Source organism: Trichosurus vulpecula, chromosome 6 (assembly GCF_011100635.1).
Source record: "Trichosurus vulpecula isolate mTriVul1 chromosome 6, mTriVul1.pri, whole genome shotgun sequence".
Taxonomy (NCBI): domain Eukaryota; kingdom Metazoa; phylum Chordata; class Mammalia; order Diprotodontia; family Phalangeridae; genus Trichosurus; species Trichosurus vulpecula.
The window spans coordinates 189572740-189861097 of NC_050578.1; the positions used below are offsets into that span (position 1 = coordinate 189572740).

Below are 288358 nucleotides of genomic sequence, written 5' to 3' on the forward strand. Positions count from 1 at the left end.
TGAAACATTTTATGTGGTATATGTATGTGTGTGTGTATGTATACATACACTCATTTATATTATGGTCCATTAAAGAATTAGTTTATCGATAAAGACAATGCAGTGCAAAAGAATTATCTTTTGAGGCATCTGATTTTTGTTTCTTCCTTTTTGGACAGCCTAGGATTATATCAAGGCAAGTCAGAAATCAAAATTTTATTCTAAATGACCCATGAATGCCACGTCAAAAAGATATAAATCCCATACCATGATAAGCACTGTTTCACAAAATGGGATTTTGCCTGAAAACTAAAGCCACATTTCATTTGGCATTTTTTTTGGAATAAGTTATAAAAAAGTATCTATGTTACATAAAAGAAAAAAAAAGCAACCTTAAATTAAAGCTGAAGAGATTAAGAAAAAATCCCCTAATAGTAGTGATGGCAAAACCAATAGCTAATATTTATAAATCACTTTAGGGTTTTCAAAATGCTTTATATATGTTACTTCATCTGATTCTTACCGTAATGCACTTTACCAACAAGGAAACTGAAGCATAGAGGTTAAGTGTCTTGTAGATCCCCTACTTGTATAGTAGTGCTAAATTCAATATATTGTTTTCCAAAAGTGGACCAGAGTGATGACCTTGAATTTGATCCCTGGCAAAATTCTAGAATGGATTATTAATCATGTGGTTTGTAAGTACTGTGGGCTAGTCTGGGAAACCTGTGTTTTTTTTCTTCCCTTTTTTTTGGCTTAGTCTTTCTCTGTTGAACTGTCTATTCTTAAGACAGATTTACTCCTTCTGGGTAGACCTCCACCTTCCCCTCCCCTCATCAGATCTGGAATTTTGTGACTTTCAGTCAGCTTTCTATCAGTGTCATTAGAAGTGAGAAGCCAAGAAGCCAATCAGACAGCTAGAGACTCCTATGTCTCCACCATAAAACCTCTCCTCCTTCTGAACATGTGTGGTGCTCTGAAACATGGGCCCTGGGGCTCTGTACTATATATTTTCCTCTAGGAGCTGTGTCCTCCATCATGGTATAATATGTCATCTCCAAGGAATGTACTGTCTTAAGAAGCAAGAAGTGATAAGTAGGAACCAACGTGGGTTTATTTAGAATATTTTATACCAAAACAACTTTTATGTCTTTTCCTGAAAATGCTAATGTTTTATCGTTGCTGTTCAGTCATTTTTCCAGTTGTGTCCAACTCGTCATGACCCCATTGGGGGTTTTCTTGGCAAAGATATTGGAGTGGTTTGCCATTTCCTTCTTGCGCTCATTTTACAGATTAGAAAACTGAGACAAACAGGGTTAAGTGACTTGTCCAGGGTCACATAGCTAGTTAGTATTTGAGGCAAGATTTAAATTCAGGAAAATGAGTCTTACTGATTCCAGGACCAGCACTCTAACCACAAGCCAGTATAACTTCATTTTAGCTGAATGTCTCATGTTATACTTTTTCCCAAGATGGCTCTGCTCTTAAGGAAAATGACTTTTGTGATAGTATGTAGGATAGACTGAAGTGGTGAGAGACTTGACCCAGGTAGACCAATTAGGAAACTTTTGTAGAGGGTAGGTGTCTAAGTGGACAAAAGGGGCCAGATGTGAGAGATATGATGGAGGTGGAGATGGCAGGATTTGCTGACTTATTGGATATATGGAATGAGTGAGAACAGGAATTTGGGAAGAATGGTATTTCCTGAAGGGGACAGATAATGAGTTCAGTGTTGGACATGTTGAGTTTGAGATGTCCTTGAGATATCTATTTTGAAAAAAAATATGCAATAGGCCCCTATTGCACTATGGGACTTCAATTCAGGGGAAAGACAGGGACTGAGTAGATATATAGACTCATAGACACCTACATACAGATATGTGATAGATAGATATCTGTGAATCCTTTGCTTAGAGATGATAGTTAAACCCATGGGAGCTGATATTAACAAAAGAGCGAGTGTAGAACAAGAAAAAAAGTGGGCCTGGGACAGAAGCTTGGTTGGCCCCTACAGTTATGGAGGCAAATATAGATGATGAGCCAATATGATTCTCTCTGGAGCTATCAAGCACTTTCTTCCATATGTTTAAAGATGGCTTTTGTTCCCTCCTTTTTTTTCCTCCAAGATAAATACTACAAATTTCCTCGACAGATCTTCATATGGTATGATTTTTGAGGCCCTTACCATCCTGGTCCTTGGTACCAGCTCCATCAATTCTATATGTTGATCAGAACTGGACACAATGTTTCCCAAGCAGTATCTTTGGTTGTTCTCGGGGAATGGTTGTAGATGTAAGGGCGGTACCCTTAATTTTGTCATTCAGTAGACTTTAAATCTCATGATATCCACGATGCAGAAGAGATGTTAGGTATCTCTACTAGGGTAGGACTCTCCAGGCTGGTCCAGTACTTCAAGTTTGAGATTGGAAGGGAATGAGTCCATTGAATAGTTAGTAAAGGAGGCTTACTTAGCCATAGCAGAAGAACATTCAGAAAAATGAAATCATACTCTTGGAGGATATAGTTGATTTCCTTGAGTTGTTTCTGGTCTGCCAGTTTAAAAATTCAGGGTCCAACTGGGATGTGTGTTTGTGTGTGTGTGTGTGTGTGTGTGTGTGTGTGTGTGCGCACATGTTTTGTTTTCAAGTGACACGAAAGCCATACCAATGATGGCTCAAGTCTTAATCCCTGAGCCACTGAGCCATTTCAGTCTTGAGGATGTTATCAATGCTTTTTAAGGAGAAGAGTTCCCCCATTCCACATGGCTAGAGACTCCGGTGAATATTCCTACTATCTCAGTATAAATATTTTGATAGAAATAGAGTCCCTGGCAGAAAAGGAACTTGGGAGTGTAATTTATAAAAGTGTTTGGGCAAAAAAAAAATCCCCTTTCCTTTCCTTTTTAAGACTACCTCGAGCACAGTTCAATTTAATGTATTCCAATTCAACAAAGATTTCTTAAGCACCTACTGTGTTCAGAGCTTTTTTCCAGAAACTGTCAAGTTACAAATTTCTCATCTCCAGAGTTTATGTTCTAATTGAAGGACGTGACAGACTCAAATAATAAGAGGATCCAACCTCAAATAGTTGCATGTTTTGAGGTGCTTTTGGCACTTGAAGAAATGGACTTATTACTTCTTACCTCCATTTGTTTTCGTTTGCATATAGGTCTGTCCATGTATGTGTATAGAAAGAGAGAATCTTAGAAATATAAAGGGCCTTAGAAGTGGCACAGTGTCTAGAGTCCTGGGCCTGGAGTCAGGAAGACCTGAGTTTAAATGTGACCTCAGACAGTGGCTGAGTGACCCTGGGCAAATCACTTAACCTCTTTTTCTCTGCTTCAATTTCCTCAGCTGTAAAATGGGATAATAACCGTGCCTACATCTTGGGTTGTTGTGAGGATTAAATGGGATATTATTTGTAAGGCACTTAGCACATTACCTGGCACATAGCATCTGCTCGATAATGCTTATTGTCTCCATCAAGGCAAACCCCAACATTCTACATATAATCAAAGTCACACTGTTTATAAATGTCTGAGCCAAGATGAAACAATGGGTTTCTTGATTCCAAGGCCACTGCTCTTTCTACTTTGTTATACTGCCTTCCAAGGTGAAACAGCCTTCACTTCTCTAAATCTATTTTCCAGAATTTCCTTTTTTCTTTCCCTTCCTTATCCCTTGGGTTTGGAGTCAGGCCTCTGGCATAAAAGCAGTCATGCTTCTTTAATGGCAGGGGGGTAATTAACAAGCAATTGCTTGGATACTGACAATTCTTTGAGGTGAGATACTGAGTGGTAAATGCATTAGTGATTTTTAGGTAAACCTGGCCATAACATGGTTAAAATTCAACTTGTGAAAATCTGTGACAACAGGGTCCCAGAGCAAGGCCAAATCAAAAATGATTCAATTTGAAGAAATAAACCTCATATTTCTAGTTTGCCTGATCTAAAAATATAATAAATAATAAAAAATAGATGCATAATTTAAGTCTGCCCAAGGACAACTTTAAATTATGTGACCAACATAGCTATGCAAAAATATTGATAGATGAATTCCTTGGCTATTTAATAACAGAGTATAATCCCTCAAGACTTCACTCAGCAGTCATATCCAATCACATAAGCATTCATACACCTCTCACATCACTTGGCACCATATATAAACAATTTAAAGAAATAAACTTGTTGACAGACATAAAAATACTATGTGGATTTTAAACCGAGGAGTTGGGCTAGGCCTTTCTCAATTGAAAATGGAATATTGAATGTTATTGGCATTTTGTAAAAGCATAGGCATAGCATTGTTCCAAATATTAAAAATGAAAACTATATGAAGCCTTGTATTTTTAATCCCTTTCCTTCTTCTATGTCCTTATTAATAAATGTCACCCATTGTCACTGAAGCTTCCCTTTATTATTTTACATAGGCAAGAATGCCTAGTATTCAGTAATGCCATAATCTGTGATTCCCTACAACAAAAGAGATTGTAGGGAGGTGATAGGATGTATGTATTAGCTTGCTTTGGAGTCAGGAACTTAAATTCAAGTTATGCTTTTGACAAATACTAGTTGTGTGACACTGGCCAAGCCACTTAATCTATTAATCTCAGGCAATTGTCTAATTGAATTAGAGATACATTGCTCATTTAAACCAATGGAGAGAGGTTTCTGGACTGAGAGTTCTCCACACCAATGAAATCACACGTCTGGAGAAATTTTTTTTTAAAAAAAGAAATTTTTAAAAACAGTGATGCTATTGAAGTATTTTTCTAGTATTGCAGTGTAAGTACTTCTGCATGTACCCCAGGCACTTGGTACCAGTAAGGAGGCTTTAGCTGATGGGCTTTGGGGAAAGCAAATTGGACTTGGAATCAGATCATCTAGGATCAAGGTCTTTCTCTGTCCAATGAGTGACCTTAATATGATTACCTTTCAGGTACCTTTTGGCCCCAGTATCCTACGATTTCTTCATAGGATAATAAAACTGTAGATCTGGTAGGGACCTTAGAGGTCATCGAATCTAACATTTCCCGTTTTACAGATAAGGAAACTGAGCTGTAGTGAAATTGAAGCATTATAGCCAGGGTCACACAGCTAGAAAGTAAATGAGGTAGGATTTGAATCCAGACACTCCTAATTACAAGTCTAGTCTTCAATCCGCCACACCACTTTGCCTCTCATTCTGTGACTGTGTGGTTTTGGCTAGATCATTTTACGTCTCTAAGCCTTGGTTTTCATACCTCTTAGGTGGAGAGAATAGCATTTGTGCTGCTTAACCCAGAGGAGTGTTGTGAGAAAAATTAATTGCAAAATGTTAGGTCAACTGGGTTATTAATTAGTAAACACTAAAAGAATAATTCAAAATGTATGAAATCTTGGTAGAATCTACTGTGTTACTTCTATTTCTGCACATCTCTGACACAGTCATGTAGAATGTAATGGTATTTCCCATATAAGCTAAACTCTAGACTTTATTTTCCTTTTAACTTTACAAGTGAAGACCCCAAACCACACACTCAGTTTCTATTTTATAACATTCTGATGCTACTCATAAAGGAGGTAAAAGACTGCTGTGTGTGGAGGTTCAGCCCTCATCGGAATATGAAACACACATCTGCGTTTTGCTCTCTTTTCAGTGAACTGAAAAATGAACCGAATAGATGAAATTATCAATGCTGTCACCTGAGTTCGCAGGATACTGTGTGGAGGTGCCCTGGTCAGAAAGCTCTGGCTGTTAATTAGCTGCCTTAATGAGGTAACAAATCATCATGATCAGATTATGGATTTCATGTGAAATAACCAAATTAGTTCTATTCTACTATCCTGAACCCAAAGGTCACCATGGCAGAGCTTCCAGAATCTGAAGGGAGACAGATGTTCTTTCTTCTGTGGCTTTTGCATTTTGGAGGTTAACTGTTTTCACTTTTACTCCTATGTACATTTCCCTCAGCAGGTATGCAACAGCCTGTAGATTCAGCTGTCTATAGTTCCTGAAACTTTAAAAATTCATGGCAGTGTGGCAATTACAGTCCCTTTGCCCAGAAAAATATCAAAGTCTGGATTATATTTTTCTGTACTAACTTTTGGGACCAACATTTAGCTTTTAGGAACTGGACTATGTTAGTGCTATGATATGGGAATTTAGAATGTGACTGGGGCAGGAGTGGCACTAGCCCTGGTATTCCTGAAAGTACTAATGTACGCTGTTGTTATTTAGTCATGTCAGATTCTTTGTGCCCCCTCACCCCTTTTGTGGGAGAGGTTTCTTGGCAAAGATGCTGGAGTGGTTTACTAGTTTTCTTCTCCAGCTCATTTTACAGGTGAGGAAACTGAGGCAAAGAGAGCTAAATGACTTGCACAGCATAACACTGCTAGTAAATGTTTCAGGTCAAATTTGAACTCAGGTCTTCCTGACTCCAGGTCTGGCACTCTATCCACTGCGCCACCTAGCTACCCACTAGTGTATATACATTTTTAGTAATAACTTCATGAATTTAAATGTGTATCACAACTCCTCTTTCTCTATTCTACTGGAACAATTCTGTGTGCATAGAGATCCGTGTAAAAGACAATGAAATAATAGCATATTTCAAGTTTTACTGTCTATACAGATTTGCAGTTTTGTTCCTACCAAGAGTATTTCTGGCAGCATTAGATATGGGTTTTGCATTGTGTATCACAATCCTTTTTTTAAAGTTTTTATTACTGCCTTTTTCCTACCTCGATCATTTCCCAGTATACTCTATCCCCAATTATACCACCCTTATAATATAGAAAAACCAACCTGCGAAACACTATCTGATAGTGTTTGCAATATTCCATGACCAGAGTCCCCCCTCTGCTCAAACAGAAACATTTTTCATCATCTGTTCTCTAAGGCCAAAATTGTCATCGCAATTAATCTAAATTCCATGGCATTTTAGTATAGTTTTAATTTTCCTTATTATAGTCAGTGTAGCATATACTATATATTTGCATATACAGTATATACTGTACATACAGTATAGTAGATATATTGTTTTCCTGTTTCACAATATGCTTTTAATATAGCCACACAACGGTTGTTTTTTCAAGTCTATATGCAACCAAAATACGTTAACACAGAAACAAAATTATTGAGGTACACAAAGTGTCCAACACCTCTAATCAATACGGGAGAGCACTGTAGACATAAAGTATGCTGAGTAGGCTTTAAGGCTTTATTAAAAAGGAGAAGTGATGGATGTCAATTCCTGTGCTGACAAGTCAAGTTTGTTGTCAGCTAAAAGTGGATAATGGAGTCCAACCTTAAACGGTACTTAAATTATTTGGGTAATGTTTTCACTCTTGAAATGTTTTAGTTAAATTGATTCAAATTTTATCACAAAGTCATAGAACCATAGAATTACAGATTAGAAGCAACCTCAATGACCATCTAGTATAAGCTATGCCAAAATGAATTCCCCGTTACAATGGAGCCAACCAGTGATCATCTAGTGTCTGCTTGAAGACCTTTATGGAGGAGAAAGCCACTACTACCCAAGTCAGGGCTGTGCTGGAACCAAATTAACCATATTTCCCCGTGTATAAGATGCACCCTTTTTTGAAAGATTTTGCGTCTAAAAACTGGGTACTTCTTATACAGTGGTTATAGATTTTTTTACTTGCATCTCCTGCTTTTTTGCGCTTGTTGTCTTTGCACTCATTGTTTCCCACCACGTTCTAGCCAGAAATGGCTCAGAGAAGATTTTTGTACAGTGCTAAATTCAAGTTAAACATGATCCAGTTTGCAAAAGTGAATGGAAATAGTGCTGCTGAACATAAGTTTGGTCCTCCTCCAACTGAGAAAATCCAAGACTGGCTTTGGGAAGAAGAAACCCTAGTGAAAACACCATGGTAGAAGAAGGACATGAGAGGCAAGTCAGCAAAATGGCCTGATTTAGAGAGGGAATTGAAGATGTGGATTGAAGAGCAAAGGGCAATTGGAATTCCTGTGTCCACAAAGATGGTTCAGCATGAGGCAAGAAGAATTGCTGATGAAAAAGAAGTTACTGATTTTAGTGGAGGACACAATTGGTGCTTCAGGTTCATGAAATGGAATGGACTAAGTATACGTACACACACCAGACTTGCCCAAAAGATGCCTGAAAGTTATGAGCAGAAAGTCCGTGAATTACATCATATTATTGTAGGAATTTTATGATGAATAAAACTTGAGTTCAATAACTTTATGTATTACATTTTCTTTTCAAATTTCAGGCCCCAAAATTAAGATGCATCTTATGCATGGGGAAATATAGTAGTTCTCCAATATTAAATTTTCAATGTGAGCATTTATACCCAGGAAATCAGCAAACACTACAAATCAGGGCTTGATTTAACTTAAGAAAGAGATGAAAAAATGTTAATATTGTAGATTATATTTAAAAGCATGTCCCTGGGGTACATTTTTGGGAGATCAGTTATTAAACATTAACCAGCACTCTACTAAGTGCACCCCACTTGGGACAACTCTAATTGTTAGGAATTTTTTCCTGATAGCCAATATAAAATTGTCCCTTTGCCACTTCTGCTTTGTCATTGCTCCTAGTTCTGACCCCTGGGACTAAGCAAAACAAGTTTAATCTTTCTTCCCCATGGTGGTTCTTCCGGTACTCACATCCCTTTTGAGGCTTGTATTCTTCAGCCAAAACCTTCCCATTGCCTTCAATTGATTCTCATATAGCATGGTTTTATCTGCTAGTAAGCAAATGACAGGGGTGATGGTGGATTCTTATAATTGAGGCTACTGAGGAGATGGAGGCTGGTGAATACCTTGAACTTGGGAGTTCTGAGCATCAGTAGAGGTAAAGAGGTCAGTATACACAATAAATCTGGCATCAAATACAGTACGTCCTGAAAAGCTGGGGGTGGGGCACTAAGTTGCCTGGGAAGGAGTGGGGTGAGCCCACCCAAGTAAGAAACAGAGCAGGCTTAAGGTTTTGTACTCATCAACAATGGCATTTGGCCTATGTATCCCCACCCCACAAAAAAAGAGTCAAACACTGCCCATAGGTGGAAAAACACTGAGAGCCAGTCAAACCCAAAGAAAGAATAAATTCATGTAGAAAGATGGTCTTCAGTAATGCAAATCACCTGACCTGCAAAACCCTTTTGACTTGTTTTGTGAATAACAAGACACAGAGAACCCCAAAGAAAGCATTTGTGAGACAAGGTTTGAAAGTCTTGCTTTTGGTTGCCTTTGAAAGGCATCAGAACTGCTTCCTTTTTTGAGGCAGGGCTTTGCTCATTCTGTTTATCTTATGTCAAAGCTAACAGTCTTGATGATTTTGAGTGATGCAAAATGATGGAGAATTGATATAGCCGTTTGTAGATAAGCATGTCTGTTTCAGATGATCATGTTTCTGCATACAAGCTGTAATATATACAGAGTAGTTGGTTATAATGTTTACAGACATGAGAATGAAATAAATACCATCATCTCTTAATCCTGCAAAGACAAACCTGTCATAGCATTAAGCAAACATATGAAAATACATTGCCTTTCAGAGGTTTTCCTCTTACCATAGGTCTGTTCTGTCTGACCTTGGGGTAGGCAAGTACATACGCTCAGATGAAATAAATTTAGATTTCTGCTATTGAATACATACACTGGGATCTGGAGGCTCACAACAGTTTTTCTTTTAATATAAAGGAAATGACAAAAAATAAAAATAATGACAAAATGAGCTGAAGCAAGCACAGAGTACATAGAAAGGTGTAGAGTAGACCCTTAAGTGTGATAAATATGAGAACAAAAATGATATGAACCATCAGAAAGTGACATTTGTAATTTTTGCCCTAAAATAGATAATGCTCACTGACAGAAATATCATCAGGAGAGATACCATACACATTAGAAAAGACAATTTTCTATTGACTTCTGAAAGAGCAAAATCCACCAATCATATCTATTTGAAAACCTACTCTATGGCAAGTGCTGTGTGAGTTACTAGAGGTGATTCAGAAACATAGATCTTGACTGAGTAGAACTACCAAGAAACTGTCTGGGGAGACAAAGTTAATAGTTAAGAGTGGTACTGAAGGGGGCAGAAGGGAGTTTTCAGTGTGGACAGAAGCTAATAGCATCTTGGTAGGACTTTAGCTGGTACCCTGAGGATATGCAGAATTGGGATAGGTATAGGGGTAAATGGAAGAAAAAAATTATATAGGGGCTATCAATATGTTTTCACCTTAAATTTCAACAGTTTTAAGGCAGACTCTTATTTAGTTCACTAGAAAGTTTAAGCTAGCTCAAAATTCTCAATAAAATAGAAAAAAAATGTTTTTTCTTGTTATGAGCTTTTGAAGGATATGATCTCATTTATGTGGGTACTCCTTAATGATGTGGGTTGCAACTTATCTATGCCTACCCATCCTGTACAAATCTTGTCCAAAGCTGTCCATTCACCCAACTCAAGAGGTCCATCCAAGTTACTCTGGGACTTACTTTTCACATTTTATTAATAACAATGGGGTTTGTAGGTTGTCTATCAGTTTTTTCTTCAAACCGACTTCATGATTGCCCCATATTTTTTCCAGCTCTATATTTCCTTCATAAAGCTTCCTAAAAGCTTTGAGGATCCTTATTCCAGCCTTTACTATCTCAGATGAATCAGATCTCAGAGCTAGGCTGGCTGCATCTGCCCCTCAGGGTTCTACATATATACCTCTGAGGAGGGTAATGGAGTGGCTTTCTCTAATGCTCTTGGTTTCAGCTCCTCTTGTATGTCGCCCTTCAAGAGTACCAGCTGAAAACCATTTAGACATTCTTAAGCAGTTTTTAGACTATCCCATGGAAACATGGCACTATTTCTAGGACTGCTAGTTTCTCCTGCTATTAATACAGTTAGCATATGACTTATAAGAATAAAAGAATATATGCTGCCCATGGACTCCTTTTTTACTTCTGAGACTCCACCGCACTTGTCTTTTCTGCATTCTGAACAGCAAAACTTGATTTGGTCTCTATTTAATGAGTCAATCATCAAGGATTTATTAAATTCCCACCACGTGTCAGACATTGTGCTAACTGCTGGAATATAAAGAAAGAACAGAAACAGTTCCTGCCCTCCAGGAGTTTACATTCTAATAGGGGAGACAATATATGTTAATTAAAATGTATAAGAAAATAGAGTAGATAGAAGGTAATCTTTGGAGGATTGGCATATTAGTTGGGGGAATTGGGGCAGGAAGGACTTCTGGAGGAAATAACATTTGAGTTCAGTCCTAAAGGAAACAAGGAATTCTAAGAGATAGAGGTTGATAGGAAGAAGATTCCAGGCATGGGGAACAGCCAGTATATAGGTACTGAGATGAGAAACAGATAGTTGTTTATGAAGAACGGTAAGGAGGCCTGTGTGATTGAACTATAGCATGCACAGAAGAGAGTAGAATGTAAGAAAATTGGAAAGGCAGGAAAGAAAGGTCCAGAGAAGGAAGAACAGAAATGAGGATTATGGGTTGTTCTGAGATCATTGGTGTTGGGATATGGGCAAACCTCCATGAGATTGGGGGAAAGACAGTAAGTAAATTTGTGAGCTGTTCTTTGTATAACTCAATGGCATATGGACCCAACTCAGATAAAGGTAGTAGGAACAATATTTGGAGGCTCACTTCTGAGGAGCATGAAATAAAATGGGCCATTTGGATTTCTTTCTAGCTGTCCCCGCATTTTTAATCAGAAATTAACAAAATCTCACAAATAGATTTGAAAAAAAAAACTTCTGAAAAAAAATTGAATTTGAGAGAGCATAGAAAATTATTCATTATTTTGTAAGACTTCTCCAAGTGAAAGAAAGGCTAGTTTTTAGATAAATTACCTAATCTTTTTTTTTGTATAGAATATGAGGGGACTAGTGCATTGCATTAACTGGGCAGGGGGTGCGAGAGACACACACACACACACACACACACACACACACACACAGAGAGAGAGACAGAGAGAGAGAGAGAGAGAGAGAGAGAGAGAGAGAGAGAGAGAGAGAGATTGATTAAGAGATTGAGAAACATTCTTTGGCTACAAGGGTTTTGAGGAATTTTTCCTCCTTACTTCCTTTCTGCCTCAGGTTAGTAGATGCAAGTTTCTCCCAGAGGGATAGGGGCCATGTAGAGAATGACAGCTATGTAAAGTGACTAAAAAATATCCATTAATACAGATCTTGACTTGAGTGATTTTTTTAAATGGCTGAGTCACAGTGATAATATGAGGCTTCAAAAAATTCACTTAGACTTTAAAGAAAAAAGAAATCCTATCTTTCAAAAGACCCACAAACCCATGACCATAACACATGCACATATATATTTTTATCTTTCACCAATGTTTTAAATTGGTATGGTTTTGTCTGCAGGATATAGGAGGAAATGATCCGAGTAACGATCATTTCCTCCAGCATCCTGCAGACAAAATCATAACAGTTTGAAACATTGGTGATATTGGCTTGTCCGAACCATCCAATATTCCAGCAACAAAAACTACATTGGAATATTGGTTATGCCAGCCTTTTTTCTTTACTGTATGCATAAAAGGGAAATACTTTTGGAAAGAAGAGCCCTTCCCCTATTGGCAGGCTAATTTGAATATGCACTGTGGAATATTAAAAGAATATTGGCATTACTCACAGAAGACTCTGGGGTGTTGTTTAATTTAAACTGTTCTCTCTTTGAGTTTGCTAAATAGGAAGTGAAAACTGGAAAATGGTGAGACGAGTGAGATGTGGATTTTCCGGAACTTCACAGGTCGTCTAGTCCATCCCTCTTGTTTTCAATCCATTTCAAATTGTGATAAATGGAAAGACATATGTCTGTGTTTAATATTTGAATTTGTAAAACATCCCCTAAGTTTCAAGGCCAAGGTGTTTAAAAGGGCGAGGATAAAACAAAACCAAGTCTCATTTTTAACTGCTCATACGTTCCTCATCAATTCCCCCCCTCCAAAAAAAAATTAAGAAAGAAGGTATAATTATTTTGTGGCCAATTCTCCTCTTCAAGGTTGCCCTCTAACCTAGGCTAGAGAGCGTGGGATTTAAAGTTGGAGGGGATGACAAAGACTAGCCAATGGAGTTATTAATGTGATGTTTATAAACTTACTTTAAAAAAAACCCCTCTGTGTGTGTGTGTGTATCTTTGAAAACTGTATTTCAATATATTTTATTTTCTTGGTAATAATATGTTCTTTATTTTATGATTTAAAAAAACATTATTTTGATAAGGAATCCACAAGTTTCACCAAATTTCCAAAGGGATCCAGGACATAAAAATGCCAAGAGCCTTTGATCTAGCCCAACTCCAATCATGGTATGACATTCAGAAATAGACCCAGGTCTAAAAAGAGACATTCTTTGGATGTATTCTGTGAGGGAGATGAATTCTGGCTATCCAAATTCAAAATAAAATGAATAATAGTGGGCAGAAAGATGGGAGTGATTCCTCTACTTAACATTACAAGACCTGGGTTCCAGTCTCAGCTCTGGGCTTCACTTTCCTCATGTGTAAACTGACAGAGGGGGAGGAAGGAGATAGCTTAAATATTCTTTAATGTCCTTCCCAGCTCTGACATTTTGTGACTCTAAGATATATGTTCTTAGGCTAGAGATGAAAAAAAAGATTCCAGGGATCATCATTTAACTCTTGCAGCTGCTAGGCTTGCCCCAGGAATGGTCATAGCAGCTGACTTTACTGATGAAGGGGCTAAAGGGAACAATATTCCTTACTGCAATCAGAGAAGGAGTGTTTTGTAATTATGTGCATATGTTGGTTCTTTATGGCATCCTGATACTAATCAGTGTGTATTTCTGTATATGTAAATATCTACATCAATGAATAACCCTCTACATGTGTGTATATATAGCTGCATGTACTTCGTTAGTTAGATATATAGATAAATACATCTAGAAAGGCTAATTGAATATGAATGAGAGACTATACTAAACTAACATAGATCAAAAAACCTGTCTGCCACAGGTTTGGAGTTTGACCATTTGTGTCTACAAGGTTGTTGCAGTTTCTCACTATTATCTTTATAAAGAAGGTGACAGGGGTGGGGAACAGGACCGGGTCCAAAGCATAAACAGTAAGAGACAGAATTACATTATAGCAATGTGATCTACTCAGAGATACCCTGGAAGGCCACCCAGAAGGTTCTGTTGATGGAGAAAACAGTTCTTTTCAGAGCACGGAGCAGTCAGATGTCACACCTGGGCTTGGGCCTCATGTGGTTTGCTGTGGCTACCTGCTTATTTCCCTGGGCAATTGGAGGTTTGGAAACATCCTGCATTCTGCAAAGAACTCCCTTTGGGTGATAAGTGCTGGCAGAAGAAATTGCTGTATGTACGCGGACCCCAGGGATCTTTCAGAAAGAAGTATCCAGGCCCATAAATGTTATCTCTCCAAACACTTACGTTTTATTGACATCCATTGGATACTCTGTCTAGCAGTGTGGTTCAGTGGGACAAAGAGGCAGTGGATTTAGTGTCAGACGCCCTGGGGTTCAAACCCTTGTGCTGCTTACTTTCCCTGGGTTACCTTGGGCAAGTTACTAACCTATCTATGATTCAGTTTCCTTCTCTATAAAATATTGGTCTTGTACTTAATGGCCTTTCTGCTCAACATCTATCATTGGATGATTTATACATGATCTTTCTTTTTAATGAAATCAGAAGACAATGGAGGAGACTGCATATTTGGGAACATACAGACAGAGCACAGACAGACATTTCTCACCACGTAAGAACCACGTGACAAAATTCATGTGGAGCGCTTGGAGAACACTGAGTAGAATTTATAGGATCGGGGATCGCTGAGCTAGTTTGCGGAGCACCAGAGTGAGATGATTTAATGATTCACCTTCACCTGGAACGATGGCCCCTTTTTTTGGTTTATTTCATGCAGCCGAGCTCATTAGCTTTGTCAGAAACAAGAATGAATGCATTTAAAAAAGCACACACATAACAACAAAAAAAATTGTTTTATATTGGGATTGAGGCACTTTTGGGGAAATAGAGGTTCTCAGACTTTCCTACTACTTACTGAAAACAAACAATCTTGAAAATTTAACCTGAAACTTAAGCTGGATTTATTCAAAATGATCATATGTAGTCTGAAAACATCCATGAGATTTTAAAATGCTTTGTTTTGTTGGTCTTAATAAGACTGTCCTTCGCAGATCTGTTTTCTACCCCCTCTCCCCCCTGGCAAAAGGAAAATTTCCCCAGGGACAGCAATGGTGAATTTTTCAGAAAATAATAGACCTCGTGAAATGGTTCAGTTATCACCAGCATATTTAATTATTTAGGGGGAATTGTTAGCTTCTTTGTCTGTTGGAAGAGGGATTTCATCTCAGTATAAAATCAAACGAAATCAGCAGAATATCTTTCAATTACTTTTCAAGAGTTTCAATAGCCTTTAGGAAATTAGGTGTTGTTTTAGGTCATTTGAGTAAAACCAAACCAGACAAAAGCCATTGAAGTCCTGACAAATTGTCTTAGCAGTATTTCTAGGTGTGTGTGTGTGTGTGTGTGTGTGTGTGTGTGTGTGTATGTATTATATATGGAGATAGAGATAGGTAAACACCTACATATACACATAAACACACTTATATAGGAATAGGGAAAGAGAAGGATGGAGATGGAATCTGTGATTTAGTAATAAAAGGAACTGCCAAATGAGTGGATTCTCTTTATCAATGCAGGTCAGCCTTTTCTCTGCAAGTTGTAGTCTCAGAAAGTTTAAATGATTTGCCCAGGGTCATGTTCAAATGTAGTCGGCATGTGTCAGAGGGATGACTTGAACTCATATCTTCCTGGCTTGGAGACTGGCACTCTATTCCCTATACCACACTGTCTCTCATTATTCTTACTGTAGATTCTAAATGCCAGAAAAGCTACATTAACCTTGGCAAAGGGCTTTATTGTTACAAAACACTACAAGGCATATTTTCTCTTTTTATTCTCATAACTCTCTCACTAGTACCACTTCCAATATTTACGTACTGATTTCCTTGCTTCCTTCAAGACTCAATACACTTTTCTGCAGAAAACTGACCTCTGCAATTACCTTTCACCAACTCTACATGGATTTTATATGCATATAGTTGTTTGCATGTTGTCTCCTCCATCAGAATAGGAGTTCCCTGAGTATAGGGACTGTGCTTTGTGCCTTTCTTTGATTCTCCAGCTTTGATCAGAAAGCCCTGGACATAGTAAGCCCTTGATAAAAGCTTCTGAATGATGATGGTGATGGTGACAACAATATACATGCTTATTTATGAAATGTTATCTCTGCATTACTAATAACCATTTCTCAAATATACGTGCGTGCGCGCATGTGTGTTGGGGGGCAGGGGGAGGCTTAAAAGACCTCTATTAGAATAGCTATCTGTTTTCACAATTCCTTCTTTGCCAAGCACTATTTGGACTAAATAACAGTTGATAGGGAGGAAGAGAATCTTAGTGGATTGAGAGGACAGCTGATGTTCAGGTCTTGCCTCTGATACATACTGGCTCTGTCACTTTGAACCAAATCAATGAGCCTCCTAGTGCCCTGGCAACTCTCTGAGATTCTAAGGTGAAAAATGATTCTAGATATGTATTGGTGGAAGTGAGAATCCTCCTTCAAAGGAATGACACATGATAAAAGAAGATGACAATTACATTTATATAGACTTTAAAGTTTACAACATGTTTTGCATTCACTGTCACATTTGAGCCACATGACACCCCGATGAAGTAGGCTTTGGTTCAGATCTATGCTTTTAATTGTGTTACAAAAGAAGTTCCTGAGTAGAAACTCCCTCCATCCATGACTCTTCATCAACCCCTTTGCAGCTTATAGGTGCAGGGAGTTATCTGGGTTACTGGGAGACTAAATGATTTGCCCAGATTGTTGTTGTTGTGTTTGTCCTTCGTTTTCGAAGAGGACCATGATGTCAGGGAAATGACGACATGACTTGCAGTTGACTTTGATTCAAGTGAGGGAGGGCTGTGCAAGGTCACCAGCCTCACTTTCTCCTCTAGAGTCATCTGGGTCCAGTGACCAGATAGATATTCATCAGGATGACTGGAGGTGACCCAGGATGCAATGAGGGACCCTGGCCCTTTTAGGCTAAGGCCTTTTCATGTACTCACTTAGAGTGAGGTAATGCCCATTCAGTGAGTAGGCCTCTTTAAGAAATGAGTCAAGGGATGACCCCATTAAATGGTTTGCCTAGATCAATTTTTATGTGTCAGAAATGGGACTCAACCAAGGCTTGCTAACACCAGTTCTCTATCTAGTATGTATTCTTGTTTGTAGTGAAGTGTATATTATGGTATTGTCTTAATTTTATTGGTAAGTAAACTAAGGGCTTTGTATAGTTATGATTTTCCTATGGTCAGCTAAGTATTAGAGGCAGTATTCAAATCTACATCTTCAGTACTGCTTATCTACCACTGCGTAAATAGCTTAATCTGTGCCCCCCTCCAATATTCACATTTTCCTTTTCCTCCCTGTATTAGGAATTCTCTCTCTGAATAAAGGGGAGAATAAAGCTTACTGAAGGAAGAAAAAAAGTTTATCAGGTCCCTTTTGAAGCAGTTTTCTGTAGCCTCTGCATATGTCTTCCAGCCCTTGTCCTGAGGGTGAGGATACAGTGAGCTAGAATGGAAGGTGGGAGGTGAGGATCTGGGTTGAAGTTGAAGGAAGAGCTCTTGGAAGATGGATGTTACTATTTAGGAGAGGGGCATCTGGGCAGCTTTAATTTTCCATGCTTTTTTCATCTGTCTGTAGGAATCTCAAAGAGAAAAATAATCTTTTGAAAAGATGTCAGAAATGATATTTAAACATTGATAAGGCTGATTGATTATACTTTTCCTATTTTGTAGTTGGCACATTTTGAGAACACATCTAATGAGCACATATTGACTCATATTCTCCAGTCATTACCAAGATTTATTGACCCCAGAAATTAATATTGACTGGGTCAAAGCAGTCACTGACTTCTCTTGCAGGTCGATAAATCTGGCTATGTATGAACACCAAACCAGTAGTCAATCCGTTTTTCTGAGTAGGTTTTTTTTTCTTTGTTCAGGGAAAGAAAGTTGTGGCAGCTGTCTGCTTCCAGTGGGCCTATCAGGTTCTTAAATGTTTTAGTAACTAGTCATTTGGATTCTGTTTCCAATTTACGTTGTACACTAATAGGGTTTGAATATAAAATGTCCTTCTTATAAGTTAATATGTGTAGGAATAATAAAGCAAGAACATATTTATAACACTTGAATCCCATAAATAATGCCAGAAGAAAAAATGGTGGAATTTAATACATGTGGCAATAACTTACAGACTATATGAATTCTAATTCTATATTCCAATCCTGGCTACAAAGATATATCCTATCTTTTGTATTTATAATCATATACCATGCAATGACTTTTAATAATGGAGATTTGTAGGTATAGGTTAGCTCTCCAAACCTATACCCCAGGGAGAAAAGAGGAAAATCACTACTCAGCATGCTGGAAGAGGAGATAACGGAGGATTTAGAAAGAGAGCACATCATTTTAAAGTAGTTTTCAATAGAAGTACTACGTATAACATTTAATGTTAATCTATCTCCTTAACTACGCTATCATGTGCAAAATTTTACAGAAGGCTATTTATTGTCAGCACTCCCGGAATTTTTGTCCTTATTACTGCTAACTTGAGATATCAGAATTTTAACTAGGGTGAAGCACCTTGAGTGTTGGCCCAGGTTGCTGACGTTTAGAGGTTGCTGATAATACTTGTGCTCTTTCATCAAGTGGAAACAATTTATTTTGTAGCTTAATTGGGCAAGAATAATTAAAATAGAATGCTGTCACTTATCTCACTCCTTCCTCAGATGCATAACAGGTGAAGTCCTTTCCTGGTGGCCTTTACCTTGATCCCTTCCCTAGGTGTGGATTCTCTAGAAAGAAGCTTATGCTATCTAGGATCTTTACCCACTGGGGGCAAGTGTCCCAGAGCCTCTTGGTACTACTCTGAACAGTATATTGGAGTCCTAGACCTATCCCTCCTCCAAATTAATTTGCACTGTTGCTTGTCCCATGCTGTTTTGTGGTGTTTTCCCTGAGTGGCAGATTTGCTAGTCTAGTGAGCATCCTCTGGCTCACTATTCCAGAGCCAGACTGATTATATCTGCCCCTTGGGGTTTTGTGGTTATAATAATAGCTAGCATTTTCACAGCACCTACTATATTCCAGCCACTACATTGAGCATTTTTGATTATTTCCTTTGATCCTCACAAAACCCTGGAAGGAAGGTCCTATTATAGTCAACATTTTATGGTTGAGAAAACTGAGGCAAACAGTAAAGTGAATCGCCCACGGTCACACAGCAAGTAAATATCTGAGGCTAGATTTGAACTATAGTCATCCTGACTCTAGGCCGGCATACTATCTACTTTGTCCTCTAGCTGCCAAATATCCTAAAGATTTTTTTTTTATGTGGAGGGGAGGGGGAGGTCTCTATTGTCACTGGCTAAACCTCCTATGTCTATGTACCCCCTACTGTAGGTACCAGTGACTGGTGTACCAGTTCCATTTAGCCACTTAATATCAATTAACTTTTGCAAAGGGATAAATTTCATTTGAAGATGAAGCATGAACAAAATACACACATGTGCCCCAATACCTCAGCATTGTACTTTCCCCTTGTACCACCTCAATATTTCAAGAAAGGAGACTCACTCTTATTTCAATTCCTACATAGCATTGATTTCACCCGGCCTACATCCAAAGGCAGCATTGTTGCTGGATGAATCCTTGTCTCAAATAACACTGAGCTGGGGTCCCAAAGGATCACTCCTTGCTCCTTAGGTCACTGAATCTGCACTGGCTGCAAACCTAGATTTTAGAACTCCAGGATTTCCTTTTGAAACTTGCAAGGTCAGAGGCTCTAATATCCTTCGTCTAAGACAGAAAAGAACAATTGTAGAAGCCAAGGACTGAGATCTATTTTTTGTAGCTACTTGCTGGGGGTGGAGAGAAAACTCCAAGGGCTCTCTCCTTAAAATACTTCTTCTGCCAGGTATCATAAGCAACAGAGATGAGCAGATCCCTAAGAGCACAGCTAAAGAAAGAATAGCCAAAAGGCACTAGGTAAGGCAGATTTAACCTTTTTGAAATAAACTTAGTTCTAGCTACAGAGTCAATCTAAAAAGACTCCTTCTAACCTTTGTTAGCATAGTAGAACCAGTTAGAGAATGTCTCCTCAAGTTCTGTAGTGTCTCCAAGACATTTCCATTCCATGGATTTGGGATTCTCTCAGAAGTACTCTCCTCAACTTTCTCTCCTTGAAAGAAGTGGTTCTAGGTTCTCTGTTCAAGTTCCAGTCCCATTACACTTGCTAAGGATCTTTGTGGTACCATTTTTTCTGGCCTGTAATTTTCTCCCTAGTCCTACTCAAAGCCTTCTTTCTCTATTCATCTGATTCTTCAACAAAACCTCCTCATATCCTCCAGATATAGTTGTCTACACTGTAGTAGGCTCACAACTGTCTACACTCTGGGTTCCCTGATCGTCACATACTATCACAGAGTATGGGCAAACAGAGTGATGTTTATCTAAATGGAAGGCCAGATTGCTCCAGGATATTTCTTCCTCAGCCTATTAGAATGCTAACCTCCTTTCCTCCAACACACCTGTTATAAAATTCCCATTTTGGGGGATCTTAGTTAATTATTTCAAAACTATAGGGGAAAGATCACTGGAATTTGAGTCAGGAGACCAGGGTTTGAGTTTGGCCATTTACTAGGAATATGACTCTAGTCTGGTCTCTTAAACTTTACAAGTTTAAATTTCTTTGCTGGCAATTAAAAAAGCTCAGTACTTGCATTCTCTGCCTCACAGTGTTAGGATCAAATGAGATAGTTACGTAAAATACTTTGTTTAATTGTAAAATACTTCTTAGAAACATGGAAGGCATGAAAACGAAACCTGGAAGCATAGGATTTAGAGCTAGATGTTCATTCAATGACAATCTAGTTCAACACCTGATTTTATAGATAACTGTAAACAAAATTGAATATAATACCCTGCTTGTGGTCAGAGTATAACGATACACTCATTTCCTTATTTCTGGAAGCTACGCTTTGCTTAAGGCAGTCCCAAATCATATTTGGGTTAACATATCATTGTTAACTAATATTGAGCTTATATTCTACTACCCCCACCACGATCTTCTCCCTTACCTCTGCCCCGTCTTTTTCAGATGCACTGCGGTCTCCCACCTTGTACTTATGAAGTTGATTCTGGCTCAGATTTTCCATTTGTAAAATGGAGAGCTAGGAATTAAAGAATGAGTACTAGTTGATGTCAGTTCAGTTCAGCTCAATGAAGGGATATATATAGTTGTATCTATCTATACATATTTATATGTGCATAGACGCATACATATACATACAAGCATATGTATATATACATATAGATAGATGGATAGATATAGATAATATAGATACAGGCGCCTGCTATGTGTTAAGCACTGTTAAAGAGTAGAGTATACAAAGGTGATTAAGACATGGCTCTTGCCTTCAAGGAGCTTATAGTCTACTTGCTATAAAAGTAATTAATTGTAATAACTCATTCATATAGTGCTCTAAGGTGCAGAGGATATTTTCCTCACAATTCCAGCAGTTGTTTTTTTTAAGGCTGTTATTCCTTTATAACACATAATCTCAGACAAATTAAGTGAATCCCCTGATTTGACATAACTAGGAAATGGCAGAGCTGGGACTGGAATCCAGGTCCGGTGACTAAGTCAGTCAAAATCTCTCCACCAAATTAATCAAGAATTTTAAAAGAAGTAAAGCAAAAGCAATTAGAAGCAGCAAAATGGACTAGAGCCTAACGACAGCCATATGTGAGGAAGAGGGAAAGGGAGAGGATGTTGATGGAGAGAGACTAAAAGGACATTCTTAAAAGTCCCTGTGATGATAATTCCTCTTCCTCTTCTTCTTTCTTTTTCTTCTTCCTCCTCTTCCTCCTCCTCCTCCTACCACCACCACCACCACTACTACTACTACTACAACAATAATGTGTCAAATGACATTTACATGGCAGTTTTGGTATAATATTACCTATCTCATGGGTTTTTTAATCATTTCAAAACTTTATAGATAAGGAAACAGAAGCTCACATGTGAAGTGGCTTGTCCATGATGATCTTTTGGAGATGAAATTTGACTCCAGGTCTTTCTGACTCTAGGTCTAGTTCTCTGTCTACTTTGAGATTTTATGCAATGAGATTTATTTACTTAAATTCACAGAGTTGCAAAACAAGTATAATTTCATTTATGTTTAAAATAAATCAATTGAAGAATTTTAAAGTGAATGTTGATGGTTATAAATCTTTAAATTTGGTTTCAAGGGTGAAGATCTATTTTGAAGTAACCCTGCTAGAAAAGAAGCATCCTATGTTCACTCAGTCCTGGGAAAATTAATAACACTGAAAACTGTCAAAGATATGAGATGGGGGAGGAATTCTACATTCCATAACTTTAAAGAGAATGAGTTTGTATGTTTAGATTTTCCTAATCTAAGAGAGGGAAGGTTTTATTCCCTAATATTTATTTCATAACAGACCAACACTTTTGTGACAAACTTGTTTGTTTTAATTAGATTTTAAAAATAAGAATTGTAGCTTCTAACACTCTCCTTTTTCTCCTCTCTCAACAATCTTCCACATTTTTTGCTAATGCTGTCATTGAGGAGATGATGGGGAAGCAGAATACTTCCTGTGAAAATTGTTACTCTAAAGAGAGGCCAAGACTGCCCAGTGATAAGATAATTCAGATGGCAGCAGGAAAGACAGTTAATGTGTATAGAGGGAATAAATGACAAGAAGGAACAGAAATAGGAGAAGGTTGAAGATGTAGTGCAGTTGTCAGCTCTGGAGATCGTGGGAAAGAAAACATAAAGTGACATTGAGCCTTTAGATTAGCTGTCCATGAGAATGGGAGCTTCTCTCTGAGTGGTGGAGGAATGATACGACAGCTAGAAAGTAACGTTCATGAAAGGAATAGCAGTGAGTGCTGCTGAAGGAAGAAAGGCCACATAGCTCTTCCTTAATTAATTTAAGCAACTACCCTTAGCATTTGTAATCAAGTGAAAAACATAGGCATCAGTGTACAGTATTGATGACACCTTGTTAGTGATGGAAGTGTTGGGGATCATTTGATATTATGTACTATATGCTTTGTTTTTCACTGGTGAAATTGAATTTTAGTAGAACACTTCCCTTTGCAAGGGCCTGAGGCATGACAGCCTTCCAAGACCATGGAGTTGGTTTGAGCTCACTGGCTCCTGGCCATTTTTGTCACTTCACCTCTGCCAATGACTAAGTAGAAATAGGAAATCTACTAGGAGACTTAGGGTCAGAGGAAGAACAAGAAGCTAAATCTGAAGGAAGTCCATGGTGCTCAAGGGAAAGATCTAACCTCGTGGTCCTGGGCCTTTGAGTTTCCAAAGGGGAGTAAATATAGATACTATTAGAAAGAGTAATATAATTGGTTTAAGGGACAGAACCAGGATAAATAGGTTAGACCAAGCGGAGAGAACTTGGTCTATTAGCAGATAATCAAGAGAAGGAAGAGAATAAGCATTTATATAGCACTATGTTCCAAGCATTGTGGTAAGCACTTTTTACAAATATTATCTCATTTGATCCCTTCAATAGCTCTGTGAGGTAGGTATTATTCAGCCATTACAGTTGAGGAAACTGAGGCAAAAAGGTTAAGTAATTTGCTTAGGGTCACGCAGCTATTAAGTGTCTGAGGCTAGATGTGAACTTTGGTCTTCCTGACTCCAGGCTCTACTGTGACAGCAGCTGCCCCTATCTAGAACAAGATGTTCCAAACAAAGCGAAAGGTACTAGAAGCTCCTAGCAGCCAGTAGAACAGAAGAAAAAAATCATTGAGCAAATAAATTTTCTTTTCTTTGGAGTTGTGGAATAAGGACAAATCTATGACCAGTGATTATTGTAGGCTAGAAACCCAGGAGAAAGAATCATCCGCTGGTTCTAGTATTTAAAAAAAGAGTAGATTCCATAGGCCTGAGATTCTTGCAGCAATGGTTGATGGTAAGGATGTTGTAAGAAGGTATCTTGCTGTCCTGGATGAATTCTAATTATCTGGTTCAGATGAGCTAGAACTGACAGTTGTTATTGCTGAAGCACTATCTGGGATACATTACTGAATCATGGAAAACAGGGGAGGTACCACAAGCCCAAAGGAGGGAAAATATTGCTTTGATTTGCAAAAAGGGAAGACTCAGGGGAACATGGGTAACTTTTCAAATACTTGAAGGGCTGTTATGTGGAGGAGGGATAAGATATCAATCAATCTATCAACATTTATTAAGTGCTTCCTATGTGCTGGACTCAGTAAAAGTTTGAAGAACAGAAGGATCTTTACTAATGGAAAAGAGAAAAATCTAATATATAATAAATGCATGTATTATTATATATGCATATGTGTGTGTGTACACACACCCATGTAAATGGTGTGTTCCATACCCCAACCCAAATTAATGTAGATAACAAGATGGTCTATGCCCTGATGCTTTTACTGAGTTACAGAGTCAACCAACCAAATGTGTAAATTAGGTGTGTAAATTAGGTGTGTAAAAGGTGGCACCTTTGTTGACTCAATCAGTCAATCAGGGGCAGCTAGGTGGCCCAGTGAGTAGAGCCCTGGCCCTGAACTAAGGAGGACCTGAGTTCAAATCTGGCTTCAGACACCTGACACACCTTACTAACTCTGTGACCTTGAGCAAGTCACTTAACCCCAATTGCTTTTTCTTCCCCTCTCCAAAAGAAAAATCAGTCAATCAAAGGTCTTGATTGAGGAAATAAATGCTTTGAGCTTTTGGATTAAATCAGATGAAGAGATTTATTGGGATTGGTCGAAAGAATTAGGCACATCTCTGTGCCTAGGTATATCATAGAAGCATTCAAGCAAGAAAATAGTCAAGCTTTGGAGAGGCTTTTGACCCTATACCCATAGGGTGGTAGCAAGATAGGTTGGTAAGGGGCATGAGTCCAGAAGGGACTCATACTCATCTGCCTTCTCCCCACTCTCTCTTTGACCAAGTCACCAGAGAGATTTTTAAGTGACAAACAATGCACCCAGCCAATATTAGAAAAAAGAAAAATCTAGATAAGCAGGGGAAAGGTAGCTTCAGGGAATGTGACTTCTTCAGATCAGAGAGAAGAGTAACTTCAAGATTCTACAAGTACTGAAATCTCTTCCAATGATCCAAATTCTGTCATTCCATTAATGGCTCCCTGACATTGTGGATTTGTACAGCCTCTTGGGAAAGCAGAGTTCTGAAGAGGACACAAGATTGTGCAGACTTTGTAAGAGAATAAAAAAACCTAATAATAAAAATATTTTATAACATTTAAAGTACTGTTAGTGTATATTTAAGTATATTGTGTTTTAAGAGTTATAATTAACATATAGAGAGGGTGCCCCAAAAGTCTTGGAGCAGTTTTAAGTGTGTTCATTCTCTCTATATATCTATAGCTATCTATCTATGTATATAGATAGATATCTATTTAAAGCTTAAAACAGTATCAAGACTTTGGGGACACTACAATATTTTAATGGATCCTCACAAGAACCCCATGAACTAAGTACCATAGGTATTATCATCTTGAGTTTTTAGATGAGAAAATTTGAAACTGGAGAGGAGAAGGGGAAGATAAAGAGATTGAGCACTTATGTTGTACCTACGATATGCCAAGCACTTTGTACAGATATCTCATTTGAGGTAAAAGAAATTGTGTTGGGTTCAGGGTCACAAGGCAGTATTTGACATGAAATTCATTGCAAGCCTTCCTTATTTCAAGGCCCCAACACTATCATTATTATTATTGCATTTATATAACATTTATATAGTGCTTACTATGTGCTATGCACTTTATAATTATTATCTCAATTATCCTCTTGCATCACTCTCATTTCTCTTCTCAATTTTTCCTCTATTTCTCTTACTTGATTTTCCAAATCCTTTTTGAGCTCTTCTGTGGCCTGAGACCAATTCATATTTTTTTTTGGAGATTTTTGATGTAGGATCTTTGACTTTGTTGACGTCTGGCTATATGTTTTGATCTTCTTTGTCACCAAAGAAAGATTCTATAGTCTGAGTCCTTTTTGCTGCCTCCTCATTTTCCCATCCAATTCCTTGACTTTGAGCTCTTTGTCAGGGTCTGACTGCTTCCAGAGTGGAGAGTGCTTTGTCCCAAGCTTCAAGGGTCTTGCACTGCTGTTTTCGGAACTACTTCTGTTCCGAGGTGGTATGATACTCCTCACCTGGCCTGTGCTCTGGGAGGTAGGTGGTATTAGTATTCCTGTTTTATAACTGAGGAAATGGAGGTAAACAGAAGTTAAGTGAGTTGCCAAGAGGGGCCATCAGGCAGACCCCTTGACTTTTGTCTTGTAACTCGACTGTGATGACTCTGGATGAAAGAGTGAGGTTGATGACTTTGTGCAGCTCTACCTCAATTAAATCCAATTCACTAGCAAGTCAAGATATTACCCTCATGATGTCATTGGTCTTCTTCAAGAACAAAGGGTGAACAACAACAACAAACAACTACTTGCCCAATGTCATGTGGCCAGCAAGTGCCTGAGACCAGATTTGAACTTAAGTCTCTTTGATTTGTATCCACTGCTGCCTCTATCATCAAAAAGTTGGGGAGGAGTGGCTAGGAAAGACAGAACATCAGGTACAGTCTAAGTTGACATCAGAGAGTATATCACTTTCATCTTTCTTTTCATCAGTTCCTAGCTCTACACAAAGTAGGTACTTATTAAATGCTGGTAAGATATTGATTTGGGAGGCTTCAGAAGCAGATTCTACAAAGACCTAGGCATCTACAGCCTTGCCAAGTCCATTTAGGATCCAGCCACGATCAGATTGGCAGGCTGACAGTGAGAATCAGACTAGGACAAAGACAAGATTTGCCTGGCAAGAGAAAGGGGGAACTAAGAATAAAGCCTAGCACTGTATAAATTTACCAAAAGGACTAGGATCAGCTGATAAGATTTCTGTAATCTGTAGATTTCTCCCTATAACTTATTATTTTAATCTCTGTCACTAATACATCTTTTTCTCTTTTATTGAAAAAAATCCAAAGGGAGACAGAGAGAGAGAGAGAGAGAGAGAGATTGAGAGAGAGAACCTCATAGGTACAGTACTGTGTCCTTTCTTTGAATAGCTGCATTTTAGGGTTAATTGTTAATTTGCTATCTGCAATGTCACTTCTCTCTGCCTATGCAAATTCTACCTTTCTTTTTGGTTCAGCTCAGCTGTTAACATGAAATCACTAAAGTAGCCTGTTTCTCCTCTGAACTTCTGAGGCTTTTCCCATCTCTAATACCCATCGAAAACATTAGATATTCCAAGTATCTTCAGGGCAGCATCTTGTGAGCTGAAAGAGACCTTAAAGGAACATCCAGATCAAACTATTCATTTTATAGGTGAAGGAATTGACACTTGGAGAGAGATTGATTAACTTGCCTAAGGCAATCCCATTCATTAGTGGGAGAGTTAGGGTTAGAAAAAAGGTCTCCTAACTCCCACTTTAATGTCCCATTCTTCTTCATGTATCTCTGCCCAGTGCCTTGTAGTATATAGTGTTTAAAAAATACCTTTAACTGTCAGAGGTGCATTGGTAAATGTTTAATAATCAGCTCTCTAAAAATATACTTTTAAGTTTAATCTGCATTAGGAACATTTTCTCCATCACCATTTTAAGTTTCAGCAAATCAATAAATCAAGCCCTGCTTGTTAGTGTTTGCCATTTCCAAGATGTAACTGCTCACACAGGAAATTTAACAATTGACTCTGGGGAGCCAGTATGAGCTGGCCTCCAGCATACTTCTAGATCAAAGCAACATTATTATTAAGCCTTTTCTATTATATTTCACGGAAAGCAAGGGGGAAATCCTGGAGGTCTCCCTAGGTGATCTCAGCAGCTCTGGAAAGTTAAATGATCATCTTTATGCATATGATCCCTAAATTTCCACTTTTGGTCCTAGTCTAGCTCCTGAGCACTAGCATCACACTGTTAATTGCATAGTGGGCATTTCCAATTAAATGTTCTGTAAGGCACTTTATAAACTCAACATGTCCAAAACAGAACCTATTAGCTTTCTCTCTGAAACCTACTCCTATTTCTAAAATCCATATTTTTATTGGGGACTTCACCATATTTTCAATAACCCCAGTTCATAACTCTCCCTCATACCTACCTCCATTTGCAATTATTTTCAAATTTTTTAACATATTTAATTTTTAATTTATGGAGTAAAACAAACATTTCCATAGCATAGGATAATAAAGATGATTTTCCATGAAACTGCAAATCTATTATATACAATTTGCTATTCCTTTTTAATATATAATAGTCATCATGTATATTCTTTTTTTTCTTTTTTTCTACCCCCTCCACCCTAGAGATGACTTCCATTTGACATGTATAGAATAATTTTACATATATATACTAATTCATCTACTTACTCGTTCTTTGTCTGGCTGCTTTTTGGTTCTTGCATTTTTATGTCTCATTAGTTTTGGGGAAAAAATATTGCACAAGGTCTCCATCAGGGACAATTACACTGTTTTTGTTATCATTCCCTCTGTTTTTCATGTCCTGCCCCTTCCTCCCCTACCCCTTAAACCCGCTCCCCCAAGAAAAAACACATTTCAATATAGGGGAAAATACATTCAAATATTTATCCCTGGAGAATTTGAAAAGCAAAAAGGCACACATGGCCAACAGCCTGGGGATGGAGCGCAGAAGCGGGAAGGGATAGTGTCACATTCTTTACTGATGATGAAATGCAAGTTTAGTCAAGTCAACAAGCATTTAATAAGCACTTAACCTCATGCCAAACACTATGCTATATATTCTGGGGGTATAAATATGATCAAAGAGAAAGACAATCCCTGTCTGCAAGGAGCTTACAATCTAATGGGGAAAGACAAGAGATAAAAGAAAGCTGAAAGGGGAGGGGGGCCTGAGGTGGAAGGTGCCCATGAGAGAGCATGATAGTGAAACCTAGAGAATGAAGGATGCCTGATTGGAGCCTTTCTTCAAAATGAAAGTTCTGGGAAGAACTCACCAAGGTGCCATAGGGGCAAAGGGAGAAAGAAGGTAGCAGTCAAGGCGGTATGAAGAAAGAAGATTTCTAGGCCATTGGCATAAACGTGTTTAATATACCTAGTGGATCCACCTCCTATCCCCACTGGTAATTTCTAAAATCATTGTTCAGGCAGCAGTCACAGCAGCACCCTAGGCCCTCCAAGGCACAGCGTTGGGTAATCTTTGTCTCCTAAGGGCTGCTCTCCCTCTATCCCCTTGACTAGGAGCTACGTATGCTTAATTTTGTGAGTTTAAAAATGCACCTTTATCTTATTTCTATTGTTAGTTCAGTATCTTTCATTGGTATCATAAGTATATCCATACTCTATGTATTTGGGGGATCTCTGATTTTTATCTGTGTGTGTGTGTGTGTGTGTGTGTGTGTGTGTGTGTGTGGGTAGGTACTCCCTCCTAGGAATCCCTCCATGCCTTCTCATCCTGTGTGATTTTTGTCCAGATTTTCCTATAAATCCTCCATAAAGACTATAAGGTACTCTTTTTCTTTTAAAATCTTGAGACTAACAATGTACTGGGTAGACCTTTCTTTTGCCTTTAATTTGCATTCTGTGACCACAACACCTTCTTTTTTGTTCAAGTACATCGTTAATAGTATATTGTGTAGCACTTCTTATGTAGATTTCATGATTGGTAATGTACTGTTGATACCGCTTTCCATTGTCCTTTGGTTATTTGCACTCTATCCACTGTGCCCCCAGATGCCCTGCTTACAACAATTAGAGGTAATGAAAAGTGGAATGGGCTGCCAGGGTGATAGTGGGTATCTTCTCGTTCAAGAAAAGGCTAGATGGCAGCCTGTGTATATTTTAGTGGGCATTCTTGTTCAGGCACAGATTGGGCTAGATTTTTAGTGCTCACTGAGTTCACCCTATTCCCAATTCCCCACATTTCTAATTACCATATGTAAGATTGGTCTGTCTTCTGCTCGTTTGCCAACATTTCGTATGCATCATTTCAAATTGTACCTCAATCTATCTAGTCATTTGTCCTGTGTATCTGTGCCATTTAAATGGAGGGGTCCCATCCTGTCATCCATCTTCCTTCCTTCCTTCCTTTCTTTCTTTCTCTCTCTCCCTCCCTTCTTTCTTTCCTTCCTTGGCTGGGGAAGGCAGGGCAATTGGGGGTTAAGTGATTTGCCCAAGGTCACACAGTTAGTAAGTGTGTCAAGTATCTGAGGCCACAATTGAACTCAGGTCCTCCTGACTCCAGGGCTGGTGCTCTACTCACTGTGCCACCTACCTGCCCTTGTCATCTTTCTTTTACTCATATAAGGCCTACCTAGCAAAGTACATGATAGCAAGTAGTGATTCGATCCTGGTAGGCCAGCTCCTGTGGTGTTCTATCAACTCACTACATTTGAGCCCGTCCTGCCTTATCTTCCCAGAGAGTTTCACTTTCCGTTTCACTTTCTAGATATTTCTAAATCATGATGCCTACACTGTAGCCATCTCCTTCATATTCCTCATTGCACTCCCACTGAATCTTAGATTCTAGAGAACTCTGAGACTCTGGACTCTGATAGATAAGCTTTTATTTGTCTTGTCAGGAATCAGTCTGCTATATCATCCCTCTCTACCTTCTACCTCCCCTTTATGTGTTGACTGCCCCCATTAGAATGTAAGCCCTTTGAGGTCGAAGGTTGTCATACTTCCCTGTATTTGTATCTCCAGCACTGACTGAAATACCTGGCACATAGCGCTTAATAAATGCTTTATATTTTATTATTCAATTATTCACCCAACCATTCATTCAGACATTTTGTGATTCCGTCTCCCAATTTGGAGTTATCCTGGCATTAAAATGAAATATAGAGTTTGGAATTATTAAAAGCAGCATGTTTTCCTAGTGAGGCTCACCTTGATGTCTCCTACCTAATTTGGTGATGACCAATTATTTTGGATTGGTAACACAGACAGTTGCTTACTGGATTTGGGGTTGCTTTTTCCCCTTCTCCCCATTCCTTATACTTTTGCCTTTATGCACATTCTTTTGAAAAAATGAAATAAATTAGAATTAATTTCTCTGAGAATTTCAGGCCAGTGCCTTAGATAACTATAGACAGGCTGTGTCAAAAATTTCACTTTTGCAAATTTTCAAAGTTGTTCTGCAGGGTCAGGATGAACCTTTCCTCTTATGCAGTCAACATTTATTTTGGGGTCTGTACGCTGAGGCAGAGGAAAGAAGTTTAAGGTTATTACCAGAAAATACTTTGTGGGTTTGTGTATCCTCCTAATTGACGACAAATGATTCTCTCTTCATGTGGTTTTGGTTAACTGCACTTTTGTAAATAACATTACATTTCAAATCCTTATCAGGGATTTCAAGATGCCTACAAATGATTTCACTTCAGAACTGGACTTTTCTTTAGATGTATCTGGCAGACTCTAAATTCTTCATGTCTGCCTCTTTTGTGATATTATTTTATAGATAGTCATCCTTTTCCCTTGTCACTTGAAAGTGATTACAGTTGTTTAAATCCATAGGGGGTTGAGGGGGGTGATGTATTTGCTAGTATGGAAATGCTCCCTCATTAAAGCCAGCGACATTAAGTCATCTTGCTTTCATTGCCATGGTCGCTAAGAAAACCATCATCTTAAGCAATACCAACTGTATTTCTATAGATGAATTAATCTTTTTTTGAAAGCCTCGGCTAATCTCCCTTGTTCAACAGGAAGTTTTCTGCCTTGTAGGCATTTGTGATCTTCTGGCAGTAAAAAAGAAATATGATCTTGATAAGTGGAACTTTAAATGATTTTTAAAAGTAGAGAGAGCACAAATGTTCTAAAATAAGATTGACTTTACTGAATTCGAGTTTCAATGAAAATGGATTTATAAAGCATTTATTTCTGCTAGAAATGCCATTTGGCAGGAAAAACTCTCTTATAACTAGGAAGAGAACTGATCTGAGGCAACTAGAGGCAAGTCATAATTCACTAAAAAATAACTTGTTCCATTGTTGTTTTGTTTTTCTTTTTCAGACTTGTGACATTTATCTAATATTTCTGAATCTTGGTTTCCCTACTTGTAAAATGTATGCGTTCTTTCCACCTGCCTCAGAAGGTCATTACGAAGATTAATGAGTGTTTTTCAGGGAGGGGCTGGTTGTAGCTTCTATTAGAAACACAATATTAATATTTTACTCTTCAATGAAATAAGTGTTAGCCAAAGTAGCAAACCCTCTTCCTAGACTGAGAAGTACAGAAAAAACCTCTAGAAAGTATTTGCCCGTTTTGCAATAGTTGGCATGATTTTAAAATGGAGGCAGAGTGGAGCAGCATGAAGAGAGGGTGCATTTAGCATCAGAGGGCCATCTTTGCCATTCACTCCCTGTGTGACCTTGGACAATTTACTTAAAATCTCTGTGCCTCTCACTTTCCTCATCTATAAAATGAGGGAGTATGGACAGATTACCTCTAAGGCTCATTTCAGCTCTGAAACAGTGATCTAATTTTCAGTTGCCCACATTTCCAATTATCATATTGAATCAACATTCAATAGATAAGGTATATCACTTCAAATTGTACCTCAGTCTATCTAGTCCCCTTTTCACTGTACTGCATATCCTTGCCATTTAAATGTGTGAGTCCCATGCTGTTGTCTCTCATTTATTCATGTAAAGCCTACCTAGCAAAGTTACACACTAAAGCGATTCAATCCCAGTAGGCCAGCCACTTAATATTCCAGGAGCTCATTATATTTAAGCTAATCTTGCTGCTTAATGGCAGCCAGATGAATGTGCCTCAAAAGATGGGTGTGGCATGCGTGACAACACATCTCATAGTCTGTTAAAGGTTGGAGATCGCTATGGTTCTGGACCCCAAGGCTCCAACTTGGAGCAAATTCCCAGGGTCAAGGAAGGCCTATGATCCTTGAAATGCAAAGTATAAGTAATGGAGTAAAAGTAGCAATGAGAGAAAGTTAAAGCCCAGAAAAAAAAGATGGCAGGGTCAAAGAGTAAGAATATAAGTGAACAACTGGGTAGTTATGTGGAGAGATGACTACAGGGCCATATGTCAGCTTTATTAGTATTAGAGTTTTTAGAGCACTTTGCATGTATTATCTACTTGGTGCCATCACAACAACTTTATGATGTGGGTACCACAGGTATTATTTTTTTACATTTTTTACGTTGAGTCTCCAATGGATTAAGTGATGGCTGTGTCACATAGCTAATAAATGTCAGAGGTAGAATTTGAATTCACATCCTCCCGATGTCAGCTTGTGAAATGTGAAGATTCTGATCATGGTCTTGCTCTCAAAGTTGTGAGAAATCTCCAGATAATTAGAGCCATTAATTTTCTTGCTTCTAATTTGTGAAGGAAAAGACATCTTGGAAATCCTGTTATGTGTTTTTATTTACTCCATAAGCTGGGTGAGAAGAGGGAGAGAGAGAGAGAATGGATCAATATATAAGTATCCCAAAGGTTTATTTATAAAATTGGGCAAGATTGATATGGACAAAGGTAGCTGGGAATGTGACTAGTATAATTCAGAAGCCAGGGACTTGGGAAACAAAGGCATGGACACCAGGAAAAAGTACAAAAGGCAACCACGATCGTAATCATTATCCATGATTGCTGACATTTATCAAGTACTCCACGTACATTATCTCATTTGACTCCCTCACCATTCCTGTGAGAAATGAGAAAACTGAGGCTCAGAAGGGATAAAGTGACTTGGCCATGTCATATAGTTAGTAAATGCCAGAGACAAGATCTGAACCTACTTCTCTCCTGAGTCCCAAGACCAGTGCACACTTAGCACTACAAAGGGATAGGTCTTAGGAGGCAGTAGAGGATGGTATCACTATCAGCAGGCGATTAGCAAAGGTTTGAGGTTTGGGTGGGGGACCAGGCAGAAACAGGGAGTCTTTGCAGCAACCCTCAGGAGTTCTCTCCTCAGAACTTGGCTTTGGGTCAGTATTTAAGGCTCTAGAAGAACTTGGGGACACAAGAAAGGACCCTGCTCCTGAAGGAAGTGGAATATTAAGTTGAGAACCATGATAGGGACTGAGGCATTGATTGGAGTGAAAGCAATACCTTGGCCACAAAGAAGCAAGGAAAAAGGCTGATGCTTAGAACCAGGGTCCAGGGACAAAATGAGATCAATAAGATGCCTGAATTGGTGCTGGGCTGCCAGGGGCCTGTTCTCATCTGTTCCCTTTAGAATGTTTCTGCCATGGAGGACTGACATGCCTGCTATATGAACACAGTCATAGGTTTATTTTGGTTTGCATCCCTAAATATGTATAAAAGTTTCATGCCAAATAGCATGAGATTGTGTGTGGGGGGCGGGGAGGGTTGATTCAACCTTGTCATTTAATATCTGATAAGTGACAAAGTCTCACACTTTTTGAAATGTGTCACTTTCTTCTTATAGCATACTACATATTGTGGTTACAGCCAGGACAAATCACTGTTTAAGTATATGCTCAATTTCACAGCTGTCTATTAAAGTTATCAACACATTCCCACATCCAGCGCACCAAAGAGCCCCTTCATGAATTATACTGAAATTGATTATCCAAAGGATGCAGGAAAGGGAAATCTTTGCCCTATGAAACCATCGCATACAGTGGGTTGGGAAGTGTCTTTTTATGGTCCAAAAATATAATAGGAATTTTGTAGTGGCAGTTGTATTTAAAAAAAAATAAACCTTGACATTTCCAAGGAACTACAATAATACCCACCCCCACACTCCACTCAGGCAAAACACAAGCAAGTGTTTTGAAACCTAAAGTTATTTTCAACACATAAATCATGAATTTCAAGATGGCAGTAAGTGAGGGGACAGGGGAAGAGAAGGCATCAGTATGACACTAACAAAAACATGGAGACAAATGGAAGGAATAAATGGGATTAACTTGGTGTTTGGGTTAACAAGTATAGTTCCAGCTTAATGTGACACGTGTGTGATAGAAACTTTGGGTGATGACATTGAGCCATAGACCAATTCTTTAGGAAGTAGGCTGTGACTGAGGCAGAAGATGGGAATGTCCGCTACATTAAGGATTAAAGGATAACAAAATTAGAGTTGGAAAAGATTCCAGAGGCCATCGAGTCCAATCTTTGTATTTTACAAATGAGGAAGCTGAGACATGAAGAGGTTTGCCCGGGGCTATGCTGGAAGTTAATGGCAAAGGTAGGATTTGAACCCATGTTTTCTGACTTCAAATCCAGAATTCTTTCCTTATACCACACTTTTTCTGTGGCATTCCTCAAGGATACCAGAGGGAGAAAAAATTGAATACTAAATACAGAATGGAGCAGAAGCCCTCCAGCTCAAAGAATTCTATACCATCCCAAAGTATTTTTCATAATGTCTTGCTTGAGCCTCTCCTTTATTTGTCTCACACTCTTGTTTGTGTCACAGTTATTTGTATATGTGCTTTCTCCTTGTTCATCTGTAAACTCTTTGAGATCAGAGTCTGTGTTTATTTCTTCTTGAATCTGCGTCAATACCTTCATCCATCCACTGACTTATTTCCCGATTCTTTGGTTCATTGATGTATCGATTCTTTTATTCATTTATTCACTGAGCATTTTAAAGTGATTACCATGTGCCAGATAGGGGCAGCTAGGTGGTGTAGTGGATAGAGCACAGTCCCTGGCAGCAAAGAGGACCTGAGTTCAAATCCAGCCTCATACACTTACTAGCTATGTGACCCTAGGCAAGTCACTTTAACCCCGTCTGCCTTACTTCCTTTCTGTAAAATGAACTGGAGAGGGAAATGCTCCATTATCTTTGCCAAGAAAACCCCATATGGGATCACTGAGAGTTGAATCTGACTGAAACGGACTCAACAGCAACATGTGCCAGATACTCTGCTAAGTGCCCATAAATAAAGACAACAATAAATAAATAAAGAAACAATTGGTAGCCTCAAAGAGTTATACTTAGTTACATCTACTAAGTATAACTACTAAGGTATCTACTAAGATATAAAGTTAGAAAAGATAAATAAAGCAAAAATGATATGGGACTTGTAATTTTATCCATTTTCTCCTTTTTATCCTATAAAATAGTTCTTTATCTTTATCTTTCCATAGATATGATTCTTGTCCATATCTTCTCACAAATACTCCATGATGGGCCCACCCAATGAACCGGAGGACCTATTTTGTAGTTGCTAATATTGTTATTTTAATTTACGAATATCAGCGCAGCAATCAAGCTATCTGTTGTCCATCCACTCACTCCAGGACCAGCTCACCACCTTTTCTGGAACTCTGAGTCTTCCATGATGACTTTTATGCCACATCTCAGCATGTGCCTCAGTTTGTTTTGCAATAAATGGTGTTTAATAAATGGTGATTGAATTGCTGAGTAATAAGTAATAATGCTTGCCCTTCCAACAAAGAGGAGAGGCTAAAAGTTCTTCAAGCAACTTACCAAAATAACCATAATAGAGGTCTTAGTATTGAAGAATTAATATTGGAACATCAGTTTAAAAAAAAAGTAGAGCATGGATTACAAAGCAGCACACACTGATCTATAACTTTTCTTTATTTGGGAGAGTAATTGTATTTATTTGTCTACTTTATTGGAAGCCTTCCTGGCTTGAAAGCAGAGAAGGTTAGTGAAGGATTTAAAGCATGAATGGAATATTAGTAAAAGTGAATTTATCATGGACAGAGTTTGTGAAAGGATGGAAGCAAAACATCAAAATAAAGGAAATCAATTTTAACAAATTTAGAGAAATAGTAGGAATGTAGAGGAGAGATGTTTATGCAATGGGTAACCCCAGAGAAATTAACATTTGTCAAGGAAATGGTACTAAAAGAAAAAAGCGAGGTGGGGAGAAGAACTAAAGCACAGGAAAGAAAAAAAAAACAGTGGAAAGAAATAAGTCTCTGAAAAATCTCCACACAGAAATCAGACAAAATGAGTCATCACAAAGGAACATGAGGAAGTACTAGGATCATAGGAACAAAATCAGAAAATCTAAATACAGTAAGTGATGCCAAATTTTCAAGAGACACAAAGATAAACAAAAACACCTTGTAAATATTTCAGGCCTGAGAGGTAGTGCGGAATTATAGAATGACCATTGAATGATCTGGGTGTGAGTCCCAACTTTACTACTTCTTGGCCTTGACCCTTTGGGCAAATCCTTGAATCATCTCAAGTTCCTGGGCCTCTATTTGTTTATATCCAAGATGGGGCTGATAAAGCTCCCTATTACCTATTTTCTCTATTACCTATCTTCTGGGGTTGTTGCTAGAAAAGTCTTTGGTAAATTGTAAAGGGGAGTTCTCATTGTCCTGATCCATGGGGTGGGTAAAAATAATATACTTTTTCAAAAAGGAAATGGAAGTCAATAAAATACTCCAGATGTGGTATGCTTCTTTTGTTGTTCAATTGTGTTTCAGTCGTGTCTGACTCTGTATGACTACATTTGGGATTTTCTTGGTGAAGAAACTGGAGTGGTATGCAATTTCCTTTTCCAGCTCATTTTATAGATGAGTAAACTGAGGCAAACAGGGTCAAATGATTGGCCCGAGGTCACATAGCTAGTGTCTATGGCCAGATTTGAGCTTCTACTTGTATTTCTACCCCTATGTAAATCTTAGATGTGAAACTGTGAAGAGCACTGCTCTCTATTTTTTTCCCCGGGAGATGAAAGTATTTCACAGATTTGAAAAGCAATTTGTATTCTCTAGCTGTTACCCAGACTTTCTATGGACTCCTATTATGTGATATTGGAAAATTGAAATGTGGCATTTCAAACACAGTCAGTGTACTGGCTTTGGAGTCAGAGGATCTGGGTTTGAATTTAATCTCTTTTATTTACTAGCTCTGTGACATTTGGCAAATCACTATTTCTGGGCCTCAGTTTCCTCAAAGTAAAATGGAAAGATTAGACAAAATTACTTTTAAATACCTCTCCAGATGTAAATTGTATGATCTCATTAGATTGTAAACCTCTTGAGAGCAGTGACTGTCTTTTGCCTTTTTGTAGCCCCAGTGCTTAGTACAGTGCCTGGCACACATTAGGCACTTAATATATTTATCGATTGATTTTTATTGACCTTAAGCTTATTATTGATTGATAAATCCTGTCTGAAATATATTTGAGAAATTAAATTGTCATCAGGGCCAGTGGTTGGCAAATAAGAAGGATTTGATCTTCATAGTTGGCATTGCTTTCTTATCCTTGGCTCCTGTAAGGTATCCTTGGCTTGATAAAAACTTATATGCATCTTTGAATTCTCACTATTTTAAGTTATAATTATATAAAATATGGTCATTGGATTCAGTCCAGTGGAAATATGCAGTGTGAATTTGAAAAATTTGACCACTGTAGGACGTTTATTACTACCAGTCATTGGGACCTAGCAACGTATACCACTTCTGGGTGGTAGGTGTAACAAACTGCTTCTACGTTCAAAGGGGAGAACCTTCTTTACACTACGAGGGGCTTTGTGGGACCCCACAAATTTCCTGCTAGGCAGTCATCTATACTCTCTATGAGTAGGACTAACTTTGTTCGGTAGTCATGGTAACTGGAAGAGAAAAGAATTTAAAAGCTTGTCTCTGTATAATGCCAAAGGTGATGGACATCCTCAGCACAAGGACCTTTCCGGTTTCAATCAAATGTGATAGAAATGGTTCCTTTTGGTGTGTATGGTGTGGTGTGGTGTGGTATGGTGTGTGTGTGTGTGTGTGTGTGTGTGTGTGTGTGTGTGTGTGTGTAAAAGGGACTATGTAAAATTGTACATCAGTCAGAAATAAAAATACATTAAATGTAGGAGAAAAGAGTACCAAAATACAGCTTCAAGGAATATAGGAATTGCTTGTACTAGATCATATCAGCTATGGAATGATGTATTTTGCAACTAACATGTGAATTAATGAACTTTAACATCATCAAGTGTCATTAAGTAGAGGCTATACCTTTTCTTTGCCTCAAGGTTGCAAAAGTATTATCTCCATAAACTGAAATTGAGGCACATCTCAGGACCATGCAGCTAGTATGTGGAAGAACAGAGGTAAGATTCTCAGTCTCCAGATTTCAATGTAGTGCTCTTTCCAGTATATCACACTCTTTTAGAAAGAGGTTGAAGGAATCTTAGTGGTTACCGTGGTCCAATAGGATTGATCCACTGTGAGCATGCTCATAATATCGTTCACCTATTAAAAAAACCAATGTTTCCAAGTTTCAAAGTTGTAGAATAGGTCTAAGGAAATTTCCTCCCCCAAAGTTCCCTGTACCACTGAAATCGCAGTTCTGATTTTAAAAAGAGTAAAATGGGGAGGAAGAAAGAAAAACATGGAGATATTGTAGAGTCCCTTTCCCACCCCCCAAAGATGATACAAGAGAATGCAAGAAAGATAAACAGCAGATTGGCTAATCCCTCCTTGCCAGTTTAGCAAAATTATGGGCACATGGGTCAGAATGAATGGGTGGTGATCTGCATTACTGGAGAGGGGTGAATATGCACATCACTGAGATCATAGATGCATTTGAATATTGGAATGCCAGATATTGGAGTATCAGAATGATACAGAAGAAGTGACTTCCTCTTGGGAAGAGAATGGTAACCTTTCAGTTCACAGATTTAAGGATAGCGAGAGGGCTTTTGTTGAAAATTGGGCTGTGAGAAATTGCTGGGTACAGAAGTCACAGACAAATCAATCTGTCAAGCCACCTTTTGATATCACAAAGTTACTTTTTTTGAGCAAAAAGCTTCAGGTAAGTTAAGATCTAAGAGAGTAAGCTCCAAAGACAGCAAGCAAACCAAGGTGGCCAAGAGAGCAAACAATAGGACATATAGGTTCAAAAATGATAGGCTTTTAAATTGCATTCCCATGTGAATGGCATCACTGTCAGGAACATTATAGGCTTGGAAACTGTTGCTGCCACACAGCGCTTTATAGATCATCTAGTCTTACCCCCTCATTTTAAAGAGGAGGAAATTGGGTCCCTTATCACGTATTCCTGGGCTTTTTTCATAGTCTACTAACTGGTCTTGTTTCTAGTTTCTCCCCTTTCTAAGCCATCTTCCTCTCAGCTGACAAAATAATTTCCATACAAGTCAGTTCTGACAATGTCACTCTTTTGCTCAAAAACCTTCAAGGGCTCTCTGTTTCCTTTAGGACAAAACACAAACTCCTCATCTTGACATGTAAAGTATATGTATGCATACATACACATCTATGTACAAATGTACTATACAGTATTCAATATTGTGTATATCATGTGTATAAATTGTACATGTATTTGATTACATAAAACTTACATATGTATGTACATATTATATATGTCATTATATATGCATATATGTATATTTTACATGACAACATGAGGGAGCAATGATGAGGACTGAGAAAGAAGCAGAATAGTAGAATTACTGAGGATAGCATGATAGATTTTTCTGTGAATTTGTAGTGGGAATTTAGATAGTGCAAAAATAGGGTAAGTGCAGAGCTGGCAAACTACCCCAATGCATTGAATATTGAATATGTTGAATATAGCTTCACCTTACCTTTCCAGTCTGATTTCACGTCGTTCCACCTTTATACATGTTATGTTCCAGTCAGACTAATCAGCTCTTCATAAACTTAATCTGTCTTCTATATCTGTGTACTCACAACAACCACTCATTATGTCTGGAATGCATTCCTTCCTCATCTATGCCTCCCAAGATTATTTTCCTTTAGAGTTTAGTTCAGGTACCATCTTCTTTATCAAAACTTTCCTACTCCCCACCTTTGCCACCAGATTGCCTTGTATTTTCTTTTTTCCTCCTCCTCCTCCTCCTCCTCCTCCTCCTTCTTTTCCTTCTCCTCCTCCTCTTTTTCCTTCTCCTCCTCCTCCTTTTCCTTCTCCTTCTCCTTCTCCTTCTTTTTTTGGTACATAAGCAGTGGTGAGATTCAAATAAATTAACAACTGGTTCTCCACGGAACTGAGCCTAGGTGCCGCTGTGCCGCTAATGTGGAGGATGCAGGCCCCGCCCCTGCTAACAACTCTTTCACCTAACTCAACCTAAAATTAGGTACTGATTCTGCCAAATTGGTGCAAACTGGCTGAATCCCACCACTGATACATACATTGTTTGTCCCCCAGTAGACTGTAAGCTCCTTGAGGTCAGGGCCGGTTTCCTTTTTCTTTCCAGACCCATTATCTAGCATGGTGTTTTGCCCATGAAAGTTACTTAATGAATGTTTGTTGAATTTAAATGAGAGAAGTGGCTTCTCCATGAATTTAGCACAAGAAGGGATCCTTACAATTTACATATGAGGAAACAGCCCTAAGAGATAAAATAACCTGCGCTCAAGCTCATGTTACTAGTGAACACCAGGGGTAAACTGAAACCTAGGTCCTCTCATTCCAAACCCACTGCTCTTGCTATGGTGCCCTGAGGTCACACACTGAGTGGCAGAACTTAGGTTAGAATCCAAGGCTTCTGACTCACAGTCGAAGGCTCTTTCCATCTGTTCCCTCTTGGACTCAAAATACAAATGTCAGCTACTGTACATGGCTACATTGTTGTCCTCTCTATGGCCAAATACTTTTCTGCTGTTCCTCCAACAAGATCTTGACTTCTGCTCACTTTCCTTGGCCGTCTCCTCTCCCATGCCTAGGATGCCTTTGTTCCTATACTCAACCTATCAGCTTCCTTCGGGTTCCAGCTAAAAGCCTATTTCTACAAGAATTTTTTTTCTATCCTCTCTTAATTCTAGAATCTTCCCTCTGTCAATTATTTCCAATTTATCCTACAAATAGTTTGTGCTTAGTTCTTTATATATCATTAGGCTATGAGCTCCTTGAGAGACTGCTTTTTTTTAACTATCTTTGTATCTCCATCATTTAGGACAACACTTGATATATAGTAGGTGCTCCACTGATGTTTATTTATTCGATTCTGGAGTTCGGGGTGAGGGGATGAAGAAAAGTAATTGCTTAAATCCCTGTAGCACTTGACATAAATTATCTCATTTGAATCTTAAAACAGCACTGCAAGGTACATGCCTCGGCTTTTACCATCCTAATTTTACAAAGGAGGAAACAGAGACTCTGAGAAGTTCTGTGACTTAGACATGGTTGCACACCTAGAATCCAAGGGAGGAGTTTAAGAGATATTCAGTTACCCCTACACATCGCCTGGGTTAGGTGGTGTGGAGCCCCGCCCCCCCGCAATCTGGAAAATCCATGTAAAATTTCCTGACCCTCCCTAGCAGAGAAGGAGTCTGAATTATTATGGTATCAAAAGATAAAATATATTGATATTATACATGACTATACATATATTTTCTGAGTCTGTATTTTTTTCTGTGTCATCTGCTGGCCTTTGTGTGTAGTCTACAGCTTCTATAAAATTCCCCCAAAATTCCCACCTAATTTCTTACGCCCACCCATGATATGTTGAAACTGTGATGGGGAAAATCATGCTGGGGAAGGGATAACTGTGGATCTAAAGGGCGCTCTTTCTGTTTTCCCCAGAATGGCAGGAACAGTAAGTAAATAATATAATTTTGATGAAAGAAATGGGTAAACACTTAAAATGCAAATAAATTCACTTTGAGTTTTCTGTCATTAGTTTCAGATGCTTTTGATTGAAGTATTTACAATGGTGATCTATTAGGTGAGGAGGAATATTTCAATACTTTGATTAGTTTATGATGCCAGAGGTACTCCTTGCCCCAATGATACTGCCCCCCAACCCATGCCTTGTCAACCTTGGGGAATCTTGTACATGTTGTTTTAGAATTCCTCCATGAAAAGAAAAACAGAGAATCATAGATATAGAATCAGAAGAGGGTCTCAAGAGAGGCAGCATGGTTTTGTGGTGAGAACCCCTAGGCTCAGGGTTAGCAGATCTGGATTTAATACTTGGCTTTCACTCTTAAAAGCAAGGTGACCCTGGGCAAGTGACTTCAACTCTGCTCCTTAGCTCATTCACCTGTAAAATGGGAATGATAATACCACCTGTCTCCCATACATATGGCAGGGAAAGTGCATTGTAAACCTGAAAGCACTACATGAGTAGAAAGTATTAGTTCTAATAATGGAGGAAGCTATCCTTGATTCTCTGGTTTTTACATATAGGAAAAAAAATATTTTGAATCCTCTGAGCTTGCGGTAAGGGAGAAACATAACCACTCTTTAGGAAGATAGGGTGATGTAGTGGACAAAGCATTAGATTTAGGATTAGGAAGCCCTGGAGTATAAATCCAGACTTGGAAATTTCCTGATTGGATGACATGGGGCAGGTCACTTAACCTGTCTCAGTTTTCCTATCTGGAAAATTGGGATAATAAAGTAATAGCACCTCCTTCAGAGGGCTGCTCTGAGACTGAAGTGAGGGAATATATGTAAAGCACTTTTCAAACTTAAAAGTGATATCTAAATGTTAGCTGTTATTATTTAGAATACCAGTCTGTAATGACTTCCATGTGATGTAAATTCCTTCTATGCATTCATTTAATTTGGATGTCTACAGACTCTTGCTTGTGTGTCCACAGTTCACTAGAGTGTATGAAACAAAAGAGCTGATTTGTATAGTTCTTATTGGACAGGGGTCATCATAAAAGGTACTTTTAGAGAATGATGACAAGGACCATGCACGCGCACACACACACACACACACACACACACGTACATATATGTATTCACAATGACAAAAGTAATAATGACATTTATGCATATATGTATACATGTATTATGTATGTATGTATCTATCTGTCTGTCTATCTTCACGTTCATGTCTTCCCTGATAGAATGTAAGTTCTTTAAGGTCAGGGGTTATTTCCTGTTTGTATTCCCAGGGAAAAATGTCTCATATATAGTAGGTGCTTAATTAAAGTCTTTTGTTGCTTGTTGTTTTCGTTATTGGGAGAATGAGTTCTAGCAATGAATTCTGAGGATAATTTCCTGCCCTGGATTGGATTCATCAAAAGCCTTTGGCACTTCCTCATAACCTGTCTCTCTTTCTGTGTACATGTGTGTATGTGTGTGTATATATAATATACAAAGAAACACATACATATAATACATGTATGTGTATACATACATACACATATACATGATACACATATACTCTAGATTCTATGCATTCATATGTGTGTAGATATGTATTATGTGTGTGTGTATATATATATATATGTATATATATATACATATATATATATATATATATATATATATATGAATGTGTATGTGTATTCATTATGGTAACCCATAGCCTTGATCGCCAAGTGACCTAAAGGAATTCTTTCCCTTTTTTTGTATTATTTCTTGATAAAATAGAACACTTGTCTGCTTCTATCCTAGTTGCATGTAGAGAATATTCTTCATTTGTTTCAAGGTGATTTCATTTCAGTTGTTGAGAAGTGGTTCCTATAGAAACAGTATTAGTACAGAGCATCCTTCAGATAGATTTATTTATTTTTTTCTAACCTATTAACCTTGATGAACACTCACGGTATCTCTGAATTGGAAGGCATATCAGAGGCTCTTAGGCCAACCTGGAGATCCATACCAGGGCACCATCACAAATATTCACAATGACTCAAACTCTGTCAGCTTCCACACAGTCCCATCACTCTCTTGTCACAGGCTGTCATGACTGTCACTCTCTCTACTGGCTACAGCGTGACAATCCTATTCAGAAGCCTTTTTAGAATCTTTCTTTCTCCTTCAAAGCTCAGCAAGAGCCACCTTTTATATGAAACCCGTAATGACCTTTCCCTCCACTTCCTAGAGCCTTTGCCCCCAAATAATCTTGTATTTATTTTGTATATGCTAATGTCCATGCATGTATGTTGTTGTTCAGTCATTTTCAGTTGTATCTGACTTTTCATGACCCCGTATGGGGTTTTCTTGGTAAAGATACTGGAGTAGTTTGCCATTTCCATTTCCAGCTCATGTTACAGACAAGGAAAGCTGGGCAAAGAGAGTTAGGTGACTTGCCCAGGGTCATACAGCTAATAAGTGTCTGAGGCTGGATTTGAACTCATGAAGATGAGTCTTCCTGTTTCTAAGCCCAGTGCTCTCCACACTTATGTATGCATACACATGTATATGTATACACATAAATGTTATCTCTTTTGATAAGATATAAACTCCTTGAGGGAAGGGGCTATTTTCTTTTTGTCTTTGTATTCCAGTGAAGGAGGAGGGCGAGGAGTTTATTTAGGTGCTTAATTAATGCTTATTGCTTTGTGGTGAAAATGAGTTCTAGAAAAGAAGTTTGAAGATAGTTTCCTGCTCTGGATTGTACTCATGAAAAGCCTTTGGCCCTATCCCATAATCTATCTTTGTTATCAAATTGAAGCATCAAGCAATTATTGCTGATTAACAGTCCCAAGGTCATTAATCAATGGAGCAAGTTGTGTTTTATTGGCATCATATAGATGTGAGGGCTTCATAAAAGCCCCAAGTTATTTGGCTGGAATAAGCTTATTTATGATGATAGTTGCTATAGTCATCAGAGAAATGTGTTTAAATCTTGTTAACTGAAAAGAACTCCATATTTAGTACTTAATGGGAAATTAGTATAGAGGGATTTTAGGTGTAATGCAATGGATAGAAAGCTGTTCTTGCAGCTGGGAAGACCTGAATTTAAATTCTGCATTAGATGCTTAATAGCCATGTGACCCCCAAGCAAATTACCTAACTATTCTCAGCCTTATTTTCCTCATCTGTAAAATGGGTATAAAAATAGGACCTACCTCACAGGGCTGTTGGGAGAGACAGATAAGATGATGATGATGATGATGATGATGATGATGATAGCAATCATTTGTATACCATGTTTGCTAAGTTTTTTTAATAACTCATTTAAGCCTCACAGCAACCCCGGGAGGGAGTTGCTATTATTATCCCTGTTTTACAGATGAGGAAACTGAGACAAATACAGGTTAAGTGACTGGTTTAGGTTCACATAGCTAGAAAATATGAGAGAACAGATTTGGACTCAGGTATTCCAGACTCCACTGTGTTACCTAAATGCAAGCACTGCAAAAACCTTGAAGTGTTATATAAATGCTGGCTGTTATTATTGTTTCAGAAATGGTTGGATTAGATGGCTTGACTTCAAGGTTCCTCATAATTCTAAATTTATGAAAATAAGGATGAAGTATTGTTAGCCTGGATCCATGATTACATTGATATGCGGAAGTAGTGGTATAGAAACTGGCTGCATCACTTCATATCAACTTTTGGTAACGTTCTCTTAGAGAATGACCCATAAGCATGGAGAGGTTAAAGGACTTCCTCTTGTTCAGCCAGCTGGCATGTGTCAAAGTTAGGTCTTTCTGCTTCTAAGATTGGCACTCTGTTAACTATGGGACATGGCAGTTTCTGGAATAAATATAGTACACACACACACACACACGCACACGCACACACACACACACACGCACACGCACACACACATGCACACAAACACTTTGGAAGGAAAGTGACTTAAGGATGTTATGAGGTGGAAATGAGGAAGGAGTACACTTCAGGTATATTTAGGGCCCCTTGCAGAATGGCATGGAGAGTACAAATGGAATGTCACATATGGGGACTATCTAGCAGGCCAGCTCAATTGGAACAGCATGTATGAAGGTTTGCTAGTCATCGATGTTTGAGTGTGACTGAGTTGGATCCTTCCCTGAGATCAAGTCCAGATAAAGTTAGGAAGAAGTATTCTGGTCAAGATTATACTTCATTCATAATTTTGCCCAAGATCTTCCTTTTGGAAATAATTTCTTTACTACCCCCATCTTTGACTCTGTCTTTCACAAATGGAGGAATATTCTTAACATAGATGGAATATGTGTCGCTCACTGCAAATCATTCTCATTATTTAGACAATGCTAACAATGTTAGAAAAGCAACAAGGCTCAGTGGAAAGAACCGTGGACTGGAAAACAGAAGCTTCCTGAATTTGAGTTGCAGATTTGTCATTTACCCCCATGTGACCTTGGGCAGGTCATAGCATCATAAAGTTTTAGAACTGAAAAAGGCCTACAGGAAGTATCTCCCTTCCTAAGCATAGTGATCTCCCTCTATAGCAGATCTAGTAAATGCTCATCCAGCTTTTGTTTAATGAGCATCAGGGAATAAATAATGATTATTCTTTTGGGTTTGGATGTCTAATTAAGTTCTTAAGTCATCCAGAAAAGCATTCAATGAATTAAAAATCTCCAGTTGGAAGCCACATAACTATTTGGGATCTAACACAAATTGTATTAGGAGATAATTTTTTTTCAGAAATAAAATAAGAAAAATTGGATAAATATACAAGTAAATGTTTGGATTGTACTAAAGTAGTAATATGATGAAATAAAGGGGAATAGGTAGAGGCTTGGAGTTAGCAGATATCAAACTATAATATAAAGAAGAGTTATTGGAACCAACTAAAATTAGGCAAAAATAGAAAAAGTACAACCAGTAGAAAAAACCTAAAGAATGAGAAGAAAAGATATGACTTACAGAAAAAATTCTTTTTGTTAATTATCTCTAATAAATATTTGAAATCTCAAATCACAGAGGGCATTTTCAAAGGTACCTGACAGTGGCTCAGCTATCATATCAACCTATTTTTTACTATCTGCATATTTTTGTTGAGTCCTTTTCAATTTAGCAAAGTAGGCTAGACATTCCTTTGTTATCTCCCTTACTTATCTGGGGTATCTTCTCCCTAGTTGCCATTTCTGTTCTTTCCAGGTCCAAAGCTATTTTTTTTTATTTATTTTTTTTTAATGCAATTTATTTATTTAACATATTTGGTTTTCAGCATTGATTTTCACAACAGTTTGGATTACAAATTTTCTCCCCATTTCTGCCCTCCCCCCCCACTCCAAGATGGCGTATATTCTGGTTGCCCTGTTCCCCAGTCAGCCCTCCCCTCTATCACCCCCCTCCCCTCTCATCCCCTTTTCCCTTCCTTTCTTGTAGGGCAAGATAAATTTCTACGCCCCATTGCCTGTGTATCTTATTTTTTAGTTGCATACAAAAAGTTTTTTTGTTTTTGAACATCTGATTTTAAAACTTTGAGTTCCAAATTCCCTTCCCTCTTCCCTTCCCACCCACCCTCCCTAAGAAGTTGAGCAATTCAACCTAGGCCACACATGTATTATTATGTATAACCCTTCCACAATATTCATGTTGTGAAAGGCTAACTACATTTTGCTCCTTCCCAACCCATCCCGCTTTATTGAATTTTCTTCCTTGACCCTGTCCCCTTTCCAAAGTGTTTGTTTTGATTACCTCCACCCCCATCTGCCCTCCACTCCATCATCCCCCTGCCTTTTATTTTTTTTTTTATCTTCCTCCCTCTTCTTTCCTGTGGGGTAAGATACCCAACTGAGTATGTATGGTATTCCCCCTCAGGCCAAATCTGATGAGAGCAAGGTTCACTCATTCCCCCCTCACCTGCCCACTCCCCTCCTCTCCTAGAACTGCTTCCTCTTGCCACCTTTATGGGAGATAATCCACCCCATTCTATCTCTCCCTATCTCCCTCTCTCAGTAAGTTACTCTCTCATCCCTTAATTTCATTTTATTTCTTTTAGCTATCTTCCCTTCATCCTCAACTCACCCTGTGTCTGCTCTCTCTCTTTTACATATATATATATATACACATACATACACATACATACATATACACATAGATACATGCATACATACACATTCACTTATATATATACATAAACATATATATATGCATATATATATATATATGCATATTCCCTTCAACTACCCTAATACTGAGGTCTCATGAATCATACTCATCATCTTTCCATGTAGGAATGTAAACAAAACAGTTCAACTTTAGTAAGTCCCTTGCAATTTCCGTTTCTTGATTACCTTTTCATGCTTCTCTTGATTCTTGTGTTTGAAAGTCAAATTTTCTATTCAGTTGTGGTCTTTTCACTGAGAAAGCTTGAAAGTCCTCCATTTTATTGAAAGTCCATATTTTGCCTTGGAACATGATACTTAGTTTTGCTGGGTAGGTGATTCTAGGTTTTAATCCTAGCTCCATTGACCTCCGGAATATCGCATTCCAAGCCCTTCGATCTCTTAATGTAGAAGCTGCCAGATCTTGGGTTATTCTGATTGGGTTTCCACAATATTCAAATTGTTTCTTTCTGGCTGCTTGCAGTATTTTCTCCTTGATCTGGGAGCTCTGGAATTTGGCAACAATATTCCTAGGAGATTTCTTTTTGGGATCTATTTGAGGAGGCGATCGATGGATTCTTTCAATTTCTATTTTGCCCTGTGGCTCTAGAATATCAGGGCAGTTCTCCTTGATAATTTCCTGAAAGATGGTATCTAGGCTCTTTTTTTGATCATGGCTTTCAGATAGTCCAATAATTTTTAAATTATCTCTCCTGGATCTATTTTCCAGGTCAGTGGTTTTTCCAAGGAGATATTTCACATTGTCTTCCATTTTTTCATTCCTCTGGTTCTGTTTTATAATATCCTGATTTCTCATAAAGTCACTAGCTTCCACTTGCTCCAATCTAATTTTTAAAGTAGTATTTTCTTCAGTGGTCTTTTGGACCTCCTTTTCCATTTGGCTAATTCTGCCTTTCAAGGCATTCTTGTCCTCATTGGCTTTTTGGAGCTCTTTTGCCATTTGAGTTAGTCTATTTTGTAAGGTGTTGTTTTCTTCAGTGTATTTTTCAGTATTTTTTTGGGTCTCCTTTAGCAAGTCATTGACTTGTTTTTCATGGTTTTCTCGCATCCTTCTTATTTCTCTTCCCAATTTTTCCTCTACTTCTCTAACTTGCTTTTCCAAATCCTTTTTGAGTTCTTCTATGGTCTGGGGCCAGTTCATGTTTTTCTTGGAGGCTTTGGTTGTAGGCTCTATGACTTTGCTGTCTTCTTTAGGCTGTATGTTTTGGTCTTCTTTGTCACCAAAGAAAGAATCCAAAGTCTGAGACTGAATCTGGGCGCGTTTTCACGTCCTGGCCATATTCCCAACCAACTAACTTGACCCTTGAGTTTTTCAGTGGGGTATGACTGCTTGTAGATTACAGAGTTCTATGTTCTACGTTTGGGGGGGAGGTGCCAGCTCTGTCAGAGCCGCACTCCTCCTTCCCCAAGGACCCCCAGTCCAGACTGGGCTCAGATCTTCGGCAGGCTGTGCACCCCTGCTGTGATCCGCCACTTAATTCCCCCCACCAGGTGGGCCTGGAGCCGGAAGTAACAACAGCTGTAGCTGCCCCACCTCCGCTGCCCCCGGGGCTGGAAGCCCAACGGTGAACTCCTTCCACTCCCGCAGCTTTTCCCACTAACCTTCTCCGCAGTCTTTGGTGTTTGTGGGTCGAGGGGTCTGGTAACTGCTCACGTATTCAGGGCGCTAGGGCCCCCTCCGCCCGGCTTCTGGACTGGATCGTCCACGCCGCTCAGGCTGGGCTCTGCTCCACTCCGTTCCCAGCTCCCAGCTCCCAGCTCCCAGCTCCGTGTGGAATAGAGCTCACCCAGAGACCATCCGGGCTGTCCTGGGCTGGAGCCCTGCTTCCCTCTGCTGTTCTGTGGGTTCTGCCGTTCTAGAATTGGTTCAGAGCCATTTTTATAGGTTTTTGGAGGGACTCGGGTAGGGAGCTCACTCTAGTCCGTGCTTACCAGCCGCCATCTTGGCTCTGCCCCGCAAAGCTATTTTTTCAAATGACATAACATTCCTAAGTCTCAGGTTTTTTTGTGCATGTTTGTGTGCATGTGTGTTTATGTGTGTGTGTGTGTGTGTGTGTGTGTGTGTGTGTGAAATAGGTATAATTGTATGTGCACCATCTACTTCATTTGGATATGGAGGGGATCAAATTAGATAACGTGTATAAAATGCTTTACAATCTTGAAGAGCCATGTAAATGTGAGTCATTTTTTATCACCACCACATAAAAACCATGTAGACCGAAGAGATGAAGTTTAAAAAAATTTCATGAGATATGCATTAGCATTTTCTAGCTTCTTCATGAGCATCACCTAACTGAGGTTCATTGATGTTTTGTACCTCTGATCATTTTCCAATTATCTTAACTATCCCCATGAGCGAGACTGTAAACCAAGGACTCTTTTCATGCTGCTGACTAAAGAGTCATGTGTTGAAGGTAATAATTATCTAATCATGAGGACCACCACCATTCACACTAAATATTCGGAGAAGATTTTTAAGGAATGAAATGTAAAAAAAGAAATTTTGCAGTTATAACACATCAACAAATAATTTAAGTCCAAGACACCACGAGCTTAATCTCTCAACTACATGGCTCACCTACTTCAAAGACAAAGTTTTGTGACATGAATGCTGCTGGAAAGGGTCCCCATGCTTAAAAAAAGCCCCAAACCCCATAATTCCTTTTTTTGGAAGAGACTTTTACTCTAAAAAAGCAGGACAATTGATCTGTGGGACAGAAAAGCAACAGCTGTTGCCAGTAACCCTCATGAGGCCACCAGCTTGTCCCCTTCCCTGGGGCTCCCTGTGGCCAGCTGATAAGAGCATAGCTGTTACTTATGCTGCTGCAAACCATCTGTATGGATGAGAAGGAAAGCAGTGGACACAGGGAAAATTTCTATGCAGGACTGGGAATTCTGATTCTTAGGTGGCTTTTTTCTTTTTGCATTTGGATTATTTCCTTTGTGAGTACCTCTGAGCAGAGTGCCGAGGCAATGAGTTGTACTACAAATTACTAGATTTCTAATGATAATGAGTGAGAAATGATGGTAACATACCACAAAGTCAATGACAGCTATATCTTTAATGGCACCTTCTGAGCCATTCCCTCAGGCTTGTCTCTATCAGAGGTCATAGACCCTGCCACAGTCCATACTACTAGAAATTTCCCCATTGCAGTAGGCAGCTCTAAACTGTTGGTAGCTGGAGAGCAGAAAGAAGATACAGGACATCCTGAGGGATGTGTAACTAGAGTGAACGATGGACCCAGCAAATCACGTGAATGATTTTAAAGAGGAAATTCCCCTACTTCACAATTTAGCTTAGTGTTGGCCCCATTCCACAGACTAATCCTCTGCTCAGAGTTATGGGAAATAGGCACTAATTACTAGCAGCCATTGCCCCCTCTTGTGACATGTTCTCTGGGTCAGTTTATCACTCCTGGATAATAGAGCAGCTGGTGCACTTAGTAGTCACAATCCAACTGATAAATACTTTAGAAAGATTAATTTTATGTCTCTCTATCCCTAAAGGAGTAGAGTAGAGTGACAATGAGTTTTCCAAACACAGATTAGCCTAGAAAAATGAGATTAAAGTGTCAGGGGCACTTGTGGGTAGAGTGATGGACTTGGAGTCGGGAAGACCTGAGTTCAAATATAGCCTCAGAGACATCTTGGTTGTGTCACTCTGTGCAAGTCACTTAACCCCCTTAGTTTCCTCATCTATAAACAGAGACCATAATACCTCCCAGTGTTGTAAGGATTAAATGAAATAATATTTCTAAGTGATTTGCAAATCTTAAAGTATTATATAAATGCTAGCTATTCTTATGGCATGTATCCAGGTTGACATAGACTGATTACAAAAAGTGAAAATATATAAAAAATCCAGATAACCTGGGAGGTGTTTCAGGGTCCTTTTTCAGGAGGGGAGAGGGCCTGAACAATGACATGAAGTCACTGTTGTTCCGTGTTCAAGAAAAGACCATTTACTGACTTTGGGGGTTTTGTAAAGGGGCTTTATACATGTGATAGGCAGTTGGATTAGATGATCTCTAAGATCCTATCTCTTCCAACTCTATCATTTGTTGATCACCATTGACATCCTTAGGATTCAGAAGGACCATTCTAAGATTGAAAGCAGAGAATAAGAGTAGTGTGCTGGAAAGAACAATGGGTAGAGACTTATGAGAAATTGGTTCTAGTCTTAATTTGAGCATGAGCTAGTTATGTATTCTCAGCAATATTGTTTTACCCCTCTGGGTCTTGCCTTTTTTAATCCATAAAATGTAGGAGTTAGGCTAGTTTGGGGTTTCTTAATCTGGGGTGTGTGAACTTTTTTAAAAAATATATTTGGTTAGCTGCATTTCAGTATAATTGATTTGCTTTAAAAAAAAAAACCCAAACTCTTCTATTTATTTTATTTTGCCTTTAAAAGCATTATTCTGAGAAGTCTATAGGCTTCACCAGAGTGCCAAAGGGTTACATGACACACTCCCCAAAAGGTTAAGAACCTTTGGCTACATTCTAAGATCTCTTCCAGCTTAGTCATTCTTTGATCCTACTCTGTCCTAAAGGAGGCCCTAGAGAGATGGTCATGTGTAAGAGAGTCTAAACTGAAAAATAATGCAGATAAACTAGTGTGTGCATCATTGGGGGATCTCTATTACAATGAAGACAGTGGGTTTTCTGACTTAGATGTATAAGAAATTAACTTTTTTTAAAAGTGTCATATTAATTCTCAGCATTTTACCATCATGGTATCTGTTAGGATTCAGAACTCTGAAAGACAACTTTATGATTATAGTCTTCTATTCTTCCAACTCTCTCTCTCTCTCTCTCTCTCTCTCTCTCTCTCTCTCTCTCTCTCCCTCTCTCTCTTTTATTTCCCAATTTCTTTTCTTTGCCTTAAAAGCAACCTCCAATTCCTCTTCTTCACCTTGTTTTTCTAGGCCATCTTATCTTCTCTGGCCTCACTTTTATTCTTAAACCAGTTCAACTTTTTACTCTCTTGTTCTCTTGAATCTATTGCTTCCTTATTGGTTATACCTTATTTACCCTGCCTTCAGGTGGTGGTAAGGTTGGTGTATCCCCATCTTTGGTAAATTGTAATTCATGAGCTACTGAATTCTGCTTGTTAGTCCAAGAACCATGATGGATAGTTCAATTATCAAATGATGTAATCCACAGTGGATTCTTATGGATGTAAACTAATATTTTAATTGATAAATCTAATGGCTCTTTCTCAGTCTGCATTTTACTTGACCTCTCTTCAGCCTTTGACGCTATTGACTATACCTCCTTACAGACAGTATTTCCCTTAATTTCTCTAACATTTTATGTTCTTTTTTTGTTGTTGTTTACCTGTCTGACCACTCCTCAGTCTTCTGGTTCATTATCTCCCATCCCCTAAAGCTAGGTGTTGTATTCTCTGCACTCTGTGCTCTCTTATTATCTCCTTAGCCCAATATTCTCTTCCTCCCCCCAACTCCTGGCACAGTGTCTTCCACTTTCTAGGTGCTCAATAAACACATGTTGCATTGGATTAAATATCTCTAGTGAGAGGGAACATACCACCCCTCTCTCAAGGCAGATATTTTTTTCGATTAATTATTAGGAAGCTTTTTCTTATAGAAAGCTAAATTTACATCTATACAATTACTACCCTTTATTCTTAGGTTTAAGGAAAAGATAATGAGCTATTTTTATGGAAATATTTAATTTGAATTGTTTGAGGGTCACTTAGTTGGTGATATCTTCTTATAGACAGTTGAAGATGCAGGCCTACAAGCAGGAAATACATAGAAAACATTTGAGTTGGAATTATAAATTTTAGAATTATCTTAAGAAAGATGAAAGTTGAAACAATAAAGAGTAGATATACTTACCAGGAAACTCACATAAAGTGATGAGAAAATAAGGCAAAAAACAGATCTGAAAAGTAATTAATGAGCCAAGAGAAGAAAGCATTCAGTAACAGTAGACAGTTGACAGTGTCAAAAATTGTAAGAGGTCAAGGACAAGAAGTCAAAAATGGCATCTGGATTTGATGATTAGGGAGTCAGAGGTAAACTTAATTTTTTCAGTAGTGTGGTAGAGAAGAAGCAAGATTATAGTGTGTTGTGGAGAGTGAGGAAGTGAAGTAATCAAGTAGAAATAAGTGTAGCAATAAAAGGGAAGAAAGAGATGGCAGTATAACTGGTCAGGATTACAGGAAACTTGTACATATTTGTATGTATGAGGAAATGAGATAGTAATAAAGATGAGATTAAAGATACATGAGAAAGGGAAAACTATTGGAAAAAGTAGCTCAGTGTTGTATGAGAGGAAGGGAACAAAGATTCAGGTACAGGCTTTAGCTTTAGTCAGTACCAAGGATAGGAAGGAGGTAAGAAGGGTGATGAAAATGTATGAGGGGTCAAGGATAGAAATTAAGGAGAAGAAGCTGATGTTGAGTCACTTCAATCTTCTCAGTAAGGTAAGAGGCTAAGTTACATATTATTATTATATTAACGGGGTCGAGGATTGATTAGAGCTTAGAAGAGAGAAGAAAAGGATTGGAATTATCACTGTGGAAAAAAATATAATGGCAAGGAGGATGGGGAGAAATTATGAAAACAGATTAAATGGACCTTAAATAAGAGGTCATTGAGGATGGTGGTAGAAAAAAATGGCAGGAAGTAGCAGTGTGGAACAATGAATATGTGCACTCTTGTTTTTGGTCCTGTGATTCAAGGGAAGTCAGAAAAGGGTGAACTCTATTAGAGAGCAATGAATGTGATATGGCATAAAAAATGAGACAGGTTTCTGTTAAAATAAAGATGTCAAAGAGTTATGGATTCAGAGTGTAGGGCAATTTGTGGGAAATGGCGAGCACTCCAAAGCACATGGACTAACCATTTGATAAAACTGGTTTTGGCAGGATGGGGCACACATAGTTTTGGAGAGCAGACCTGCTCATAACAGGTCCACTTAAAGTACAGAGCCTGAATAAACATATCTGAAGAGGCAATCCAACACGAGGTAGACTGTTGTGTTGTATTTCTTTGAATAGTGTAATAACCCAGATGATCCTCCCCAGAACACAAAATAAAGTACGACCCTTGATTTTCAAAATTAAATCTTACTAAAAAAAATAGGACATCCATATTAAATATAAAACTTGCATAGCAACTATTTACATTTGATAAATTTCGATACACTAAATAACTTTTCAGTTATTCTAAGTCCCTAGCAGGGCTCTTTTAATAAAAATATTTGTATTAGTCATTTTTTCTTCATGGTAATGGTATTTATTGTGATTCAGCTTTTTCATTTTACAGTATTTCATAAAAGTCTTCCAGTTGTCTCAATATTCTTCATACCTGTTGGGTGTAGTGGGATCATAGGATTCTATTATGTTAATATACCCCAGTTTATTTAACTATACCCTTATTTTGGGACATTTGGATGTAATTCCATTTTTTCAATTTTATATATATATATGTTATATATATATGTATATATTCATGTATAATTATATAATTATGCATATTAAAAGCTTTGAACAGATATATACACATATATATGTACATATGTGTGTATATGTATGTATATGTATATATGTATGTGTATATATATATATATATATACACATACATATATATATATATACAATTGCACTTTGAGGGGAACTTTGCTATTTTGAATGAAAAAAATGAATGGAAATGCCATTATTAAGCACTTAGGGAAGGAATTATATAATAGGAGGGTTTGTCTACCATCTGATAGAAAGATGCTTTGATCCTTGGGGTGCATTGTGAAGGCAGATCATAATACTTCTCCTTCAGTGTCATTTCCAATTGATAAAACCATATCTATTTCTGACAGTGCTAAACACTTTAAAGTGTTTGTCTCAATGATGTATCCACTCCAGGGTATGCTGAGATCACTTAATTGAGTGGACCTTCAGACAGTGGGCTTTAGGTCTCCATACTTTAAGTGAGGAGGGATGATAGCCTTCAAAATAGACTGAGAGATCAGTATTTTAGGTCACAGAAACATGCACTAAAACTTAGAATAGAAGACTATTCAAGCCTTCACACCAATTATATTGTTAAACCCAGTAATAGCAGACTTGAGTTTCTGATTTCTCAAATCCATTGCTTTCCAGAAGGAGCAAATTAGAAGGGAGGAATGTAGCTGCTAGATGTAGGCACACTGACAGTAGGCAGCAAGAAATAACAGCTTACCTGTCAATGACACACATGTACTTATATGTATTTCTATATGAATGGATGGTGGTTGTTATACCAAATTTCAATTCAGGTAAAAATATCCTGTTTAGTGAGAAAACTTAGAGTTGTTGTCTCTACCAAAGGAAGAGGATTGGAAGATCAATAATATCAATATATAATAATCAATAATATCCTTACTTGATTTATTTTAATGATTGATGCAAATTTTCACAACTGGGTGATTCTCTATGATTAAGTCAGTCTACAACTGTGGAAGCTGGTTGAATAGCATTATTCTGTATTAATAATCCTATCCTAAATCAGGGAATATATTTACATGTAATATATAGTTATCATGGAATTTTGTGAATCATTATTTTTATTTACTAGTATTTGAGAGAGGTAATATGTCTTAATGGAAAGAGTACTAGATTGGAAATCTGAGTCTGGCTCTTATTACTTGTGTGGCCATAGGCAAATCATTTAATTTCTCTGAACCTCAATTTCTTCATTTGTAAAATGGAGATATAGTCATACTACTTATTTCATATTGTGAAGAAAGCACCTTGTAAAGTTTAATGTTATAGAAATGTAAGCTCTTCCAATAGTCGTTAACATAGAGCAGAGATCCCCAAACTACTGCCCAAAGGCCAAATTCCAGAGCCTGTCTCTGTACCATCCAAGAGAAGTAAGAATGGTTTTTACATTCTTAAAAATAATAAAACTTTATTTTAAAATTTAAAAACCATTTTTAGCTCAGAAACTACACAAAAACAGGCAGGATTTTGCCAGTGGACCACAGTTTGCCAACCCTTAAAAACCTGTTGTTCTGTAAATAGTAAAGAGATTGCCAGTATCGAATACAAAGAAATAAGGAAAGGATATATTTCTGTTTTACAAATCCCAAATCCTTAATAGGATTTACTAGAGTATATGAAACTCACTTTTTCTCAGTGTAGGTTGCTCATTGAAATATTCAAGATGGCTCCTCTGTGTACATTTAGGAACAATCTGTCAAAGAATTTACACTTCAAATGGATCCATCACAATATTTGCTGAATTTATCTCTCTTTCCAATAAATGTGTTTGTCGATAAAACTGCTGGCATTTATGGTAGATTTTATTATAAGGTTTTTAGAAGGAGAGTAGCTAACTGGATCAAGGCTATATGAGATTGTTCGAACTAGGAAATCTAAACATGCAGGACAAAAGAAGGGAAAAAAAGCCTTTTTAGAGGTGCAGAGAAAAGACTTTCCTTGGCCTTTGTTCAGCTGAAGTATATAAGAATGAATGAGGGGTACTAGAGAAGAGAAATCACTAAGAAATTCAATTTAACACACTTACAATTAAGCACTTGCTTTCTGCAAGGTATTATAGAAGAGAAAGAAGAAAAGAAATGTCACATTCTCTATGTTTTGCCTTTTCCAATTTAAACATGCTGGATTCTTTCAATTGATTCCTGTATGTCATGTTCCCTAGTTCTCTGGCCTCTTCTGTAGAGACGCCTACTTAGTTTTTCCAAAATGTGGTGTTCAGAAATAAGTAAAGTGTATCTTAGATGTTTGTGACCATAGCAGATAATATCAGAACTATTAGATTCTGAATGATTCTCTAATCCCTTTTTCTATATACTTTTCCTCTCTTAAATTAGCCTAATATAGAATTAGCATTGGTCAGCTAGGTGGTGCAGCAGATAGAGTACTATGCCTGGAATCAGAAAGACTCATCTTGAGTTCAAATTGGGCCTCAGACACTTACTAGCTGTGTGGCCCTGGGAGAGTAACTTGACCCCGTTTGCCTTTTCCTCCTCTGTAAAGTGAGCTGGAGAAGGAAATGTCAAACCACTCTAGTATCTTTGCCAAGAAAACCCAAAATGAGGTCACAAAGTTTTGGGCATGACTGAAACAACTCAACAACAACAGCATTAGGTTATTTTCTTTTTAATTTCCATGTTGTACTGTTTTCTCATTTAGTTTGGAGTCTACTAAAACCTCCAGATCATTTTCACAAAACTCATAAAGCCATTTTTCTTAACCCAAGCATACATTTTTACTTCTATTCTTACTAATTTTCTTTCAAGTAGTATAACACATAAACCTAACCTGCTGAAGTCCATTTGGTCTCTACCCCCTAGAAGCTTACATTCTAGTAGGGTTAGATAAAGATAAAGCAAACATGCAAATATGATAAAGGCGATAACATGAGTATGTAGTGCCATGGGGGAAGGGGAGATCTTATTACATATGGATATAAAGATTACAGAATCTCAGAGAGGAGACCTCAAAGGTCATCTCATCTACCTCATATTTGGAAGTGAATCTCTTTGAAAACATCTCTAGCAAGTGGCAACTCAGATTCTATTGAAGACTTCTAACAAAGGAGAACTCATTATGAGGTAGAACATTCCACTTTGAGGTAACACTAATTGTTAGGAATTTTTTTCCTTCTTATTCTAGACCTAAATCTGCCTCTTCGCAACTTCCTCCCGTGCCTCTAGTTCTGCTTTCTAAGCCAATACAGAACAAGCCTAATTCATTTTCTGCATGACAATTCTTCAGATGTTTGAAGCCTGCCATTGTAAGCAAAGGATCTGATGGTGGTGATCCTGCCAGCCATCATACCTTCCCTAGTCTGTAGGAAAGGGTTTTGGGGACACTCTGGGTCATTTGTATCTAAACCCTCAGACCCTGAGGAGCTGTGCCATGTTAGTGCTTTGGATCCATTTCTCAAATGTTTTTTCATGTAAACTTGTGTACCTTCTTCTAAGCCTGGGTTAGCACATCTGTCTTTTGCATAACAGGATCCATCTTTATGTCCCTGGAGATACATTTCCACCTCCATGTCCCTACTCACTTGGGAAAGAAGACAGTACCCTGTCATGGAATTTTGAACTTTATTACTTGGTAAAAAGGAGGCATTAAAGATTTTTGACCAAGTCATGACATAATTGGATCTGTCCTCTAGGAAGTTCAATCTGTGTTATGCAAGAACGTTTTTGGAGAGGGGAAAAAATATCAGGTGAGGAGAACAAGTTATTTGTTGTTACAATAGTCCAAGTAATCAATAAGATACATCTGAGATAGGTTCCAGATGATAGAAATGGAAAGAAGAAAATGAATGTGAGAGGCAGTTAATAGAACTCAGCGACTGATTGCATATGGGGACTGAGGGAGAGCAAGAGTCAAAGCTGCCTGAAGTTTTTAGCCTGTGTGACGGAGAGAATGACATTGCCCTTAGCAGAAATAAGGAATCAGGAGAAATAGTTGGGGGGAGAGGGGTTTCCGGTGAAAAGGTTATTATGATTACCATTTTGGATATTTAATTCAAAGTGCTAGAAGGGCAACCACATAGAAAACTAGGAAATGGTCCTTGGTTTCTGTTACTGTTGGCCTACCATTGAAATATTTTGTATTTTGGTGTGATTTGATTTGTGAAAGTCAAAGCAACAGTGTGAATATTGTCTATGTTGATTTTAAACTTAAATACAAAGTAAGAAAAGAAAAATAAAACATTGCCATGTGCACATTAGAACATAAGAGAGGATTCAATATAAAACAATAAATTTCCAATTCAAGAAAATCTTATATAATAAATACTACACTTTTTTTTTCAAAGCTGTCCAGCTTTTCTTTGCTTCCTTGTAGATTTTCTTTTGTTCTCTGCTGTGCACTTTGTACTTTATTTTTTTGCTCCCCACCAGGCTATAATTAAGTATAGATATATACACATACATAAACACACACATATGCATACATGTATATATACACACATACACATATACAAAGATATCTATAAACATACACACACAAATAAATATGTGATTATTTCCACTTGTCATCTGTTTCTCTGAAGGTGGAGAGCATCTTCTTTCAGAAGTCCAAATCTTTCCATGTCTGCCTAAACCTTTAAAGGGTAAAAATTACTCATCTTTGTACTTACGGGAAATTTGGTAATGTAAAAATACATCCCTTTACAGTATGAGACTTAGAGATTTAGGGTTTTCAAATATTTTCCCCCAATAGTATTCCAGCATCAAGGAAGTGAATATTAAGCATGAAAGTAAAGGTACAACATTAATGAATCCTGCTTTCTAACTTGACTTCTTAAATTTCTCAGGAGGTTTAGTGAAGAAATATTGCCTAGATTAAAAAGCACATGCATCTACCAATTGTGATATAATGAAAAGAAAGCCCAGTTTTGTGTTAGAAGACTAGTATATGAGTTCTAGCTATGTTGACTTACTACCTATGTAACCTCGGACTAATCATTTAACACTCCCTGGTCTCCATTCCCTCGTTTTGAAAGTGGGTATGGTGGGATATGCCTCATCTGCCTCATTAGCATGTGAAAGATCTTTCTTCATGCAAAGTTCTACATAAATATAAGTTGTTATTAATAAATAAGTGAACTTCCTGGTATGAGATTCATAGAAATGGAATATTCCTATCCTATCATAAATTTAATTTCAATGAATGTGAAGCATGATTTGAATTACTGAAATAAGATAATTTGAATTGCTGTAGTGAAAAGTGTTTGAGACACTAGATATTTTATAATCTTTGAAATGAATTAGATTTCCTCAGGGGGACAGAATATTTAAGTAATCTATTTTTGATAAGCAATTTGGAAATTTGAACATGTACAAATGTAGACCCAGTTTTGGGGAGTTAACATATATCACGTAAATGGTTTTGTAGATAGTATTTATTTAATGAGACATACCATTCTGATTAATGTCCAAAAATGGTATCTACAGAATGCCAAAAGCAAAAGACCAATTCAAACAAAAGTAGTGAAATTGCTTATTTTCTAAATTAAGGACATAATGACTGTATAGATAAACGGGAATTTCCCATTTCACCTAGATATACATACATACATACATAAACATAAATACCTGTATGTGTACACAAATACATTCAGATAGATATATACCTATAAGTAGGTAAAAATGCATGCATACATACATATGCACATGTGGGTATATGTGTGTACACATATATTTCTGAATTTTGCGGGTCAATGTGGCCTCAATTACTTCCAATAGGCAGGGACTTTCAGGTTTTCCTTCTTCTACTACTAAACGTAAACTTTTTCCAAATGCATATTTCATGAAGTTGGACAAAGCTGGTTCTTCTTTTAAACCAGGCACGATTAGATAAATGTATACTCAAAAGACCCTCAATATTAATGACTCTGCAATAGTAAGAGGCAAAGTAAAAAAAATTGCAATTGGAAATTTCCTTTCTGATTTATGAGAATCTCATACTTAGTCACCTCTTTAAAAGCCTATGCCCATGAATGCTTCAGTGAAACTTATCAGCTGCATTCTATTTTGCTTGCCCCTATACCTTGTGCTCTTTTTTTTAAGCACACAGGAAGTTGTATATGTATGTGTATACATAATGCATGTGTGTACGCATGCATTTGTTAAAAAGGAGAGAATGAGTAAAGATATCCTTTGTCCTTGTCAGTTATGTAATGCTAACCTCACCTTTTTCCTATTTGGAAACCTAATTTTGAGAAAATAGACATTTCCCTCTCTCCCTTCCCTAAAAATATAGGAAAAGTTCACTCTAATTTGAAACACCTGTCTTCAATGAATTGATAAAAATCACTCTATAACTATGGTGATAGTTGCCAGGCAACCAAGTGCTTGATGGAAATTAAAAATGATGTTGTAGCTTTCTCATTCGAAACAATAATAATTAATGGAAGCAGCACTAGAAAGCAAACTATATTTTTTTTACAATACTCTAAATATTTTGATAGGTTAGATGGAAGGAATATCTAATGATTTAAGAAGGAAGAACTACTCAAATCTTACCTTACGTCCCAATGAGAAGATCATTCTCTTTACCAGGTAAAATAGAAGCAAAGAACAAAAGATGGTAAAAAAAAAGTGAGTTGCAAACCAAGATAACTAACAAGATGGTAAGCAAGAACTCCCCATAATACATTCCCTTACTCAATTCAAATCACCAGACCTAAACAAAAGACATTCCGGAACAAGAAAAGAAACAAAAGGTGTGATTATGGAATCAATTCCAATGACCTTTGAAAATAAGGGCAAAGAGAAGAAGTGATATAGGATTAGAATTGAGCAAATATACCATTTTTTAATAAAAGGAGAGAATGGAGCTGAATATTTTATATTGGTAACATTGATTTCAATTGCTCTCCAAATTCTATGATATAACCCTAAAGATATGGTTTCGGAACATTTAAAAAGGCAAATGATTATCTCCAAGAATTGCTATGACTTCATCAAGGACAGGTTATATCAGACTACTTTTATTTCCTCTTTTGACAAGATTTTTGGCTACTACAATCAGAGGAATTCCGCAAACATAATTTACTTTAATTTAATAAGGTTTTTTGAAAGCATCTTCCTGGCATCTTTGTGGTCCAAGTGGGAAGATGTGTGGTAGTCGAGAGTACTTTTAGGTGGATGGGAAACAGATTAGATAAATGGGCTCAAAGAGTAGTTATTGATGTTTAGACACTACTTATAAGGAAATCTATTGGAGTTTCCCAGGATATGTCCTTAGACCTATGCTGTATAGCATTTTTATTGTAGACAAAAATGAAGGCATAGATAGAACATTTATCAAAAACGAAGGTAGCATGTAATTAGGAGGAATAAGTAATGGGTTAGATAACAAAGTAAGGATCCAAAAAAATCTCAGATGGCTGGAACAGTGAGTCCAAATCTAATGAGATGATTCATGAAAGTGATAAGTGTAAAGAGAAATACTTTTTAAAATATTTGTAAGTATTATACATATATTACATTATATAAGTATTATATATTATATCATGATATACATATATATTATATTATAAATATGTATTGTATTTATTTAAAGTATTTTTAAAGACCAATAATTTTTTTAAATCAACTGAATAAGTATAGGATGAAGGCAAGGATAGAAAAAAATTCCCTTAGAATATATTTTTTTAGTGTCTACTGTATATATGCGAACTCAAAATAAGTCAACAGCATGATAGGGAAGCTAAAAAAGCTAAGATAATCTTAAACTATATTAATAGAAGTATTGTGGCCAGAAGAGGTCTAGAAGAATGTACATCTGTTTTCTAGGTTATTAAAAATAATGGTATGTTTATGGGAAAAAATAGAAGCTTTGCTTTAAGTAAGAAGAAGAAGGGAAGTTCTCATCTATGCAGGTAACTAGAGAGTAAAGAATAGAACATAGAGGGAAGTTTAAAAAGACTGCTCAACTTATGGAGCTAAATATTAGGCCCCTCTGTAGAAAAGAAACCTAGTCTCATGTCTAGAAGAAGCAATTTCTTTTACTCCAAAAAATTCAGCCAATCTTCAACATTTTGGTCATTTAACATTCATGACTTCAAGCACTTGTATGATTTTATTAGTAACCTCTCACTTTTGCACAGGTTTGTGGAGCGGCTAGTGTCCTACTAAGTCTTTCACTGGTCTTGTTCACCCTACCATTGTAGAGTAAAGAACTCCACATTCATTTGTCACATGTTTTCATTGTTTGTCTTTAAAACCAAGTTTTATATTACACTGGTGACCCCAAAGTGTAGTGCAAGTCCTTTGGGCTCTAAGCCCAAATGTTCAAAATCAGTGATGTTGCTTAGTGAGAAAATAAAGGTGTTAGAGAAACTTCATTCCAGAATGTCTATAGTCACTGTTGGCTGTGAGTTTGGTGTTAATGAATTGATGATTTGTTATATCTACAAAAAGGAGGAAAATATTTGTAAAAAATGTTCATGAAACTACTCCAGAAAGTGCTGAAGTAATCTCTCAGGTGTTGATGAGGGAATTTAAAAAATTGAGAATGCAGCTAAGTTCATGGGTAAATTAGATGGTGGAGGAATGAAAAAGTGTGACCAATATGGCAATCATTTGTTTGAATGTCCAACAAATTTATAAAAATGTAATGATGAGCCAAGGAAATGTTAAATGTTTTATAGAAAATCAAGGATGGATTTATCATTTGAAGTTATGGTATGGCTTGGAAAATGTGAAACTTTCTGGTGAAGCTGGTTCTGCTGATGCTGTGGCTGCAGCTAAGTTTCAGAACATTTTGAACATGCCGATTGAGAAAAAAAAGTTATGTACTGAAACAACTGTTTAATGTTGGTGGGACTGGTCTGTTTATGAAACAGGTAGGAACGTGTATGTATAACAGAAACTATTCTCACAGCTGGGTTCAAGGCTTTTAAGGATCATTTGACCATTCTGTTGTGTGCCAATGCCAGTGGTGACCTCTAGTATAAGCCACTCATCTACCAAGCCACAAATCTCAGGGTTTGGAGAGGGAAATACAAGGCCAGAATGCCAGTACATTGGCACAGGAAAAGAAAAGCATGGATGACTATAAAGATTTTCTAGGACTGGTTCAACAATGGCTTCATATTGTAGGTGGAACTAGTGGAGGGATTCAATAAATTAACAACAGGTTCTCCACAGAACTGAGCTGAGGTGCTATGGCCACCTCTGACATGGCAGGGGCAGGCCTGGCCCCTACTAACAACCAGTTTGCCAAACACTACCTAAAATTAGGTACTGGTTCTAGTGAACCGCTGAGAACCGGCTGAATCCTGCCACTGGGTAGGACGATATCTTTAATACTCAACAATGCACCAGTTCATCTTTGCTAGAAGCTGAAAAATGCCCACAGGAACATAGAACTTGTTTATTATGCCACGCAATACCATATCTTTGATCCAGCCTATGGATCAGGGAATCATAAAAGTCTTTCAGTCCCTTTATAACAGGGAAATGTACCACCTTGCCTGCCTGTGACTACTTGCAAGTGAAGCCAGAAACCACGGTGATGGATTTCTGGAAATCTCTCACTGTGCTTCGAGTGCCTGACTATATTAATGTAGACTGGGAAAATGTTTCACAGGTTACCTTGAGCAACCGTTGGAAAAAGTGTGTCTTCCTTGTATCCAAGATTTTGAAGGCTTTAAATGTATTGATGAAGCAATGAGGCAGACTGCTCTAGCAATTGTGTCTCACTTATACAATCAGAGGCACAGAGAATACGGGACATGTCTCTGACATCCTGCAGTAGTAACCCCAGGAGCTGATGAATGAGGATTTAGATGCAATGGCTCAGTAAGGTCTTCAAGACAGTGAAGATGATGACAACAGATAAGATCCCAAGATTGTGTCACTCACAGTTTCCCAGATTGAAAGATGGTTTGGCATAATTGACCAGCTGGCTAGAGACATCAAAGCTGCTGATCCCATCATCAGATGCAGCCTAAGCATTAAACAATCAGCTTGCCACTGCTATGCTCCCACATTCCAAGACCCTTGAAGGTCTCAAATGGTGCATGAAGCAATCACTGTTGATGGATTATTTCAAAGCAGTGCATCCTTTACCATCTCTAATGCTGGAAAGGACAGAGTGTTGGAAGTGATACTGAGACCTTGCCAGTCTTGGTGTCTTACAATAGCAGTGACTAAAGTTTCATCAGTCTCTCCCTTGGGTCTCAGAGGGTGATCAAGGTCAAAAGGTTTACAGTAGTATAGTACATAATACAATGCCCTCACATTGCCAACTGACAAAGTGGAAAGTAAGATGGAGATTAAAAATGTTTTAGTTTTAATAATTTTATTTGCTGTACAGTATTTATAGAACTGTAGGTGTCATGTGTTATAAAAGTAAATATTGTCTGAAATCCATATTTTTTACTGAAATGTCATTACAAAATATCACAGAATTCTCAGGAATTACTAATGAGAAAAATGTTTTGCATGTTACCAATTTTATTTTGTGTACTGCATTTTATGGATTATTTCATAGTTACTGCATTAGGAAAGTTGTATAATATGAGAATTACTGTTTTATTAGAAAGATGTATATGCAGAAAAATGTATTTTCATCAAACGCTAGTGAAAGCTTATAGATTTTGGCGGTCATGGGAACCTAATCTCCTAATTCCCATAGGTTCAATATATCAACATTCATGTTTTTGACTTTCACACTGTTTTCTATGAATGTTACCCCCATGAAAGTTAAGGATTGACTACATGTGACTCAATAGCTTACCACAAGTTGAGATGACATCTAGTAATGGTCAGAGAATGAAGAGACAAACATACATAGCTTCAGAGTTTGGAAGAGATATTGAAAGTAATCTACGAGAGTTCATACCTGTTCGAGAATCTCCATTACAATATCCATTATTAATTCCTTGAACATCATCCCTTGAAGACATCTAGGGAGGGGAACTTGCTTTTCTACAGTATCTAATTCCATTTGTAACCTTTTTTGGGTAGTTCTTTGCCTCTTTGAAATTTTCCCTTTTCCACATAATGGCAGTTTTTAAACATTTGAAAGGTTACCATGTTTCCTCTAAGTCTTTGATTCTCCAGGCTAAGAATCTCATTTTTTTCAAGGAGATTTTATGGCATCGTCTTTTTGCTCTTCACTATCCTGGTTGTCCTTCTCTCTACATAATTTAGCATATTGATACCCATCCTAAAATAAGCTTATCAATATCTTTCCTAATATGTAGTATCGATAACAAAATATAACATTACACTTGTCATCACTTTTTTTTCATTCTGGGTACTAATCTCTTAATTTTATTAGAATTCTTGCTTGTTGTATTCTATTGTTAGTTCATATTGAACTTTGAGTTTCCTAAAACCTTCAGATACTTTTCAAGTGAATGACTGTTTATCCCTGTCTTTACCTTGTTCTTGAGGTTAGCCTGAGTGACTTTTAAAAATGCTTTGCTGAAAAGTTCTGGTAGTTATTGGCTACCTGTTAAAGGATACCAAACCACCTAATTATTAATCTGACATAAACAATAAGGGACACTTAGCTATCTTCCTATCTCTTTACTGTATCTCTAAGATACATATTATGCAAATAAAAGAGAACTTCTTGAAGCTTGTTAAGCCTGAAGATCACTTCCTACTTTTGGAGATTCATGAGGGAGATATAATACTCTAAAAGATCCTAAGAAGTATTGCTGAAGGTTATGAAGTGTCGTTATCACTGCTGTTAAATGCAGAAATAACTGGAAAGTAAACAGCTGAATGCAGTATCTGATAATGGGATTTGTATCTCTAAATCACTTCTGAAATACAAGTGATAGTCTCTTGGCCAAGAATGGAGTACACCAACTGAGAACAGGCAAAATATATTTGCTTGGAGTTTTATAAAACAATTCAATTGTAAAGCCTTATTAAATATCTATTGTTCATAAATAAGTGATAAGGTTGGTTCAAACATGGCTCTCTTCCTCTGGACAAGAGGAGGCAACTTTCCCAGGGCACTGATCTGAATATACTAGGACCCTTATCCCTTTCCTTGGGGTTGTGTCAACCCATTCCTAACAACTAAAGGTGGCATTTGTTTGGCTTGCTCTGGGTATGGTTTATGTTGCTTGCCTCAGTTACCAAAAAAGTAATAGTAATGCTTTGCTAGTGAATATTCTAGATATTTTGAATAGCATATTTGAAAGAGATTAAAAAAAACAGATGAGAACAAATGATCTATTCTGAAGGAGAAGTCCATGCCAGAAGGATGGGGAGCTCCCGTTCTTCATTCCAAAGAATGAAATTTTGGGAGTAGTAGAAAATGTTCAGAAAAAAGAAATGAAAATATTTTTATTTATTTTTGTTTGTTTCTTTTAATTTATTTAATGTATTTAGTTTTCAGCATTGATTTTCACAAGAGTTTGAATTATGAATTTTCTCCCCATTTCTACCCTCCCACCCACTCCAAGATGGTGTATATTCTGGTTGCCCTGTTCCCCAGTCAGCCCTCCCTTCTGTCACCCCACTCTCCTCCCATCCCCCTTTACCTTCTTCTCTTGTAGGGCAAGATAAATTTCTACACCCCATTGCCTGTGTATCTTATTTCCTAGTTGCATGCAAAAACTTTTTTTTTGTTTTTGAACGTCTGTTTTTAAAACTTTGAGTTCCAAATTCTCATCCCTCTTCCCTCCCCACCCACCCTCCCTAAGAAGGCAAGCAATTCAACATAGCCAACATGCATATCATTATGTAAAACTCTTCCACAATACTCATGTTGTGAAAGATTAACTATGTTTTGCTCCTTCCTAACCTATCCCCCTTTATTGAATTTTCTCCCTTGACTCTGTCCCTTTTAGAAAGTGTTTATTTTTGATTACCTCGTCCCCCTGTCTGCCCTCCCTTCTATTGTGCCCCCTTTTTTTATCTTCTTCCTCCTTCTTTCCTGTGGGGTAAGATACCCAATTGAGTGTGTACAGTATTCCCTCCTCAGGTCAAATTCAAAGAGAGCAAGATTTACTCATTCTTCCTCACCTGCCCTCTCTTCCCTTCCTAAAGAACGGCTTTTTCTTGCCACTTTTATGCGAGATAATTTACCCCATTCTATCTCTCCCTTTCTCCCTCTCTCAATATATTCCTCTCTTATCCCTTAATTTGATTTTTTTTAGATATCATCCCTTCATATTCAACTTACCCTGTGCCCTCTGTCTATATGTATATATATATATATATACACACATATATGTATATATATATACACACACAGACACACATATACATATGTATATATACATATATATTATATATATGTACACACACATACACACACACACATATATATATATATATATATATATATATATATATATATATATATATATAAGCATATTCCTTTCAGCTACTATGATATGGAGGTCTCATGAATCATACACATCATCTTTCCATGTAGGAATGTAAACAAAACAGTTCGACTTTACTAAGTCCCTTATGATTTCTCTTTCTTGTTTACCTTTTCATGCTTCTTTTGATTCTTGTGTTTGAAAGTCAAATTTTCCATTCAGCTCTGGTCTTTTCACTGAGAAAGCTTGAAAGTCCTCTATTTTGTTGAAAATCCATATTTTGCCTTGGAGCATGATACTCAGTTTTGCTGGGTAGGCGATTCTTGGTTTTAATCCTAGCTCCATTGACCTCCGGAATATCGTATTCTAAGCTCTTCGATCCCTTAATGTGGAAGCTGCTAGATGCTGTGTTATCCTGATTGTTTTTCCACAGTACTCAAATTGTTTCTTTCTGGCTGCTTGCAGTATTTTCTCCTTGATCTGGGAGCTCTGGAATTTGGCGACAATATTCCTAGGAGTTTTCATTTTGGGATCTTTTTGAGGAGGCAATCTGTGGATTCTTTCAATTTCTATTTTGCCCTCTGGCTCTATAGTATCAGGGTAGTTCTCCTTGATAATTTCTTGAAAGGTGATATCTAGGCTCTTTTGTTGATCATGGCTTTCAGGTAGTCCAATAATTTCTAAATTATCTATCCTGGATCTATTTTCCAGGTCAGTGGTTTTTCCAATGAGATATTTCACATTGTCTTCCACTTTTTCATTCCTTTGGTTCTGTTTTATAATATCTTGATTTCTCATAAAGTCACTAGCTTCCACTTGCTCCAGTCTAATTTTTAAGGTAGTATTTTCTTCAGTGGTCTTTTGGACCTCCTTTTCCATTTGGCTAATTCTGCCTTTTAAGGCATTCTTCTCCTCATTGGCTTTTTGGAGCTCTTTTGCCATTTGAGCTAGTCTATTTTTTAAGGTGTTGTTTCCTTCAATATTTTTTTTCAGTATTTTTTTGGGTCTCCTTTAGCATTTGATTGACTTGTTTTTCATGGTTTTCTCTCATCATTCTCATTTCTTGTCCCAATTTTTTCTGTACTTCTGTAACTTGCTTTTCCAAATCCTTTTTGAGCTCTTCCATGGCCTGAGACCTGTTCATGTTTTTCTTGGAGGCTTTTGATGTAGGCTCTTTGACTTTGTTGACTTCTTCCGGCTGTATGTTTTGGTCTTCTCTTTGTCACCAAGGAAAGATTCCAAAGTCTGACTGAATCTGAGTGCATTTTCACTGCCTGGCCATGTTCCCAGCCAACTTACTTGACCCTTGAGTTTTTCAGCATGGTATGACTGCTTGTAAAGAGTACTTTGTTCCAAGCTTGAGGGGATGTGCCATTGATTTCAGAGCTATTTCTATACAGCCAGCTGTGCCACACCAGTACTCCTCCTTCCCCAAGAACCACCAACCTGGACCTGACACAAATCTTCAGCAGGCTCTGCACTGCTGCTCTGATCTGCCACTTAATTCCTCCCACCAGCTGGGCCTGGGGCCAGAAGCAACTGCAGGTATAGTTATGTAGCTGCACCACCTCCGCTGCCCCAGAGGAGTGGCTGAACCTGGAACTCTTTTCACTCTGTTCTAGCAGGTTTTCCCACTAACCTTCTCTGTTGTCTTTGGTGTTTGTGGTTTGAGAACTCTGGTAACTGACACAGCTCACTGATTCAGGGCGCTATGGCCTGTTTCGCCCGGCTCCTGGTCTGGTTGGTTCTGCTGCTGCCCCCACTGGGCTCCACTCCCCTCCGGGCTCCGGTACCCTCCATTCCGTGGGTGATAGATCTTATCCAGCAACCATCCAGGCTGCCCTGGGCTGGATCCCTGCTTCCCTCTGCTATTTTGTGGGTTCTGCAGTTCTAGAATTTGTTCAGAGCCATTTTTATAGGTTTTTGGAGGGACCTGGCGGGGAGCTCAAGCAAGTCCCTGCTTTCCAGCCTCCATCTTGGCTCCGCCCCCATGAAAATATTTTTTAAAAATTAATGTACCAGTTTAGGAAACTAAACAATCAAGTATGTTTTTTAAAGACATGTAAGAATAAAAAAAGAGTCAGTGGTTCTAATGAATGAATTGAGGCTGAAAAATATTTTTCAGCAAAAACTTTTTTTTAAAGTTCTGTTGATGGTAAAGGAAGATCAAGGAAAGAGGATTGGATCCTGCACATTATCCAAGAATTATAATAATAAGTGACAATAAAAAGGCAACACTATCCCATGTTTATTCAGCTTCTGTTTTCTTTTCCAAGGAGAATCATTTTTGGACTAGGATGAATAGAAGGGAAATGGTTAACAAGTAATAGAAACCTAGGAGAAGTATGGAATGCTAAATAGTGTCTAGCTGCTCTCAAAGAATTCAACATACCAGACCTGAAGGAATTACAACTAAGGTACTGAAGGTACTAGTAGATGTGATTACTAAGTGGTGATTTGTGATCTTTGATAAATGTTGGAAAATGGTAGTTGTGGGACAGGCCTCTAGAAGGGCAAATATCTAGCAAGGTAGTGGAAGTAGTAGTAGTGGGTTTCCCTTCATCAGAGATATTCCAGTATAGGTTCATGGACTTGCTCACAACACATAGTACAGAGGGGATTCTTTTTACATATGGGTTAGGCTTGAAAACTTCTGTGGTCCCCTCAAAATCGGAGATCAGTTGTCCTCTAGGATAACAATCTTTGTGGTTGGGACACAGCAACCTGAAAGCAAGTGGCATTTGTGAGAAGTTAAACTTGTGGGAGGGTATGACTTCCTGAGGGGAACAAGGGAAAGGGCCCTCCCCTGGACTTAGCATCAGGAGAGCTGCTGTGCTGTCTTGGACAAGTCATTTCACTTTTCTTAGTGCTAGTTCTTGATATGGTAAATGAGTATATTATATATTCAGAATTAACTTTAAGGTCCCTTCTACCTACAAAAACCAATAATAACTGATTGTGGCGATTCTCTTGCTGTGTAGCATCGCAAAAGTCATTTTATTCCCATGGGCCAATGTTTATTCATCCATAAAATGAAAGAGCTAGATAAGATGATCTGTGAGGTTTGCTCCAGTTAGGAGATTATATTGGTATCAAATTTGATTTGACTTGACCTCGAATATAATAAGACCATGGAACAAAGAAAGACATTGGAATGGAAGGAAAGACTAAAGAGGGAAAAAGCATGTTTTAAAAAAATTGACTACTCTGTAGAGTGATAGAACAGTTTTTGATAGATAGCCAGTGTTTAAATAAGGGCTGTTTGTAATAGAACAACCTCTATATAGTCCTCTTAGTACTTTGTACTTAATAATTACTTAAATTACATACTCTATTATACAGTCTCTGGTTTTACTGACCTATTTCTACCAGAACAGAAGGGTAATGATGTGTTATGATTGAACCTTTCCCCATTCTCGCTCCTGAACTCTGAAAAATTGCTGTAAAGACTTGATTGGCACTTGTAATTTAAAGTCAACTATGACAGTCAATATTTTGTGATTCTAATTTTTGGCTCTCCAAATAGTGTCCCTTCATATGCTTTCTAGAAATGACCTATGATTATCACCTTTTATAGAAATTGAACAAATATACATTTTAAGATTATGGCAAAAGATGAATGGAGTTAGGTTGAGCTTGATGTAATTGGATTTCAAATTTGTAAAGTATTAAGTCATTAGTTTGTATGGGCCACAAAACATTTCTCCTTCATCATGAGGCTTTCCATAAGAGTAATTCACGAAAAAAAATGATTTGCTTTTCATTAAATTACCAATTCTTAGTACAGTGCCTGGCACATAATAATGCTTAATAAAAGATGCTTGTTGACTAACCTATTAGTGTTAGGAAAGCAGTTAAGGGTCACAAATTTGTGATTTTTTAAAAAAAGCTATATATATATATATATATATATATATATATACATATATAGTATAAATGCACACACACATATATACACATACATACACACGTCTCTTCCCTGTTTTCTCTTGCTTGCCACCAAGATCAAATGTTAAAGAATCTCTGAATTAGCCTTCTAAAACAAAGACTTTTCAAATCAGCTGTTTGATTGGATGCATAATTAAATATTATGAACCATGGTCCCAGAAGGCATTTTGAGGAGACAACTGACTCCTTCCCCAGCCATTAAATCTTGGTGTCTTTTAAACAAGTGGCTGATGGTATTCTATGTTAAACTAAACCACATTCAATAAATAGAAAATCTGGGGGTTGGGGTGTGTGTGTGTGTGTGTGTGTGTGTGTGTGTGTGTGTGTGTGAGAGAGAGTGTGACAGAGAGAGAGAGAGAGAGAGAGAGAGAGAGAGAGAGAGAGAGAGGGAGCATGAGTGGGGTGGGGAGAGTTTGAGGACTAGCAAGCATAGATTGCAGGGTGGTGAATTTCTAGCTCAGCATGAGCCAAATCCATCCAAACTGGCTTCTATAAATTGAGGCGATAATTCTGAGGAGATGATAATAGCCTTAATGATACCGATATAGACACATTCCTGCAAATACGCTAGAATTAGACTATAAATCAATATTTCGCCTAGGTCCCACTGGGTCAAGAATTCATGGAGCTTTTTCCAAATGAAGTGAGGGAGTGAACTCTTCATCTAAGTACTTCTCTGGAAGAGAGATGAAATCAGAGAAGATGCCCTCTATCCTACTTTTTATTTCTTGCCTAGTTAGGTTACAATTTCTTCTCTCATCTTACGTTTTTTATAGTTGGATCAACAACATCCTTTGAGGGTTCACTTAGGGGTTCAGTTTCAGGCTCTGCCAGCTTTCTGACCATGCTACTGTAGGCCAGACACAATCTCTCAAGCCCCCAGTTTTCACATCCATAAAATAAGGAATTGAGCTAGCTCATTTCCCACACATATTCTTTGATTTCATAGAGGCAAATTGCTTTCCAGTCTCTGTGCCAGATTAGGGGTCACTGAGGATGTCATTCCTTTTTTTCTTTTTTAGGAGAAGGGAAAGGGGAGAGGAGTGGCTTAGTTTAGATTTAAAATCAAAGTTGTGCAGCCTTGTTAACAACTACCTTCTCATCACTTAAATGACCTATACTGCCTTCTGCTTTTGTAGAAGCCATTGGGATTGGAGGGCAGGTTATACCTTTCAATCCTAGTAGTTTAAAGATAACAACTTGTGAGTAGATAGTCAATTGAGAATTAAGGTAATATAAGGATTTCCCCAACACATTGAATGGATCCCCTGTTGCCAATTCATGGGAAGGCATAGATGAGTATTGTGTAGAATGAGCAGGAATAGTTGGGTTGCGATTTGTGTTGTTAGAGTGGACATCCCAGCTAGAGATTACCAATTCATTGACTTGCGAGAATAATTTGATAGGCTTCTTCCATACTTCTTAGAAAGGGAAGAGAGATTCTTGGTGGGTGATTGGGTCAGTCCCAAGAAAAATACTTAATAGAAAGGTAGGGAGTTAAAGAAAAATACTGGTTCAGCCTTCTTTTTGCTTGCCAAAAGCACATATGTGATGCCTAATTTTCTGCTGCTTACAGTTTCAATGATTTTTAATAGTGGAAAGAAACAAAAAGGGATAGGTTCCTAATGTCCTGATCTCTTAAATGTTGGGCTGGCTTCCTGAAGACCAAGGCCCTATATCTAAAGTGACATAGATGAACCAGGGTAAGAAACAAGCCTGCAATTGCTTGGATTACACGAATAATTGTTCAAAAAGATTTTTTGGGGGGACCAGCGTTGTACAGATTAACTGTCTCAGGTCTCTGTGACATTATGAACACTTAATTTCTTTCAGACTGAGTAGAACTTACCAGGGAAATGTAAGGTATGTTTTCAGTTAAATCCATTTTAAATATAGTGACTGCAACTATGGATCCTAAGTCAAGAAGGTGATGAATGGTGATATTAACTCACACATTTTGGAGATTATATCTGTGAATGTATGTATGAATGTATGTATGTAAAACCTTTGACCAGTTAAGTAAAACCTCTGGAGAGCTCTTTTACAGTGATCACCTAATTAATCCCGGTGAAATCTGGAAGCTTAAAATGCAAATATTACACTTTCATTTTCAGTGTTAATTTGTATTTACCATCCACAGTTTGGCAAATAATTTTGTTTTCTCTATGAATATGTATAGCTTGCTTTCAGCAACTAGAAACACTTTGGGGGTTTTTTTTGGTTGTTTTTTTTTTCTAGTTTCCACTTCATGTTCAGCCTGCAGCAGGGTTGACTTGGGGAAACAGCAGGCTAATTAAGACTAAGGAAATTATAAATAGTGAGTTTAGAGGCAAATTGGTTGACTAAGAAAATATATACTGCACATAATGTTGGTTGTATCAGAAATTTGCAAGCATTCATTATATTTTCTTTTATATGAAGTCAGTGAAGCTATTTACTTACTTAGCCATATATCTAGGATGGTTGATGCTCAAACCTATTATTATATGGACCACTGGACATTTAAGAGGAAATGTAATCAAGTACCTAGTGGTGGAGCCCTCTCTTTTCCCCCCTTTTGCTAGGTGCTTTTTCTTGTCACTGCAAAAAGGGGTCAGGAAAAATTGAGGAAATTTCCTGTATGCAAAGTGACCACCCATGGCAAAATGATGTGAAGGTATGGACCAGAGCCATACAGGATGGAAGACATGTCTTTACTACCTTCTGCCTCACTGGATGGAACTCTGGAATCAATGGGATCACAAAGCCTTTTGAGTATTTTCTCTACGGTGACTTTGGTGAGAAACTGGCCTGACTTTATTACTTGGGAGAAAATAACAGATCCATAAATAGGATGAAGAAATGGGAGCTTTGTCCCAGGATGCCAAAATTCAAAGGTGATCCTAAGAACACTTTTAGGTCCATTTGTAGCAGAAAAACAATTGAGATTAGCACTCAGGTAGCAAGGATGACTATTATAAACCAGCTTCTTCCTCTTCTCTAGCCCACAACAACTTTCCCTACATTTGCTTCATGATGTCTTGATATTTCTACTACTTCTCTTATTGCCAACCCGTTTGAGAGACATTTTATGTAACTTTCTTGGGCACTGTTTTGGCACTTTGCCTGGGCACAAAATTTTGTAGTTCGGCCCTGATTCTGGGAAAGTTTCTTTTGCCGTAGCCTCAATGACACCTGGTATCATTTTTACTAGAAATGATTTTTTAATTAATTGTGTAGCTAGTTAAAATATAGGATTGAGTCTTTTCAATCATTATACCTTGGTGATAATCAGTTTATGAGATCCTCTTTTGAGGTTTTATATCATAGAAACAATGTGTAATATATGCCTTATATGGCATTTTAACGTTGAGAGGCAGCATGTTATAGAGGATAGATGATGGATAGCCAGCCATGAAGCCAGGAAAATCTGGATTCAAGTCTTGCTTCTGATACATATTGGCTGTGCTGGCCTTGGCAAAACACTTTACATCCAAGTGCTTCAGGAACACTACAGGTTGCAGAGAAGGTACTCACCTTCACTAGTAGAAGGACTTTCTTTATCTGGGAGTTGCTGATGGCAAGAAATCACAGGTCCAGTCCTATTAAAGTTTAGAAAGTATCTTAGGCTTATTATCTCATTTGGGCCTCAGAACAATTCTATAAGGTAGGTACTACAAGTATTATCCACATTTTAAAAATGAAAAAACTGTAGCTTAGGAAGGTTGAGTATGGGGCCAGGTAGGGGGCATATTGGATAGAGTCCTGGGCTTAGAATCAGGAAGACCTAATTTTAAATTTACTTTCAGACACTTAGCAGCTGTGTGACCTTGGGCAAGTCAATAAACCTGACTGCCTTAGTTTCCCGAATTGTAAGACAGGGATAGTAATAGCACCCAACTCCCAGGGTTCTTCTGAGGATGAAATGAGTATGTAGCACAGTGCCTAGCACATAATAAGAACTACATAAATATTAGCTATTTTGGTTATCATCATCATCATCTCCAGAAGCAACAGCAGCAGCAACATTATCATCCAAGGTCTTAGAATTGGTAGAGCCAGAATGCCATTACAGATCTTCTGCCTTGAAAGTCCAGTGGTTCTTCTGTTTACAACAGGCCACCTCCAATTGATTACCCCTCAAGGACAAAATAACCACAGAAATCAAATGGAGCTACACCTTTTGTCTATTTCATAATTTTTATCAAGGACAGCCTTGCTTGGAATTAAGAAACAAATGATGCATCCTCCTACAATATGCAAGACATTGTGGTTCAGTGGTAAAGATACTATGATACATGCTGGGTGTAGAGTCAGGAAGACGTGAATTCAAATACTGCCTCAGATGTGTGACCCAGGACAAATTGCTTAACCTTTCCTTATTTATAGAATGGATATCGTAATATTAATTATCTCCCATGGTTGTTGCGAAGATTAAACTAGATCATGTATGTGAATCCCATTGTAGAACTTAAAGTATTATTTAAATGTCAGCTATCTATAAAAAGAGTTTAAGGAGATCTAAGCATTCCAGCAAGTATTATCTTCTCTTTCTCCAGGTGAAGTACATCCACGTAATTTTTGTCATGAATAATAATTTAATTTAGTACAAAGAAAACTGATGCTCCCCTCCTCTACCCATCCCCATTTTATGGGGAAAATGTTCTTAATCATCTTTCTATCTTGGTAGGCATGAAAGGGAGTGTGAGGTAAGACTGTAAAAAAAGAACTTGATGAAATCTGAAGTGCTATTGACATTTTAAAGTTATATTTACAACTTATATGAACTGGTATTGTAGGTGTCAAGGAAAGGGCCTAGGGAGTCCTGCAGGAGTTTTATTCCATCTGGGAGAAACAAAACAAAACCATTCTTCTGTTATCTGTCAAGGAAAAAAAAAACTTTCCAATTTCCCCTCATTGTTGAGTTTCCTTTATGACTCTCTGAAACACCTTTTTTTGGTCAAATCTCATCTTAGTTTATGCCTTGATTGATGTAGATGCTCAATGAATCATTGACTAAAGATGTTGTATGCCTGTGTTGGTAAGCAAAATGCGCTCTTAGCACTTAGTTGGCCTTTGTTTCCTTTGAGTAATTCAGTGTATTTCATTGAGCCTTACTAGGTGCTAAGCCCCAGGGCCAAACCCCTATTAGGTATGGAACCTATGTGGGTGTGGATTGGTGACTGGGGTGGGGCCCAAGGTGGGGCTGGCTAAGGGGAGGTGCTAACTCCAGAGCCATGCCTGTCTTGAGTCTTACTAAGTGCTAAGCCCCAGGCACTAACCCCTATTAGGTGTTAACCTAACCTATGTGAATGTGAACCACCCAGGATCCTAAGGGGAGGGGCTAACTCAAGAACCAAACATAGCAGCCTAAGTTCTGGTCATTCAGATTAAGTTCGATGACATCTAAAACCCTATAAGAAGAGAAGACAGAGCCATTTGTGCAGGGCTCTCACTCATGATGGTGCTGATGCAGAGACTCCAGGCAGCTGTAGCTAAGGAGCCCCCCAGCTTGTAACCCAGATGCTGGGACTTTGTTAAACTCTGGTAACTATGTATTGGGATTTGAATTAGACAAGGTCTGTCTGTCGATATTTGTAATTTGTTTGTATTTTGCTCTGAAGTTCAGGATGCTGCCTTTTTCCCCTGAACTAAGTAAATGATATTTGTATGCTGAATTAAAGTAAGCTTGTTAACCCCTTAACATATCTTTCCTTAGTTAAGCAGATCAAAAGAATCTGTGCTTTTGCAGAGTGCTGGTAGCGTTCTTGTTGTTGGGCTTTCACCCCCACAACAGCTGCTAGCCTGATTGTTGAAACAATGCCCATTACCTTAAGTTATCCCAAGCTTCTCTTTGGTCTGAAATCTCATCTTTAGAACCACACCGGTATTTCCCTGGTAATGCTTTGTGGCTGTGAATCATGGAATACAGTGATTGTAGCAGAATCAAATTTTGGACTCATAGAGGTGAAGGGAAGATGATAGAGAGGCAGGGCTAACTAGGCTATGATATATTATCAATGCTAGTTTGTATATGAGCAATGGGAGAGAAGACTTTATCAAATACCTGTATGCCTGGAATAGGAGGTGGGACAGCCATGTCATGAGAATTAGGGATAATGGATGGACTACCAAAGGTTACAGTGGCATTCAATAAAATACTACAAGAACAACAGGAAGGCCTTGGATACATTGAGTGGAGTCTGAGAGACCAGAACAAGACCTGAATAGAACAAGGGGGGTATGAGTAACTAGTAAAAGTTGACTTTGATAAAGCACTTTGAGGTTTACAAAACACTTTACCTAAATTATCTCATTTGAGCCTCATAGTAACACTATGGAATAGATAATAATAATCTCATTTTTTACAGGAGGAAATGCATGCTCTAGAGATTAGGTGGTTTGCTCAGGGTCACAAGTTGTTACTTATCCCTCATTTTCAAAGAAGACGAATGATATGGCAGAATAATTACCTGATTTGTCCTTGAATTGGATTTAAGTGAGGCAGAGTTGCATAAAGTCATCAACTTTACTCTCTTTCTGAGTCATCAGAGTTCAATGGCAAGACAAAAGTCAAGATGACCGACGATGACTCGGGATACAGTGGATGACCTTGGATCTCTCATGTCTGACCAAGCACTAAGCATGCCACAGTGCCTTCTTCAGCTGCCTTCAATACTTATTGGAGCAGATTGTTCTCATCTACCCATTCTGCTTGGGGTAGTTTTTGTTATTGTTGAGTCATTCAGCTGTGTCTGACTCTTCATGATTCCATGGAACAACTTGCCAGGCCATCTATCCTCTACAATCTCTGAAAGTCTGTCCAAGTTTATGTTCATTGTTTCCATGACACCATCTATCCTTCTCATCCTGTGCCATCTCATTTTCCTTTTGTCTTCAATCTTTCCTAACATCAGTCTTCCCAGTGAGTCTCATCTTCTCATTATGTGGCCAAAGTATTTAACCTTCAGCTTCAGTTTTTGACCTTCCAGTGAATAGTCTGAAATAATTGTTTTAAGTGTTGACTGATTTGATCTCCTTGCTGTCCAAAGGACTCTCAAAAGTCATCTTCAGTGCCATGGTTCAAAAACATTGATTATTTTGGGGCTTAGCTTTCCTTGAAGTCCAACTCTCACAGGAATATATTGAATCTACTGGGAAAAAACATAGCTTTGAATCTATGGACCTTTGTCAGCAAGGACAAAGCAACATCTCTAGTTTTCAGTATGCTGCCCAGATCTGCCATAACTTTCCTTCTAAGGAGCATGCGTCTTTTAATTTCATTGTTTCAGTTGCAGTCTGCAGTGATCTTTGAGCCCAACAATATAAAATCTGACAAAACTCCCATGTCTTCTCCCTCTATTTGCCAGGACCAATTGTCAAGATCTAAGTTTTTTTTTATGTTAAGCTTCAAGCCACCTTTTGCACTTTCCTCTTTCACACTCATCAAGAGGCTTCTTAATTCTTCTTCAATTTATGCCATCAGAATGGTATTATTTGCATATCTGAGATTGTTGGTATTTCTCCTGGCAACCTTAATTCTGGCTTTTGATTCATCTAGCCTGGCATTTTGTGTAAGGAAGTCTGCATATAAGTTAAAAAATAAAGTGACAGTATACAGTCTTGTACTCTTTTCTCAGTCTTAAACTAATCAGTTTTTCCATGTTTGATTTAGACTGTTGCTTCTTGACCAACATGCAGGTTCCTCAAGGGACAAGTAAGATGAGGTGGTACTCCCAACACTTTGAGGACTTGCTCCATTTTGTTGTGATTCGTAAAATAAAAGGCTTTAGTGTAATCAATGAAGGAGTCATAAATATTTTTTTCTGGAATTTCCTTGCTTTCTCCATAATCCAGTGAATGTTAGTGACTAAGTTTCTAGGTCATCTGCCTCTTTGAAAACCAACCTGGTCTTCTGGTAGTTCTTGATTCACATATGGATGAAGCCTAGCTTGCGGAATCTTAAGCATAACCTTGCTAGAATGTGGAATGAATACAATTATACAGTAATTTGAACATTCCTTGACATTGTCTTTCTTTAAGATTAGGGTGCAAATGAATCTTTTCCAATCTAGTGGCCAAGGTTGAGTTTTCCAAATTTGTGGTATATTGAGTATAGCACTTTAAGAGCATCATTTTTCAGTTTTTTAATAGATCAGTTGGAATTCCATCACCTCCACTAGCCTTATTGTTAGCAATTTTCCCTAAGGCCCACTTGACTTTGTTCTCCAGGATGTCTGGCTCTAGCTCAGTAACCATACCACCATGGTTATTGGTGATGTTAAGATCTTCTTACATAGTTCTTTTGTGTATTCTTGCCAGTTCTTCTTAATCTCTTCTGCTCTTGTTAATTCCCTACCATTTTGTTTTTTATCATGTCAATTTTTACATGAAACATTCCTTTTATATCTCTAACTTTCTTTTCCCACTTAATAGTTTATTTTTTTCAATTGCATGCGAAGATAGTTTTCAACATTCACTTTTACAAGATTTTTAATTCCAATTTTTTTTCTCCCTCTCTCCCCTCCCTGCTCCCCAAGATGGCATGCAATCTGATATAGGCTATATATGTGCAATCATATTAAACATATTTCCACATTAGTCATGTTGTGAAAGAAGAATCAAACAAAAGGAAAAAGGTATGAGAAAGACTCCATTGTTTGTTCTCTGGATGTAGTCAGTATTTTCCATCAAGAGTCCCTCGGAATTGTCTTAGATCATTGCATTGCTGAGAAGAGCTAAGTCTATCAAAGTTGGTCATCACACAATGTTGCTGTTACTGTATACAACGTACAGGTTCTGTTCCCTTCACTCAGCAACAGTTCATGTAAGTCTTTCCAGGTTTTTCTGAAATCCACCTGCTCATCATTTCTTGTAGAACAATAGTATTCCATTACATTCACATACCACAACTTGCTCAGCCATTGCCCAGTTGATGGGGATCCCCTCAATTTGAAATTCTTTGCCACCAGAAAAATTTTCTCTTATTTTCTTGAAGAGATCTTGTCTTTACCCTTCTATTGTTTTCTACTATTTCTTTGCATTACTCATTTAAGAAAATGTTCTTATCTCTCCTTGCTATTCTCTGGAATTCTGCATTCAGTTGGGTCTATCTTTCCCTTTTTCCTTGCCTTCCTTCCTCAGTTATTTGTATGGCTTTATCAGATAACCATTTTGCTTTCTTACTCTTCTTTTTCTTTGGCTTTCATAGCTCAAGGAAATTATGAGCTATGCCAAAAGGGCATAACCAAAGGGTTACTCAAGATGGACAGGTAAAGTGGAGAGTTCTGACAAAAGGTGATCCACTGGAGAAGAAAATGGCAAGCCACTCCAGTATCTTTGCCAAGAACACTCCATGGACAGTAGAAAAATGATAAAAAGATATTACATCAAAGATGAGCCACTCAGGTCAGAAGGTGTCTGGTATACTACTGGTGAAGAGTGGAGGACAACTACAAGTAGCTCTAATACTAATGAAGTGGCTGGGTGTTTCAACAATCCGGCTAGCAGCTTCTGTGGGGGTGTAAGATCCACCCACAGACAGCACCCGGAAAGCTGCCAACAGCACAGGTTCTTTTGATCTGCTTTAGTAAGGAAAGCAAGGTGAAGGGGTTGGCAAGTTTACTTTAATTCAGCATACAAATATCATTCACTTAGTTCAGGGGAAAAAGGCAGCACACTGAACTTCAGAATAAAATACAAACAAATTACAAACATCAACAGACAGACCAAATACAGATTCATAGTTACCAACATCTAGGTTCAGCCCGGGTGCTCAGAACAAGGGCTGGCCCAGAGTCACGTGCCACCACGGCTGTGGGTGAGAGCTTCAAGGAAGAGAAGGCCAACCCCTGGTTTTATGTCTTTTTCAGAGTCAGGGGTGAGTCACACATGCGACTCACCCACGTGACCTAAAATCGTCACAAAGAGGCGACTTAAACCCATGTGGTCTAAGAGCCTCTGCTGTCCCAGACATGTAAACTAGGCCCTCCCTGGAGTTAGCCCTACCTTGGGCCCCATCTTAGTTGCCAATCCACACCCACTAAGGTTTTACACGTAATAGGGGTTTGGGCCTGGGGCTTAGCACCTAGTAAGGCTCAATGAAATACACTGAATTACTCAAAGGAAACAAAAGGCCAACTAAGTGCTAAGAGCCCATTTTGCTTACTAACACATTGGGTCAAAGCTGAAAGGAAGTTCAGCTGTGGATGCACCTAGTAAGAAAAGGAAAGTCTGATGTGGTAAAGATCAATATTTCAGAGGAACCTGTAATATAATATCAATGAACCAAGGTAAGCTTGATATGAGGGCAATTAGGTAGCTCACTGAATAGAGTGCTGGCACTGGAGTCAGGAAGGCCTAAGTTCAAATCCAGCCTCAGCTGTGGGACCCTGGGCAAGTTGCTTAACCCCATTTGCCTCAGTTCTTTATCTGTGTAATGAGCTGCAGAAGGAAATTACAAACCGCTTCAATATCCCTGCCAAGAAAACATCAAAGGGGGTTACAAAGAGTAAGACATGATTGAAAAATGACTGAAAAATAAAAACAAGCTGGATGCGGTCAAAGAGGAGATAAAAAGATTAATCATTGACATATTGAGTGTCAGTAAATTTAAATGGATGGAAATGAGTGAATTTAATTCAGGTGATTCCTACATATACTACCGTGGGCAAAAATCCCTTATAAGAAATGGAGTAGTCCTCATGGTTAATTAAAAAGTGAGAAAAGCTGTGCTGAGGTATAATCTCAAAAATGACAGAATGATATTTGTTCAAATCCAAAGCAAATCATTCAACATCACAGTAATACAAAGCTATGCTCCAACCACTGACACCCAAGAGGCCAAAGTTGGTCAGTTCTATGAAGATCAGCAACATCTTCTAAAAATAAAACCAAATGAGATGTCACATTAATCATAGGGGATTGGGATGCTGAAATAGGAAATCAAAAGATAAATGGAATAATAGTCAAGTTTGACCTTAAAGCACAAAATGAAACAGGGTAGAGACTAATAGAATTTTGTCAAGATGACTGGCCATAGCAAACACTTTTTTTCAACAACCCAAAAGATGCCTCTATGCATGAACATCACCAGATGGTCAATATAGAAATCAGATTGATTATATATTTTATAGCCAAAGGGGAAGCCAGTTAAAACAAGACCTGGAGCTGACTGTAACTCAGATCATGAGCTTCTTACTGCAAAATTCAGACTTAAATAGAAAGTAGGGAAAACCATCAGACCTTAAGGGTAAGACCCAAATAATATCTCTTGTGAATATGAAGTAGATGTGATGAATAGATTTAAGGAATTAGATCTGGTAGATAGAATGCCTGAAGAACTATGGATAGAGATACTCAATATCATATAGGAGGCAGCAACAAAAAATTCTCAAAGAAAAAGGAGAACAAAAAAGCAAAATAGGTATCTGATCAGGCTTGGGATAGTCATCCCAACAATTCCCTGATGGATTTGAAGCCTATTGGTTACTTTCAACCTAGTTTGGCCAATCTTCCAAGACAGTTGTGCTGGGGTGTTACTGCTAAACAACTTCTTGGAGCCACAGGTGGAAAGCAAAGATGGATGAGCAGCCTGAAAAGGGATTGTCAAGTCCTCACACCAGAGCTGCTTAGTTCTCCCTGAACACCCCATACACCAAGCTAGTAACTGTGAGAGGAGAGATTTGAACCTAGGTCTTCCTGACTCCAAGGTTTTACACTCCAACAACTATACCATCCATCTCTAGGTTTCCATTTGGAAAAGAATATGACTCTGCTGAAGTATTGTTGTTGAGTTTCAACTCTAGTACTGTGTGGATGGGTCTGTTGGTCTTAAGGGAAAAAACAGTTTTCATACCAAGCACTGATATTTAGAGAATTCTTTAAGATTTGCAAAACACATTACATACATTATCTCATGTGAACATTCCACCAATGTGGTAAGTTAGGTGCTATGTATTATCTACTCTCTTTTTATAGATGAGGAGACAGCTTCAGAGAACTTGTACAGGTCACGTAATTAGTAGCAGAGGCCACATTTGCACCAGATTTTCCTGACTCCAAGTCAAGCTCTATATCTATTCTATGCTGCTTCCTAAATCCACCTTCTTCCTAAATTCCTAGATAGTTGTTCTTTGTTGTTGTTCAGTCATTTTAGTCATGCCTGACTCTTTGTGACCCCATTTGGTGTTTTCTTTTCAAAGATACTGGAGTGGTTTGCTATTTCCTTCTCCAGCTCATTTTACTAATGAGTAAGCTGTGACAAACAGAGTTAAGCGATTTGCTCAGGGTTGCACAGCTAGTAAGTGTCTGAGGCTGATTTTGAACTCAGGTCTTCCTGACTCCATGCGCTCTAGCCACAAACGTGAAAAAAAGAAACAGCATAACTGAAAAAGGAGGCTCATTGCCGGGACATTTGTTCTACCTTAAAAAAAGAACCCTTCTGCAAGTATGTTCAGTGATTGTTAAAAAAAAAAAACCAAAAAACAAAACACCACAAAACCACAAAACACCAAAACATGTGGCATCTGCAAAAGGTCATCAACAGTTTGATGTGAATATTAGTATGGCTTTAAGACTGAATATAATGGCAAATCACTGAAACAGGCATTTAGAACAAGTTACTAACAAGGACAAGTACACTTGATGTACTCAGCTTAATCTCTTAAACAACAGATTTCAATTTGAGCATAGAGCTAAATCCTATGCAAGTAAAAACAGATGATCCCTCTGTGACTGGCAGCTCATGTAAAACCAGTACTGAACTTTATTCTCATGGCGGAAAAGAAATCTATTTTTTTTATTTTTTGAAAATAATCTGTTCTTTTCATTTTCCATATTCTTGAAAGGATTAAGAATATTGAGGAAAGCAGGCAGACACTTTGACGATCTGGAATGAAATCAGACAAATCCTAAAAAGATCAAGGATTGCTCTGTTTGTTTTGTTTGGTATCCAAACTCAGATTTAAAATTTATAAGAATGGTTAGGCAGTTCAGGCAAGCTGCAACTGCATATAAATCAGTGTTGCCCCATACGGCTGGGCTTTTATACATTGTAATCTCTGTTGCAGTTACAGATGGAGAGACAGGGATAGTTGAGACGACTTTCTTGTTTAAATATTTGCAAAGAACTTACGACCAATTAGCTCCTTAGCTGTCTGTCCTTTAAGAGGCTAGTTGAACGTTAGAGACTTAATTCCGAGTGGCCATACAATATAAATGTTTTTCCTCAGATTTTCTCTTTGACCTAACACTTAACTGACCTGAAAGTCTTCTAAGATGACCCAGCATCACCATAATCGAGGCGACCTGACGTTTAACTATGTTTTGAATAGAGGTGTAGGGATCTCTTGGCATCTGAACTTTGATGAAAGAGTTCCTGTTGTCTCTGCAAAAGAAGCCAGTGCAATGGGTCTGCTCACTTTCCTCCCTTAAACACAGGAGGAAGAGGCAGAAAAACTATTTTTTATTCTGCTGTTCTTATCAGAGCAAGAACAAGCCCCACTGTCTGAAGAAAATCTATTTTGGTATTAGCCTGTAAATGGATTTGGGAGACTTTAAGCTAAAAGTTTAGCAACTGGTTATAGGTTTTTGAACGACTAGTTTTTCCATTTAAATATAGGCCTGGTAAAGATGGAAAAATTATCTCCTTACTTTTCATTTGCTATTGTGGGTATAGAAAGGAATATGTTGTGTTCCACTTAGGAACATTGCCATGTTAAGTGACAAAACAGCATATTTCAGGAAAGGCAATATGTAAACATGAAAGAAACAGCATAACTAAAAAACTTCAAGAAATTATAATCTCAGTATTAAAAGACTTGAATTTGACACACAAATTAGGAGATGAAACAACTATAAGAATAAATATGAAATTAAGGAATATAAGTCACACATTTAAAGAAGTTATTCAAATTAAACTACTATTGGCCCTTGGCAATGTTTAATTCCCACACTCCCCTTCTTTGGAAAAGTCTCATTACTTGAATTAAATGTTCCCTCTGCTTCTGTGGGTGGAGAACTTTGGAAAGTTTTCACAGACCAGTTCTAGCTTTAATGAGATTGGTGAAGTCCAACAATTTCTTATATCAGATTCATAGGGCAAAAGCTACTAAAATATTTAAAGCCTGCAAAAAAGATAAATGAGCAGTCAGGGCAGTTATAGTGCTTGAAATGAAAGGAATTGTTCAGATGGAGAAAATTTGTTGGAAGATAGCATGAAGGGAAAGAAGGAAAGAGCTAAACAGTAATGCACCTTGTACACTAGTAGAGCCTAGATCCCAAGTGTTGCTGATGATTCCTAGAATAGCTCCTTTTTAGTCAGTCAGTCAGTAAACATTTATCTGCCACATACTATGTGCCAAGTACTGTGCTAAATCCTAGGGATTCAAAGAAAGTTATTGATCGATTTAATCCGTGCCCTTGAGGAACTCATAGTCTATTAGAGAAGACAACATGCAAACAATTGTATACAAAGAAAATATATACGGGATGAATTGGAAATAATCTCAGAGGAGAGATACTAGAAATAAGCAGGTTGGGATAGGCTTCCTGTAGAATGTGGAAGCCAGAAGACAGAGAGATAAGGACAGAGAGCATCCAGGCATGAGGGAAAACCATTAGAAATGCCTGGAGTCAGGAGATGGAATGTTTTGTTCCAGGAACTGTTAGGAGGCCAGTGGGGTAAGATAGGATAAGGAATAAGAAGACAGGTAGAGTGGGGAGAGGTTAAGGGTACAGAGGGATTTGAATACCAAACAGAATATTTTTATGTTTGAACTTGAAGGTGATAGGGAGCTATTAGAATTGATTTCGGGTGGAATGGGAGAGACATGGTCAGACCTGTACTTTAGGAACAGCAACGTGGAGAATGAACTTGAGCAGGCTTGAGAATGTTATCATCCTGTGCCAATGTATTTTCTTTGGTATCAGTTATACTAAGTATTTATTCATCATTTGGACCCTAATCACCAGTTATGTAATTAGAGAAATTTGAAACTTGATTGTTAAGGACCTGATGTCAGCCCAGATTTACATTCAGCCACTTAAAGATAGTTATTTATTCTCATTCGTGAAATTGGTAGTATTTATTATGTGATAATTCCCCAGATTTGAATTTTCTTCCTATGTACCTTATGGTAATATATCTCACTTATTCAGTTCATTCTTATTTGGAAAATTTTTCAGAGAATAAAAGGCTAAAATAGAAGTCTTTGTGCGCGTGTGTGTGTGTGTGCGCGCGCGCATGTGTGTGTACATGTGACTGTGTCTATTGTCTGAATGCTATACCCAATCACAACCTGACCAATGCACCCAGCTGGGATGCATGAACATTCGTAACTGGTTAAAAAGGGGTTGTGGTGGTGATGGGAGTCTTAGTTTGGGACTTAGACTGATCAGATGCTAAGATTGTGTAGTATCTCTGCCCAGAACAAAAACACTAGGAGGTAGGGTCAATGACCTCTGAGGCCCAAGAGAACAGGGCAGGGCTCAGGATATATTGCTTGATACACATTTGTCCCTGGATTTGCGACACAGAATCATCATCATGGGACTCTTTGGTATACTCTGTGCCTAAAATCTCAGACACCTTGTCATATAGCCCAGTGTATGTCAACCCCTGGGAGACACATAAAATGAAGAGTTACAAATACAGACACCACACAAGGAAAGCTACAGTATAAAGGCCTGTGCTCTCCTCCCTTTTATAGGCAGCCTTATACCATCTTTAAGGTGATTTATAGCAGTTGCTGCCTTCCTGCTCCCACAGTTCAACTGTCCTGCCTCTCTGATTGTAATTACAGTGTACCCCTCAGCCTAGTCTCTTTCCCTGAGTGGGATCTGGCCTCCCTATTTGTAGTAAGGGGCCAGTGGCTCATGTATGCAAAGGTATATGCATTCTTCCTTTGTTCATGTGCAGTATGCTTGTCCAATTGTGTCCAATTGCCTATATTTCTTAGTCCCCTTATACTGCTCAGTATATAACAAGGCTTAGATTAATCATGTATTAATGAACAAAATTATTCTGCTCTTACTCTGTGAAAAGCAACAGACGAAGTGAGGATATAAATAGCAAAAAATTAAATAGCCTCTCCCGTCAAGGAACTCATATGCTCATAAGTGAAAACAACACAAAAAGGAAGTTTTAGCTGTCAAATGGAAGGTTCTGTGATCCTTAGGGTATATCAGCAAAGTAGAATTAATGAATCTTCTTTAATGTCATTTCCACTGATAACACCATAACCACCTCTGATGTTGAATCATTTCATAGGACCAAGGACTTTGGTGGTGAAAACATTTTTTTCTTGAACTTCAATAGCTGTGCTTGGGGTTCCTATAGGAGCAGTTGCCAAGCTATATCTCCACAGAGATTGATTCCCAGGATGTGGCTATGAGGGTTTTGCTGAATGCAGGACTGGTGGTCAGAGGGATGGTGTCACTTTTAGACTTCTTGAACTTATCTATTAGTGGCAGTTGCTCATCATTGGTGTTGCTATTGGTGAGGAAGGTAGGCACCTTCTCCACAATGATTTCTGTCCTCAATCATGGCTGCAAGACCTAGACTGAAATGGGGTCAGAAATCTAAAAAGCATTGCTTATTCCCAAGATATTTCCCTTCTTTGCTGTTTGGACCTTTAGTATTCAACCAGGAGGTTGGTTCCCAGGGCCATAACTAGCAATTCTAATGCCTATGGCAAACAGTTGAATGGGCAGTGAGAAGACTCCTGGGAGTTATTTGAGAAGAGAGTCCTCGGATTGTGAATGCCACAGTCATGTTGGGGGAGAAATACAGATTTGGATACGAGACAGATAATAGAGAGGCTATCACCAGGGAAGGGACCAAGAAAGATCCAGTCCAAGGACGATCTCACTTGAGAGACAACTGTCAGAATGGATTATCTGACATTAGTTATGACCCGAAGAGGAAACATGGTATAAGGTAGCTTCCAATTTTAATCAGGTACTAAGCTCAGCTGTTTCAACTTGATATGGAAATATGTTTTGTAAGCACCCTCTAAATTTTATTGCCTTTGGAAAGGCCTCAGTTGTTCCAATTGTGGTTCTAGTAGGTTCTTTAACATCTCTTCTAGAAGTCTCCCAATATATATATGGACTTAAATTCAAGCCTTGTTATCTCTGCCTTCTCTTTACCCTTATAAATAAATAAAGACTCATCCTTAAAGCAAGAATTATGTTATAGGCAGTATTTTCCTTCATGGCCCCAGAACTGAATTGTTTGTATGCCGATTCAGTTCTCAACTCTTTACGTATGGTTGGTTTCTACCTATACAAAATTTTGGTTGACCAAAGGGTTTTCATCAAAAGGACTTTTGTTGGAAAAAGATGTCCTAGAATGAACATACTGTGGAAGAACAAGATCTCTGGCTAGTTTCTTTCCTGGCCTCAGAACTCTATTGTTTCCCTAAGGGTCTCAAATCCTTATCTGATGCCACGGCTAGATTAAATGATTAGGGAGACCACAGTGGAAGCACAGGCCACGTTAAACCCAGTTATCCTACCTCGTAGGGACTACAATCTCTAGGTAATTACAAATTACCTGGACCAAGGGAGCTCCCATCTCCCCAATATGTAGTGTTCTTATGCTACTTCTTCTTTCTACCTTCTAGGTGGTCATTTACCTAAATATTCATATCATTAGGACTATTATGCTGTCCTTTAGGTTTTCATTCAAAGCTTCTGCAAATATTTGTGGCTCCTCTCACGCCTAAAGAGCTCTTATTCGGTGGAATTTATGTATGCTTATAGACCTACATAGATTATGAGTCAAGCATGCTATTTGCTTGATGTGATCTTTCCTTTCTATTGGAATCATGTGATATTGGTTGTCACCTCTCACCCACAACATAAATAGCCACAAACAGCCAGGAATAGTGAGGAAATGCTTTGTGGGGAACAATCTGAACTAGGGCTTTGAATATTGAGTGGCAATTGGTGAAATAGAGATGAGGATTTACCATTAACAGTCTCAATTGAGCAAAAGACTTGTCTAGTGAGAAATTGTTTCTTACTCTAAAATGGGGATATTTAACCTGTTTATGACTTGTCCTAGAATATTGTGAAGACTTCCCACAGTTGCTGCAGCTGTTCACCCAACTTCTGGGTAAGTTCCATCAGATTCCCTTGGAGTTATCAGAGGTGAGAGATTACTCTAACACAGGCATTCTCAACATTTTTGAGTCATGGACCCCTTAGCAGTCTGGCAAAGTCTATGGACCCCCTTCTCAATATACTGTTTTCAAATAATTGAAAGAAATGCTATTCATAGTAAAGTGACTTGTTCAAAGTTCCATGGCTCATAAATGGTAATGGTGGTATCTGTACCTAGGTCTCCTGATTCCAAATCCAATACTCCTTCCCTGATACTGCCCCTATAGATGCTCTGCCATGAAGAGCTGTCCATAGTCAACCCGACAACCAAAGATGTAGCTTAGGAGCAGGATCCCAGAGGCTCTTTCTGCTTTCAGATGCTCCTTACAGGGGCATACACTCCACAAAACAGACATTTAGAGTCCTTGTTAGCACTATTACAACAGCTTCTACTTTCTTGCTCCATCAACTCAATTGTCTTGCTTCTCTAATTGTATTTACACTTGACAGGCCTTTAGCCTTGTATTTCTTATAGCTTACCTTTTTTGAGCATCCTTTTATTTCACTTTTATTGAACACTTTTGCTGTTGCCATTTTATCAGTGTTTTTGAGTATCGCTTTATGAGACACAATAATACTGAAGAATAAAGACATGGAAACAACAACAAATAGAGACTTATATTAAAGCCACGTAAAGCTATGTTTACTATGGCTAAACATACATCAGAAATTCAAGTAGGATTTAAAGATGGAAAGGGCTTTACAGATTTGATAGGCTAGCCTCCTAATTTTCCTGATGAAGAAATTGAGAGTTAGACAAGCGAAGGAACTTTCTCAAGGCCATTCAGCTAGGAAGTAGCAAGGTTATCCTTCGTCTTACACATCCACATTTGGTACTGTTTCCACAATACCTCCTGAACTGGTCTGCCTGAGGACAAAATAAAGATTTATTTTGAACTCCAAATAGTCACATTTACTACAATGTAAATGAGCAGGATGTCACAGTTGGACTTGATTAGTTGGTAGCAGATGGAATCAAAATTTGAACCCAGGTCTTCTGATTTCAAGTCCAAGACTCTTCCCATTCTGAAATGCTACCTCACTGAAGCCCATCTCTTAAGATGCAGGAAGATGCACTGGCTTCCTGCTCAGTGGCCAATAAAAGGATGCTTTGTCATTTCAAAGGCATTAAGAGTGTTTAATCACATGTGACCAGCAGAAAGCCATTAGAGAGTTCATCATCTCGAAATTACCCTACTAGGGGACCAAGCACACATAGCTAGGGTCAAGAAATGTAGTTTTATATATGCTCTGGTTATTTTTATATACACATGCATATATGTGTGTATATATAGAATATATATATATATATACATATATATATATACATGTTTAAAATTTATTTTGAATGGAATTTCTATCATATTTTCCTACTGGTTTTTGTTAGCATTGTGTAGAAATGCTAATGACTTTTGTGGATTTATTTTTGATTTAGCTACTTTCCTAAAGTCATTAATCATCTCCATTATATTCTTCTTTGATTCTTTAGGTCTTTCCAAGAACTCATCATGTCATCTGAAAATAACGATTATGGTGTTGCTTCTTTTCCCATATTTATAGCTCTCTATTTTTGTTTTTAGAAATAGAATAAGTAACAGTGGGGAGAGGAGGTATCCTTGCTTTAGTCTTCTTTACACTGGAAAAGTTTCTAGTGTTTCTTCATTGCAAATGATGCTAGCTCATAGTTATAGCTACATACATTTCATTTTATTGAAGAAGGAAACTTGCATGACTGAGCAAGCTTTTAACCTGAGTGACGTATTTTGTCAAAGACTGTTCTTTTTCCAATACCAATTAAATAATGTGATTTTATTTGGGTTTATGGTTTTACATATGTTAATTGTTTCCCTAATGTTGAATTTCCCTTGCATCCTTGGTATGAATCCAATTTGGTCATAGTGAAATATGTTCTGAATATATTACTGTAGACTCTTTGCAAGGATTTTATTTAAAGATTTTACATCAATATTCATTTTAAAAAATCTCTATAGTTGCTTTCTATGCTTTGCATCTCCCTGGATTGGATATTAGGACCATACTTATCTCCTAAAAGGAATATGGCAAAGTGTTTTCTATTCCTATTTATTAAAAACAATTTGTGTAGCATATGTAGCATAGGTTCCTTAAAAGTTTTAGAAAATGTACTTGTAAGTCTCTCTGGCATAGATACTTCCCTTGACTACCCATGCTGCCTCTGGTCCCCAAAGTAGTCAGTGTGTGGCTTATTTTATTTCTTTTTTAAGATCCCCATTTTCTTGCTTTATTAGTTTGGGTTACATATGTGTATATGATATTTTGTGGAGACTCACCCACTACCTTTGAATTGTCAGTTTTCCTGGAATAAGAAACTTCCTTACAAATGTGGATTGGCACCTTCTCTACAACAGTCTTAGAGAATAACCTATGTAAAGTTAAATGACTTGCCTAGACAGTATATGTGAGAGACAGGATTTGAACTCTGAGACCAGCTATCTATCCAATACTCCATGAGAGTTCTCTTTGCATAAACACTGTAAAAGTTTGTATTGATTGAAGAAAACCAAAGACACATGAGCCAGATTCTTCATTTACTGGGTCACTATCTACTATATTATGTCTGGGACTCTCAAGCGTACCTTTAGAGTAATGGAATATAGTCTGCTTCTTATCAGAAATTCAGCCTGGATTATATGTGAGTAGCTTTATCATTATAGGCTTATCTCTAACTGGACTATTTATACCCTACCACAAAGGGAAGGGGCCAAGTCTGGCTGTAGCTTACAAGATACTTCAAGGGAGAGAGATTACTTAAAACCCACTACTCCTACACTTGCCTTTTTGTTATGAAAGGTACTAGTGAAAAACACAAAGACACACCCAAAACAGGGAAATTTCCATGTACAACTTGTAAAATGAAGCCACGTTCTTCAAGAAGGCTTACCTAAGAACTACCCTTCATTCTTCAGGTCTTCAACCACCAAACATTACTAAGGTTAAGAAGATTGTAATCAAGCTAATTATCCACTGACAACTCATCAATCAATCAAAGAGCATTTATTAAGCACTGGCCTTCTCCTTAAATGCCCTTAGACATTGTGGACTTCCCTGTCACTAGAAGGAGGGTCAGTATGATTTCTTTTTTCACAAATTATTTCATTTGGTTTCAGTATCACTGGGGACTTTACTAATTGCAGTTCTAATAGATCGATGAATCTAAAAGTCTTCCCAGGCAATATCCCAGGCTGCTGCCATTACCACTTTCCCTTCTCTTACATACTCCTGTCCAAGATTCCCTGGACTTTCCTATGGGTTAGGAGGAGGCTTGATAGTGGATTCTCATCTTTGGCTCTGTTCAGGGACTTTATTGCAAGCTCAGAAACCCCTGTCCTTCCTCCTGGTACATGATTTCTAGATTTCAGAGAAATGAAAAGTAGCTCTTACAAATTTGCAAAAAAGTTGGAGACCCCCTGCTCTAGAGAATCCTTAAAATGATAAATCTCTCTTCTTCCTGATAGAGACATACTCTGAAATCACTAACCATAAGGATCAGCTGAGTTGCATATGAATGACTGGGACCTAAGCTGTACTGATGATAAACAGGGTTTTTATTACATTTCCAAGTGCTCCATGGCACGTGTTAAATTTTTGTGCAGGCTTCACAAAGTAGCAGCTTCAAACTACTATACAATTGACTAGTTCCCATTTATCATCATCGTTCCATTCCAGAATAATCTCTCAGGTTTTCATCTGGGAATCTGGGAGGGCGCATTTGGTCTAAGTGATTGCTATCCACAGTTATCTGTTCCAATCTTGTTCAAGGCTTGCTGGATCTCCATTTGACAATGGCAGAGAACCTCCCTTTCAATGTGACATCATTTCATGACCTTTGTTAGCTTTTAAGGAGGAGCAGACCACCTGCTCTACGAAGATGAGGAAATTACTGTCATTTGTTTGGTGAGCAGATGTGCCAGCTACCCAGAGGGGACAGTCATGGTACTCAGAGAGATTCTGCCAGGTAGAGCAGAGTCATTTTTTACCCACATAATTTTCCTTTACAGCCCTTGTGGAATCAAGAGACACATTTAAAAATACTTACTGCCTGGAGCTGTAAAGCTTACGTGGCTTGCTATTTTGCATTTTACACTGCAATATGTTGGCAAAACAGGGCACATCATTTTAACAGTGCATATCCTTGAAAGTCAAGCTTTCCTTGTGGTATTTTAACACAAATCTCTCACTTATCTGTGAGTGCTCCCAATGCACCCTTCTGTCTATCCTGTGTTTTAATATGTCAGGTTGAAGGGCTATTATGTCTAGGGCTCTCAAATATGCCCACAGGATGATGGAGCAGTCTCCAAACAATTTCTATATCAGAAATGCGACAGATATGCTGTATCTTAATAGCTTTCTCAACACAAGCTCTCCTACAACAGGAAATTGTCACCCTCTTCCCTATCGGGGCAGGTATGGAGAGCAGCCATAGACCAAGGGAGGAAAAAAGAACATAGCTTCTCTCCTTCCCACTCCCTTTCCCAAAGGTCAATCTACTAGAACAAATAATGGCTCATACTCATAACAGTGGAACTTCATGGGGATTCAGGAAATGCAGTCTTGCCCCGTCCTAAGCCCAAGATACTTACCTGGGTTTGAATTTTTCTCTAAAACAACTGACCCTCCTAAAGGCGACAGGGTCATGGTCAGTCTAATAATCCACACGCAATTATCATTTTCCTTCATCTTTTTTTCCCTCTCCTTAACTATCCTATCCCTAATGCCACCTCTGTACACCAGAAATAGCAGTGCAGAACAGATCGATTTTGTCTGTTTGTTTGTTTTAGTGTTTTCTTTAATCACATTGCAAATGAGGACTTCTCATCACTAACTATTCCAGGCAGACAAGACCCCTTCTACTTAGGAAAAATAAATATGTCTCAATGCCAAAAGAATGGTTCTAGCCAGAACAGAGGTCATAGAAGGATAGAGCTAGAAGGGATAATAAAATCCAAAATGCTTATTTTACAGATAAGTAAATTGAGGTTAAGAGGGGCCTAAATGACTTACCTTAGGTCACATATTTAATTTAATGGAAGAGCCAGGACTAGAGCTCAGTTTTGCTGTAGAATAACTTTCTTCAGAATGCTATTTTGTCTCTATGACTGCTTCTGACTTCTGTTCTTGATTTATTCGTTTTCTTCAAATCTAGCCTAGTCATTTTAAAGTTTCTGGGATTCTCTTCCTTTTAAAAGCAAGATACTGGCAAATTTCCCTTGAATCTGTTTTTTTTTCTGTGCCAACTCATTTTCTTTTAATCCTGCTATTTAAAGCCATAACCATTCCTTCATTTATTCATTCAAATATTTGTTATGCAGCTATTTTCCTGCTACTATGCATGATAACAAAAGAAGATGATATAGTGCTGAACTGATAAGTCAAGAGGATCTAGGTTTGAATCCTGCCTGTGTACTTACTGATTCTGTGACCATAAGCAAACCAATAGGAGTGGGGACCTCGAGGCCACATGTGGCCCTCTAGGTCCTCAAGTATGACCCTTTGACTGAATCCAAGAAGTTCTCCACCCCTGAAGCCTCTCAGAGGGTTGATGGCCTCATCTGTAAATCAGCATATGAATACCAATAGTGTTCAGCTCACCAGGTTGTTGAGAGGCTCAAATGAAATTATGTATTTAAAGAGCGATATGAATATCAGCTATTATTAGTGTTCAGTAGGACACTGCCAATATACTTTGGAAGATTGCAAACTGGCTGAGGAGACGAGGTATACATTCAAGGCAAAAGGAAATCTAAGTGCTCCAGAAGTATAAAATCATCATAAATCAGATTTAATCTTTTAATATTACATGTTAGAAGACTCAAGGCAGGTTTTGTAAGATGTATAAGACTTTGCTAAGATGATGAAATATGGTTCATAGCAGCTTTCCAAGCATGACTTTCTAGATGGCTTGGCCACTGACGAGGCACCTTTTCAGCATCGATTCCCAAGGCTCTGTGGAATCTTCCCAAAGATCATCCTTCACCTAGGCCTAGAATTTTTTCCTATATAGTTCTCTTTACATCCACTGGAGAATAATGTGCTCAGTGAGCTATTCCTAAGCCACATGCTATTCTATGCAAGGATATTTTATGGTCTCTGAATAATTAGGTCAATTACAGATATACAGATAGTTCAAGATTTCATAACACTTTCCAGCTCTACTTCCCAGTTCAAACCAGAGATCTCTGTTTAATTCATTCTGGTCATTTAAGCAAGTCTCTTCTCAGTTTACGTATACCTCCAGCCTTTGGTTGTAAATGGAATTGTCTACTTCTGGGACTTTGAACCTTGACTCAATGGCTCCCTGGAATTCACCTGGTAGAGGTTCTCTCACACTTTCTCCCAAATTAAAAACAAACAAAAACAAACAAACAAAAAACCCAACAACTCACCTTCCTGGGGATTTTGCTTCTGATTTATGTATCTTGTCTCTTTCTGATTTTTATTAAAAAAAATCTCTTTTCTTCACCATTTTCTTTCTTCCACCTTCTTTTTGTTCTGCTATTCTAGTGTCCCTAGTTCCAGTTGGTCCCTAACCAGAAGTTGTCCACATATCCATTTCTCTTTTCCTTCTCATATGCATCAAACAATTACATTTTACGTGTATATTATGTATGTGTATATATAATACACACACACGTGCGCGCGCACACACACACACACACACACACACACCAATTACATTTTGATGACCCTCCCCAAGAACTGTACTACTAAGAGCATAATGTTTAGAACTACAAAGGACCTTTGAAATCATCTAGTTCAATGCTTCATTTTCCAAATGATGAAACTGGGGTTTGACCTCTCCCTCATAACCACCGATAGAAGACCTGGGATAAGTCATGACCCTGTGGAATGGCAACCAACAGATAAGTGTCTTATTGCACTGCCAGAGCTGAAGGCATAATATTGAGCAAGAATCCCACCAGCCTTGGCTATGTAATGAATAAAAGAACTACTGAAAATAAAATGAATAAAATAAAATGAATAAAATAATGAATAAAAGAACAACTCAAATATTACATTATTTGAGTCTCATCCATGAGTTAAAGAGGAGATAAAGGTAAGAGATAAATTCCTTGAATAGGATTTTGACAACCCTATCTCTGAGTTCACCCTTTATTCTCTTCTCCCACACCTGTTTTTTTTTACCGAGTCTATCATAAACCAATAATCATTTGTACTATCCTGAAATTGCTTCTTTCCAGTTCAGTTGTGTACAGATCAAAAAGGAGATTTGTCATCTTTGGAGTATGAAAAATACCTGACCCCACCCCTCCCACTAGATTATGTTAAATCAAATGTATCTGGCCTCACTTCTAAGATGCTCAGATGAATTTTCATTCTATTTCCCTGCTTAATAATAACTTCTTGTCTAATATCCTAATCCAATGCTTTATCATAGTATAGAGGTGACCCTGTGTTCTCAAAAACCATGTCAGCAGATCATGAGTTCTGGCAAATTATTGTGTTTGTCCTTTGTCTTCAAAGAGGACCATGGCATCAGGGAAATGATGACATGACTTGCAATTGACTTTGATTTGAATGAGGGAGGGCTGTGCAAGGTCACCAAGCCTCACTTTCTCCTCCAGAGCCATCTGGATACAGTGACCAGATATTCATCAGAATGACTGGAGATGGCCCAGGATGCAAATAATACCAAACTGGAAAAGCTTCAAGTATGGGCAATGAAGGACTGCTTGTGTATTGTCCAAGGACCAGCCTTAAATTCAAAGAGGGTTTCTTAACCGCACTCCCTTGTTGACTGCAATTTAATGCCTTTTCTAGGCACAACACATCTCAAAGACTCTATACTTTATAAATTATGGCACACATTTATATAGCATTTTAAATTTGTAAGGCATTCTGCATTACAAGATTTCATTTTTCCTATGTATAATTAGTTCAATATTTAGCTATAGAAGGGTTAAAACCTGCCTTCTTGGAGAGAGTAGTCTCATTGAAGACATGCATTCTTGAAATAATATTTTTATAGCATCTTGAGGTTTGTGAAGTGTTTGTCCTATAACTACCCTGTGAAATAGGTAGTGTAAGTCTCATTATTGCCAGTTTACAGATGGGAAAACTAAGGGCCAGAGAAGGTAAATTAAATGCTTTATCAATGAGTTAGTGTCTTAAAACACAGGTATTCTGAGTCTAAATTCCTTGCTTTTTCTACTATGCCAGGCTATTTTCTTTACTTTTGGCATATACTCAACTAATTGTCTCTCCTGCAGAATATCTAGAAAAATTGTGCTCCCTAATAAAAAGGAAAAAGCATTGATTTTGGTTTTATATACTTGTTGAGAAGCATTCTTGATGGCTCACTGTGTGTTCAGGAGGGAAATAGAAGCTTTCCATTCTTGTCTCCCAGCAAATCCAGATGGAAACTAACATAACCCTTCCCTTGATTCCCCTTTCTCCCCATCTGGTGAGTTGATTCTTCTCCACTTACCCTAACCTCTCCTACTCTTCTAAATTAAGATACTACCCTTCCCCTAACTCCAGGCAAGTGGGAATTTTCCCTCTTGCTTCCTATTTCTCTCAAGGATAAATCTATGTGACCACCAGTTTACTAAAGATTCAATCCTAAAACTAGCCTGGCATTTAGGCATGGCGAAACTCCCATTTGCAGGGTGCTTTGGCAGGCAGCTTTTGAAAAACTGGCTGAGTTGTTGGAGGTCACCAAAAGATGCAGCTAATCTTTCAGAGAGGTAGCTAAATGTCTGTTTCTGTGCTATGTCAAGCATGAATATGTAAATCATACCTCTATCATTTTTGTCATTAGATGTCTTTAATCTTAAGTCTATGTTTGCTGTCCGGGGCTTAAGCAACAGGTGATGGGTGAGCAGGCCTTTCTTTGCATTGACAATCTTGCAACCAGGATAGGGTTATGAACCTTTCGTATTCTTTGTATAAATAAATTCTTTTTCATAGTTTTAATATTCTTATTAGCTTGAGAACTTGAAGGGGAGCTTTAGATCCTTTTTTGAAAAGCAAAACAAGTCAGTTGTTGAAGGTCCTGGGTTCTCCCAGGGTCTGAATAGTAGCAAGATCTTGGGCAACTCACCTTTCCTCTGTGGATCTCAATCCCCTCATCTGATAAATGGGGGGTTTTGGAGCAGATGACCTCTATGGTTCCTTCCAGCTATATGTCTATGATCCTATTGGCCTGGGTTCATATTTTGAGAAAGCTGCTTGGATACTCTGTCCATTCAAGTAACTGTGATAAAGCATACTAGGAGAGACACAATAATATATCACATGAGGTCACTTATGTAAATCAGTCTAAATTGGGCTTGTGTGTTTGGTGTGTCCACTACCAAGGCCCTAAGGGCAGTAAGGTAGAGTATTACATCAATATTCCAGAAAATTGGGTTCTTCTTTCTCCTTTGATGTTGGGGTTTGATACCAACAGAAGCTGGGACCATAGCAAATAAATAAAAAGGGATTTTTTTTGCTCCTTCCAATATGGCAAATAATCCCCATAAAAAGATGCAGTCAGTGCTGCAGGAACAAGGGGTTACAATGATTTATCTTCATTATGACTTTAGCTGTATTGATAGGAAAATGAGATATCATGTGAGTTAGCTGCCTTTTCTACAGCTATTGAAAAGCACTTGTGGAGAATTTATTGGACACTTTAGTAACCTATATAGGTAATCATGATCATCTTATGAGTATTGATTTCTTTTGCTCTGAATAAAATCCCTTATATCTTCCAGTCAGTTTTCTGGATTACTCTTTCACTGAGATGTGACATATTTTGCCATGAGAAGCATTTAAGATATTTTACTCCTTATCTTTTTTTTTCCATCAAAGGTCAGGCTTTAATGAGATAAATTACTTCAGAATCTGACACTTTTTTTTTCAGAGATGACAGTGCAATATAGAAAATGTGGAATTAGACTCCCTAAGGAATGGCAGATAGAGGGAAGTCTGAGTCAATAAGAATTTTTTAAAAAATAATTCTTTTTTTTGGAGGGGGGAAGGCAGGGCAATTGGGATTAAGTGACTTGCCCAAGGTCACACAGCTAGTAAGTGTGTCAAGTGTCTGAGGTCACATTGAACTCAGGTCCTCCTGACTCCAGGGCCCATGCTCTACTCACTGCACCCCCTAGCTGCTTCCCAAAATAATTCTTAATCTTTAATTTTTTCTTGAGGAAGAATATCCAAAAACATCTCCTGAAGAGCAAGGATCCTACCAGTATTGACTTTATTGTGGGACCAATGAGAGCAAAACACGCTAGGGAATTGGGTACCATCTTGCATTAGCTGGGCCCTGGTAATATGGGGCCACTTACTGACACTGCAGTTTCCAAGAAAATCTGGTTTAGCAAATTAGAACCAAGGGCCACCCAAGAAATCAGGGTTGAGACTAGAAGAGAATGTAGAGCTAATGGTGGTGGTGGTGGGGTTAAGTGGGTAGGGGGCATCCTCTGTAATATACTGCGGAGAACTCTGGAAAGAGACAATTCACTTCTAATTGGTTGAAAATAATTCTATAACAGAATCATTGGATATCCTCCTGAGCAGATGATTTATTTCCATTTACAAACAATTGCTCCAAACCCTGAATATACCTATTTCTGTTTTATTTTGGATCGCATTGTTTCTGCATATCTAAAACATAACTCCATTGAACTCATTATCCCTACGCTTCCATGTACTCCTTTTCTGAGCTTTTCTCTTTGTGTTAAGGGCATCATCATCCTCCCAGTCATGCAGGTTCACAATCACTGAGTTGTTTTTAACTCTCCATTATGCCTCATCCCTATTATTGAATCAGCTGCCAAATTTTCTCAATTCTATCTCCTTAACATTTCTTATAGCTAACAAAATTTCATCTCTCCCATCACTTTGCCTTTGCTGTATATATTTTTTCACCCAACTGAGCATAAGTTTCTTGAGGGTATGTTTTTTTTTTTAGTCTGTATAACCCTAGTACCAAGCACAGGATATAGGAAACCCTTAATGCTTGTTGATTGATTACATCCTCTAGATTAATGATGTCAGACTCAAAAATAAAGATAGGGCTACTACTCCGTACACAAGTCCTTGTGGGCCAAATATCGAATTAATTTTAAATATAATGCTGTATTTTATTGTATTTTTATTTATTTTGTTCACTTTTTCCCATTACATTCTAATCTGGTTCAGACCACACTCAGGATTACTTATTATATGTTTGACACTTCTGCTCTAGGCCTTTCTCCAGCAAAAAATTCACAGGTTTTAGATTTTTTTTTGGGGGTGGGGGCAGGGAGAGGAGTTGCTCCACTTGACCTTGTACAAACAGCCAATTTTAGGGAGAAAGTGGCCTAGTTTTACAGCTCTGTTTTATGACAGTTTGAAAAATGTTCTCCAATTTTCATAGCAAAAGGATATAAGTAGTACTATGACTCTTGCAGAAGCTGGCATGTAATCCTCAGTGGCCTCTTACAATCCTGAAAAATTCTCTGGAATCATTATGAAAGTACTTTTAAAAGTCAGATCAAATGTGGGGAAAATCTTTTTAAAGATGCTTCATACATATTCTTTGCTGAACTGAAGGGTTACTTCTTTTGTATCTGTGGCAATTGCCTAACTGTTACTTAAGTCATTATTTTACAAATTAATTATGTATTAAATTCCTATTCAAGGAGGATTAGTTATAAAGATACATTCTCTGAGCTTTTGGGAAAATGAAATCCATTTATGGGATACACTGTAGGTTTGAGAAACTGTACTGTATACTTGGATACTGATTTACTGATGAATTTCAAAATAATCTTCCACTGCAGAGAAATTCATGTTTACACCAATGGTTTTACGGAAATCTTTACTAGGAAATTATGGCTTGTCAATTGTTTTTCCTTTTGGGAATAGCGCATCCTGTTAGAATGGAGCATGTGTGATGTGTCATAGGATGACACTTTATTTTCTGCAGCGGAGCTTTTTCAAAATATCTTGGGTATTAAGTTGTCTGTAGCTATAAACGTAATATTTCAATAGCCTTTTTTCTCTAAGGAGCTCAAAGCTCTCATACTATTAATAAATTGAGTTACCCTCACTAAAGTGGATAAGGGTGAAAAGGAGGAGAGGATAAAATCAGCTCCCATCCCACATGGCCAGAATTAGCCATGGGAAATTTGGTATATAATAAAAAATAACAGCAACTGGCATTTATATATTGACTTACATTCAGTGATACAGAAGAATTTGACAGAGTCTTCAAACAAAGATCTATTTTTCCCATCTTGAAATGAGGTGACCTTCTGCATGGCCTTGGGTGTTTGCAAGAGTCTATCGCCACATTAAAAAAGCAGAGTCAGGGATTGTGTTAGCCAAATGAAGCTAGAAAGGTGTTTCAATTTGACAGAATTTAATTAGCTGCTTGGAATTTATGCAGGACATTTGCTATTAGCATTTTAAGATGGTCCAGAGGATCCTTAATTACCTAAAGTGACTAGTTAGTGGTTTCACAGCTCAGTTGACAAACAGCGTCTCTGAGAACATAGCTAGTCAGTTTTGGCTTCTTTGGGAGACTTAGAGGTCTCCACAGAAGAAGTAAATGATGCAATAATGCAGTAGGCCTGTAACTTCTCACAAGGGAATATACAATATGGGTAGTGGTAGAGAGGAGGGGTGGAAAAGAAGAGGTGAGTGGCAAATAATACATCCAGATTAGTTACTGCAGAGGCAAGGATCTCTCAAGATGGGCAGGCTACCTTCTTGTCTTTTGTGAGGAGGGGTGAGGTGGGGTGGGTGCTGTGTCTAGGCCTTAGATGAGATGAATTACCTGGCCACACTTCCTGGGGTATACTTTTCCTTTCACTACCTCTACAGTCATATATCCCATTTCTCCTCCTCTTTTTGTCCCTACTTCATCCTTCTTCTCTGTAGCAGCTACACCTTTAGCACAGTGGAAACTTTGGGGTTTCCTAGAACAACTGACTCCCTATAGGCACTGCCTCCTTGCTCTGGTCATTCCTTCCCCCCACCCCCATCTCTTGCTCCTAGGATAAAAGTTTCTGGTTATGGATGAGTTCTCACTAATTTTTTTTAAACAAACTAGATCATTCTCTTAACCCTGCTGTCTCCTCAAATTATCCAACCTCCTGATGCTTCCTTAATAGCCATGGAAAATAGACTCACTTTTCAATGCCTTACAATAAGGTTTCTACCTCTATTATTCTACTGAAACACATGGAATAGGTAGCAAATGAATAGCAGAGTCAGGATCGGAAAAGATCTATAGAGGCTTAAACAGTGGGCCATATCTAACAAAAAAAGCAAATTTAATATGCATAAATGTAAAGTTCTATACTTGGGCTCAAACAATCAATTCAACAAATATAAGATGAGATGCTTAGTATGACATGATGATGGTCTTCAAAGAGATAAGGGTTTTAGTTAGATACTTAGTTAGATTGTTCTGCTTAGCCAAAGAGGGAAGAACTAGTAGTCAAATGGAGGGAAATTTAGGCTTGAAGGAAGAAAGAAGAAAAAACAATGGCCATCCAGAAATGGAATGGGTTTCTTGGGGTGTGAAAGGTTTCCCCTTTACTTGAATTCTCTAAGGGGAGGTTAGTTGACTGTCAGTGATGATCCTTGGATCAGAGAGATCCTTGGTCACTTGTAAATTGAAATAGGTGGTCACTTAGGTTTCTTCTCTAAACTCTCTAGGTTTAGATTCTGTGATTTTGTGATGTATATGTCTGGACCAAGTACTAAGTGGTCTAACCTGTTAGTTTCCTGAAAAACTTCAAAACTTCCCCCTCCTTCCATTGCTAGGAGAAGATAATGTTAAATTTATGTCCCAGTGCATAATGCCATGTTGTGATGGTTGATACTCTGACCAAGATGATTCATTTCCTCCTTTGAGTTAGACTTCCCATTGTGGTCAGTTCTGTCTACCAGTTGCTAAATGTGTTTTCCCAGCAACTGAGTTTTCCCTCTCACTTGGCCTCTGATTGGCATCTCCAGTTCATTTCAGATTTCTAAACTTTCTAAAGTAAAATCAATCTGCCTATATTATGTAACACTGCTCAAGTGGGAGGACAGAGCATAGGTTGTGTCTACCCCTTCCCTGGAGGTCCAGTATAATGAATAACAGTATCTTGAACATTGTGTACAGACCTCTGTTCTTCTCCTGGCATTTCTCCTGGATTTGTTGGGTAGCAAACACCATATCTTTTAGCCACTCCAACCCTCACTTTTGGAGATTACATTCTGTAAAAGAAGAAATACTTCTATTAAACAGAGTTTATTATTGTACTCATTTTTGGCTTGTATGTTTAGTTAATAGTGTGATTTGAAGTGTAATTGTTGCCTACTAAAAGCACAATGGTTCTTCCCTCTATTTCCCTTCTCTCTCCTCCCCAACTCCACATAGTTGTATTATCTTCCAAAGCCATTCCCAGGATAATTATTTTCATCTTCTGTGGCCCAGTTGCTGCCCTAAGACAATATCAACCTACCAAGATCACTGAATACATGTTTTCCTCAGGGTAGTTATGAGAAATTCCTTAGCCACCCATATAAAAATGACTTGTATCCAAGAGCAGTGAAGGTATTCAATGTATATCAAGGCTGAATGATCCCTAAAATCAATAAAGAGCTCAGAAAAGAATGGTTGGGATACATATGGCTAAGCTTGAGGAAGATCAGTTCAAAAACCTTCAAGACTGATAAAAAACAGAGACTTTACTGATAGATGATGTTAGAAGTATGGCTTTTACTCTCTATACACTAGAACAATTTACCCTCCAATTTTGCTCTGCTGCTGAAGATGACTATTGCTGAAAATTCGCTGATGCCTACTTTCCACAAACATGAATTGTGGAGACATGAAGAGGCATCACTAGCCCAGAAAGAGCCTCAGAGACATTTGCATAACACCACCCCTCTTTGTTGTCATCCTAGAGGTTGTGTTCTGATCTTCAGCGAACTTCACTAGAACATTTAAGCTATGTGTTGGGCTCCACTTAAAACTCACTGGGATGGTAAGTGGCTTTTAGTGGCTCAGTGGCAATACTTAACACACTATTACACTTAGAAAGCATTTGCTGCCAAACACTGGGGAAGCAACAAGAGAGAATGATTACCTCTCCAGCATATGAAATTATTCCTTTGAACCAAGGACATTAAGGTAGGGAATGACAAAAGAGGTGGCCTCTTCCACTAGGAAGTAAATCAAGAAGGCAATCTTGGCCAGGTGAGTGGAGAATCCCTTAGGGTTTATATACTAATACAACTAACAGTAGCAGAATAATTTGTATTGGGCCAGAAATCTCAGAAGTTCATCTGCTCTGGTTCATGTTTGGGGATCATAAGATGCTTTCTGAGGTCAGGGCCATTAAACTCTACCCTCTGTCTGAATCAGAAATCCACTTCCGTGAGAGTGTGTGTGTGTGTGTGTGTGTGTGTGTGTGTGCATGTGTGTCTGTGTGTGTCACACATACACTCTGATGGAAGTAAATAATGGGGGCTGGTATGCAAATGCGGCTGTAGTTACCTATATACACGCATAATACGTATGTACACACCTGCACACATGCACACATATAAATATATGCACACAGTTACAGGTCTAGGTCGACTCTTCCTGTAGCATCATGGCCTCTGGACTCTGACTGGAGGTTCTGTTATTGTTACCTGCAGGCCTTCTGCTCCTCAAGTCACACAAAGCCCTCTTCAACTCCTGATCCTAGCTGACATTTCATACTCGCCTGACCTTAAACCTAGTTTTTCTAGCTCTGTTTTATACTACTCTTCTCCATTACCATTTTATATCCAAGGTGTATCACTTTTTTCACTATTCTCATTTGTCCCTTCCTTTGCTCCGTGTCTTTGCTCAATCCATTCCCTATGCTAGAATTAACATCCCCACCTTCCCTTCCACCTCCCCAAAAACTACACCTGTTAAAATGGTTTTTCTTAAAACTCACAGGAACACTCCCTCCTACCCCTTTTGAGTAATTTTTCCATCTGCCAAATTTTGTCAGCCCTTTGCCTGTGACTTTTCTTTGTACTTATCCCATTCTTTTGTATTATCATATTTTTTGGAAACATGTATTACCCTCCTTTCAATTATAAATTCTTTGAGGGTAGACGCTAGGTTATCTCTCCCTCCATTGGTGTCACCACCATCTAGCATCCACATGTCCTGTGCATGGTTGCCATCAAGGCCAAAGAATTCCTCACAGATTAGCCAGTTTGCTAGTGAAAAGCCACCCTGTACTTGGCTGGTGCTCAGATAGCAGATATGACCTGTTCCTGTGACTATGCTCAAAGCCTGTATGGTTTGGTTGAACCTACCAAAGTTTGGACTTGTTCGAAATAGCTTTTCAGAACTTAAGGCCCTTCCATATATCATGATAATGCAAAGGAGTAGGATTCTAGAAAGGTTTGCATGATAGGCATTTAACATTTCATTCAACTGAATTAAATGGAAGCTATAGAGAAGGAACCATGACAGCAACAGGAGTTATTGAAATTTTTACACATTATGACTGAAATTTGCCAGATGACCAATCAAGCCCTTAATTCAATAAGCATTTATTAACAGCCTGCCATGTGTAAGGTTACTTTTTGTTTTATAAGAGGTAAAAAGACAAAAAAATCTCCATCCTCAAGAAGCTTACACTCTACTTGGGGGGGAGCAATGGTTGTGGAAATGCAAAAAAAAACCAAACTGAACAGGAAACTGCAATACAACCTGAGAAACAAGAGAATGTTAACCACTATGGAGATAGTAAGAAGGTTGTTGGAGAAGATGAAGGCTGAAATGAGCCTGAAAGGAAACTAAGGATTCCGGGGGGTTGAAAAAAAGAGAGAGGATATATCAGATATGGCGGACGTTGGGCAAAGATACAAATGCCAGAGATGGAATTCCAAGTTCAGGAAATAGCAAGCACTTGAAATGTCAAGTGCCAGGAGGGGAATAATGTGAAACAATTCTGGGAAGGTAAAGTGGAATCAGTTTGTGAAGGGCTTTAAATACCAAACTGAGGAGTTTGTATTTTATGCTAGAATCAATTCAAAGCCACAAAGAATTTTTGAGTAGAGAAGCGACATACTGCATTTGGTTGTTGACATGATTATTTCTGTTGTAAAAAGTATAGCAATATGATTTTGATTCCAATACAATCCATTTAGTCCCCCTTCTCTCCATTATTTACTCTGCTATAGGCTGGGTTCTATATGCTAGGAAATTTGATTCTCTTTCATTTTGTGTTTGGGATTATTGGCATTTTCATGCTTATCAAGGTTAATAAATTGGTAACAGCAAATCTGCCTCGTTTTAAATTGGAACTGGAATAGTCCCTGATGATCACACATATGTAAGGATGCCTTTTTCCCCTAAAATCATTATGAAATAATGTTTAGTGAATATCCACCTGTGCTTGGTCCTTGAGCTGGTAATACTGTGGGCCAAAAACTTGAGTTCTCAAGTTTATACTATAGGAAGAGAAGAAAATGTAAGATAAATAGGGAAGAGGAAGGTGGGAGGGCAAGGCAATAAGCATTTACATAGTACCTACTATGTGTCAGGCACTGTGCTGAGCACTTTTTGCAAGTATTGCCTTATCTGATCCTGACAACAATCCTGTGAAGTAGGTGCCATTACTATCCCCATTTTAGAGTTGAGGAAATTGAAGCAAGGTTAGATGACTTGTCTAAGGTCTCATAGCCGGTCTGAAGATGGATTAGAACTCAGGCCTTCCTACTTCAGGCCCAGAAATCTATCCACTGAACCACCAGCTGCCTCATAGTTTAGTCATTTGATTTGTGTCTGACTCTTTGTGACCTCATTTGGAGTTTTCTTGTGGAAGATATCAGAGTCGTTTGCCATTTCCTTCTCCAGCTGATTTAACAGATGAGGAAGTGGAGCGAAAAGGACTAAGTGACTTGGCTGGTATAGTACCACTAGAAAGTTTCTAAGGCTGGATTTGACCTCAAGAAGATGAGTCTTGCTGACTCCAGGCCTCGAACTCTATTCACTGTACCACCTGCCCCACAAATATAAAGCTGTCTCATAAATATTAAAAAAATTAAGAATAAACTTGCTCCAGAGTCAGATATTAAGGATCTAAAAGCCACCTCCAAAGCTTACAACAGGTATGCCTTTAGGTAAGTCATTTAAACTTCCTCATCAATAAAATAAAGGAGTTAGACAAGATTATCCCTTCCAGCTCCATGATTCTAAGATTCTTGCAAAGTCATATTTTGTAGTGACTAGATTGTTTACCTTGATTTACCCTTGGAAGTTGTAGGTTTAAGCTTTGCTCTTAACACTGTGTGACCATGGGCAAGTGCCTTAGCCTCTTCGTGCCCCAGCCAGTTCTCTAAGATAATACATTACTGCCAAATTGCATTAATAGAAGGAGTTTCCTCATTGGGAGGTCTATCTAAACATAAATAAATGAACAACACAAATAAACTTGCAATGACATTACAGAAAGAGGAAGGAAGCATTCCAAAATCTATAGCTAGGCAAGGCCTTGCCTCTACCAAAATGAGGAAAATTCTGTACAGTCAAATATTTTCACTAATGTGTTTTTGCTACCTAACCATAAAGGACAAAGACTAGAGGTCTTTGGAAATCTAGCAGAATATAGTAGTGTTTGTCCTCATACCTCAAAACTACAGAATGTAGAATGGTGAAAATGAGTCTGTCATCATTCAGCGTGGTGTAATGAACAGATCACTTAGCCTCTCTGATCTTCAGTTTCTTTATCTATAAAATGAAATAATTATACCCTTATTACCTCACAGGGTTGTTGTGGGAAAAGTACTCTTTTTTTTCCTTTAAGCACTTTTAATCTGTGGGTATCCATTCAACAAGCATTTATGAAGGGCCTACCTACTATGGACAGTCATATACTAGGCTAATGTTAGATAAGATATAATCTCTGAACTCATGGAGTTTGTATAATTTAGCAGGGGGATGGATATCTATAATACATAGAGAATAAGTGAAGTAAAGGGTTGCAAAACAAAGTACTATGTAAAGTCTGAGCAGGTTGGGTCATTGTAATGACAATTTAGATTTGAAGATTTTTCCCACCCATTAATAGGTCATATGATCTGCTTACGTCGCAGGAAGCCTAAGTCACATGTGGTGGGAGGAGCTTGCTGAGAGGAAAAGGTAAGTGTGTCACAGGAAATGCTCAGAGGGAGAGTGGTTAGAGCTGAAGGAAAGAGCAGACATGTGCTGTGCTGTGAGTGTGTTTGTGGGAAGGCCCCAGCAAGGGGGAAGAAGGTTATGGGATGGCGAGGCTCCATGCTGTGATATTGTGTTTTAAGTTCCTTGCTGTTATGATAAAGTGGGCTTACTGGCTTTGGGAGTTGGTTGCTATGTGGATGGTTTGGACTTAGTGGTTATGGGATCTGGTTTTCTGGTGTCTGAATAAATGTTTTACTTCTACCTTCTATATGGAGATTCTCTCATATTTTGCGATACAGAACTACATGGGCATATTCACAATTATCATTGATGTTGTGTTTATTGCCTTGCTAGTACAGTCATACATTACTCAACTGGAAAATTTAAAAAAAAAAGTTTTGTGGAAGAAAAAGGATTTTGGTTGGACTTTTATATGGGAATACTTTTGCAAGGCATGAAACTTGCTCCATATGTGATACACTATCAATAGTGTTAACAGCATCGCCTTTTGAAGTACATTTAAATGGGAAGATGGGAACAAACCAAAGTGTTCTAATCCAGTTCCCCTCAGCATTAAAGAAATTCTGGTTTCACTACAAGGCATTTGCAAGATTTGATTGGATAAAAGAAGAAAATAGGATGTCTGTGGAAGTTGTTATAAGGTGATTTGAAAGGGGCCAAATCATGTGTGCAGAAGAGTTCAAAGGACATACCATTGTAACTGCGAATAATGGAAAATGCTACATATCCTTCAAGACATAGCTCAAATCCCCCTTCTTCTATAAAACTTATCCACATTTTCTTGGCTGTTCATTCTCTGTCCCTTATTTGAACTCATGTTATTTTGTTTGTATTTCTCCTAAGTAGCGTGCATATGGTGTTTTCTTTTACAGCCAACATTATACATACCATTACCCCTCTTAGACTATAAGTTCACTGAGGGCAGGAACTATGTTTTATAAATATGTGTCTTCTCTACTGCCTGGCTTGGTGCCTTGCATATAGTACATGATTTATAAGTGTTTATGGAACGAATGAATGAAAGAATATATGAATAAATATGAATGGACTTCTGGGAGAGCAAAAGCAACAGATGTACCAATATGGTGGGCATCCTATTTTGAGCAAAGGCAATAGGCAGATAAGAATTTTAAGAATAAGTGTTATAAACAGTACCAGTACATGCCTATAGTCTTAAACCAAAAGCTAGTATGTGTCAGAGTCTAATGAGGGAGGAATGACTGGGGATTTTCTCCAGATTAGAAAATTTATAGCCACTGTCTAGATCTAGAGGGTCACTTCCTCTGTCACCTGATCCCCTTTCCCTTTATCCCAATGATGTTGGCAGTAGAGGTGTTGGTCTTTTCCTTGGGACCCATTCAAGTTTGCCTATAGCCTTTTCCTGTTGTCTCAGCTGTGTTTGCAGTAACCTAGTCCTGGAAAAAGTTTTCTTTCTTGTTTCCTCCCATCTTCTCAGTCACATGGAGGGGGACTTCTGCCATATCTTAAAACATATGTTGTGGTATATACTTCTTAAGTCATGTTCCAAGTGATAAAACTCCATTCCTTCCCTCAATTTGTCTCAGGTGCAGCTCTCTTTTTGGTTAGTATGCCAAATGGAGAGGATTGTTGGTCATACCTTTTTAATTTTAGTCCATGTATAGCAATCTTCCTATCAAGAGTATCAATTTTGTTAATGAAGAACAATGATGAAATATCTCTAAATGTTATTGTTTTAAACTTATTGAAAACATCTGTTTATAGCATTAATAAATAATAGGCTTTAGAGCTAAAGAGGAATTAAAGATAATCTATTCAAAGTTTGTCATTTAAGAACATATATAAATGTAAAGATATTAAATGACTTATCCAGTTACATGGATAGAAAATTGTTGAGATGGATTCCAACCCCGGTCCTTTGATTCCAAATTCAGTCCTTGGTACCTTACGCAACCTTACTAATTGTTCTAGGATCTCAAAGTTAGCATCTTCCTCTTCTTCCTCTTCCTTGATATCAGCTCTCAGGTTTAAGTACCATTTTAATGATGTTGGATCCCAGAACCCCATCATAAATAGTGAAAATTGAGAAAAGCCATTTATCCAAGCAGATAACACATAGAAATCAAATAAATGTCACAGATTAGAATATATCAGAAAATACATCTCTTTAAATGAGAGTGACATATCTCAGCTCAGCCAAGAGAGGATGGCCCCAATCTCACCAAAGAAGAAATTCCATTAAGTCTCTAGGTAGGTAAGCTAGAAATCAGGGACATGTTGAAGAACTGGCTTTCCTCAACATGTCTGCCTTCCAAAATCTGTTCACTTTCTCCACTGCTCTTTTTCTGAAGGAAGCTTAGAATTGTTGGGTGTCCTCTCTCAAAGAAGAAATTAAAAAAAAAAACTCTCTACTTTCTAAAGCAATCATACCATGTCAGTGCTTTGCTCAGCCACTTAGTGTTGAGTGATCATTCTTTCTACCAATGAGGAAAATGGTATATATGAATGTATGTATATGCACATATATATATATACTCCAGGTTCAAAACCTGTGTTAAAGAAGTTCCCTTTTTAGCTTTTAAAGTCATTCACAACATAGCCTTCACCTACATTTCTCACCTTTTTATATATTACTCAGCTACTCAGATTCCATGATATAGCCAATCTGGCTTCCTTGCTATTCTTCCCACAGGACATGCCTTTACCCATTTGTATTCCTTTGCCTGGCTGTCCCACACATCTAGAATACTCTCCCATTATGCCTTCTATTTATTTTGTATATGCCTGTGATTCTGTTATCTCCTTCTGATAGAAAATGTTACTTGAAAGCAGGAATTATTTTTCTCCTCTCTTCTCTTTTCTTTTCTTTCATTTGGCTTTGTGTGTCCAGGGCTGAGCACAGTACCCATTGTATATAGTAGGAACTTAATAAATGTTTTTTGATCGATTGATGGGAAGGAAGCTCCAAGGCCATCTACTCTAAACCATGTCTACACAAGGATCCTCCCTTTAATTCAGTTAACAAGTCCATTATCCATTCTTTGCTTGAAGCCCTCCAGTGAGGAGTAAAGCAACACCAACTGGTCAGCCCATTCTAATTTTGGACAGCTCTAATCCAATCAATAATCAATAAACATTCATTAAGCTCCTACTAAGTACTAGGTACTGTATTGTACTGTACTAAGTGCTGGGAATACAAAAAGACAACAAAGTACAGTAGGTACCCTCAAGGAAGTTACAAACTAAGCCAGTTGTTTTGAAGTTTTTTCTAACATGTAGTCTAAATTCTCCCCTTTGCAACTTCTAAACATTACTCTTAGTTTTAGACTCTAAGGCCAAGCAGAATGGTCTAATCTCTCTTCCACTTGACAGTCCTTCAAATACATGAAAACAGCCTATTCAAGGCTGTTTCTTCTGAGTGCTGATTTTCTAAAAAAAAAAATGTCCCAATCTTTTGAATGCAGGCCTTCTGTCAAATTGTGTAGCTCATGATGACAGTTGGGTATAGCCTCTATCTTCCTATATTGTTGACAACCGAAGTTCAGATAGATGCCATCTATTACTTCCACTTTTTTTTTCTTTCTTTCTATGCAGTTGTCGCTAACACAGAAGGAAATTAAATCAGTTGGATGCAATTTGCTCTTCAGAATGCTGAGTTGGTTGCTACTTTTGGATAATGGAAAATTGATGGCTTTTTTCTTTCGTGTGTGTGTGTGTATGTGTGTGTGTGTGTGTGTGTGTGTGTGTGTATTCGTGTCTTCCCTTAAAGAAAAGTTATAAGAGGAGTGTGCTCTCTCTGTGTGCATGATTCCCCCTTCTACCAACCCTTGTTAAATACCAGCACTGTATTTGGATTTTTCTTTTTCTAGGCTGTGGAGATTTCTCCTCCCCTCATTAAAAAAAAAAAAATCCTTGGCTCTGTAATAACTTCTTCCAATTCTTCAAGTACTTTAAGATACATGCCAATAATTTTGTCTGATCTGAATATCTGAGTACTTTCAGTGATTAAAATCAGACACTGTTATTTTTTTAACTTGTCGAATGGAAATTTTCCCCCTGTATTCTTCTGATTTTGTTTGGGATATATGTGTATGTATAAGAAGAGAGAAGTTAAAACATCTCATATCTGTCCCCTTCTCTCTACTCACATGGTAACCAGCTTAATTCAGGCCTTCATTATCTCGCCCAATGACTGTTTTTATAGTCCACTAATTGTTTTTACTGTTTCCAGTGTCTTCTTTCACCAATCCATCTTTCCATAGAGGCAACAAGCTTACATGTCTAAGGTATAGTTCTGACCGTGGCATTCCTTTGCCAAGGAACCTTCAGTGGTTACCTATTGTCTCTAGTGCTTAAAACAACCACAAATATAACTGTTTGTCATTCACATAACAATCCCTTTAAGAAAAGCATTTGTTCAGTAAAACTTGGACCCAGTCAAAGGGCCACACTTGAGGACCTAGAAAGCCACATGTGGTCTCGAGGTTTCAGGTTCTCCATCCCTGGTGTGGTGGACAGAGCACTGGACCTGTAGTCAGGAAGACTGCATCAAATACTTATAGTGTGTGATCCTGGGCAAATTGCTTAACCTCTGTCTGCCTCAATTCAACCACCTATAAAATGAGGGAAATAATATTTTCTACCATCTAGTGTTGTTGGGAAGACAAAATGAAATATTTCTAAAGTGCTTCGCAAACTTTAAAACACTATATAAATGCTAGCAATTATTTTTATTATTTAGACTGATCTTACACTATTTTCACCTGACCCACTGGCACAGCGGATACAGCATTAAAAGTGGACTCAGTTAAGAGGGAACAATACATATATATTTAGAAGAGTATAAAAGTCTTCTAAATTTAGAAGAAATAAAATGGCAGGGGTATAGAGAGGGGGAAAGGACAAAGGAGGGATTTTTAGAGGGGAGATGAGGGAATAGTTAAAGGGGGAGATAGAATGGTGTTTAGATTTATAGGAATGGGAAGATAGGGGAGGGATCCTTGGAGAGGGGGTAGACAAGTAATAGGAGGACAAGGTAGTTGGTAGAAGTAAAGTAGAGGAATCAAGAGGGATAGGAAACAAGAGATATGCCACAAATATAAAAACAAAGATTGGGAGTAGAGTTTGTTTGGGAAAAGTATATGTCTATATATGTAAGTATAAATGTACATGCATATGTATATATCTATGGCTATAGAGAAACATAATGAAACTTTACTGTAGCCTTTGGGGGTGGGGTGGGGGGAGGGAAAATAAAAAGAACAAAGTAAAAAAGTGCACAGCAGAAAACAAAAGAAAACTCACAAGGAAGCAAAGAAAAGAGGGACAATTCTCAACATAACATGTATTATTTATCATATAGACTCTTGAAATGAAAATCTATTGTTAAATATTTTGAATCCTCTCTTATGTTCTGCTATGCCCATGACATGCTTTCTTTCTTTCTTATTTTGTATTTAAGTTTCAATATTTAAGTTTATAATATGTTTTGTTCCTTTTCTCTATTCTGTATTTGTGTTCTGGCCCTTGAGTCTAAAATAAAATTCAAAAAAACTGGACTCAGGAAGACCTGTGTTCTAATTTTGTCTCTGACACTTACTAGCTTTATGACCCTGGGAAAATCATTTAATTTCTCTGTCACTTAGTTTCTTCATCTGTAAAATGACAGAAATTGTATTTGATAACCTCTGAGGGCTCTTACAGATCTAAATCTATGGTCCTGTGAACCTAGAAGGTACAAGACAGAAGTTCAATGATCTTAGCTTTGTTTATTGTTACCAGTGTTTTTCCAAAAATGGACCAAGGGGTGATGCTGATCTTGAAATAGAGAGCTTTGTCAGATTCCATGCTGAGCAATGGAGCCTAAAACTCATCCATTCTCCAGGCCCAAGTGTGCCTTCTGATAATATCATCTCCACTGTCAGAGGAACTGGAGAGGACAGGAGGCAACTTCATTGAGTCGTAATGTTACTTTCCTCAGGAAAGAGTATATATGCACCCACAATACACACATGTGCATATATGTGTATATACATGCATTTATGAATATTTGTATACATATACACATATGCACACATATAGTTATAACTATGTGTATATACACACACAGGTGAGAATTGGCTTCCACTGCATCCCAGGCCATTACCAATTGTCTTGACTTTAGTCCTACCACTGATTTTGGTGACTCTGGAAGAAAGAAAGAGGCTGATGACTTTGTGTAACCCTGCCTCACTTAAATCCAATTCACATGCAAGTTAAGACATCACCTAGCATCTACTGTTTTATCCCAATATTGTGATGTCATTGGTCCTCTCTGGAAACAAAGAATGAACAACAACAACATAGACACACACACACACACACACACATTATTCCTGGAGTTGGATATGCACGTGTGTGTGCACATGTGTGTGCATGTGTATGTGCGTGTGTGTATCCAACTCCATAAATTGTATACAGGTATCAGGAAAGGAATGCCAGTTGCTGAGAATAACTCCAACTTCATGAGTGTGTAGTAGGTATACACACACCATTGCGTATACACAAATGTGCATGCAAATATACATATACATATATTTATACAGATATCTGTTATATGCATATGTATATGTATGTGCCATACACACACACACACACGCGCGCACACACACACACACACACACACACACACACACACACAGGATTCAAGTTATTCTAAGCAACTGGAAATCCTTTCCTGATCCCTCTAGCTAGTTGTTAGTAATCTCCTCTATGACCTGTAACCTGAAATTTTTCTGTATTTGTGTGTGTGTGTGTGTGTGTGTGTGAACACACACATATACTTTTGTAAATTGTTATTTCTCCAAAGTAGAATGTAAACTCCTTGAGGGCAAGGACTCTTGTTGTTGTATGTGCATCCTCGTTATGTAAAACAGTCCCTGGAATGTTAAAGTCCCTGGCATTTAAAGATACAGTTGATTGTTTACTGTTGGTTGGCCTTTGTAGTAGCTCCAGGGTTAATCCTGACTATCCAAAGTACTGGTACCATTTTTCTCCTGGGCTTTTAGAAATACTGATTTAAAAAGTGCTCAGCTCTATTGCCACAGTGGTTTTAATAGCTTAGAAACTGTCACTGGCAACCATATTTTTTCTTTCTCAAAGCAGACCAGCAGTGTAGCTTTGTGTGTCCTTGGGCAAGTCACTTCAGTTTTCCTTAGGTTCATGTAAGAGGCAAAATTGCCACCTACTTCTCCAGAGCATTATCAGGATTAATGGGCTCATATAAATGCTTTGAGTTCTTCTCTTGAGGAGACAGTCTCCTTGTGCATACAAAACATATTCGTACCCTAAATTGAAGACAAGCCTTCCCACTTTGTCACACTGTGGTTCATTGATCTGTTGGCAGGACAAGTATCCGAATGGGAATGGTGGGGTCAGAGATGGTTGTTTGTGAAATTCCAATGACATGAAGGGAGATTGGGAGGAGAGGGCTTGAGGAACAATTGAGTACAATTTCTATGGGAAAAGAGAAACCCTCCCTTCTGTGACTGAAGCAAAATCAGCAGAGACTCTACTTCACTAGGCCTTTGCCTAATGATAATAATGCTTCACAGGGCTGGCATCTCATTGACAGAAGCATTCTTTACACAGAGGCCGAGCAAACCCTCCACGTTTTAGAACAGGTTCCATGGATAGATTTCAAGGGGTCAGTAAACTTGGATAGAAAAAAATAAATCTTTATTTCATCTAACCTATAATTAGAAGTGAGCACTTCCTTCAATTCTGAACATAGGTCAGATCCACAGGCTTGCCCAAATTGGCAAAGAGATTCATGATACCAAAAAAGTTCCAAACCCCTGCCTTAAAAAATAATTATTGTAGCTGACATTTAGAGTACTTTAAGTTATGAAATCCTTGCATATACTATGTCACAACAATTATTGTCCCCTTTTTGTATTTTAGGAAACTGAGTCTGGGAGATGCTAAGTGACTTGTCCAGGGTCATACAGCTAGGTAGAGTCTACAGTGGGATTCAAGCCAAGTTTTCCTGAATCCAAGTCTACCAACGCTGTATCCACTTTGCAAAAACTGCCTGTCTTTGTGAGTTGCTATGATACAAAAAAGCCTTCCCTGATGACCAAACTTCTGGTAATAAGATTCTCTGAACTTGGTGAGGCTGTAACTCATGAATCAAGCCTTTGTTGAGCCTGTACTCATTTTTTTTTAGATTTGCTATCTATAATAGCAAATATTTACATAGCACTTTTAAGATTTCCAACATGCTTTGCAATTATTATCTCATTTGATTCTCATTCCAACCCTGGAAAATAGGTGCTGTTACTATTCCCATTTTATCAGGTAAGGAAACTGAGGTTGACAAAAGATTAAATAACTAGTGTGTCTGAGGTATGATTTGAACTTGTCTTTCTGACTGCAAGTTGATCACTCTATCTGCTATGCTACCTGACTATGTGCCAGAGTTTGTGCTCTGCTGGCATAATCTGTGAGAAATAAGGATCACCTGCATGCCAAGATAAGGCAGTGGAATGAGACTGTTGTAGAGGAAGGATAGAAAATATTAGCTCACATTCATGTAGTGCTTTTGGTTTACCCAGTACTTCCTCCACAACAACCCTTAGAGGTAGGTAGGAATAGTCCTATTATTTCCAATTTTTGCAAATGACAAAAGAGTTTGAGAAAAGTTGATTTGCTCACTATTGCACAAATAGTAAATGTTAATCCTAATCTTTTAGATCACAAGTTCAGTGTTTTTCCAAATTCAATTAAATAAGCATTTATTAAGTGTCTACCATATACCAAGCAGTAGGCTAGGTACCGAAAGTACAAAGATAAAAACATAGTAACCCCCATCCTGAAGATTTGTATAGTACTTTGTACTAAGGAGAAGTTATATCATAATAAATTATTCTTTAAGTGTTCGTATTGTCTCCAAGAAGACATTTCTTTTATTTTGTAAATGAACATTAATTCTCAATTATTTTCTTGAATTATATACTACAGTTAAAGTCAGATGCAGTTAGAAGCCTTTTTTAAAGCCTCATTCTTAAAAACTGATTTTTCTTCCAGTTCTTCCCCCAAGTCCCAGTGGCTGTCTATCTGGCAAAGGAAATGGTTGTTAGCACCCTACTCCCAAGAAATGGACCCCCCATTCTGTGCTCATTTATTTCCTGGTGGTCTGTGGGTATGACCTGAAGATGTTTTACCACCTCAGTGTAGTAATCTGCCAACGTTATTGCAGCATGATCACAAAGAACACAGTTTAGCCCTTCTGTGCTTTCTGGGAAAATGTCTGGCTGCTGCCAGAATCAGATTCCCACAGTAGCTATATGCAAAATTCTAACACTAGAGAAATGAGTTATTTGACCAAATTGTATTCTATTGGTCCTGAGTCAATCAAAGCTAGAAAAATCACCCAGTTTCTTGGCTAAATTACTAACTCTATTAATGCTTTTCAGCACATTTATCTCAATGGAATGGCTCAGCTTGCTTGCCCTTTTTTCCCTAAACCGTAAGCAGCAATACTCAAATAATAGATATAGAAAAGAAAAGTTTGCTTTTTAACTGAAGTTCGGTATGCAAAAACAATAAGCTTAGAGTGACCACTAGAAACCCTTGTCACTGGTAAGAGAATAATTTACAATCCCCAGAATACCCTACTCTCAATTTGCCACTATACATTTCAATATATCAAGTTGCCACTAGAAATCTCAGCCCAGCTATGGAATGGTGCAGATCTAAGGGGTTTTCATACATGATATAAAGCAATTAATTTTAAAAGAAAGTAATGGTTTGGCAAATAAATGTTTTCATTGGTGTAAGTGTTGTGTTTTCAGATTGAACTTAATTTTTTTTCTAATAATAGATTACTTAGATGTTTCAACATGAACTATAAGCTCTACTCATTTTAATATCTGAACCTAATCTGGCTGTGTCTCAGGCTCTCCAAAATTCTAGTCCTTATTTTTCATTTCTGATAATTGTACTAAGATTCATTCTCTTTAAACTCTCTGACAGCAGATCCCAGAAATGGAAGACAACATTTGATTTTCTTTGCTGAGGAAGCGTTCATTGTCACCTATATACATACACAGAGGGCAGAATCATTCCTCTTTCCTCCTAGTAGGTAAAACTCATCCATTAAACAATACTTGTTTAGTGAATTGGTAGGCTGGGAGGTCTCAGAAATGCCCTAGACATGGTCCTGACATGGGCTGAACCTCAAGAAAATGGATGCTACACAATAGGGGCTTCTAGGCACAGCTCAGTTATGAAAAGGCAGCTAGCCTTGGAATATTGCTTTGGGAAGGTTTGATGCAAAGGTATTTCAGCATTCTAATGCCCCCGTACATATTGTATCAAGCTGTAGTGACTGTTACTTCATTTAGTGATTTATCACTTAGTCCCCAGAGACAAAACTCTGGTCCAAATATGAAAGAGTCAGAGAAATGTTTCTCCCAGTGGGGAAAACCTAGTCTATTCAAACAGTACAGAAATATACTCTCTTTGGTTTAAATCTCTCTGGAATTAAGTAACTTCTACACAGATGCTCATGGATTTTTGGAAAACAAACAGCAGAATATATACATACAAACATACATATATATACAGACACCATATATATGTGTGTATATATGTATGTATATATACATATATACTACATACATACATATATATTTATATATATACTACATATATATATATATACAGAGAGAGAGAGAGAGAGAGAGAGAGAGATGAAGTCCAATGAAAGTGGTTTCAAGGGACCACTAATTTGTATGTAGAGTTGCTCTCTTCTCCCCCTAAAGGAGACAAGACTTCCGAAGTCCTAACATTAAAAACAAAACAAATACCCCCCACCCCCAAAGCAGCTTTTATAGTACCCAGGCAAAATTCATTCTTAGCAAACATTCCCAAAGTATAAACACAACATTTTCTTAAGGCCTGGCCAGTGAAAAAAGTTGAGCTTTAAGGAAAAAAGTGTTAAATATTTCTACTCTGACAATGTCCTCCAAAGCTGTGCTGTGGGTGGAATATTGTTGGAAGGCTTTCAGGCTGTTTTTCTGTTCCTCTCTCATCCCAATTACTTCCATTTTAGTTTCCTTGGATACTTTAAAATCAATTCCAAATTGTCCTTCACACTCTGAGATGTGCTGATGGACACATGAATACTTGTGGGATCATAGATTTTTTTTTAAGTGCCTTAGTCACACAATGATGTAGAAACAAAATGCTCTCCTTCTGATTTTGCTTTGTGAGTGAACTTGGTGCTCAGGAAGTCAGTCAGCTCCTACCCTGATAGCCTAGGGCTTTCTGCTTATTCTCAGAACAGATAATGGGACAGCATTAGTGCAATCTTCCAGCATTCTGGCTAATGTGGACTGCTGCAAGGGAGAAACGGATGCTGGAGCCTCCAGTGGCCCTGCACCACCCAGTGTCTGTGTTGCTAGGCTACCAACATAGATGCTATTGTGAAATGAACTTTTCTCTTCCAAGACCTTGATAGAAAGCATTAATTTCATGTTTATAATCTATCATCTGGCTTCTGGATCAAAGTAACCCCTGTTCCCATTTAGGGCTACTTTGACTAGAATTATTACATCTGTCTCCTTACTGCTCCTTCCACTTCCAGTCTCTCCTCTCCAGCCAATCCTTTTCAGTTCTGTCAAATTGATGTTCTAAAGCTCAGATCTGATGATGTCCCTACCCTACTTTAAAATCTTCCATAGCTCCCTATTGCTTCTAGGATAAAATACAAAATTATTATCTTGGTTTTTAAGATCCTCCACAATCTGACTCCCACTCAGTTTATTCCAGTCACACTAGCCTGCTAGCTATTCTTCATTTGCAACATATTGTTGTTGTTATTTCTGTGGCTTTGCATAGGTGGTTTTCCATGTCTGGAATGCATTCCCTCCTCATCTCTACCTCCAAGTATCTCTATCTCCTTTCAAAGCACAGCTTAGATGCCAGGTTCTACAAGAGGCTCTTTCTGATTCTCATTCGACTTCAGCTGGTTAGTACCTTTTCCATCTTGAGGTGATTTTGGATTATATCTATTCTTCTGCATAGATTCTGTATTTCCTCAAAAGCATACAGTCTCCACATGAGAGAACAGAGCTCTCATTTTTGCCTTTTTTTTCATTAGCACCTAGGCCAGTAGGGATAGGAATTGGATCCATAGTTCCATTGATGTAGGGATCTCCTAGATGAGGGACCTCCCTCCACCAATGCAGGTTAGCACCTTCTCAACAACTTTTATAGTCTCAGAGAGTGATCTAGATTAAGTGACTTGTTGAGGGTCACAGAGACAGTATGTGTCAAAGGTGGGAATTGAACCCAGGTTTTCTTGGCTTTGACGCTATTCCCCCACTATGCCGTGTTGTTTCTCATTTTGCATATAGTTAGTATTTAATAAATCTATGTTGAATTGAAGTGGATTGGATTTATACATCTGTTTTATTTTTCCTTTTTTAAACAGTTACCTACATGAGGGCAAGGATTAGGTCCATTTTTGATATATATTTTTCATGTACATAGTGTATGGCTATATTTCCTGCCTGATTAGATATTCTTAACAGGTCAGTTGGTGAAAGGATTTAATTCTTAATGCCAATGGAAACAATTTTTTCCTATATCTTTTTATTGGGGGTACAGAAGGGGAGACAGTGCATCTCTTCACTTCTACCTTGTAAAGACTTAACAAACTTCAAGGTTTGGTTTGGAAGCCTACCAGAACTCTCCTTGAGGATTAACATTTTTAAGCCACTAGGGAAAATCTCCAAGTTCTCCTGCTGCAAAATGAGAACTAGGAGGTTTCCTTCAATTAAAATGCTGAATCCATTCCAGCTATTGCTATAACCCCATCATTCTGAAACCATTTTCCTTCCTACTCATCTATCCGCTGGTTTCCACATATGAACCTCATTATAATTTACACTGCTGTGGCAATGCATTCTCAAAACTTAAGAATGTTCAGAGGAATGAGAGAATTTTGAATCTCAAGGAGGTAAAATCACCCTTAACTAATATTCACTGGGCATCCACAGATTTTGAAATAGTGTCTAAAATCTAGAAGACTTTCGATAGATCAAACTCTGTTTTCTGACTTAGCCTAGTGCCCTTATGTGCATCATCTCAAAGGAATAAGGGTCCCTTTCAGGTCATCTGGTCTAGCTCATGTCTGCACTTGAATTCCCTCACCAACAGTCACAGCCAATGGTCATCTAGCCTCTGCGTGAAGATATCAGCAATGCGGAACCCACAACATCTTGAGGAAGCCCTTTCCTCTTTTGGACTGATCTAATTGTCAGGAAGCTTACCTTTATTGTTTGTTTGTGGTTTTTTTTTTTTGGCAGGGCAATTGAGGTTAAGTGACTTGCCCAAGGTCACACAGCTAGTACATGTGTCAAGTGTCTGAGGCCGGATTTGAACTCAGGTCCTCCTGACTCCAGGGCCGATGCTCTACTCTCTGTGCCACCTAGCTGCTCCCGAAACTTATCTTTAAAAGAAGCAGGAAGGCACTGCCGTGGAAAGAGCATTGGGCTTTGAGTCAAAAAGACCTGAGTTCAAAATGGGCCTTGTGACCTCCTTGGTTAAGTCACTTAACCTCTGTTTGCCTCAATTTCCTCATCTGTAAAAAGGGGATAATAATAACACTTACCTCCCAGGGTCATGGTGAGAATTAATAAATAGTTGTCAAATGCTTAGTATCGTGCCCAGTCCATAGAAATCACTATATAGAATTGGCTATTTTTAGCTATTATTGCGATATTTAGCTGAACTCCGTCTTTCTGTAACTTCTGTCTTTTGGTCCTAGGTCCTGCCCCCAGGGACCAAGCAAAACAAGAACAATTTCTCTTCCCTATGATGTCTTCAAAAGAGAATAGATATTTTGGGGGATAATTTAAGATGTATAAACTCTACATTTAAAGCTCAAAAGTACGCATATGTGTTTGTACACATATATGTATACATGCATACACCCCTATAGTCATTAAGTTATTTTTAGTCTTTTCTGACTCTTTGTGACCCCATTGATGTTTTCTTTGCAATATCCTGAAGGGGTTTGCCATTTCCTTGTCCAGTCCATTTTACAGATGAATGAACTGAGGCAAACAGAGTTAAGTTACTTGCCCAGGATCACACAGCTAGCAAGGGTCTGAGGCCAGATTTGAGTCTTCCTGACTCCAGGGTAGCCACTCTCTCCACCACATGTATATATGTGTGTATATATGTATACACACATAGGTACAGATGTGTGTATCTAGCTATATCCACCACAGAAGATAAAATAGCATCTCACTTAAAGCTCTCACTTATACAGTGAGGAATTATTGGTGAAAATGGTAGGTGATCTGGATTCCTATGAACTTTGCCATTTAACTTTGATGAGTGAGTTACTGTTTTTGTTAATAAACATCAATGTCTCTCAAAGACTAGGAAGGATTTCCAGTAGATTGGGATGCAGATGCTGAAATTTTACCTTACAAAGGAATGGATTTCATATTAGACAGCAAGCTTCATAAGGGTAGGGGCTTTAAAAAAAAAATCAAAACTTTGGTTCACTAGAAGAACTTAGTACAGTACTTATTCTACAGTAGTCCCTTAATGTTTATTAAGAATAATTAATTAAAACAGTCTTATTAATTAAATGAAAGAGATTAATCATGAGAAATTTGGGTTAAACTTAATAAAAATGGTATAACGTTCCCTGGCAAAGGGTACATTTTAAACTTAGGTACTAAATCATCTCCAAGGTAAAATTTTTATCTTCACACTCTATCATGTTGATTATATGTTCTATAACACTGAAATAAACTGTTCTCAGGGTTCACAAAATTGCTAAGAAGTATAGTAAGTTGAAGCTTGTGGCCAACATTAACTAGAAAATTCAAAGAAAACTTTTATTTTAAACAAATATTTTAAAATTGTTCCAAGCACCACCAATAATTTGGTAAATTTATTTGGTAAAATATGTATGTCTAATGGTAGCCATCTTTAAGGAGGGAGAAGGGAGGAAAAAAAAGGGAAAAAAGAAAGTTACATAATAACATTATTATGTATTTAAAAAGAATAGTAAGTTGTACATGTACAATCATCTTTCTTTTCTCTTATATGTCATGTAAATGCTTGTTTTATTTCTTAAGTTCAGAATAAAATAAATAAAATAAAAAAACACACCCAATGTATTTTAGGTGGTACAATGGCTTTTATATTTTTTAATAGGTAACCATTTTCTGATGCACATATTTCCCTTTCTCTGCCTTTATATTTGAACATTGTTTTTTATAAAAGAGCAAGAAGCCAAATTTGTGTAATTCAGGTTTTCTTTGTACATATAGCAATTATAATGATGAGTAAATAAATTTTTAAAAAATTACGCCTGCTCAGAACATTTTAGCACCCTTTCATTTACTAAAAAGTCCTCACAGAATCACAGAATATTAGCACTGAAAGAGATCATTGAGGCTCACCTCCCCTTATTTTGCAGATGAGGAAACAAAGATCTACTGAACTGAAGGGACTCACCCAGTGGTCACATACCTAGTTACTGGCTGAGTTGGGATGAGAACCCTAGCCTCCTGTCTTTTAGGCCAGTGCTTCTTTTCCTCTACCATGTGGCTGCTCCCCTCATTTTGATTAATTTAAACCAACATTAACATATGAGCAAACAGTGGGTGCTCTGTCCTGGCATTTTTTTTTTTTTAGCTTACAGAATTTACTTCTATGGTTCCTATTATTTCCAGATGACAGGACATGGTGCTGAAAATATGGGAAAATATGGTTAAACTAATGGGTTTCCTGCCGACTAAATCATTCTGAATCATTGAATGTGGCTTTTATAGTATCTCACTTTTGATTAAAGCAGAGGCAAATTACAGCACTGGAATCTCTTTAAAAGAAATGATCTGATGAACTGGTTCCTGGAGAGGTGGAGAAATGTGAGATGGCTGTATGCTTGATATACATTATTTCTTCAGTTCCTTCTATTGTAGAGATAAAGTCATGAGTAGTGAATTTTTATTCCCATTGGAGATGGTACAAAGACTGCGGCACATGTACACTGAGATTGTATCTTTGCTGAAATGTTGTTTTTCAACTTTCTTAATTTAAAAAGCTCCAATATCCTTTGGTAGATTGAAACTTTAAAATCAGAATTCTTTTAGGAAAAAAGAGACTGATTTTCTTTACACAGGAAATTAAGGATAGCTTGTAAAAGAAGGATATTGGTAGATTATGAAATAGAGAGGGGGGAGAGACGGAGAGACAGAGACAGAGAGAGAGAGGGAGAGAGGGAGGGAGGGAGGGAGAGAGAGAGAGAGAGAGAGAGAGAGAGAGAGAGAGAGAGAGAGATTGATTAATCATTGGAATTAAAAATACCATTACATTAAACAATACTAAGACAGTGATTTAGAAATGCACTATAAATGATGATGACTCAATGATTTAGATACTATTTGCTAGAGATCCTAATGCTGATGGATGGGGTCAATCTCCTCCCTGAGATTTGGCAGACAGACCTGACTTTCACGCATTCAATCAAATATTTCTATAGCCTTTCTTCTCATCATTACACTCAAAACATTATTCAAGATGCTGGGAACTGCTTAAATCTTGAGGTTGCCAGGGATGAAATCCAAATGGATGGATCCAAAATGTATCCTTGTTTTCCCAACCTGTTTTTTAAGGCATGTTTCCTTTCTGGGAGTTCCAGATGCTAATTTTAGCTATGGTATACTTTATGCTTGCATGCATTGGTGCTTTTGCCCCCAATATGTCTACTTTTGATTCATCTTCCTTGGCTTGTCATCAGGGGAGGGTGCATTGTGGTTAGCAAAGCATAGAGTCTTCTGATTGGTGCCTCATACATTATAAATAATAAAGATAATATATAACATGCACCTCATTCTGCTGTGACTGCACAGTTGGTATTTAGTGGAAACTAGGGAATATGAAGAAAGCCAGTTAATCAGAACAAAGTAAAGCAGAAGGAACTGTAGCCCAAGGAGGGAAGAATTTGTGTGAATTGTTTTCAAAGTTATGCTATATCCTAGAGAGAAGCAAAATTCAGTGTGAGAATGGCTTCTTTGATTTTTATAAAAAATGAAATCAATATCTTGCTTAAGGAAAATGATAGGAAACAGGGTACTGTGGTTGTCATTTTGAAAACTTGAGAAAATAAATCTATCTTGACCAAATAAAGATATTTGCTGACTTTTGCTCTACATGGCTAGAATTATTCCACTCTCTGAGTGATGTTCTATAACTTGACATTTGTAGACACTTTATTTTTAATGGATTCTGCCTTCGGGGCACTATGTACATTTATACAAATGACCTAGTGGTTTTAATGTAGTTGCCCTAAGTTCCTGCTGACAATGAAGGTGCAGCTCATACAGGATGGTGTCCTGTGGTATATGGTGGATTTGTGATTTCATTATGGTGGAAGCTACATTTACTTCACTACAGCTTCTTATACCTTTCTACTCAACAACGTCCTTCCACAAATCATTCCTAAAGCATTTGCCCAGAGTGTTCAAGGCCTTTCATTTTTTACCTTTGGCTTCTCTTATATTCTCATATTTTTGGCAACAGTGTGGCTCCCAGGCTCCCCACAGATGCCTTCTATTCTTACTATACTACCAGCCTGCCTTCTTTTCTGGACATATACACAAAAAACATTTGATGTTACTTAAGACAAGAGTGTCTATTCAAACAATCCATTTCTTCCAGTACCATGTCGATGTGGGGGTCATTTGGACAGAGACTGGACACCAAGAGTGCCTATAGTTAAATTTATAAAGTCAATATTTGTAAGGGGTCAAATCCCTGCCAAATTCTGATTATCTTTTGCTTCCTTTTCTATACTCTACCATTATTTTTAAAAAATGGTAAGGGTTATAGAAAACTGAAGGTCATGCTGTGTTTCTGTCTGATTCATAGGTTGCCATGGCAAAAGATGTCATCACCTGGTGGCCAGCGTTCTAGTAATGAGCCTGTCTACACTTTGCTAGGCTGACGCTTGGACAATAGAAACACACAGGCTGTGTTGGAAGCCCCACTACCTCTGTAGGATCTGCCAGAGCTTGCATTCCAAAGGCCTAATTTTCATGAATCCAGAATTACCTCCATGTCACAACGAGGCATCAGAGAGCATTTGGCACAAAATGAATTTGAAAATATAAATGACTTTCTAAAAGTTCAGCCAAATGTGTTTTATTAACTGAATTTGGGTATTTATAACAATTTCCTTAGGTGAGCTTACTCAGCCTAGACATGTGTTGGTTTTCAGACTTGAACCCAATTAATTATATAGTAAAAGGATACAGTTAAGTGCGTTTAAAAATATGAATGCAAAAAATATTTGAGATTTGATATTGGATAGAGACAAAATTGGCTTACGTCATTCCATTTGATCCTTACAATAACTCTTTTAGTTAGGTGTTATTATCCCCATTTTAGAGATGAGGAAACTGAGAAACAGAGAGGTGAAGTTACTTGTTCCAGGTCACTTAGCTGGAAAAGTGTCTGAGTCAGGATTTGAGCTCAAGTCTCCCTGACTCCAAGTTTAACACTACCGGCCATATCACTCCATAAAACAGTACTCTTTAAAAGTCACTATTGTAGCCATACCAATGAATGAGAAAGCTCTTATTAAACATAGTATGCCTTTGGATGGTAATATTCTAAAAATTATTGCCCTAGCCCAGAAGCCAAATCATGGTGTTATTTCTCATAGTAATTTCCTTTTGAATTTAACATGACATGCTCTGAAAGAGAAAAAACACCCAAGAAGTACAAAGGGGCCCAGACTGAGCATGTCATATGAAAGTGGTAGCAACAGGAAAGTTTTCAATCACTATCAGCCCCTCCCTCCCCTTCCCCCTGCACCCTACTTGTTGCTCCTAGGTTCACTACTACCAGAGCCTCTCCGACAACCGAAAAAGGCCTATCTCTATTGGCCATACAACCTCTCCATGAATATCTCCAGTGACAGGGTACTTACTACTTTATGAGAAATACTGCTTCGTTTTCAATTTTCAAACAGCTCTAATTGATGTAATGTCTTTTTTCCTACGTTGACTGGAATTCTGTCTCCCTTTTGAATCTTCCCATTGTTCAAGTTCTGCCCACTGGAGCGAAGGAAAAGAAAACAAAACAAAACAAAAAAGCAATGTTTCCCTGCTTATCCTTGAAACTCTCGATACATTTAGTAAGAGCTGAGAAGAGGGTCTTCAGGTGAAAAGCAGGTATTTCTTAGGCGCTTGCATAATGTGAATTCCTGACCACCGGTTGTTGTAAACTAATAGGTTAAGGGCTTGCCCAATATACTCTTATCATTTCAAATAAATCAGAACTACTTTAAAATATATAAAGGATTATACACAAGTGAGAGCTGAGTCTTGAAGTCAGTCAGTGAAAACAAGGGAAACTGCATCTCACTCTTTTCACATAAACAGTTCTCATGTTATGCAGAGAGTTATTCTGTTAGAGGTTTAAATGAGTCTATACTTTAAAGAGAGAGCCTCCTGCTTCTTAAGTTACTCCTAGGTATTAAGTTCAGCTCTTTATAAGTTGTATGAATATCTGATTTCTCAATAGTGGTCTGTTTCTCCCATTCTCTCTCCATAAAAAGGACTTTATCTGTATTGGATTAAATTTGAAAAATGAAATCCTTTTCTTTTGGAGGTACTTGGAGAACACTGGCGTCTTCATTTTGGAGAGACTCGAGAATTTATTTTCATAATCAACTTACAATCACATTCTCATATCAGCCATAGAGTTCTCTCAATATAACCATTGCTTGTTGATTTCTCCATTGCCACCATATGATTAACATAACTAGGCCTGGTTCAGTAAGCAAGGTGTGTGTGTGTGTGTGTGTGTGTGTGTGTGTGTGTGTGTGTGTGTGTGTGTGTTTGGGGAGGGGGAGTTGTTGCAGTACAAATCAATAGAACCAGACAGCTATTTTCATCACCACTGTTTCTTTTGAGAGATCCTAGTGACTATTTTGGGAGTCAGACATAGTTAGGGTGATGGATCTCTGCACCATACCAGAACCCTTAGCAACAGAAAAGGCAGAGTGGTGCTATAGCAACTAATGAGAGAATGTGGTCAAAGGGGAGGGAATTTGGTGACTTCAGGCTAGGATGATTTGGAGTTGGGTTTTAGTATGGGGTTTGGTTTCAACTGAAATAACTGGTAGTGAAAATTGTAAGACTATTTGTAAAGTGCAAGCCCTTTTTTGTGAGCAAAGCAAAGTTGTATGTCTTGGGCTATGACAAACTATGGGGCTTAGACATATATGGTATGAAGTACAAATTCTAAATTTCTTATTCCCCTTACACTTTTGCAGTCTACTTAAGGAAAATGATTCATATTTTTCTTATTAAAACTATGATCCTGAATGTAATCCAGATTACATTTGACTACTTTCACTGCTCTTGTATATTAGTAACTATAATATATCAACAAACATTTATTAAGTGCTTATTTTGTGCTAGTAGTTGTGTTAAGCACAGGGAAACAGACAAAAACCAAAAGGACCACTGCTCTTATGGAGTTTTCATTCCCTAGGTTTACGCAGATAAAAATAATATGCTAGTCAAAAGTATGGGTGGAAGATTGATACTGATAGTGAAAGCTGGTATTCATTTAAATCATTATTTTTAAAAGAATGACAGTATGAAATTAATAGTATACCTCAATGCAATAAATTAAGCTTTCTTTGCAATTACCTACATTTAAATAAATGAATTTTAGTTCATAAACTATCAAAACTTTTAAATGACTCCCATAGTTCTCCATCAGATTTATTCATTTATCCTTTAATTCACCTTCACTTTTTTTCTTTTATACTGTAGTATGTACACTATTCTTCAAAAGGAATTCTACTAATTGACACTTGCACACATCTAGGGTAACACTGATGGATTTCTGTGGTGATCGCAGAGGTATCATAGGAACCTGTAGAATTGAAGAAAGTTTAAATTTTTTTCAATATAGATTTAGTTGCCCTGCATTTTATTGTTTTCTTTCTTTGAAAATTGGCAATCCATCAAATTTATGTTCATTACCAATACCTAACATTTAGGAAGTTCCTACTGTGTGCTGAGGACTATGCTAAGTGTTAGGGGGGACATAAAGTATAGTAGACGCAACTTCTGCTGTTGTAAGGTTTATAGTTTCATAGGGTTGACTTTATACAACAAATGAATGTCCCTAAATAAACCACACCCTACTTTGTTTTGAATTTGTATAGAAAAATAATAAAGTACAAAATATATTTTAGGTCAAATAACTGTATTCAGTAATTCAATTGTTCCTGACTTTTTGTGACCCCATGGACCAGGCCCTTCTGTCTTTCTCTCTTTCCAAGTCCTTCCAAACTCATGTTCGTTACTTCTATGATACTATCTTTCCATTTCATCCTCTACTGTCCCCTTTTCCTTTTGCCTTCAATCTTTCCTGTCATCAGGGTCTTTTCCAATGAGTCTCATCTTCTCATTATGGGGTCAAAGTATTTGAGCTTCAGCTACAATATTTGATCTTCCCATGAATAGCCCTGAATTAATTTCTTTAGGTATTGACTGATTTGATCTTGCTGTTTGAGAAACTCTCAAAAGTCTCCTCCAGCACCTAGTTCAAAAGCATTGATTCTGCGGTATTAAGTTTTCCTTATAGTCCCACTCTCACAGTCATACATTCCTACTAGAAAAACCATAGCTTTGACTATATGGACCTTTGATAGCAAGGTGATGTCTCTCTGCTTTTTAGTACACTGTCCAGTTTGGCCATAGCTTTTTTTCCCCCAGGAGCATGCATCTTTTGATTTCATTGCTGCAGTTCAGATCTTTGAGCCCAAAAATATAAAATCTGACACTGCTTCCATTTCTTCTCTCTCTATTTGCCAGGAAGTAATGAGACCAGTTGCCAAGATTTTAGTGTTTTTATATGTTAAGCTTTAAGCCAACTTTCACAATCTCCCTTTTTACTTCATCAAGGGTCTTTTTAGTTCTTCTTCATTTTCAGCCATCAGAGTGGTATCATCTGCACATCTGAGATTTTTGAAATTTCTCTTAACAACTTTAATTCTGGCTTTTGATTCATCCAGTCTGACATTTTGCATGATGTACTTTGCATATAACTTAAGTAAATAAGGTGATGATTCCTAATCATAAACCAATCAGTTGTTCTATATTTGGTTCTAACTCTTGCTTCTTGACTCACACACAAGTTCCTCATTAGGCAAGTAAGATGACCTGGTACTCCCATCTATTTGAGGATTTGCCACATGTTGTTGTGATCCATACAGTCAAAGGCTTTAGTTTAGTCAATGAAGTAGAAGTAGTTGTTTTTGCTGGAATTCCACTGTTTTCTCCATAATACACTGAATGTTGGCAATTTGGTCTTTAGTTCCTCTGCCTCTTCAAAAACCACCCTTCTCTTCTGGTAATTCTCGATTCACATGTTACTGAAGCCTATCTTGCAGAATCTTAAGCATAACCTTGCTGGTATGTGAAATGAGCACAATTATTTGATAATTAGAACATTCTTTAGCATTGCCCCTCTTTAAAATTGGGAAATAAATCAATCTTTCCCAATCCAGTGGCCACTGCTGAGTTTTCCAAATTTGCTGGCATATTGAGTGCAGCACTTTAACAGTATCATCTTTTAGAATTTTAAATAGCTCAGCTGGAATTCAGTTGTCTCTACTAACCTCACTGTTGGTAATGCTTCCTAAGGCCCACTTGACTTTATTCCTCAGGATGTCTGACTCTAGATCATTAACCATACTATTATTGTTAGTGGTGAGGTTAAGATCTTTCTTGTATAGTTCTCTGTATTTTTACCACCTCTTAATCTCTTCTGGTTCTGTTAAGTCCCTATCATTTTTGTCATTTGTCATGCCAATTTTTGCATAACACATTCTCTTGGAATCTCTAAGTTTTTTGAAGAGATCTCTTATTTTTCTCATTCTATTGTTTTCTTCTATTTTTGCATTATTCATATAAGAAAACCTTCTTATATTTCCTTCTTATTCTCTGGAATTCTCCATTCAGTTGGATGTATCTTTCCCTTTCTCCTTTACCTTTTACTTTCCTTCTTTCCTCAGCAATTTCTAAAGCCTGATCAGATTCGTATTTCACTTTTTTGCTCTTCTTTTACTTTAGATTTTTGTTGTTGTTGCCTCCTGTACAATATTGCAAACCTGTGTCCATAGTTCTTTAGGCACTCTGTCTACCAGATCTAATCCCTGAAGTCTATTCACCCTCTCCATTTCTTATTCATAAGAGCTGTTATTTAGGTCATACTTATACAGTCTGATGGTTTTTTCCTACTATCTTCAATTTAAGACTGAATTTTGGAATAAGCTGCTCATGATTTGAGCAGTCAGCTCTGTTTGTTGTTTTAACTGACTGTATAGAACTTCTCCACCTTTGGCTGCAAAGTATATAATCAATCTGATTTTGGTATTAACCATCTGGCGATGTCCATGTGTAGAGTCACCTTTTGGATTGCTGAAACATTGTTTGCTATGACTAGTGAGTTGACAAAACTCTCTTAGTCTCTGTCCTGCTTCATTTTGTACTCCAAGGCCAAATGTACTTGTTATTTGAGCTATCCTTTGATTTCCTACTTTAGTATTTCAGTTTCATTTGATAAATGTGCTCCTTTTTTCCAGAAGGTGTTGTAGGTCTTCATAGACCTGATCAACTTTGGCTTCTTTGTCATCAGTGCCTGGGGCACAGACTTGTATACTGTAATGCTTAATGGTTTGCCTTGGATTTGAACAGATATCATTCTGTCATTTTTGAGATTATACCACACTACTGCTTTTCCTCAACCTTTTATTAACTATGAGGGCTATTCCATTTCTTTTAAGGGATTCTTGCCCATGGTAGTGTGTGTGTGTGTGGGGGGGGCGTTGTACACACATATGCATATATGTATATATATATGTATATACACATACACACAAATTATATATATATATAGTGTGTGTATACATGTACATATATATATATATATATATATATATAAAGAGAGAGAGAGAGAGAGAGAGAGAGAGAGAGAGAGAGAGAGAGAGAATTATATTCACCCATTCCTGTATATTTAAATACACTGACACTTAAGATATCCATGTTCAGTCTTTCCAGTTCCTGTTTGACTACATCCAGATTACCTTGGTTCATAGATCTTACATTCCAGGTTCCTATGCAATATTGATCTTTACAGCATCAGAGTTTCCTTTTGTCACCAGACTCATCTGAAGCTAAGGTTCCTTTCAGCTTTGACCCAGTTGCTTCATTAGTGCTTGGACTACTTGGAGTTGTTCTCTGCTCTATCCCAGTAGCTTGTTGGACACATTCTGACTCAAGAAGCTCATCTTCTATTGTTATCTCTTTTGTCATTTTAATACTGTTGATGTTTTATTTTGTTTGTTTGACTGTTTTTTTTTTTTTGGCAAAGACACTGGAGTGGTTTGCCATTTCCTTTTCCAGTGGATCAACTTTTGTCAGTACTCTCCATTATGATCTCTCCATCTTAACCCTACACAGCATAACTCCTAGTTTCATTTAGCTATGCAAGTCCCTCCACCATGACAAAGCAATGATCCAGGAGGGGCAAATATACTTAGTGTTTACTAAAGTCATCCCCAAGGGCTTGTCTTGGTGTATGTATGTTGGAGGGGAAGAAATAAGGTGACGACTGGTAGCTAAATGCTGCTTCTGTAGAGTTACTTAAATGTAGCATGGAAATAAGATCTGGATCTCATCTGTGTATGGGGGGAGGGCACCTTCCAGTAATACAGATCACCCTGTATTTATAACTTATCATCTTAGACAATCCAAGTATACAACCTCTCATCAGTCTTTCATGGAGGTCCACTAATTGTGCTGTGAGCTTTTCTCTGGATCCCTCTCATTTTATGTGATTTCTGATGTATCATATGAGCTATGGGTTATCCCTCATTTTTGTTACATGGCAGGTCCATCTTTTTTCTTCAAACAATCCACCTCCACCTGAGAGATGACTGTTAAATTTTAGTGTGAGCATTTATCCCTTAGAATTTGGCAAATGCTATAAATCAGGGCTTGATATGTTCTTTTGTTGACTTTTTTAGACTTGAGAAAGTCACATAGAAAATGTTAATATTGCAGATTAAACTTAAAGGTATGTCATATAGTTTTTGAAAAGCCTGTTGTTAAAAATTCACCAGGACACTCAGCAAATATCGGTATATCAAATATCAACCCAGTTCATCCTACTGAAATACTTTCTTTCAAAAAGTATTTTTAAAATACTTTTAAAAAGTTTTCACATATGTGACACAGCACTCTACTAGTTACTTTCCTACCTCTTCTAACACTTTCTTCTCCTGTAGGACCCTAAGTATTGCCTTGTTCTAAGATTTGGTCTCTGCCCCTCCTTGCAGCCATTTCATTTTCTCTCATGACCTCTACAGTCATTTTTACGCAGAAGGCTATCGACTCTGTCTTTTCAGTCAGGCATTTCTCACAAACTCCAGTTCCATATTTTCAGTCACCTGTTGTCCCACTCCAATTGGACATCATTTGTCAACTCAAGGTCAAGCATATGCAAAACCAAAGTCGTCATCCCTCTTCTACCCTACCAGTTTTTCTTTATCCACCTCTTTCCGTTAAAAATAGTCTCATTCTTTCCAGCTGCATCCTAATTTCTCTTTCTTCTTCCCTACCCCATCTAATCAGTTGTTTAATAAGTACATGGAGCACATGGGGCAATTCTCTTCTTTCTATTCCCAATACAACCATTGGATTCATAGCATGCATCTTATGGGAAAGGAAACTGAGGCCAGCAAACTGAAATAACTTGCTCAAGGTTATGCGGGTAGGAAATAGCCAAGCAAGGATTTGAAAGCCGATTATCTGACTCTAAATCCAGTATTCTCTCAGTGTCTCATGTCTTTTCTCTGTGTTTGTGTCTGTGTCTGTGTCCTCTCCATCATATGAAGCTTACTTAGCTTCATTTATATCAATTCTGTATACGTATCTTCTCTCACCGTATACTATTAAGGTCTATTTGTTTGTTTTATCAGACCTGTGATTTCAGATTTAGTGAGAATCTCTTATGTAGTCTTAGCTTTTAAAAATATTTTTAATAACTATATTTCAAATGGTAGGTTTTCTTTGTTATCTTACGCATTTAAAAACGTTATTTTTTAAAGTGTTCCATAGGCTTCATCAGACTGCCAGAGAACACTTATTTTAAAGAGTTGCCTAGGGCCTTGAAAAGTGAAGTGAATTGCTTTGGGTCATATGTTCCTGTATGTCAGAAGCAGGACCTGAACCCAGGTCTTCTCGACTCAGAGGGTAGATCTCCATCCACTACATCATGCTGCTTCACTTTTTAGAAATAATTAGAAGCTATTGATCTAACTTAATTTCCTTTTTTGATGAATGATTATTTGTACAGCTGTGTAAAAATTCCTCCCAATGTGGTCAGAGTATAGTTTATTTCTATGCTACTAAATAATAAATACTATTTATTTATTAAAGAAATAATACATTTAAACTTCTGTTTTCAAGGAAATATTTTTCTTTTGTGAATATTTTTCCCAGACATCTTTTGCTGAAGACAATAGTTTCTTAATTCAAAGGACTCCTGGAAAATGTTTAAAAGAAGCATGATTCTACTGGAGTGGAATCATGCCCAACAATGCCAGTAGAAATTGAAGGCAAAAAAATTACCATAAAAGAAGCGTCAGTAGTAGCCATCCTACCGACCTCGAGTATTGTATAGAAGTGATGTACCTCCCCAAAGCAGGCTTGGCAAATTCCTTCCACCCCAAGAGAGTGAATCATACTTTCCAGGGGGAGTCAACCATTTCTATGTAAAGAGGTCACTGAGCAAATGTTCAGTGGCTTTCTGGGGTGGTCCAACATAGCTGTTAAAATTATGAATAAAAATAGGAGACATATAAATCAATACAGTTCAGAGAAGAAAGACAACTGGTTTGAAGGATAAGAGGTTTGTTGCCTCACTTTGTTATTGACTAGTTTAATAGTCTCAGATACTTTTCATTCTTGGTGCCTCAGTTTCCCTATATGCCACATGTGTAAACTACAGAGGTATTAGGAATATGGACTATGGAAGCCTTCTTTTAAAGTGCTATGTAGATGCAGAATTATTTTGCAGAATTTAGTATTTAAGCAGAAGATTCCAAGTTGACCTAATATTTTATCTCCTACTGTTAAATTTTCCCCATTTAAAATTATGCTGTAAAGGATCCTGCCATTCTGGAGAGCAATTTGGAACTATGCCCAAAGGACTATAAAAATGTGCATACCCTTTGACCCAGCAATACCACTTTTAGGGCTGTATCCCAAAGAGATCACAGAAGTAGGAAAGGGACCCGTATGTACAAAAAATATTTATAGCAGCTCTTTTTGTGGTAGCAAAGAATTGGAAATCAAGGGGATTCCCATCAATTGGGGAATAGCTAAACAAGTTGTGGTATATGAATGTAGTGGAATACTACTGTGCTGTAAGAATGGGGAAGATATGGACTTCATAATAACCTGGAAAGACCTACGTGATCTGATGCTGAGTGAGAGGAGCAGAACCAGGAGAACATTGTACACAACCACAGACATATTGATTCTATGATGGCTAACTTTGATAGACTTGGTTTTTCACAACAATACAAGGTTCAAAGACAGCCCCAAAGGTCTCATGATGGAAAGAGCTATCTACATCCAGAGAAAGAACTACAGTCTGAATGCAGACTGAGGCAAACTATTTGCTCTCTCTCTCTTTTTTTTTTTGGTTTTGTTTCTTCTTTGTCATGATTCATTCCATTAGTCTTAATTTTTCTTTACAACTTGACTATTATATAAATAAGTTTAATGCAAAGGTATATGTAGAACATATATCAGATTTCATACCATCTTGGGGGGAGGGGGGAGGGGAGGGAAAGGAAGAAAATTTGAAACCCAAAAACTTGTGGAACTGAGTCCTGTAAACTAAAAATAAAAAATCTAATTTAAAAAATTATGCTGTTAACATATTCATGATGCCCATAAGTTGCCTGAGTAAACAATAGTACTTTATTTAAAAAAAAATCTGGAACTCAAAATTATGTAGAACTGCGTGTTGTAAACTAAAAATAAAAAAAAAATTAAAAAATTTAAAAAAAATCTCATATAGGTGAGCTAAGTAGGAGACAAAATACCATTACTATTCCCATTCTGTAGATGAAGTAACTGAGATTCATAGAGACAAAATAATTAATCCAAAGACATCCATAAATGGAACTGGGGTTCAAATTTAGGCTTCCTGACATCCAGATTTAGTGACCTTTCTCTCACATTACCAAGTTGCCACAAATCCAAAGCCAATTGTACAATTAGAAAGGAGAGGAACATCAGAGAGCATTGATTCCAGCCTTCCTCATTTAATAGTCTTAGAGAAGGCAAATGTTTTGTCTGAGGCCTCCAGGCTATTAGCAGCAGAACTGGGCCTTGAACCTGGTTTCCTGACTCATAACACAGTCCTCTTTTCATTCCTGCTTTCTCACTGCTTCTATTGTGGTGTAAGCATTATTAGGAAGATAGCAATGCCAAGCTTCAGAGAAATAAAAAAAAATGTCTCCAGGGTGAAAGTATAAAGGCAACAACCAAGGTCATGGACTAAATCTACAAGAATGGTAAGAACAGGAACACACTCCACTCAGGAACACTCTCGCTCCCATCATTTTAGACCAAATTAGCTAAAGGTTAATGGGGCAATGGTATAATATATCTATCAAAATGGCATTGCTTTAACTTAACCCCAATTTAATTGACCATTTTGCATATAGAAGCAGTAATTGTATGTGTGTTTGTCTGTGTGTGTGTGGGTGTGTGTGCAAGTGCTACTCAGGTCTGGGAAAACTTTTTTGTCCATTAGCACTATTCACAAGTCCTTCAGTGTAAAATTTTGGGTCCCTTACTTTGGCAAATAACTGGATTTTAAAAAAGCTTTATATTAAAAGATTGTTTACCAGCAATAACCATTCTTTTCTCCCTCTTCCTTTCTACTGGGTACGTTTACCATATTTCAACAAGAACTTAGTTATAGATTGAAGTAACTGAAGTAGGTAAATGAGCATATGGAAACAGTTTAGTGAACAGGTTGGGAGGGGATGGGGGAGAGATGCCATCTGCTCTGAGGACCATATACATTTAAACAGTTGCCTCACCAGAGAGTTTCTCTTTAATCAGAAGATAGTACTCCTGCAGGTCTGATTTGGCCCTTGTCAACCGGAATGATGCATTGAAGGTTATGAGAATGTCATTTCCTGCTTGTCTTTGTTGTGAAGGAAGTTGTAGTAAAAACCTCCTTTAGTCCCTATCCCAAATCAGTCTTGTAGATTCTTCTGTTCCAGGATTTAATCGTTTGAAAAATAATGCCAGCATATCTATGGAATCTCTTTCCTTTTGCTGAAATCCATTGATCCACTTGCTCATTCATTCATTTGATCATTCATGCATATGTTCAACAATAATTTATTAAGTGCTAGATTCTAAGGGGAAATACAAAATACCAAAAATGTCTTGTCCTTGTCCTCATGGAACTTATCTTCCAGTGAGAGGGAAAAGACATGTACACAACCAAGAAAAAATCACAATCTGTATGTAAGTGTTTAAAAGAGGCCAAAAGTGAATTGGGTGTTTGGGAGGGGGGAGTCAGTTACTGAGTTCATAGAAGGCTTCATGGAGAAACTGGCATTTAGGCTGACCTTTAAAAGTAGATTCTCCATCTTTTGTGTGTGTCATGGATCCCTTGGACAGTCTGGTAAAGCCTATGGACTCTTCCTTAAAATTATTTTTAAATACATAAAATGTTATACATATACACAAATATATGTATAGGATTACAAAGGAAACCAATTATATTGAAATGTAGTTGTTAAAACATTTTTTTAAAGAATCCACACTTTAAAGTAAAAGTAGCATGCCAACCAACAGGCAAGAAGGGGTCAGACATGTTGGCAGAAGGCAATCGAAGCATCAAGAATAGCGTGCACAGAAGGGGAACACGCAGAATATGAAAGGGAGCATAGAGACTGATGGAATTTCACTATAGCAAAGGATATATGACAGCGTTGAGTTGGAGATGAAGATGGACCTGGACTTGGACCTGTGATTCCACTGGTATTTGGAACTCCCAATGAGGAAACTCCCTTTACCAATGTCGATTGGCACCCTATCTGAGGCATGTGGTCATATCAAGCTGCTCGGGACACTGAAAGTTTAAATGACTTATGAAGGGTCATACAGAAAAATATGTAGAAGGTAAGATATGATCTCAAGTTTTTCTGAATCTGTCTTTCTGTCTAATCCTTCACCCTGAGAGTCATAGATAAATAGAATCATGAACACAGTTCTTGGAAAAAAAAAAAAGAAAGAGATACTTGGCTATGTGGTTTTCAGGACCATCTTCTTCCCCCACCCCTGCATTCCTTTATCAGAGTTTCTTAAGTATATACTGTGTGCGGAGCATTTAGTCACTTGCTAAGTGATCTATGATTTCATTGATGTGAATGTTCCTTCTGTGCCGATAACAATCCATATCCTTATTACTGTTCTTCCTACATGATAATCAATTTCCCAGCTCAGTGTCTTGTCACTGGCTTGCCCTCAGGCCTGGAATTCTCTCCCTCTTTGCCTCTACCACCTAGCTTCCCTGACTTCCTTTAAGATTGACTAAACAGCAATGGGTCATAGAAACCTGTCTTGCCCTACAAGAAAGTAAGGGAAAGGGGGATGGGGGGGGATGGGGTGACAGAAGGGAGGGCTGAATGGGGAATAGGGCAATCAGAATATATGCCATCTTGGAGTAGGGGGGAGGGTAGAAATGGGGAGAAAATTTGTAATTCAAAATTTTGTGGAAATCAATGCTGAAAACTAAAAAAAATTATTAAATAAATAATTTTAAAAAAGATTGAGTAAACATCCGACTTTCTGCAAGAGGACTTTCCCAATTTCTCCTCCTTTTATTTTCCCCATGTGACTAAACCATGAGATTACTTCACATATATAATATATATATATATGTATACACACGCCTACATATATGTATATATATATATACATATATATATATACACAGAGAGAGAGAGATGTAGATATCTATATATGGATATCCATATATCTATACATAGATGTATCTATATCTATCTACCTATCTATCTGTATCTTGTATTTACATAGCTATAGGCATTTTGTCTCCTCTGTTAAAATGTGAGCTCATTGAGCGTAGGGGTCATGTTTTTGCTTTTTTTTTTTTTAATCCCCATCTCTTACCACAGTGCCTCACACATAGTAAGTGCCTAATAAATGCTTTCATTACAAGTGCTGAATACTATTTTCTCATCCTGCTTCCATTAAATCCTCCACAGTATATATGTACTGAGGGTCTTCCTGTATAACTTTACCATTGTGTGAGCCTCAGTGGAGCTTTTCATAGGTTAACCCTACTCTTTCTTCATGACTAGCTCACGAAATTTATAGGGGGATATATAAAGATTAGAGAAGATGAGATCCTTGGCTTCATGAACCCTCTAGTCTCATAGAAGGGATGAGGCACAATCCCAATAATGAATTCATGCATGAGAAATACAAAGTGTAACTTGAGATCTAAGGTTTTTCTTTCCCAGAGCATAGCACAGAACCAAAGTAACTTCAAACCCTATATTCAGTGAATTAGGAAATTCTATGTATTTAAGTCAGTACAACACAGTGACCTCTTTATTCCCTGTCTTGAGGCTGTGTGAAGTATCCTGTTTGAGGTGGCACTCTTGCCAAATTCTGCAAGTCAGCTGTAATAGTACATGGGGATTATAGGTTATGTTGTTGTTTGTTTGTTTGGCTTTTTGTTTTCTGTTTTGGATGCCAAAGTTAAGGATGCCGTTTTCACATCTGGTTCTAAATTAAAGACCAAGAACGCTTTACATTTTGCTTTCAGTCTGAGGTTTATTAACATCAGTCACTCTGATTAGTCTGAAAGTGAATAAGCTGACAGATCTTTTCATATGTTAGAAAATGAAGGGTTCTGTAAACCTCAGGATAAGAGGATTCTGGGTGACAACAAAGATTTTACCTGTTTTTGGAACCTTCTAATGAAGTCCTCTCCTCATGTTTCATCCCAAGGTGGAGAGGAGCCTGAGTTCTTGGATGCTGTGCCATTGAAAAACAGGTTCCAAAAGCTATTTCCAAACTGGGAAGACTTTGGGCACTATCCCAGTAGTAGACATTGTCTGTTTTCCCAAAGACCAGCTTGGCTAAATTTGGAAAAACTTGTCACCATACTGGCTGCAGGATAATGATATTCTTCTTCTTTTTTCTTTCTTTTTTTTGCCATAGACAGATTCTTTACCAAGTCACAGAGTGGTTGTGATCTTCACTGGTGAAGGGCATACCCATACTGATTAGCCACGAATTTTTGAAGTATTTTGCAAAATGATTGGATCAATACTCTCTCTCTCTCTCTCTCTCTCTCTCTCTCTCTCTCTCTCTCTCTCTCTCTCTCCCGCAACCCCCCCCCCATAACTTTTATTTTTACTGAACCTGTGAGTTCATAATTATAGGGAGCTCCTGTAGTAAAACTTCTTCTAACAACGTTTTTGCGCTTTTCTGCAACTTGTCTTAGAAACTTCCCTGGTAGTGCTGAGAGATGAAGGGACCTGATGAGCCTGGAGGTGTCTGAAGAGGGTCTTCGGACCTCAATCTTCCTTACTCTAATGCTGGTTTTCTGTAATGCCAGCCATGCCTCACCAATATAGTCTTTGGAATCACATTTCTGAAAGGTAGAAGAGTTGTATAGAGAATAAAAAGGATCACATACCTCACAATTTCCCTCCCATTTTTGTAGGCTTTCTATGTTTGAGATTACAATGGAAATTAGCTAGAAATGCTGGTTAAATTCCCTTTGAAACTATTAGCAATGTGTTACTGTGAAAAGAGTCCTGGATTTTAATTCAAAGCTCCTAAGTTTGAATCCTCTCTACTCAGTTGCCACATCATATGGGGATTTTTTTCTCCTTTTCCTTTCTAGTCTCCCTCCAGCCTTTAGTGCTCTCTTCTTCCTCAAATGCATTTGAATTTACTTCTCTGTGCAAATGCTGTATCCTCCAAGAGAATGAGATCAGGGATTATTTTTTATTTTATTTTAATTTTGTGTCCCCAGTACCTAGAGTCAGCTTGGTATAGTGGATTCTAAGTTTGGAGTCAAGAAGACTCAGACCATGGCAGTCCAGATGACCTCTCTATCTCTGAATCAGAGGCGTTCTTTTAAGGCTGGCAATGCTTCCATCTCTTTGAATTCTTTCTCCAGTTGATGAGCTCCTCCCTATCCTCTATTTGGTGAATAACCCAAGCTGCTTATTCTCTTTAAATCAAGACCACACCATGACACACCAGGTGTTTCTCCACCTTTGCTCCTTCATCTCCCTTTTATATGTTCTGTTCTTCCTCTAAAATGTATGCTTCTTGAGGTTAGAGGTAGGGACTGTCTTTGTTTTTGCTTGTACTGGTATTCCTAGCACTAGCATTCAAACTTAGCTGCAAAGAGCACAACTCTAGTGGGCTGCCCATGTTGTTTAAATGCAAAATGTACACTTGCCAAAAAGACTATTTTATGGAGAACTCACACAGGGCAAGCATACACGTGGCAGTCAGAAGAAGCGATAAAAGGACATTCTGAAGGTCTCTCTTAAGAACTTGGAATTGATTGTGTGACATGGGAGTTACTGGCACAGGACCCAGCATGGTGTGCCCTCATCAGAGGAGATGCTGCGTTCTATGAGCAAAGCAGAATTGAAGCAGCTCAAAAGAAATGTGAGATATGCAAATTTAGAGCATTCACCCCAAATGTTTGTATGAACTATATGTGCCCAGCCTGTGGTAGAACATTCTAAGCTTGTATTGGTCTGATGAGCCTCAGTCAGACACACTGAAACTTACTGTAGCATAGTGATGTCATTTGAGGCCTCTTCAAGAATGAAGGACAACGACCAATAAATGCTTTATCTAGCTATCTTTTACTAGCTGTGTAACCTCAATTAATTTCGAACTCAAAAAATCTTATGAATTCTGATCAACATGATGACCAAACGCAAAAGAATGCTACCCACCTCCTGAAAGAGAAGAGATGAACACAATATGTAGAATGAGACATATATTTTTGGATAAGGTCATTGTGGAAATTGGCTTAAATTTGCTTGTTAAAAGGGTTTTACTTTTTTTTTTAATCCTCATTTGGGGTAGTTGGTGGAGGGAAAAGGTGGAAGCTTACTAAATGAATAAAATTTGATAATTTAAAAAGCCCCTCTATCTGCCTTAGGTAACTCTATGGGACTTATCTACTAGGTCACAGGTAAGTTAATCTGCGTTCGAAGAAGGATCTTCCATACCATTAAGATCACCATGGAACTACAGATAACAATTATGATAATCGGTAGCAATTATATAGCACTTTCAGCTTTGCATAGTGCTTTACAACTATTATTTAATTTTATTTTTACAACAACCCTAGGAGCTAGGTGCTATTAATATTTCCTTTTTACAGATGAGAAAACTCAGGCAAACAGAGATTCAGTGACTTTCCCAGGGAAACACAACTATTAAGTGTCTGAGGCTGGATTTGAACTCAATTCTTTCTGATTCCATGTCCAGTACTCTAACCACTGTACCACCTAGCTGCCTAGATTCAAATCCACATATTCATATACTCTTGGGCTTAGGATGGTGTCATCTTGCACATAGTGGGTGCCTAATAAAGATGTATTAAAATGAATTGAACGTTTCCTAGCATTTTCCTGGGAGGCCTAAGATTTCTTACCCATTCATTAACTCTGGCTACACTGGAATAATCAGTTTTCTAAACATATTTCATATGTTCCCATTTTTGTGCCTTGGCGCCCTTGCCATCTTTGACTATTGAAATACTACCCATCCTTTGAGGTCAAGCTCAAATACCATCCCCTTCATGTTTCCTTTTCTGATTCCTACCCCCATTCACCCCTAATGGAAATGAGTTCTCCCTCCTCAGGCACTTCCCTCAAAACACTTTTTGTACCTTTCTTTGAACTCAAAATTTCTATTTTATATTACAAGCATTTGTGTCATTATCTTTTTCTGTCCTGCTTGATCAGAAACTGATTAGTACCTGGAGCAGTGTGAATAAAATGTTTGCTGAATTAAATTAATTTAGATTGGTAATCTTTAGGAATTCACCAAGGACTTCCCATATTCCAGATCATCAGCCAAAAGCATTGGGACGCACTAATGGTTGTGCTTATGGCTCTCTGATAAGTGATTTATGGGGAGTTATTTGAAAGGTGCTTTGTTAGAAGTACCTCTGTTAGGTAGAGCTAAAGGGAGCTATGGAGGGGCCCTCCAGCAGACATTAAGTAATCTATACTACACTTTGGAAAAGGTTTCAGATGAGCAGAATGAAATAGAGGAAGAACGATTTGGCAACCCCATGCTCTGCCTAGCAGAAAGCATGAAATCTGTTTAGCATTCCAATGTTTACCATAGCTTATTCTGCACTCTCTCAAGAAGAACAAAGATAGCAAACATGTTTAGGTCATGATACTAAATTTGTCAGAGTTGGGCAGAAGAGGAATACGAGAAGGGAGAGAAAAATGTGGGCTGCTATTGTGGGAGAAGGCTTCCTCGAAGAGGTGAGAGTTAAGCTCTCCTGGGAAGGATGGATAATATTTTAGATAGGCAGGAGTGGGAATAGCATTCTAAATGTAGGAAACAGCTGGCTGTGGTGGCACCTGTTTGTACTCCCGGCTGCTGGGGGAGCTGAGGTTGGTGGATCTCTTGAACTTTGGAATTCTGAGGTATAATGGGCTAAATCAATTAGGTGCCTGCACTGAGTCTGGCACCAATATAGTGATCCCCTAATAGCAGAATGCCACAAGGCTGACTATTAAGGAATGAACTTCCCTGGCTTGGAAACACAGAGTAGTTCAAATCGTCTATATAGATCATTAATGGAGTTGAGACTCTGATTGGCCTCTGTACTTCCAGGCTTGGCAAGATAGGAAGAATGAATAGTTGCAATCCAATGTTTATAGAATCCTTGGAATGTGTATAGAGGTAGAGGGCTGGTTACAAAGTAGGAAGACCTAGGTTTGTGACCCATTGCTGACTTACATTCGCTATGGGACCTTGGGCAATTTATTTATTTTCTAAACTCCCTATGAAATTTCTCTAAGACTGTAAATTGTAGAGGAAGTGCCAATTCACATTAGTAATGGGAGTTTCTTCCTCCAGGAGTTCCCTATGCCAATGAAATGCCAGATCTAGATGTTATGCCTAGAGGAGCTCCAGTCATGTGTTTCTGAGTCCCATATGTGTCTGGCTGGTATAGCCTGATGGAAATTTGCTCTAGGAAAAGAGCTGAAGTAGATGATGGTCCAAGCCTGAGTTCTATTTTAATTAAGTAATCTTAAACTGAGACTCACTAACAGGGCAGAGACTATGTTACTTGTTGCTGTTAAACCTTTAGGACCAGAGAAGTTTTCAGCAAGTAGCAGTTAGCCCTTCAAGCTCCCCTAAGAATCTTGTGAGATGCTCTAGAATCTTTGTGAGGTGAGGAGTGGAGAAAGTAGGGAAATGTGGGGAGGAGGTGGTGGAAAGTGGCATTCTGAGAATGTGCTCTTGGCCCTTACTAGGAAATTTCTTGATTTTACCATGGCTTTCTTATGCCATCTTACTGGCAACTTTCTCAGGTGACACTATTTTATTTAATGAAAAGTATCAAATTCACTCATTGAGACAAGTGATTGAGTTTCATTTGATGATATGAGCACATGTTTTCCCCATGAAATAGCTATATATCATTATAGGCAGCTAGCTTAAAAATAAGCTTAAATTAAGCCAAACAGCCTCTGGTGATTCATAGTATTTTTAATTGAACATTCACAACCTTTGAGAGGTCTTAAGATACTACAAAATGCTTATGTAGTCAAAGCCTTGAGTGATAAAACAGAAAAGTGTGCCATTCAAAACAAAGAAGTCTCAAAGTGATGAAATGTTCCCAGACACAAACTTTTTTGTGCATTTGGAAAGCATTATTTTTGGCCTGGAAAACTATCCTCATTTCCAGTCTGCTATACAATGTAACAACAGCAAAAATCTAATTCTAGGCCCACCTAAAAAGCTCATCTAACCAAACCCTCCCCCACAAATTAGACTCTGTTAGAAAGCTATATTTTAAAGCTGATTCTCTTTGGTATCTTGTTTCTTTCAAATGTCAAACTCGCCATCCAAATGAAATTCTCATTTTCAATCACAGAAAAACAAAAGGAGAATATGGAGCCCACCAGCCTTATTCTGAACCCAGGCCAAAAACAATCCATGGGAATCTGTCTGAGAGCTGGCAGTGCTTTTGCTGACTCTAGGGCAGTCATGTGTATGAGATATATGAAAAAAGGGACTCAGCTTGGGTGTCCCTAGGCTAGTGTTTGACATTATCTCAGTGTGAGATTTGAGACTAGATAGCAATATTTGTGGCCCCATGTTGGCAGCTTGTTGATTCTTCTTCCAATAGAATCAGGCTAATTTATATAAATGTTTTTGTGACAAGATCAATGGGACAGGCCCTGTTTCCCATAGTTTTTTGCTTGTTGTTTGTACTCTTAAGATCTGGAAGCTCTTAAGTTTCCTAATAAATAATGACAAAAAAAAACTTCCTCCATTTTATAGCTATAATTATGGAGTTCATTGATTGATCGTGTGTGGGGATGATGTCTTTTTCTGCCTTTAAATCTCCCCCAGGCCTGGTACATGCCCCGTGTAATACTTCATTGGACTGGGGAGCTCATTGGCTTGATAGTTAATGAGATATAGATTCATTCATATAGATTGCAGGATATCCATATTTTTTCATTCTATGTGACTTTTCTTTGAATCTTTACTTAGAATATAAGCCAGAAATGCTAGAGGTTTCCTCCAGTTTACATGATATTTCATGATTACAAGTTCAGCATTAAAGCTGTCTATCATATATTTTCTGTTCCTTGACTAATCAAGTTCCTTTTATTGCACCATCCATCAATGTCTTTCACCATGGGTGTTCAAAATAATTGATCTTTGCCCAACGGCCAATTGGATAGCATACTGAAAGAAGTGAGTTACTTCAATATCGACATACACAATTGTTTGCATGTTTTTCCCTCCATTAGACTGTGAGCTCCTTGAAAGCAGGGACTGATATCTGCCTTTTGATGTAACATCAGCACTCAGTACAATGCCTGTCAATTGACAATGAAATTGCTTCTAAATGAAAGGATGACTTACAGTTCCCACTTGTAACTGTGAATGAAAGAATTGGATGTAGGGCAGATATGTTGGACAGAGAATCGTCCTTAGCATTAAAAAGATCTAGGTTCAATTCCCACCCCTGAAATTTATTAGTTGTGTGACCATAGGCAACTTGGGAGGCTCCACAAAGAGTATACATAGCAAGTATGAGGTGTAAGATAAAGTCCAGTAGGGCGAGCCATCTTCAGGGTAACTGGGGCAGTGTCTTCTTATACCATGAATTGGAGTCTACTGGTAGCTATTCCTCAGCATCATTCCTATCTTGGGTTCCCTTGGCTACAGCAATTGTTCACTGTGGCCACACTTCAGCTTTCTGTGACCACAGCGCTAAGATGAAGTAAAACTTTTGTTGCTGGACTAGACCTAGCTCAAGACCAGAAAATTAGATATAAGACTCCTTGTCATCAGGATCTCATCTCTGACCTATGGCTGCTAATACCAGGTCTAATTTCTTTTCTTCCTCAGGGCTTGAAAGAGAAATGATGCCATTCACAGAACTCTTGAAGGTAGGAACCCCAGGCAAAAGGTACCCTATTCTCATCTCCTGATTAGCAACCTATCACTGTTTACTCTCCTAATCCCAAAGATAGAGAACTAATGGCAGCCTGATTAAAAATATCCTACTATCAAACTCTGTTCTCCAATTCATTCAATCCAGCGAGAAGAATTTATTAAGCACCTGCTATATTCCAGATACTTGGTATCAAGGAGCTTATGTTTTTGGGGGGATATTATGTTTTCATATAAGTATGTGAGTATAAATAAAAGAAACATATGCATAATAAATTCAAAATAATTTAGTTATTAGAATAATTTACTGGTAGTTTTAGAATCAGGAAAAGGCATCATGTAGGAGAGGAAGCTAGGTGACATAGTGGATAGAACAGTGGTCCTGGAGACAGGAAGACCTGAGTTCCAATCCAGCCTCAGACACTTATCACTCAACCTCTGTTTTCCCTAGTTTCCTCATCTGCCAAATGGGGATAATAATAGCACTTACTCCACGGTTGTTGTGAGGATCAAATGAGATAACATTTGTAAAGAGCTTAGCACAGTGCCTGACTGTATAGTAGGCATGTAGTAGTAGTAATATATAGTTGATATTATACACATGCATGATGTATTTATTTCTTTAAAATATATTTTAATTTATTTTGCAGAATATTCCCAATTACATGTAAAACTTTTGAATAATCTTTTTAAAAAATTCTGAGTTCCAAATTTTCTCCTTCCCTCCTGCTCCTTCCACCTTCTTGAGAAGACAATTTGATGTCAATTATATATGTGAAGTCATGCAAAACATATTTCCATATTAACCATATTGCAAAGGAAAAAAGAAAAAAAGGAAATAAAAATAAAGAAAACTAAAAAAGTATGCTTCAATCTGAATTAAATTCATCAGTTCTCTCTCTGGAAATGGATAGCATTTTTCATTATGGGTGTTTCAGAATTGTCTTGGATCATTTTCTTGAAGAGAGTAGCTAAGTCTTTCACAGTTGATCATCCTCACAATATTGCTGTACAGTGTTTTCCTTTATTGCAAAGCGGTTCTGCTCACTTCACTTTGCATCAGTTCATATAAGTCTTCCCATGTATTTTTGAAATGAATCTGCTCATAATTTCTTAGAGCACAACAGTATTCCATCACAACCATGCACCACAACTTATTCCACCATTTCCCAATTGATCAACATCCCTTAAATGTCCAATTCTTTGCCACCACAAAAAGAGCTGTTACAAATATTTTTGTGCTCACGGGTCCTTTTCCTTTTTCTTTGATCTCTTTGGAATACAGACCTAGTAATGATATTTCTGGATCAAAGGGCATGCACAGTTGTTTTTTTTATTGGCTTTTTGAGTATAGTTCGGTTCCAAATCATTCTCCAGAATAAACAGTCTAGTTCACAACCCCACCAACAGTTCTGTTGTATTAGCCAATCTAATAGGTGTGAGGTGGTATCTCAGAGTTGTTTTAATTCTCATTTCTCTAATCACTAGTGGTTTAGAGCATTTTTTCATTTGACTATTGGTAGTTTGCTTTCTTCTTCTGAAAACTTCCTGTTTACATCCTTTGACCTGGGGAATGGCTCCCATTTTTTTTTTTTGTTTATAAATTTGGCTCAGTTCCCAGCGTATTTGAGAAATAAGGCCTTATAATGGAATTTTCCTTTTATCTCTTTTTTATCTCTTTATCTCTGGATTTTGATGGTAGTATATAGAAACCCTGATGATTTATGTGGGTTTATTTTATATCCTGCAACTTTGCTGACTAGTTTTTTGGTGTATTTTCTAGGAATCTCTAAGTATGCCAGAATATCATCTGCAAAGAGTGATAGCTTTGTTTCCGTATTGCCTATTCTTTCCTGAAAAGTTTTTTGTCCTATTGCTACAGTTAGCATTTCTAGTATAATATTGAATAATAGTGGTGACAAAAAATGGACATCCCTGCTTCTCCTTTGATATTGTTGGGAAGGTTTTGAGTCTTCAAGTGTATCACCATTACAGATAATGCTTGCTTTTGCTCATAGATTGCTACTACTTAAGATTTCAAGAAAGGCTCCATTGATACGTATACTTCTAGTGTCCTTGATAGGAATAGGTATTGTGTTTGTCAAAGGCTTTTTCTGCAAATATTGATAAAAACCATATCCTTTTTGTTGTTGACATGGTCAGTGATGCTGACCATTTTCCTAATATTGAAATAATCTAGCATTCCTGACATAAGTCCCACTTGTTCATTGTGTATGATCTTTGTGGTATATTATTGTAATCTCTTGCTCATATTTATTTTTTAAAAATTGTGTCAATGTTCATTAAGGAAATTGGCTTATAGTTTTCATTCTTTGTTATTTGTCTCCCTGGTTTAGGTATTGAAACGACATTTATGCCATAAAAAAACAATTTTGTTGAACTCCTTTTTATGTATTTTTAAAAATAGTTTATGTAGTATTACCATTAATTGTTCTTTAAATGGTTGGTAGAATTCACTGATAAATCTACCGAGTCCTGGGGATTTTTTCTTAGGGAGCTCATTTGTAACTTGTTCAATTTCTTTTTATTTTTTTTATTTCTTTTTTTTTTTGGAGGTGGGGAGGCATGGCAATTGGGGTTAAATAACTTGCCCAAGGTCACACTGCTAGTGTGTCAAGTGTCTGAAGCTGGATTTTAACTCAGGTCCTCCTGATTACAAGTCTGATGCTCTACTCGCTGTGCCACCTAGCTGCCCTTCAATTTCTTTTTCTAAAATAAGATTATTTAAGTATTCTATTTTGTCTTCTGTTAATTTGGGCAGTTTATATTTCTTTAAATTCATCCATTTTACTTAGATTGTCAGTTTTATCGGCATATAATTGGGTTAATAACCCTAATAATTGCTTTAATTTCATTTTCATTGGTGGTATGTTTGCCCTTTACATTTTTAATATTATTTGATTTTTTCTTTCTTTTTTTAAATTAAATTAACCAGTGGTTTATCTTTTTTATTTTTTTCATAAAACAGCTCCAAGTTTTATTAGTTCAATTTTTTTCTTTACTTTCAATTCTATCAATCTTTTTTTTTTTAATTTTCAGGATTTCCAATTTGGTGTTTAATTGGTCATTTGTATTTATTCTTTTTTTCATTTTTTTTAGTTGTATGCACAATTTATTGATCTGTTTTTTTTCTCTCCTTTATTAGCTATGTAAAATTTCCCATAAGTTCTGCTTTTCATTTCCCACAAATTTTGGATTGTTGTCTCATTGTTGTCATTCTATTTAATGAAATTATTATTTCTATGATTTGTCCTTTGACCCAATCATTTTTAGGATGATATTACTTATTTTGCAATTAATTTTTAATTCATACTTCTGCAACCATGTATTAAATGTAATTTTCATTGCATTATGGTTTGAAAAGGGTGTACTTAATATTCCTGCTTTTCTATATTTGATTGTGATTATTTTTATGTGCTAATACATGACCAGCTTTTTCTGAAGGTGCCATATACAGCTGAGGAAAAGGAACACTCTTTTCAATTCCAATTTAGTTTTCTCCATAGGTCTATCATATCTAACTTTTCTAAGTGTCTATTCATCTTCTTGAATTATTTCTTATTTATTTTATGATTCAATTTATCTAGTTCAAAGAGGAGAAAGTTGAGGTCACCACTAGTATAGTTTTATTATTTTCCTTTTGAAATTCCTTCACTTTTCCTTTAAGAATTTGGATGCATGCCATTTAGTGCATCTATGTTTAGTATTGATATTACTTCATTGTCTGTGTTTCCCTTTAGCAAGATGTAGTTTCCCTGCTTATCTCTTTTAATTAGGTCTATTTTGCTTTATCTGAGATCATGTTATCTCTAGCTATTTTCTTCAGCTGAAGAATAATAGATTCGGCTTCTGACCCTATTTTAACTCTTACTGTATCATTCTGTTTCAAGCGTGTTTCTTGTAAATGGCATATTATTGGATTCTGGTTTCTAATCCATTCTGCCATTTGCTTCCCTTTTATGAGTGAGTCCATCCCATTCACATTCATAGTTCTGAATAGTAACTATGCATTTCCCTGCATACTATTTTCTTCCATCTATCATTCCTCTTTTAAACTTGCTCCTCCTTCGGATTCTGTTTTGCTTCTGACCACTGCCTTTTTTAATCTGCCTTCTCTTTTATCATTCCCTGTTTTCCTTATCCCCTCCCCTCCTACTTTCCTATTGAATAAGATAGATTTTTATTACCAATTGAGTGTGTGTGTGTGTGTGTGTGTGTGTGTGTGTGTGTGTGCACGCGTTTTCCCTCTTTGAACCTATTTAGATGTGAGTGAAGTTCCATTGTTGCCCCCCCCCGCCCATTTCCTTCCCATTGTAAAAACTTTTTCCTTGCTTACCTATGCAATGTGAAATAATTTTCCCTATTCTTCCTCTTCTTTCCCCTTTCTCCCAAGGCATTCCTCTTTTCTCCAATTCCTATTTCTTTTTCACATTTCTTTTCACATCTTCCCAATATAATCAACTCACTTCTTCACTCTGTTTCTATGTAAAATCCTTTTCTAACTAACCTAATAAAGATAAAATTCTTAGAAGTTACATATTTGACCTTCCTATCTATAAAAGTCAGCAGTTTAACCTTATTGAGTCCTTCATGATTTCTCTTTCATGTTTACCTTTTTATGCTTCTCTTGAGTCTTGTATTTGAATGTAAAATTTCCTTTTCAGCTCTGGTGTTTTTAGCAGCAGTGCTTGAAAATCCTCTATTTCACTAAATATCCACTTTTCCCTTGAATAATTACACTCAGTTTTGCTGGAGTACATTACCCTTGGTTGTAATCCCAGGTCTTTTGACTTCTGGAACATCATATTCCAAGCCCTCCACTCTTTGAACATGGTAGCCGCTAACTCTTGTAAGATCTTGAATGTGACTCCATGATATTTGAATTGTGGTTGCTTGAAGTATTTTCTCTTTGACCTGGGAACTCTGGAATGTGTTTATAATATTCCTGGCAGTTTCCATTTTGGGGTCTCTTTCATATGGTGATTGGCAGATTCTTTCAATTTCTCTTTTACCTTCTGGTTCTAGGATATCGGGGCAGTTTTTCTTGATAATTTTTTTGAAATATGATGTATAGCCTCTTTCTTTTATCATAGCATTAAGTTAATCAAAAAATTATTAGATTATCTGTACCCATTCTAGTTTTCTGTCAGTTGTTTTTCCCATGAGGTTTTTTCACATTTTCTTCAGTTTTTTTTTTTCCAATTTTTTGACTTTGTTTCATTTGTTTCTTGATGTCTCATGAAATCATTAGTTTCTGCTTGCCCAATTCTAATTTTTCAGGAATTATTTTCTTCATTGAACTTTTGTACTTCATATTATATTTGGCCAATTTTCCTTTTTAAGGAGTTCTTTTTATTGGTGAAATTTTTTTGCCTAATTTTTCATTTGGCCAATTCTTTTTTAAGGTTTTATTTTCTTTAGTACTTTTTGTGTTTCTTTTATCAAGCTGTTAATGTTTGTTTCATAATTTTCTTCCTTTAATTTATTTACTTAATTTTTCCGCTACCACTCTTACTTGATTTCAAGAATAATTTTCGTCTCTTCTAGGAGTTCTTTTTGGGCTTGTGTCCAATTCATTTTTTTTTCCTTTGAGGCTTTGCTTGTAACTGTTTTGACTTCATTGTCTTCTTCTGAGTTTGTGTCTTGATTTCCCCTCTCACCATAGAGACTTGTTATGGTCAGGTTCTTTTTTGTTGTTGTTTGCTGTTTCTTAGTTGGGAACTTTATATTAATGTTGAACTTAGTTCTTGCATGGTGTGTGTTTTGGGGGGGATGGGAGGTCATGGTCTTAAGCTTTAGGCATTTTCATGTTGCAATTTTTAAAACTAGTTCTGGGGTTTGGAAGTTTTTGGTGCTTCCGAGGTGGTGCAATTTCGATGGTCGCTGCCTTCTTGTTCTGCACTCTCATTCTTACCCAGGAAGGGTTCCTGATCCCTTGAGAGGGGGAGTGATACTGCTCTTCAGGGCCCCTACTCCTTTTGGGCCAGAAGTGGTACTATTCTTTAGGGTCCCTGATCCCTTATGACCAAAGGCATTACTTCCCCTCAGGGTTTCAGCCTCCTCTTGATTGAAAACACTCCTCTACCCCTTTGAACTACGACCTGGAAGAGAGTATAGACAACAAAGTTACCAGTTACTGGTCCTGTGTCCAGTGCTAGCACATGGGTCCCCTATAATCTCTTTCTGACCAGTTGTCCATTCTCCTTACCATCTCTGGCTTGAGAGCTCCTGCAACTCTGGTGTTCCTTCTGTCACCATTATCTAGATCCACTGCTGGTGTTTCATACATGTTGGCTGGAGGCCAGCCTCCTCCCCCTTGTAAAAGATCTCTCTTTCTGTTGTCTTAAGTTGTCTTGGGCTGAAAGAATTCTCATCATGACCTTTTGTAGGTTCTGCTACTCCAGAATTCAATTTGAAGCTTTATTTTAAAGTTGTTTGGAGGGGAATACTGGGAGAGGTAAGCTGATTACTGTCTCTACTCTGCCATCTTGGTGCTACCCCCAGAAATGTAGCTTTATGATGATGATGATGATGAGTAGTGGTAGTAGTTAGTAGTAGTAGTAGCTGTCATCATCAACATCATACTAATTGTCATCATTGTCATTGTCATCATCATACTAATATTAGTATTAGTACTGGTATTTATAGTAGAAGTATCAGCAGCAGCGGTGGAGGTGGTAATAGTGGTAGCGATAATGGTAGTTGTAGTAGTCGTAGAAGTAGTAGTTAGAAGGAAAAGAAGTAAGGTGGTTTTGGTGTGCCGTAAAGGAAATAAGAGATTCTATGAGGTATAGGTAAATCCTGTAGTTTGATATTTCCTTTCCATTGTGCTTTCTAGAACACCAATGTTACACTTGCAGTATTTTCCTTCATCTGTATTTTTTTTCTTCCTGTATTTCTTCCATCTTCTGGTACTCATTGAGAACCGGTTCCTCACCAGAGGATAATGTATACCTGGTCACTCTTTCCAAAAGTGAATTTATCTCCCTTCGTGGTTTCAACACACTATACTAGAATTAGAAGAAAGCATTCTCTTGACCTTTCCTCTAATATCATCATTCAGTAATATCTTCTTTGAGATTTGCTCCACTCAAATATATTCCCCTATCCACATTCTGGTGGTCTCATCATTTAGATCCCTGCTCTCTTCTCTCAGGGAGTTAAGGGCCTGTCTCAGAGTCTTCTCTTTTTCAATATTTTTCATTTTATTTTTGGCTTCAATGTTCATGTTGATGTATCCTCAAAAACTTTGGTCCCCCAGGTCATCAAAACCCTCAACTCCCATAATTTTAATTCCACCTCAGCCATACACAGGCATGAATGACATTATCATTATCCATAAGTATTCCACTTCCATAATCAAGAACTTTGAAATTCCTCTATCTGGCAATAACCTACTTCTCCTCCTGTGTCTCACTCCTCTTAAAATGTTTTTTTTTTCCTCCTCGCCTCCCATCCTCTCATCACTTAGTGGTCTCTAGTGATCATCACTCATTTAGTTTCACTTTATTGTTTTCTCAGTTATGATCCTATAGTTAACCAATTCAATAATTTACTATGTTCTATGCTTGAATCTGGGAACCTTTTGCCATATCACCACTCAAACCTAGATTAGGCCCATCATCTACTTTTTCTTCTCTTACCTACTGCTCAACAGTGCTGGGAAAAGTTGTACAACTATGTTGACTGGGTCTACTATAAATTTGTTGTCTATACTCACCCGGGCCTTCATTGCCTATGGCAATCCTTTTGCTCTTCTCTACTTAATATTCTGTAACATGCCCTGTGAAGGCTATTCCAAAACTTTTTTCTTCTCAGTTTTCCTACACTGATGAAATCATAGACCTTTGCCAGGAAGAATCAAATAATGGTAGAGTTGGGAGAAAGTTTAGATAGATGCAGAGAGGAGGGATGGAGGGAGGGAGGGAGAGAGAGAAACAGAGACAGAACAGAGACAGAGAGGACACTAAGTACGGAGAATAGAAAAGATCTCTGGTCTAATACAAGACGATAAAACAAAAGGGCTCTATAAAGGAGGAATATAAACGGCCTGGAGAGTGAATTGAGCTGGAAATTAAGGCAGGATAGCTGGGCCTCCTCAATATATGGCAATCTTGTCCAGACTCACCAGTCAGAAGGGCAGACCCCTGGAAAGGAGTTGTCCCAAGATAAAATCTACTTCAACCCCTCCGTTTTACAGAAAGGTAGAAAGAGCATAGAGACTCAAAGTCAGGAGACTTCAGTTCAAATAAGGCCTGGTATAGCAGGCAATGTGACAAATTGGATAGAGAGCATCAAAAAGATCTGGATTCAGTTCCCAGCCTTGAAATGCACTAGCTGTGTGATCACGGGAAAATTAGTAAATATCTAAGGGTACTTTATAGGTTGATGAGGTTAATTTATAACTCTATAAGCTGCAGAAGGGTTGTCAGTCTACATTACCAGAATTTCTATAATGAGAATTCCCTTGAATTAATGAATTCATCAGTACAATCCAAAATGAAGCAAAATAAAAACTGTGTAGATGTATATTAAATCAGAATGGTTAGCCAAATGTGGTACTGGCCAAGGCCAACTTTCCCATTCGCAAGTTTCTGACCCAGTGACAGTCAGTTGAGGACAGTTTTTAGTAAAGTTCCATTATTCTGCTCAGTTGAAGCAATTTTGTAAACGAATGGGGACCTGAACCCCTGCATGGCAGCAATTGTCCACTAACGTAGCTTTTCCTCCCTCAGCAATTGGAATAATTGCAGGGACCAGACCTCATTCTGTGCACATCAATCAATGCCACTTGATACATAGACCTGATATGCCTTTCAAGGAAACACCTTAAACATCTTCTATTTATTTATTTATCAACATATTTGATTGACACAATTTCTTTTCTTCAAAGATCTTAGGGTGCAGCTCTTTGAGAGAAATAAACTTAGGATAAGTAACATATTCTTGAATGCTGCAACATTAAAACAAAGGAAGCAGAAAAGACAAATAAGGGATAATAGGAAATCAATGAGTAAGAAGAGCAAGTGACAAAAGTATCAGCTCTTTGAGCCGTTAAAATATGTAGCATCTGTTGATGATAACATTCATAGGTTTCAAAATCAGGATGATTAGTTAAAGGTGCCTTAGAGATCATTTGGTCCAATTACTTATTTTACAGGTGAGGAAACTAAAGTCCAGAGAGAAAATTAAGGTCACACAGGCCTTAGGTAATTGAATGGGGATTAAAAACCATGTCTTCTGACTCTACATCCAGTTTGGGAATCCGAACAACGACCAAGTGAGGCTTGGGCTGGGACGCATTGGTGGCCATTCAATGAGAGCCAGAGTGATTTGGATGGTCCATAAAAAAAGAAATCCAGTCCCTAAACCCCAAGATATCTTGCTAGGTTTCAGTGATCAAAATTTTTATTTCTTTGGGCAGAGCAACTGCAGGTAAGGATATGATTCCTTATGTGGACAGAGGGAGAGTAGAGAGTAGGGGAGAGAAGGAAGAAGGGGAAGAAGGGAGAAGAGAAGGAAGGAGGAGGTGAGGAAGGAAGGTAAAAAGGAGGAGGGGAAGAAGGGGGAAGTGAGGGAGAGAGGAAAGAGGAGGATAGGAAGGGAGGAAAGAGAAAGGGAGGAATGGAGGAAAGGAAGAAGGAAGGAAGAAAGGGGGAAACAAGGAGGGAAAAAAGAGAGGAAGGAACAAGGGAAGAAGGAAGAGGGGAGAAGGAGGAAAGGAGAAAGGAGAATGGTGAAAGGAGAAGGGGAAAAAGGAGGAAGGCAGTAAGGGAAGAGAGGAAGAGTGGAAGAAGAGATGAAAGAGTAGGAAAGGAAAGATAAAGGGAGGAGAAGAAGAATAGAAGAGGGGAGGAAGGAGGGTATAACATATTTGTATGTATTTGTTTGCTTTGTTGCCCTCATTAAATTTTGAGCTCTCTGAGAGCAGGGGCTGTCTGGCTTTTTTTTGGCTTAGCATAGTACCTGGCATAAAGTAGGTATTTAATAAGTGTTTATTGGCTGACTGATTCTATGCAGGCTAAATAGCATATTAAAAATGAAAGTGTTCATATTAAAAAAAAGAAAACCAGGACAATTATCCTATTATGGAATCCCAAAAATGTTGTTGTTTGTTCTTCATTCTCCTACGCTGATGAAATCATACACCTTTACCAGTAAGAATCAAATAATGGTAGAGTGGGGAGGAACTTTAGAAAGATGCAGAAAGGAAGGATGGAGGGAGAAAAGGGGAGGGAGAGATAGTGAGAAACAGACAGAGTGAACACTCAGCATAGAGAACAAAAATATCTCTGGTCTCAAGAAGGTTCCATTTTAGTAGGGGAAGATATAACAAAAGTATCTGTAAAGGAGTAAATAAACAGCCTGGAGAGTGAATTGAGCTGGAAATTAAGTGAGCATGGCTGGGCCTCTTCAATATATGGCAATCTTGACTAGACTTACCAATCAGGAGAGCAGGCCCCTGTAACAACAGTGTTACTAGCAGCTGCTGTGGAGGTGTAAGGCCAATAACACCACCACACAGGAGGGCTGCTAGCACAGGTTCTTTGATCTAATTTTCTAAGGAAGGTAACTGTAAGGGGTTTACAATCTCACTTTAATTAAACATATATCATTCACTTAGTTCAGGGGAAAGAGTCAGCACCCTGAACTTCAGGGAAAACACAAACAGAAATTGCAAGCAGAAAATATATAAACAGAGCAAATGACACAAATCAGCAGACAGGGCTCCTGTCTGTCCATAGCAATACATACATAGTTACCAGGGAGAGAAGCACCAATATCTGGGTTTTCAAAGCCAGGGGGCTCCTTAATGGCTACCCAGAGTCTAATCTGGCCAAATCACATGAACACTCTTCCAATGAGTGAGCCCCAAAGCAAACTGCTAACCTCAGAGTATATATGTACTTCTTCAAGGTCAGAGGGCATCACAACCATGTGACTCAAACTCATGTGACTTAGGCTTTTTCGTAACTTAAGCAGGTCATCAAAGAATCTTGATTCAATCAAAGGCAAGGCCCAATCAAAGGCACTTGTTTACCTTAGTGCTGAGAAGCACTCCAAAATGAAAAAAGCAGCGAACAGTCCCACTTTGCTTGCCATTACAGTTCCTAGAAAGGAGTTATTCCAAGAGAAAATCTGTTTCAATCCCTTCACTTTACGTAGAAGTAGAAAGAGCACAGAGACTCAGAGTCAGGAGTCTTTCTCCCTTCCATCCTTTTCTTTCCTTCCTTCTCTTCTTTCCCTCCCTCCCTATCTCCCTTCTTTCCTTCCTTCATTTTCTCTTTTCTTCCTTCTTTCCTTCCTTTCTTCCTTCCTCCCTCCCTCCCTTCCTTGCTTCCTTTCTTCCTTGCTTCCTTCCTTCCTCCCTTCCTTCCTTCTTCCTTTCTTCCTTCTTTCCTTCCTTCTTTCCTCACCTCCTTCCCTCTTCCTTCTTTGTAGGGAGCACCATGTAGCTGTTTATGCAAGTTAACGATAGTCGAAAAACCAGAAGGATTTTAAATATATACAGTAGCATAGGTACCATGTCAAATAAACTTTTGATTATTATGATTAAGGAAAATGAATTGTTTATAGAGTTGTAATTTTTATATGAGTTCACTGCATAATATTGTAGGATTATTTAATTTCCTTCGAAAAATTAAAACTGATTGATGGTCAGAATGGAATTGGCTTTGGAAAACATTTGCTTCTAAGCAATCTGCTGCCCAAAAATGTGGCTCCTGATGCTTTATGAGTTTATATGTTATTCCCAGTGGTGGCTGGTGAGAGATATACCCTGAAGTCACAAGGAAAGCTACATTGTAGAAACCTAGGAATATTGAATCTAAGAGCATAATGATTTCTTTTCAGAAAGCATGATCTTATTGGGAGTATCGTCTTTAGTCTTCTCTAACTCAACCAATGAAACAAATTATGAAGCTATTACTATGAATACAAAATGAATTGGGGGAACTGAAAGAATTAGAGATGCAATTAATAGCCTTATAAATTTTATAACAGTGGATTTGGATTCAAAAGACCTAGTTAGAGTCTTCACCAATCATTATTTTTGTGACAACAACCAAGTTTCCTAACCTTTCTGAATCAATTTTCTCCACTGTAAAATGGGGATGTTCATATTTTCACTACATCTTATGGGTGCATGTGAAAATTATAGATTCTTATTGATTGACTGACATGAAATATTATTAGAATAGAGGGAGGCAGTGTGGTACAGTGGAAAGAGTACTACTACCTCTGGAGTTGGCAGACCTGGGCTGAAATCTGGCTTCTAACACTTACTACCTGGATGCTTTTGGACTATTCACTTGACCTCCCTAGAACTCAGTTTCTCATTTATGAAGTGAGGGAATTGGACTAGATGGCCTTGGAGGTGCCTTTCAGTTTGAAATCTATGATCTTATAATTGTGAGCTATCTTTACTTCCAAAGAGCATAATTCATTTCAACAAAAAATATTAAATGCTTTTTTCTTTTTTTTTGACAGGGCAATTGGGGTTAAGTGACTTGCCCAAGGTCGCACAGCTAGTACATGTGTCAAGTGTCTGAGGATGGATTTAAACTCAGGTACTCCTGACTCCAGAGCCAGTGCTCTATCCACTGCACCATCTAGCTGCCTCTTAAATGCTTTTTTCAATATCCGTTATATATTTTGTCACATCTAGATTCTATAAAAAGATTTTCAATGATGCTGTGACTCATAGACTCTGTTTTATAACTTCTCTCAGTTGTGTACCCAGAGAATATTTGTTCGTCAGGTGAGGAGTTAGATTGGATAATTTTTGTAATTTCTTCCAGCTTTATGATTCAACAATTCTGTGTTTCTAAAGCTTAAGTCTGACTATGTCACTACATTATTCAGGAAGCTTCAATGGTTCCCTATTGTCTCTAAGATAATATGCAAATTCCCAAATATGCAAAAAATTGACTATTAAAATCCATCTCACTATGACTCTAATCTGTCTTTCCAGAATGACTCCATACTACTTCTCTCGCCCTCTGCAATCCATCCAAATATAGGCAACCTAGGAAGGGTGAAATCAGGAGAACTCAATCATATGGAAATAGTAACTGATGATGTCATAAATTTACTCCCTATATGAAAGGAGTGGAAGAAAGTCTTAGAAATATTCTCTTCCACAAATGTAGAGTCACCATACCACATAAATGGATACACTGATGACTCGTCATATGATTTTTTTACATCCTGAATTATGTTTCTACCTCATTCTAGCCATCTACCAATGGTTATAAACAATAATCCTCTTCCTCCTCAAGCTCCCCCCTTAAAAAATAGAAACACAAACAAGTTATTCCTATCCTCTAAGTAAATATACAGAAATCTATAGTCTAGGAACTAAATCCTACAGAAAGAAACTCCAACCTGTAAAGCAGAAAATATAGGACTGAAAAATCAAATCCAGTGAAGGAGCTCCTTTTGTATGATGACCCTGTCTCAATCTGTTTCATATCCATATCTATATCTATCTGTGTGTATGTATATATATATCTATATCTATATATATTACATATATATATTATATTACATATATATGTAATATGTTAATGGTGCCTCAGATTTTCTCTGGCTCTACTAGAATGAATTATTTGGCCTAATAAAGATCCCAAGCATCAGTGACATTCTGACACTACTTTAGATAAATTAATCAATAAGCCTTTATTAAGTTCCTACTATGTACCAGGCAGAGAGGTAAAAATGAAATAGATCTGCCCTTAAGGAGCTTATATTTAAGGGGACATGAAGATTCAGGCATCTCTACAAAATAGATATTGTGTAATGTTGGAGTTAAGGCACTAGCTATCAGGAAAAGCCTCACATAGAAATGAGTATTTGAACTTAGCCTTAAAGGAAATTAAGTATTCTTAGCGGCATAGGTGAGGAAAGAATGAATTTCAGACATGAAGGAGAGTCAGTAAAAAGGTATAGTGATGAGTTGGATTGTGCAAAGCAGTTTGGCTAATTTTTAGTGTGTATGGTGGTTGTTATTGTTTCTTGTTTATCGTCCTTCATTCTCAAAGAGGACCAAAGACATCAGTAGGGTGACGTCTTGACTTGCAAGTGAATTGGATTTAAGTGAGGCAGAGCTGTGTAATCATCAGACTCAGTCTTTCCTTCAGTCATCAGAGTCCAGTGGCAAGACATAGGTTAAGACAACTGGCGATGGTCCTAGATGCAGTGGGAGACCTTGGCCTTTTTAAGCTAAGGTCCTTCCCAGGATAATCAAAGGCTAGGTAAGAATTGAGGCAAAAGATGCCTGGCTTGCCTTCACAGTAAAATCAATCTGGGAGGGGAAGAGGAATGTGTATGAAGAGGACTAATGTGAAGTACATCCAGATTGAAATCAAGTTATAAAGTGTTTTAGATCGCAAAGAGAGTTTATATTTAATTTTACCAGTGTGATAGGAAGCCATGGGTCAGGGGAATTAGCTGAATGTGGGAATGTGGGAATGACATTGTCAGACATGCACTTAAACAAAATCACTTTGATATTTTTATAAAGGATAAATTGAAATAAGGGTAACCAGAGGCAGGGAGCCTTATGGTAAAAGCAAGAGGTGACAATGGCTTAGAATTGTACTGTATCTGTGTGAATGGGGGATAAAAAGGAATGGCTACAAGAGATGTTGTAGAGATGGAAATGGCAAGATTTAGCAAATGATTGTGTGAATGAGAATGAGGACTAGAGGATGGTACCAAGGTTTGAGAACCTGGGTGATCTGAAGGAGGATGGTATCCTCGACAGAAACAAGGACCATCAGAAGATGGGTGGGCTTGGAAGGGGAAGATAAAGAGTTCTATTTTGAATATTTGCATATTCTAAATATTCTGTGGTCAGTTGATGTTGTAGGACTGGAGCTCAAGAGAAATGCTAAGACTAGATGTATACCTCTGGGAGTCACCAGCATAGAAATAGTGATTAAGGCCATGGATCATCTAGATGATTTGGCAAAGCTAGATCTCACTTAATCTTCATAGACTGGGATAATGGATGTGTGAACAGGTCATCATCTTATTTTCAATTGCTGCCTTTGGGAAGTGGTGGGAATCAGCTGCTATCAGTTCTGAGCTTCTGCATCTTCTATGTAGGAGGACTTGAATGAACATAATTATCCTAATCTTGAGATGACAGCTTTCCAATCCATTCTCAGGCCTGTAAGTGAAGGCTTTTAGGTTTGATACTATCTAATATAGCTTGGGCTTAAAGGCATAGGCTTGTAGAATCAAGAGAATCGGTAGGATTACTATAGAGTTTTATTTCAAGTTATATTAATGCTATTCTATATGTAATAATTACAAAAATTATTTGTAATCAGTAATAGTTTTATCTACCAAACCTTCTGAAATGGAACCAACAGATACAACACAGTTCTTGAATTTTTTCTTCCATTCAAGAGACAAAATATTAAACTAAGTTCACTTGAAACTGGCTGGACAAGGCATTTTGTTTTGTTCTAAACTTTTTTTCTGGATTAATATGTATTTGATCTTTGCAGTATCTTTTGATGTTGATCTAATTTTTACAAAACTTTTTAAAATCAAAAAAATTTTCATTAAGTTAGAACCAGGTGTGTATAACACAAACTTAGTGGGAGGTATTTAAATATGCAAATAATTTAGCTAAGCTTTCACTCATTCTTGGAACACTGGGGCAATAAACAACATCTATATTTCTGAGTTGTTTTTGCATTTGTGGTTATGGTTGTTTAGACTTGACCTATATAGGGGTTATTGTTTAAAAGAAATAGAATACTGTTTTTTAAGGTAATTTGCTCAACAATTTTACTATGCTAAGTAATTGAACATAAAATTTTTATAATCCAATGATCACTATGTATAATTTTTAAAATGAATTCTGAGTAAGAAATTCGCTTTCTTTCTTGTGTCAAAGGTAAACCATTTCCTTATGCATGAGATATCGGGCTATGAAGAATAATTACTTTTGTAGACAAACAAAAGACATCTGCCCTTGATAATGTTATATTTATTCTTAATTTTCTTTTCAAAGTATCTATTTCTGGCTAAATTTTCATAAAACAGATTACTTTCAAACTGTGCATGTATACGAAAATCTCTACAAAATAAATGGATTAGGTATGTCTATGTATATATACAGAGATACAAATACACACATATATGAAAATGTTGATGACAATGTAGATAGCCTTAAAGTTTACAATACTCTTTACAAATATTATATCATTTTATCCCCACAACCCTGGAAGGTAGATATTATGTTAAGTGACTTGTGCAAAGTCATACATTTAGTAAATACAACTAGTCTGATGCTGGATTTGAACTCAGGTCTTCCTAACTTCAGGTCCAATGTATTCAATACAAAACCCAGAAGTCTCTATAGACATATAAAATCTATGTGAATATATACAAATATATGCATATATCTATAAATACTTGTATATAGTTAAAAGTAATGACACATTAACTCCCACCCATTTCTTCCTATAGAGGAGGAAACAGGCTTTTGGAGATAAATGGAAGAAACTGAGGCTTTGGGAGGTCACTCAGTAAGTGGCAGTGTCGAGATTCAAACCTAGGTCTTCTAATTCCAAGTCATGGTCTCTTACACCAAACCATACGCAAAGGTGCTCTTACCTTCTTCGAATCAAGCAGGCAAGCATTTGTTAAGCACCTACTTAGCTCCAAGTACTATGCTAGGTATTGGGTCTACAAAGACAGAAGTGGAAATAGTGCCTGCCCTCAAGGAGGAATCTGGGATTTGTCACATTTTCCCTCTCTCAGGTGCTCCTTTCACCATCTCAAGGATATGATGAGTTGAGGTAACTGGACCTGTCGTTTTGTGACTCTTCAGTGCTGTAAAGATTTAGGTCATGAAGGAAGATGATCAGGGACTCAGGAATACCACTAAGGAGGGAGAAGAGAAGGCTTCAGTGAGTACTAAAAAAGTGCCCCACTCAAATAAATAAAACTACCTATTAACATTGATCACCAAAGCAGATCAGGTGGGTCTACTCTCCCCTCTTTCACCATACACCCCATTTAGCTTCAAGTTAGCCTTTTCTGATTTAATTTCAGTGTGAAATGAAGAGGATAAAGATGTAGGGGTTAGAGCATTATGATTTCAAAATGTGATTTACCCTGGGCTCCTAAGGCTTCCCTTCCCCCAAGTTCCTGCCCAGAATCCATTTGGGAACTCAAGCAAATCTATGATCTTCCCTCATTTAAATATCCTGGTATAATATTTGCAAATAATGTGTTCTTTTCTATAGGAAATATTTCCAAGCTGAGGGGACAAAAATCATTCAAAATCACCGAAGGGTATTCAACTGGTAAAGCAATGTTTGTATATCACTGCAGATTGAAACAGGTCCCTTTCATAAATAATAATGAGGGACTTCACAAAAGCACCCCAGTCTTCTGAAGGGGGAGGAGTGGAAATCATTGAATTGTGGTCCTCCACAAATTCAGGGGAAGTGAGGAAGTTAGATTTTGTTTTGTTTTGTTGTCTCTGTCTAGTCAAATATAGTTAAATTCTAGCAAGTTTCCTGCCTCTCGATGGGCTTTTATGTCTATATCTCTAGCTGGAGTTACTTCAAGATTGGGAGTCTTTCTCAACTACAAGTCAAGCATTATCTAGGTAAAGTTCCTGTTAAGAAAGACATAATAACAAATAACAACAATAATAATAAATTCCCCACAACCATTTCCCCTCCCTGCATTTTTAAGGATATGGATTTCCCCCAGGACTTAAAAATATCAATGGCCAAGCCTGATTTGGGATTCATGCAGCATTGTAAAATCAGTAAGAAAAACAAGAACAATTTTTTTCCTCCCTCTTCCTTATTTTTCTGACCCTTCCTTTGTTGGAATTCTCTAAAACTAGCTTACCATTGTTCCTCCCAAATGAACCTTTACTCCAGTGCCAGTTTGATTTGTTTTATTTTCAATTTGGGGACACGTTTTCCTACGTTAGGGTAAATTGTCTAAGATATTGTCTTTCTAAAGAATCTTTCTGGTAGAAAACTACATTGCTTGCTCTTTTATTAATATAGCTTTTTGTAAAAATACCATCCCCCGAATTTCTGAGTTAGATGTGACCTCAGACAGGGAACAAGGATATCCTCTACTCTGAACCTGACAGTAGGTCATCCAGACTTCATTTGAAGACCTTAAATGAGAAGAGATCCATAGCTTCCTTAGTTGGCCTATTCTTTTGGATATCTAAGGCTATTTGTATTCCTAATTTTTACGTTTTCTCCCTTATATCATGTCTGACTCTCAGGGACAGAATACGACACAGTGCAAAGTACAATCGCTCCAGAGTTAGAGGACCTGAGTTCATATCCTTCCTTTGACATTTACTACCTTTGTGACCTTAAGTCACTTAAGCTCCATGGACTTCCATTTCCTTCTGGAAATGGGTGGATTGCTTTAGACGGCACTCGAGGTCTCTTCCAACTGTAAATCTATAATCTGTGCAACTTGCCCTTCTTACTCCTAGTTCTATCCTCTGGGGCCAGCAGAATAAATCTAACTTCTCTTCCATGTGATTGCCTTTGACTCAATGTGCATAGTTCCATTATCTTATAATGGCTAATAATACTACCTAGCATTTATATAGTGCCTGAACTTGCTAGAATACGTGCTAAATACTGCAAGTCAGGGGAAGGGGAAGACAGAGTATTCTTGCCAACAATCTTTTTTTTTTTTTTACCAATATCAATACAATGTGTTCTTTGTGAGGATAAAAAGAGAAAAACTTTATATTTCTGGTTACCAAAGAGCTTATTTTCTATTGGGATCAATTAATTCTACTTTCAATTTCCTCCCTTCCCCACAAATGTAGCTATAAACAAAAAAAAACCCACCTCTGATTTATCCAATTTAATGTAATCAAAATTTACCAACTGTCTCTTATGTACAGGACACAGTACTAGGTACTGTGGATTTTAAAAACAGAAGTTGTTCCTACTCTCAAAGAGCTTATATTCTATTATGGTATATGTTTGATAAATCACATACACAGAAAAGTAAATACAGGGTTACTTGAGGAGGGATAGAGCACACCAAATGATCTAGTTCTGGATTCTATACACACACATACACATATAGTGTGTTACACACACACACACACACACACACACACACTAACTAATGTTCAATCATATATTTCATAGCATTGACAGTTTTTTTAAATACTGTTGTGATGATCTACAAATAGATGGAGAGTTTTGATTAGATTTATTCTAGAAGTTTGGCAGAGTAATGGCAAAGAAACTGTGTGGCTGGTAATATTTTTGTATACAGATGTACAGCTGGTGAATTATTCACTGAATCACAGGGTCTGTGGATAATTCAAAATGGCAACTTTGTGGGGGACCAAGTCATTCCTTCCCGAAGTCATGTTAATGGAAGATATTTTTAGTTCTCTCTATGAATGTTAAATTTACTACCATTAATGTTTCCTATGGATATTATGTACCTCATAAATCAGGTTCAACTTTGTTTTTTATTCTATGGATAGCATATCTTACATATAATTCATTCAACTCAAATCAGCATAAGAATTGTTAGTGACTACAATTCTTCCTCTTCCTGTAATGGTGGTTGCTCATTATATCATCTTGTTAGAGATAAGAATTTGACTGGTCTTTGCCCTTCTTGTGCTCTTCTTCTTTCCATATAAATTCATACGTGGTTAGAAGCAAGGTTGGCTGTAAGCCAAATTGTGAAACAAGCAGTTTCTTTGAGGAAGTTCTCCACTTCTCTTTGCTATTGCCTTCATCTTTCTACCTGCCCCCATCTCACCACCTGAGAAGTGTCATGACTTCAAGCTCTTCTTTCTTTCCCTAAAGGTCTTGACCACAGCCTTCTACCTGTTCTTGCCTACCCAAGCTGTGCTTCATGTGTTGGATCATCTCTCCACCTTTCCACTCCACCCTTCTGTTGGAGTAAAGTTGGGAAACAACCATGAAAAACTCCCCTACAGCCATGAAGACTTACCTGCCCTGTGTCTGATTCCCTCAAATTCTTGTGAAATGATTGGTTTCTTATTCTCTGGTGCAATGAGGTCTTAGCATTCCAATCACCGAAAGCAGAAGTCTGTGGCATTGCCAAGAGGGAAGATATAGGAGAGGATTCTGGGAAGATAGTGGAGTAGGTCAGAAAATTCTAACCTCTCAAGATTTTCCCCCACAAAAGTGATAAAATAGTGCCTTAGGGGAACAAAATGTGGGTAAAAATAAATAACAATAGGGGCACAACAGGTGTCTTCCTGGGACAATTTGAGAAGATCAGAAGAAACATCCAAGGATGAGGTTTGGTCCCTGTGAAGAGTAATTCCTCCAAGCTAGGATCCCCTTTAACAACATGCTGCAACCCCTGGGGTTAGTTGGTTTGGGAGGCTGCCTTGGCCCCAGCCTCAGGAACTTTTCCCCTGGGTTGGGCCTCTGAGCTGGGTAAGATCGAGTGTACCTCTGTTGACAAGGAAGGCCAAACCCAGCTATGCTGTGAAGAGCAGCAGGGGTAAGAAGGAAAGAGCACATGCCCAGTAAGTGCAGAAGCAGTGGGGCAAAATGCCCCTGGCTGTGGGCAATTACAGGAGATTTAAGGTGTGGCTTTGGTTCCAGGCTAGAGAGGAGAACTGAAGATCTGGGTCAAGAGGAACCATCCCCCCATACCTCAGAGCTAGAGGTGATTACAAAAATTAAGCTACTAAAACAAAAATAATGCACAGGCAAAGGAGAAGGAATCTAACCATAGAGAGCTATTACGGGAACAGAGAATACCTGGGTTCATGATCAGAGGAGGACATTGAAGCGATGAAAACCTCTTCAACCCTCTTTTGCCCCAAAGAGTAATGTCAAATGGTCATCTGCCCAAAAGGAATTTGTAGATCTTTTAAAAAAAGGCTTTAAAAATCAAATGACAGAGATGGAGGAAAAACTAAAGAAAAAAAAAGAATAATCCAAGAAAAACAAGAAAATTATGAAAGGAAAGCCAACCAATTAGAAAAGGAGATACAGACTTCTAAGGAAGAAAATGACATCTTGAAAATTAGAATTGGGCAAAGTGAAGCCAGCAAAATCATAAGAGCTCAAGAAATAGTTAAACAAAATAAGAATAATGAAAAAATAGAAGAGAAAATAAAACATCTTATAGGAAAAACAACAGATCTGGAGAATAGATGAAGAAGAGAAAATATGAAAATAATAGACTAACTGAAAGTTATGATCAAAAAAAGAATCTTGATACAATTTTATGAGAAATAATTAAAGAAAATTGTCCTGAAGCATTAGAATGGGGGCGGGGAGTAGAAATGGAAAAAAATCCATTGATCACCACTTAAAAGAGATCCTATGAGGAAAACTGGTAGGAATATTATAGTCAAATTCTGAAACACCCAGCTCAAGTATAAAATATTAAAAGCAACAAGAATAAAACAATTGAAATATGATGTAGTCACAATTAGAATCACACAAGACTTAGCAGTAGAGACATAAAGGACCGCAGATCTTGGAATGCTATATATTGAAGAGCAAAAGAACTGGGCCTATGGCTGAAAATATCACACCTAGCAAAGTTAAGCATAATCCTGAATGGAAAAGAAGGTCCTTTGATCATCTGTCAGACTTTTAAAACTTTGTTTAAAAAAAAACCAAACACCTGAACTTAATAGAAGATTTGACCTACAAGAGCCAAGAGAAACATGAGGTACATACCAAAGGCTGATTACAAGGGATTCAATAAGGACAGACCACTTACTTTTTATATATGTAAAATGAAAAATGTCTAATATTATTATTAATAATTGGATAGCTCATAAGAAAGATTGGGGTAAACTTGAGTATGACATGAATTTAAAAAGTAAAACCATTTAGGAAGAGCTAAAAAGAGTAATTATTTTATGCAAATTAGGTACAAGAGGAAGAATCAATGTGGAGGAATTAGATGAGGGAGGAGGGCTGGTAACCTACTTTCTTCGGGAATGGGTTTAAGAGGGAACAATACATATACATTTAGAAGAGTATAAAAGTTTTCTAAATTCAGAAGAACTAGAATTGTATGGGTATGGGGCGGGGAAGGACAAGTGAAGGATCTTCAGAGGAGAGGGTGAGGGAATAGGTAAAAGGGGAGTATAGAAGGGTGTTTAGATTTATGGGAATCTGAGGATGGGGGAGAGAACTTTGGAGGTGGGGTAGGCAAGTTATAGGAGGGCAAGGTAGCAGGTAGAATTAAAGTAGAGGAGGCAGGAGGGATATGAAACAAGAGATATGCACAAACATAAAAACCAAGATTATGAGTAGAATGTGTTTGGGAAAGTATATGTCTACATATGTATGTATATATGTATATGCATATGTATATATCATAGCCACACTTAATTGTAGCTTTCTGGTGGGGTGGGGAAGAACAAAGTAAAAAAGTGTACATCAACAAACAAAAGAAAACTTACAAGAAAGCAAAGACAAGCTGGACAGCTCTCACCACAACATGTAGTATTTGTCATATAGGCTTTCTTAAAATGAAAATGTATTATTACATATTTTGAATCCTCCCTTATGTTCTGCTATGCACATGACATGTTTTTTCCCCTTTCTTATTTTGTATTTAAGTTCCAATATTTAAGTCTATGTTATGTTTTTGTTTCTTTTCTCTATTCTGTATTTGTCTTCTGGTGTTTGAGTCTAAAATAAAATTTAAAAAATAAAAATAAAAAAGAAGGAATATATAAGCATTTGATGAGAGGAAGAAAGAGAAAGGAAAAGGTACAAAAATTATCAGGATGTTAGATTTTATCTGAAGACCATCTTGCAGACAACAGTTCAGTACAGCTGTTTCTTATATGAAGGTGGTAGTTGGAATTTGATAAGTGTGTCCCAAATGCAACAGATTAAGTAGAATCTTTTAAAACCAGAAAAAAGCAAGAAAGTTGGATAGATGGATAGGTAGGTAGATAGATAGATTCGTATAGGAACCCTCACTCCAGAACCTCTGGAACAGTGAACTAGCATGGCAAATAAGTCATTGGTTAGGAGAGTAATTAGCTATACAGGTGTATATGTTCGAGAAGCACCAACACCTCTGGTGTGTGGGTTTACCAAGTCCTTTTCAGGGCTGCTCATCTACCTTTGGTATCTACCTGTCATTTAACTTCCATCTGTGGCTCCAAGAAGTTGTAGCATGCATTGTGGCCATAAGCTGGTAAACTGTCTCAGCAGACAGGTTAAACCATGTTGAGTGTAACCGATGGACCTCAAACCTATCAGTGAGATAGAGGGATGTCTATCACAAGCATGTGAAGATTTCCTTCAGTGAAATAAGCAGATGAGAACAATTTGTCCCAACAGTCACAAAGATGGCTGAAGCAGGAGCACTTAGAACTTAGATATCAAAGATGCCAAGGGCATCCCCTGCATCCTGGACCATTGCCAGCCATGTTGAATTTTATCTTGCCACTGAATTTTGATGACTTTGGAAGAGAGAGTGAGGCTGATGATTTTGTACCACTCTGCTTCACTGAAATCCTGTTTATAAATGTGTCAAGATATCACTCAGTGCTGTCACTGGTCCTTTTTGAAAACAAAGGACAAACTACAACTACATAAGGTGCCATTATATAAGGATTGACCTATCTTGAAGGCATAATGTCTAGCAAATATTGAAGAAGCTTCTGTAGGGGTGGCAAATGTTTCTGGTTCAGGGACACATTTGGGAAATACATTCTAACCATGTCTGTAGTAGGTCATAGGCAATATGATGGACTAGGTAACCCCTAAGGACCCTTCTAGTTCTTTGTGATTCCATGATCGATGGCAAGGGCACTTAACCTTTATTGTGACATGAATCCCTTTGGCAGCCTGGTGAAATGTGTAGACCCCTCCTCAGAATGATGTTTTTAAATGTATAAAATACAGAGGATTATAAAGGAAGTCATTATGTTGAAATATAGTTATCAAATTTTTTTTAAAAAAAGTTCATGGACCCCAGGTAAAGAACCCTTGATCTATAGTAATCCTTTGACAACCCACAGGACCTGGCACATAGGCACTTAATAGGTGTTTACTGATTGATAAATTGATCTGGCACAGGATCACATCAGTGTGGACCCATTCTTATGTGTAGTCAGAAAAGACACTGCAGTAGAATTTGGACTGTGCTTGGCTCCCTAATTGATCCTGCTAAAAGCATTCTTTGAGCATGTACAGCCACATGACTACATTTTTTTTTTTTACTGCTGTGGAGTAAACAAGTTCTTTTAAGTATCATGGTAAGAAGAAGGAGAGAATAGGAGAAATTTCATGTGGATTTAGCCTCCATGTGAGATGTCATTAGGGATGTGAAATAGTACAGTGTAAAGTAGCCTGGATTTGGGATTTAATTTTAGCTCTGCTACTTTCTACCTGTGGATTTGGGGCAAGCATTTTACAACCTCCCTGTATTTCAGTTTCATCATCTGAAAAATAAAGTGTTGAATCTATAATCCCTAATCTAAGATCCATGGCCTTCATTTTGTGTTCAATTCGGTAAATATCAAACCTTACCAAGTGCTTGGTGCTGTCGTACTGTTCCTGCCATCAGGAAGCTTATGATCTGATAAGAGGTATAAGGTGAATGTCAAGATATCACAACATAAAATAGAATGTGACAAATATTTAGGAGAGACAAAACCAAAATGGTCTCAGAGATCTAAGATTACATATAGCTAGCTTCATCAGGAACATTTCACATATAAACCATTTTTAATTAAAGAAATTGTTAAACATAAACATTTTTGCTGTTTATATGACATCCAGTCAGTAGTATCAGAGCAATAACTGACACAGAGCCAATAGGCCTTTGCTTCAGAGTATCGAATTTGAAAGATGTCAAATTTATGTAACCATTTATAATTTTCCAATTGCATAAAAACAGTAAGGCTTTGCACCTAGCTAGCAAGAATAATTAGTGAAAATAGAATGTATGGGATTGTAGCAAGCTCCTTCCCCTGGTGTCTCCTCTATTCTGGGAACTATTTTCACCCAGCAGTGGTCTCTTGTGCATAGGGCTCAGTTTTTGATGCTTACACCAATTGTAAACATTCCTGGTTAGTGCCCTGGCTGTTATGCCAGAAGCCTTTTTTGGTAGATTGATTTGGTATCGTGTCGCCATCATTGTCTTCATTGTTATATGGTTTAGTAACTAACAGTGACCGAATCTCACTTTCATGGACAGGCTCATCAGAGGCTCTCCCTTGGATTCTGGGCTTAGATTCAGCCTTTAAATCAGACTTCTGCTTAAATTATGTTAAATTCTCACTATTTCCTTTTCTAAACAATAGCGGTTATGTTTGATTAACTATAAGGATTGCTGGAAATCCAGTCTTGTCACTAAATTATAAATCAATTAACTTGGCTAGATTCTCTCCCTTACACTGCTGAGAGTATCAGATGAAGAACTGTTGAAACAGAATCATAGGATGAAACTGTTTGAGATGAACTGCCAGAGGAGCTTTTGAGAAACTACAATGGTCTAAAACATTAATGTAAAATATCAGTAAGGCCATTTGCAATACTTGGTTGGATAGGTTTCTTGGTTGGGATTGATATTTCTAGCATCCTGATAAGGAGCATGGCAGGTATCAAGATCTAGACTTTACCCTTGGAGGGATGGAATTGACATACAGGATAAGTAACCCAACAGAAGCCACCCTGAGAGATAGAAGTGGGTCTGGGAGCATATCTGCCATGCCTCCTCCTTTTCTTGAGTTCTAGTATTCTTCTCTCCCTAGGTTTCCCTTCCTTTGCAATGTTGCTAATAGTAACAGGGAAAAGGAGACCTGCTGATTTCCAGTCACTGCCATCTTTCATATAATATTAGCTTATCTAGACAGCAGAATGCAAGGCCCAATGTTTATGTTAAAATTATTATCCATAATTCTCAATGAGACTTTAATTGCCTTAATTTCTGTTCTGAATGTAGAGTCTGGGATGCATGCCAGGAATAATCTTTGAAAATAGGAAACACACACACGCACACTCACATACACAACAGGGTTGTGATTTCGCAAACATGTCCCTTGTTTAAGGGTTCATTGCATGAAATGTTAGAGCATTATATGTCCTGTTATTTTAAATTTTGTATTGAATTCAAACTTCAGGGGTATTGCTGAAAACCATTTCATTGAAATGGTTGACGATAACCCAATGAAAGATAAATGAAAACCTTTCCAAAGTTATTTCATAAGAATAACTTTAGAAAAATTGGGTCTGTTTTTAAAATTTCTCTACTGTAGATGAAATGCACATACAAATAATACATGAAAGCTGATGAAAAAGCTTTGAACTTATGCTCCATACTTTATCCTACCTTTGACAGAGGTTGGTATACTTTTGCTACTTATTTTTTGATTTTGTTAATTTTGAAATATAATCCTCACAAAATCTAATATCAAAGACAGTAAAAATACAATTGTTAAAAAAGATGAGCTTAACAGTGCTTTTTACATAATAAGAAAGAATAAGTAAAATAATAGCAAAGAAAAAATGAAAAATTCTACAGTGGATTAAAAAACTAAAAACTGTACAACTAAAGGATGGCGTTGGGGTGGGATAGGAGGTTACTAGCCACTCATCCATCTGAAAAGGTCTGAAGGCTTATTCCAATTTAAGTTCAATACCAGATACTACCACAATGCAATAGCCAGAAAAATTGAAAACCATCATTGGCTTCAGGAATTGGAGCATAGTACCTGAATCAAGGTGTTATATTTTTTCTTGGTCAGAGCTCCTTTAGAATACTGTTAGATTCTACATTTCTAGATACTGATGAGCTGAAATACATACAGAGCAGCATCATAGCCAGTATCAGGAGCCTTAAATTGTGAAGGAATTGGAGTTGTTTAGCCTGGAAAGAAGACTTAGTTGAGACAAGATATCAGGCCTCAAGGACTGGCAAGTCTATGTGGTCAAATTGAAATCAGCTCCCAAAGGGAAGAACTAGAAAATTGTAAAGGCAGATTCAAGCATGGTGTAAGAAAAAAAAAGTTCTAATATGTAGAGCTGTACCAAAGCACAATGAATTGCCTTGGGTTGTAGTGTGGTCTTACTCATTGAGGATATTAAAGTAAAAGTTGGATACCTACTTGTCCTGCAGGGTGTCAAAAGGATTTCTGTGCTAATATTGGGCTGAGGGTAGGGGAATGATATCTATATTGACCTTCCAAAAGAGACTAGTGTTGCTGTGACTCCTTCTGGAAGGTTAGGGAGCAACTGGGCAGGGTGAGGAGCTAATAGTGGAGAGGACAGTTCCTCTATGGGAAGTCCCTCTATTGGGAATGGGCAGCTAGCCATGCTAGTGCAACTAGGGACACAAGGACAGTTCTGGCCATTTGTGGCTCAATTAAATAGCTATTCATTTATCAACAAAGTATGTGACAGAGCAAGAGGTGATTTTCAAGGTCACTTCTCCTTTTTTCCTGACTTATAAGCATTTTGATAAAAAATACTATGCATCAAAAGTAGTTTTGTGTGGGTGGTACCTCACTGGAAATTGCTGTATTTGTCTTTGATTTGATTTAACTTTGCATTTGACAAAGTTAAATGCCTCCAGTTACTTATATTAACATTGGGGGAGGAGGAATGCAAAGAAGTTGATTTTTTTTTCCAAAAATACTGGAAATAAATAGCTTGAGATCTTTCACATTTTCACTTGGGATGACAGTTATTATGTAACTAATTAGGATCACAGTCACTTAAAACTGGGAGACCCTTAGCAGTTATCTTGTCCAATGTTTTTGTTTTAGAGACAATGAAAGTGAAGATCAGGGATTAAGTGATTTCCATAAGGCAGAATCATAACTAGAAATTTAGGCAACCAGAGTAAGCTTCACATAATGTATTTTAGTTTAACAGAAGCAGACATCTTCAAAACCACTTTCTAAGACAAATTCCATTGTGGTAAGGGGAATGACTCTTCAATATGATAGCGGACAGTGAGAGTCTGGGACGTGCATCTATGATGAAGAAATATAGACTCTGGGACAACTCCCATGGTTCAGTGACTCCGGGACATTATGAGGTTGTTGTTGGAGAAGCTGCCTTGTCTAACAAGGTAGACAAGAAAAATAAAGTTGGCCATCCAACATTTCCCAATTTAAATTAATCCTTCTTGCTAACTAGGAGCCAAGTCAGTTGTTTCCTTGACGTTGCAGGAGTGCAGATGATGAAAATGCCCTCAAATTTCAGCGCTCTAGGACAAAACTCCAGTGGTCAAGCCCTACTAACAGTTATGGTCCATGGTCATGTAGCTGGTGAAGGATGGAGCCAGGTCTTCTGATTCTAGTTCTAGTGTCCTTTGGCCTACACTCTGCAGCATTATTTTTCCCCTGTGAATTTGACATGCAAATGCATTGCATTGCAAAATAAAACACAATATGATTTGTTGATGCTGGAGTGGTACTAATGACAAGAATGTGAAGACAATAGATCATCAATAGCTGAGAAACTCCGTATTTGGGAAGATAAAGATTCCAAGGCTCAAAAAGTGAGTTTGCTCTTTTATGGGCTCTAAGTTAAAATTCTGGCATGAAATGGGGAAGACAAAGTGTGTAATAAAGAAATATGATCTGTTAGGTAAGTGTCTTTTTCTAAAGCTTCACCTATTCACAAGTCATCTGTCAAATGTTCCCTCCCACCCTATTTGTTTCTCACCCCCAACCAGGCATTTAACACACTAGGTTTCACGGTACCATCTAAAGGCCCCAGATGACTGATGAGTAGAAATCTAATAGTGTGGCTTTCATTGTATAGCTGAGGAAACTTGCTGGGTCGGTGGGTGTCCAAGACCCAGCCTTGCTGTATTATTGATGTATGAGAGGCAGCTTTCAGCCCACTTGCAAGTTGTGAAGTTCAAGATTCATGCCACGGACTACCCAGCGCAAGTAAACTAGGGTTCAAAGATTGCAACAAGCTCAAGTGGATGAGCTTTGCAATAAACATAAAATAGTATGAACTCAGAGAAACAGGTTGAGGGACTCATCCTCTTCTCTCTGAAACGGCATGTTGTGGTTGAGTTACTTTAGTTGTATCTGACTGTGATCTCACTGTGGGTTTTCTTGTCAAAGATACTGGAATGGTTTTCCATTTCTTTCTCCAGTTCATTCTACAGGTGAGGAAACTGAGGCAAATGAGGTTAAGTGACTTGCCCAGGATCACACAGCTAGTTAAGTATCTGAAATCAGATTTGGACTCAGGTCCTCCTGACTTCAGGCCCTGAGCTCTATCCACTGAGCCACCTAGCTGCCCCAAATGAGACAGCACAGTGTTGTGGGAAAAGCCTGCAATCTGAATGATGCCTGAGGACATTGGTTCAAATCCCTGCTCTGCTCCTGAAGCAATGAATGAGCTTGAGCACATCATTACACTTTTCTGTGACTCAATGTATGTGACTCTTTATGTGTAAAAGGAGTACGGCAATAATTAACCTTTATCTCCTATGGCTATTGTGAGGAAAGTGATGTGTCAACTCCAGAGTGCTGCCAAAATGCTAACGGTTATTATTCTTGCTCTCCTGCTGTGGCAAACTCCATGCTTGGGTGAGATGACTGAAGGGCATCAGTTTATGAGTCATTCATAAACAAACACAAAGCAGCCATTTGATTAATTAAAAAACACAATACCAGTGGCTATCAAGCCAGCCAGAGGCTATTTGAACAGTCTCTTGATTTTCAGTTTTGGTAAAAGCCAAGTGGAAAGGAACCAAATGGTTAGCTCACCCTCCCCGGGGCATCCGGCAGGCAGATCCATGTTAGGTTAGAGGCTAAAGGCCTCTGGAATGGACTGACCCTGGACAAAATTATGATGAATTGTAAAAAGCGCTGATTTGGGGGTCAGAGGTCATAGTTTCCAATCTTTTCTCTGATGTTTGCTGTGTGTGGGATCCTAGGCAAATCACTTCACCTCTTCTCAGTTTCCTTATTTAAAAAATGAAGAAGTCTGACTAAAAGAGCTAAATGAGAGACTCAAGTCTCTCCTAGCTCTAAATCTGTGATTTGATGCTCCGATGATGGGTGCTACTCCCCCATTCTGTCCCTGGTTCCCTCTGCCCTCAGGTGCTACCTGACCCCTCCAGATACTCTTACCTTCCAAGAGTTTTCAGTTGTGACAACCCCCTGTTTTCAAGGTAGTATTTGAGTATTTTCTGCTCATAATGAGTATACACTTGGGTCCCCCAAATTCAGTGGCTTTTTAAAAATTTTTTTCAAGATTCTAATCACAATAATTTCATGGGCTGACACTTAGAGCCAGAGTGGTAAAGTGGGAAATGGAGGATCATAGACTTATAGTTGGAAGGAACCTCGGAGATCATCTAATCCACTCCTCTCCTTTACAGCTGAGGAAACTGAGGCCCAGAAATTCAGTGACTCACCCAAGGGTAAACAAGCAGTAAATGGGTGAGCTGAGATTGGAATTCAGGTCCCCTGAATTGATTTTCCAAGGTTAGTGCTCCTTCCAATGAACCACATTGCCTTTTCTAAACCCATTGGCCGCCATGATTTTATATGATTCACTTAATCTTCCCTAGCTTCAGTTTTCTTATGCATAGAATGAGGATAGTAATATTCACTTTAAGTATGTCTCATGGCTGTTGTATCAAATGAGATAATGGGTATGACAGTCTTTTGTAACTAGAAAGGGCTATACAAATGCCAACTATTATTCCTTTGGACAGACAGGCTCTATTTGGCTCTCTGAGAACTCTAACCATACTTTCTGAATGTTTGACATTTTGTGCTATTTCCTTCTCCAAAGCAGAAAAAAAATGCATGAATTCTTGACAATGTGACTAATGCTATTAATATTCTACTTGAACCCCCACCAAAGATTCTCTCTCACACCCCATTAAGCAATCAAAATCCCACAATTTCAGAGTTGGAAGGAACTCCAATTTCATCTAGTCCCCACTTATATCTGACAAAGAATTACAACACAGCAACAAGTGAAAAGCCAGTCTATGCTTTTCTATTATTATTATTTTTGTAGGCAATTGGGGTTAAGTGACTGGCACAGGGTCACACAGACAGTAAGTGTCTGAGGCTAGATTTGAACTCAGGTTGTCCTGATTCCAGGGCTGGGCTCCATCTGCTGCACCACCTTGCTGCCCCTAAAGTCAGCCTTCATGGAAAGAACTCCGGTCATGGAGAATCCACTTCCTCTAATGCAGCCCTTCCAATCATGGCTAGCTCTAATTGTTAGGATGTATTTTCCTCCTCATATTAAGCCTAAATTTGCCTCTTTATGACTTCCAGACATTTTTTTCTTGTTTTGCCCTCTGGAGTCTAATCCCTCGGCCATATGACAGCCCCTCAAATACTTGGAAATAGCTATTGTACCCCCCCCCACACACACACACCACCATCCCTCTGAAGTTGCCCTCCTCTCCAATTTAAAAAGGTCTAGAGGTCTCTCTGACTTCATACAAGTTCTGCCAAATGAGTATAAACTTGAACAGGTCCAACTATATTGAAAAAACATTGAAAAACTTGCATAAAATAATGAAAAGTAAAATAAGTAGCACCAAAAGAACATTGTATACAGTAACAATATTGTTCAAAGAATAACTGTGAACAACCGACTTATTCTGAGTATTATAATTACACAAATCAGCTACAAAGAATGTATGAAAGAAGAGCCTATCCCCCTCCAGAGAAAGAACTGATAAATAGAAATGGACACGACAGTTTTACATGTATTTATAAATCTGTGTCAAATGGTGGCCTTCTTTAGTGCGGAGTGGGGAGGGTGGGAGAAAGTTTGGAACTTAAATATAACAAAAAATAAATTAAATTAAAAGGAAAGAAAATGCTTCACATTCTAGGTCTGCAATGGGCTATATGTCTGATGTCCAAGTGTCAAATAAGCTGGAGAGGCCCATCACCGGATAGATTATGAGGTGATGATTTTATCCACTTAATTTAAGAAGGCCTATACTAAAGTATAGAGGGGCTGAAATCAATATCAATAGAAGAGCACCAACCTTGATCAAGTGTCTTGGGTCCTTAATGTATTTCAGCATATCCTATGGCTATTTTATTACTAAATATTTGGAGTCAATAGGATTTTGCCCTGTCAATATCATCTGCAGCTTTTTATTCATCCAGGAGGCCACTATTCCTTGCAAAGACAGGTTCCACATTCAAGAATGTAAAAGTAGTTTACAGCTTCTCTTCAAATAACATGTTTCTTAAGGTGTTTGTTAAAAGTGTATAATTATATTTCAGCATGAATGTGGAGGGGCAGCTAAATGATGCCGTGGAGAGAGTGCCAGGCTAGGAGTCATCTTCCTAAGTACAAATCTAGCCTCAGACACTTACTAGCTCTGTGACCCTGAGTGAGTCACTTAAGACTTTGCCTCAGTTTCTTCATTTGTAAAATGAGCTGAAGAAGGAAATGACAAACCACTTTAGTACTTTTGTAAAGAAAACCCCAAACGGGGTCACAAAGAGTCAGATATGACTGAACAACAACACTTAAAATAATTAGCCAAAGTAGGTTCATTTCTCCCTCAATCACATGGCATGTATATGACTTTGCCTTTTATCTGAGCTTATTTCTTTTCCTTTACTTCTTGGTTTATTTAAGGTTATAGGAGCTGAGCATCACCTTGCTTTAGATAACAAATGAAGATTCAGCCTCAAAGTTTGTTTTTTGTCTGTCTGAGTCTCTCTCTCTCTCTCTCTCTCCTCTCTCTCTCTCTCTCTCTCTCTCTCTCTCTCTCTCCCCCCTCACTCCCTCCTTCCTTCCCTCCCTCTCCCCCCCTCCCCCTCTGTCCCTCTGTCTCTCCTCTCCTTCCTACTTCTCTCCTATCCTCCCCCGACTCCATGGGAACTTAGAAAAATATCTTGCAGGTGAACATCTCAATCCAGAACTAACTCCATCTTCTTTGTATGTGTGTGTGTGTGTGTATACATCATTTGTGGCCTTTTATCAAAATATTTTGTGGCTCAATTTGACCATCTCTTTGGGGTGGCATGGGGTATTTTTTTCCTGGAGTTTCATTTTTATGGACCAATATGTTGCCCACAATCATGTTTTCGCTGTCATTTTAATTTTGGTAAGTGAACAGTGGAGTGGAATCTGAACACACAGCCAAAGACTTTTTGGAACCTACGGTCCTCTTGGTTGCTATTTGATCCTGGTCATGAACATCAAAAGTTCAGACCCTTCTTTGCAATTGTAGCCAGCAGAAAGCCCATCTGTTGAAAGGACAGGCGGGGTGAATCATTTGATACGCACAGGACACTACAATTTTGAATTATCTGCAGACAGTTTGATTTAGTGAATTTAGTGCACTAGTGGTATAGGCTGTCCACATCAACAAATCAGCAAAGTCCACTCGCTCATTTGGCACACTTCTCAGAAGCTACATTCTGGCTCTTTAGGTGATCTCTCAAGTATTTGTTTTGCTTCCAACCACAGAACTTTGCAAGTTTGTGTTCAAACACATGCATTGACTCCATGATCAATCTTAGTGGAGTACTGACTGCTACATACCAACTAAGCAGGCCCACTAATATTGAGCAATTAGGACGACGGCCTTTTTCAGCCTTCTCTTATCATGGAATGAATGCATTACTACCTTCTCAGTATGATTAATCAGTGGAGACAATGTGGTTATAATTACTTTGTACTGGATACTGCTTTTTATAGCCGTAGATGCCTGCACACATCTGTTTATACTTAGTGGCGACTCAGTTCCCTCCGTATCATCAGTGATCATGGGAATCACTGGAAATTAAACAATTACAGGCATACCTCATTTTACTGCTTTACTACTCTACTTTATTGTGCTTTGCAGATATTGTGTTTTGTTTTGTTTTTACAAACTGAAAGTTTATATTAACCCTGTGTCAAGTAAGTCTATTGGCGCCATTTTTCTGGGAGCATGTGTTCACATACTGTCTCTATGTCACATATTGGAAATTCTTGGAATATCTCAGATTTTTAAATTATTATTATATCTATTAGGGTGACCTATAATCAGTGATCTTTAATGTTAGCATTATAATTGTTTTGGGCCTCATGAACCCCACCCATATAAGGTGGCGAACTTAACTGATAAATGTTGTCTATGTTCTGACTGCTCCACTGACCTGTCCTTCTGTCTCTCTTTCTCCCTCTCCTTGGGCTTCCTTATTCCTTGAGACATAACAATATTAAAACTAGGCCAATTAATAACCCTACAATGACCTCTAAGTATTCCAGTAAAAGCAAGAGTCAATACATGGGACAAATTCCTTCGTTGTCCTATTTGAAGAAATTGCTACAGCTAGCCTGACCTTTGGCAACCACCATCCTGATCAGTCAGCTGCCATCAGCATCGAGGCTAGACCCTCCACCAGCAAAGAGTTTATGACTTGTTGAAGGCTCAGATGATGTTTAGCATTTCTAAGCAATAAAGTGTTTTTGAATTAAGGTATGTACATTGGTTCTTTTAGACATAATGCTATATTGCTCACTTAATGGACTACATTATAGTGTAAACATAACTTTCATATGTACTGAGAAACCAAAAAAATGCATGTGACTCCCTTTATTGCAATATTCTCTTTATTGGAACCAAACCCACAATATCGCCAAGTTATGCGTGTACTTGCAAATAATTTATAAAGGCCATGCAGATACACCCTGCTTTAAGAAACACTGATATGGGTGCGGGGGTGGGGGGGTGGGGGCGTGGGGGTGGGAAACTTTAGAACTGACACCTGACCTATTATAACTGATAATGTGCATCCAAGAAGGTGTAGCAAAAAGTTTCTTTATTGATAGAATAGAATGATCCCAGGGCTTTTGGTCCCTTCACACCTCAGGTCACTTAACCCTCATTTACATGTTAAAGTCTTATTATAGACTCTGAGACTGCAACAACAATGCTGCTAGCAGCTGTTGTGGGGGTGAAAGACCAATAACAAAAGCACACAGAAGGACTGCTAGCATAGGTCCTTTGATCTGCTTTTCTAAGGAAAGCGACTTTAATGGATTAACAATCTTACTTTAATTAATTAAACATTCATATATCATTCACTTAGTTCAGGGGAAAACGTCAGCAACCTGAATTTCAAAAAGAATACAAACAGAAATTACAAATAGTGAAAATATAAACAGAGCAAATAACACAGATCCACAGACAGGCTTTGTCTGATCAAGATATCACATACATAGTTACCAAAAAGAGAAACACCAACATCTGGATTTTCAAAGCCGGGGAGGCTGCTTCAACAGGTACCCATAGTCTTGTCACCAACACTCTTTCAATGAGTGTGCCCCCAAAAGTCAAATGCCAACCTCAGAGCTCTTATATCTTGTTCAGGGCCCTGAGGACTCATAGCCTACTTAGCAGAAAAAGGTGTAGGGCCTGAGGCCTGGGGCTTTCTTGTTCCTTAGGCAGGTCAAAGACTCTTCATTCAATCAAAGACTCACACTTGAAACAAAGGTACTTGATTACCTCATCATTCCAAAAGAGAAAACAGTAAAAATAAAAAAAAGTCCCACCCTAATTACCATTACAGAGACCAAAAGTGCTGATTAAGGAAAATATAAATACTTCTTAATTAACTCATTTTACTTACTTTAATTTTTTATGTAAATACATAAAACATGAATACTTCTAGACTAGCAATTTGGCACCTCGACATCAACTATCCTTTGTTATTGTTCCTGCTCTGACAAGGAAAACAACAAAATGAGGTAAAAAGAATGATGGACTTGAAATCACTAGAAGGGAGTTCAAGTCCTGGCTCCAATATTTATTAGCTGATAGTCATGGACATAGCATTTCACCTCTTGGCTTCATTTTCCTCAACTGGAATAATAGGTGCTTGGTAAATGCTTATTAACTGAGTGTACTTTCATTGGCACTTTATAAACCCTGGAATTCTCCATAACTTTGGAAAGCAAAACAGCTTCAGTGAAAACAGGAGCAGTTGCCGTCCCTTAACCCTCCACGGTCTTATATAATTTCTGCTACTTGGCATTCAAAGCCCTTCATTACCTGATTCCTTCTGACCTTTCTACTCTTCTTATATAATCTTCCCCTTCAGGAGCTCTAGATCCAGAGATCTCCCCATCTGGGAGATAGGAATGAGAGGAGAAAAATACCTGAAACTGAACTGCAGTGGTAATAAAAGATTAATTAGCTCAGAGGAGAAAATCCGCATACTTACATGGAAACATTTATAAAATTTTTGCCCCCAAAGCAAATAGATAGAGGATAAAAACCATTATTTCCTCTTTAGGAAAACAATGTTTATTGAACATTCATAAATATATCAGAATTGAGGACTTAGTGTATATTGTAAAAAAAAAATGCAACTGATTATATTTATGTACATTTGTGTGCTGAAAATGCTGCTCTTTTCCCTAGGCCAGGGTTGTCCAAAATGCTGCCCCACCAACCCCATGTGGCCTGCAGTGCGATTTATGCAGCATGCCTACAAGCATAGAAATTTACATAAATGCTTTAGTAAAGGATGCCTAGCTACCTCAGAACTCTCACTAAAATGGCAAATCAAAATGTCTATTGTTTCAATAAAAACCTAAGTTTGGACAGCCCTGCCCTAGGCCATCAAAGGGCAAGTTGGCTGATTATTTGTTGGGGGGCAGGGGGACATTTCTCCTAAGTTTTGTAGAAAGGAAACACCTCTTAGCAGCTGTCCTCTCTACCCACCCTTACACACACACACACACACACACACACACACACATCACTTCCCATCACACTGTAGCTTTGTGTTTATCAACAGGTCCTAAATTAAAGGAATTTAGGGATTGGTTCCTAAGAGAAAATGGATGAAAATTCCCAGGGTTAAGCAAAGCTGCTCCTTGTACTTGTTGCCTAGACCAGACTTGTTAAACATATGGGCTGCACAATACTCTTGAATGGGGCCTGAATCTGATTAAAATGTAATTGGGGAAATATTTAACAAAATCAATAAAAATATAATAAAACATAGACAACATTAATGTGTGGTTTTCTAAGTCAATATGTGGCCTATTTCTATTTGAATTTGACATCACTGGCGTAGACTGCTAGTCACAGATTTGTTATACTACTCCTTGAGCAACCAGCTAAAAGACTGGGAATCCAATGAGCCAAAGCACTCTAATTTCAATCTAGACCAGGCAAGGGTGTGCTTGTAAATGTTTAACAACAGGCTCTCCTAGGGGTGGGAGTGAAGAATGAATGCGCAATATACTTTTAAATATAATCTATATTATTAACATTTTTTTCATCACCCTCTTAAGTCTATACAATCAACAAAACAATAAATTAAGACCCAGTTTGTAGCATTTGCTCATTTCCAAGGTACAGATACCTACACTGAACATTTACCACTTTCCAATGAGCTCCAGCATACTCCTGGGACAGAGGGTCCAGGGATCTTAAGGCCTTGGTCATATATAGTATCTACCAAGTTGAACTTCCAATTACCTATCTATTTCTATATATCTATACACACATATATAGTACATAAATTATAGAAGAAATATCAATTTAGCAATGTGTTAAATTCTTAAGAAAAAGTAGCAACTCAGTAATGAAATTCCATCTCAATAGAAATGACTCAGGGGTGACAGCTTCAGGAGAAAGGGCACTGACTCTGGAGTCAAAGGACTTGAATTCAAATTCTTCTGATGCTCACTCTCTGTGTGACCTTGGGTGGTTCCCTTAGCCTTCCTTGGCTTTAATTTTCCTCATCTGCAAAATTAGGGAGTTGGTCTAAATAGTCTATAAGATTATTTCCAGCTCTCTGTACAGGAGTCTATGATATTGCACTTCTTGTAAGATTAAAATAGAATAGAGTGCCAGGCCTGGAATCAGGAGAACTCATCTTCCTCAGTTCAAATCTAGCCTCCAACACTTACTAGTTGTGTGACTTTGGGTAAGTCACTTCACCCCTGTTTGCCTCAGTTTTCTCATCTGTAGAATGAGCTGGAAAAGGAAATGGCAAACCACTCCAGGATCTTTACCAAGAAAATCCTAAATGGGGCCAGGAAGAGTTGGAGACAACGGAACAACTGAACAACAATAAAAGTCAGTCCTGCATCACAAATCTGTTGTCTGCTCTGATCTATTATCCCTTCCAGAAGTTTCAAGTTAATCCTAAGTATATGAAATGAAGAATGAGCATTTGATTTGATGTTTATTTTTTGAACATGCCCTGGCTTCAATTTCCCTACTCTTTTCTCACCTCATCTCTTTGATTTGACTTTTAGTGCCTGGCAATGCCCTAGTCTAGAAGATTTACACAGTTCCAGACTCTCTTCCTCCATATTGGCCTTCTGCTTCTGGCCTCTTCCTTGAGTCCAGCCTGTTCCTGTGCTTTTCCTCTGTGCTCTGCTCGTAGGCTTGTCTCAGACCTCCTGGACTTGATTCCTTGTCCTGCTTCTGGAACAACAGCTGCCCAAGGTGCTAGAAATAGGACTTTTGTTTTGTAGCTTTGTGGGTTGTGTGATTTTTTTTTTTAACAAAATGCACCATTCCATCTCTGATCCAGCATCCCAGCCTGAGCTTTGGTATTGCTTTCTACTGGTTAATGACCCTGTCTAGAGGATGTCAGAGCAACTGGATGAAAATGTTTAAAAAAAAAAGTTCATTCCATTGAATTTTTCATCTATTACAAAGGTGAATATTTGAATACTTGGACATAATTGGTACCATGGAGATGAAATGCCCAGTTGATTACTTGAAATTTTTTCTTCTCCCCTTTCTCATTCCTCCTCACCTCCTCCTACTTGTTTTGGCACAGGATTTTCATATCCAACATCCCAGCAGATTTGAAGTTCCTCCTCAGCAAATGTATACCATTTTTTTTCAGTGTTGCCTAGTGGCCACATAGGCCACTTCCTTTATTTTATCCATTCACTGCTGATGTCTAGATCAAGAGAACTGTGTTGCAGTCCTGATGGTGTGATAGTGATGGACAGGGTGCATTCCAAGACTTTATGGTATATTCAATTCAAAATTCAATATTGTTCTCTCATAATGCGTTAAATTTTGGGGATTGAAGAAAGAAGTATTCATTAATGAAAATGTTAAGGACACTAAGGAAACTGTGTGTGTGTGTGTGTGTGTGTGTGTGTGTGCGCGCGCGCGTGTGTGTTTAATCAGGCTTGTTTCCTCAGAGTAGCAGACCTTGGACGTGGACATGTGTGAAAATCTCCTGCCATCCTTAGTAAGTCTCTCAACTTTGGTAGCATCATTTCTATCCTACCATTATAAAAAAAAAAATAAATAAAACACACACACACACACACACACACACACACACACACACACACACACACCCCACCACCACCACCACCACCACCATCACCACCACCACCACCACCACCACCACCACCACCACCACCACCACCAAAAAACCCCAAACAAACAAAAAACCAACTTACTCTAATGAGAGCTAGCTTAATTGTTAAGTTTAAAAATGCACTGATGCAGTGAATTTTTTTTTAGTTATGGACGTCCCTGGCATAAGGTCATTTGGATAAATTTCATTTCAAGTAAACATCTATAACACATCATAATCAAAGCCCACAATAAATTGTTAACCTTTATTTTAATATTCAATTATTTGCTCATTTATAATATTGTTCCTATGGGACTAATTGCCGCCTATAAGGTCAATTCACTGAACATCATATTTTCTCTGAACCAATTAATGACGGTAGCTAGGGTATGCTTGAAACTTTCATAAAAAATAAGCCACCAAATGAGTTCTATTAGCAGCATATAAGATGAAAATGTGATTCTTACTACCATTTCCACAATCCATACAGTCAATGGTAATTTCTCTTATTCTCTTATTCCATCTATCCACATTTAAGCAATAAGAAAACGAGGTTAGAGACTGGGAAGCACAGTGAGAGTTTTCTGTTTTTCATTTCAGACCTGTGATTTCATCAGAGTGGGCATAACCTCCACCCACCAATGCAGATTGGTAATGCCTTTGTCACTTATAATTTCAGAAAGTTGTCTGGGCTACTGGGAAGCTAAGTGAATTTCATGTTTTAGAGACAAATTTTGAATTCAGTTCTTCCAGATGCCAAAGATAAATGCCAATAACTCATATCATGGGTATGGGAGTGGACAAAAGAGGACAGGCTAATAGCATACTTCTTAGGGGCCATCTAGTCCATTTGCAGATGAGGAAACCAAGGACTAAACAAAGACTTTAAGTGATTTGACCAAAATAATCCAACTAGTATGCTTCATAGGCAATACTTAAATCCAGGAAGAATAAAAGTTTTCTCTTATTTCATTTAATAAAGAGTCATGTATTACTATCATTCTTTTGCATTTTTTTTCTTTTCCTTTTGATAAAACTGGTTTTGTTCACTGACTGCCTTCTTCCCTCCCTCCCTTTACTCTTTAGAATATTTTAAGGACCCATATTTTCTTTCTCTTTTTGTATCAAGTTCTGACCCAGGCCTGGTCTTCCTTCTTCCTCTGGAGATCCTGTTCCAAATCCCAAAGCTCAGACATAATAGGTTTTTGTTTTTGTTTCTGTTCCCTTCCCCCCCCCCACCCCGCCCCAGGGAAAGTTAGAGTTTGGTGGGTGTGGCATTGATCACCATCCACAGGCATCTCTAAATCTGCTGTCTGTGAGCTGGAATGAGTGTTTGGGACAAGGCCAAGCTTTCAGAGATGACTTTTCATTATTGACCTTTTTTTTTCCACCTTGAGGGTCATAAGGAAGCTCAAGGTCCAGTAAAAATGGCTTACTGTGCTGGGAACCTTCAAAGGCTTGGCTGGGATATCCTTTGCAAATGGGATTTCCTGCACTGGCTTCTAAAGGTGGCAGCTGAAGGGCATATTCATAAAATTTCTCCTTTTAACTATAGCTATCCCACTCAATAATGTCACATGTGACTCAAGTGAAATACAACTGGGAATACTTAAGACAAGAAAATATACAGAAGAGAATAGCTAGATATAATTTTGTAATAATAATAATAATAATAATAATAAAATGCCTTACCCTATGAGCACCAAATGATTATATTAAAGAGGCAAAGGAACAGTCTTGTCACCTCTGGTTGTTCTTGAAGGGTCTAGGCCTAATAAAAATTGTGTAGGAGGTGAAGTCTGCCTTCATGTTCGATCTCACTTTTCTTTGAAATCGTTCAGGGACACAAGCAGGATCTCCATATGAATTGTAGCTGCTTAGACCATCTCCTCTATGTCATCAGCAACCATGGACTCAATTACCACCTTTTTTGGATGATTCCCAAATCTCTATATGCAGTTCTGGTATCTCTTAAATTTCAGCACAACATCATTGCCTGCTTTTTGGACATTTCAAACTGGTTATTCCAGAGACATCTCAAACTTGACATATGTAAAATGGATCTCATTTTGCCCTCCCAAAGCCATCCCTCCTCCCAATCCCCCAATTTCTGTTGAGGGTACCACCCTCCTAGTTCATAATATTACTTATCTTCCCTGAAAGGTTTTCCAGCATTCCAAATGTAGGTACCCTGTATTTTGAGACTCTTAGAGCCTTGTTCTCTGAAAATCTTAGACATCGAATGGTAGGAAGATAAGTGTTTGGAGTCGGACCATCAGGGTCCGAAATATTCTCTTGTGTCAGATCATCATTCATGCTATGCACACTAAACAATGGGCATCCCCCAAGGCTCAGGTCTCATCATCACTCTTCGTTTTTTCTCTCTGTACTGTTTCACTTGGTGTCTTCATCAACTTACAAAAGGTTCTCTATGAAGTGATTAAAAAATCTACACATCTAGCTCTAGTCTCACTTCTGAGTTCTGATTTTACCTGCCAACTGCCTATAGAAGCCTGAAGTACCAGAGACATTTCACAATCCACATGTGCAAAACAAAACTCATTGTTTTACTCTCTCACACCGCCCCCCTTCTTCCAAACTCCCCTATTTATGTCAAGGGTGTCATCAACTTTCTAGTCTCTCAGGTTTTCGATCTCATTGTCATCCTGAATTCCTACACAGTCAAACAGTTGCCCAATCATCTTGTAATTTCTATCACCACAACGCCTCTTACATATGACCCATTCTCTCTGATCACACTGCCACCACTCTAGTTTAGGCCCCCATTACCTCTTGCTTTGACCACTGCAAAATAACCCTCTAGTTGTTCTCCTGACTTAAGTCTTTCCCCACTGTCATTCATCCTTCAGAGAGCTTGCCCAAGTGTTTTTTGTAAGTTCTAGTTCTAAAATCTAATAATCTAAGAGTATCTAGTATCTAAGAGAATCTAATTATCTAAGAAGCTAGTTCTAGAACCAAATAAATTCAAGTTCTAGAATCAAATAAATACTCTTATGTTTGACACTTAAAGCTCTTAAGAATTTAGCCTCACCTCACCTTCCCAAACTTTTTACCCATACATCCCCTCCATATTCTATAAGATATAGACATACCGGCTTGCTTGACATACCTCACACACATCATGCTACCTTCTGTCATTGTGATTTTGTCCTTGTCATTCCCTAGGTCTGGAATGCTTTTCACTTTCCTCACTTAGAATAGGTGGTTCCATCAAGGCTCAGCTTAAGTGCCATCTTCTTTACTAGGCCTTTCCTAGCACCAAGGTTGCTTGCCTTGCATGTTTTTTGTTTCTTCATATATGTGTGCATGTGTCCCCTTTGAATATAAGTTCCTAGAGGGCAGGGCCTCTGATTTGTTTTTCTATACTAGCTGGTCTCTGAAGTCTCTTCTAACTCTAGATAAATGGTGTTATGATTTAGGTTCAAATACTTGCTCTGTAACTTGTTGTTCAGCCATTTTTGGTTATGTCCCCATTTGGCGGGGGGGGGGGGGGGGGGGGGAGGGTTCATGATCCCATTTGGGATTTTCTTAGCAAAGATACTAGACTGGTTTGCCATTTCCTTCATTTTACAGATGAAGAAATTGAGATAGGCTTAAATGACTTGCCCAGCATAACATAGCTATTAAGTATTTGAGGCCAGAATTGAACTCAGAAAGACAATGACTCCAGCTCTGGCACTCTATCCACTGCACCATCTGGCTTTCCAAACCTACTCTGCAACCTATTATGTATAATCTTTGGCAAGTCATGGAATCCGTTTGGGCCTTCATTTTCTCTTCTGTAAAATAAAGAGTTTGGACTAGATTGTTTCTAAAGCCCTTTCTTTTTCTTGACCTATGATCTTCTCAGATGGGATATTAATAAAATATACAGAATATATACAGATTTTCAGAGAGAGTATATGTTTAATAAATAAGTTTAATAAAGGTTCATTGAATTGAAATGAATTAAATCAAACATGGGGCCCCCTTCTCACCCTCACACTTTAGTTACGCATGCCCACATCTTTATAATACACACACGCGTGTGCGCGCGCACACACACACACACACACACAGGATTATGCAACACTGTATATTAGTATTTATATTTTGATGAAATTCTGATCTACTAATCAGAACCACTGCTAAGTCTAAGAGGCTGGATCACTATACTCATTCCTTTTTCTACAAAGATTCCTCTTTGCTTTGAACCCAGGCATATTGTCCAATCAGGTTCCATTTTGGGGGAACCAGATCTCTAATGAAAGGTATACTATGCTTCATTTCTCTACCCTTTGGTTTGTTAAACCCCTACTTAATTACCCCAAGGACAACTAAAAAGAAGAACAACTTTTGGTTTTTGTTTATGTATAGGACCTCCCCACTAAAAGGTAGGGGGAATGAAAGAGTATAAAGGTATTCAATGTACAATATGAATTAAGTATAGGACGTGCACTTTTTACCCCAATACACAAAGGAAATACTAAATACAAAGGAAATGTTATACTTCATTTTCTCTACTCTTTGGTTTGTTAAACCCCTACTTAGTTACCTGTGTTGGTAAACAAAATGGGCCCTTAGCAGTCAATTCAACCATGTGCCCTTGAAGAGTTTGGTCTTTGTTTCCTTGATTAGATTTGGCAGTCTTTGGTGACCTCCTTGCCTCAGGGAAGGGCCTAGTTTACACATGAGTTTGAATGATGTGTTTGTCATTCAGACATCAGAGGTTTTTAGACCATGTGCGTTCAAGTGGCCTCTTTGTGACGATTCTAGGTCACATGGGTGGTCATATGTGGGACTCACCCTTGACCCTTAAAAAGATATAAAACCAGGGGTTGGTGTTCTCTTTTTTGGAGCTCTTACCCACAGCAGCGGTGGCACGGTGACTCTGGGCCATCCCTTGTTATGAGCTCCCAGGCTGGACCTAGATGTTGGTAACTATGAATCTGTATTTGGTCTGTCTGTCGATGTTTGTAACTTGTTTGTATTTGTTCCGAAGTTCAGGGTGCTGGCTTTTCCCCCTGAACTACGTGAATGGCATTTGCATGCTGAATTAAATTAAAGCTTGTTAACCCCTTAACATTGCTTTCCTTACTAAAGCAGATCAAAAGAACCTGGGCTTTTGCAGCGTGCTGGTGCTTGTTGTTGGGCTTGTGTTGGTCTTTCACCCCCACAGCAGCTGCTAGCTGGATTGTTGATTGTTGAAACAGTACCCCAAGGACAACTTAAAAAAAAAAAAGAACAACCTTTAATTTTTGCTCATGTGTAGGACCTCCCCAACAAAAGTTAGGAGGAAAGAGTATGAAGCTATCCAATATACAATGTGAATGAAGTACACATTTTATCCCTATACACAAAAGAAATACTAAACATAAAATGCAGAGCTCATTGAAGGATGACTTAAAACAGGATTCAGCAACTTAATGTATAACTACAGTTCTAATCTGTTGACCCTTACAACTCCTCAGAACACAAAGCAATTTATGGGATTGTTGATTAGGCGGTTTACATTTCACCCTAGTTCTACAGAAACCCAATGAGCACTTATACACGTCTGCTAGGAAAATAGGCAATCATCTGATCAGCGGCTGTCCTCTCTGATGCAAGAGCTACCCTGATTTTCAGCCAGCTCTACTCATTACATCCAGCACTCCAAGACCTCTTGAGCTCAGAAGGTCATCTCCAAGCTTGGGCTTGTTCACCTCAAGGCTGAGATTCAGTTACCTACAGGGGAAGGCAACAGAAAGTAGAAAAGGCCAGGGCCTCGGTGCAAGCCCAACCCACTTATTTTTACAAATTAGCAGACCGAGCCACAGAGCTGTCTAGTGACTTGCCCAAGATTACATATCTATTAAGTATCTGAGGAGGAATTTCTATCAAGTCTTCCTGGTTTCCAGTTCTAGTACCTTAGCCCTTTACTTTTCTGTCTCCCTCATTACCCTGGCACAATGACAAATCCAAGTATTTTGAGAAATTTGTTGTAATTGATTTCAAACTTTAGCAGTAAATGAACTTTTTCTTACTTGGGTTGCTTTCAACAAATCCCAAAGGATCTCCCCTCCCCACCACTATTTTTTTTAAAGAGCCTTTTGCCTTTGGTTAGACAAGGAGCACAGGCCTTGAAGAAACATTCTAGTCATGCAGCTTTCTAAGGAAACAGTTGTTGCCTTGTAAATTGATACGTAAGCCGGGTAACAAATCCTATGCATCTAGCTATTTAACCATACACTGCCTCTGGCTGAAACCTTTTTTGCATTTCCAAGTTCTCTTTAAACAAACTGATAGCTCCCCAGAGGTTTAATTCAACACTTAGGTGTTTATCATCTTTACAGGATATGCTAAACGTGTGTGAACCTTCTTTGCTACTTGAGGTGAGAGTGAATGGAATGGACAGCAGATCTGTCTGTGGGATTTTAGGTTAGGTTTATGAGCCTCTATTTTTTGATTATGCAAAGGGACTTCAATCATGTTAACATCTCATACATTTCCCATGATACATGTCTTAGGGTCAAACTTTTGGATGCAACAAATGTAGCACATGAAGTCAATCATACTGGGAAAAGCTTTGGCTTTTGCTATAAAGATGTTGCTCATAATTCTTAAGTGCAAAATTTCAGTTTGTGTTTTTCTAAGTAGAAGAGAGCTGTCCTTTATTTTGTGGCTAAGCAATACAGTTTGAGCTTCTTTGTACAGTGGATATTTGTATTTAGAATCATGTTTTCCTATTTGCTTTCACTATTATTTCAAATACATGAAGACTCTCATCCAGTAAATATATTATCAGAAAAGGAAATGGGCTGGTCACATGTATAGAACAAAGCACAACTGGTAGATAGCTATGTGCTCAATTGATATCCTGAATCTATCAGGAGATTTTAAGGAAGGCCTCCAATACTTTAGTTGAAAGCCTTGTGTTTACTTTAGTACAAGATTCAGACAAGAATTGCATAGGATGGGCAGATGTCAATGAAATTTCAATCTAGTGTTTGGGGGTAGTAATCACATTGATGAAATTACAGCATCTATTAGTGTTTTGTAGTAGTGAAATATTCCCAATATGTAATCAAACTAAAAAAAAAATCCAAACATTTACTGGCAGGGGAATCCTTCCTTTGTAAATGTGAAGCTGACATGTTTTTAATCTTTTTTTAGATAAATATCTGAAAGAAATAGGTCAAATGGCTAATGGATCCCACATAATCTTTTTACATGTATTTAAAAGTGCACAAATATTGAAATATTCCAGATTATTCATTTAGAGGCAAAATGGAATGATGGATAAAGATTTGGATTCAGAGTCAGAAAGATGTAGGTTCAAGATTTATCTCTAGCATATACATCCATCTATCTGGATGATCCTAGGCAAGTCAACCTTTTGGTGCTAGGCCATTCTCTAGGACTGAAGAATATTTTGCTTATCTGGAATCCCCTCTGACAATGAAAGCATAGATCCATGCCACCTCACCCACTAAAAATAATAATTTTAATGTCAATTGGAGCTTTCAGTTCTTTCTGTTGGGCTTAATGTGTAGTTAGCCATATAATGGTGATGCCAATTATCCAAGGGTTTTTCTGAACTCATTATCAGGACAAGTCATGTGAAGATATAAATATGTTTTTCCCTTCTCTTCACCCTTACCATTCCTATGTAATGAGAGCACTTTTTAGAAATGTATAATCTACATACTCTGCTTTCCCTTCAAGTCTGCAAATTCAATTTCATTCAATTCAAATCATGATTTATTACTATGTAATCAAGGAAACAAACCAACATCAACTGAGAGTTAGAACTTTCAAATCTACAAAGCACTTTAAATACATTAGATTATTTGACCCTCATTCACATCAATTCCACAAGATAATTATTACAATGATTGTAATCTCCGTTTTACAAATAAAGAAATTGAAGCTCACAGAAGTTAACAGATTTGCGCAGGGTCACAAGTTGCCAATTGTTGGTAAAATTAGGCCTTTGTTGACTCTGTGTTGAGGGCTCTGTTCTCACTTCATCATATTGCTGCTTCATGAGAACATTTGAAGATGAAGATATTTTAACTTAGAGGTACAGAAGTAAGGAAGTCTTACTTCCCAGAATTGGTCCTTGTGGCTGTGTGAAGGATGTCTTGGAGATGGAAGAGAATCTATAGTCATGGAGGCCAGTTGGTAGTTTAGTAAATAATACAGAAAAAGGTTGGGACGGGGTTAATTAGGGTAGTGAAAATGTTAGCAAATAGGAGGGGGTGAATGTGTGTGAGAGGATATTGTCAAGGCAGAAGAGAAAGGATATATTGGATGTGAAGAATGAGAGAGATAGAAGAGTCAGAGGATGCCAGCCTTGGATCATGTTTCATGTTACTGTTGGTGTATAAAAGGAGTGTTATCCGCACTAAGAGATGAGGCCTATACCAGTCAGATTCCTGCCGTATTTTATAAAAATGTCTAAGCTGTTACCTTCATTAAAATAAATATAACTAAATAAGGGTAGCTCTTTATCTAGAATTTTGCTCTAATATAGGGATAAGGATAGGAGCTGGTCTTGTGATTTCGTTGATATGGGGAGCTCCTAGATGGCAGACTGACAGCTTCTTGGTCACTTATAGCTTTGGAGAGTTGCCTAGAGCATTGAGAGACTAAGTGGCTTTTCTAGAGTCACACTAAGCCGATCTCTGTCAGGGGTGGATCTTGAACTCAAGTCTGTCTGGCACTGAGACCATCACTCTATCTCACTACAACACAACTTCCTCTTTGTTAGATATGTTTAATTAAAATCCCATTCATATAATTCTATACTAACACACTTGTCATAGTGACTTCTCAACCTTTGAGTGCAATAAAAGGATGAGATAATAGTAGAATTTAGGGAAAACTATTAGACAGAATAGGAAAACTCTCCATAAGAAGAATAAGAAACTATTCTAACACAAGTTCTTAAACTTTAAAAATCATAATATACAGTATGCCTTATAGCTTTTATAAATCAAATTCACATTTATTTGTATATGGAAGCAAAGACATCGGATTTTGTTTTGTAATTTCAAAAAAACAAACATTCTGAGGAACATCTAGAGATAGGCTCAAAACACATCTCATTTTGTATTTCTATTCCTTCCAATCTTTTGAAACTCTCAGAGTGAGAAGAAACCTCAATCGGAATTGAGTCCAATACCTCTCTGAAGCATGAATTATCTCTACCACATTCATAAAAAAAGGTCATCCAGCTTCCAACAGAACACATCTAATTGCAATTACACTCCTTCTAAGACAATCCATCCCACTGTTTTTTGGATAGCTCCTGTAGTTAGGAAATTCTTCCTTGTGTTGAGCCAAAGTCTGATTGCATGTAACTTCTAATCATTGCCCTGAGTCCTGCCCTCTGAACCTAATCCCAGTAAATTTAATCCTTCCTTGGCAAGTCCTCCAGTTTTTCGTTGTCCCTCCTAAAATGTGACGTCTAGGGCTGAGCAAAGAATTCCAGATGGGATCTGACCAAGGCAGAGGACTACTCTGAACCTCCCATCTCCTGGCAACTAGACTTCTGATACAGCTTACAATCACATTAGCTTTGTTGTTTGCCTCGGCATGCTGTTTAACTCATATTGATCTTGCAGGCACTCCACTGAAAGCCCCAGAGATTTTTCATGTAAACTATTGTCTAGTCAGCACATAAGATAATACACGTAAAATACTTGACTTCCATTGAAGTATTATAAGATGTGTCAGTAGTTTGTTGTTCTCATCTTAATCACTCTCCAGGTCTCTGGCATCCTTTACTTGGCAGTTGATTTGTTTTAACTCAGATTTAGGACTACATATCTATCCCTCTTGAGTGTTATCCCTTTAGATTTAGCCAAATATTCCAACCTGTGAACATTCATCTTTCTATCTGATCCAGTCCATGTTTTGAATCTTCCTGACAAGTTATTATTTCTCTTAACAACATTTTCATAGTTGTTGCTTCTCCCACCCTCTTTTCTAAATAGTCATACCCTGTTTGTGATAAGTTCTTTTGGAAGAGAGGCTTCCTGGGTACATGTGTATCCCAGACTAGTTAACATTTTCAGATCACTGCTTTTTGTGTTTGAGAAATCCTTCTCTTCCTTAAACAAACTGGACATATTCTGCCTAATGGGAAATGTAACTCCTTAAGTGATATCTCAGATTGTACCATAGCTGCCAAGAATGAATTGTACAATAGGAGAGGTAGGATAGAAGGTGAATGATAGAGCCATCTTAGATTTCAGACAATGGCTCCTCATATCTTCCCTGGGGCTAGAGTGACTCATGGGGACTTTGTAACTAGGTAACTATCCTTATAAAGGTCATGGGTCTAGACATTATTAGTCCAATGCCTTAAATTGGATAATCTGTTGTCCAAACTTTGACAAATTTTCCAAGCACTAACTATCAGAATGTATCCTGGATAAGCAGTGTTTGATTTTCTACTGTGGGTACATTGACTTCCCTCAAGGGATTTCAGGTTGGTCTTGTGGTTATAAATGACCTGCCTGTCTCTAAAAATGCCACTTGCATAGCAGGCTCACCACACCATTATTTAAAAAAAATACCAGTTAAGGCAAGAGTAGATAGTTTGCATATTGTGCTACCAACAGAAATGAAACAGGAGGGATTGGTTTTTTGGTTCTGTCCTCACCATCTGATTTAACTAATATTGTCATTGTGTTGAATTTGCCAGCTGGTACAGCACTGAACTATATTCTTTTGGGTATGAAGTTATACAAATGAAAGCAAAACATAATGATATATTTTTTTTTCTGGGAAATTTTAAGAGATTTGAGGGAAATAGACAATGAATAGGCAATGAATTTCTGGCATTGCAATAGTTCAAATGTAAAATGAGGGTGTATGTATGTGTAGGTATACATATACATAATATAGAAACATATATCTAAATCTATATATACATATATGTGTATTAAATGTACTTTAAAGGTACATTAAAATTTAAAGTAGGTAACAGTAGAGTTATATATAATAAATGTATGTATATACATATGTATGTGTATTTATTTGTGTATACGTATGCAATATACACATTGAACACATATTATCTAGGTAAAATTGTACCTTTTACCTCTATGTGCAAAATTATTATTTCCATTAGAAGTGAAAATAAAAAATCAATGGTCTAATTTTTATTTTAGAGGTATGTTTTTGACCACATGATAATGATTAAAACAATAATAATACACATCTTTAGAGTGCAGATTTGATATTAACATGAATAAAACAGATCTAATACAGTGTCAGAATTGATTAGTTTTTTTTAAACTGGTTTGATTATCTGTCTTGGTCAAATGGACCAGATGATCACTAAATCTCTTTTTGATGCTGGTTTGCGTAAATGGCTTTTTTCTCTTAGTAGTTTTCTTTCTTTCTTTCTTTTTTTTTTTTTGAATTCATGTAGTTGCAGAAAAGGAGGGATCCTCAGGTGGGTGAAATTTTTTTTTTAGAAAAACTAAGAAATTTAGTGTAATGGTTTTCTGGTTTACTTCTAATCTTGATTAACAGTGGTGCCTTAGATTGCTATGTCTCAGACATCCTCATCCCTCCCATATTGCTGCCCTGTCAGTATCTCTCCTAGCAAAAGATCATATCCCACGGTGATCAATCCTTGTCAGCCTAGGCAAATGAATGGGGCTCTTTGGCTAGACCCTTGCCCCATAGCAAGCACAAAAGGCGAGAATACTAAAGCCCGTTACTCTGACCAGGGCACATAAAACTTGGATTGAAAGAAAAGCAGAGGCCACTTATATCTGCATGTAGGGTTAGTAGCCAATATACCTTATGATCTTACCAGACAGCTACATTGCAAGCAAAGCTCAACATTACAATCAATGCAATGGGTACATAAGGGGGCTGGGAATGCAGTTAATGAGACTGTCAAGTCAATCAACTTGCATTTGGAAGTGCATACTCTGTGCTAGGCATTGTACTTGGTGTGGGCAATACAAAGAGAGGGAAAAAATGGTCCTTGCCCTGGAGGAGCGCATATTCTAATGAGAGAGAGACCATGTACACGTAAGATATATACAGGACAAATGGGAGGTAATAGGAAGGCATGAATAGTATACAGCTATCTCTCCTACCTCGTGACTTTCTCCATTGCAATTTTAACATATCAAGGGTTGGCATAAGAAACTAAATGAGAATTTTTGGGGAGTTTTGCAGAAGCTGTAGATGACACATGAAGGCAGATGGCACAGAAAAGGAAAACTCAAATCCATAAAAAATATATGTAGTATTATATAATATCAAAATCTTTTATTTAATGCCATAACAATTCATATTTCTTCTCTGGTATGAAGGGAGGGCTACAAAGTTTACATGGCTTTTTCAGATTACCAGGGTGCCACATCCCTAATCCCCGAGGATGTAGAAGAGTTAACTGTATAGCCAGGAAAGGCCTCTTGCAAAGGATAAGATTTGAGCTGAGTTTTGAAGGAAGCTCTGGAAGGTAGGAGGCAAAGTTGAGAAAAAGAGCACTTCAGGCATGAGGGAATAACCGTTAAAAGGCCAGGAGACAGGATATGTAGTATCCTGTGATGAACAAGGAACCAGTGTCCCTGGATCATAAAGCATGCAGAAGAAAGCAAAGTGTAAGAAGACTGGGAAGGTAGGAAGGGGTATGTTTGAAAAAAATTTTCAAAGTCAAATAGAGGATTTTATTCCTTAATTAAAAATTGGTTGGACCTGTCCTCTGATTCAACTATTCCCTGCCTGAGATAAATAGACAGACAGATCTTCTTAAGATCCTGATAATTGATTCAGGAAAGGTGGGTTTCCCAATCACCCTTTTCTATTTTGAATGCCAGAGCTCTCCCTTCCCCAAGGTTCTGTTCAAGTGGACTACCTACACAGGGCCTTTTCTTATCTCCTAATTGCTAGCACCCTGTCCCTCAAATTAGATTTTTTTTTGTATTTTCTTATCTGTGTACATGTCTCTCCACATCTTTCCCTGGGTGAACGCAAGTTACTTGAGTTGAGAGACTTTTTCATGTTAATATTTCAATCTCCTATACCTAGCACAGTGCCTGGCATATAGTAGGCACTTAATAAATGTTTGAAAAATTGAATTCTACCATCCTTAGGACATTAGAAGAGTAAGTTTTATTGAGTTCACTGTCCATTTCTGAAAGGATATTTATTCTTGATGTTGCCTCTTTGATTTTGCCTTCTTTCCTTTTGACAGAGATAACCCATGTGGCTCCCAGCAACATTTCTTTCTGGGATGTTCTGTAAATGTTTATTATATCACTGGTATGCATGAACATCTAGCAATTCCTGGATTAATCAGTTTCATTAAGCCACTTTACATCTGGTAGTATCTGGTCAATTCAGTCAACATAGTGGGCAGGCCAATAATCTATGTGCTTATGTAGACATTGCTAGGATTACCACAGGAAGAAAACAATCTTTCTAAACCTATTGACAAAATTGTCCATGGAAAGGGGGACACATATGTAATGGCAAGCAAAGTGAGACATTTTGCTGTTTTTTTCTTTTGGAATGCTTCTCAGCACTAAGACAATCAAGTGCCTTTGATTGAATGTCGCCTTTGTTTAAATCAAGTCTTTGATTGAATCAAGAGTCTTTGATGACCTGTTTAACTAACAAGAAAGCCTAAGTCACATGAGTTTGAGTCACATGGTTGCGATACTCTCTGACCCTGAAGAAAGTATATATTTAGTCTGAGGTTAGCATTTTGCTTTGGAGGCTCACTCATTGGGTAGTTGTTAAGGAGCCCCCTGACTTTGAAAACTCAGATGTTGGTGCTTCTCTTTCTGCTCACTATGTATATATTGCTATGGACAGACAGAAGGCCTGTCTGCTGATTTGTTCATTTCTTCTGTTTATATAATTTCTGCTTGTAATTTCTGTTTGTGTTTTCTCTGAAGTTCAGGGTGCTGACTTTTCCCCCTGAACTAAGTGAATGATGTATGTATGTTTAATTAAAGTGAGATTGTAAACCCCTTAAAGGTGCTTTCCTTAGAAGAGGAGATCAAAGAACCTGTGCTAGCAGCCCTCCTGTATGCTGGTGTTATTGGCCTTACACCTCCACAGTAGCTGCAAGTAACATTGTTGTTACAACCTATGAGCATATATGTAGGTTTTTAATAGTTGATTTTCATGTTTTTAACAAATAAATTAATCAAAACATGCATATGCAATTATGATTTTTTTGTTGATTATTGAAAGTACAGGATGGTAAGTATGGTGTGTGGTAGATATTATTATACCCATGAGACTTTGATGAAGGCATTTATCCTAAGTGCCTCAGGCAGCTCCTTAGCATTTGTCTATTAAATGCCATATAGGTTGTAAACATAAAGAAAATGACATGAAATGAGATAATATTTGTAAAGTCCTTAGCATACTCTCTGTCACATAGTATGTACTAAAATGCTCATTACTCACTTTCCTCCATTAAAGGAGGGAATGCCTTGTGTTGACAAAATCACAGATCTGTCCTTATTTTTGTATTGAAAGCCAAGATGACAGTCGGGAAATGCATTGGAAAGGTAAAACTACATGATGAAGATCTGTGGCACTTTGAAGATGTCTGCCTAAGATACATAAAAGTCTACAGCAATATGCTTCCTATAACAGTGAGGATTTAATGAGCACTCCTAAAACTGCTAACGCTCCTAATATTCTGTATCATTCAATTTCACAGACTGTCAGAACTGCCATCCTTTTGTTCATAATTTTATATTGACTGTTTAAATTTTTTTGACATGAACCAAATTTAGATTTTATTGTAGCTGCATAAATATTTAATTTTGGTGAACTCCTGGATGTTTTAATATTTCTGGTCCATTTGTTTCTGAATGTCTCCTGTATATCTTCGAAATCCTCATCCAACTTTCCAGAGGATGGAATAAAGCACAACAGCAAAAAATAGATTGAAAATGGGATGGTCCTTAAAGACAGAAAGGATTCAATGTAGGACTCTTTTAACATGTTTCCCATAAATCTAAATAAAGTCCTTTGTTGCAGTCGCATAGTGATAATAAAAAGAAATTTTGGAAGCAAATTATTTCCTTGCTTAGTGTGTCTGAATAATGAACATCTATTTAAATGGGAGATGTCTGTATATTTGCATGTGAGTCTGGACTTTTGTCCATGTTTAACAGCTACTTGACGTGAGAGTTTATACAGAGTAACCCACAAGTCTTGGTGCATTCTAAAGTGATCCACCGATTTAGGAGTAGCCAGGTGGCACAGTAGATAAAACACCTGCACTGGAGTCAGGAAGACCTGAATTCAAATCTGGCCTCAGGCACTTACTAGCTGTCTGACCTTGGGCAGGTTATTTAACCTTGACTGTCTCCAAAAAGAAAAAAAAACCCACTGACTTTTGTGACATCCGATATATATGTACATAATATTGCATAATATGTATATACGTATATGTACACTCAAACGTATGCATAGATACATATATATCTTATGTGCATATATGCATATATTTCACATCTTTCAAATCTATTTTTCTCCCCATATGAATATGATTTCTATTTAACTGTTGAAACACTTAACATTTTAAAATATTAATTAAGTTTTTGGTCTGTTCAGTTTTTATATCTAAACACTTTTTCTCTTTCCCTAGGCAATTTTGTTTAAGTAAAACTGGTTTTACCACTCTGTTTTCTTGTCAGATTGTCTCAGAGGGAAAATTAATTGAAATACAAAATGGGAAAGCTAAAGAAAACAAGCAAACTACAGTAGGTCCCTCAGGTTCTTCCATTTTGGCTGAAGCTGTTTCCGCTGATGAATAAGAGCCGTCTGCTTACTCCATGCTACGGATCCTGCTCACTGCAGTGGATGTCTTTGCTTAAGGAATGTCTCAAGAAAAACAAACTGTGCTTGTAAGTTGTGAATTCCAGAAAAGAGATGAGGTGAATTCTCATTCATTCTCTCTCTCTCTCTCTCTCTCTCTCTCTCTCTCTCTCTCTCTCTCTCTCTCTCTCTCTCCTCCTCCTCTTCCTTTCCCTCTTCCAAACAGCAGGATAAAATCAAACCAAAGCTTGTTGTACAAACAGAAGCTAATGAAATAAATATTCGATTTGTATGAGCTTCTTATAGAATTTCTAACCCTAAAACCAAATACATAGCCAGAGTGAAGGTTACTGAATCAGATAGCAAATGCAACTTGGAGCAGAGAGGGAAAACAGACATTCACAGTATAAAGATAATGAAGAATATGTGGAGGATACAGGTGTAGCAAAGGGGTAAATAACAACTCTTGCAAATTTATAACTTGGAAGATCTTTCTTGAGTTTTTAAACTACTTGACTTTATTAACTACTTTCTGGTGCAAAGGGCTGCCTTGCCCCTTAAATGACTGTCTTTTCTTTTGCATCCACTTGTCATCACTGTGTCACTTAATGAATCACACATCTTCTATATATGTGGCATTGTCTCCTACTGCTCTGTTCTCTCTGATGAGATGGTTTATGAGAGAAAGTGAAGAGAAGAGAGAGAAAGAAACTCCTTCCCACAACAGCATTTTCATCTTAGGGTCTTCGCCCCACTTCTGGAATCATCAGCTTCCAAACTTAGAGTCCTCATGCTGGACTGATCTACCGTTGGATTCCAGGTGACTATTGCCATTCCCCTACTTATTTCAAGTCCCCAGAAGCTTGGTTAGTAAGTTGGTTAGCCAATCAGCTGTTCCATTCTTGACCCAATCAAAAAGACTCACACCTTCTATACCCATCACAGGGTATAGAATAGCTTGTTTACACTTTTCAAACTTCATCATACCCTTATAATGATTATGTTAATGGAGGTTGGGATTACATAACTCCCTCCTTTACAGAGACACAAAATAAATCTCTCAATCATTTCCTTCTATTTCAGTGCAATGGTTTAATTTTGGCTGGCTAATGTAGAGCAGGGAACAGGAACAGAATAGGGTAAGGCAAGAGAGTAACTCATTCTGCACTATCATTTTGTAGCTTCTGATTTTAACTAATTAATCTTTCCAACTAGATGTTAAACTTTCTTGTTTTTACACAGATGAAGGATTACAAGTGCTGAGATAATCCTCTAAATTTTATGCCTCAAACACAAATCTCATGTTGCCTCACCCTAGTCAGGCTCTAATATTTACTTTTCCTTCCAGTTGGAAGACCTCCACAATGGCTATAAGCATGACATCTATTTCTTCATCCAAATTATTACTTAAAATATTAGTCCCCCTCTTTGTCTTTCTCTGGTTCTTGTCTAGGGTGTGAATATTCCCAAACGTAATTTATGATTATCACATGACTCAACCCATATGCCCTCAAGATTTCATTATCTTTTCCAACATCATGTGATCCAAAAGATCATTCATTCAGTTATAGATTAAATACATTCTTTATTGCAATGAAAATGAACAAATATTGATTTTAATATTCCCATGTAACTGCTGCTCCCAGTAAGATCTGAAATCTCAATTTTTCCTACCCAGGCTTCTGGATCTTAGGTGTGCTCAATGACGTTGTTGGTTAGGGATCACCCCCTAATGTCCTGCCTCCTTGCCAAGCATTTTGGTCTAAAAGATAAAGGATGTGAGGCAGTTTCCACCTGGGCTTATCTCATTTACTTCCCTCCAAATGGCTGTTCTTACAGTAAGTAATTACCACTCATTTCCTTCATGAACTCTTTAGTGTCCTTTTAGTTAAGTCTGATGATGCCACTGTAAGATACCTTAAGGGTTGGCCTTAGAATCAGGTGCTATCTTGGCTTCTTATCCTACTGACCTAGTGAGTCTTTTTCTCTCATACTTCTTATAAAGCAGAGGGTTTATGTTGTATGTCACAAAGCTACTAAGCCCTATGTATCCTATATCCTATTTTTTCTTCAGCCTAAAAGATGAGGGGGAACTATAAGGTAGGGGGAAAAAAAGCAAAGCAAAGCACAAACAAAAACAAAAGCACTAAACCTATGGGTAAGTAATTTAAATTCTCTGGGCCTTAGCTTTCTCATCTATAATGAGGAATTAGGGCTAAATGGCCTCTGCAATCATTTCCAACTGTATATCTATGATAACTATGCTGCAAGGTCTGGAAAAAAATAGATTTAAATAGAGGTACCCTTCTGTATGCAGTTAGCATATCTATGTATCTATCTATCCTCTAGAACAGGGTTGTCCAAAATGGGACCCATGGGCCACGTGTGGCCTGCAGTGCGATTTATGCAGCCTCCTACAAGCCTAGAAATTTACACAAATGCTTTAGTAAAGGAAGCCGAGCTACCACAGAGATCTCACTAAAATGGCAAATCAAAATCTATAGTCTATTGTTTCAATAAAAACCTAAGGCTGGACAGCCCTGCTCTAGAATGACACAACCTTCCCCAGCATAGGGAACCATGATTTTGAAATCTTTGTAGTTCCAGCACTTAGCCCAATGCCAAACACAGCAGTGCTTATATATGGTGCTAATGAATATTGAATTGAAATCTGAGATTTTTTGTGTGTTCTAAACAAAACCAAAAAAAGAAAGAAAACACCTTTGTTAATGGTGTTAACTGTGTATCTGTATGTGCGACTATATGTGTGAGCCAAACTCAATCAATGCTAGTCTCAGTCATCCAACATTCCTTCTCCGCGTTCATCTACATGAAAGTTAAGACTGTCCACTAGAAAGCTGAATAATTCATCAGGAATTCTGTTTTTAGTGGAATGAGACTTCTAGCTGATGTCTAGGCTTTTGAAGTCTCTCATCTTTCTTGTGTTTTATTCTTCTGTTATTTTTGTGATCTATTTACTGACAACATCATTCATTACCTCCATGTGACTTGGTGTCTTTGGTATATTCTCACAATGGTATGACTTCTGTTGTTTTCTCTTTGATCCTCGCCCAAAGGATCTGCATTGTCTGATCTACATTCCTTCCCATGAGTTTGTAGATTTTTCATTCAAGCACATATACATCCTTATACCAATCTATCTTATATCTGTCTATACACACATAACACACACATGTTCTTGACCTATAGGGCCACTTAACTACCACTTCTATAAAATCTGTTGTTTTATCAAATAAAGCTTGCATACTGCCATATTCCAATTAAGAGCTGCAATATCTATAGTATATTCGATTCATATTTTTCTCCAAATCCCACTTAGCAGTGAGATCTGAGGCATGACTTTCACTAGCATAACACATTCCATGATTCATCCTCATTTCTTTAGTTAAAAAAGAAAAGATTGTGGCTCTAAGATCCTGGGGTTTGAGGGATACAAAAGCATTGGACAGTAAGCTAGAGGCAATGACAATGGACAGATTCAGAGCTGGGTCAGAGTCCAGATCAGAAGTAAGGTCAATACCAAGATAAAAAATAGAGTGTGAGATGAAAAATTTTAATCTGGGTTTAGGTTGCAGAACATTTTCAATGCATTTTTCCAGTTGTCTTTGGACATATGCATGTTTTAACACCTATGCAAAAAAGTCAACTCTGTTATCTAGCTTACTTTAAATTTTCTATAACCATGTATCTCTCACTGCTATGGGAAAAAAATAGCTGTCTTTCAATGAAGGTGGAAAGAGTCAATTTATAGCCAAAATAGTAGAATTATAATATTAATTTGGACATATAAATTCTGATATGGTTGCTAAATATACATACAAACATATTAAGCTATTAAAGCTTAAAACAATAGAAAGGAATCAGGGACACTATATCTCTCATTCATCTCTCTTTATATATATGCATATGTATGTATATTATATATATATATAGACACACATATATGTATACATATGTGTATATATATATATACACACATATGTATGTATATCTGTAATGTGTTTGTGGTGCCACTAAGTTAGATGTTCCCTTTAATGAGGCAGAATTCATCTTATCTCTATCCATCTTATACTATTTTGTGGGTTTATGTCTACATATCACTAGAAGTCTACCATATCTAATTTTTGTAAAATTCTATTCGGATCCCTAACTTCTTTCTTGTTTATTTTTGTTTAGATTTGTTTAGCTCTGAAAGGGGCATATTAATGCTCCTCAATAGAATAGTTTTCCTATTTCTCCTTGTAACATGTGTAGTTTGTCCTCTAAGTATTTAGATGCATTATTAGTTTTTCTACCTTTGTAATCTTTTTGAATTTTGATTGATATTGAATAAATTAATAAATTTTCTACTATTATAATTTTAATTATACTGTATTAGTTCCTATTCAGAAAAAATTAATATATCTGTAATCATTTATTTTTCTTTATTTCTATAAAGTACTTTGTAGTTGTAGTCATATAATTCCTCTATGAATCTTGGTATGTAGTTTCCCAAAATTTTACACATTCTCTAGCTCTTTTAATGGAAATCTGTCTTTTTTTTCCCTCTCCTTGACGGATTTTATTGGTAATACAAAGGAATCTTGGTGATTTATGCATATTGATTTCATATCCTGCAAATTTGTTGAAGTTCATTATTTAAATTCCTAGTGGTCTTTCAGTCATATTGTTCTGCCCCTTTATTTTCCTTCATCTTTCCCTATGGGACATATAATGGTACTTGGACTGACTCACTGAAATGAATCCCTTTTGGAAGCTCCTTTCAATCAATGGCTCAGGTTGCTTAGTTGGGTGAAGTTGTAATTTGCCAAAACAGACTTTGTAACTTGCAAGAGGGTATATATATTCCAGAAGTTCCCAGGGGGTTTGATAAACATTAGAAGGTCCTTATACAATATGCACACAAAATATTTATATATTACACCATATATACACACACAATATTCATGTGTTACTATACATACATACATACATACATGCATAATTTACTATCTGAGTAGATTTATGGGAGAGATTGTAAGCGAAAAAAAGGGGAGTCATACAGAAAGGTAAAATTGAAGCTTGAAATTTTATTTGTGTAGTTGAAAAATGTTTCATATTCTTTGGGGGAGGGGTTATTATTTTTCTTTTCATTGTAGTAGTTTAGGGAAATCTACTGAACTTATCGACTGGATCTGACCCAGTAGTACTGCTTTCTTAGATGATGGTGCTGTGTTATAGCGCTCTATGAGGTTATGCACTTGGGTTAACAGGGAACCTAAAGAAAAAAATTTCCCCATCCCTTAAGGGCTCATGATTATGACACATTCTTTATGTTGTAATTGTTAAAGGAAACATTTATTCCAATACCTAATTATTTACCTTTAAATGAATGTTGCGCAATTTGCAATTGAATAGCTTTGCTTTATTGAAAGCAGATGTCAGGAAATGTAATTCTGCATTAAGAGATTTAACTATTTTACTAACACCCAGGACTCTTTGTCCTACCTTTAAAAGTTATGTCGAGTAAATTCACGAACAGGCAATTTAAGTGAAAAATCAATTATTTATCTGTGTGTTTCCAAATTTTCAACTGGGGATGATGTATGGATTAAATGCTCATAAAAAAAAAACTGAATCTTTTACTTTAAAGATAAAAACAACCATACCAACAAAAAACATTTTCCTTGAACAATGTGAACCAAAACATTGCAAGAAGTGCCCCTTCTAATTTATAGTTTGATGATTGTTGACATCTACAGACCTGGGAAATTGACTTCCTATCAGGTTAAGACAAAAGAATTATGGGATTTTAGATCTAAGAGTAATACCTTAAAGTCTCCTAATCCAATTTGTTTACGTTGTTGTTTTATAGATTAGAAAACCAAGAAAACAAGCCTTCAGTTGAGGTAAAAGAGACTTGAATTCATATTGCCCAATACAATTGATGATTAGAAAAATGCCTCATCTACTAGTATTTGCAGTAGATGACATTCATCAAGGAGGCCAGTTAGGTCAATTAAATTCCCAGGACAGCAGAGAATCAGGCAGTTTCAGAACATGGGCGGTCATTTCTATCGTCACTTTCTTGTAGTGCTTTGCAGTTACAAAGTTTTTGCACAATATTTTGATTATTACAGGCTCTTAAATGTTTGTTGAATTGAATTTCTTCCTGTACTGCTGTAGAATATGAAATATAAAGTAGAGTGCAAGTATTATCTTCAGTTTATAGATGACAAAGCTGAAAATCAAGGGAGAGAGAGTGGCACCATGGAAAGGGCACTTGTTTTGGAGTTTGTGGACCTGGATTCAAATCCTACCTCTTCTATTAATTATGCAGACAAGTTGACTAAACAGCCTGGGCCTTAGTTTCTTCATCTGTCCATGGGGATGTTGAGCCATATGTCTCTCAGGGCCCTCTTACTAGATCCATCATCCTATACAGTGACTTGTTCAGGGGAAAGTGGCTAATAAAAGGGTAGCTTGAACTTTAACCTATGACTTCACATACCCAGTCTAATGCATAAAGATGAAGCAAGGGTTAGAAAAATTTCATCATGCCATGTAGACACATGAATTTTCCCTTTTCATCCCCTGTTTTTTTTTTTTCTAAGAGAAACAAGTGTGTGTCTTTTTTCTTTTACCAGAATTACTGGAACTAAGGATTGAAAAGAGGATCCCAAATTCAACTTATCCATCCCTCTGCCTCAAGAAGAACTTTCCAGGTATTTCCAGAAAGGTATAAATAACATTAATCTGAATTGAATTCCCCTTTCTTCATTTGAAACCTATTTCTTCCTGTTCTTTGAAGAGCAGCTGGTCATTCTTCTCTGGGAATGACACAACTTTTACTCATAAAGTCATGTGGAATTAAGAACAGCAAAATAGCCTTCACCCAGAGTAATTACCAGATTAATGAAGAACTGTAGTTTGGCCTATTTAAAGTAAATTGGTGGTCTTAGTCCAGAGTGCCAGGGGAGAGGGGCTGTATCCCAGCAAACTAACCTCCCTAGTTGCAAGGATGTGTGTCTTGCTTTGTATTCTCAGCAAACATGGGAAAAAATGAATAGACAGAGAAACCAAGGACATACTGATTGGTGGCAATCTCTCCAGAATGTAACAGGCTGCTGTGGTAATATTTAGGGAAACTCATATTTGACTTGTCTGGTCTCTGTTTTTCTTCCCCTGTCAATTTTAAGTTCTTCCCCTCCCCCCTTTCCTCTACTCAAGTTGCCAATCCATTATTTATTTAAAGCTTTGAGTAAAGTATATATTGTGGGAGGAAAAACAAAATAACCCACATTACCCCTGATATGCATGAGCAAAGAGGATCCTAGAAAAAGGCAATCTTTTTGAGTATGTAATACATTGTTTTACAGCAACAGAAAATAAACACCTTGAAGCAGAGGGAGGGAAGCTAGTTGGAAATTGCCTGAGCATTTTGAATTGCAAAGAGTTAAACTCTATTTTTATTTGACTTGTCTCCAATCCAGCCCAATGGGGGAAAAAGACACACTACAACCTGATATTTGGATAATAATAGTGAGGAATGCTACATGATGGCCTTAAGATGCAGTGGTCTAAGATTGCTAGAATGGAAAGCGATTAACTAGTCATTTCCTGTTCTGCCACTAACAATCCTGTGATAGGTAGAAAAACATATTGTCCTTGACATGCTAGTATATGCTATTGAGTTCTCTCCTTAATCGTGTATCATAGGTCAGCATAGCAAGTAGTAATCTTTTCTTGAATATTATATTAGCAATACTTCCCCCCCACCCCCACCCCACATGCATCATTAAACTTAGGAACTATAGAAATCAAGGCTAGGAAACAGTGTCAGAGGAAAAAGTACATGAATAAAGCATTGCAATAGTTGATTTTTATAGTAACTTTAGTTTCAAAAATGCCTAGAAACAAAAGCCTTCCTTTCATTTAAGACTGACTCCTCAGCAGCAATACTCTTTAGAAACCAAAAAGCTAAAATATTTCTGTTGTCATATCCTGCCTGGGGCAGGGTCAACACTTGCTGGTGATTAGGAAAACAGCCAGGCTTGGGAAGGGCAATCCCTGCCTGGGGATAGAGGGAGCAGAACAGAGCAACCACAAAACAAAGACAGTCAGGGCTGGTCCTGGGTGTCTGCAAAGCCTCTAAATCCCTGGGGCTGAGCTGGGCAGGAAAACTGGACTTGGTAGGAGAGATTCAGCACAGAGGGCCAGTTTTGGACCAGCAGTCAAAACAGAGAGAGTTCTGAGGAGCTGAATGTTTGGCTCCAGCTGCACCTCTCAAAAACTGACCTTCCCAAAGAAGCTATTTTGCTGATGCAGCAGTCTCTGCCACACCCCTTGTTGAATTAGTGGGACCTGTTAGACCTTTGGTTCATAAATCCATAAAGCTATTCCTTCCTTCCTTCCTTCCTTCCTTTCTTCCTTCCTTCCTTCCTTTCTTTCCTTCCTTCCTTCTTCCTTTCCTTCCTTCCTTCTTTTCTTCCTTCCTTCTTTCCTTCCTGCCTTCCCTCCTTCCTTCCTTCTCTCCTTCCTTCCTTCCTTCCTTCCTTCTTTCCTTCCTTCCTTCTTTCCTTCCTGCCTTCTTCTTTTCCTTTCTCCCTCTCTTCCTCCTTTCCTCCTCATTTCCAGTGCCTGTTATAATGCCTGATGCGGAAGGTCCTTCATAAATATTTATTTGCCAATTGACTTTTTAAATGTATGTTCTCATAAATACATTTTATTGATGCTTTTTTGTCTTGACATCATAGTCCTTCCCCATACCCATTAAAACCTTCCCTTGTAACAAAGATAAAATAATTAAGCAAAAAGGGAAACAAACCCCAAAACATCTTATTAAAAAAACTTTGTCCAATGATATATACAGAATTCTGACCAAAGTCTCTCCCTACATGTCTGCCATAAGGGAGGAGGCATGTCTTGTTATCACTTCATCATGATCTTCCTTCACTTTTTCTATTATTGAGTTCAATTCCATTTTAAAATGATCTTTTCTTTTATATGTGCATGTTAAACTCTTGGTATTCTTATTTCTCTTTTCATTAGTTTATAAAAATCTTTCCATTCTTCTTTAGACATCTCATTGTCATCTTTCCTTACTGTATACTGATAGTCCATTACTGGCATATGCCGTATCTCCCCACACGCCAGCCATTCTCCAATACATGGTTACCCACTTGGTTTATGGCTCCTTGCTACCACACAGAGAACTGTTGTGAACCTTTGGGTATAGTTATTGGGCCTCTGCTTCTGCCTTTTTCTTCCTTGGGATGTTTTTAGCTTTAAGTTTCGAAGGAACCATAGTCAGAGTTGCAAATTCCCTGTGAAACAGTCCATCCTCCTGTTAGGTGGTAGAGTGGATAGAATGCTAAATTTGGATTCAGCAAAACTTGAAAACTTGAGTTCAAAAGCAGCCTTAGACACTAGTAGCTATGGACCCTGGGCAAATCATTTAACTTTAAAGCACTTCGTAAATCTTAATGTGCTATGAAAATGATAGCTATTATAATTCAAGCATAGTGTCCTTCCAATAAGTAGACCAAAAGATTCACAGTAGCACTCTGAAATAGAAAAGAACCTCAAAACAAATGGCTGCCCATTGATTGGAGAATGATTGGAAAAAAAAATATGTCATATGGAAATAATGGGCTATCAACGTACAGTAAGAAATGGTGACAATGAGGTATCTAAAGGAACATAGACACATGCCTTGGTAATTGATAAGCATACTAAACCAGCATAAGTTGTTGACTCTGGGAAATGTGGCAAGATCTGCTGCTCTTTAATGGAGGGGGTGGACCCTTGTGTATCATTCCTCATATTGACATCTTGCATTCACTGAAGTGACCCAAATTTTAAGCAATCCAGAAACGATGGTTTAAAATCCCTAAATAGAAAGATATTTGCAATTACTTACTTAAGAAGTGCTCTATGGAACAAATCATGGCAGTCATAATGAGTGAGTACAGGTTCCAAGACATTTTGATCAAATTAAAGAAAACATGTCAAAGAAGTGGGAAACCACAAACCATAGGGGAAAAGTTGTAATAGGAATCTTGCTGGAGAGTCCACCCAATCAGTTTAAAGAGGAGGTGTGTGCCAGGATTGAATAATTTATGTGGAAATTTAGAAAGCCTGAGCCATACCCTAATGAAATGAGTCAATTGTGAGAGTATTATATATTTCATATCTAAAGTCCAAGTACCTATTCAGCCTCAGGAGTGAATAAAAATCAAGAATGAAAGACATAGGAAGTTTGCTCACGGAAAACCTTTGGAAGGGACAGAATTCCCCTTTACAATGTTTGGTAGTATTTGGTTTTGGTAACTAATTTGGGATCTTAATTATTCAGAAAAGAAAGCATGGTGTATTGGGTAGAGAGCTGACCATAGAGTCATGAAGACCTGGGTAGTGACTGGTCAAATAACTTAATCTTTCAGTATTCTAGGCAAATCTAAGACTATAACCTACAAAGAACATGTGAATTATATTAGTAGAATAATTTGTTCACTTGGAGCTTCCTATACTGAAGGCCTACAAAGGTTACCCCCTCCCCAATTGTCTAAAAGGAAATGGGTATAGCCCAAGGTCTTGCATTTAATAAAACACAACCAAATATAATCTAAAGAAATAGGTCCTTAAGAGGCAGCACCAATGAAACAGGTCTTTAAGAGGTAGAGCCAATGGGATAGTTCTCTAAGAGACAGAGCCAATGGAACAAGTTTTTAAGAAGCAGAGCCAATAAAACCAAGAGGCTTGAAAAGGCTGTTCAAAACTGAGCTGCCAAAGATCTAATAAGAATTTTTTATTTGGGAAACTAACTGAGACTGGCATGTCCCAGGCTCATATTTGATCTTTTTATATCATAGACACTGCTTTGTGTTTAGGCTTTCAGTGTTGGCATCCTAGAAATCTTATCCTTTCATCTGGAGGACAGCCTGACTATTCAATACCTCATTTACTTTGTGCTGAGCCACACTAAGTGATTTCTTCCCCAAGCCCTTAGATTCCACTGGGCAAACCCTGAGCCTTCACTGGGGACATCCAGCCCATAGCACATTGCTGCCCCCAATTGGGCCCTGGTCATCACAGCCTGTCCACTATCAATGTTTCTTGGCCTTCATTAATCCCCAAGCTTCCTTTAAGATAGGAGAATCTTTGACTAAAATGGTATCAATGTGGACAGGAAAACTGGCACAAGGTTCTAGTTTGAGATTTAGTCATTTTCAGCATGTAGGTTTTAACCAAAACCACTGTGTGTTGCTGAAAAACTTCCTTCTCCTTCTCCCCACTCTAGAGAAATGTACTGAAAGCACTTTAAGAGTCAAAACATTTGATTTAATCATTTCAAGTAGGTGCACCTTGAAAGGGCTCTCAAAATAGCTCGACAGAGTGAATTCCAGCTTGCCCCAAGTGCTCTTAGTCCAGAAATGTATGGAAAGAAATGAATTGAAACATTTTACTTAAAAGCATACTTCAGAGCCAGCATAGTATTGGAAAAGTTGGATATCCTTAGGGAGAGGAAGATTTGGGTTCAAGTCATATATCTGGTACATACTAGTCAGATGACAAGTTATACCCTCTCTGAGCTCCGTGGAAATCCCTAGGATTTTAAGTCACAGAAGAGTTGCTGATCTGCACTGGTAGAGGAAATAATTATGTGGAATTGTTAACATTGGTGAAATTAAGGTCCTAGCCAATTAAAAAAAATCATAGACAAACTCTCAGAAAATATTAAAACATGGCAGCAGTTTCTCTTATCACTAATAGAAAATAAGGAAACTTGAAATATCAGTATTAGTAGAGAAGAACTCCCTATATTCACAGCACAATTAATGTACTGACCAATTAGGAAATACCCAGAAATTATATGGATAAATAGTAAAAAAAGTGGGCGGGGCTTGTCATGGTCCAGAATATAGTATTCAAAGGAATTATTAATTTGATTTGACAGATGAGAATGAAGAATCATGTTGTAAATCATTACTCACATTTCCATAGGCTTTAAAGATTCCTGAGCACTTTCCTCACAACAAGCCTCTCAGGTAGGTAGTGCCAGTCAAAGGTGTATATAACACACCTGTGAGCCATGTGTGCCAGCACATCCACCTTACATACTATATATGCCTATGGTGCCAGTCTTATTATCCCCATTTAACTGAGGAACAAATTGAGTCTAAGAGGAATTAAGTGACTTGTTCATAGATGTGAATCATAATCAGTACCTGAACCTCAGCGTTCTGATTCCAAATCTAGCAATCCATCATTAGAAAAAGCCCTAGTAAGAAGGAAGCATTGAGAAGGAATTAGAAACTGACATTAAAAAAACAAAAACAAAACTTTCCATGTAAAAGACAAACTGTGGCCCAAATACTCCCAACAAACTCTGGCCACTGAGGCCTGTTTTGGTATGTTACTGAGCTAATGAAAATTCCAAAGACATATTATTTGAAATCAGTCAGGCACTGGGACAAACAGCTTTTAACCACTGAGGGCAACAAAAAGCTCCAACTACATTAAAATTGGGATTTCCAAGAACAAAATGAAGGAGGCATGGCTAGATAGCAGGTTGGGAATTTTAGTAGACGGCAAGCTCAATTAAAGTTAACAGTACAATATTGAAGTCAAATGTATTTATATATGTATGTATGTATATATGATAGATCTTGGGCTTCTTTAGGAGAAGCACAGGGACCAGGACTAGGGTGATGATAGCCTGACTATACTCTTGTTCTATTAGAGCTGTTCTGATTAGACACAATACAACTGGTATATTGTGTTTAGTCTTGAGCACCACATTTTAAGAGGGACATTGATAAGTGGGAGAGCATGCTGAAGAGGGTGACTAGGATGGTGAAATATCTTGAGATTGTTCCATATGAGGAAATATTGAAAGAACTAGAGACTTTTTTCTTTTTTGAAAAAAATATTAATTTTTCAAATGACATGTAAAAACAATTTTTAAAATTTGGTTTTTTTAAATGTTGAGTTCCAAATTCTCTTCTTCCTTCCCTCCCTCAACCCTTGAGAAGGCAATTTGATATTGATTATACATGTGTAGTCATGCCAAAAACCATTTTTCTATATTAGCTGTGTCACAAAGGAAAACGTAAACCAAAACAAAAAACCAAGAAAAATAAAAAAAGGTTACAAAATGTTATGCTTTGATCTGCATTCAGATTCTTCCAGTTCTTTCTCTGGAGGTGGATAGCTTTTTTTAATCTTAAGTCCGTCATAATTGTCAAGGATAATTGTGTTGCTGACAATAGCTAAGTCATTCACAGTTGATCATTGTACAATATTGCTGTTACTGTGTACGATGTTCTCTTGGATCTACTCATTTCAATTTGCATCAGTTCATATAAACCTTCCTAGGTTTTTTTTTTGAAACTATCCTGTTCATTTCTTATAGCACAAGAGGATTCCGTAACTATATATATACATATATATACATATATATATATAAAACTATATAACTATACAACTATATATGTAACTATATGACTATATAAAACTATAATTATAACTATCGATATCTCTATCTCTATCTTTATATCTATATATATAGATGAAGTCTTCATCAGAGAAACTAACTTGTAAAAACTCTACCTCCACTAGTTTTCTGCTTTCTTTCTAATCTTGGCTTCATTGATTTTGTTTGTGCAAAAACATTTTAATTTGATGTTATCAAAATTATAATTTTACATCCCATAATGCTCTCTACCTCTTGTTTGGTCATAAATTCTTTGCTTATCAATAAATATGATAGGTAAAATATTCCATGTTGCCCTAGTTTGCTTATGAATCATATACTCATTTTGACCTTATCTCTGTATACAGTGTGAGATATTGGTTTATACCTAGTTTCTGACAAACTGCTTTCTAATTTTCTCAGCAATTTTTTGTCAAATATTGATTTCTTTTCCCCAAATCTTGAATCTTTGGATTTTTCAAACACTAGATTACAATAATCATTTACTACTTTGTACTTAAGGTGTTTTGGTAGTCAGATGATAGTGACAAGGGGTCTGGAGGATGTAGCAAAATGGCAAATAGTAATGCTCAGAATGGTAAGACCTGATAGCCCTCTGTCCAACAGGAAGTTGGTGGTTAGTGATTCCCAGCTCATCAAGCAGTAACAGCCGTGTCAACTGTCTTTATGTATATGTATGTATGTGTGCGTGTGTGTGTGTGTGTGTGTGTGTGTGTGTGTGTGTAAGAGAGAGAGAGCGCTCAAAGGTCTGTGGGGGAAAATAGCCATACTAATGACCCTTCTAGGCAGGATGCTCCATAGGGTCTGGGTGACCCTGGTTATGGCAGGAGGGAATAAAATGGGGAAATGGCATCTATTCACTTGGTTGCTTTGCTTTGGAGTTTGAAGGATTTCCCATTACAAGAGGTCTTCAATCAAGGACTGAATGGGGATTGGGGGCTGGGGGCAGAGACAATATAGCAACATAGAAGAAGCAGTGGAGCTCTCTCTCTCCCTTCCAAACAGCTTTAAAATAACATGTAAAATTGAATTCTGGAGCAGCAGAGTCAGTCACCCCTTCAAAAAAAAGAGGTTGGGGTAAAACATTTTTTCAGCTCAAGACAACATAGGAGATTTGTAGGAGACATCAGTGATACATGGTTGAGGGACTGCCCAGAGCCCTCTTGGAGGCAACGCCAGCAGTGGGTCTTGAAGTTAGCAACAGTAGTAACAGCAGAAGCTTTGGGAAATCTCAAATCAGAGATAGTAAATAGGATTGGGCAGTTGGCAGGAGACCCATGTGATAATGCTTGGTACAGGTCAGTGCACTGGTTAGCAACTCCATTGCCTACACCCACTTCTGAATCACAGTTCCAGGGTGGAGAGGAACACTTACTGTTCCAAGGCAGCAGGGATCATAAGGAGAAGTATCACTCTTAGTCACCAGGAAGCAGGGCCCCTGAGGAGAAATATCACTTTTAGTCACAAAGGAACAGGGCCCCTCAGGAGGCAGTATGGGTTCTGGTCAGACGAGAGGAATGACCACACCTCTCCTCAGAAGCACTGAAAACTTCTAGACCCCTAGAACTAGCTCTAAAAACAACAGTGTGGAAAAAGCCTAAAACTTAGGACAGAGCCCCCTGATCCCCAGACTTGAACATAAAGTTCAAAGTCAAGAAGTAGTCTGGAAAAATGAGCAAACATACAAACAAAAAGGGCCTGACCATAAAAAAGTTACTATGATGACGGCAAAGATCAAGACACAAACTCAGAAAAAGACAACAAAGTCAAAACAGCCTCATGCAAAGCTTCAAAGAAAAATGTAAATTGGTCACAGGCTCATAAAAGAATTCCTAGAAGAACTCAAAAATGATTTTAGAAATTAAATAAGAGAGTTAGAGGAAAAATTGCTAAAAGAAAAGAGAGTTGTACAAGAAAATTATGAAAATAGAATTAACACCTTGGTTAAAAAAAGGCACAACTATACTAAAGAACATTAATACTTAAAAAACCGAATTGGCCAAATGGAAATAAAGAGATACAAAATTTCACTGATGGAAATAACTTCTTAAAAAGTAGAATTGGACAAATGCAAAAGTGTTACAAAAGCTCACCGAAGAAAATAATTCCTTAAAATTAGTATTGGGCAGGTGGAAGCAAATGGCATCATGATACATCAGGAAAAAATAAAACAAAGTCAAAACAATGAAAAAATTAGAAAATATGAAATATGGGGAAAACAACTTGGTTGCTGTATGTTATACTGCTACTGAGGCTTGCACTACTTGAGACATAGTTTTCTACCTCTGATCTAACAGTTTAGTGTCCCATGTTTTTGTAAATGACCCTGGCTTATTGCAGCATGCTTTTTGTGAGAATGTCCTTGTACTAGCTTTTTCTTACCCACCACTCCAGGAGCTATAACCTGTGCCATGGAACCTATGTAGTCTTTAGCCATGACAAGTTCCATTTCTCTTCCCAGCCTTCCTGACATCCTCCCAGGCACCCAGACACTAACTTTAGTAAAATTCTTGACTCATTTCACACCCTCTCCACCTAGCTAATCGGTTGCTTTGTGGTTCATCAGCTTCAATTCACTCCCTGCTCCAGGCAATCTTCTATTTAGCTGCCAAAGTATAAATCTGGACAGATCTGGCTATGTCACACTCCCAAGCAGCTCCTCCCTGCCACCCCCAGCCAAACTCAATAAACTCTAGTGACTCCCTCTTATTTCTTGGATCACATATGAAAATCTTGTCTTGTTTGTTTTTTAAAGCCTTCACACACTAGCCTTTTTGTACCTTTGTAATCTTCATACACTATAGTCACCTCTACCTATTCTGTGATCCAAAGTGGCCTTCCTATTTCTAGTACACAGTCAGTGAGCTAGCATTTATTAAGTGCTTATTATGTTCCATACCATATTAATCCCTTTAAATACAAATACAAATAGGAAGAAAGCCAGTCCCTGCACCTGAAGAGTTTATATTTGAGTAGGTAAAGACAACACATAGAAGGAACCTGAACAGGGAGAGGGGTCAAAGAAGGAAGTGTGGGGATTGCTGGGGACACAGAGTCCAGCCTAGACAACTTTAGATATGGTTGATCTGGACACCCTTTTTAAATGGAGGTTCTGAGGAGGGCCAACCCATCAGAGGGACAGGTCAAGGAGGTGGAAGATCCTTCCATTGTGGGAATTCCAGAGAACTGGATGAAGAGCTGGGGCATGGTAGAGAAAATGTGGATTAATACAGAAGAATGATGATACAGGATATTCCATATGCAGACTCCATGTCTTTTCAGTGGTTGGAATATCCTACCCTCTTCGCCTTTGCTTTTTAGTTTCTGTGACTTCTTTCAAGACTATCTGAAATGCTTCTCTACAATGAACACTGGAGTCTACTGATTCTCCCTCTTCCCCTAGCTTATACTCCTTTTGTAATGCCTTCTTCACTCAGAGTGCTTTCTATCCACCAGCGACACACACACACACACATACACACATACACATACAAACATACACACTCACACACCATGCAATATGCAAACAACTGGCATGCCATTTACTCACAGACTATATGTATCCATGCCCATACATGTTTGTACAATACATACACACATATGTGCAGTGTACATGCATAATATGTGCATGTGTGTGTAATGCGCCAGTTGTTTGCATATTGTCTCTTTCATAAGATTGTGGGCTCCTTGAGGACAAGAGCTGTGTTTTTATCTTTCTTTACCTTAGCACATTGCAAGCATGGTAAACACTCATTAAATGCTTAATGACTTATTGGCCTGGCTGACTGGCTGACATGGGACAGGCTAGGGAATATAATAAAATCCTCTCTCTCTGCCTTTAGTGTTCAGAATTATTGTCAATCTCCTTCCCTTTCCACCTAAGCACATACCCTTATCTCCATTTTTTGAAATGCCATTTATCCCTCAAGCCCCCATTCAGATGACCTTTTTCATTTAGCCATTCAGATCATCCCCAGCCACCAGTAACCTTTTCTTCCTTTAAATACCCAGCACTTTGTTCCTACCTGCCTTATGAAATTATGTTTTACTTTGCATTTATGTATATTTCTTATCTCCGCTGCTAAACCACATGCCCTTCTTTATTCATCTTGCTATCTCTTCCAACACTTAACACAGTGAATTGTACAGTAGAGAAATGTTTGTTGATTGAATAAATGTACAAATGAATATCAGGGACCTAAAAGAAATCTCCTTTCTATGGTATTTTCTTTTTGTCAAGCTGGCAGAACCAAATAGGAATTATTTATGAGTGAGTTTTCAATTCCTTCAGTATGTCTGGTAAACTAATTACTATGAGTGAGCTAATCCTTCTGAATGCCTCCCCTCATTTATATTGTTGTTAGTGTTCTGATATGACAGTTTAATGCTATTATGCTACAAAATATATGTCCTTCCCTAAAATAAACATTTTTTTGTAATAACAATACATATGTCTTCGAGGGGCAAGGTTATCTAGAGATAATTGGACCCTAGAGAGATTACAGGCATTTAGATCATGAGAGCTGTGTTTCCAGCATGCCTTATTAAAAAATTGCTAGGAAGCCAAAGAAAACTATAAATACACACTCTCTGTAATTATCAAATAAATAAATATTAACTCCAGGTACCTGCTGATGTGCCCCATTGATGAGGCTTTTATCTCCTTGACCCTACAGTGTTGAATTACGGTTTTAGTACATTTTCACTTTCAGGTGGATTTTAAAGTAAAGAAAGAGCCTAACTACTTTGTTCCTAAATTGAAGAAAGCAGGAGCACCAAATCACAGATTTATAACCAGAAAGGACCTTAGAAGTCCCAAACCCTTATTCTTTAGATCACAAAACTGGGGACCGGGGCAGCTAAGAGACTTGTCCAGAAACACACAAGTAACATTAATCTTAGGGCAAACTTGGGACTAAAATGCTTCTCCCTTACTTGAAAACTCCCTTTGAAGAAGGTAAACAGAGAGAGGGTCAATAGGATATGAGATGGTAAAAGGCAGAGACTATGTCTCTAGGATCTGCCCCAGTGCTTGGCACGTAGGAGGTGCCAATTCAGTATTTGTGTATTCAGCTGAATTGAAACTGAATTGAGTATGGGAAATGGAGATACTCCAATAACTGCAAGGTGTCTCCAAGGCTTCCTCACTGCTGATTCCAAGTTGATGGTAGGGTTTTCATTGCGTTTATTCCCCTAGAATGGATTTAAGCTAGTCCTTGACTAAGGAATGACTGGATTGAATGTATATTACACAAATAAATTGTGAAAAGCAAGGTATTTTGAATTATGATGGAGCCAGGATGGTGGAGTAAAAGCAGAGACTCGCTTGAGCTCTCCCCGAAAACCCTCCACATACCTGTAAAAATGACTCTAAAGAAATTTTAGAGAAGCACAACCCACAAAATGACAGAGGGAAACAAATTTCTAGCCCAAGACAACCTGGAAGGTCGGCAGGAAAGATCTGTTGTGCCAGGCCGGGAGAGGAGCATGGTACCAACACAGACAGGGCAGAGCAGGCCTCAGGGGACTAAATCACTGGCAGCTGTGGTGGTTTCCGCCCTTCCTAACCCACAAATGCCAAAGACAACTTAGAAAGTCTGTTGGAAAAGGTCTGTTGGACCTGCATGGGAGAGGTGTGGTCCAGTCTCAGTCCCAGGGTGGCAGCAGAAGCTGCTTCTGGAGCTCTTGGCCCACAGACAGTGGTGGGGATCAAGTGACTGATCAGAGGAGGATCGCAGGGATGACTTTGCTGGCCCTGAGACAGGATTCTCTTGCTTTGCCCTGCTTGGACCTGGATCTCAGTCCTGGGTGGCAATCTTGAAGTGAGGAGGGGTGTTAGTGTGGTGAAGCTTGTGGTGGCAGTGGAGAGGGAATCCTCCTCACAGTTCCAAGGAAGAAAAGAGTGCTTGTGGTCACTCACAGACCAGAGCACAGGCCAGGAAAGGAGTAAACATGTCTCCTTTGATTACACAATCTTGGAAGAACTGAACTTTTACAGGCCCTTAGAAATATCTCTAAAAAACAGCTGTACAAAACCCATGAAACTTGGGACAGTACACCCTCCACACTGGAAGCAGAGCCCTAATTTAACAAAAAATTAAATAGTCAAGTAAATTGGCTGGGAAAATGACCAAACAGTAGAAAAAAACTCAACCTATAGAATCTTACTTTGGTGACAAAAAAGATCAAAACATACAACTAGAAGAAGACAAGAAAGTCAAAGCTCCTACATCCAAAGCCTCCAAGAAAAAAAAAATATTAATTGGTCTCAGGTGATGAAAGAGCTGAAAAAGGATTTTGAAAATCAATTAAGACAAGTAGAGGAAAAATTAGGAAGAGAAATGAAAGTGATGCAAGAAAATCATGAAAAACAAGTCAACAGCTTACTAAAGGAGACCCAAAAAACAGTGAAGAAAATAAAATTTTAAAAAATAGAATAACCGGAATGGCAAAAGAGGTCCAAAAGGCCAATGAGAAGAAGAACACCTTAAAAAGCAGAAGTGGTCAAATGGAGGAGAAAATAATTCCTTAAAAAAATTAGAATAGAGCAAATGGAAGCTAATAACTCTATGAGAAATCAAGAAATTATAAAACAAAACCAAAAGAATGAAAAAAATAAAAGACAATGCAAAATATCTCATTGGAAGAACAACTGACATTGAAAATAGATCCAGGAGAGATAATTTAAAAATTATTGGACTACCTGAAAGCCATGATCAAAAAAGACCTAGGACATCATTTTTCAAGAAGTTATGAAGGAAAACTGCCCTGATGTTCTGGAACCAGAAGATAAAATAGAAATTGAGGGTCCATTGATCACTTCCTGAAAGAGATCCAAAAGGAAAACTGGGAATATTACAGCCAAATTCCCAGGTCAAGGAGAAAATATTGCAAGCAGCCAGAAAGAAACAATTCAAATTTTATGGAAACACAGTTGTGATAATACAAGATTTAGCAGCTTCTACATTAAAGGACTGAAGACTTGGAATATGATATTTTGGAGCTCAAAGTAGCTAGGATTAAAACCAAGAATCACCTACGCAGCAAAACTGAGTATAATCTTTTAGGGGAAAAATGGATATTCAATGAAATAGAAGACTCAAGAATTCTTGATGAAAAGACTAGAGTTGAATAGAAAATTTGACTTTCAAATACAAGACTCAAGAGAAGTATGAAAATGTAGACAGGAAAGAGATATCATAAGCGACTTATTAAAGTTGAAGTGTTTACATTCCTACATGGAAAGATGATATTTGTAAGTCATGAGACCTTTCTCAGTATTAGGGTAGTTGGAGGGAATATATATGTATATGTATAATCTATATGTATATCTATATCTATCTATATAGAAAGAACGACAGAGACAGAGAGACAGAGTGAGAGACAGAGAGATAGAGATAGAGAGAGGGTCAGAGAGAGACAGAAAGACAGAGACAGAAAGAGACAGAGGGCACAGGGTGAGTTGAATATGAAGGGATGATAACTTAGAAATAAAATTAAGGGGTGAGAGAGGAATATGCTGGGAGAGGGAGAAAGGGAGAAATAGAATGGGGTAAATTATCTCACTTAAAGGAGGCAAGAAAAAGCTTTTACAGTAGAGGGGAAGAGGGGAGAGGTAAGAGGGAATGAGTGAACCTTACTCTCATCAGATTTGGCTTAGCTTAAGAAGGGAGTAACATATATACTCAGTTTGGTATAGAAATCTATCTTACCCTACTGGAAAGTTGGAAAGAAGGGGATAAAATGGCGGGGGATGACAGAAGGGAAAGCAGATTGGAGGAGGGGGTAATCAGAAGTAAACACTTTTGAGGAGGAATAGGGTCAAAAGATAGAATAGAATAAATGGGGGGGTGGGATAGAATGGAGGGAAATATAGTTCATCCTTCACAACATGACTATTATGGAAGTGTTTTGTATGACTACATATGTATAACCTATATCGAATTGCTTGCCTTCTCAATGAGAATGCGTGGGGAGTCAGGAAGGGAGAGAATCTGGAACTCAAAGTTCTAAAAATGAATGTTAAAATTGTTTTTGCATGCAATTGGGAAATAAGATATACTGGCAATGGGGTATAGAAATTTATCTTGCCTTACAGGAAAATAGAAGGGGAAGGAGATAAGAGAAGATGGGGGGTGGGTGATAAAAGGGAGGGCAGATAGGGGGAAGGGGTAATCAGATAATTAGAATGCAATCTTGAGGTGGGGGGAGGAGAGAAATGGGGAGAAAAGTTGGAACTCAAAATCTTGTGGGAATGAATGTTGAAAACTAAAAATAAATAAATTAAAAGAAAAATAAAAGCAAGGCATTTCCTGAGTACCCAATTGAAAAAAAAAGCCAAACAAATTATTTTTTTCCATTATGTTATTATTTTTTGTACCAGATTATCACAGATCTGGACCTAGGAAGACCTGGAAGGTCATCTAGTATTCATTTTACAGTTGAGGATACTGAGGCCTAGGAATGTTAAGTGACTTGTCCAAGATCTCATTGGTAGTAACTCTAGAGAAGGGATGTTAGCTCAGAGCTTCTAACTCCAGAACCTGTATTTTTCCACTATTCTTTGATGCCCCTCTCTCTTTTCCCCTCCCAAAAGGATATGTTTCAAATCATCTTACTTTTTTTTGTGCCTCCTATGATCTGTTTGAAGACTTCTTGGCAGCCAAGAAAGCTAATGCAATTGTATGTCACTTTAAGAGACATATGACTTCCAGCAACAAGAAAGTCCAATGGTGTGCTTCTCTGCTCATTTTCTATTTGGAGAATTCTATTCATTTCAGGTAAGAATTTTATTGATAAAATGGAGAGTGCTCAAAGAAGGGAAACTAGGAGGGTGAAGAGTTTCAGATCCTTGCCATGAGGATTCACTGAAGAAACTAAGGATGTTTAAGCTTGAAAACAGAAGAGTCTGGGAAAATAAGTTTCTGAGGCCTGACTTGAATTCACATCTTCTTGACTCCAAGCCTGATTCTCTAACCACTGCTCCACCTATGTGCCAAAACAGGATAACTGGTTTTTGTGTCTAAAGGGCTATTACCCAGAATAAGAAAGCTTTTCTCCTGTTTGACCCCAGAGGATTAATCTAGAAAACAAAGGTATTAGGTACAGTTATCAGAGTAAGTTATAATGTAGGAATTATATATATATATATATAATGTAAGTTATAATGTAAATTATAATAAGTTATAATGTAGGAAAAGCTTCCAAAAATTAGAGTTATCCAAAATACCTTCCTTGAAAAGTAGTGAATTTTTACTTTCTGGAAGTCTGAGCAAAACTGGACTTTTCCATTTCCAAAATGTCACAAAGGGAATTCTTTTTAAGGTAAGGGTTAGATGAGAGTCTTTTCCAACTCGGAAGTTCTATGAATCTGGGTGATTCCTTCAGGTTTCCAAGTGAAAGGAGCTTGCAACTTCTTTCTTCTGGCAATAAAGTAGCATTATAATAGAATATACTGAACACCATGCCATTTAATAAGACTATTTCAGATGAATGAAATTTGAGAGATTAGTTAGTAGTAGATGCAGCCAATAGCTTCCATCCTACTTTTTGCTGCTATCAAACACCGTTATGAGCCTGAAGTATTTGGTTATTCTTCATGACTGTTCATTCAACGATGTGTCATCATGTCACAGTCTCTGTGAAAACTTTCCTGATCTCCCAGCTGAAAGAATTTTTCCATCTTCTGAATTCTTATATTTGTTTTGTGCCTCGCTCATGACAGTTATCAGAATCTACACTGCACTTATTGTCAGCATGTGATAGATGTTTTTATCTCTTCTTTTGGATTGCAAATTCAATTAGGGCAAGAGAACATGCCATACTGCTCATTATATCTCCCAACAGCAACCAGCACAGGACCTTACATATAGAAGGTGACCAGTACATGGTTGTGGAAGTAACGAGTAGGTAAAACCCACCTTTTTTTAATTCCTTAAATAGCCAAGGAAGATTCCTTTTACTGTACACTTCTAATTTCTTCATTTCAAAAATCAAGTAAATTTCCAAGAAGGCATATTAGGAACACAGTTCTGATACATTTGTGAAGCATAATTTGTTGGAGAAAGATGTTATTTACGGATTGAAACCTTCAGAATCTTTGCTGCCAGAAAGGGAAGTAGTGTCTTTATTTCCTATAACTTAGTTAATTGTGATTATGAACCAAAAAAAGCTAATGCAATTCAGATCTTCAAGTCTAATCATCTGTCTATCTAGGTTTATAAGATGTTCAGATTTTGCAATTGTTATTTTCAATTAGTGTCTTGACCACACAGGAAAAAAAAATAATTGAAAATGTAGATGGTAGGGGGAAGGAAAGGGAATAAGCATTTATATAGTTCCTACTCTGTACCAGGTACTGGGCTAAACACTTTATTTTTTACAAATATATCATTTGATCCTCACAACAACACATTAAGTGGTGCTGTTATTGCCTCATTTTATAGTTGAGGAACTGAGACAAATAGAGGTTAAGTGACTTGCCCAGGGTCATACAGCTAGTGAGTGTTTGAGGCTGGATTTAAACTCACATCTTCCTGAGTCCAGGCTCAGTGTTCTATCTATTATGCAACCTAGTTGCCTAGGCTGTTATTTGTTGCTGGGGTGTGGGAAACAGAAAACAAAGGGCACCAGTCTTTTTTTTTCTTCTCCAACCAGCACAGTACTTTTAATATGAATGTATCAGAAGAGCATGGTGTGTGGTGGTTGAAAATAGCTCTTCCATTTGATTTTACTTAACTCCTTTTCAGTTGGAAAGAAGACTCCTGATAATATTTGTCCCAGATGTGGTAAGAACTGAGGTTTAACATGAATTTAAGATCATAAGACAGATGAGAATTGATCTGAAGAAGTCAACAGAAAATTGAAAGAATTAGCAACAGTAAAGAAAGGACCAAATGAGATTTCAGCCTGAGAATTTTCAAACTTCTGATAACAGTCTAATAGGAAAATTTCTTAGTCATTGTGCGAAGAAGCTGACTGAGGGCTCATCCCTTCCTGAGAAGAGATTTAGGAATAATGGCATCCATTAATGGGGTGGAGGTGGCAGAAAGAGCTGTCTAATATGGCCATGTCCCTCCCCACAGAGAATATGACTAACCCCAGTATTGGGTAGACAGAATATTAAGTTATAGTGGATAACTGACGACTAGCTGAAGTGGAGGCATGACAAGGCATGTGGTGTCTAATGGGGGAAGCTGAAATGAGAAGTTAAGTGGAGAGAATTAGAGATATAGTACCCTGAGGGCTATAGGTGCAGCAGAATTTTGCATGATGAATTGATTTGAAGATATTTATGACTCTGTGGCTTTGATGATGTGAGTTGCCCCTTCACACATGTGCAGCGGTCTAATTTTTTTGAATCACCCCTTCATGTGAGTAATGGGTTCCCCATGTGTGTATGCCCTGTATGATCTTTATTTGTGTCTCTACCTTCCACTGAAGGCATTTGGAAAGTACAGAAGAATGAGCTCAAGGACTATGGAAAACATATTATTTTGTAATATTTTATTACTATGGTATTTCATGAAATGCTTTTGCTTTGAACTAAGAAAAAGAAATTGATTAGTGCAGTGAATATTGGCAGGGGCTAAAGAAGCCATATTTCAGAGGGACTACCAAACTACAAAGGGCCAAGGGTAGCTTCTGGAAACCCACAAGTGAGATGAACCAATGAGTGCCACCAAAAATAGTTAATTGCTTACTATCTTAACACTGTACTTTGGTAAGAAAAACCCTGTAGTAAAATGTTAATATCTTGGCAAAATTCTCACGTGTAGAACCAAGATTGTTAAAAGTTTGTATAAGTATAGATTTAGAGACTAAAGGGATGGTAGAAACTGTCTAGGTCAGGAGTGGGGAACCTGCGCCTTCTAGGACACGTGGTCTTCTAGGTCCTTGGGTGAGGCCTTTTGACTGAGTCCAAGTTTTATAGAACAAATCCTTTTATTAACTGGATTTGTTCTATGAAGTTTGGATTTAGTCAAAGGGCTGCACTTGAGGAGCCTTAAGGCTGCAGGTTCCCCACCCCTGTCTAGTTTAATCTACTCATTTTACAGATATGGAAACTGAGGCCCAGACAGTTTAAAGATCTTGCTTAAATTCACATAATAGTAGTAGTAGTAGTAGTAGTAATAGCATTTATATAGTGTCTATTATGTGCCAGGTACTGTGTTAAGCCCTTTACAAATACCATCTCATTTGATCTTCACAATAACCCTCACAGGTCAATGAGAGGAAACTGAGATTAAAAGGGGTTAAATGACTTACAGAAGGTCACAGAGCTAGTAAGTGTCTGAGGCCATATTGAACTCAGGGCTTCCTCATATCTGGCCACACGTTCTATCTCCTGTGCCTTGTAGCTGGGTAGTGAGCCGAAGCTAGGCTAGGATTTGAACCCAGAGGCTCTGATTCAAAACTAATCAATCTCTACATTATAAAGTGTTATCTTTCATTTGTATGAGAAAGGGAGGAGAGATATAGGTTTGCAAGCTTGAGGAAATGGTAGTCAAGTGATGGTATGTGAAGGACTCAGGCAAGTTTTTAAGGAGCAGGGAATGTAGTTGAAAAGAAAATGAAGATGAGAAAGAGATCAGATGATCAAAGAAGAGATGAAGAAGGAATCTCCTTCTTGAGGAGATGAGATTGTATTGGTTAATGGCATGAACAGAAGAATTAAGCCTTGGTGAGAAGGACTAATTCTTCCTCCAAAACTAGAGCAAAGGAAAACAGAAGGGGAGTTGATGTTAAGGAGGTTGAAGGTATGGAACTGGGAGCAAAACTGACCCTTAACAATAGCTAACATCTATATAGTTCTTACAAAGTGCCAGGCACTGAGCTAAATGCTTTAACATTTTATCATTTCCTTCTCACAACAATCCTGGGATATAGCTACCATTATCATTCCCATTTTACACAGGAGGAAACTGAGGTAAACAAACATTAAATAACTTGCTAAAGGTCATAGAGCTAGTAAGTGTCTGAGGCTGGATTTGAACTTAGGTCTTTCTGACTTCAGGCCCAGAACTCTATCCACTGCACTGCCTAGCTGCCTTAAATGGCTAGCCTCAGTTCTCTTGATTGAGTATTACATAAGGTCTTCTGCTGAGTCGAAAGTGGATAAGTTGGTAAAGATGGCTAGCAGAAAGGAGAAAATTTAGAATAGATACTGTGGTAGGGATGTTAGGGAATTAAGGGAAGAGTGAAAGGATTCTTGTGTTATAGTAAGGGCTTGGTTGGGATTATATTAACATAAAAATGTAGGGGATTCCCACAGTATGGTTTTTTGACTGCTTCCTGTGGTGATCATTGCATGTAGGAAGCAGTGACAGGTTTTTTAAAGTTAGATATTAGAAAGGAGCAAGGGGAGGAGATTGACAAAGATGTTGCAGTACAAAGAAGCCAGAAATATAGTATGGGGAGTGGAGCCAAGATGGCTGCTGGAAAGCAGGGACTTGCGTGAGCTCCCACCCAGGTCCTTCCAAACACCTATAAAAAATGGCTCTGAACAAATTCTGGAACTGCAGAACCCACAAAATAGCAGAGGGAAGCAGGGCTCCAGCCCAGGACAGCCTGGATGGTCGTTGGGTAAGGTCTATCCCACAGACCTGGAAGCGGAGTGGAGCAGAGCCCAGCCTGAGCGGCATGGACCAAGCAGACCAGGAGCTGGGCAGAAGAGGCCCTAGTGCCCTGAATCCATGAGCTGTGGCAGTTACCAGACTTCTCAACCCAGAAACACCAAAGATAACAGAGAATGTTAGTGGGAAAAGCTGCTGGGACAGAGTGAAAGGAGTTCGCAGTTTGGCCACCACCCCAGGGGCAGTGGAGGTGGTGCAGCTACAGAACTACACCTGCATTTGCTTCTGACCCCAGGCCCACCTGGTGGGAGGAATTAAGTGGCGGATCAGAGCAGGAGTACAGATCCAGCTTAGATCTGACTCATGGTCCTGGTTGGCAGTTCTTGGGGGAGGAGTAGAACTTGTTGTGTTTCTCTGAAAACAACAGCACAGCCCCTCAAATTTGGGACAAAGTACTCTATACTCTACAAGCAGTCATACCCTGATGAAAAACTCAAGGGTCAAGTAAGTTGGCTGGGAACATGGCCAGGCAATGAAAACAGACTTAGATTCAGACTCAGACTTTGGAATCTTTCTTTGGTGACAAAGAAGACCAAAACATACAGCCAGAAGAAGTCAACAAAATCAAAGAGCCTATATCAAAAGCCTCCAAGAAAAACATGAACTGGTCTCAGGCCATGGAAGAGCTCAAAAGGGATTTGGAAAAGCAAGCTAGAGAAGTAGAGGAAAAATTGGGAAGAGAAATGAGAATAATGCAAGAAAACCATGAAAAACAAGTCAATGACTTGCTAAAGGAGATACCAAAAAATACTGAAGAAAATAACACCTTAAAAAATAGACTAACTGAAATGGCAAAAGAGCTCCAAAAAGCCAATGAGGAGAAGAATGCCTTGAAAGGCAGAATTAGCCAAATGGAAAAGGAGGTCCAAAATGCCACTGAAGAAAATACTACCTTAAAAATTAGATTGGAGCAAGTGGAAGCTAATGACTTGATGAGAAATCAAGATATTATAAAACAGAACCGACGGAGTGAAAAAATGGAAGACAATGTGAAATATCTCTTTGGAAAAACCACTGACCTGGCAAACAGATCCAGGAGAGAGAATTTAAAAATTATTGGACTACCTGAAAGCCATGATCCAAAAAAGAGCCTAGATATCATCTTTCAAGAAATTATCAAGGACAACTGCCCTGATATTCTAGAGCCAGAGGGTAAAATAGAAATTGAAAGAATCCACTGATTGCCTCCTGACAAAGATCCCAAAAAGAAAACTCCTAGGAATATTGTTCCCAAATTCCACAGCTCCCAGATCAAGGAGAAAATACTCCAAGAAGCCAGAAAGAAACAATTTGAGTATTGTGGAAACACAATCAGGATAACACAGCATCTAGCAGCTTCCACATTAGGGGATCAAAGGGCTTGGAATATGATATTCCAGAGGTCAATGGAGTTAAGATTAAAACCAAGAATTACCTACCCAGCAAAACTGAGCATCATGCTCCAAGGCAAAATATGGATTTTTCAATAAAATAGAGGAGTTTCAAGCTTTCTCAGTGAAAAGACCAAAGCTAAATAGAAAATTTGACTTTCAAACACAAGAATCAAGAGAAGCATGAAAAGGTAAACAAGAAAGAGAAATCATAAGGAACTTACTAAAGTTGAATTGTTATGTTTACATTCCTACATGGAAAGATGATGTGTATAATTCATGAGACCTCAGTATTGGGGTAGCTGAAGGTAATATACATATATAGAGACAGAGAGCACAGGGTGAGTTGAATATGAAGGGATGATATCTAAAAAAATAATATCAAATTAAGGGATGAGAGAGGAATATATTGAGAGAGGGAGAAAGGGAGAGATAGAATGGGGTAAATTATCTCACATAAAAGTGGCAAGAAAAAACAGCTCTGTAGGAAGGGAAGAGGACTCAGGTGAGGGGGAATGAGTGAATCTTGCTCTCATCGGGATTGACCTGAGGAGGGAATAACTCAATTGGGTATCTTACCCCACAGGAAAGAAGGAGGAAGGAGATAAAAAAGGGGGGACCGTAGAAGGGAGGGCAGACAGGAGGAGGAGGTAATCAAAAACAAAGACTTTCAAAAAGGGACAGGGTCAAGGGAGAAAATTGAATAAAGGGGGATAGGATAGGAAGGAACAAAATATAGTTAGTCTTTCACAACATGAGTAATGTGGTAGGGTTTTACATAATGATACCTGTGTGGCCTATGTGGAATTGCTTGCCTTCTTGGGGAGGGTGGTGTTTTAACAACCCAGCTAGCAGCTTCCTGCTGGGAAGGAGGCTGCTGGGACCCAGGAGGCTGCCGGGAAAGCACAGGTTCTTTTTATCTGCTTAAACAAGGAAAGCACGGTGAAGGGGTTGACCAGCTTACTTTAATCCAGCATTTAGTTAGCATACAGACAACATTCATTTAGTTCAGGGGAAAACGCCAGCATTCAGTTAGTTCAGGGGAGCATACAGACAAGCATCAAGAGACTGACCAAATACAGATTCATTGACTTACTTCAGGGGAAAAAACCAGCACCCTGAGGTTCAAAGCATTCATTTAGTTCGGGGGAAAACAAGCCAGTACCCCACAAACTTCAAAAGCAAAATACAAACAAATTACAAATAACAGACAGACCCAATACAATTCATAGTTACCAACATCTGGGCTCAGCCCAAGAGCAGGGGCTGGCCCAGAGTCACGCTTGCTTGCAGCTGCTCCCATACCAACCGGAAAAGGAAAGAAGAGAGCTTCAAGCTGTCCTCTCCCCTCTTATAGAGTTTTTGACATCATCAAGCACCGCCTGAATGACCAGGGCCGATTGGTTCTTGACTTGGCCCCTCCCCCTAGCGTAGACCAGGTTCTGGAGCTAACACCTCCCCTCAGCCAGCCCCATGACTCATCACACAGGAAGTTTTCTGCTTCCTGACATGCTCTCTGGGCTTCCTGCCCTGGAAGAGCAAGCCACAGCATCCAGAGGCTCAATGAGGTAAGCTGAGTCATTCAAAGAAAACAAAGGCCATTCCTCTTACAGGTGGGTGGGGAGGGAAGAGGGGAGAGACTTTGGAACTCAAAGTTTTAAAAACAGATGTTCAAAAAAAAAAGTTTCTGCATGCAACTAGGAAATAAGATATACAGGCAATGGGGTATAGAAATCTATCTTGCCCTACAAGAAAGTAATGGAAAAGGGGTTGGGGGGGAGTGAGGTGACAGAAGGGTGGGCTGACTGGGGAATGGGGCAACCAGAATATATGCCATCTTGAAGTGGGGGGGAGGATAGAAATGGGGAGAAAATTTGTAATTCAAACTCTTGTGAACATCAATGCTGAAAACTAAAACTATTAAATAAATAAATAAATAATCCAGGAAAAAAAAAAAGAAATATAGTAAGGTTCCTTCCTCACAACTACTGAAATGAAGATGTAGGAGAAATTTCAGATACAACTAATTCTAACAGTAATGTTAGAAAAATACAAGAAGGAACCATCATGGTTTATTTTTCAGGCCTAAAATGATGAACTCACTGCCACATTACTAGGGAAGGAATTATAGTCTAGGGGTTGAACAGCATTTTTTTTATTCTAACCCCAGGACAGGATCTCAGACCTAGATGTACAGTAAATCCACTAGGGAAGGTTTTCAGACCTAGGATTAGTGTACAATTCTATCTCTCGGAATATACAGACTGTTCCAGATAGCTCACAGAAACTAATCCCAGCAACTCTGTAGTGGAGCTCCCCCAGGGGCAATTTGACCATTGTGTTGCCAGATACAAAACAAGGCCCAAAGCCTACAAAGCTCAGATCATACCGGTAGTAATCAGACTGCATCCTAGATCAGATAATTTCAGAGACTCTAAAATGGTTAAGGCTTCCTGGCCTGAGACTTCCCTGAAATCTTGTAATTAAACTGCATACAATATGCAGAAAACACAAAGGCATGACTGTGGGTAATATAAACCAGAGCCACATAAAGCCAGGAAATTCCCTCCAGAACTTCACAAAATTTGACTCTGATAGAAAATTCCATCTGCAAAAAGTAAAAAAAAAAAATTCTGAAAGAAATGAAACAAGCAATTTTTTAAAAGAGCTTAAAATGACTTTATAAATTAAATGAGAGCTCTGGAAGAAAGAATTGAAAAAACAACAACACAAGTTTTGGGGAGAAGGGTAGGAAGGAGAATTAACACTTTAGTACAAGAAGCAAAAAACTATACCCAAGTAATTTACACCTTGAAGATTCAAATGGATCCCCCCAAATTAATGACTCTGAAACAAGAAATATATTTAAAAAACACCTCGAGATGAAAAAAAAAATAAGGTGTTTTTTATAAAAACAACCGACTGAACAAAATGACCCCTTTAACAAAGACAATTCAAGAACGAGTGGTTTGATAAACATGGAATCAAAGACTAAAAGAACCTGAATATCTTATTTACAGAAACAACGAAAGAAGATTGTATAGCCATATCAAAATAAGAAAGAGATGTGAAAATGGAAAGAATGCACAGTTGATCACCTCCTGAAAAAAACTCCAAAATGAAGAATCCAAGGAATATTGTAGATAAAATCCAGAACTTCTAGGTTAAAGAAAATATACTGCAAGCATACAGGAAGAAAGAGTTCAAGTACTGAAGAGCTACCTGCAGGATCTCACAAGAATTAGTAGTTAGCATTGTAAAAGAGCAGAGATCTTGCAAAACTGTATTCCAAAAAACAAAGATAGAAGCTTACAACCAAAAATAAGTTATCCAGCAAAAACAGTGTAATCCTGCAGAGGAAAAATAAACCTTTAATGAAAGAAAGGACTTCTAAGCTTTGAAAAAATGTTAAATGGAGCTGAGTTGAAACTTGGAAATGCCAACATTAGAGTCAAGAGAAATATGAAAGGAAAATACAAGCGAACACCTAGAAAGGACTCTATTATGATGAAGTATTTTTATTCTAAAGTGGGAGATAATGTGTCTTCTTGGAACTCTAATATCATAAGGTTTGTAGAAAGCATTAAATAAGATGGGGATTCTGAGTGTTTTAGTTATATTTTGATGAATTTATATTAAAAAAAATAAGAAGGGAAGGGAAAAAGGACTATATTTGAGAAGGAAGGTGGAGGATGTGTGGAGAAACTAGTATTTCATATAATCAGATTGGGCAACAACAGAAGACTGGACAAACAAAGGAACTGAGCATAATTTGAAACTCACTTTCATCTGAACAGGTCAAAGGAGAGTAAAATATACACATAAACACAAAGATTTTGGCACAGAAATAAATTCAATTCAGCACTGAGAGAGTAAGGAATGGGGAGATGTACAAATAAGAGTTAGGATGGATTCAAGGATGGGTTATTTATAAATCAAAATTATGAAGAGATACTTTGAAAAGGAAAAAGAAAGGATGAGAACCAATGCTTAATGTCTAGATGAGGAGAAGAGAAGAGCAAGCAGAGAGTACGAGCAGATTACATAAAGTATAAACTAACTACTACTGCTGAATGTTTATGTTCTTTCTCACCACCTTTTATTTTATAAAGAAGGTGGCAGAGACAAAGATGAAAATATATAACAGAATAGGATGCAGAGAAATTTACAATGAAAAACTGTAACAGTGAATTGGAACATGGTGAACTCTCCCATAAAATGGGAGATAGCAGAATGAATGAATTTGAATGTGCTTCTCTCTCCCTCCCTCCCTCCTCCCCTCCCTCCTTCCTTTCCTTCCTCCCTCCTTCCTTCCCTTCGCTTCCTTTCCTTCCTCCCTTCCTTCCTTCCTTCCTTCTTGCCTTCCTTCTTTCCTTCCTTCCTCCCTCCCTCCCTCCATTCTCTCCTTTCTCTCTTTTCCTTCCTTCCTTTCTTCCTTCCTTCCTTCCTTTTCTTGCTTCCCTTGCTTCTTCCTGGAGCACTATCCAAACAGATACCGTCTTCTGTATCTTTGCCCCTTTCTCCACTTACGTAGCCATCATCTTAGTTTAAGTAATCATATCCTCTTGCCTGGACTATTGCAACAATTTCCTAATTAGTCAACTGACTTTCATTCTTTCTTCTGTTAATTCTGTTCTCGACACAACTGCCAACTTGAAATTCCTAAAACACATATCTAATGTTTTACTTCTCTTGTCAAAAAACTTCTGGGCTTCTCTGTTGCCTCTAAGTTAAAATACAATCTGCTTTGCTTGACATTTAAAGCCCTTTCCATCTGGCTCGACCCTATCTATCTAGATTGATTTCCCATTGTTCTCCTACAGGTGCTTTGTACTCTAGCTAGACTAAACTATTTGCTGTCTTCTGTACATGACATTCCATCATCTTGCCCTTCTGCCTTTGCACAGACTACTCCCACCCTGGAATGGTTTCCCTCCTTATCTCCATTTCAAGGAATCCCTAGTTCCTTTTAAAACATTTTAATTTATGTAATAAAACAAGTATTTCCATAACATAATACAATAAAATGAAATGATGATTGTATATGAAATTGCAAATCTATTATGTACAACTTGCTATTCCTTTCAAATATACGTTATCATATAAATTGATTTTTTCTTCCCCTCCCTACCCTAGAGATAGCTACCATTAGAAATACATAAATAAATAAACAAAAATGTGTGTGTATGTGTGTGTGTGTGTGTGTGTAGATTTATTCTATACATACTTCTATTATCCATTCTTCCTCTGGTCCCAGCTCAGTTTAAGTGTCACCTCCTACATAAGCCTTTGCCTAATCCTACCCGGTATTTCCTTGTTTTCCCTTAGAAAAACAATATCTTATTATTTTGTGCATATTTTGAATGTTTTTCCTGTGTATACATTGTCCCTTCCCCAGTAGAAGATAAATTCCTTTATTACAAGGACAGTTTCCTTCCTTCCTTCCTTCCTCCCTCCCTCCCTCCCTCCCTCCCTTCCTCCTCCCTCCTCCCTCCCTCCCTCCCTTCCTCCTCCCTCCCTCCCTTTCTCCCTTCCTCCTCCCTCCCTCCCTCCCTTCCTCCTCCCTCCCTCCCTCCCTCCCTCCCTCCCTCTCTCTCTCTCTCTCTCTCTCTCTCTCTCTCTCTCTCTTCCTTATTTTCTGTCTTTCCCCAGCACATAATTTAGCACTTGGCACATAGGTTAATGAATGAATGCTGAATTGAATTAGTTTCATAGGCATACAGGTATATATATATATATATATATATATATATATATATATATATATATATATATATATATATAGTAGGGTGTAGAATATTAGGAGAATATATATAGAATATTGCTATGAATGGCGGAGTAACTGGGAAATTTTATCAGCCATAGCTATCAAAGTCATTCTGATCTCCTTGAGATTTTCCTTCTCTTTTCATCCCTCAAATCACTTTGTAATGACTGTGTATGTATTTCATAGTCACTTATTTATGTATCTCTTTTGTATGCTCTATAGAATGTAAACTCTTTGCCAGCAAGTCATATTGAAAGCATATTGAAATGTTGTCCTTGTATCCCTAGTGCCTAGTACAAGATTTTGCACAGAGCAGACACTTTAATGAGTACTTTTTAGATTGAATTAAAGTCAGGGCTACTGGCATTTTGACACAATCAAATATTTTGAGGATTGTGTTTAATTATGAAGTCCCACGAAAATAGAAATAATCTGTAATATATAGGCTGCCCCCAGTTTACAAATGAGTTGAGTTCTGCACATTAATTATCTGAAACTCAGAATGCATTTTCACATAGTTATTAGGATTCTTTCTTCTTTTGGCCAAAACCTGATCTACGTTGTGGGTTAGAATTTTGTGGGTTAGCCTTGGATCTTAATTCCCATTCATAACACTGGTTCGATGGGAAAATACATGCTGTGGTATGAGGCAAGAAGGGAACACAATGTCTTGGGGAATTCTTGAGCCACAATGGGAATGGAACTGTCTGCCCAGTGCTTAGTATGTAGGGAATATGTGCTCTTTCCCCAAATACCACCCCATTCACTTGCCACAGATGAGACAGCCAGTGGTCACATAGTGTTTTATAAAAAGAGGATATGAAATCTCAAGGAGTATTTAAGCCTATGACTCTCTAAGGCTATTGTTATCCCTAGATGCATCAGAAAGTAGAAAAAGGCTGTGCTGTAGCTCAGAGACATTAACAGGGTGATGGATGTTTAATCTTCCTTGATATGTGGTGGTATCCATGACGTATCAGACAAAGGTCTGTGCTTGGGGTCAGGAAAGGCTAAGTTTGAAACTCATTTCAGTCATATTTTAGCTATGTGACCTTGGACAGGGCACTTAAACTCTAAGTCAGGTTCCTCATCTGTAAAATGAGGGGTGTTTAACATTGTGACTTTTATGGTCCCTTCCAGCTCCAATTCTATGATTCTGTTATCCTTTTCCTGACATCCTCAGTGAGTGCCTTACAATTATAGAATCTTAGAGTTAAAAGTGACCTCCTGAGTTGTCTTGTCTATCTCACATCTGAAGTGAAGTCCCTTCTACAAATGGTCAATGAACCTCTGTTTGAACACCTCTGCTGATGCTGGGACTCATGTCATAAGCTGGCACATCATCTTATGAACAACTATAATTGTTAAGAAATTTGCCTTTTGAAACTAGTCTCTGAGACTTGTTCCTCCTTTCCCAAGGGGTCAATGTTTGTAGTTACCATATCTGAACCTATTATTGGTGATTAGTGTTGTCTTGGATATAGAGTGGTGGAATTCCTGCTCCTTGATCAAGATTTGGTGATTTCCTGGATTTCAAGAGTAGTAACAAAAGGGAGAACAGATCCCCAGTCTGGCACTAGGGCTATGCATCAGGGAGAACCGTGGTAACAATATGGTGGGACAATATTTCTCTGAGGGAAATAATATAAGGTGACAGAATAAGCCTTATGAAAAATACCAATGAGTCTCTGCAAGGAGCTATGAACAGGATGTGGGGTAAAGGAGCATATCAGGAAGTTATTCTTGATCCTGATTCCTAAGAGCTACATAGACCTGCATGAAAAGACAAAACAGGGAGTGAGTTTTGACAAGTCTGGAACTGCTGAGGACCTACAGAAGATTGTGCCTGCTGGGAGTCTTACCTAGTTTAATTAAAAGGAGCCAAAACTCTCTACATGCCACTGGTTGCCAGGTAATCATTGGAGGGTGTCTGTTTTCCAAGATTCCTGTTTTAAGTGCCTGCCCTTTGGACTTTTCAATGAAGCTTTCCTTCTAATTTTCAGGAACTACATTCTTACAAAGGAGTTGGTATTAGCAATCCAGCTTATAGCTACTGCCCAGAAAACTTGAGGAAGCAAATTGAATTACATCAAGTAATGCCTTCCTCAAGTTTTTCGGGGCAATTGTTATGAGGGATGCCCTAAAGTGAACCTTAACCTTTCAAATGGAGAGCCTCTAACCTAAGGGTTACATTTATATTAAGCTGAAAACTTTTTCAAGGCAGTTTTCATCTACTGCTCTTAGCTCTCCCCTCTGGATTCAATTTCAATTTCAGTCCCTTGGGGGCAAATATTTTAAATATTTGAGGACTACTATTATATATTATGTAAGTCAGCTAGGTTGTGTAGTAAATAGAGCACCAGATTTGCAGTCAGGAAGATCTGAGTTACAATCTGGCCTCAGATATTTACTAGCTATGTGACCCTGGGCAAGTCCCTTAGCCCTGTTTGCCTCAGTTTCCTCATCTGTAAATAAGCTAAAGAAAGAAATGGCAAACCACTTCAGTGTCTTTGCCAAGAAAACCCCAAATGGGTTCACAAAGTGGCAGATCTGACTCAACAACAACAACACGATTGTGTATCCCCCATGATTTCTCTTTCTTCTTATTCAACTTATTTTTTCTATGTCATTGTTTCTAGTTACCCTCTTCTGTAATAGGTGCTTTGTTTTTAATGCTCTTTGTAAAATGTGCATTTTCAAACTGAACATAATCCTTCACATGTTGGCTGACCAAGCAAGAGTACGATGCTGTCATTAGCTGCCTTCCTTTTCTTGGAATTGTTGTGTTAATACAGTCTAAGATCACATTGGCCTTTTTGGCTGGAGTATTAGATTATTTGTTGATACATTTCATAGAGGAAGTGATAGACTAGGGTAGGTATGTGGCTATGGAAATGGAAATAAAAATAAGAGATAATATGGAGGAGTGGAAAGATTATCAGATCTGTAGCCATAAGACCTATATTCAAATCTTGCCTCTGTCACCTATTAACTTAACATTTCAGTGCCCCAGGTAAACCTCTGAGAAGACAAATTATTTACTGGTAACTGATTAGCAGCTATTTTAGTAGAGAGAATTTTCATGTGAAAGATCCCTACATCAATGAAGAAACAGGATTACAAAAAACTGATTTCTCATATTCAGCATGAAAGAGAAAATGGAAGTAGTGAGTACAAGTGGTCTGCCTTCTATTGCCAATAATGGCTTATAACTAAGAAGTGATATAAAAGATAACATCCAGAATATATTCATCCATCCATCCATCCATCCTCCTATCTATGTGGGTATCTGTACATATCTGGGATGTATGGGGTATTCAGGGAGGACTATCCCATCTGTTATGAGTTGTGAGCCTTTTTCAGGGCTGCTCATTCACTTTTGCTTCCTACCTGGCACTCAACTCTCACCAGTGGCTACAATAAGCTGAAGCATATACAGTGGCATCACCCTAGCAAACTCTCTCTGCAGATGGGCTAAACCATGTTGAAGGTAACTAATAGATCTCAAATCCATCAGTGAATTAGGCAGATGTCTACCCCAGGTATGTGAAGACTTTCCCTGGCAGAATGAGTGGGTGAGAACAATTTGTTCCAATGGATGTGAAGGTAGCTGAAACAGGTGTTGTGGAGTGTTGAGAGCTCAGTCAGGCATCAAAGATGCCAGGGTCATTCATTGCATCCTGCACCATTACCAGTCCTCCTGAATTTTGTCTTGCCTTTGGACTTTGATGCCACGGGAAGAGAAAGTGAGGCTGATGACTTTGTGTAACTCTGCCTCACTTAAATCCAATTCATGTGCAAGTCAAGACATCGCACTGTGCTGTCATTGGTCCTCTTAAAAAAATGAACGATGCACAACAATGTACATATCTATCTATCTATACAACATATGTTTATACATATGGAAGTATACATATATGTGTGTAAATATATGTGTATGTGTATTATATATAAATTACAAATATTATAAATTATATATATAATTATATATAAAATATTTATATATCCATCCATACATACGTATATAAATGTGTGCGTGTGTGTGTGTGTGTGTATTCACATACCAAACAATGAACTGGGTTGATCACATATCACAAATAAGAGAAAAACATGAATGTTGCACTGACATCCACATGGAGCAAGGCCCCTACAGTGCCAGGCATATCCTGTATTGGTGAGAGGGAAAAGTGGACAAGAATGCCACAGGATAAGAAGGCATGACTAAGTTGGGATTGGTAGGCGAGATGATGGATTTATTGAAACATAACTCAGGTGTTACGTGTTGCCTCTTGGTGACAGTCTGAAGAAAAATGGAAATATTCCTTCTTTGAATTTGATTGAATTCTATATACATTTATTTTTTATACAAAAAAATTGGAAATAGAAAGACAGCTCTATACAGGCATTCTGTACTTATGAGAGAAAAACAAGGACATGACAAGACTACTTCCAACTATTTTATCATTTTCCAAAATCAGATATAAAACTCTGCAAAATACAGAAGGCTGTGTGCAGTGGTTGGCTTTTGAATTCGTGAAGCATGGAATGGCTTTCATTCAGTTGAAGTCCCAATTAAGTAAATACCACATTCCATTCATGCTCTAAATCCATAAAGCTTGCATTTTAAAAAGAACCCAAGAAATTACCTATAACACAGCTCTGTTTTTAAAAAGTAATAAAAATGGTTCACTGGTTTTATGTCATGCTTACCCCTCATCTTCCTTCTGTCATCACATTTTAGGGGAAAGCTGAATATGGGCCCATAAGGAGTGTAGCATTAGATTGGTTAAAACTAGGGCTGAGATAATAGCAATGAGTGAAGAAAAAGAGAAGTGGTTCTATTTCATTTTATTTTTATATTTGATTTCAACTTTAGTAAATGTTCCTTGTTTCACTGTGGAAAGGCGATAACCCTGGGTTCTTTAAAACTAGCCAATAATTTAACAGGAATTTTGTAATCACCTCGTTGATGGTGTTGTCACTGTTGTTGCTCAGTTGTGTCCAGCTCTTCAGGGCCCTGTGGACAATACTGTCCATGGTGTTTTCTTGGGAAATATACTAGAGTGGTTTGCCATTTCCTTCTCCAGTGGATTAAGGCAAACAGAGGTGAAGTGATTTTACTAGGGTCACACAACTAGCAAATATCTGAGACCGGACCGCCCTGACTCCAGACCCAGAACTCTGTTCACTGAGCCACCTATTACGCTAAGTGCTGAGTATCTAATAATAATAGTAACGGTAATAATCATAATAATGAAATAGGCCCTGCCCTCAAGGGCTTTGTATTATATTGAGGAAATATAGCAAATATATAAATAAGCAAATTCAAAGCACACATAGAGTAATACAAATAATTTCAAAAGGTTATAACACTAATACTAGAGAGGGGGAAGGTGAAGACTCAGAAAATACTTCAAGTAGAAGGTGGCATTTGAAATGAATTTTGAAGGGATTCTAGGCTGAAGGAGGGAGCACGACCATTCTAGGAATCAGAGATAGTCTACCGACATGCTTTGAGATGAGATTTAAAGTCACATGTAGGAAGAAACTCTAAGAGTGGTTTGGAGTGTAGAGTTTATGAAGTGGAGTAATGTGAATCCTGACTGAAAGGGAGACTAGAGTCGTATGGTGAAGGGCTATGAATGCCAAGCAGTAGAGTTTTTATTTTATACTAAGAGCAATAGGGAAATGATACTGAAGCTGCTTGAGAAGGAAACTGCCTTAATCAGACCTGTGCTATAAGAATACCACTTTGGAGGCTCTGAAGAAGAGAAGAGAGACACTTGTAGTTGGAGGACCAATGAAGAGGGTATTGCAGTTGCCCACGGAAAAGCTGATAAGAGCCTGAACCAGGGTGGTGGTCATTTGAGTGGAGAGAAATGACAAGACTTAACACCTCATTGGATATTGTGGGAGAAGAGTTATGAGTCCCAAATCATGATCCTAGCAATCTTGTAAAGTTCTTTTGGGGATCAAATTAGATAATGGTTGTAAAAGAAATCTAAAAAGTATTTTTTGTTATGCAGATTCATAAGGTCTGGTTCAAATGAAATCTATCACAGGAGACCTATCACCACATTTTTCTACTTGGCTATGACTTTCCCTCCTCATATTTTATATATAATCATCATACAATATATCAATATTAAATTCAGCTCAAGAAAGTCAAATTGTGGAAACTTACTCTGTTGATGCAAATCACCACCCATCTATGACTTAGTACGTAGCACCTGGATAATTCTTTAAGGCACTTAAGTGATAGAGTATGGTTTGGCATATTATTGCAGTAATAGACTGTATGGGTCATTACTATGTATTTATAAAATGTGTATCTCTTACGGTACCTACCATAGTATACTGAATACATAAGAAGCATGAATTACTATTTTTTTGTATTTCATTTTATGATGGTAGTGGGTATTGAATAGTGAATAGAGTATTTGGCTTGTGTGCAGATTCTGCTTGAATCTGGGTTCAAATCCTGCCTCTGACACTAATCATGTCTTTTAAATCACTCAATTAAAAAAAATCCTTAAGTTACTACTGCTGTGTATCTGACGCTATATTAAGTGCTAGATATACAAATAAAAAATAAGACAGTCTCTGCCTGCAAGAAGCTTACATTTTTAACAGAAGATATAACACAAATAGAGGACTAGTGGCCTAGGTATTATGTTTTGGTCTAGGCAGTCATAGGGAATACGAATGGAGCAATGGAATCTCATGCCCTTTTCAAGAGCAATAGTAGAACTGATTTCATTGGTACCAGAATGAGACAATGCATATGTTACATTAGAGAAGATGGGAATGTCTGTACAGGGTAGACCATGTTGTCCTGGAGAATGGCTGGATGGGATGTGAAGCATGGTCTAATACTAGCCAAATATAATGAGTTGAATGAATGCTTCATTTGGGGCCAGAGCCAAGATGGTGGAGTAAAGGCAGTGACTCACTTGGGTTCTCCCAAATTACCCTCCAAACAACTTTAAAATAATGCTGCAAATTGAATTCTGGAGTGGGAGAAACAGCAAAAGCTCAGGTGAAATTATGTTCCAGCTAAGGACAACTTAGGAGGTTAGCAGGAAAGGTCTGTCTAATGGCAGAGAGGGAGACATTTGGACTTGGAGTCTAGTGCAAACTGCTTAAGGCAGGCTAAGCCAGGCCAGCATCAGATGGGCTTGGGATAGCTGATTCACCTATCCAGCAAAACCGAGCATAGTCCTTTGGTGGGGACAGGGGACAGGGGTGTGTGTGTGTGATGGGCATTCAATGAAATAGAGGACTTTCAAGCATTCCTGATGAGAAGACCAGAGCTGAATAAAAAATTGGACTTTCAAATACAAGACCCAAGAGAAGCACAAAAAAGGTAAACAGGAAAGGAAAATCATAAGGGATTCAATAAGATTAAACTATTTACATTCCTACATGGGAAGATGATACTTGTAACTCCTAAAAACTTTCTCATAATTAGGACAGTTAAGAATATACAGAGACAGAGGACATGAGTGTGAGTTGAATAAAATGGGATAATTACTAAAAATAAAATAAAATGAGGAGGTAAGAAAGAGGGATGCACTGGGAGAACAGGAAAGGGAGAAGTAGAGTAATGTAAATTATCTGACATGAATGAGGTACAAAAGAGATTTTACAGTAGAGGGGAAGATAGAGAGGTGGGGAAGCACATGAACCTTACTGTCATTGGAATTGCCTCAAAGAGTGAATAACATACATACTCAGTTGGGTATAGAAATCTATCTTACCCTACAGGAAAGTAGGAGGGGAAGGAGAGAAGAGAAGGAGTGAAGGAACTTATAGGAGGGAGGGTGGTTTGGAGGAGGTAAAAGTCAGAAGCAAAAAACAGCATAAAAGCAAAACACAGGGTGAAGGGAGAGATAGAGTAGGATAAACAGGGGAAAATAGGATAGAGGGAAATACATAGTGAAAAAAAATTACAGTCAGTTTCTCTGATAAAGACTTAATTTCTCAAATTTAGAGAGAACTTAGTCAAATTTATAGAAATAAGAGCCATTCCTCTATTGATAAATGGTCAAAGGATATGAACATACAGTTTTCAGAGAAGAAATCAAAGCTACCTATACTCATGTAAAAATCCTCTAAATCACTATTAATTGAAGAAATGCAAATTAAAACAACTCTACCAGATTGGCTAAATGACAGAAAATGAAAATGACAAATGTTTGAGGGGATATGGGAAAATTAAGATATTAATGCATTGTTGGTAGAGTTGTTAACTGATTCAACCATTTGGGAGAATAATTTGGAACTATGCCTAAAGGTACATAAAACCATCCATACCTTTGACCCAGCAGTACCACTACTAGGTCTATATCCCAAGGAAATCAAAAGAAAAAAAGGAAAGGACCTATATGTACAAAAATATTCATAGCAGCTCTTGTTGTGGAGGCAAAGGCTTGGAAACTGAGGAGAAATGGCTGAACAAGTTGTGGTGTATGAATTCAATTGAATACCATTATGCTAGAAGAAATAACAAGCAGGATGCTCTCAGATAAACCTATACAGACTTATATGAACTGATGCAAAGTGAAGTGACCAGAACCAGAAGAACACTGTACACAGTAACAGGAATATTGTACAATGACCAATTGTGAATGACTTAGCTATTCCCAGCAATACAATAATCTAAGATAATCCCAAAGAACTTTAACTGAAAAATCTACCACCAGAGAAAGAACTGATGGAGTCTGAATGCAGATCGAAGTATACTTTTTTAAAAAAAAACTTTATTATTTTTCTTTTTTTGTTATTCTGTGTTTTCTTTTACAACATGGGTAATATAAAAATGTTTTGCATGACTACACATTTATAACCTATATCAAACTGCTTGCCTTCTCAATGAGTGGGGAAGGGAAGAATGAAAGGAGGGAAAGAATTTGGAACTCGAAATTTGGAAAAAAGACCAACAAATTTTTAAAAGTTGTTTTCACATGTTATTATATAAACAAAATATGAAAAAATAAAAAAATGAATGTCTCCTTCAACTTTTTGCTTACTAAGTCATAGATAGGTTCTAATTTGCATTGGTGGAAAGTTTCTATGAGCTTCTATGAGCTAAATATGATATTGGTATATTATATGATGACACTAATAATGAATCTTTGTCATCTAGAGGAAGCATTCTGAAATTTCTTGCATTCTTTTATTGCTATATTTACTAATCTTCATGGTTATCTACAAATAAAACAAAATATTAAGTACCTACTATGTGTCAGGTACTATGCTAAGTGCTAGGAAAACAAAGAAGGGGGGAAGCAGTCTAATATTAGATTAAACTTTCGAGGAGTTAATGGTTTAATGGAAGAGACCCCAAGAAAACTATGTACAAACATGATATATACAGGATAAAATGAAAATGTTCACAGACTGAAAGCACTGGTATTAAGGGGGACCAGGAAACACTTTTGTATAAAGCGGCATTTTAGCTGGAACTTGAAGAAAGCCAGGGAAACCAGGACATGATAAGGGAGAGAATTTCAGCCATAGGGAACAGCCAGTGAAAATTCATGGAGATGGGAGATGGTCTGTCTTCTGTGAAAAACAATGAGGCCAGTGTCACTGGGTAATAGAATTTGTGGAGGGAAATAAAGTGTAAGAAGCCTGGAAAGTTAGGAAGGTGCAAGGTTATAGAGGGTTTAAAAAGCCCATCAGAGGATTTTATATTTGCTCCTGGAAGCAATAGGTCACTACAGGAGTTTATTGAATAGGAGGATGTCATAGTAAGACCTGTGGTTTAGGAAGACAGATTTTACTCCTGAGTGAGAGACAAAATGGAATGGGGCGAGACTTGAATTAGGGAGACCAAACACAATGCTATCATATTTGTTTTTAATGAATGGCATTGTGTAGGCACATGTACCAAGTTAATACCCTTCCCTATGAAGAATCGATATTCTTTTCCATTTCAACCTCAGTTGCACACACGGAGTTATCAATGACTGTCTTATGTCAGAGTACAGGGAACAATTAGCTCCCAGTAATGGATGGCCAAGAGGTAGAAGTATGAAAGAGTTAACATGAATTGCTTCTAGTGAGTCTCCATAAATACAACATTCTCTTACCAGTAATAGAGGAGGCAATAAGGGGAAGGGAGTAAAATGCAGGAAAGGATGAAAGAAAGAACACTCATCCTCAATATACCATAGAGCACTTCTATACTGAGGAATGGAAGAGCAGAAACCCTTATAGAAGGTCTTTTATGCAAGGCATTTCAAAGGAATGTACTGCAAATACAATAAAAAATATTCACTGGGAATATTAGCCAAGAGCTAAGCTTTTCCAAATAAGAGAGTTTTCAATTGACTCTTGAAAGTCTCTAGGGAATGGAGAGTTCTAATAGCAGATAAAAAAAGAAAGTTTGAATGCAGATGAAGAAAATATTTCTGCCTTTGTTGAATTAAGTTGCACAGAGGACACTGCAGGAAGGTGAGTCCCTGAAAGGGAAAGGGGCAAGTACTGAGGTTAAGGTACTTTAAAAGAGAATTGAACCCTGAGCTATACAAATCCCTGACTATCTGGACCAATGGTGAGAAATGAGCACAGAACAGGATGAAGAAAGATGGCAATACACAAAGGTTGGAGAACAAGCATGTCTATCCGTAAGCCAAGCCAAACGAAATATCCATGGACCAATAATAATTTATTCCAAGGGGAACTGTCTCAGATTTCAATATCCAATAATAGGTTATCTGGCTATACAGATTTTTTAAATTTTGTTTTGTTTTATAATGTACCTCTTGCTGGTTTCGGTTGTCTGTTTTTTCATTTGTTTATTTTTAAAATGTAACACCAAACATCTGCTTTCCAAGCATTTGGAACCTGTGAGTGAAGTATATAACATTGTTCTCTGAGTGTAGGAGTTGGGTCCTAAATGTTTTTGAGCTCATAATGGATTGCATTTTTCACTTTTAAACCTTAGGTTGGCATTCTGAAGCTTAGAAAACATTGATGGAACTGAAAAATAAGGAGTTATTATAGTAGTTCAATGATCTCAAGGGCAGCTATGTGGTGCAGTGGATAGAATTCTGGAACTAGAACCAGGAAGACTCATATTCCTTAGTTCAAATCTGGCCCCACACATTTACTAGATGTGTGACCCTAGGCAAGTCACTTAACCCTGTTTGCCTCAGGTTCCTAATTTGTAAAATGAGTTGGGGAAGGAAATGACAAATCACCCCAGTATCTTTGCCAAGAAAACCCCAACAGGGACATGAAGAGTTAGATGTGACTAAAATGACTAAGCAAAAGCAAAAATGATCTTGAAATGAAGCTATAAATATCAGTAACATTTTAGATTACCTATATTGGTTGGCAGAACCAGAACTAAGATTTTTTTTTTCATTCTTGGGAAAGTAGCATGAAATGTCCCTCTTCTAGGGATTGATGCTATAGACAGATAAGATGAAATTTGCTTTACTTAAGGGGAGCTAGAGATCCAGGGCCAACTACTGGGGAGAGAATCAGAGCAAGTTGAGTCAGGAAAGAGCTCACACTAGTTTGTCATCTGATAGCCTCCTATTTTAACTAATTATTTTTGCTAAGAAGTTGCTGAGCTCCCTTATTTCTCTTATGTTGAAAGACTGTTTATATTGTCAGAGTTCTCTATATTTGGTACTCTGGGAAAACATCTCAGTTGTTATGATGGCCATGGTCATGACTCTGTCAATTAGAAATCATATTGATTATGCCAAAATATATTTGAGTATCTATTTCTGAATATTAGTAATAATACCCATGAATACAGAGTTTCATTATGGAATTCCAATAGAGATTCTAAAATGGAGAGAATAAACCAATGATGTAAATATTTATTAACTGGCTTTCCAAAAATACAAAGCATAGTTTTAAGTTTAATATGCATTATTAACATTTTCTTTATCACTTTTTCAAGTCTAGATAGTCAACAAAACAAATCACCCTCTGAGCTGTGCCATTTGACAATATCTGAGACATAAATGCTTACACTGAAAATTTAATATTCTCACTGATATATACAAAAGCTAAGATTGCCACAATGTATTTTAGGTGGTATACAACTATATCAAAATAAAAATGCATACCATTTTTGAATTTTTTTTTAAAATGGAAGAGAACAATTGCAAAACCAATCAAAACATTAAAAAATCTTACAGTGTATATGATAATCTATATATGTGGATCCCCTACCTCTGAAAAGAACTGGGAGTGAGGTATCTTATTATATTTCTTCTTTGGTGCCAAACTTGTTTCTGTTCTTTTCAATTTTATAACCATTATTTTTTAATGTTTTGGGATTGGTATGCTTTCTGCATTTACCTTTCTATAGTGATTGCATCTATTCTCTATTTTTTCCCATTTATTTTGCATCAGCTTTCTGATTTTATGCTATTTGATATTTCTTATTTGTAGCGCATTCCTTACAATGGAATCCCTGGGTAAGAGGGTATGGACTTTTAGCCAATTTAATAATATAAATGGAAATTACTTTACCAAAAGGCTGAGGTTGTTCACTATTCCACCAACAATGCAATAATTGGCCTATTTTTCTACGACCCCTCAAAAATTGACTTCCTGTCTTTTACCATCTTTGCCAGTTTTCTGGGTATAAGAGGAAACCTCAGGCTTTTTTTTACTTGAGTTTTCTGTTCATTATTAATTTGGAACATTCTTCATATGGTTATTAATAGTTTCCAGTTCTTCTTTTGAGAATTATTTGTTCATTTCCTTTGTCTCACTATCAGCAAAAAGTTGTTGGTGATATGTATTTATTGGTTGTCTGTGTATCTTGAATACCAAACCTTTATACAAAGATTTTGATAACAATGATTTTTTTCACTGTGTAACTACTTCCCAGTATCACAATGGTTTGTCAAAGAAGCTTAAATACGTAGAGTTTCAGTAAGCATTGACACCAAAACATAAGTCATACTAAGTTCTAGAAATAATAAGTGAGTATTAAAATGTATCTTGTTTCTACTACACTGAACAAATTGATAGAAAAAAAAGCTTCACTGCTGAAACTCAAAAATTCTAAATCTTAGAGTGGAAAGGGATCTTAGAGGGAACTTAGCGTAATGAGAAATGTAAATGGGAGCATGCTGTCTTCCTTTTGGCTCTAGGAGCGACCTGCTTCGTGTCAAAATGGGCAAGTTTATGAAACCTGGGAAGGTGGTTCTGGTCCTGGCCGGACGGTACTCCAGGGGCAAAGCTGTCATTGTCAAGAACATTGATGATGGGACCTCCGACAGGCCCTAGAGCCATGCCTTGGTGGCAGGTATCGACTGTTACCCTCGAAAAGTGACTGCAGCAAAGGGCAAAAAGAAGATTGCCAAGAGATCAAAAATCAAGTCCTTCGTGAAAGTTTATAACTACAATTGCCTCATGTCCACCAGATACTCTGTGGATACCCCATTGGACAAAACAGTTGTCAACAAGGATGTATTCCATGACCCTGCCCTAACATGTAAGACAAGGAGGGAGGCCAAAGTCAAGTTTGAGGAAAGGTACAAGACAGGCAAAAACAAGTGGTTCTTCCAGAAGCTACAGTTTTAGAATTACTGTGTTGGTCAGTAAATAAAATGTTTACTAAAAATGAAAAAAGAAAAGAAATGTAAATGGGAATTTTTTTTATAATGTTCCTTCTGAGGAATGGCCATTCATCCTAGTCCAGGCCTTTATTCCCTCTTACTTAGACTATTACTATAGCCTCCAAATTTTTCTCCTTGTTTCAAGTATCCCTCCATTCTAACACATTTTCCACACAGCTACCAAATTAATTTCCCAAAAGAACCATGTCACACCCCACCCTGCCACCCCCTATTTGAAAGCCTTTACTGACTTGGCTCCGTATTCTAGGAAAAACACAAAAATAGCTCAGTCTGGAAATAAAGCCCTTTCCATTACAATCCTGAGATATCTTTCCTAACTTATTTTACTATATTCCTCTTTATGCAGTCTATATTTAGACCAAACTGTGCTACATACACTTTCATGGATTTAGCATTCCTTCTAAACTGTATTTGCATTGGAAAGAGAGAACATTGGGCATCAGAAGGCTGTCTACTGTGGTACTATGCTACTCATTATATGTGTAATGCTGGGAAAGTCATTGAATTTCTCAGGTCCTCAGTTTCTTCATATGTAAATTGAGGGGATCAAACTATATGGCCTGTGAGCATATTTCTAGCATAAAATCTATACTTTATCACTTGCTTCCATGTCTTTTTACAGATTATACTCCCAAGCCTCTATTCACATCTTCCTTAACTCCAAAACTTAGAATTCTTAGCTTCCTTCAAAGCTCATTGAATTTGCCAATTCTTGGAAATCAAGGGGATGCCCATCAACTGGGGAATGGATAAAAGAGTTGTGGTATATGAATGTAATGGAATACTATTGTGCTATAAGAAATGAGGAGCAGACAGACTTCATAATAACCTGGAAAGATTTACATGATCTGATGCTGAGTGAGGGGAGCAGAACCAGGAGAACATTATACATGATTACAGACACACAGTATCTGTGATGACTAACACTGATAGACTTCTTCTCAGTAATACAAGTTTCAAAGACAGCTCCAAAAGACTCATGATGGAAAAAACCTATGCACATCCAGAGAAAGAATTACATAGTCTGAAAGCAGATCGAGGCAAACTATTTGCTCTTTTTTTCCTTTCTTTTTTGCTTTTGTTTCTTTTTTTTCATTATTAATTGAATTGGTTATAATTCTTTTTTGCAACTTGACTATTGTGTAAATAAGTTTAATGTGAAGGCATATGTAGAACCTATATCAGATTATATGCCATCTTGGGAAGGAAGGGGGAGGAGAGGGAGGGAGAGAAAATTTTGAATGCATAAACTTGGGGAACTGAGTGTTGTAAACTAAAAATAAAAAGTAAATTTAAAAAGTGCCAATTCTTATAAGAAATATTTTCTCATATTAGCCAATAATTATCATTTGGTCACCAAGCACCTCTTAAAATTTTCGTATGCTCTAGACATTGTGCTAAGCATTGGGAATACAAAAAAAGGCAAAAACATGGTACCTGCACGCAAGCAGCAGCCATTCCACTGGAGTAGGTCATGTGTGAACAACTATATACATATGAGATATATCCAGTGTCAATATCACAAAAAGTTCCTTTGCCCCTTTTTTTCTCAGAAAGTAGGATCTGAGTTGAGACTTGAAGGAATCCAGGGAAGCCAAAGATTGAGAAGGAAGAACATTAAAGATATAGACATAAGTGCCTGTGAAAAGCATAGTCTTGAGATGAAGTGTTTTGTGTATGAGAAACAGCAAGACATCTTTTGTGGATCATAGCCTATGTGTAAGGGAATCAAGTGAAAGAAGAGTGGAAAAAATTATAGAAGGGTCAGGTTGTGAAGGGCTTTACAAGTTAAGCATGGACTTTTATATTTGATATAGAGTTAATTGATTTGGGTGGAGGTGACTTGATCAGACATGCTTTAGAAAAATCTTGTTGGCAGTTGATTTGAGGATGGATTGGAATAGGGAAAGACTTGAAGCAAGGAAATCAATTAGAAGGATATCACAATAATTCACTTGGATGATGATAAGGGCTAGCCCCAGGTCAGCTATGTTAGTGGAGAGAAAGAAACATTTATGAGTGGATTTATGAAGATAGAAACAACAGAACTTGATGACCAGTTGGTATATGGAGTGCGTGTGAAAGAGGAGTTGAAGATGACAATGAGGTTGTGATCCTGGGTGAATGGGAAGATCGTGGTACCCTCCATGGTAATTAGTAATTAGAAAGTTAAGAAGAAAGGAGGCTTTTGGGGGGATACGTAAGCTCTGTTTTGGACATGCTGAGTTTACTGCAGATAGTTTAGAAGGGAAGGAAGTAGAGACATCAACTAGAGATTGCGTTCTCAAGAAGTTTAGCTTCAAATGAGAAGTGCTGGAAGTGCCAGAAGATATGGGATAAAATAGGCATATTTGGGCATGTAGTGGGGACATTTGGGCATATACTTTCCCTTAATTAGGAAAATAGCCACCTCGTCATGTAAGACATAGATAAAAGATAGAGGAAGATATTTGAGGGATATACAATGAGGAAGAATGGAGAAGAGTGGGTCTTCTGTAAATGGCCTCTCTTTTTTTAATTAAATATAAACTATGGTTCTCAGTTGAGAGCATGGGATGAGAGGAAGCTGCAAGAGCATTACAAAGGCATGAAAATATTTGGAATATTCACTGTGGTGAGTGGCAAAGTGAAACTATTAGGAGTTTTAAAAGAATTGCCTTCTAATGAAAGCCCACTTGAGATAATGTAACAAAATTGTAGTGCACCTAGTAAGGATTGTTTTGTGATTTTTTTCCAGCTCAGTCTGACAGCATATGAATAGGACCAAGGAAAGAAGATAGTTTAAATTATCCAGTGTTGAGGTTTAACATGGCGTGATTGGTGATAAGATGGGGTTGTGAGGGATTCATACATAAATGATGATGTGGCATAGTTGAACTGGTTCACCAAAGTGTGAGGTAGTGATGGAAGGTGAGTATAACCAGGGCAAAGAAGGTAATTTGGGAAAGAGCTGAAGGATGAAGGGATTAATTTCTCTAGTGTTTCCTTATTCCACAAATTAAATTTTGCTCATTTAATCTGAACCTATGATTTCACAGGTATCAGGAACTCCCAGTAAAGGATTCCTCTATCAATGCAGATTAGCAAATGTTCTGGAAAAAAAAATCATAGTGAACTGAGAGATATGTGACTTGGTCAGGTTCGCATATAGATAATATTTGATATTTTACGCACACACACACACACAGATGTTCCCATTCTACATTGTATTTATATTGTATTTATACAATACAGTAGAACAGAAACTCATTGAAAGCTAAGATGATTTACAGGCTTCTTCTTTGTATTTTAGTACCTCTACAAGTCTCTTTATCTCTCAGAGTTCTAGGCTATCAGTGTCCAATAGTGACTGCATGAGACTGACAATACTTCCCTGTGCCTTGGAAACCAGATTAAAATGTAATTTGGAAACATTTAACAAAATAAAAAATACAATGAAACATAAAGAGTATAACCTTTAAAACTCAATGTCAATGTGCTTCTGGAAGGGATCGTTGATTATGGACTAGTGATCCCCTTTTCTATTTAACTTTGACACTACTGCCTCTCTAAGAATATAATTCGGAGAGACAGTATGGACTTGCATTGGTAGACAGACTTTCTTTATCTAGGAGTTCTCCATGTCAGTGAAATCACAAGTCTAATCCAGGGTTGGGGAACCTGCAGCCTGGAGGCCACAGGCCACCCTCTAGGTCCTCAAGGGAAGCCTTTTGACTGAATCCAAACTTCACAGAACAAATCCCCTTAATAATTAATTTGTTCAGTAAAATTTATAGTCAGTCAAAAGGTAGCACCCGAGGACCTAGAAGATCACATGTGGCCTCCAGGCTGCAGGTTCCCCACTCCTGGTCTAGTTTCTATCTTATATGTAGCATCATACATAGAACCTTACACAAAATGGCTATTTAAGAAATCTTTGTTGGACTAAATTGAATTGTGAAGAATGATACAAAAGCAGTGTGAATGAATTGTTTAGTGAGGGCATGGTCATTCAGGTCCCATGGTCTCAAAGCCTGTTGCATTACAGTGATTCAGCACATTTGGCAAATCCATATTCTTTACCATACATCCAGATATACATTGGTGTGGTTTATTGTTTAGGTTTGTAACTTCATCTTTCTTTCACTTAGAACAGTGGTCATTGGGCTTAAAAGATCAGAAAGGACACTAGGGAATGTTTTATATGCTTTCCTACTGAATGGCTCTTTACTGCCTCTTGAGCAAAGATGCAAACTTTTTGGGTTGCAACATAAACCAAATGGAAAAGAGGTAGCAACCCTGCCCCACCCCACCCCACTTCACGAGCGCACACACACTGCTGCCCCAGGAAGTAATTGCTAAGTTAGAGGTGATAGCTGATGTGTATATCCTAAGAAAAATGTAACTGTAAATTGTTCAGTGTGGAAAAGGAATCCATTTGGGTTAGGGGCAATTCGTGTCATAGAGTAACAGGAGGAAAAGGATTCTAGAGTAGTGCCAGGGATAAGAGTGGGCAGTGGGAGGATGGGAGTGATGGAATGCCTAAAGACATCTGAAAATGTCTCATCTAGGACTAGGGAAGTGAGGTCTAATGTCTGGATGCCTGTGAAGGACAGAAGCAGTTTTTGAGACTGTATAATAGGTATATTGAGATCCCAGTTTGATGTAGGGTTTGAATATGCTTTGTATGTAGTCAGGGGTATAAAGCTGGTACAAGTATTGAAGGAAATATTGTTTAGAATTCATTCCATTTTAAGTCCACTGATTCCTGCAGCATATCGAGCTGCATTTGACAGCAGAATAGAGGTGACTTCATTTCATTTGAATTTATTTTTTTCCTGCCTGCCCAGCCCTTCTTCATTAGTGCTCTGCTTCACACTAATTGCAGTTTCCAGGTCTTGACTCTCAGGGACATGTTCAATGTAAATGATATCTTATTTACTGATTTAAAAATGGTCCCATTGTAACAACGTATGAAGCCCATGTCCAAACGAATATAATCACTAAAATAGTCTTGGAAAATAATGGGAAACATTAGAAACATCAATACCAAGGGCAGGAAATCATTCTGACTGGTGAGGCTGAGAATTTATGAAGAATGATTGTACCATGTTGCTATCAGATATGTTGCTGCAAGGTCAAAGTCCCTGTCGAGTATCATAAAGAAATAAACTTACAAATGTTGTTTTTCAGTAACAGTTCAGTGAAAAAGCCAAAAGCCTTTTCATGAAATATTAAAAGGGTTTTAGTTTAGTGACAAGAAGCATTGTTTATATTTATGAAAGAAACGGTACTGGTAACTGACATTTAAAGCATTGAAGGGAGAGGAGATTTCATTGATATCTGAGGTGTCATCCAGGAAGAGTGAAACATATAGATTTCAAGAGATTACAGATTTAGACTAAATATACTATCTAGACGACCTCAAGCTCAGAAACAAATCAGGAGAGTTACCTTTTTACCATGTGGACAATGATGGAGAAATTCTATTTTTTTAAACCTTTAAGGTATTTAGTTAGTAAAAGGAATTCCAAGTAATTTATCATATGATCTTGAAAACGTCACTTCTATTCTCTAAACCTTAGCTTCCTTAATAGTAAAATGAGGCACTAAGTCCAGTTATAATGGACAATGTAAGCAAAGGTACAGAGATAGGCTAGGGCAAGAAAATAAAGGATGTGAAAAGGAAGGGAAAGAAGAAAGAAAGGAAGGAAGGAAAGAAGGAAGAAAGGAAGGAAATGATATTTATTAAGAACAAAATATGTAACAAAAGCTTTACCAATATCACCTTTAATTTTTGCAACATCCCTGGGAGGTAGGAGCTATTATTAAACCCGTATTACAGTTGAGGAAACAGGTTAAATGACTTGTCTAGAGTCACACAGCTTGTCAGTGTCTGAGGCTGGATTTGAATTCAGATCTTCCTAACTTCAGGCCTAGCACTCTATTCACTGTGCCTAAATATAGTTAAGCTTGCCTACGTATAAATCGTATGAGGTAAAATTGGACAGGTAGTATAGAGACAGAGAGTGGAGGGTCTTGAATGCCAGAGTCAGGAATGTCCACTTCAATCAGCGAGTATCAGTTTGTTTGAAGATTGGTCAGGCAGAGGTGTTTGCAGAGTATGGAATGAGGAGAAGCTAGAATGAAAACAGGGATTTAGGAAGTGCTTACAGCAGGCCAGATGACAGGTGATGGAGGCTCGAACTAGAGTGGTAGAAGTAAGAATAGAAAGAAAGGACTAGCAATGAAAATATCACAGATATAGAAAAGACCACTTTAGCAATAGAATAGATTATGGAGATAAGGGAGAGGATAGAGTCAAATATAATTCTGAGGTTACAACAATTTTAAGCATAGTGTGCACATATCAAGAATGGACATTTGAGATTAATCAAAGTCATTATGTCACAGACTCCACTGCGCAATTCTTGAGGGAAAACAAAGGCTACATTTTTATATGGAGAGCTATTTGGCATTCTTGGTATACCATAGAGGGAAGGTATGTAAGAAGCCTCACATAATAGTTTTGGAATAGGAATTTAGTGTTTTCCCCCTGTATGTTAATAATATTAACTTAAATTTACATAACACTTTATGTTATAAAGGACTATGAATACATTTTCTAATGGGATCCTTGCATCAGTCCTGGAGTTAGAGGAGCCAGTATTATCAATCCCATTTTATGGAGGTGAAAACTGAGGTGCAGAGAAATGAACTCATTAAAGTTACATAGCCAGAAAGTGATCAGAACTTCTGATTAAAAGTTGGCTTTCCACTATACCATCATGCCTACATCTGTTAAGCCCTTTGTTACGCTTTGTTCAGTTAATTTATATATATTATCTTAATAAGGAAGTAAAAATTGCTTTGGATTTGGAGCCAAGGTACTTCTATTAGAATCCTACTTCCGCTGACTAGACCATCTGTGTATCTTTGGGGATTTCACCTCTCTGTCCTCAGTTTCCTTATATGTAAAATGAAATGGTAGATGACCTTTAAGGTTTCTTCTAGGGTAAAATCCTCTTAATTTATATCCTCTTCTCAGCCTCATAACAACATTGTGAGGAAGGTACTACTGGTAATATTAACACAATTTTATAGATTAAAAAAAACCTTAAGATTAAATGACTTATCCAAAGGCACAGGGTAGCCAATTACTATTATAGGAAGACAGTCACCTTGGTCTTTTAACTACAAGTGCAATGTAATTTTCATTAAGATAGGAGCTTGAAGTGTTTGCAGGGGTGGGTGTGGCTCACAGAATTCCAAAGCTGCAGAGGACCATATACATAATAGTAGTAATTTACATTTACACAATGTGCTTCAAGGTTTTCAAAATGTTTTAGGTGCATTAGCTTATTTGAGCTTCAAGACCACCCTATAAAGGTAGATGCTATTTTACTCCCATTTTATAGATAAGGAAAGCAAAGAGGAAAGAGGTTAAAGGACTTGGCAGACTCTAATAAGTGTCCAAAGTAGGAGCTGATCCTAGAACTTTATAATTCCAAGTCAACTTCTCTATCCACTACCTAATTTTTCCTCATCTAGTCCAAGCAATTCATTCTACAGATAAGGAAACTGAGGTCCAGAATGGTTCAATGACTGTACTCACAAGTAAAAGAAGTTGAAGTACTATTTTCTACATAAATTAATCTGTTATGTGTCACTATATCTAAAGGGAAAGAAAGTGGTCATTTTCCAAATAGGTTTTAAGCTAAAAAAAATCCTTGTAGATTAATTAAAAAAAAAAAGAAAAACAAACATCCAATGCTCAATTTTCATTAGTCCTTCCTAAAACCTAAGAATGTTCTTAACCAAAATGAAATTGTAGCATCCAGTAGCAAACATAATAACAATAGCTCATCTGGTAAGCCTGATTTCTCAAACATTTTTCTCTCTATATCCCTGTAGGGTAGTTACTGTAAGTATCCACACTTGACAGAAGAGGAAAATAGTCAAGGGAAGAGAAATCCCTTGCACGAGGTCCTAGAGCTAGATTTTGGGTCTAATTCTCTGGACTCCAAGCCCATTCAATGCTCTTGACACGACTCCACAGTCCTTCATGTCAAACCATCTTTATTTTTGCTTTTAATGGTACCCTCGATACTTACCACTGTGCCTGGAGCATATTAAATGCTTAATAAATGCTTGTTGTTTTGCCCTGGTTCAAAATGAAATATTAGTAACTAGCCATTAAACTGAAGCAAAAACCAGAAGTGATACAAAGTTCATTACTGAGGCAGTACGCAATAAAGGAGATAAGGCCAGGTACATAGTTTAAAATCAATGAATTCATATAGGATGAATAAGAATGAAATCTAAATATGAATTTGGATATAATTAGTGAGGAGCAATTTGGGCAAAGCAATGGTGAGTTGGGAGTCATTTTTTAAGTATGCATACCAGACCTGGGAAATCTATCTAGGATACTATACTCGGCTCATTAACATATCTTAGGAAACCAAATGAATATTTGTCATAAAGAATTATCTAGAAAGGAATTAGTAAGCTCAGTGTTGCATATCTTTGTGGATATTGCCACACCAAAATTAATTACATTTATTAATAGCTGTTTTCTCAGGGGATGCTTCTCTCAGTTATCCAAATAAGTCATCCTATCTTCAGGCAGCATGTAGTTTGTATTTCTTTAAATATTAGTACATATTTTAAGGGGATTGAAAATAATGATAACTGTATTAGCAATTAATAAAAGTAAGAAGAAATTTGGAACTTAATTATTGAAAGATTGGAATTATATATAATGCATATATGGAGGTTAGGAAATTAAGTTTGAGACAAAGAGCTCTACTATATCCTAGTGGGTCTATTACAGGATTTTTTCCCTTAGAACTTCGTATTATTAAAAAATCCCATTAATATTAATGAGGGCTATCTGTTCAAATTAGAAAGAAAATAGCTACCTTTGGTACAGAATTGTTAAATGAATATCTATCACGGATGGGCAAAATAGGTTGAATGAAGCATCATTATCCAGTGAAAAATTGGCTTCTTGAAAAATTAAGCATATTTACAGTAATGTTTTTCTCTTTATTGTTCATTAAATTTGTGGATGGTGCTGGAAAGACTACTGGAATGTGAATTCCTACAATAGTTCCTTTTCTGACATGGTCTTGGGGCCCTTCCTTGACATTTTGAATGCCCTCCTGTGGATGCCATATAGATCAGCATTGTTCTCCTTAAAGGTGGTGCCCAAGACTCAATGTGGTCCTCCAGATGTGTTTTAATCAGGACAGATTAATTAACTAGGGAAGTGGAATGATCGTCTCCCTTGTTATCAACAGTATGCCTCCCTTAATTCATCCTAGGATATTTTGGTATTTGGAAGGATCTGTGATCTCGTTAATGTGAACACTCTTTCCAATAAATGAATTAGGTTTTATGGTTGCTCACTGTGGACTCACGAATATTCAGCTTGCAGACCACTACAATCTCTGAGTCTTTTCCATAATGACTGTTAAATAGCAATGCTTCTGTCATGTTGTTGTTCTCAAGCTGATTTTTTGAACCCAAGTAGGACTTTGCAACTATCATCTAATTTTAATCTCATTTTATTCATGTTAGGAGAAAGACAAGAAATATAGTGCCCGGGACAAAAATTTGGCTCTCATTTACTTGAAATTTTTGGCACCCAGTTTGCCCTATTTTTTCAACATATTAAATAACAAAATTTTTTTCTATAATTGCGATCCCAAACACTTCAAAGGCCAGATATTTTATGTGTTCAATTGACTTTAGATTGAATCATCTAGACTGGATTGTGAATATCTATAGTCTAAAGGCTAATCAGCTAGTTTCTGATTAATACCTATACTAAAATGTTACCTACACTGCTAAGAGATGGACGCCAGGGCCCCAGGTGAGCTCTTAAATTCCTAAGCCTCCTTCTAAGAAACCTCACACTACCTAAGGAACTACTTGCGACAAAGTCAGAAATGCTAGGGCTGCACCCTGCTGAAATCAATATGAAACCAAAAAAAAAAAAGAAAAAAAAAAACAAGGACCTCATAGAAAGCACTTCTCTGACCTGTAGGTCAGAGTAAGAGGAGTGCTCTATAGGTGGTAGGATGCCAAATCCAAAGAAATCCATGACTACATGGGCAACATTCAGCCTAAAGATTTTTCAATAGTCCTGGGTGAACAATCGCTGTATTTGTTTTGATGATGTGCCTCCTGCCCAGAGTAAAGGCCTCGTCTGGGGAAAGTGACTATTATGTCCATATGGCACTCCAAACTTGCTGAGAGGTGGGCTGGGCTAACTAGTGTTCATTCCAATTCCCTGGGCTACAAGTTAGAATTTAGGCTATTATGAATCCATTGAGGTCAGTTTTCATCCATATGGTCATAGGAGGTCATTTTCTCCTTTGCTTGAAGAACCCAGAGTATGAGTAAAAACAGGAGGAGGGATTTCTATCCTCAACAGCCCTAGAAGATGCATTCTTGGCCTTTGAGGACTGTGAGAGTTAAACTGGACTCATTCCAAGTAACCTTCAGGAGAATATTTGTTTCTTTCTTTCTGTCTTTTATTGATTTAAAAATTTAGCATGGACCTTGAGAAAAAGGACATTTTACTTAACTAAAAACAGAGGGTCAGGGGAGTATAATCTCTCTGATTTATTTCATCCCTGGTAAGAGTTTCTCCACAAGGGATTCAGGTAATTGCTGATGGAAGGAGGACATTTACACACAGGGGTGAATTGTTGGACTTCTGGACTGACCTACTTTGGTTGATGACCAGTAGAACCAGGAAATGGGACTTTCAGGATATATATGTTATATCCAGTCTTATTTCATTGCTTCTGATTAAATGAAAGGTAAAAGGTTCAGGATGAAGCAGGTAAAAGTCTTGCTAGGTAGTCACATGGCTTCAGTGGTTGTTGGTTTGGTGGGTACCAGGAGCAATAGAGGGCCTATCTGGAGTGGCATGGATGAAGAATCTGTAGGCATGGTTACATTGTTTTATTTTGTAAATACATACATACCTATACACGTACATATATGTACATGTACATCTATGTGTTCTATGCATGTATATGTGCAGGGGGGAATTATGGAAAGAACACTGCCAGGGATTCTTAACCTGGGGCTTTTAAACTTTTTTAAGGAGTTTTATAACATTCAATGTAATGTATTTCCTTTGAAATCTTATGAATGTCATAGTATGCATTTAAAAACATTATTATGAGAGGGAGTCCATCCATAGGCTTCACCAGACTACCAACGAGTCAATGACTTTTGGCAATTAAGAACACCTGGACAAGAGTCAGAAGACATTGGTTCAAATTCTACTTCTGATGCATTAGTACATTTGTGACCTTGGAAAAGTCATTGGACTTCCCTGGATATCAGTTTCCTTATCTGTAAAATGATGGGGTTAGATGAGATGATTCTACATGTTCCCCTCCAGCATTAGAGCTATACCATTTCTACCTAATAGATGGCAGGAGCTGTTTCAATCTTTTCTTTGAATTCCCTTGGCCAGCACAGAGTCTGGAACAAAGTAGGTTTTAAACAAATGTTATGATTGATTGATTGATTAAATGAATGAATAACTGGGCAATAACATATAGGCACATTAACAACATGCATCTTGGCAAGACACAGCAAGAAAGACAATAACTAGAGCCCAGAATTAAAGAAGGAAAAGATCAACCATTCCATTTTCTTCTGGTGATTTGGTATATTATTAAAAACTCATCAATATTGGAGATTTTTTTATGATAAAAGCCAAATGTGAAACAAATTTACAGTTAACTGCAAGAATGGCTGAATAGGTTCCTCTAGGAGAGTCAAAGGAGCTTATTTCATCAAGCAATGAGAAACATCATTTCTCATGGTACATTTGATTGCCTTGTTTTGCAAGGATTAAGATGAGAGTATGAAAAAGTTCACTAAGAAGATAATGATAACTGAAGCACCAATGAATGTTGCAGCACATGAAAAAGAGAGAAATTCAATGCACACCTTAATAACCTCTGTAATGGTAAGAAGGGTTTTTTTATTGTTTTCTCTTTCGTAATGCTAAGGTAATCAAGTGCCTATAATGAGTCACACCATGTAATGGCAAGCAAAATGGGACTTTTTGTTATCTTTTGTTTGAGTGCGATCAAGTGCCTTTGATTGGGTCTTGGCTTTGTTTCAATCAAGAGTCTTTGATTGAATAGGGAATCTTTGATGACCTGCTTAAGTCACAAGAAAGCCTAGATCACATGGGTTTGAGTCACATGGTTGTGAGGTCCTCTGACTCTGAAGAAATGTCTATAAGATCTGAGGCTGGCAGTTTGTTTTGGGGCACACTCATTGGAAAAGTGTTGGTGTGGAGACTCTGGGTAGCTGTCAAGGAGCCCTGCCTCCACTTTGAAAACCTAAATGTTGGTGCTTCTCTCTCTGGTAACTATGTATTGCTATGGACAGACTGATTTGTGTTATTTGCTCTGTTTAAATGATCTCTGCTTGTAATTTCTGTTTATATTTTCTCTGAAAGTTCAGGGTCCTGACTTTTCCCCTTGAACTAAGTGAATAATGCATGTATGTTTAATTAAAGTAAGGTTGTTAACCCCTTAAAGTTGCTTTCCTTAGAAAGCAGATCAAAGAACCTGTGCTAGTAGCCCTTCTGTGTGCTGGTGTTATTGGCCTTGCACAGCCACAGTGACGGCAAGCAGCATTGTTGTTACAAGCTCCTACAAAAACAACCCAATGTTAACTTTGATATTCTACTTCAATGCAAATGGTCATAAGATTGCAGGAGTTGAACTAGGAAAGACATTAAAAGTCATGTACTCCAGGAGTTCTAAAAATGTAGAAAGACTCTAAAGGAGTCTGTGGATAGATTGCGGGGGTCCATCACCTTGGATGAGAAGAAAAAAATAAACATATTTCAATACAATTGTTTTCCTTTATAATTATATGTTTTATTTTATGGATTTAAAAACATTCTGAGGAGTCTATAGCTTTCTACCAACTGCCAAAGGGGTCCATGGCATATAGGAGCCCTGAATTAATCTAACCTCCTTCATTTTAAAGATGAGGACACTGAGGCCCAGAAAGAGCATGAGTTACCCAAAGTCACACAGAGAGTAAGTGGCAGAGCTGACCTTCACATAAGTATAATGACTCAGCCAGTTCTGGAGAAATATATTAGAAAACAAGACTCAGGTTTGAGAAACTGAAGGCACCAAAAGTCTACTCAGAATCCTTTTTTAATCTATAAGTGCAAGCAACTAACACTGAGAAGCATAAAAAATTGGAATTAACTATATCTTAATGATTGATAAAAAAACTAATCATATTGATATAGGAAGTTAGAATCAGATGTTTATATAATGAGGCAATTGACTAGTTGAGGCAGAGATAAAAATCTTCATCAAATTAGAAGAAAGAATAACGATGACAAGAAAGTGTTCAAATTAAAGAACTGTATATATGGTCAATTCAAATAATCCATTGTTGTAAAAAATGGGAATCTGAAAAAAAAAATCTAAGCTATTGATTTTGATCATCACTATCTCTTGTAAAAGTTTAACAAGGATGAAGCAGTTGTTAAAAAAGGTGGAAAGAGTGAAGCAACAACTTCAGCTAGCTCACATTTGATTCCCTTGCTAAGACTAAAATACAAAAATCATTCCCTACACAATACGGAGTAGAATAGCTGATCATAAGCCGAATTGCCTCATAATACAGCAGAAGGTAAGGAAGCATAAACAAGTCTATAGAATTCTGGGCATGAAACACAACTGAGCCACCTCATACAAAGAGGTGAAACAGTAGGATAATAAACAGATAACAATCCAATCCAGTAAACATTTATTAAGTACCTACTATGTACCAGGCACTGTGCTATGTGCTAGGTATACAATTAATAGGAAAAAAAAGACACTACCTGTCCTCAAGGAGCTCACAATCTAATGGAATATGGAGCAGATTAGTCAATATTTCCAAAAAGGATGTGTTTTCATCATCAGATCTTAAAATCCATGACTTTCTTCAGTACTCAGATCCAATGCTGCCTTCTTCTTCAGGATGTCTTTCCTGGTTCCTCCAACTTCTTGTTTTCAACTCTAAGGTTACTTTGTATCTGTCTTTCATGTACCTATTTGTGTACATTTCACCTTCCCCATTAGAATGTAAGCTCCTAGTGGGCAGGGACTATTTTGGGTTTCCTTTGTATTGCTAGCACTTTGCAAACTGTATGGCACATAATAAGCTCTAATACTTGTGGATTGACCAAAGGCACGGAATGACAAAAGTTGCGATTAAGAGAAATCAGAAATGACATTTAAGAAGTACAGAAGAGAGGTTGGATCAGCTCCAGAGCACGCTAATAACAAACCCGTGTGAGATGTTAGAAAATCTTGAAGGCATTGAGAAATAATTTTACAAAGTGAATCTGGAAGGGAGGATTCCAAAAACACAGAAAAAATAAAATCACATACAACATTACTGGTGTTGTAAATGACACTTGGAAAAGCATTAATAGCTACTGACCCATCTGTTTATTTTATCATCTTTATAAAATCTTTTTTAAAGAATGAGCTACACAGACCTTGAATAAAATATTACACAGGAACTAGGAGATTTACAGAAATGAGTAAACTTGTAGCAGTCACAAAATTGGCTAGGAAATGTAGAGAATACAAGGTTTTACTTTGTTTTTTTGTTGGGTGATTTAAAAAATAAATTTACCTTAGTAGAACAAAATACAACCTTAAAGACTCCACTCTCTTTGCCCCTGGGCCTGTGCAACGAGTACTCCTTCACCCCATGTTTCCATTCAGCTACTTGTGACCTTATGTTTTGTCCCTGGGTTTCTCCTGTGTCACCTTACTTTGCTACAACAAAGTTTAGCCATCAGAAACCTCTGTTTATGCACTGGGGCTTCCCATGGAACCTCATATTCAGTCTGCCATTCTGTAGCCTCTCACTCCTGAGTCTTCCCAGGATACCACAAGTCAGTGCTACATCCAAACCTCAAGCCTCTTACCTCTTTCTTTAGAAACTGTTCTCAAACCATAAACCCTCACCTTTCCAGATCCTGCTTCTTGTTATGGATTCCCACAGGCTGTAATTTTGCCAGTTCCTACCTGATGTGAGGTAGGGTTTTTGATTCTCACAGGACTCAACATCATCATTTGCCACAAGGCAGAACATTGAGGGAATGCTCTGAAAAATCTAATTACCTCTTTTTTTCTCGATGGACTTCTCTCTAGTTACTGACAATATTCCTAAACCCATTCCTCAATTTTAAGAATATGACCACCTCATCACACTCTTCTTTATCCTAGTAATCCTGAACACTTGCCTATCATTTTGTAAGTCCTGTTCCCCACTCCCATGGCCTTTTCTTTTATCTCTTCCCCCTCAACACAAGCCCTGAACTTCCCACTTTAGATCTACCCACCCCTCCACTGTGCTGTCTGAAACGCATGTTCCGTAACTAACAAAGTTGCTTTCATTATTTTTTTCTTTTATTACTTCTTCAATTTTTTAACATTCACTGAGACCTGGTTCCCTCCTAATGGCACTATATCCCTGCCAACCCCTTCCAGTAATGGTAGTACTTTCTCCCATACATTCCCCCCCCACCCCCAACTCAATGGTTGTAGTAGAGGAGTCAGACTCCCCCTTCTTGCAGCGGCTAGGTAGCAGTGGATAGAATGCTGGGACTAGAGTTGGGAAGACCTGTGTTCAAATTTGTCCTCAGATACTTCTAGCTATGTAACCCTGGGCAAGTCACTTAACCTCTTTCTGCCCAAGTTTCTCATCTATAAAATGGGTATAATCATAGCACCTACCTCCCAGGGTTGTTGTGAGGATTGAATGAAATAATTATAAATTGATTAGCACAGTGCCTAGCCCACAGTGAATGCTATATAAATGTTAGAGGATGATGATGATGTTATTTTCTTCCTCTATTTCAACAATTAGTAACCTCTCTTTCTTTAAAGTTCATTCAATCTCTTTTTTGGGTGGAGCCAAGATGGTGGCTGGAAAGCAGTGGGCTCCCTGCCGAGTCCCTCCAAAAACCTATAAAAAATGGCTCTGAACCAATTCTAGAACTGCAGAACCCACAAAACAGCAGAGGGAAGCAGGCTCCAGCCCAGGACAGCCTGGATGGTCACTGGGTGAGGTCTATCCCACACAGAGCTGGGAGCTGGGAGCGGAGCAGAGCCCAGCGTGAGCAGCTCGGACCAACCAGACCAGGAGCTGGGTGGAGCGGGCCATAGCGCCCTGAATCAGTGAGCTGCAGCAGTTGCCAGACTTCTCAACCCACAAACAACAAAGACAATGGAGAAAGTTAGTGGGAAAAGCTGCGGGAGTGGAAGGAGTTAGCAGTTAGGCTTCCAGCCCCGGGGGCAGCAGAGGTGGGGCAGCTACACCTGCATTTGCTTCTGACCCCAGGCCCACCTGGTGGGAGGAATTAAGTGGCGGATCAGAGCAGGAGTGCACAGCATGCTGAAGATCTAAACCCTGTCCAGGTTGGGGATTCTTGGGGAAGGAGGAGTGCTAGTGTGGCAGAGCTGGCACATCCCCCCCAAACGTGGAACATAGAACTCTCTAGTCTACAAGCAGTCATACCCTGCTGAAAAACTCAAGGGTCAAGTTAGTTGGTTGGGAATATGGCCAGGCAGTGAAAACGCACCCAGATTCACTCTCAGACTTTGGATTCTTTCTTTGGTGACAAAGAAGACCAAAACGTACAGACAGAAGAAGTTAACAAAGTCAAAGAGCCTACAATAGAAACCTCCAAGAAAAACATGAACTGGTCCCAGGCCATGGAAGAGCTCAAAAAGGATTTGGAAAACCAACTTAGAGAAGTAGAGGAAAAATTGGGAAGAGAAATGAGAAGGATGCAAGAAAACCATGAAAAACAAGTCAATGACTTGCTAAAGGAGACCCAAAAAAATACTGAATAATACACTGAAGAAAACAACACCTTAAAAAATAGACTAACTCAAATGGCAAAAGAGCTCCAAAAAGCCAATGAGGAGAAGAATGCCTTGAAAGGCAGAATTAGCCAAATGGAAAAGGAGGTACAAAAGACCACTGAAAAAAATACTACTTTAAAAATTAGATTGGAGCAAGTGGAAGCTAGTGACTTTATGAGAAATCAAGATATTATAAAACAGAACCAAAGGAATGAAAAAATGGAAGACAATGTAAAATATCTCATTGGAAAAACCACTGACCTGGAAAATAGATCCAGGAGAGAGAATTTCAAAATTATTGGACTACCTGAAAGCCATGATCAACAAAAGAGCCTAGATATCATCTTTCAAGAAATCATCAAGGAGAACTGCCCTGATATTCTAGAGCCACAGGGCAAAATAGAAATTGAAAGAATCCATTGATCGCCTCCTCAAATAGATCCCAAAAAGAAATCTCATAGGAATATTGTCGCCAAATTCCAGAGCTCCCAGATAAAGGAAAAATACTGCAAGCAGCCAGAAAGAAACAATTTGAGTATTATGGAAACCCATTCAGAATAACCCAAGATCTGGCAGCTTCTACCTTAAGAGATCAAAGGGCTTGGAATATGATATTCTGGAGGTCAATGGAGCTAGGATTAAAACCTAGAATCACCTACCCAGCAAAACTGAGTATCATGCTTCAAGGCAAAATATGGATTTTCAAGAAAATAGAGGACTGTCAAGCTTTCTCAGTGAAAAGACCAGAACTGAATAGAAAATTTGACTTTCAAACACAAGAATCAAGAGAAGCATGAAAAGGTAATCAAGAAACAGAAATTGCGAGGGACTTACTAAAGTTGAACTGTTTTGTTTACATTCCTCATGGAAAGATGACATGTACGATTCATGAGACCTCAGTATTAGGGTAGCTGAAGGGAATATGCATATATATATATATATGTTTATGTATATATATAAGTGAATGTGTATATATGTATATATCTGTGTGTATACATACATACATACATACACACACACACACACACACACACACACACACATATATATATATATATATATATATATATATATATATATATATATATATATATAACAGAGAGAGAGAGAGAGAGCAGACACAGGGTGAGTTGAATTATCTCGCATAAAGGTGGCAAGAGGAAGCAGTTCTGTGGGAGGAGGGGAGAGGGCAGGTGAGAGGGGAATGAGTGAATCTTGCTCTCATCAGATTTAGCCTGAGGAGGGAATACCATACATACTCAGTTGGGTATCTTACCCCACAGGAAAGAAGAGGGAAGAAGATAAAAAAAAGGAGGGGATGATGGAGGGGAGGGCAGATGGGGGTGGAGGTAATCAAAAACAAACACTTTGGAAAGGGGACAGGATCAAGGGAGAAAATTCAATAAAGGGGGATGGGTTGGGAAGGAGCAAAATATAGTTAGTCTTTCACAACATGGGTATTGTGGAAGGGTTATACATAATGATACACATGTGGCCTATGTTGAATTGCTTGACTTCATAGGGAGGGTGGGTAGGAAGGGAAGAGGGGAGAGAATTTGGAACTCAAAGTTTTAAAAACAGATGTTCAAAAACAAAAAAAAAGTTTTTGCATGCTACTAGAAAATAAGATACACAGGCAATAGGGCATAGAAATTTATCTTGCCCTACAAGAAAGGAAGGGAAAAGGGGATGGGAGGGGAGTGGGGGGACAGAAGGGAAGGCTGAATGGGGAACAGGGCAACCAGAATATACCTCATCTTGGAGTGGGGGAGAGGGTAGAACTGGGGAGAAAATTTGTAATTTAAACTCTTGTGAAAATCAATGCTGAAAACTAAATATGTTAAATAAATAAATTTAAAAAAAAATAAAGTTCATTCAATCCACATTTATTACCCAAGAAGGATTCTGGGATCTAGGCATCTATCAAAGCCCAGGACTTTCTTCTTCCTCCCTCAAAGGATTAAGTGCCTAAATGAGTCTCTCTCTTGACCTCACATCCCCAACTGCTTGTTGGACATCTCCAACTGGATGTCCCATGGACAGCTTGAATTCATTATGCCCAAAACAGAACTCATTCGCTTTCCTCCTAAACCCTCACCTATTCTGAACTTTGCCATTACTGTCCATGGTAGAGATGTTGCACATGGTGCAGTACCCTGAAGTGTGTATGGAAACAGATTAAAATGTAATTGGGAAATATTTAACAAAATAAATAAAAATATGGATAAATAAAAAATGCATCTAATGTTAATATATGTAGTTTTCTAACTTAATATGCTCCCACAGGGATCCTTATGTATTGTTTAGTGCTCTGTAGATAAATCTATCTGAATTTGGCACCATTGCTCTAGAGTACCATCATTCTTTCAGTCACCAAGCTTGCCACCTTGGTGTCATCCTTGACTGTCTCTAATCCTGCCAATTCCTATTGATTCTATTTTGAAATACAATTTGTTTATATTCCCTTCTCTCCTGTGACTTTGATGTTGCCCTACTTCAGGCTCTTCTATCATAGACTATTGCAGTAGACTTCTCATTGGTCTCCCTGCCTCAAATATCTTCTCATTCCAATCTGTCCTCCACTCAGTTGTCAAAATGATTGTGCTGATGCGTAGATGTGACCACCTCCCCTAGTCAATACACTCTAGTGGCTATTACCTCCGTGATCAAAAAGAAAATCATTTAAAAATCTTTCCTAGCCTTGTTTCTTCAAACCTTTCTAGTCTTACATTTTACTCCCCTCCACGTACTCTGAGATCCAGTGATGATGACCTTACTGTTCCACAAACAAGACACCCCAATTCTTGACCATTTTGACCATCATCTTAACCATTTTTCGCTGCCTGTCGCCGTTGCTTGGCATTCTTTCCTCATCGTCACCTCCTGGCTTCCCTAGCTTCTTTTAACTCAGCTAAAATCTCACCTTCTGCAAGAAGCCTTTCCTAATTCCCTTTAATGACAGTGTTTTTCCTCTGTGACTACTTCTATTTTCCCCTCAATATTTCTCTTATCAGCATAGCTGTTTACACTTTGTCGCCCTCGTTAGAATGTGAGCTTCTTGAGGGGAAAGATCATACCCCCCCTCTTATGTCTCCCCCACTTAGTGCAGTTCCTGACACAGAATAAACACTTTAAAAATGCTAGGTGCTTTGACTTCACTGCCTCTAACAAGGAGTTTCTCTTGCTTCTATTATGATCATTCAAAATTTCTTCAGAAATCCCACTGTAGGAAAAATCACTTAACAACATTCTGATTATTATCTAATGTTTTGAATTTTTCTAAGTACTTAACATACATTAGCTCTTATATTGCAGGTACTAAATGGATTATAATTCCCATTTTACTGATGAGCAATCTGAGAATTGGAGATGTTAAGAGACTTCCCCAGGCTATTATAGCTAGCAACGGTCAGAGATAAAATGAAAACCCAGGTCTTTCCATATATAATTGTACCACTCCTTCCATTTCACATCATCAGGCTGCCTCTGCAGATTCTTCTTTAAAAAAATAAAAAAAAGTGCTGATTGCAAGATTCTGAACATTACAGGCTACCTAAATGAAATCCATGATTCCTGAAAAGATACCTAATAATTCATACAGAAAAACTCAATAGATGAAAAATTTCTCTTTTCTAGAATCTGCCATGCATTTTGGGTTGTCAGTTCACTTGGTACTTAAGTATTCAACTGGAACAAGCATGCTGACTGGACAATGACCTCTCTGAGAGTTGAAGGAAATTGGCCAAGAGTTAAATAGGTTTAATGATCTTTCTAATACATTTTGTCAAGGAGGAGGAAAGAGAATCAGTATTTTAGACGTAAAAGGGTCTCAGAGCCATCGTGGATCAACCCATTCCTGAGCAAGAATCCTCATAACTGGCATGTGCTCATCTACTATCTGATTCTAGCCCTGGCATTCTGTGCCCCTTAACTGCCCTTGTGGAAACTTGTATAAAGAGAAAACAGGTTCTTTTTCTTCTCCACCATTTTTAACATTTACACATTTTAAACAAACAAGAGGGACAGAGGGCAAGGTGCAGAAGAAAAACAGCCAATATAAAAAACCAAATCTCATTTTTACAGTGTGTTAAGCAGGAATCTTTCATATGCATTTCTACTAGTGTGTGGATTCTGATGATACCCATCATGAATAAGAGACATCTTAGCAGAGATGACTGGAGAATACTGAACATCACCAGTGAGAAATTTAAAAACAATGTTAGCAACCAATAGCAAATTCAGTAATGCGTGTTCTGATTCCACCAGCTTCCTGGATAGTGCCTGATTAGGAGTTTTCAAAGCTCATCGTATGGCCAGATGACAATGGCATATGGTACCAGCACAAACCAATGCTGAACCTGAAGCATGATGAAATTCAAGGCTGTAACACTTCCAAATCCATGGGAGACCATTAGTGTTATGATAACTTGAGATTCAGTCCCAAACCAAGTGGATTAATTTCTGAAACCTTGCTGGAAAGTTGAATTTACTCATGTTTTTTTCTGATGATTAAATTTTCTATTTGCTGGACCATGACTGTAACAAAGTAAGCAGTATGTCCACTCCAGTCCACACATTTCCACTGGTATATGGTCCATTCTTGTCCGTATCTGTCTTCAAGGTAATGCAGATTATCCTTTTCTCATAATGGCCATAAGTAAATGAGCAGGTCAGGTTTGAATTCCCGGTCTTCACACACAGTGAAGGAGGCAAAGAAACATATTGACATCGGTTATGAGGGTGCTGAATTTCTCCAGTATTATCTCAGAGATGCCTTTCATCACTAAGAGGAAGAGCTTGTCATTGGGGTCATCTGTCTCATGAATGGAGAGCTGAAATTTGTTGATGGAATTAAAAGAGATCTCAGCCCCTTTTCTGTTTCTATCCCTGTAACTTAAGCATTGTCAAATGTGTTTCTTGCTATCTCACTCAGAACTGAGGAGCATTATTGATTTCCTCAAGTTCCGTATTCTATCCACTGTTGTCTCTCTCTTCTTCTTCCCTATCTCTTGTACAAACACTTATACCTTGGACAAATCCAATAATGTCTCTGGGCCTAAGTTTCATTATCAATAAAATGAAAAGACTTACCTACATGAATTCTGTTTCCTTCTAGCAATGAGTCTATATTCCAAGTATATGATTCTTCTCCAAACGCAAACTGATGGAGACCTCTGGTTCTCCATCACACATACACTTATGTGACTAATATTTATGAGCCTTTTCTCTTACCATCTCATTTATACCACTTTTCTCCATGCCAACTCAATCACTCTAACCACATGTGTTCTTTTTCACACATTTAGGGTCTAAGTTCAATCACCATGCATCTTACCAGCTCCAACAATTAGAGAATGTCCCAACACTCCTTAAATATGTCTAAGTAGTAACTGGAAGTTGCAAGTATATGCCTCTACATTTTGTGGCACATATCTGAACCCTTTTCCCAGCAATCTAAGTTTCTAAAACCAACATATTCTCTTTTTCCAATTAAAAATGTCTTCAAATGATTCTTGTATATCATGGTCTTTATCGTCTTAGGTGCCCTTCCATGGGAGTATTTCAGCTTGTCAATGCCTCTACTAAAATGTGGCATCCACCAATTAGATCACATATCCCAGATTTATTTTGACTAGTGAAGGGTAGGATGAGGATTTTCCTTCTTTGTGTGGGTACTATGTCTCTCAGTGCAGCCTCAGATTAACTTCATGTTTTTACCGGCTACATGGAAGGATTAACTCATGTTGGGCTTTTATTCCACTACAAGCTGCATCTATTTTCAAGGGAACTACTTTAGCCATGTTTACCTTCTTCCAACAATATAAAGTTAATTTCTTGAACACTAATATAGAACTTTAATTTTTCCCTATTATATTTCATCTTATCAGATTTGACCCATCATTTAAACTGCTGACTCTTTTTTTTCATTCATGATTGTCATTCAAGATGTCAGCTATTCCTTCTGGGTTTGAGTCACCTGATTTTTATTCTCTTGGTTTATTTTATAGCAACAATATCTGTATTAATGTGGTTCCGCTACTCTAGCAATATGTCAAATCACTGGTCATTGGATAAAAATCTCACATTTAAAATGTCAATACCTAAATTAATATTTATTCAGGGTCTAAAAAGCAATGATTCTTAGCACCCTCTGTCCCTTTTACCGCACTTTTAGAGTAGAAGGGGGCTCACTCAGAACCAGGCCACTTATACTTTTCTTTGCCTCATGGGATGCCAAAGCTGAAGAATACATCACCCTGAGCAGTGCTTCTTAAAATGTGGGTTGCGACCTCATATGGAGTAATGAAAAAATTGGCAACAGTAAAAGATTTCTGAATGTACAATGACCAAAAATTAATTAAAAATCAAATGCATAATGAATCTGAGTCGTTTCTGGTATTCCCATGTTGCATTGCACAACTTCATTGAGGCCTTTGTTCTGAACACAAGGCATGTGAGCTTTGTATTGCTCATGCCCTCATGCCACGCAACTGCCACGAATGCAGTGAACTGTGCAAAGGGGTCACAACCTGACCGAGGGGTTCTTAATGTTTTTGTGTGGTGTGTGTGTGTGTATATGTGTGTCCTGAATCCCTTTGGTAGTCTGATAAAGCCTATCTTCTGTTGTTAGAAAAGTTTTTAAAAAATAGAATAAAATATCTAGGATTAAAAAAGAAACCAATTACATTGAAATGCAGATATCAAGGTATTAAACATATTCATAGACTCTAGGTTAAGAACCCTTGAGGCTAACTTACAAATTGTATCTTTGTTTCTCTAAGTTGGTTCTAGAACAATAGACTCTTATGGAGTGACTATGTTACTAATTCTGTTGTCCTTTTAAATATAGTCTATGGTACTAAAATAAACCTTGGAATGTAGTCCCTAATTTCCTTACTGTAGGGTTGACTTTGAGTGAGGAATACTTGGTTTTAAATATTACACCCAATTGTTGTTCTGTCATTTCAGTTGTGTCACATGACATTTAGGGTTTTCTTGATAAAGGTACTGGAGTGGGCCGCCATTTTCTTCTCCAGTTCATTCTATAGATGAGGAAACTGAGGCACACAGAGTTAAATGACTTGTCCAGGGTCACACAGCTAGTCGATATCTGAGGATGGATTTGAACTTAGGAAGATGAGTCTTCCTAACTCCAGGTCCAACATTCTATCCACTGTGCCACCTAGCTATTCCACTTTCTATGACACCATTTTAAGGTTTTCTTGGCAAAGATACTGTAGTAGATGGCCATTTCCTTCTCCAGATCATTTTACAGGTGAAGAAATGAGGCAGACAAGGTAAGTGACTTGCCCAGGGTATCACAGCTTGTAAGTGTCTGAGGCCACATTTGAACTCATGCAAATGAGTCTTCCTGATTCCAAGCCCAGTGGAGATCTACTGTACCACCTATATAGTACTTATTAGCTATGTGACCTTGGACAAGTCACTTATCCTCTTAAAGATTTTATTTCTGAAGAATGGGGATAATAATACCCATATATCACCATATCGCAATCATTAAAATGATATGTAAATGTCAAGTATTAATATTAACATTATTAATTTGTGACTTGCACACATAATGCCAGCATTATCAACAAACAAGAGAGTTGATATTAGTTGGGGTCAAATAGTGACAGATGACTATGTTGGAGAAAAAATGATAAATTGAAGGCTGAGTGAAGCAGTATAAAGATTTAGTGTTGATTCTCTGCACAACCCATCCTGCCACATTTGAAATTATTCATGGGGCTGCTGTTAGACTTCATCAAATTACTGCCGATAAGAGCACACTGAGAAATGATGGAACGTGACATTCTCACATCCAGTAATACAAATCAGTGTATGTCTGACATTTAGACTTATGGTTGATACTGTTATTTACTCTCATTGTAGGCTGTATACATAGCGCTTAGTACAATTGTCTTTCACCTTTTTGGACTATGCGTGGTCCAATTCACAATTAATTTTGTTGTGTTTCTTTGTAGAAATTTTATGCCCACAGTAAAGTTTAATTATCATAAGTTTATTACACTAAACCTAAATGTCTTCCTGGAGACATAATACATTCAGGATTTGATTTTCATTTCTTTATTTCTTTTTTTTTTAAACACAAGTTATTGTCTATAAATATATTTTTAAATGTCCTTGTTTCTTATTTGTAAAGTAGATGTCATCAAATTGCATTGAAATCATTTTGCAAAATGAATCCTGCAATTCAAGATCATATTCTCCAGTGAGTGTAAAATAAATCTCATCATATTATATAGAGTTATTCTCTGATAAAGTCTATCAATACTGATGGGACCAGTTCATGTAGGAAATACAGGCAACAAGTAATATAATAAGACTTCATTTTTACTGACCAGTAAATTTATGCCTAAAGATAGGATAGGAGTAAAATGGCTGTCATGGCAATGATATACATTCTCTGGATAAAATGGAGTTTTGTAAAGTATGATATGAAAGGAAGAAGCTCAGTAGGGTATCATAGGCCAACTTAACAATCAAGGAAAATTTGATATTATGGTACTGTTACATGAAGTACCAATGTATATATATGCTGGATGAGACAAGGAAGCAGGATGGAAGAAGCAAGTCCTTGAAGAAAGTTAGAGTGCGGTTAAATGACTGCAAGCTCAGTATAAGTCACCAGGGCAAATGGTACCCAAAGCCACTAATGAAATGCATGAAAGGAGGCATACTGCCTTATGAACTCTGTGTGCGTGGCCACCCTCCATAGTAGGCCCTTTATTTCCTCTTATCTGAACTAATGTAATTAGTCTCCTAAATAGTCTACCTCCTTCCAGCATCTACTCTCTCCTTTCTATTGTTCCAATAGCAATCAAAATCGTCTTCCTCAGGCACATATCTCACAATTTCACTTTTTTCCTCAAAAAAAAAAAATTAGTAGCTCCCTTTTTCTGTTAATATAAAATCAAAACTCCTCCTCAGCCTGGCATTTAATACTCTTCCAATATTACCTTAACCTGCTCCCCAGTTTTATTTTACATGGCGGCCTTCCATTACATCTTATTTTGGGTGAGAGTCTAACACACCCAGATGGTAAGCAAGTAGTAAGCCAAATTTCACTACATTGAATAGGGTGACCAGTCCCCTAATATTCAAGGTCTAACATACTGAGGTAGTGTATTTCCTTTAGTTTTTGTTGTAGTCCAGCCAAACAAGACAAAAGAAAACAAAATTCAGATTCTTCTGGCCTACATAAGTTTTTTATTTTTTATTTTTTTGGCCATTAGTCTATCTCTTCCTTAGCCATGATCCCTCTTTGTCTCTGGTATCCTTTCTCTTCTGCTCTGTCTATTCTCTATACCCCATCTCTGCATCTGTGGAAACTTTTGTACTTGGAATATTGCAGGTGAGAATTTCTCCTTAGTGGATTAATGGCTCCCTGCCTGTGACCTTGAGGGTAGGAAGCCATCCAGACTCTCCTTAGCAGGACTCCACCTCTACCTGCTCAGATCCTGAATTGGCTGTAACATCATAGCTGATCTAGGTTCTACCCTAACCCCAGAGCTGCCTGATTTTCCCTGAGTCTTGGACCCCAGAAGTTCTGATTTGGAATGATTATGCTAGTGAATGGGAGGCAGGGTTGGTGAGCTATGACATCAGGATATGAATCCTGCCCCATTATGATAGATTTGAGGGGCCCCTCTAGTTTACAAATTTCAATTCTGGTCCCATGTGAGAGGCTAATTGGGCTGCCCTGTTATCATCTTGTTGTTGTCTCTGCCTCTTCTTCCCTAAGGTGCACAGCCCTACAAGGTTTTAGGTCATTTTCTCAAGGCCTAATATCTCCTTTGTGGTAGCGGTGAGACTAGGACCAAGTTTCCTGCCTCCAAGTCTCCTCTCCCCTAGTCATTCTAACAATATAGTTTAGTTTCTCAGAAGTTTTTAAAGCTTTCAGTGAATCACAGATTTGGAAGATATATCAGAGTTCATCTTGTCTACCCCTACTTGACCAGGAATTCCATGTATCACATCTTAAATAAGTATTTGTCCAGCCTTTCCTGAAATCTTCATTGAGAAGTTTAACAACTTGGCCTTCCTTTATGGGCCTTCCTATTAACCAAACAAAAGGGGTTTTGCTGCTGCTGTTCATTCATTTTTGTTTTTGTTTTTCTTTTCAATACTGACTTACTTATTTAACTATAATATCCTTTTCCACATGGCAATGATCTCTGATGCCAAGAAGATAAAATAAGACACACATATATATTATTGGTTCCATTTTTATTCAGTGATACTCTGAAAAACCTGCATTATATATTTCCCAGACATTGGGTCATAGGCAGAATAAGATGTTTCTTTCTTTAATTTACTCTTCCCCCCACTTCCCCACCCATCTCTGATTCTGGCCACTTGAGTTCCCAAAGGGATCCAATTTAAAATAATCTATTTGGCTTTTAAAGCCCTTCATAATCTGAAACCTTCCTATGTTTCCAGTCTTTTTACATTCTGCTCCTCTCTGTGTACTCTGTGATTCAGTGACATTTGCCTTCTCCATGTTCCTCACTGACTCCTATCATTTTCATTGGCTATCTTCCATGCCTGGAATTCTCTCATTCCTTAACTCTACCTCCTAGGCTCCATGGCATCATTCAAGTCTCAGCTAAAGCCCCAACTTCTGGAAAAAAAAATAAAAAAAGACCAACCAATCAAACAACCTTTTCCCCTGGCCTTTCATCTCAATGCTTCCCTCTGAGGTTCTCCTGATTTATCTCATAATCTTTGTATCTAGACATTTGCTTGTTGTTTACTTCGTTAGACTGTGAGTTCATCAAGAGCAGAGACATTTTTTAAACTTCTTTTTTTTGCATCTCCAATGCTTAACATAGTGTCTGGCATATAATAGGGGTTTAATAAATGATAATTGACTGATTTGGGTAAGCATTACAATGGTTAAGAGGGTGAAAAGAGAACCAGCTTAGCCAGTAATTTGCCTTGTGAGTTATTAAATATAGGCCAAATATCAAATATAGGCCTGAGCCTACATGAATTTTGTAGGGGGCCTTATCTTCTATTCATTAATTGTTATATAGGATTGGCTCCATGAAAAATTTTGGGATCATGACTGGCAGTGATATTATTTTTAAAAAGGATTATAGTCATTTCATCCATGGTACTGTATTCCCTTGGGGTCTCCTACATAGAGGTATGCTCTTGCATACCATAAATATTATTACAAAACAAAAGAGAGTAGATTCTAGGCATTTTTAAAGGAAAGGAAGTTTGTATTAAGAAACGACAGCAATAAATATTTATTAAGTACCAAGATACTGTGTATAGAATACTATGCCTTGTTCTGAAGGAGATATAGAGTTTAAAGAAGAATTGGTCCCTCCTCTCATGCAATTTATAGTCTAGGACAGGAGTGAAGAACCTGTGGCCTTGGGGTCACATGTGGCCTTCTAGGTCCTTGGGTGTGACCATTTTACTGAGTCCAAGTTTTATAGAACAAATTGGGAATTTGCTCTGTGAAGTTTGAATTCACTCAAAGGGCCACACTTGAGGACCTAGAGGGTCACATGTAGTTTTGAGGCTGCAGGTTCCCCACCCCTGGTCTAGGAGGACAATAAGACACAAATATAGATATTTATCCTGCTTAACAATTATATTGCTTAACAAACATACAATTGTTTGTTACTCTCTGTTATTAGGTGCTTCAACTGGAATGTGATACCATCCCTGGCACCTTCAGCCAATTGGACCATGTCCTACAATCCACAATTCTTCCTTTGTGTTTCCTCTATAAAAGGGACAGCCTGGTCTTGAGGCATCAAGATCTAGCCTCAAAGTCAGGAATTCCCAGGCCCAAGCCTTGCCTCTGATACATTTCATCTATGTGATCATGGGAAAGTCACCTGACTACTTGGTGTCCACAACTCTGTAAGATTATAATTTATAGAAGAGTTTCAGATCATAAGTTTCAGTGACGATAGTTCATATGTTGATGAAATAATAACTCTGAACTGACCAAACAAACAAAAAGTAAAATTACAAATATTCCTTGAAGAGGCACATATTAAGCACTTATTATCTAATATCTAGATTATAACTTTAGCTGGATTAAACAGAAATGGATCACAGGATGGCTTCCCAAGTGTGTGTAGGTATGTGTGTGCATGTGCACATAGATGTGTGTGTGTGTGTGTGTGTGTGTTTTGGGGGGCAGGGTGGTGTATTTGAGGTGACATCTGGCCGTTGGGGTAGAAAGGAAGGGAGCTCAAGTGGAAAGTTTGGAAGATCCAAGAGAGAGAAATGGGGACATTGACAAAGGATACATGGAGGTGTCAAAGACACACTTGAATGACTTCGCAATTTTCCTTACTGTCAGTCTGAAACTTAAAAAATATTGAATGAAAAGAGAGGCATGAATTTTTTTAAAAACATGCTTTTTAGGCATGGAATAAGAATCCAAGTGTATCTCACATTCCACATGGAGATTAATTTCACTGTAACTGGAAAGACCTTATTAATTGGGTCTACAAATGTGCATTCTTTTTTTAAAGGCATTCTTAATTTAATCTTATGTCTGCTGCTAGCGGCTTGTGATGCCTTTCTACATACTTTAGCAACAGATTAATTTCCCATTTGTGCCTTCCTTTCTTCAGTCGGTGAAATGCAATGTTTTTTTTTTTTCCTGAAAAAGTCATGTGATGAGGAAGATTCTACTCTGCATCCACAAAGAAAAGTAATGCTGAATAGAATCCCATCAATTATTCACATTCCTCAAGAAGAGAGAGCAGATCGCCTGGCTCCACTAAACGATTTCTACCTTAGTTCAGAACGAAAGAATTGCTCCTCAAGGGGTCTGTTGCACTGCTTTCTCCTGGCACATGATACACCATTGTTGGGAGAAAGGAAAAAAGCTCATGTTTTCTAACTTGATCTTTATATAGGCCAGATATGTGGTCAATCAATGCAATGTTATTCAGTGAAAAATATTAATAGTAACAGCGTTATTTGGATCACCCACTGACTTAAATTCTTTCCCCAGATATACAACCTCAAACTGGATTGAATTATCTGGACATTGGTTATATAATGTACTAAGACAGTTGGATTTGATTTGTTTTCAGTCAGCTCTGCCTAGTAACACTTCCTTTTCCTTGTGAGACTGTTTGAAGGGAAACATTTCTAGCTCCCAGATATAACAATACATATTTATATGGTGCTCTATAAAGCATAAGAGATGGCAACCTGGAAAGGACCTTCGAAGATACGTAAGTCCAACCCCTTCATTTTCAGTTGCAGGCATGGAGGTCCTGAATGGGAAAGTTACCTTCCTGGTGGTAATACAAGTAGAAAGTGGCAGAGCCAGGATTTTGAGCTGTGTCCTCTGTCACTGCATAAATTCAGGGCCCTTTCCAGAAGGGCACAGCTGGAAAAAGAGATATTGTGTCCAATATCTCTTTGAAGCATTTCACAAAAATATCATAATTCCCGTTTTATAGATAAGAAATTTGAAAAAGAGAGAAATTCAGGTGCCTTCCTGAGGACCATGGAGTGGTAGAGCAAGGACTTCATACAATGGAAGGATCCCTGGCTTTGGAGTCAGAGGAGCTGGATTCAAGTCTGGCCTTTGATGCTTTTTACCTGTGTGACCTTGGGCAAGTCTTCAGTTTTCTTTACTTGTAAACTGAGTGTCAGAGCAAATGATCCCCAAGATTTCTTCCAGGCCTATATCAATATTCTTATGACTTGAACCACAGTCTCCTGACTCCAGAGTCAGGGCCCTTTTCACTGCATCAAGAGGCCTCATAAAGTTTCAAGATGATGCTCGGTTATGGTTTTTCTATTTAAAAAGAAGAAACTTCTCTTTAAGGATCTTTTTTTAAAAAAAATGGGCATACTGAAAGGATACCAGTAATGCTGTACACCTGTATTAATGCTCAGGCTAGTGAAGAGAAACATACTCCCGCAAGCCCTCAGTGATCATTTGGGATAGGGGTTATTTGGACTTGGCAATGAAACATGAAAGCAAATATTCATGAGGAAGTGAAAGCCAAGAATTACAATTTTCCCAGGATTGCTGTTGCTCTTTAAGACTAGAGGCAGGCTTATATCATAGAAGTCAGTTTATAAGTCTCCCATGGAAGGCTTAGAATGATAGCAAAACTCTGTGATGTGCAGGATGTTTCCATTATATTCCATAAATTTGCATTAGCATTTCAGACTAACATAAATAATACATGATAAGTTCCATCAAAAGAATTTCTGGATATGGTTAGTGAATGAGTGAGTGCAGGAAGCTGAAGGCCAGTTGGAATGTTATGCGCTTGATTGAACATATAACTCTTGGTAACCATCAAAGTTGATGAAACATACATACGAGTCTTGAATTAAAAAATTCTTAAATATGAATTAAATTAGGAGAAGACAAAATGGAAGATTAGTCCAAATCAATTCAGTACAAAATGTCCACACAGACAAGGGCTTACTTTGTTAGTGACTTAGTCTTCAATATTTTGAAGGATATATGGTTTCATTAGAGTGGATCCTCCCAATTTCAAAAGAAATAACAATTCTCCATGCCTTTGCACCTTGGGAATTTGTTATTCATATGAGCCACTCAATACAATAGAAGTCTTCCTCTGATTTTTTTTAATATATTGGGGGTTCCGCAGCAACTTTTTGACTGCCTGCCTTTTGACTCTCATTCCTGCTACATGCTTAACCCATCTCAAGTTGGTCCTCAATAATGCCTTTGATGAAACTTTTTGTTTGTGTATCATTAAGAGCCACTGTGGTATAATGGATAGAAAAAGAGACTGGGCCAGGAAGACCTGGGTTCAAATCTCACCACTAACACTGTAGCTATGTGATCCTAGGCAAATTGCTTAAAACTTAAAACAAAACAAAACAACAACAAAAAAAAAAACCTCTCACTTGATACTTCCATCCATATTAACTATTGTCCTATGTCTTCTGTACTTTGTGTCTAAACTCCTTGAAAATTGGCCTCCACTTGCCTCTCACACTCTTCTTAAGCCCTTAAAATCTGGGTTCTTCCAACTTATCATTCCACTGAAACTACTCTCTCCAAAGTTACCAATGACTTCTTAATTGTTAAATGCAATGGTCTTTTCTCAATCCTCATTCTCCTTGAACTTTCTATAGCCTTTGATGCTGTTGAGCACTCTCTCCTTGACTGTCTTTTGTCTCTGGGTTTTCAGGACACCACTCTGTCCTGGTTCTGCTCCTACTGATAGGTTTGCTCCTGTTTCAATCTCTTTTGCTGGATTCTAGTCCCTGTGATGCTCTTTAATTATCGGTGCCTCACAGGGCTCTGTCCTGGGCCCTCTTCTCCATTTATAATGTTTCATTAGGTGATCTCAATAGCTCCCATGGATTTAATTACCATCTCTATGCTTATGATTCTTCAATCAACTTATCCTACCTTGAGCTCTCTACTGACTTCCAAGTTCACATCTCCAACTTCAGAAATCTCAAATTGGATGTTCAGTAGGCATCTTAAACTCAATATGTCCAAATCTGAATACATTGTACCCTTAAACTCTAACCTCCCCTCCTAACTTCCCTAACACCAGGGGTACTACCATCCTCCCAACCCCTCAGGCTCACAACCTAGGTGTCATCCTGGATTTCTCACCATCTCTCACCCCCTGTAATAAAGACTAATCAATTTTAACTTCACAACAACTCTCAAACACATGCTTGGACTATTCCTATTGCCTGCTAGTTGTTGAGCTTGCCATAATTTCTCCCCACTCTAGTTCAGTCTACATTCAGCTGCCAAAGTGATTTTTCCTAAAATGCATGACCACCATGTCACCTCCCCCCACTCAATAAATTCCAGTGACTCCCTATCATTTATGAGATCAAATATAATACCCTGTGCTTGTCACTCAAGGGTTTTCCTAATCTGCCTTCTCCACCTTTCTGATCTTCTTACTCTTTACTCTCTACTACATAGTCTGATCCAGTGACATTGGCCAACTTGGTGTTCCACAAGCCAAGATATCACATCTCTTGGTTTCTCTAGCTGTCCACCACTCCAGGGTAGCTAGGTGCCAGGTAGATAGAGTATCAGCCTTGGGGTCAGGAAGACCTGAGTTTAAACTTGGCTTCAGACACTTGTTAATTGTGTGACCTGGGGCAAGTCACTTAACCTCTTTTTTACTCAATTTCCTCATCTTTAAAATAGGGTGCCCCATCATCATGTTATCCTTGGGCAGAGAAAATATCTCTACACCGGACCACTCCCAGCTATACCAGCCCATTCCTGGCCTTGGGCTACCTAGGCAAAAGGATCTGTCTCCACCCAAGCTTAAGCAGAACATAATGGACTTCCCAACTGAGATTAAATTCCTTGCAGGGTTGGGTGGGGTCTGACCAAGATCAAGGAAAATTAATGCAATTTCATGATCAGTAATGTCCTTCAAGAAAGCTGAGCTTTTTAAAATGAGAAATTTAGAAAAAGTAGAAACTTCTGAATCTCCTCAAGAAATTGATTATTCATCATAACTTCTGTTATTAGTCATTATGTTCTACTCTACCATGCACTTTTAAAAATTAGTTAGAGTAGGACCTTATATTTGTTACAGTGCTTAGTAAACTATGTAATGGTTAAGATATGAATTGCTGTACAAAGTAATGTATGAAATCTTATCTTTTTTTCTTTTCGTAGGATCATAGGACTTTAGAGCTGGAAGAGGCTAATGAGATCAGGGGATTGTATATTTAGATATGGTATATATTTATATATTTAGAGGTGACTTGGTATAGGTCTCTCATCTTACAAATGAAGAAACTGAGGCCTTAAATAGTGAAATAACTTACCCAACATCACAAAACTATTAACTGCTAGTATTAGATTTTCATGGTTTCATCAAATTTTCATCCTCGTAAAGATTTTATAGGTGTGAGAAACCATACATACATTAGTAGTTGCCAAAATCTCAATTCCTTTGGAGGAGGATGTTGAGCAATATCTATCATCTTTTTCATTTTTATAAGTCTCTCCTTTTTAAAGAAACCAACAAATTATTTCCTGAGTGTGCTTACAGTTGTTACCTACTTTATTGATTTCTTCTGTATATTTTCAACAATGTTCTGCTGTCAATACTTGATTTTGTATTCATTGACAATTTTTCAACCCTGTCAATTTCTCACATATTACAATGTTTATAAAGATCGTAAAACACAAATGAGATGTTCCATTATTGTGATTGGTAAAATTGGATCACCACAAAAATAATGGCACATCTGTTCTATTTCATATCTGCTTGTTGTCTTCCTTCTATATTCATGTACAAATGCTTCCAGGATTATTTGATTCAGCTGAATCTTGTGCCAAGTTGTCTGAAAGTTCACTTTCTCCATAATTGTTTTATGAACTGATACTCTCTTCTATCATCCTATCCTGTGTTTTCTTATCATCAGTGTAAGGGAAAATAGGAATGATTTCTGACTGAGCCATGGAGTTAATGTCAAGAGTAGAAGCCTACAAATTACATATTCTCTCCTTTAGGTTCATTACTTTATCAAATCTTTATTATAGTAGGCATTATGTTAGGTCTCAGAGGTTGAATGGAGGTTAGGGATGAGATACAAAAATTTGTACAACCCTGCTTTGCTAAGGAACTTTGAACATTTATAAGAAAATCACCATAACATATGCCTTCCTTTTAACATAAAATGCTTCACTTTTTAATCCCGTTTTGATCCCAAAGCTCAAAGTAATGGAGGGATTTTCTTTAAACAAACCAGTCTCTACAAAGCACATCTTTTGTCCATATTACAAAGTTGGAACTTCAAATATAATTTCAGAATAATCAGTCAATTTCATGTACACTGAAATGAGAATTTATTCAAGGTCCATTCAAGACTCGCTGGAAGATGAGAACACGGTGACATGTACTAAAATTTCAGGACATGTTTTAAAATGCATGAAATGGATATATTACTTTCTTAATGCCTATTTCAAAAAAAAACTGATTGAATTAAAAAAAATCAATGCTCATTAGGGATGTATGCTTAAATAAGACAAGGTCACTAATTAGAAATATTGAACTTCGGGCCAATGTAGACAAGTTTCTAGTGTACACAGTGATTATCCAAAGAAATCGCCTTTTAAATGAATTTAAAATAAAAGAGAAGAAACACAAGAGTGTAGACCAGATTGGTTCTGTGTGAGAATGTGTTTGCCTTTTGAACTTCTTTAGTTTCCCTGAGAATTGGTTTAAAAGAATAATAAATGTTAAATAACAGAAAAGAATGCCTCATTAAACCTCCAAAGATAAATAATTATATTGTACTTTCCATAGGGGATGTCTCATAGCCAAGGGCCTTTTATAATTTTATTTCCAACTCCATTATTTTTAAAATTTTCTAAGTATTATTTCATCAGGTATGCTCAAGCAATGGCAAATTTATTTCCAACTTAGCGAATTATTAATTAAAGACACAGATGTGCTTCACAGACCAATGGAAGTCATAATCAATTGATATCTAACCTGGGGCTTAAGTTAAAGCTTTGCCAGAATGGGCAAAATCTCTTCCAAAACTATAATAACCAGTCTGTAAGTGATTGTCATGATTCCATGAAATAGACATCTCTCCCCCACCCCC

The 288358-nt window shown here is 37.8% G+C and overlaps 1 pseudogene; it reads left to right on the forward strand.

The window, feature by feature from the left end:
* Positions 1-252348: 252348 nt before the first annotated feature.
* Positions 252349-252759, forward strand: LOC118854507 (annotated as a pseudogene).
* Positions 252760-288358: the final 35599 nt, after the last annotated feature.